This window comes from Heteronotia binoei, chromosome 3 (assembly GCF_032191835.1).
Source record: "Heteronotia binoei isolate CCM8104 ecotype False Entrance Well chromosome 3, APGP_CSIRO_Hbin_v1, whole genome shotgun sequence".
NCBI classification, from domain to species: Eukaryota; Metazoa; Chordata; class Lepidosauria; order Squamata; family Gekkonidae; genus Heteronotia; species Heteronotia binoei.
This window is the reverse complement of record NC_083225.1, coordinates 86,932,376-87,220,733: the sequence shown is the minus strand read 5'-3', so window position 1 is coordinate 87,220,733 and position 288,358 is coordinate 86,932,376. Positions and strand designations below refer to the sequence as shown.

The 288,358-nt window shown below is 46.6% G+C and overlaps 1 protein-coding gene and 1 pseudogene across 6 annotated transcripts; both read left to right on the top strand.

Moving 5' to 3' along the window:
• The first annotated feature begins 114,346 nt into the window (after positions 1–114,346).
• On the top strand, positions 114,347–263,255 carry BCOR (BCL6 corepressor). 6 transcript variants are annotated; one of them, XM_060234123.1, is made up of 15 exons: positions 114,347–114,585; positions 215,827–215,957; positions 218,579–218,657; positions 220,040–222,850; positions 223,480–223,533; positions 223,920–224,103; positions 238,795–239,067; positions 239,355–239,708; positions 242,436–242,764; positions 243,244–243,381; positions 251,394–251,560; positions 259,529–259,674; positions 261,130–261,207; positions 261,337–261,487; positions 262,077–263,255. In XM_060234123.1, exons 2-15 carry the CDS (start codon positions 215,872–215,874, stop codon positions 262,363–262,365), a joined length of 5,139 nt encoding a protein of 1,712 aa, XP_060090106.1. In that variant the 5' UTR covers positions 114,347–114,585; positions 215,827–215,871; the 3' UTR covers positions 262,366–263,255. The 6 variants fall into 6 exon arrangements, with proteins under 6 accessions (XP_060090106.1, XP_060090108.1, XP_060090105.1 ...); XM_060234125.1 differs by lacking the exon at positions 114,347–114,585 and adding an exon at positions 180,010–180,155 and having other exon boundaries at positions 239,457–239,708; XM_060234122.1 differs by lacking the exon at positions 114,347–114,585 and adding an exon at positions 180,010–180,155.
• Positions 263,256–273,588: 10,333 nt separating this feature from the next.
• LOC132569071 (uncharacterized protein K02A2.6-like) lies at positions 273,589–277,321 on the top strand (annotated as a pseudogene).
• The last annotated feature ends 11,037 nt before the right edge of the window (positions 277,322–288,358 follow it).

The window sequence follows — 288,358 nt, the reverse complement described above, 5'->3', positions numbered from 1 at the left end:
GGAGCAAATGCTCCACCAGGAGGGGGCAAACCCTGCAATACCCTACCTCAGCCCTAAAGTCTTCAAACTGCCGCACAGCCCATTCGTAAGACTTCCTGGTGCTGGGCGCAATGGCTAGACCTATCGCTCTGCAGGCCTTGGCTCTCCAATCAGCCATAGCTCCTGGGGCATTGGCACTGGCTCTCTGTCGGCATCTGGGGCCAGCTGACGAAACCTCTCCATCTGTTTATGAGATAAAGCGTCAGCCACCCCGTTACTCACCCCACGAACATGCTTGGCTAAAAACAAAATGTTAAGCCGCAAACAGAGCAGAGTGAAGGCCCTCACCAATTTCATAACCCGGCCAGATTTGGATGAAAGGGAATTAATGACGTGGACCACCGCCATATTATCACACCAAAAATGGACAGTGTGATTGGCCATATCCTTCCCCCACAGCCAAACTGCGACTAAAATAGGAAAGAACTTGAGAAACGTAAGATCCTGGTTCACACCAACCTTTACCCAGGAGTCAGGCCAACTATCCGTGCACCAATGTCCACGGAAATAGACTCCAAAACCCAAGGAACCAGCAGCATCAGACATGACCTGAAGCTCAGCTTCGAGCCTCATGTCATCCCTCCAAAAAGAGACTCCATTAAAGGACTCCAAAAATTCCTGCCAAACCCTCAAATCATCCCTCATGCTGCAGGTGACCCTAGTTCTATGCTGAGGCTAGTGTAACCCTGCCATAGCATCGCACAGCCTTCTAAGAAAAGCCCACCCAGGAGCAACATAAGAACATAAGAACATAAGAGAAGCCATGTTAGATCAGGCCAATGGCCCATCCAGTCCAACATTCTGTGTCACACAGCGGCCAAATATATATATATATATATATATACACACACATACACACTGTGGCTAATAGCCACTGATGGACCTCTGCTCCATATTTTTATCTAACCCCCTCTTGAAGGTGGCCATGCTTGTGGCCGCCACCACCTCCTGTGGCAGTGAATTCCACATGTTAATCACCCTTTGGGTGAAGAAGTACTTCCTTTTATCCGTTTTAACCTGCCTGCTCAGCAATTTCATCGAATGCCCACGAGTTCTCGTATTGTGAGAAAGGGAGAAAAGTACTTCTTTCTCTACTTTCTCCATCCCATGCATTATCTTGTAAACCTCTATCATGTCACCCCTCAGTCGACGTTTCTCCAAGCTAAAGAGCCCTAAGCGTTTCAACCTTTCTTCATAAGGAAGGTGTTCCAGCCCTTTAATCATTCTAGTTGCCCTTTTCTGAACTTTCTCCAATGCTATAATATCCTTTTTGAGGTGCGGCGACCAGAACTGCACACAGTACTCCAAATGAGACCGCACCATCGATTTATACAGGGGCATTATGATACTGGCTGATTTGTTTTCAATTCCCTTCCTAATTCCCAGCATGGCGTTGGCCTTTTTTATTGCAAACGCACACTGCCTTGACATTTTCAGTGAATTATCTACCACGACCCCAAGATCTCTCTCTTGGTCAGTCTCTGCCAGTTCACACACCATCAACTTGTATTTGTAGCTGGGATTCTTGGCCCCAATGTGCATTACTTTGCACTTGGCCACATTGAACCGCATCTGCCACGTTGACGCCCACTCACCCAGCCTCAACAGATCCCTTTGGAGTTCCTCACAATCCTCTCTGGTTCTCACCACCCTGAACAATTTAGTGTCATCCGCAAATTTGGCCACTTCACTGCTCACTCCCAACTCTAAATCATTTATGAACAAGTTAAAGAGCATGGGACCCAGTACCGAGCCCTGCGGCACCCCACTGCTTACCGTCCTCCACTGCGAAGACTGCCCATTTATACTCACTCTCTGCTTCCTATTACTCAGCCAGTTTTTGATCCACAAGAGGACCTGTCCTTTTACTCCATGACTCTCAAGCTTTCTAAGGAGCCTTTGATGAGGAACTTCATCAAAAGCTTTCTGGAAGTCAAGGTAAACAACATCTATCGGGTCTCCTTTGTCCACAAGTTTGTTTACCCCCTCAAAGAAATGTAACAGGTTAGTGAGGCAAGATCTTCCCTTACAGAACCCATGCTGAGTCTTCCTCAATAACCTGTGTTCATCAGTGTGCCTACTCATTCTGTCCTTGATAATGGTTTCTACCAACTTTCCCGGTATTGAAGTCAGACTGACTGGCCTGTAATTTCCTGGATCTCCTCTGGAACCCTTTTTAAAGATGGGGGTGACATTTGCTACCTTCCAGTCCTCAGGAACAGAGGCAGATTTCAATGAAAGATTACAGATTTTTGTTAGAAGATCCACAAGTTCAACTTTGAGTTCTTTCAGAACTCTCGGATGTATGCCATCCGGACCCGGTGACTTATTAGTTTTTAATTTGTCTATCAGTTGTAGGACCTCCTCTTTTGTCACCTCAATCTGACTCAGGTCTTTCAACACCCCTTCCAATATTAGTGGTTCTGGGGCGGGCAAACACTTCTCATCTTCCACGGTGAAGACGGAGGCAAAAAATGCATTCAGCTTCTCAGCCATTTCCCCATCCTCCTTCAGTAATCCTTTTACCCCATGGTCATCCAAGGGCCCCACTGCTTCCCTGGCTGGTTTCCTACTTCTAATATATTTGAAGAAATTTTTATTGTTGGTCTTTATGTTTTTTGCAATATGCTCCTCATAGTCCCTTTTTGCCTGCCTGATCACAGTCTTGCATTTGATTTGCCACTGCCTGTGTTCCCTTTTATTAATCTCACTTGGACTGGTTTTCCACCGCTTAAAGGAGTCCTTCTTACCTTTTACAGCTTCCATTACTTCCTTTTAAGAAGAAAGGTAGAAATCCTAGCCCTCAGCTCCAGTATTTTCTGAAGAGGCACCCTAGACAACTGCACAATAGTGTCAATCTCAATCCCCCAAAAGGTTGACCTCTGGGTCAGACCTTCAGTTTTCTCAGGCGCTAAAGAAACCCCAAGCTCCGCTGCCAGCTCAACAAAGCCAGACAGCAACTGCCCACAACGCCCAGTCCCCTCAGGACCCACAAAAAGGTAGTCATCCAAATAATGAACGACATCCTGCAAACCCACTTTCTCCCGCACAGCCCATTCCAAAAATGTGCTGAAACGCTCAAAAGCCGAACATCACAAAAAAGTAGTCATCCAAATAACGACACAAAAAGATAGTCATCCAAATAATGAACGACATCCTGCAAACCCACTTTCTCCCACACAGCCCATTCCAAAAATGTGCTGAAACGCTCGAAAGCCGAACATGACACAGAGCAGCCCATTGGCAATGCTCTATCCTTGTAAAATTGACCCTCAAAAGAAAACCCTAGAAGTTCAAAATCATCGGGATGGACAGGTAAAAGGCGAAACGCAGACTTAATGTTGCATTTTGCCAATTCTGCCCCCACCCCGCAACGTCTCACCACGGCAATAGCCTGGTCAAAGCTGGTGTACCTAACAGAGCATAAGTGCTCCGGGATCCCATCATTCACGGACTTCCCCTTAGGAAAAGACAAATGGTGAATCAAACGAAATTCACCAGGCGCCTTTTTAGGCACCACACCCAAAGGTGAGACTCTAAGAGTACTCACTGGAGGATGTGAAAAAGGACCCAGTATCCTTCCCTCAGCCAGTTCTTTTGCAATCTTGCCCCTAACAACCTGCTCCAAGCCCTGAACTGACTTAAGGTTTCCTGACATAAACGGAACTCGAGGAACGTGAAAAGGGATCCTAAACTCAACTTTAAAACCTTCTAACAAATACAAACTATCAACCCTTCGAGGGTACCTCGGCAGCCACTGCTCAAGAGGTCCCACCCTTACTGGGCTGGGCCCCTTTCTTAGCTGGAAAGGCACCTCTGCTCCCGCCAGGCTTCTTTGTATTTTTACATCCATGGGCTCTAGGGCAGTTGTCAAATGACTGGGAACCACCACACATGAGGCACTTGTGCTTGAACTGGCATGCCTTCCTATTACATACCCCAAGGGATCCAAATTCCCAGCAGAGCATGTGGGGTTGAACCACCTGCCCCGCTGCACCACGGGGAGAGCCTGATGAACCACCAGTGGATGTGGATGACCTACTCACCAAGTGACCACTATCAGAGCGATCACCCAGATTAGGCCTAGCCGGGGACATAACCTGCAGCCAAAGCTGTTGATGGATCCGATCCCACTGAAGGGACGGATACAAGGCAGCCGTCATCCTATATTCCTGGTCATATTGTAACCAGGCTGGTCCACTAAAGGCCGTATAGCCTTTATAAATTATGTCCAAATACTGGAACAGGGATGCTGCCCGCCACAGCTGCGCCCTCGCAATCACCCCGGCATAAATACAGAACCCAGGAAGCCAATTAGCCCAGGTCCTGTCCACCTTCCGTTTTTTCAATTTTTCCTTCTCTTTCTCATCCAACTCTTCCTTGTCTTTTTTCTCAACCTCCCGAAAGAGAAGAGAAAAAATATCTATGTACTCCCCTTTTAATATTTTTTCCCTAGTAGCAGAAAGCAAGTGATCCCCCAGTGGCAAGACAACCTCCCCAAATGGCAAAGCAGCAAAAGGCACCATCCCATATGATGAGAGTGCCCCCATAAAGGAACCAGCCATGCCAGGATGCCCTGTGTCATGCCTGCCCCTGACCCGGCGCCTGCTAGCTCAGAGCAGGCGCCTTTAACAGCCCTGGACGTAAGTCCCGAAGAAGCAAGCCGGCAGCAGGAGCCACCTGGAACTGATCAGGCCACGCCGGGCCCCAGCTCATCCCCTCGTGAATCTCCACCACCTGTGAGCCGGCTCCGTGAAAGGAGACGGCAGGAGATTAGAAACAGAAGGAGTGAAGCACGCATGCGAGGGAGGAGAGATCTAAGCCCGGAATACTAATGAGTTAACAAGCCAGCACAGTATATCTGGAATCCTGGCCCTTTGGCAAACTGTGCTGGCAACGAACGATCCTACGGGGACGTGACCACGCTCTGCACCCTCTTGCCTACTGAGAGAACCCGTGTACTCCTGACCCGGCTTGAACCTTGGACTTGGAACTGAACTCTGACTTTGCTCTGTGGACTGGCTTAGGTACTTTGACTGTATTCGGCTTTGCTTTCTCTGGCTTCTGACCCCCTGCATTCCTGTGACGACGCGCTCTGTTTCATCCCTCGGCCGGACTGATTTATGGTGTTGACTAATTGGACTGTTTAGATAACGCTTGTGCTGCTCCTCGAAAAAACCCCAGCCGGCTGCAAGCATTCTGGCCGACTGCCAGGACGACAACAGCCGGCAGTCTCTACCTAAGGCCCGAGTTGTGACACCCTGCGCCCAGGTACACACTAGGAATGCCTTGCCCACATGGCCAAGCCCAATTCTGAAATGCGCCCAATGCAGAGGAGGCAGGCGCCCCCGCGCTTGACATGGAAGCGCCCTGCCCAGCCGCCGAAGCAGGCCCCCATGCTCCCCATGGCCAAACCTGCCCAGGCCCCGCCTGTAAATTATCACCCGACCTACCTCCGAATCCAGCAGGAACCAATGGCAAACCAACCCCCGATGCTCCAGCTGCCATCAAACCCACCTCCGGACCGCAAAGGCCAGCATCCCTGCCAGGCACGACTCCATCAGACCTGCCCTCAAGAATAGACAGCCTGGTGAGAATACTTGCCTGCTTACCCTTCTTAGATTGCCTCACACCATCCTCCCCACCTGGAGAAAGGATGCCTGCTGCCTGTTCCAATGCTCTCAATCTACAAGCAATATTGGAATCAACCACCATATCACCCTCCTCATCAGAAGAGAATAACGATGGCGGTGGCCTTTTTGCAGGAGCCTTGAGCGCCTTAGATGCTGGCTTTTTTTCTTTGGGCTTGCCCGACCCTTTTCCACCAGCCATCTAAATAGCAAGCACAAGACCACAAAATGGCCTCCTGCAGCTCCACTCTAAAATGGCTTCCCCCTGGAAGAAGAAAGGGAACTCAAAATGGCCACAAAAGCCTCTGCTGCACACCAATGTCTCCAGTAGGAGAAAAATGGGGGGAGGGGGAGGCTCTCCAAAATGGTCACCTGCCAACCTCAAGGGCAATAATAAAAAAACCAGGTTGCCCCACAGGCCCACACCCTCAAAAATTAAAAGAGGAAAGACCAACCCCTGGGCTCTGCAACCCCTGCCCCAGCAGACCCCAAACCCTAGGCAGACTCAGCCAACAAGAAGGACAACGCCACGTCCTCCACCACCTCCGATGCTGCCGCCAGCCCGCAGCACTGCAGCCGACACTCCAGCTGATGCTGACGCACCAGCCAACGCTTCACCCGCCGCTGCCCAGTTGACTGCCCCAACAAACCCCGACGTCCAACCAAAAACAAAAGAAAAGCCTCAGCCTCAGCCGATCGTCTGCCAAGACGAAGGAGCTGACGAGGAGTGCAGATCTGACTGTTAGACTGTTAGATCCCGCCTTTTTCTTTGCACGCCGAAACGGGCGCCCCCTGACTCTTCCCATCCAGGGAAGCAAACTCTGCTCATGCAGCCTAGCAGCTACGCTGCAGTCTGCAAGCATAAGATTTGTCAGTCAGAACCTGCCAAGGGATTTAGGAGGAAGTTGTTTTGCTGACATATACCTCCTCATTCCTAGCAGATCGGGAAAGGTACCACTTTGGATGGCTGGAAATGAAAACCGTGATTCTCAGTCACCCACCCACCAGTTTGGTTCCCAGTTCATCCACAAATTGTGATTATCACAGTCAGATGTTCAAAAATTGTTCTTTGGAATTCAGTTAGCATATGTTCAGCTGTGCCCAAAAGCAAACCCTGCATGCATGTTAGCCTACTGCTTTCCCACAGCCTTCTTCATCTGCCACTGCCTCTCTATCTCATTTTGCTGTATGCCATATTTTTGCAGTCCATGATGGAACACATGTTTTTAAATTTCACTCCCCCCCCTTCCAAGAAGGAAGCCAGCATGCATGACCCTGGGGGGATTCTGCCTACTTTTACTGCATGGGTGCAAAACCTAATATAAGCTTCAGTACACAAGTTACAGATGCTGTTTATTTGCCAAGATATGACCTGCTTATGACCCTGTAGGGCTGGGGTGTTGAACTTATTTGTTATGAGGGCAGGATCTGACATAAATGAGACCTTGAGGGGACGAGCCATGTTGGGTCGGGCCATGTGTGTACCTATTAAAGATTAAGTAGCAGAGAGATAAATTTTATAAAGAACACAAACACAAATATATTTTTTTAAAAACTTAAAACATGCTTAAAACATTAGCACTCATTTGTATAACACTTTTTTTGTATTTCTCCCATAGGATCCAGGGAACTGGACAAAGGAAGCTCTGGCTCTTTGCTTCCTTCCCCGAAGGGACTGGGGGGGAAGACCCTCAGCCAATGGAGAAAATAGAGGTTTTGCTCTGTAGCTCCTGAGCAATTGAGCAAGCCTTGGAAAGCAAGCTGTTATGCAGAAGGTAGTAAGAGAGAGAGGGAGAAGGAAGCAGATGACAGCCAGTTGCACTGGGGCCTGATAGATGTTTGACACTTCTGCGTATAGGGTTATGAAGCAGCTTACACCCAGAAAGCCAGAAGAAATAGCTACTAGATACAAACCACACATGGTGGGGCAAGGATCTGGGACAGCTGGCTTCAAATTCTGCCTTCTGCCCCTTTGTCTTTTAAGATTTTGCAACACCAGCCTGATGCTTTGGTGACCTGGAAAGCTTGCAAAATGTTTTGTGCCAATTTGATGGGTCCTAATATGAGGTATTACATGAATTTGGTTCTTGTTTTTCCAGTTTCCACCCTGACTTGAAGCTTGCCTTGGGCCAGTTCTCTCAGCATGAATTACATCACAGTTTATTGACTTATAAGAGATGGAGCAATTGTAGTCTGGGAGGCAATCCATCAGCAATTAGGAGATAGTTGTAATGTAAGGTTGCAGTATATTCAGATTAGAAACCACATTTTAAACAAGCAAATATTTGAGGGCGTCTTCACACCACTCAACAACTTTAAGAAATTATTGATTTGATCCAATTCAAAAGGCGTGTTGGCTAAAATGGATAGGCTTCTAATTAATTTAGCACCCTTTGATCCAGACAATAGGATTAGATGGCAATTAGATTTAGCTGCTGAAGTGTCAAACAGTTCTTGGATTGTTCCATAAAGACATATTAAAAACATCAGTCAATGTTGGGAATCTGGAAAATAGTTTTAAATGCATTTAGAGGCAATATTATACACCAGATTAAGAACATAAGAACATAAGAGAAGCCATGTTGGGTCAGGCCAGGGCTTTTTTTGAGCAGGTTAGTGAGACAAGATCTTCCCTTACAGAACTCATTCTGAGTCTTCCTCAATAGCTTTTGTTCATGAATGTGTCTACTAATTCTCTATTTAATAATGGTTTCCACCAACTTTCCCAGTATTGATGTCAGACTGACTGGCCTGTAATTTCCCATATCTCCTCTAGAACCCTTTTTAAAGATGGGGGTGACATTAGCTTCCTTCCAGTCCTCAGAAATGTAGACAGATTTTAATGAAATATTACATATTTTTGTCAGGAGATTCACAAGTTCACCTTTGAGTTCTGAAAGAACTCTTGGATATATGCCATCCAGACCTGGTGATTTATCAGTTCTTAAATTGTCTATCAGTTGTAGGACCTCCTCTCTTGTCACCTCAATCTGAGTCAGATCTTTCAACACACCTCCTGAGAACAGCAGTTCTGGAGTGAGCAGGCACTTCTCATCTTCCACAGTGAAGACAGAGGCAAAACATGCATTCAGCTTCTCAGCCATTTCTCTATTGTCCTTTAGTAATCCTTTTACCCCTTGGTCATCCAAGGGCCCCATTGCTTCCTTGGTTGGCAGGCCCATAGGTACGGTGGGGCCTGAGGGAGCCAGGCCACTCCATTCAACTCCCCCATCAACTGCTTGGCCCCTCCATTGGAGGGCCTCTAATCTGCCTTTTGCACATGACCACTCACCACCACTTTGAACAACTAGCAGCATTGCTACTGTAGCATTGCTGCCAGTCTCCTCTCTGCCATATCACTCAAAATGAGCAGAAGCTGCTGCTACCACTTCTCCAATTGAGCAGCACTTTCTTCCTGTGTTAGAGCAGCAAAGAAAATGGAAGTGGGCCTCACCGGAATTGTGAAACAGCCTAATCACGCACTTCCCCCCACCCCCAATAGTGGCCCACATGATCCTGGCCGTCCTCAAACATGGGGGTCCTCCAGCAGACATGGGGGTCCACTGTAGCTTCTCCCTAGTCCCCACCCCCGCAGGCACCTATGGTTAGCCTCCTTGTGCCCCCCATGGTAAGCTATCACAGGCAGCCACCGTTTGAGGAGGAAGGTAGCAAAGCTGTTCTTGGAGGAATATAAGCAGAGGCTGTCTATTCTTGGTCCAATGTATTGTTCTTTGGTTGAAGGCACTCTAATCATTTGTGGAGATTGCGTATGGTGAAGAAGTTTTGGAAAGAACTAGCAGAATTATTAGCAACATTCTAGACTGTCAGATTTTATTAAACCAGTGTAGCTTTTTTGTTGGTCCAAATGGATAGGAAAATGGAGCATAAGAATGGGACCTCATTAAGGAAATTATTTATTGCAGCCAAACTGTTAAAAGCTAAATTGTGGTTGCACAGAGGTCCCTTTGGTAGATTTTGGCTGAGGAAATATTGGCATTTTATGCTTGTGGGGGGAAATCACAACATATACACATTTAAGGAACAAAAAGAAGTTCATGCTCATTGTATTTATCAAAGTTGGTTCAGTCACCTCATTGAATGTTATGGACTCTTTTGTACTAATATTATTTCATAGAACATTATCTGTTTTCATGAATTGGATTAATAATTGTCTTTGCTTATGTTTTCTTCTACTTAAATAAAATATTTTTTCCAGAAATGAAAACAGAATTGTTGTGAGGATCAAAATGGAGGAACCAGACACATTGCTGTGAGCTCCTTGGAGGAAGGAAGGAGCAAGAATATACTAGATAAATGGGCTAGAACATGTTCATAAAGAAGGAGGTTAGCAGAAAATGTAGGGCTTTGCAAAGAACTTCCAAAGCACTGTTTTCTTGTTTAAATATGGCGAAGCCCTGGATGGGAAGAATAGGATTCATTAATTTGCTTACCAATATTAAGTGGATAAAATTTCTAATAATGGAATTGTGATGGAAGAATATCTACATTTAGATAACTGTACCCACTTTGGGTAGTTTAACCCTCACTCTACAAACTGTCCATTTTCTATACCTTTTGATACTATTGATTATTGCTCTATTGTTGATTATTGCTTTATTGTTGAGAATTTTACTACTGGAATTTTATTAATCATTCTAATTGTTTTAAACTTGTATTATTTATTGCTTTTATTTTGTTGTTAGCTACCTCAAGCAAGATTTCTTGGACAGATAGTATAGCAACAGTCTACATAAATAAGTAAATCTGAGTCAGCCATTTTCTCTCAACCAATGTGTCATAGGCTAAAAAAAATGAAGGAGGGGAGAACAATATATGTCACATTGTGATTCTCAGAGGAAGGATGGAATAAAAGTTTAAATAAAAAATAGATATGATCCCACCTATTAACATATTGGAAAAAATAGTGTCACTGCTCTTACCATTTGTTTCTGTGAATGAAACATGTCCTTATCTTCCTATTTTATATTTATTGTAGGATTCTTCAACAGAGACTGTCAAAAGTCCCCAACCCAGCAAAGGCTAATATTCTATAGTGGGTTCTCCACATTGAGGAGTCTCAGGATCAGTGATAACAAGCTCTTTAATAGGAGTAGCATAGTATAAGGCTACATTACGAGGCTGGGTTCTGGGGCCACAGGGCCAACTTAGATACATCTCTGGATTCCCGCGCAAGCACGTAATTGGGTCATTCAAACCTGTGAGGGCTTGTGATTGGTCCAGGGCTGGAGAGATTTGGATCCTACAGCCCATTGTTCTCACGTCCCCAAGCTCAGTTCGTATGACTCCAATGAGCCAGGCAGGAACACCCAAAGTCTTCCCTTGAATCCACATACATAACAGCTAAGGACTTCTGGATAGAAGGGTGGCAGCACAACAAAATTATAAAACTCTAGGGTGAGGCTGCCCTCACACTAGTGTGTTGGGCTACCACTAGCCCTTTTCAACTGACAAGTCTCCCAGCCTTTCAGGAAAATTAACATGAAAGTCAACCTTGTAGGGTGGGACTGCAGAACCAGTTTCCCAAACACAAGACAATTACCTGGTAGGTGATCACTGGGTCAAAACCCTATTCTGTCACTGGATTTTAAATTTGTACCATTTTACAACAACAACAACAACAACAACAACAAAATTTTATTGAATCCAGCGAAGACAGAGGTCCTTTGCGTGGATCGCGGCGCTCTAGGAGGGGAAATAGCTCTCCCAACCTTCGACGGCGCGCTATTGAAACCCGCGCGCCAGGTAAAGAGTTTGGGCATTTTACTGGAGCCTTCATTGTCAATGGAGGCCCAGATAGCAGCCACTGCCAAGTCAGCATTCTTCCATCTGAAGCGGGCAAGGCAGCTGGCCCCCTTCCTGGAGCGTCGCGACCTCGCAACAGTGATCCATGCAACGGTCACCTCAAGACTGGACTACTGTAATGCCCTCTACTTGGGGCTACCTCTGTGCCGGACTCGGAAGCTGCAGCTGGTGCAGAACGCGTCGGCCAGGCTATTATTGGGGCTCTCAAAATGGGAGCACATACGGCCGGGACTGCGCGAACTGCACTGGCTGCCAATTACCTACCGAGTCCAGTACAAAGTGTTGGTTATTACCTTTAAAGCCCTATATGGCCGAGGACCAGCCTACCTAAGGGACCGTCTCTCCCCATATGAACCCCAGAGGGCACTGAGGTCGATGGGCAAAAATAAATTGACTATCCCTGGGCCGAGAGAGGTCAAACTTCAAAACATCAGAACTCGGGCCTTCTCAGCCGCGGCTCCTGTACTGTGGAATCAGCTTCCGGAGGAAGTGCGGGCCCTGCGGAACCTTGACCAGTTCCGCGGGGCCTGCAAGACCGCTCTTTTTAGACAAGCCTATGCTGATATCTGCTGAGTTGCTAAGAATAAGGAGCCGCCATCTACTATACGACTATGGAACCATCTAAACTGGCAGAACCAGCGCCAAACAAGTTCATTGCTGCCAGATTTATTCTATGTAATGAATCATGTATTTTAATTATTTTAACTTAATTAACTGGTTTTTATGTTTAATTTCTTTAATTGTTAAATTTTAAAGTTTTATCTTTGTTAAATATGTGAAATGTTGTTAGCCGCCCTGAGCCGCCTAGGCGGGGAGGGCGGGATATAAATGTAAATATAAATAAATAAATAAATAAATATTTATATCCCGCCCTCCCCGCCGGGGCAGGCTCAGGGCGGCTAACAACACAATTCAAGTTTAGCTATACAGATAGATAAAATTACAGTTAAACAACATGAACATTTAATTAAAAATCTGCTTAAGTTTTAAAATTAAATTAAATTAAATTAAATTAATAAAAGTGCTAATGCTATGTTTACTTTATGTTTGCTTTTATGATGGCGGTTTCCTTAGCAATTTCCATTTTCATCAGCGAAAGCCAGTCGGAAGAGGAAGGTCTTGCAGGCCCTGCGGAACTGTTCAAGGTCCCGCAGGGCCCGCATTTCCTCTGGAAGTTGGTTCCATAGGCTCGGAGCTATAGAGGAGAAGGCCCGATTGCAGGTACATTGCAACTTCACCTCTCTCGGTCCGGGAATAGTCAACAGGTTTTTCCCGGCTGACCTCAGTGCTCTCTGGGGTTCATATGGAGAGAGACGGTCCCTAAGAAAGACAGGTTCTCAACCATATAGGACTTTAAAGGTAATGACCAGCACTTTGTAACGGACCCGGTATATAACTGGCAGCCAGTGCAGTTCACGCAGCCCAGGCTGTATGTGTTCCCATTTAGGAAACCCTAACAACAGTCTGGCCGCTGCATTCTGCACCAGCTGCAGCTTCCGGGTTCGGTACAGAGGCAGCCCCATGTAGAGGGCATTACAGTAATCCAGTCTCGAGGTGACCGTTGCATGAAGCACCATTGCCAGATCTTGGCGCTCTAGGAAGGGAGCCAACTGCTTTTCCTGCCTTAGATGGAAAAAGGCTGACTTGGCAGTGGCTGCAATCTGGGCCTCCATTGATAGTGCAGGCTCCAGTAAAACTCCCAGGCTCCTAACCCGGTGCGCCGCTTTTAGCGGCGCCCCGTCGAAGACAGGGAGAGGTATTTCCCCTCCCTGAGCGCCCCGACCTAGACAGAGGACTTCTGTCTTCGCTGGATTCAATTTCAGCCCACTCCTCCTCAACCAAGTTGCCAAATCCTGCAGGACCCGGTCTAAATTCTCTGGGACGCAGTCAGGCCGGCCGTCCATTAGCAGATAGAGTTGGGTGTCATCTGCATATTGATGGCACCCAAGTCCATGTCTCCTGGCGATCTGGGCAAGGGGGCGCATATAGATATTAAATAACATTGGTGAGAGAACTGCCCCCTGAGGCACTCCACAGTTCAGTGTGCGCCTCTGGGACCGCTCGCCCCCAATTGCCACCCTTTGTCCCCGATCCTCGAGGAAGGAGGAGAGCCATTGTAAGGCAGACCCCCTCACCCCTACGTCGGTGAGGCGGCGGGTCAGTAGCCGATGGTCGACCGTGTCGAACGCAGCCGACAGGTCCAACAACATCAGCACCGCCACACCGCCCCGATCCAGATGCCGTTGAAGATCATCTACCAGGGCGACCAGTACTGTCTCCGTCCCATAACCTGGGCGAAAGCCGGATTGGCAACGGTCTAGGTTTACATTCTAAACCACTGCCTACCAGCTATATGTAGCTCTGCTCACTGTACCTGATTCCTTGTCTGAAGAAGTGTGCATGCACACACGAAAGTTTACATTCTGAATAAAACTTTGTTGGTCTTAAAGGTACAACTTGACTCCTACCAGGTTTTCAGTTCATTGGTGTTGCTTGTGTGACTGTGTGCTACACACCATAAAGTTGCTATTATGCTCCTGGCAGCCATCTTGATTGCTTGCTTGGCAGGGCCAACAAGCTGTTTGGCCCTGGCTAACTCTGGAGTGAGAGCCACTTGATGCAGAGAACTTTCAGCCTGATATGGAATAACATCTGGTAACTTGGAATCATTGGATCACTTTGTTAGCTAGTATTTTAATTCATAGATTTCTTGTTTTCCCTCACAGTTTTGTTTTTGTTTTGTTTTTAAAAAAACATTATTTGCACCTTAATAAAATAATTACATTTTACTTGTGTTTTTTGCCTCCAACTGGCATCAGATCTAATGCTAGGGAGTCAGTTTGGATTGACTGGCTCAGACCCTAAATCATCCTAGGAGAGCCTTGAGAGGCACAAATGTGCTTTTTTTCGGTCATGTGTGAAAACAGTCTATATACTTTGTATATTTTTTCCTTAAGATTCATTCAAATTGCTTTGTGGTGGTTTGCTTTGCATATTACGGAGAGAGATCACTCTGCAAGAAATCACCATTTCATTAAGAAAATACACCTTGGGCTGATAATCCATTCTCAGAAGCTGGACAATCGTTTGGTCTCATTAGACCCTGTATAAACTGAAGCCGTTAGCAATGTATTTCTAGATTACAGTGTTGTAGGCAAGAAAAATTGCACTGGATATCATTTAACACCCCTGGGGAGATGACAGGAAGGAATTAATCTTCCAGTGCTAATTCGGCCAATGCTGCTGGATCAAAAATTGCCATCCATGGGGGGTTCTTCTATGGCTGAGCCTTCAGTGGTATTCATGATGCACACTTTCCCTTTCATCCTCTTTTGGAAAATGAGGGGGAGAGATTAAAGAAAGAAAAGAGTCTATGTTTTTAGGTGTGCCACTGTATTCATATATATTCTACGATTCTATTGCTTTACACTGTTGTTTAAGCAGTGACAGTCTGCTGTCCAGTGCAAGAATTCTCATAAGGAGCTTCTTTATGTTAAGGCGGGGGGGAGGGAATCTACATGGGATAATGTGGAACTGGAACAGCCAACTTTCTAAGTGTGATGGGGATATCCACTTCTGGCTGCTTGAGGCTTAGATTATCCCTGACCTTTACCTTATTTTTCCTGACTTTACTTCTGTCATAGTAAAGAGGGTTTCATGGTGCATATAAAAATAGGCTTGAAGGACCAGGAAATGTTCCTTGCATGAACGATAACTGAGGCTCAGAGCAAAGAAAAGCTTGATTCCAGGGGTGACATTTAAATTATTTCAGTCAAACTAAGTAAAGAACATGATTACTGCTGATTCAGAATCTGCAGCCTGGAAGATCATGTGAGGAATTCCACAAGGATCAGTGTTATTGCTGTGCTGAGAATATCTATAACTTTGGGACTGGCTGCCATTGATCTGCTAATGACAAAGCTAAACATCACTTCAAATAAGCCTCCAGAAGCAGCTGTCTCTGCATCTAGAAATTGTGGTCAAAAAGTTGAGGGAGAACATGCTAAAGCTTAATCTTGGCAAGACAGAGATGGTGCTATTGAGAACCCTGTGGTCCTTTAAGAGCTGTGGTGTTTCTTTATAATGAACAGACTGAGGTAACAAGGTAGAAGAATTGCTAGATCTGGCCCTTCTGCTGGAATAACCAGTGAATCCAGTGACAAAAGTTTCTTTTTTTTTTCATTTGCATTGACATAGAACATCCCTTTTTCTAGGTTCTGCCAACCTGTCCAGGCTAACCCATGCTACAGTAGCCTTCACACTGCACTGTTCTAATATGGTCTATGACTGTGGAAGTTTGCAGCGGCTCATAAAGCAGCCCAGGAGTATGAACTGGGATTAAGTGTAAGCCAAAATGCCCTCAAAAGAGGTTAGGGAATTGACAGGTGGGCACCTTTGGCTTAAAAAGGATCTAGAATCTATGTATACAGGATTCCACTTCCAGAAATTATTGCTAAATTTACCAAGGACACTAATTAAGTAAAACAATTATGATTTCATTACAGAAAAATATAGAGCGCACACATACAAGATAATAGACTCATATAACATACATACAGACCTAATAAAAATTGAGAGAAATGCTTAGAGGTAACATAAGGATGGACAAACAGGCTGATAATTACCAATTATTAATAATTACTGATAATTATTACTGATAATTATTCAAGGAAGGCTCCAATGGTGACAAACGAGGACGATGGAGAAGGGGGCCCTCAACTGGCCAAGAATTGGGGATGTATCTAAACAGCAGGAATAGGGTACTGCTAGATGCACACCTGTGGGGAGCTGGGTCACAAGTTATAAGGACTACCTTGAGCCCTTAGGGGATGGGAGGTACAGGGGCGGATGAGAGGTGGTCAGCTGGTACATGACCTCAGAAAAAGGGGAGGCTCCGCAATGACCATAAGGGCTGGCCTTATGCGGTAGCCAATAGCCAGTTTATTGGGGGCACCTGATTGGATGCCCATACCTGGACATTGAGCAGACTTGGCCCTGGTTACCTGATTGGACTTCCAGGTAACAATGGGCCAAAGGGGGAGGCTCCAGGATGACCACTAAGGGAAAGAATGGGAGAAATTATTGGGGTGGAGGTGATTAAAAGGCTATCAAAGCTTATCTAAAAGGTGACAATAGATGGCCAAATTGCTACCTAAGGTAACACCTGATCTATACAAAGAAACTTGGCTCTGGGTGAAGATGTTCTTCCTCTTCTTCATTCCTCTACTGGCACCATCCTTTGTCTTGGGTTCCATTAGACAAAGGCTTAGGCAGTCTGACAGGATCCACACCTAAGATAAGCTTGATTGCCTTATGCATAGGTGACATCTGTTGAGTACGTGAGCCTCCCGCTTCGCTGTAATGGAGTCTGGCACTGCAGGAAGATAGCTGCTGGTGATGTTAGCCTTCCCATATGGATTCTATGGTCAAGGCTGGAAACTGCTTGCCTGGACAGTTCCTGGCAGAGCAACTTCTTCCGCTGCAACGGTCGAGATGGTGATCACACGGAGCGACTGGAAACCCATCTGTTCTCTTGGTTAGCATTCTTCCAGAGACACGGAGTGCTGCTGCAACGTTGTGGCTGTTAGTACTCACATAACTCCCTTACAGTCTGGTAGACAAAACCCACGTTTTCCTGGCAGATGTGTGTGTGAGTTGAGTCTCCAGGCACCCTGACAACCAAACGGGTGACTACAATGTTCTGAAATTAGGGGTCTTTTTCTCACATAAGCACTTTATACACATTTCTCCAAATGTTATATTTTTGTATTAACTGTTGATCTGCTTCTGCATTCAGTTCAAGATGCCAACATTAAACTTTGAAGTCTTTTATGACTTGACCCCTGCCATGAGTCTAGACTATACTTCCTATAATCATCGCAGGTTTTGTTGGTTTATTTATTTGTTGGATTTTTAAACCGCCCTCTCCCTCATTGCAGTTTTGTTGGTTGTTCCATCACTTAGCCAGGGGCTTTTTTGAGCAGGAATGCACAAGAATGCAGTTCTGGCTGGTTTGGTGTCGGGGGTGTTGCCTAATATGCAAATGAGTTCCTGTCGGGCCTTTTCTACAAAAAAAAGTCCTGTGTGGAACATTGGTGGCATCAGAGGGTGTGGCCTAATATGCAAATGAGTTCCTCCTGGGCATTTTCTACAAAAAAGTCCTGACTTGGACCACTGAGAACAACTTCTAGTTTGGCATTTTTGGTGTCTGGTTGTGTTTTATGAAACAGCTTCTCTTATAGCGTGAGAGAATTATGTAAAGCTGAGTTAAGTATGCTTTTAATGGTGTACAATTAAAGGGCAGTTATATAGATTGTTTTCTCTATATTTAATTTATTTTGTTGTGTAAAATATTTTTGTTGTGTTATTTTGTTGTGTAAAAATATTTTTAAACAAATAAGTCTAACAGTTCTCTGGCAATTTAGAGTACCCAGATGGAAAGAGATTTTGTTGTGTGTGCCTGCCTGTGTGCTGATTCAATGTGCCTGACACCTATAAACGATCAGGATGTGCCAGTCTGGTCTGGGTCACTGTTAGCTCTGAATCATTCCAGGTTCTAGCGACATGAGCACGCATGCCACAGTCCAAAAGAGCAATTGTGCTGCAGACTAGTAAAATTAGGCTACAAGCGTAGGGAAGCTGTTGTAGGGTTGCCAAGTCCAACTGGAGAAAAATCTGGGGACTTTGGGGGCGGAGCCAGGAGACTTTGGGGGTGGAGCCAGGAGACATTGGGGGTGGAGCCAACAACAAGGATGTGACAAGCATAACTGAATTCCAAGGGAGTTCTGGCCATCACATTTAAAGGGACAGCACACCTTTTAAAATGCCTTTCTTCCATAGGAAATAATGAAGGATAGGGGCACCATCTTTTGGGGCTCATAGAATTGGACCCTCTGGTCCAATTGTTTTGAAACTTGGGGGGTATTTTGGGGAGAGGCACTAGATGCTATACTAAAAATTTGGTGCCTCTACCTCAAAAAATAGACCCCCCCAGAGCCCCCAATACCCACGGATGAATTCCCTATTATTCCCTATGGGAATCGTTCTCCATAGGGAATAATAGAGTGCCCAGTAGACATTTCCCTCCCCCCCACGCTTTATAAAGGGGGGGAGGGCCTCCAAACCAGGGAATCCCCCGCCCCCTCCCTCTCTCTCACACACAAATACTTACCAGATCTTCTTCCAGAGAACTCTTGCTGTGAAAACAAAAGCAAAAGAAAGGGAGGGGCCATTCTCCCAAGCCCTTCCTGCTTCCTGCCCAGCCTTAAAGGGGCATACATTTTACAAATGGCTCAGGAGCTCTATAATAACATGAAGCCTACAGGTATGTTCTCCCCCCCTCCACCCCCCGCTTCCCAATTTTTGAAGAGCGGGAGATGAGGCTGCAAACCCAGGGGTCTCCCGCCAGAGCGGGAGGTTTGGGAAGCCTAAGCTGTTGTCAGAAATGGGTTTGTAGGCTGACCTCAGTCCTTCAGTCACAAATGTGAAAGGAGATCTCATGGCCCAAACTTGATTCCGCATTACATCTCAAGTTCTTGAATGCAACATGTTAATAAAACTTCCCACAGCAGAACAAGAGTTTCTCTGTCCCCTAGAAAACAATGGATTTGAACTAAGGAACATCAATTAGGGTGGGGTGAGGGACTGAAGTTTCCCTACCTCTGATAGACTTCTCCTGCTTTGAATTCTGATGAAATTTGCCTGGAAGGAGAGACTTTCCCCCCTGGTTTATAACAGGTGTACGTGCTGTCTTTACAATATACCTTACTGGGTCAAAAAGGAATGGCTTCTTTTTTCTACTTCACAGGTGTAAATAACCCCATAACCTACAGAGTCTTTACACTTCATGACCCCCTCTCTTTTCAAATCATTCTGTTTGATCGCTTTTCTGAAGAATAGCATGTAGTTGCCAAACACTGGGGATCGTATGTAAGCAATATTTTATCTTTAAAAGGGAAAAAACGAGAAAGGAAACAAAAACTGCAACACTGAAACTAGTATGTAAAGTTCTGCATTTAGGTAGGAAAAATCCAATGCATGGTTATAGGATGGAGGAGACTTGTCTTAGCAGTAGTATGTGCAAAAAGGATCTAGGGGTCTTAGTGGATCATACGCTGAACATGAGTCAACAGTGTGATGCGGTGGCTAAAAAGGCAAATGCAATTTTGGGCTGTATCAACAGAAGTATAGTATCCAGATCACGTGATGTGATGGTATCGCTTTACTCTGCTCTGGTAAGACCTCGCCTGGAGTATTGTGTTCAGTTTTGGGCACCACATTTTAAGAAGAATATAGACAAGCTGGAACAGGTCCAGAGGAGGGCGACAAAAATGGTGAGGGGTCTGAAGACCAAGTCCTATGAGGACAGGTTGAAGGAGCTGGGGATGTTTAGCCTAGAGAAGCGGCGGCTGAGAGGTGATATGATCACCATCTTCAAGTACTTGAAGGGCTGTCATATAGAGGATGATGTGGAATTGTTTTCTGTTGCCCCGGAAGGTAGGACCAGAACCAATAGGTTGAAATTAAATCAAAAAAGTTTCCAGCTCAACATTAGGGAGAACTTCCTGACCGTTAGAGCGATTTCTCAGTGGAACAGGCTTCCTTGGGAGGTGGTGGGTTCTCCTTCCTTGGAGGTTTTTAAACAGAGGCTAGATGGCCATCTGACAGCAATGAAGATCCTGTGAATTTAGGGGGAAGTATTTGTGAGTTTCCTGCATTGTGCAGGGGGTTGGACTAGATGACCCTAGAGGTCCCTTCCAACTCTATGATTCTATGATTTCATCTTCCATTCATTGTCAGGTGGCTATTAATGGGAATTCAAGGGACCCCCTTCCTATATGTTTGATGGCTGCCCCAATTCCATCCTGGCTAAACTCAAACCTTGGCAGTCATATGAGGAGCTAGCAATGCCTTGCTCTGGAGAAGCCAATGACATGGCTGTTCTTAGTCAGGCTTTGCTAATGAGTGGCCAAGACTGATTCACTGAAGGCACATCTGCATGCCTGTCCATCACTATAGGGGCTTGCAAGACCAGGCACTCATCTCAGTCTGTCAAAGTAATTTCATCAGCAAATACAAGTCTTCTTGAGTGCAAATTCTAATTACAATTAGGCCACCAGATGCTTACTTGATTCTTTTTACTGACCATGCCTGAATGCCTCTTGTGAACCTGCCAGGCATGGGTGAAACCTCCTTTTGTTGCCCTTCTGGGAAAACTCCCCCTGCAACTCAGAGCCAGGAAATCCAGAAAGGTTCATCCTGCACTCACCCCGAATTCTTTTATTTGACTGTCATTTCTTTGATATTTCTTTGTGTTGGCTCCTACAACTATTGTTGCTCTACCAGCCATAGTGGGGTAGTAGTCTTTTCTCTCTGCTTGGTGAGAGGCATCAAATGTGCTTTTATTTCTCTGAGACTCTGGAATGCTTAATCACCTCACAGTAGCATCCCTTTGTTGCTTTACTCTCATGATTTCCTTGGGACCTTATGTGTGCTCTGCCTGTCTCCCCTGTGTTCAGTCTCTGAATCACTGAAATAGACAGCATATTCACCTTGGCAGGTAAACTCTTTCTCTTCCACTGGACTTAGACCATTCATTCCTTTTATCTTATAAATTCTTTCCCCTTCTTTAACCACCCTGGAACAGAATTTGTACTGAGTCAGCAGCCTGGCTCTCTTTCATTTTCTCTTTCTCATGCAACTCTTCATATTGTTTGTAAACCTTATTTGTAAAAATACTTTGTTCTTCTATGCAAGTTTAATTGCTGATGTTTTGGTCCTTTGTTTCACTGTGAAGAAGCAGCAATAAGAACCTCCATTGCAGATACAGTTATGTAACAGCTAGGATGTAGTTTAGCAAGGTAGAATGCATATTTTTGTTTTTCTTTCATCCCAAGTACCCTTCCCTAATGTTTTTCAGTAAACTATTTCCTTTATAAATATAACCAGGTGCCTTGCCTCCTTTTGTCTATGAGCATCACCTTTGAATTTTAAATGAATATCCCAACCAGGACTTTTTTTTGTAGAAAAAGCCCAGCAGGAACTTATTTGCATATTAGACCACACCGTCTGATGCCAAGCCAGTTGGAACTGTGTTCCTGTGCATTCCTGCTCAAAAAAAGCCCTGATCCCAACACATATGTATATTCTTCTGAACACCATTTCAGTATTCTTATGCTTAAGTACCTTTCAATTATTCTACCCCTGTATTAAATAAATTTTAAACCTTGTTTTGGAATAGATCTGGTTGTTTCATGGTTACTGGTTGCCTAATATAGGCACTTAGACTTTGCTTGCTCACCATTCAGGTAAAGATTACTAAACCACATGTTCTGTGCCCCTTAATTGGGAAGGGGTGTGTGTCAGTTTTCTGAGCTAGGCATAAGCAGGAAAAGTTTTTTCCTTGACATTGAGTTTATATTCCCTCAAATTGGTTGTGGTTCTGGATGAGTGTCCTGAATCCAAATGACTAAGGATACCCATAAACAGGAGCACATGTGGGAATAAGGGTTGCATTTGTCTGAGAGTGTACAGAAATACATTACAAAGTTAGGTGCTCTCTTTTAAAAAATATGTTACTCAAATAACTGAGAAAATCCCTTGTTTTTTAAAATGTTTACTACGTAGGTATATTAGCATATTTCTATCAAATCAGCAAATAGTAGTATTCAGGTCAAGCATTGTAGTTCGGGAACTTCTGAATCCTGCTTCTGAAATTATTCTGGTGGCCATCATTTGCAATGGTTTGGGGTTTTTTTTGGTGAATCTGCTACACTCTGGACCACTTTATTATTTTTTCATGCTTGCAATCAACTTGCATGAAGCTGTCATGATAGTTGAGTTCTCACAATATTTTGACTAGGGCTGCATGTTTAATCAGCTAAATTTGTGGGAACCCAGTTTAATGGGAGATGGCAGCTTTTAATCAGTGGGACTGAGAATTAAGGACACACTTTTAAAAAAAGATTATTGTTAAAATGTGTTGAAATGGGGATTGGAAAATGAAAATATTACTGTTCCTTCTAACAATGAACGTTAGCTTTCATTTTTCAAATTATAAGTTATTTCATACTTCCTTAGCATCTCAAAATAGATGTTGAAGTTTTCTTGAAATGCAAATTTAGTTAAATTCAGTTCATTGTTAGGTTCCAAGGCTAATGATTTATAAGCAAATATCTGACTAGTAAACAGCCCCTGATCTAAACATTTCATGATGCACATCTGCATTGTTGCACTATTTAACTCTTTTAACCCTTGCATCATGTGATCCAACTTTATAAGCTATAACTTCAGGTGAAACATGCATGAACAAAGATTTTAGCACTACAGTATTCCTGATTTAGTTTACGTGTGTGTGTGTGTTGCGGTGACTGTGAGTAAAAATGAATATATAAAACTGGGCTGGTCAATGGTTCTTCCATAGAAACTTGCTACTTCAGGCCAGGAAAATGTAACAAAGAAAAATTCTTCCTGTGAGTTTTGCAGAATGGCCTTCGCCCCAGATGGTTGGCTTGAGACATAAACCACCAAATTAATGGAGACATAGACTCTTTTGGGGTGTCCACAACCACACAAAACTACCTTCAGTATTTCCTCTGGACTTTTGAAAGCTTTTGTAGCCTCTCAGTTGATCCTCCAGCTTTCTGAAGCTAGTCTCCCCTTGTCTCTCTGAAGAGGCCACTGACTGTCTCATTGAAGCTGGTTCTGAGGATTCTAGTTTTTTCTCTGAACATTCTAGACTTTGATGTTGGATGAAACCATGAATAAACTTCTTTGTCTTCTGTGTTCCAACCACAGGAAGTTACAGTTAGAAGTCATTATATCCAGAAATGCTCTTTTATATCGATACTTAAGCTTTGATACTCTTTATTTTTGGCCTGTAGTCTGGGGTATTGAATTTATTAAGTCAAAAATTGATTATACTTCTGTAGTGTATGTCAGAATAATCCTCTCTTAATCAGACCAGTATGTTACTTTGGTATTTCAGCTTTCTGCAACCTTTCTGATCCCTTTCTCCAATACCATGCCAGGGCACTTGCTCCTCTCAGTACTAATGTAGATATCGCTTTGTTTTATATCTCTCTTTTCCTTTAGTCATGAGGGGTTCAGGGTTGCCTTTGCAAAATAGATGTTTTGAGGGAAAGCATTGGGCATGAATGCTATCTACATAAAATAACATATGTAGAAAGAAGAAATTAGAAGGCCATAACTACCAGCACAGATAGCCACAGCCCCCAGCTCTTTACATTTCCAACCAGTTTGGAATACACAAGGCCAAACTGGTCATTTAGCAATTGATAAAGCAAAGTAAGCTCTTTTCTTTAGCAGATTTCTTTTCCAGCCCTGATTTCTTCTTAAGAAAACCATGCTTTTCTTCGGTGGACAAGTTGCATGTAAGACCTCTATCTTTAAACTGAAGACCACTTTAGAAACTTCAGTTGTCCCTGGGATGGTCCTACCTATAGGATAGCCTGGGCAATTGCTCAAGCCCCACATTTGGGGAGATGATAGCCAGTAAGAGTGTTACACAATATGAATTACTGAAAAATAATCAGTGACATCACCTGTGTATGGAAAGAAAAATCTGATAGTGTTTTAATCTATTCCAGTTTTTATTATAGTAAAGCATCCCAGCAACTAATTCTAGATGTCAACCTTCCTTTCACAAATGGGCAATTCCACTCATCCTCTTTTTTAAAAAAAGACACCCACATGCAATTAACCTGCTTAGTGCAACTTGTTAGTTGTAATTGTTTGTTCAAAAATATATGCACACATCCCTGACCTGGATAGCCCAGGCAAGCCCAACCTAGTCAGATCTCAGAAGCTAAGCAGGGTTGACACTGGTAGGTATTTGGAAAGAAGACCTCCAGAGAATACTCCAGAGCTGGGAGGCAGAAGCAGGCTATCGAGCCACTTCTCTGAATGTCCTCCATAACCCAATAGAGGTCACCATGACTTCCAGGCATGGGCACACACACACGCACACACAAATACAAAAACAGAACAAAAACCAGTGCACACAAATCACCATTTAGTTAATGTTATGCTATAATCTATTTAGGAAAAGTTAGCCAGAGGCAACTAAAGAATTAAATGAAATTATCCAGATGGGGCAGAAAAATAAAAATAATAATAAGCAGAGATTAAAAGGAATGTTGGGGGGAGGACATCTTTGACTTTTGCCCAGAGCCTCAGAATCACTGAAATGACTTCTGATTGTCCCACTCTGAATAGCCAGAGATCCACAGAACAAGTTCCCAAACTATTTACCTGGGTATTACATGTTGTTGTTCAGTCGCACAGTCGAGTCCGATTCTTTGCAACCCCATGGACAAAGTCACGTCAGGCCCTCCTGTCTTCTACCATCCTCTGAAGTCTGCTCAAATTCATGTTAGTTACATCAGTAACGCTATCCAGCCATCTCATCTTTTGCCGTCCTCTTCTTATTTTGCCTTCTGTCTTTCCCAGCATCTATAAAAATAATTTTAAAATTGTTTTGCGGTGAGAATCCAGAGGTAAGTTTACTGTAAGGATCAGTATGCTAATTAGGTAGCCTGGGATAAAGAACATTGTTTATGTGGTTATTTGAAATTCTTCTACAGCAGCTTTGGTATGGCTAAAAACACGAGAGACACAACAAGGCTACTGTAAGACAGTGAGAAAACTATGGCATTCAGCTCTGAAAGTCATGACGACGATGAGATGCCTCATTTGTGCAACAGCCAGTCTTATTACTGTATATTCACTATACATAGTCTTTCCTCATGTAATGCAATTTTGCAAAAGGTGTTCTCAGCTTCAGCTGTAGTAAGGAAATAAATGGCACAAGCATTAAAATTGTAATTCACATGCACCAAGTTATGATTAAAATTAAACCCACAACTTCTTCAACAGGAAGTACCTTTGATGGAGAGAGTGGGATAGAAATTCTTAAAATAAATTTAAAAATAAAATAAAAATAACTTATAATTATGTTGCAATATTATATTTATAATATGCTTTCCCTGGCAAACTATACAAGATGTTTATTTTAATGCAGAAGGATTACAAGTTGGGAATTATGAAAAGGATACAACACAATAGTATCCTGATGGATTATGTTTTACCTAGTAGTGACTGTACCTGTATACATTTTCATTGTGTTTGGCACTTCAGCTTTGTCATTTTCTCAGTATGTACAAAATGGTTTATTTAGCTGCACATTTGTGCTGACGATTATCTTTGTCAGTGATTGAGCATAAATGAGATCTGGTCTTCCATTACTTATTCTTCTTAATTGTGTCTTAGGGGGTTCTTTCAAAAGCTGGCTCCTGTTTAGGAGAAAATACCTGCATAAGGGATTCCCTTCCCTCCTCATGTCAAAACCCATTTCCCACAACATCTCATGCTTAGGTAGTAATTCCAGGGATCTCAGTATGCTTCAGATATAACTGCCAATACCGCTCAATGCTATATAACTTAACCATTATGAAGATAAGCCTAGTCAGTTCAGAGAAAAACAAATTTAAGGTCAAAAACTCTAGCTAAGGCAACTTGCAAATGTTATTTTCTTTGCAGTTATATTAATTTTTAATTACCCCCCCCCCCCCTTTTCTTCTTTCTTCATCTCTGATGTGGATGGAATCTGAGTTTCAGAATTTACATCCCCAAATAATTATCAGGAAAGGCTGCTGATGTGCTAGCAATTTTTCTGTGGTTGGTGTGCATGTCATCCCCTAACATAGAATTATCCTACAATATGTTTACTTAAACATATTTTATAGTTTGGAAGTGCACAGGCTAAAAACAAACACTCTCCACTCTTTTATATAACTTTTTAGAATATGTTGTGGTTAGTTACAATTAATATAAGACTTGGATGTTACATCCCTCCCCCATTTTTATGATCTAGTTCAGGGGTGGCCAACGGTAGTTCTCCAGATGTTTTTTGCCTACAAATCCCATCAGCCCCAGCCATTGGCCATGCTGGCTGGGGCTGATGGGAGTTGCAGGCAAAAGGCATCTGGAGAGCTACCGTTGGCCACCCCTGATCTAGTTGTATATTTGCAGAAATCTGTGAATCAAGTCTACCTCATTCCCCCCCCTCTGCCAGGTATTTAGGCTGCCCATTAATCCTGAGCACCACTTGTGTGAAGGAAATTCCTGAGGTGATAAGCACAATTTCAAGTAGTGCATGTTACATAATACATCCAAGTGCATAAATGCCTCACATTAACTATTCTGTGCTGCCTGCGGTTACTAAGTAAATTTCCACATATATTGCTGTATCACAATACTGGAAGTATGGAAATAAAGTCTCGGGAAAAAATGCCACTTGGCATATTTCTTCCCTGTGTACTGCATGCCTGGATGGACTTGAGAGGATCAGATGTGCTCAAGGAATAAATCAGAACTCTTTTTCACAAAGGTCTTTAGATATGACCTCAGATAGTTGTCACCTGTTTATTTTAGAACATAAATTCAATACAATAAAATGACTACATATTTTTCAAGACATGCCAAAGTACAGAATGTACAGCTGCATGTCTGTTCAGGAATATAGACTGAGTATGATGATAGGTATAACTATATTGTAATCTCCTCAGGGCAGGGATTTTTTTTTGCTTTTGTAACTTTGTAAAAATTCTAGGCTTATTGATAATACTATATAAATTATCAACACAATACACAGTAATAAGAATAAAATGGTAATTCTTGCATACTGGGCTGAGTATTAGAAAACTTTTTGTAAGTGTGTGGTAGTACTAATACTATAAATATTCCCTCCACTGTGACTGAATCTTAGGCTGCAGTCCCAAGCCTGCTTAACTAGAAGTGTCATTTAGGCCTTATATTTTTCTTCCACCTTTCCTTCAGACTACATATATATGAAATCTTCATCCATTTTAGTTTAACAATAATCTTGAAAAGGAGGTGAAGCTGTAAAATCAAAAGGAGAGAAGGAAGGTAATTCAGAGATTAACTCCACTCAGGGCTTTTTTTTGTAGAAAAAGCCTAGCAGGTACTCATTTATATATTAGGCCACACACCCCAACATCACCATTGTTTAGCACAGTGGTTTTTGTTAGAAAAATCCCAGCAGGAACTCATTTGCATATTAGGCATATTAGTTCCACAGCTGGAACTGTGTTCCTGTGAATTCCTGCTCAAAAAAAGCTGTGACTCCACTATTTTGAAGGCAGAGTTCAGCTCTGTTCACCTCCTTGTACTGGCTTGGATGCTCTGCCTGCAGTCACTGCACAGTTCCTCTTTTCAGCCAGCTCAAAGGAGGTTGATTTGTCTCAAAGATGGAAACTCTGGGTACCCCACAAGTTGTGCTTGGAATGGACACAACATGTTTGGACCCCACCCCCGCCCAAAGAGTGAGGGCATCCTACTTTCAACACAAGGAAAAATCCCTGTGTGGGGGCAGCCGCTGACTTGTCCAAGCACTTTACCACATCAGCTCTTGGTGAAAGGGAATGTGAGTGAACAATCCAGCTAGTCAAACATGGAGCACAATCTACAGTCTTCCAAGTGATTAACTCTCCCATTGATTTAATGGAACCTGGAAGTGCTTTACTTTGGCAGGATTATATTTGGTGTCTGTTAATAAAGCTTATTTTGCTTCCCTTCAGTCTATTAGAATAAATATGAAGAAAATTCCTCATCAAACCCCCTCCCCCTTTAAAAGGGCTTTGGGGAAAATATGAAAAAGTAATAGAAAAACCCTTCTGATACCACTAGTTGATTTTACTTTGTTCCAAATACTTGCTTCAGCCAGAGGTTTTTTCCTCTCTGCAACTCAACCTTATGAAATCATCATATGGTATTTATGCCATCACACTGTTGCCTTGGAAATGCATGTGATTTGATATGCAGCATTTTGCCACTGAAGGATTGAATGAGTGGAGCAGATGGCTGAGCAGAGAGAGTGAAACCACTGTTTAATAAACAGAGATCATTTATACATAGCCAAAGTGGCAAAAGAAATGCTCTTAAAGCTCTACAATCTTGCCAGTGCAGATCTCCCTCTGAAGCTGGGCATGGTCAGGGATGGAATACTCCTATGGCAAGTGAAATACTAGATGGTAGTTGCAGGGGCGTAGCTAGGGCTTTGGGGGCCCGGGGCCCAAGATTTATGTGGGCCCCCCTATGTGTGTGCACGCCGCCAGAAACAGGATATGATGTCACTTCCAGTGATGTCACTTCCTCAAGATGGCCACCACTTGCCAGGGAGCCCTGCTGGAAACAGGAAGTGATGTAACTTCCCCAAAATGGCCACCATTTTGGGGGGGGACAGGAAGTGGTGTCACTTTGGGGGCGGCACCCCCCCCAAGATGGCACTGCTGGTGCGATCTAGGTCATGTAATTGATAACCTGGCTGGGGCTGATGGGAGTGGTAGGCAAAAAATCTGGAGAGCTGCCGTGGGCCACCCCTGCAATTAGATCCCTGTGTGTGTCTTTTGGGTTGCCACGTGGAGGTGCAGTGAAGCCCCCTTGGCGACGGGGCTGCTGCGGGGGTCCTGCCCCACGGCCGCCTCAGGTCTCGGGGACGCGTGTGTGGGGCACGGCCACCCCCGCCCCGGCTCCTGCTCTATGACCTCGGCGGCCGGCAGCAGCACAGGCCCCTTGCGCGCCGCGTGGAGCGCAGCAGCGTGCTCCCCGGGCTGCCTCGCCGGAGGCAAGGACCAGCTCGCCCTAGCAACTGGCGGCGCCTCCTTGTGGCGCGCAGGGCAGGGAGGCCCTTGGGCTCGCAGGCGGGCGGAGAGAGCCCCCCTGTTGGAGCGGCACAGCATGGCTCCGGCAGCCACCTGCCTTGGCCCCGGCTGCCTCCGGCGCTAGGCAGCGGCGGCGCCCAGCTCCTCTCCTTGCCTATGATCGCCAGCATGAACGTGGCGCTTCAGGATCTCGGTAGCAACATGAGTGGCGGCGGCGGGGACGCCAGGCAGCTGGCTTCTGAGGGGCCCCTTGGCATTGCCAAGGGGCCCCCCAGACCCCCCAGACCTGGGGCGACCCGCCCCCCCTCCCTACACCACTGTATATCTTAAAGGTGCCACTGAACTCAAACTTTGTTCTGCTGCTTCAGACCAATATGGCTACTCCACCTGAATCTAGGGTCTTTAAAATATATGAATCCAGAGGGTCATTTCTACAAATGCCACTATGGGATATCAAGGTTTTTATAAAACACAGAACAATGTCACAGGCTGCATATGCACATTATTACACTACAGCATTTGTCTCCAACTGGATTTTCTTGCACTGACAACCAATGTTCCCTCTAAGCTGCAGAGTCTTGTGAGCAAAAATTCTACTTTGTGAGCTACTGGCATACAAATTGTGAGCTACTGCATAAATTAGTGTGCTCTGGGGTCATCCTTCCTGAGCTAAGACAAAAATTTGTGAGCTGGAGGCTAAAAGTCTGTGAGCTAGCTCAGCTTAGAGGGAACACTGCTGACAACAGAACCAACAGGCAAATGACTGCTACAGTGCAATGATACTGCACTACCTATCAGTATGTAGATTAAGCAACGGTTACATCCCAAAATCTATGTGATTCCTCAATGCCATTTTTTAAAAAACTGCCAACAGGAGAAACAGGATCAGGGGAAATCATATAAACACATTAATTTTGGTCCGGTTAAATCATGACTCAAATTCCACTCCTCCCCCTCCCCCAATGCCGTTTCACTGGCAAAATCGATTTCAAAGGGGCCATTTCGGCGAGGCTATTCTTGAATATACTCATAATGGAATTGCAAAACAATGTGCGCTGCCAGGTACTTCATTTAGTAGTACCTGATGCCCTCAGTCTTTTGAACTATAAACATATGTCACCACTCAAGTCGCGACACAGGCCCTTTAAAAAAAATTGAAAAAAAGCTCCGTACAAAGGCCCGCTTTAGCAGGTTGCAACAATAGTACGTAGAAGCGAGAAGTTGGCCAGAAAATGTAGGTATCCCTAAGCGACAACAACATACAGATATGAGGGGAGGAGACGCCCACCCTCGAAGATGTGCTCCCTTGAAGAAAAGGGGCGAAAGGGAAATATCCTTTTCCACCCCGGCTTCACGGTGGCTTCAGAGCCCAGGGGGTAAGGGTTCCCGACGGGTCAGCAAGCCGGGCAGCCTCTCGGCCGCAAGAAGCTGTGATTCAGCTGCAGCGTTTCTAACGAAGGGAGGGGAAGAAGGCGCCCGGGGGCGAGCACTTATACCTGAGGCGCCGTTGCTTCCCGGCGGGGATGTTTTGGGTGGCCGAAGCGGCTCCTGATGGCGCAGGAAGCTTTGCCTGAGGAGCTGATCCGGGCCGCCGAAGCTCCCGACGCCTATGCCCAAGCCGGCCCCGCTCTCGGGAGCCAGCGGGCTGCTGCCTCTACCTCGGCCTCGACCCGCGCCAGGAGTCCAGTCAAAGCCGTTGTCGGACATGTCGGCCTCCTCAGTCCTTCCCGGCGGCGGGGACGCCAGGCAGCCGGCTTCTGAGGGGCCCCTTGGCATTGCCAAGGGGCCCCCCAGACCTGGGGCGCCCCTCCCCCCCCCGCCCCCCTCCCTACGCCACTGGGTAGCTGCAAAATGTAGAAGTATGGATTTCTCAAAGGAAAGCCTGTATTTTTCTGTCATCTAAGGTGAATTACAGGGAGTCCTTATAAGCGCCTATACCTTAAGATGCAAAATGCCAGTATGATTTTGACAAAGTCATACATGTCCATCTTTCACCAAAGGGTGATTAACACATGGAATTCACTGCCACAGGAGGTGGTGGTGGCTACAAGCATAGACAGCTTCAAGAGGGGATTGGATAAGCATATGGAGCAGAGGTCTATCAGTGGCTATTAGCCACAACGTATTGTTGGAATGCTCTGCCTGGAGCAGTGATGCTCTGTATTCTTGGTGCTTGGGGGGGCACAGTGGGAGGGCTTCTAATGTCCAAGGTCAACGAGTGGGAGTAGGACAAGTAAGCAGCCACTTTGGGCACCACTTGGCCTAGGGTCATCATGAGGTGCCCCCTCTCCCTGTTCTTGCTGCCATCCACCTTCCTGTGCCTGCTGCTGTCCGCCTCCCCATGCCCGCTGCTGTCCGCCTCCCCATGCCCGCTGCTGTCCACCTCCCTGCGCCTGCTGCTGTCTGCCTCCCATGCCCGCTGCTATCCACCTCCCTGCGCCTGCTGCTGTCTGCCTCCCCATGCCCGCTGCTGTCCACCTCCCTGCGCCTGCTGCTGTCTGCCTCCCCATGCCCGCTGCTGTCCACCTCCCTGCGCCTGCTGCTGTCTGCCTCCCAATACCTCCTGCCTTCTGCCTTCCCACTCCCACTGCCTTTCATCTCCCTGCGCCTGCTGCCATTGCAAGGTGGGGGGGGGCATGGCAGTGAGTGTGCTCAGAGCTGGCTCTGAGTGCGCCTGCTGCCCTTCAGACTCTGCCAAGGCTTCCCAAGGCTCGAGAGGCCTCTGCAAAGTGCGGGGGGGGGCATGCAGCGAGCGTGCTCAGAGCCAACTCTGAGCGTGTCTGCTGCCTTCCAGACTCTGCCGAGGTTCGGGAGGCCTTGGCAAAGTCCGGGGTGTGTGGCAGTGACATCATTATGACATCATTGGAGTGTGCGGGGAAATATCAATTGGGGCTGAGGGTCAGAGTTTGGCCTAGAGGCACAGGCACCCCTAGCACCAGACCTCCTAGTGTCCTTGCCCCACTGGGGGACCTCCTGATGGCACTTTGTTATTTTGGCCACTGTGTGACACAAAGTGTTGGACTAGATGGACCATTGGCCTCATCCAACATGGCTTATGTTCTTATGTTCTTTGCTGTCCCAACATGAACCACCTGCAAAACAACCCCCCTCCCAAACAGATTAAAAATATATATAAAGGGGTAAATTATGAAAAACCCCTCTCAGAACAGAATCATATGAGGATATATTAGGAATATTGGGGGAACTAGACAGGTTTCAGACTCTTGGCTTATTATTTCCATACTTTTTATTTTCATATCTTTGGAAGGAGAGACATAGGGTGCAATCACATGAGAGATTTGGCCCGACCTAACCATACCTCCCATGCAGGTTTAATGTGCTCAATCACACGATTGCATCTGCCTCCCAAATCCCGCCCATACCTACCTCTCCTCAGGATGGACTGGGACCAGATTAAATAGCTACCAGGAACTTCCAGGTAGCAAACCTCTAAACCATGCGTAGGGCTCATTTCCTGGCTGTCTGAATGGCTGGGCACCTGCTGCACCACCCCACACCAGCCTGGCATGCGCATGAGCAGTCTGAAGACTCCTCTTGCATGCATGTGGCCAATGCCTCTCCTGGCAGCAGGGTGGGAACTGTGTGAATGCCAGGGTATGGATAAAAGAGAACCGGCTTTTTTAGAGCCGGGATAATGCTGCGCCTAATCTCCAGTGTGGTTGCACCCATAGTCTGTCTCTTTGAGCCAGCCTGTAGCCTGCAGGATTGGGTTAAAACAGCAATACAGGAAGTGAAATATTCTTTCAGTTCATTACCCAGTGATGAGTGTAGGGTTGCCAAGTCCAATCCCAGAAATATCTGGGGACTTTGGGGGTGGAGCCAGGAGACTTTGGGGGTGGAGCCAGGAGACACTGGGGTGGAGCTAGGGGGAGGGGGGAAATGGCGCCGGGGAGCGTGGCAAGCCGCCCCGTCTCGGAGCAGGCGACGCCGCTGCGCAGCTGCCGCCTCTTCTCCGCTCGCCGTGGCTGCTCCTCCGAGATGGGCTCAGGCTGAGCCCATCTTGGAGGAGCAGCTGCGGGGGGGCGGCAGCGGTGCGGTGGCCTCGCCCGCTCCGCCTCTGGGGTGGAATCGGAGGGAGGTGGAGGCGGGCCGGGGGCGTGGCGAGCCGCGAGTCCGGGTCCTAGAAGGGCCCGGATTTGTGGCTCGCCATGCTCCTGGCCTGCCTCCGCCCTTCCCTTCTCTGGTTTTGCCTGTGCTGCTGCCACCTCTTGGCTACTCCTCCGAGATGGGCTCAGCCTGGGCCCATCTCGGAGGAGCAGCTGCGGTGGGCGGGGGCGGCGCAGCGGCCTTGCCCGCTCCGGGATGGGGTGGCTCGCCATGCTCCCCAGCGCCATTTCCCCCCTCCCCCCGCTTCCATTTTTTTGGGGAGCGGGGGAAGAGGGTGGAAATCCTGGGGTCCCCCGCCAGGGCGGGAGGGTTGGGAAGCCTAGATGAGTGTTACACATTGCACTGATACTATGTGAGTAAGATTGAGGTGTGTACTTGGACTGGTGTAGGACATAAGAGTCCTGCTGGATAAGACCAGTGGTGCATTTAGTCCATAGGTAAGGCCAAGATATATTGTATTGTAACTCTCTCTACGTGGGGCTGCCCTTGACTCTGCTCTGGAAACTCCAGCGAGTGCAGAACTCAGCAGCCCGGTTATTAGCATTAAGGCCTATACGGGTGCAAATGCAACTGGTGCTGCACGAACTGCATTGATTCCCCATCGAATACCGGATCAGTTTCAAGGTGCTGGTCCTTACCTTTAAGGCCCTATACGGCCTGGGGCCTGCATATCTTCGGGACCATCTCTCCCCATATGAGCCGCCCTGGACTTTGAGATCATCTACACAACATCTTCTTGTTATCCCTGGTCCTAAGGATGCTCAGTTGGCCTCAACGAGGGCCTTTTCAATCCGGGCCCCTTCCTGGTGGAATGAGCTCCCATTCGAGATCTGAGCCCTGTGGGACTTACCTATGTTTCACAGGGCGTGTAAGACGGAGCTCTTCCGCCAGACTTTTAATCTTCCAGGCATCCTCTGAAAACTTCCCCCAGCACTTTACTATCCATGTGCTTGAGTTGGGTCAAGGGTCTGAGTTACAACCTTAAATAGTGTCAATGACCTGAAGCTGTGCTATGTGGTGTTAACTAGGCGAAGTCGTACCAACTGCTGAACTATGGCCTTTGGCTGGACTATTGTTGGAGTTATGACTCTTTATTTTATGTATTATGTTTATGAGATATTTTAAATGTGTTATGTTTAATTGGATATGTTTTATTTATTGTTATTGCAATGTTTTAATGTTGTAAGCTGCCCTGAACCCGCCTTAATAGCAAATTAAATTAATTTAAAGATATAGACAACTACTGGTTGCTGTATCCTTGCTTGAAAAGGCCTCTTTGCATAAGAACAGGGCCAGAGAAAGATTGGTAGAAATCAAGAAGGTAATAGTTTAGGGGGTGGGGGGGTTGCCTTTACGTTCAATCAATGTTGAACTGAATGAGAGTTTTAAAATAGAAAATACCATCTGCTGCCATCATAACTATGTTTGTATAAGGAAATAGTTTTATCCACTTCAGTTAAGTTGTCACATTCACAAAAATCTTTTCCAGAATGGTTTCTTTTATGTGAGTTCAGTTTCAGTGGGCCTTTATTGAGGCTTTATAATCGTGATTCCCAATAAGAATGATGTTGTGGTTGAAGGTCTGTTAACCATGCCTTGGAGTGGTTCCATGACACTGCTAGGATTCTCTTAATCATGCAGTGGAAGGTCTGCCCTTTGGTAAAAGACAGAGCAGGAAGTTGTCACATGGGAAGTTCTTTTAACAGGCTGGGCATTTGGGTGTACAGTTAATTATTTGTCCAGTATTACTGTTGTGTGCCTAGAATTCTGTAAGTTAGGAAAGGGGAAAAATAATTCATCCTGTTGCCTACAGGCAAGGCAAAACACAGTGATAGAAGAAGAACTAGCAAAGTAAAGGGAAGGGATCAGGCAAGAGGACTGTCACCTTTTCCATTCTTTCCACTCGCACTGCCCTGAATTTATTTATTTCATCTCAAGCCTCATCACTTTAATTGCTGCTCAGAGAGAATCTGCATCCTTTGTCATCTTACCTCTGTCCCACAATGCACTGTACACTCATAACAACATGGAGGGTGGTTCTGACATTCTGGACCAGCCTGAGGGAGGAACATCCAGTGCAACTTGGACATCTTCATTTTATTTGATTCTTGTTGGTAGTTTCATATATACTGCGGGCTTTTTGTTTGTTTTTTTAAAGCAGGAATGCTGTTCTGGCTGGCTTGGGGTATGGCCTAATATGCAAATGAGTTCCTGTTGGGCTTTTTCTACAAAAAAAGCCCTGCATATACTTATGTGAGTTTTATATTACATCTAATAATTCACGGTTCATGGATTCCCTAAATTTAGTATTTTATGTAGCTCTTTCTATCTACCTTCCCATTCATGCTTTTCCTTCTGTTAATTTTGTATGCTCAATAAAGATTAAAATTTATTGCCTCCCTGTCTGCCATTCCAAGTACTGACATAAGATCCTCTGGTGAACAGAGTTTATATGTGTACTCTGATCATTTCTGGTAATAGTGGTAAGATAACAAACCATTGTTACATCTCCACCAGCATTTCATCTGCACAAAGTTGTCCTGTACAACTTTTCCAAATGGTGGACAGTTCTCCAGTGACACCTCTGTATAACTTGGAAGTTCTCTGTATCTTATTTGCAATGCATTCTACAGATAAAATTGAATTGTTTCAATGCATTCTGACTTGAATGCCACTATTTCTGCAGGATAATCCCATAATATTAGAGCTCACTTTAACTGAGGTTGTTTGGATGTTTTTCAAGTATTGTAGGTTGTTGAGGCAGTTGACAAATGGCTTGGAAAGGTTTTACTTACCATCTCAATGCTCAATCCTTATATATTCTAGTTGAGATTGGAGATAATTCAGGCACCTAAAAAAGATGGCATCATCATGGCTGTCTTGAAGGAGATGAATAGGAAGTTCCCCTTGAAGCTGTGCCTAGACCCAAATAATGTTCACAAAAATCCATGTTTACAAATACCACCTCCTTGAGCATAGTACTTGAACAAACACTCAGAAGTTATTGAATGAGATATCTTATTGATCTACTTTAATTGAACTATTTAAAATCTAAAATAGTTGTTGCTTTAGTTGTTGCCCTGATGGAAGATCTTTTTTCCAGATGGATCCAAGGAGGACATGATGCTATTGATTATTCCAGCCAGCTAAGAACAAGGGCAAGAGCCAGGCAGTGGTGAGGAGGGGCATGGTCAGAAGGCAAGGCAAAGCCCAGACTAGGGGAAGGCCAGGAGAGAGAGAGGCAGCCAGGAGAAGGAATGAGGCAGAGAGACAGGCTGGGAATGTTTTCCCTTTCCTTTTACAGCCTCCCAGGTGGAGCAGGTGGAAGGGGATTGGATACAGGCCAGGTGAGGGTGGGGGCAGGGAGTCTCTTAAAAAAACACTCAGCCAGGGAAGAAGGGAACTCCTAGAAGGAAGGAGAGAGCAGATCAGAGTGAGCCAATCCAGGGAAGGAAGAGGACCAGGGTGCTAGAACCCCTCTTCTTCCCAATACTGAGATCAGAATGAGGGCCTTCTACTGATTTCCCTTTTGTCTGGGGTAACTACAAGGGATAGAGAGCCTGCTTGAGGACAGGGGAGTTTCACAGATAGAATCAACCATGGTGTTGTGTATGTGGACTCAAGTGAGGACTGAATAGGGTGTTCCTGCCTGACTCGTTGGAACCATAAGAACAGAACTTGGGGACTAAAAAGCAATGGGCAGCAGGATCCAATCCCTGCTGCCCTACACCAATCATGGGCCCCTTGCTGGTTTGAATGGTCCAATAATGTGCTTGCGTGAGAACCCTGAGTTGTATATAGTTGGCCCCATTTAGGAGTCTTGGAGTGCAGCCTACCTAGTGCTGTACCTAATAATGCTGATGTTCACTACCTCCTTGCGTCTTCAATGCATCAAGCCCACTATATTATACATAGTATCCTTCCAGACTATCTGGCTGAGATGGAATATGGAAGCCTCATGCTCTGGTGATTTTATTTTCTTTGTATTACCAGAACCAGATAGTGATGCTTGAGGATTATTACTCAGTTCTTTGGCACTTGTGCTATGGGTTTCCACAGAATTCCATCTTGTCCCCTATCTGGTTGCTTATATTCAGGCACAGTTCAATTTATAGCAAAGAAGAGGAGGAAAAAGAAGAGGAGAAGATTGGATTTATATCCCACTCTTCACTACCCAAAGGAGTCTCAGAGTTGTTTCCAATCTCCTTCCCCTTCCCACAACAGACATCTGAGCCTTTTTATGAAAATCTGATTCTGTCCTTCAGTTCCTTCCTAAGTTTAGAAATTGGGAATATAGCAGGTTCTTCTTCAGCAGGTTCAAATTATCCCCAAGAAGTTATCCCCAAGGGTGGAAATTATCCCCAAGGAGGAGTTGACAAGAGTTGGCTTTCTATATACATCCATCTGTATTACAGTGCCCTCTTTTCTAACCACAACATCCAAAAAGTTAAGGCTGGATTTGTCAAATCTCATTTCAGATTTGATAGTCTAATGTACAGTATTAATGTAGTGGCCAAATTGACCTAGTAATTCTTCAGATCCTATCCAGATAACAAATACATAATCTCTCAGAGGAGTGGGCGGCATATAAATCTAAAGTAAAGTAAATAAATAAATTTGTTATAAGGGCCAGATCTGACATAAATGAGACCTTGTTGGGTCAGGCCATGTGTGTCCTAAAATGTAATGCAGAGATATAAACTTTATAAAGGACACAGAGAAGCACAAAATGTAATGCAGAGATATAAACTTTATAAAGGTAGCAGAGATATAAACGTTATAAAGGATACAGAGAAGCACAATTAAAGATTTTTTTTAAAAAAACTTAAAACATGCTTAAAACATTAGCACTCATTGGTCTTTCTTTGTACCTCTCCTGTGTGACCCAGAGAACCGGGTAAAGGAAGCTCTGGCTCTTTCCTAGGGGACCAGGAGGTGGAGGAGCCTCAGCCAATAGAAAGAAAAGAGGCTTGGCTCTGTAGCTCTGCTGTGTGATAGAGTAAGCCTGGCAAAGCAAGCTATCCTTCCCCCTCCTCCCCAAGGAAGGAGCCTCAGCCAATGGAGAAAATAGAGGCTTTGCTCTGTAGCTCTGCTGTGTGATAGTGTCATGCCTGCACCAGACCCAGCCCTTGCTAACCCAGAGCAGGAGCCACCTGAAACTGATCAGGCCACACCAGGCCCTAGCTCATCCCCTCCTGAAACTGATCAGGCCACACCGGGCCCTAGTGCATCACCTCCTGAATCCCCGCCACCTGTGAGCCGGCTCCGTGAAAGGAGACGGCAGGAGTTCAAAGACAGACGGAAAGAAGCACGCATGCGTGGGAGGAGAGATCTAAGCCCGGAGTACTAACGAGTTAACAAGCCAGCACAGTATATCTGTAGTCCTGGCCTTAGGGCAAACTGTGCTGGCAACGAACGATCCTCCTCGGACGTGACCACGCCCTGCACCCTCTTGCCTGCTGAGAGAACCCGTTTGCTCCTGACCCGGCTTGAATCTTGGACTTGGAACTGGACTCTGCTTTTGCTCTGTGGACTGGCTTAGGTACTTTGAATATATTCGGCTTGCTTCCTCTGGCTTTTGACCCACTGCATTCCTGTGACGACGCGCCCTGCTTCTCCCTTCGGCTGGACTGATTTATGGTAGGGACTAATTAGGACTGCTAGATAACGCTTGTGCTGCTCCTTGAAAGCACCATAGCCGGCTGCCAGCGTCCTGGCCGATTGCCAGGGCAACAGCAGCCGCCCGTCTCTACCTGAAGGTCCGGGTCATGACAGCTTGCCAGCACCCATATAACTCGCCCGGCTCCCCCATGACTGAACAAGCGGCAGGAGGCGTGGACCCCCTGTCGGGGCTCCTCGACCAAGTGCAACAGCTGACGCAGGCTGTAATTACACTCCAGCAACAGACTGCTTCCAATGCTACGGCCCTGGCTGCTGCAGCCGCGCCTCGCTCCCGCTGCCCGGTGAGTGTTCCTGACAAGTTTGAAGGAAGCCTGGAAGAATTCCCTGCCTTCCTCGCCCAATGTGAACTGTACATGGAGATAAGGCAGAGCGACTTCCCTACAGACAAGACCAAAGTCTGTTTTGTTTTGAGCCTGCTTAAAGGGCAAGCGGCCAAATGGGCCACTCCCCTACTGCTGGAATCTTCGCCGCTGCTAGCAGATTACCCCCGTTTCAAGGCACATTTCATGGCTGCCTATGCCAACCCCGTGCGAGCTGAGACGGCCAACCACAAGATACAGACTTTGCAACAAGGCCAAAACTCTGTCTCCCACTACACCACTGAATTCCAGTTGTTGGCTCAAGACCTGGCCTGGAATGAAACTGCCCTGGTGGACCAGTATACGGAGGGACTCTCTGATGCCATCCTGGATGAACTGGCCCGCAGCGACCGACCAGCCGTCCTACAAGACCTGATCCGGTTGTGCATGCGCATTGATGGGCGGCTACAGAGCCGCCGCCAGAAGCAGAAAGGAGGCAACGCCCCAGCGAGGGTCCCCACAGCTGCTCCACCGCCAGGTTCCCTGGCTCTTCCCCCAGCTGCGGAACCCATGCAGCTGGGCGTCGCCCGCCCTCGCCTGACTCCCGAGGAGAAGACCCGTCGGCGCACCCACAACCTGTGCCTGTATTGTGGCGGAGCTGGACATTTTGCAAGTACCTGTCCAGCCAAATCGCAGCGCCCCGCAAGCTCCGCTGCCCCGGTAAAAGGCCAGCCCCAGGTCTAGTTGGAGCTCCTGACCTGGGGCATTTCTTGAGGGCCTCCAGCTCCGTCGATCCCCCACCTACCCCGTTCCTGGTCCCGATTCGTCTGCAGCTCCCTGACGGCCGGTGGATCTTTGTACATGCCATGTTGGACTCAGGGGCCGCCTGCTGCTACATGGACCACCTCTTCGCCAAGGAACATGGCATCCCCATCCGGGAAAAGAAGACCCCTACCCTGGTCGAGGTCGTGGACGGTCGTCTGCTGCGCTCTGGACCCGTCCGCCACGAGACTCAACCACTCGTCCTATGGGTCCAGCAACACCAAGGGGAACAAACCTTTGACCTTTTCCGCATGCCACGTTTCCCCGTCATCCTAGGCCTGTCCTGGCTCCAGGCCCACAATCCTCACGTGGACTGGGTGCAACGAGAACTGCAATTTCCCGGTGCCCCTGCGTCGTGCTCCACGCTACAACCGGACCCGGCTCCGGTGCCTCCTGATGCTCGACCCAGCTCTTCGCTCCCCACCAGCCTCCTGGGGGCCGCCACCACACTACCAGCTCCCTACCAGGAGTTTGCAGACGTCTTCGACGAAAAGGAAGCAGACCAGCTTCCCCCACATCGGCCCTATGATTGCGCCATTGACCTAATGCCCGGCGCCCCGCTACCAGCAGGCCGCCTCTACCCCATGGCGGACCCGGAGTTGGCTGCCCTACGGCAGTATTTGGAGAAGAACTTGGCCCGAGGGTTCATTCGCCCCTCCACCTCGCCCTTGTCCTCGCCCGTCCTGTTCGTAAAGAAGAAAACCGGGGACTTGAGGCTCTGCAATGATTACCGGGCACTCAACAAAATTACCATCCGGAACCGTTACCTGCTTCCACTGATTCCGGAGCTCCTTGACCGCGTGAAAGGGGCCACCATCTACACCAAGCTCGACCTTCGAGGGGCCTACAACTTGGTTCGCATCAAAGCCGGAGACGAGTGGAAGACCGCTTTTGGTACCAGGTATGGCCAGTACGAACACCTGGTCATGCCATTTGGACTCACCAATGCCCCCGCCGTGTTCCAACGGTTCATGAACGACGTGTTCCGTGACCTGCTGGACCGGTTCCTGATTATTTATCTGGATGACATTTTGGTCTACTCCACCTCTGAGCAGGAGCACGTCCAACACGTCCGACAGGTGCTACAGCGGCTCAGAGATCACCGCCTGTACGCAAAACTAGAGAAATGCGCCTTCCACCTCCCGTCGGTCGAGTTCTTGGGGCACATCATCTCCCCCCAAGGAACTCAGATGGATCCAAAGAAGGTTGACGCCATCCTCCAGTGGCAGGCCCCTCACAATCGGAAGGACGTCCAGCGCCTCCTGGGCTTCGCCAATTACTACCGGCAGTTCATCGCTGGCTACGCCAATCTAACCAAGCCCTTGACTCGGCTCCCCCGCCCCAAGGAACCCTTCCAATGGACCCCGGAAGCTGACCAGGCTTTTCACGACCTCAAGCGCAGCTTCTCCTCCAGTCCCCTCTTGCAATACCCTGATCCCTGCTTGCCTTTCATGGTGGAAGCAGACGCCTCCAACGTGGCCATCGGAGCCGTGCTCTCCCAGCGGGACGACCCCAGTCAGCCCTGGCAGCCCTGCGCTTACTACTCCCGGCAGCTCTCCGCCGCCGAACGCAACTACACCATATGGGAGAGGGAACTCTTGGCCATCAAAGTGGCTTTCGAGGTGTGGCGGCACCACCTTGAAGGAGCAAGACACCCGGTCCAAGTATTCACGGACCACCGGAACTTGGAACACTTGCAGACCACCCGCCGGCTGAACCAGCGACAGATCCGGTGGTCCCTGTTCTTTTCACGTTTCAACTTCACCATCTCCTACATCCCGCACACCCAAAACCAGAAAGCCGACGCTCTGTCCCGCCGGCCAGACTATGACACCCCTGGTGCTTCCGAAGCCCCCAAGGCTAGCATCCTGCCACCCACGGTCTTTGCCGCCGCCCTGACTGCACCCGCCTTGGTGGCAGAAATACAGGCCAGTCAGGCCACCGACCCCTGGGCCCAGAAGCACCTGCAAGACCCTCAGCAAGACCCTGCCGGGGAACTGACCACCCGGGATGGGCTGCTCTACCATCGGGAGCAGTTGTACGTCCCTCCAGGACCTCTCCAATCCCGCATCCTCCGCCTCACCCACGATGCACCCCCGGCCGGCCACTTCGGGCAACACAAAACCACCCATCTGCTGACCCGAGACTTTTGGTGGCCTCGCGTCCGAGCGGACGTTAGTCGGTACGTGGCTTCATGTGAGATCTGCCGCCGTGCTAAAAACGTACCCGCCAAGCCCTCCGGTCACCTGCAGCCACTTCCTACTCCCGCCGGTCCCTGGGACGTGGTGTCCATAGACTTCATTGTCGACCTACCTCGATCCCAGGGCCACACCTGCATTTTCGTTGTGGTGGACCTGTTCACCAAGATGGCCCATTTTGTCCCCTGCGCCAAAGTGCCGTCGGGGCCGGAAACCGCCCAGCTCTACCTGAACCACGTCTTCCGCCTGCACGGGTTACCCAAGCAGATTGTCTCGGATCGGGGCCCGCAATTCACCTCCCGCTTTTGGCAGGCTTTCCAGCAAGGCTTGGGGACGGAGCTTCACTTGTCGTCCGCCTACCATCCCCAGACCGACGGCCAGACGGAGCGCACCAACGCTACCCTGGAGCAGTACTTGCGCTGCTATACCAGTTACCAACAAGATAACTGGGCCTCCCTGCTACCCCTGGCCGAGTTCGCGTACAACAATGCGGTCCACAGCTCCACGCAGACCACACCGTTTGCGGCCAACTACGGACTGCACCCCCGGTTCTTCCCTCCGCTCGGCCCGTCCGCCGATGTTCCCGCAGCGGACAACCGGATCGAGGAACTCCACGCGCTCCATGACCTCCTGCGCGCCCAGCTCCAGCGCGCCAAAGATGCCTATAAACTGGCCACAGATCGGCATCGCCAGGAGGGAGCCCCCCTCAAGGTCGGGGATTCCGTCTGGCTCTCTACCCGGTATCTCCGGACCCCTGGCCGGTCCTCCAAGTTAACCGCTCGCTTCGTCGGCCCATTCCCCATCGAGGCGCAAATCAACCCGGTGGCGTTCCGCCTGCACCTTCCCGCCCACCTCCGGATCCACCCGGTTTTCCATCGCTCCCTCCTCCAACCCGCAGCTGCACCGGACCCGAACAGGGACGTCCCACCACCACCTCCACCACCAGTTTTAGTGGATGATGATGAGGAGTACGAGGTCCATCAGATCCTGGACTCCCGGCTGCACCGAGGTCAGTTCCAGTACCTAGTGGACTGGGAGGGCTATCCCCCCGAAGATCGTTCCTGGGAACCAGCTACCCACCTGCACGCCCCTGACCTGCTCCAGCAATTCCATGCGGCCTACCCGGATAAGCCAGGCGGCTTGGATGAGGGGGGGCCTGAGGGGGGGGATAGTGTCATGCCTGCACCAGACCCAGCCCTTGCTAACCCAGAGCAGGAGCCACCTGAAACTGATCAGGCCACACCAGGCCCTAGCTCATCCCCTCCTGAAACTGATCAGGCCACACCGGGCCCTAGTGCATCACCTCCTGAATCCCCGCCACCTGTGAGCCGGCTCCGTGAAAGGAGACGGCAGGAGTTCAAAGACAGACGGAAAGAAGCACGCATGCGTGGGAGGAGAGATCTAAGCCCGGAGTACTAACGAGTTAACAAGCCAGCACAGTATATCTGTAGTCCTGGCCTTAGGGCAAACTGTGCTGGCAACGAACGATCCTCCTCGGACGTGACCACGCCCTGCACCCTCTTGCCTGCTGAGAGAACCCGTTTGCTCCTGACCCGGCTTGAATCTTGGACTTGGAACTGGACTCTGCTTTTGCTCTGTGGACTGGCTTAGGTACTTTGAATATATTCGGCTTGCTTCCTCTGGCTTTTGACCCACTGCATTCCTGTGATGACGCGCCCTGCTTCTCCCTTCGGCTGGACTGATTTATGGTAGGGACTAATTAGGACTGCTAGATAACGCTTGTGCTGCTCCTTGAAAGCACCGTAGCCGGCTGCCAGCGTCCTGGCCGATTGCCAGGGCAACAGCAGCCACCCGTCTCTACCTGAAGGTCCGGGTCGTGACAGATAGAGCAAGCCTGGCAAAGCAAGCTGTGATGCAGAAGGAAGCAAGAGAGAGTGAGAAGGAAGCAGATAACAGCCAGTTGCTTGGCAGATTGATAGCAGCACTCTGGGGGCCTGATTTGATCCCTGGGCTGCATGTTTGACACCCCTGATCTAGATATCTTTTGTATAAAGCAATATAGTTCTTATAGTTCTGAAAAATAAAGTCAATCTCTAATTTATCCATAAATAAGTTGGCCAGATCAGGAACAAACCTGCAACCCATAGCACTGCTGAAGACTTGCTAAAACAGGGTGTTATGGAATTGGAAGAAATTCTTTTTAAAACATAATTTTGCAATCTGCCACGGAAATTATGTGAGTGGATTTAAATTTTCTCTCTTATTCAGCATCTCATGTAGTAGAATCATAGAATCACAGAGTTGGAAGGGGCCATACAGGCCATCTAGTCCTAGCCCCTGCTCAATGTAGTGTTTGTCCAGCTGCTGCTTAAAGACTGCCTGTGTGGGGAAGCTCACCACCTCTCTAGGTAGCTGATTCCACTATTCAACAACTCTTACTGTTAAAAAGATTTTCCTAATATCCAGTGGTACCTTCTCACCCGTTAGATCCGTTATTGCAAGTACTCTCCTCTGGTGCAAACAGGAACAGATCCTTGCCCCCCTCTGACAACCCTTTAATCATGCCCCTCCCCTCAACCTCCTCTTCTCCAGATTGAACATTCCCAAGTCCCTCAGCCTTTCTTCCTAGGGCTTGGTCTCCCCACCCCTGATCATCCTCATTGCTCTCCTCTACACTCGCTCCATTCTGTCCACATCCTTTTTGAAGTACTTCATGGGCCTTGTCTTATGGAATGTTAGTATACAATGAAAATAAATTCATAGGCACAAACAGCATCTCACTGAGTAACTGCACATTCCTGATATGATTAAAAAGTCCATTGTGTCCCACAAATGGAATCCAATGGTAGGAATCAAAGGTTTTAGTAAAAGGTCCAAATACAAGGCCAAGGGTTCCAAAACAGATCCACACCCTGAAATTATAGGTCTTCCTGGGACAGGGAGAATACCTTTATGCATCTTGTGTAATGGATAAAACTGTGGAACTCTCTGTTCTGTTTGCAGGAAGACATCATGTGTAATGTAATTTTCTAGCAGTCTTTCCTGTAACAGTTCAGCTATTTGTTCCTTAATCATTTCAGTTGGATTTTCAGGGCTCTTAGCATAATGTGTTTCATTGTTAAATTGCCTGTGTGCCCCTTTGATATATTGGTCTCTACCCCAAACAACGACAGCACCTCCCTTATCTGCTGGTTTAAAAATAACAGCAGTATGCTGACTGACCTGTTTATTTCTCTCCAAATTACTTAAATTGTGCCAAATTGGTATCTCAACCTGTTCAAGTCAATTTAATTCATCCAGGACCAACTCTTGAAACACCAGGACTCTAGAGTTATTAGTAGGGGGAGGTTTAAATGTGGACTTTGCCTTTAGTGTGGTATGGTCAGCTGTTATATTCAAAGTTTCATTAACACCCTTAAAGTAGTCTCCTAATAATACCTTTCTAAACAAGTGTTGGAATTCAGTCATTAAGTGCAAGGAATTGAAGAATGTTGTTGGACCTTCTGGATGTAGTCTGACTTATCCATGATGACAACAGCTTCACCTTTGTCTTCCTCTTTAATTATAACATCTAGATTGCTCCTGAGACTGTCTATGGCCTTCATTTCAGCATGGTTGAAATACTGTTGTACACAATGGTGTCTGTTAATTTCATCTGTCCTGGCAACCCAGGACACCTCATTGTCTCGGGCACAGGAACTATCACTATGGGAGTATCTGTAAACAAGGACTCTATTCTAAGAAACTATGCTATCAACACTCCTAGTAACATATGTTATACCACAGATTTTCCGAGGAAAAAACTGTCTTTGAACAGCCTTCCAGAGAATATTTTAGCCACTATGGATGTGGAATCTTGGTATACCAACATAAAGACAGATGACAAGCCATAAGGAACATGATTTCTGACAACACCACAGCTGGCTTTGCCATCAAACTCTGCTGTTTTGTTCTCACCCAGAACCAGTTCAAAGCTGGCGACAACTTATTCCTTCAGATCGATGGTGCAGGCTTAGGCACCTGCATGGTCCCACCATGCTAACATCTTCATGGCTGACTTGGAGCAATGCTTTCTAAATTCCTACATGCTCACACCTCTCTTATACCTGCGATAAATTGATGACATTTTTATTGTATAGACAAATTCCACCAGGCATTTAATGACTATCACTCCACCATCAACCTGACAATGAACCAATCTATGCAAGAAATACATTTTCTGAACACTACTGCATAAGGATGTGATGGATGCATAGACACCATCTTGTACTGGAAACCTACTGACAGACAAACATATCAATGCGCCTCCAGCTACCATCCTAAACATACCAAACAATCCATTGTATACATCCATGCTCTATGCTATAGTCGTATCTGTTCCAATCCTACAGATGGAGATTCTTATCTGAGGGATCCACAGCAAACCATTTTGGAACTAAAATATCCACCTGGCAGTCAAGAAACAGATTAACAAAACCAGAATGGTATCCAGAGAAAACCTGCTGCAAGACAGGCCCCAAAGAGACAATAACAGAGCACCACTAGTGGTCACATAACAGCTCTGAACTCAAAACAGTTCAATGCATCAGCAATGACTTATAACCTCTACTGGATAATGACAGTGCTCTTTCACAAGTTCTTGGGGGGGGGACCTTTTCTTGGCCACAGACAGCCCCCCAATCTCAAACAACTGCTCACCCACAATAATGCAGCATCTAATGTGAACATGGACACTGGTACCAGAGCTTGCAATAAACCCAGATGCCAATATTGCTGCCACGTCATACACCCAGACAACACTGGACCTAACAACATCAACTACACTATTCTCAGATTCATTCACTCGCTCATCTTCTGCTATTCACAGATCTTACCAATGGCCTTCATCATAAGAACATAAGAGAAGCCATGTTGGATCCATATTTTTATCTAACCCCCTCTTGAAGCTGGCTATGCTTGTAGCCGTCACCACCTCCTGTGGCAGTGAATTCCACATGTTAATCACCCTTTGGGTGAAGAAGTATCTGCTTTTATCCATTCTAACCCAACTGCTCAGCAATTTCATTGAATGCCTACGAGTTCTTGTATTGTGAGAAAGGGAGAAAAGTACTTCTTTCTCTACCTTCTCCATTCCATGCATAATCTTGTAAACCTCTATCATGTCACCCCACAGTCGACGTTTCTCCAAGCTAAAGAGCCCCAAGCGTTTTAACCTTTCTTCATAGGGAAAGTGTTCCAAATCTTTAATCATTCTAGTTGCCCTTTTCTGCACTTTTTCCAATGCTATAATATTCTTTTTGAGGTGCAGTGACCAGAATTGCACACAGTATTCCAAATGAGACCGCACCATCTATTTATATAGGCGCATTATAATACTGGCTGATTTGTTTTCAATTCCCTTCCTAATAATTCCCAGCATGGCGTTGGCCTTTTTTATTGCAATCGTACACTGTCTTGACATTGTCAGTGAGTTATCTACCACGACCCCAAGATCTCGCTCTTGGTCAGTCTCTGCCAGTTCACACCCCATCAACTTGTATTTGCAGCTGGGTTTCTTGGCCCCAATGTGCATTACTTTGCACTTGGCCACATTGAACCTCATCTGCCACTTTGAAGCCCACTCACCCAGCCTCAACAGATCCCTTTGGAGTTCCTCACAATCCTCTCTGGTTCTTACCACCCTGAACAATTTTGTGTCATCCGCAAACTTGGCCACTTCACTGCTTACTCTCAACTCCAAATCATTTATGAACAAGTTAAAGAGCATGGGACCCAGTACTGAGCCCTGTGGCACTCCACTGCTTACCGTCCTCCACTGCGAAGACTGCCCATTTATACTCACTCTCTGCTTCCTATTAATTAGACAGTTTTTGATCCACAAGAGGACCTGTCCTTTTACTCCATGACTCTCGAGCTTTCTAAGGAGCCTTTGATGAGGAACTTTATCAAAAGCTTTCTGGAAGTCAAGGTAAACAATATCTATCGGGTCTCCTTTGTCCACATATTTGTTCACCCCCTCAACGAAATGTAACAGGTTAGTGAGGCAAGATCTTCCCTTACAGAACCCATGCTGAGTCTTCCTCAATAACTCATGTTCATCAATGTGCCTACTCATTCTGTCCTTGATAATGGTTTCTACCAACTTTCCCGGTATTGAAGTCAGACTGACTGGCCTGTAGTTACCTGGATTTCCTCTGGAACCCTTTTTAAAGATGGGGGTGACATTTGCTACCTTCCAGTCCTCAGGAACGGAGTCAGATTACAATGAAAGATTACATATTTCTGTCAGAAGATCCACAAGTTCAACTTTGAGTTCTTTCAGAACTCTTGGATGTATGCCATCTGGACCTGGTGACTTATTAGTTTTTAATTCATCCATCAGTTGTAAAATCTCCTCTCTTGTCACCTCAATCTGGCTCAGGTCTTTCAGCACCCCTTCCAATAGAAGTGGTTCTGGAGCAGGCAAACACTTCTCATCTTCCACAGTGAAGACAGAGGCAAAAAATTCATTTAGCTTCTCAGCCATTTCCCTATCATCCTTCAGTAATCCTTTGACCCCTTGGTCATCCAAGTGCCCCACTGCCAGCCTGGCTGGTTTCCTGCTTCTAATATATTTGAAGAAATTTTTATTGTTGGTCTTTAAGTTTTTTGCAATATGCCTTTTTGCCTGCCTGATCACAGTCTTACATTTGATTTGCCATTGCCTGTGTTCCCTTTTATTAATTTCACTTGGACTAGCTTTCCACTGCTTAAAGAAGTCCTTCTTACCTTTTACAGCTTCCATTACTTTGTTTGTTAACCATGCAGGCCTTCTCTTATACCTGTTTGTACCTTTCCTAACTTGTGATATATATTTTATCTGTGCTTCTAGGATTGTAGTTTTAAATAGCCTCCAAGCTTCCCCAAGGGTTTTGACTGTATTTACCTTTCCTTTCAGTTTCCTCTTCACATGCCTCCGCATCTCAGCGAATTTACCCTTTTTAAAGTTAAACGTGGTTGTGCTGGTCTTTTGGGGCAACTCCCTATTTATACAAATAGTGAAATCAATAACGTTATGGTCACTGCTCCCAAGCGGTGCGATCACTTTTACATCTCTCACCAGGTCTTGGGCATTACTTAGGACCAAATCCAGGATTGCCCCACCCCTGGTAGGTTCTTTGACCATCTGCTCCATAGCACAGTCATTGAGAGCATCTAGAAACTCAGTCTCTTTCTCTCGACCAGAACACATATTGACCCAATCAATCTGCGGGTAGTTAAAATCACTTATGATGACAGTTTTTTTCATCTAGCCACCATCTTTAAGCCTTCCATCATATTATAGTCGTCCTCTGTCTTTTGATTTGATGGGCGATAACAAACTCCCATAATTAAATTGCCTTTTGGGCCCTCTATTTCAACCCAAAGCATTTCTAAAAGGAAATCTAATTCTCTGACCTCAGTCTTACTGGACCGTATGCCCTCTCTGACATACACCCCACCTCCAACCCTTCCCTCCCTATCCTTCCATTATAACTTATATCCAGGAATCACCGTGTCCCACTGATTCCCCTCATTCCACCAAGTTTCTGAAATTCCCACAATGTCTGTTTTCTCCCAACACTAAACATTCAGTCTCAGCTATATTTACTGCCCAGTTACTTGTGCAATTTGATTCTAATTGGCCCTTCCTGGCAACATCCTCCTCAGCTGTTACCTATATGTAATGGTTGATGACTTCTGTTTCAATGTTTCTGAAGAAATGTACATGCACATGAAAGCTTATACCCAGAATTAGACTTTGTTGGTCTTAAAGGTGCCACTGGACTCAGACCTTGTTTTGCTGTTTCAGACCAACACAGCTACCCACCTGAATTTTGCTCAACAATGAAACTTTTGAGATTGGTAAATAGTTACTGAAGTCTCTTGAATCCGAAGTAGGCTGTGATGACCACATCCTTTCTCAAGGAGGATCAACAGCCATATGACCTGCAAAATGAAATCTTTCTCATAGGTCCTCCTGTTCTTTCCTCACTTTCAGAGGCTAGATGGCCAGTGTGGTCTAGTGGATAGAGTCTCTTACTAGGATCTGGGAGATCCAGTTCTGAACCCTCACTTTGCCATGGAAGCTGGCTGGGGGACCTTGGGGCAGTCACATGCTTTCAGCCTAACTTACTTTGCAGGATTTTTGTGAGGATAAAACAGAGCAGCAAAGAATAATGAAAACTGCTTGCGTCCCCAATGGAGAGAATGACTTTGATTGTGGTGGCCCACCTCTGAAATTTTCTCTCTGTATCTATTTGTCTGGTACTAAAGTTTATTTTGAGTTTTAGATGCCTGGTGAAGACATTTTTTTTCATGTGGTTGGCAATGTCTAGCTCCGAGTTCCTTGCCCAAGTTATGGGCTGCTGTCCTCCACCTCCACTTTTTATTCTGCAACTGCTGACTGCAATATTATATTGCTCTTTCTAACCCCAGCCCCCTTATGTGTGTTAATAATGTGGTTGTTGATCTTACGCTGTGGCTTTTCACTGTAACTTGTGCTGGACCCCGCGCCCCCCCCCCTGATATAATATTGTTACTTTTTATTATTTATCAGTTTTTGTTTTAACTGTGGTAGAGTACCTTGTGCCCCCACCTTTTCTTCTTCTTCCAGGCATAGAAATGTCTTAAATAAATGAATGAATGCTGGCGCCACCAATCTTAATCACATTAAGGATGATTCAGACAAAATCCAAGCACCTTTAAATCCCATCGATTTCAGCGGCAGAGACAAGCCCTTCCTTAACTTCCTTTGAAACAAGTGCTTATCTTTGGCTGGGCCGCCCGTGCCTAAAGGTGTTTAGCTATAATGGTAAGAAAATAGGTTTACACGGCGGGGAGGGGGGTGGTCACCCAAAGGCATGAGTTTCTGCACAGTCTGCCTTTCCGCCAGGCTGGCTGATGGTGGTGGTGGGATACTAAACCAGCGGCGGAGAATCTGTGGGGGAAAGCTCGCGGGAGGCCCGCCACTTCCTCTCTCAGGGCCGGCTATGCACTCTTGCCCGCCCTCACGCGGAGCAGCCCGGAAGGAGGAGCAGCGGCAAAGCCCCGCCGCTTCTCGACTTCTGCCATTCGGGGTCCAGCCTGCCCGCTCGTTGTCTGCGGCCACAGGGGCAACCTGGACCGGACCCACGGACGAGGGGAAATGACCCTGCCAGCCATGGCCGCGGTCGCGATGGAAAAGGAAGGAAGGAAGAAAAGAGAGAGAGAGAGAAACTTCAGGCTGAGCCGGGTCCTTCCTCCGGCAGGCAGGCAGGCAGCCTGGCTGAATGGAGCCCGCCTTCCTTCTGATCCCTCCTGGGCGTCTGCCTGCCTGGGCGAGCGGGGCTGGCGGGGCCAGCAGAGCGAGGCAGCTGCTCTCAGCTTGGAGCTCCGGCGCGGGAGGGTCATGTGCTGAGCAGAACGGAGCGGCGCTTCTTGGCCCGCGGACAGGACTAGGCAGCGGGAGCTGAGCCGGGCGGCCCCTCGCCTGACGGAGGCGCTGGCGGGCAGCTGAGGCGCTTCAGCAAGCCTGAAGCCAAGACGGCGATCTCCGGCCAGGCCCTCCGCCCGGAGGCATGCTTTTAGACAGATGGCATTAGACGTCCCCAGGAGCAACGACGTTTAGTTCCGGAGAGGTAGTCCGGAACAACCGAATAAGCACCAAGTTTTGGCATCACGGTGAAATGTGCTTTGTTAAAGTGTGTATGCATGTGTGTGGCCGGCCCCGCTCGCCTGTCTTAAGGTTAAGAACATAAGAAGGATCAGACCAATGGTCCATCTAGTCCAGCATCTTGTCTCCCAGATTTCTCTAGATGGCCAACAGCATAGAGGCTGAGGCCTTCCCCGATGGTGCCTTCTGGCTCAGGGATTCTGAGACTTGGTGCCTCTGAATGTGGACGTTCCCCTCAGTCACCATGGCTAATAGCCACTGGTAGACATCCCCCTTTATCCCTTTTTAAAGCTGTTTATTCCTGTGGCAGTGAATCCCACAGTTTAATCACTCTTTGGGTAAAGCACACTGGACTGAGGCTTTCATTGGGCTCTTCACTACAACCCCAAGATCTTTTCCCCTCCCATTTTCAGCAAATTCAGACCCCATTAGCCTATACTTGAAACCAGGGATTTATTTATTTTTTTACACTGCTGGAGTACATATTAACTATTCCAGAACAGTTACCATACTTTCTGCCTTTCGACTCATCATCGCTGCAGCCGCTTCACTCGGGAGGCGTAGAGAGAAAGGGGAGGGGGAGAGAACTGCCCTTTATTGCCCCTGAAGGACGACCCGGCGTGTTAATGCAGGGTGGTTAATGTGTGCAGTTAAAGGGGAAATAATCGATGCACTCTTGCTTGCCAGGCCTGGCGATGTCATAATAATTTCAGGGAGTTTGCTCTGCGGCAGCAAACATCACCCGTGTTCTAGAATGGAAAACTGAAACCTCTTTTCTCGGATCCCTTTCTTCAGTTGCCCCTGCAATCGCAGCACCTCAAACCAAAGCTTATGTGAGGATTCTTCGTTCACCGAATTCGTAACTCTTGTCTGGAACGTTTCTACCACACAAAAGAAAATGCCCGAAGGCTTCTCTACATTTTGCTCCTTCACATTTTTCCGGGGAAGAGGACAGGTATGAGATCTCGGGAAGTACCTCGTGTTGAATTGTATGAAGTACCTTTCCATCCCTCTGCTTAGAATTCAGGCCGATCTAAAGGCTGGGACCGGATTATCTTCAGCCTTTCCAGTACTAACTTCCGCCAACCACGAATTCAGCTCTCATATTGATTTACTCTTGAAACAGATGGTACCTGGCAGGATGCGGGCTTCTCTGTACTAAAGTGCTTTTAGTCGCTGCCCGCCATTAATTCAGCACCCAGATCCCCACAGACGCATTAACCAGGATCTAGACTTGCGCATGTTGCCAAAGAATTTGGATTTCTAGATGTTATGAACTGAGAACAAAGCAGGTACAGCGTTCCTTTCCCCTCAACCCTTTCACCACAACGATGCATCTGAAATCATGTGTTTAAAGGGCTTTTCAGGTCAGAGAGTTTGCCGACGAGGCACCTCTTGTTTTAGAAGCGAAGCACTGCGTGGAAGCGTCCTAGTCAACCAGTGTATTTCCACATGGTTAGGCTTAATCCGAGACACGACTCAGCCCGGAAACCTGTTTTCAATGAAGATCTGAAGGAACAACATGCACGCGCAAGAATGCCTTTCCCCTGGCATAACCATAAACAGCTCCCAAACATCTGCCATCCGGGGGGGGGGGGGGGGAGGACAAACAGATTTGAGCAGGAGCACCTTTTTAAAAGTACATATTAAGTGATGCCAGGAAATTAACCCGTGCCGGAGTGCAATGTTGCAGGTTAGTCCTAAACAACGCGGCACGTCAGCGCAGATGAAAGCAGACCGTTCGCCTTTGCGAGGGCTTTGCCGGCGTTTGCCGTCTCGGGCAGAATGAGGGAGCCAGGCCAAAGCGGCCGAGCCCTGAATGTGGGTCGGGGGTGGGGGCTGTGGATGAGGCCAGGCGGGCGGAAAGGCGTGAGCGGGGCCGCGCTCCATTCACTTGCCAAGGACGGAGGGGCCGGGCCTGCGCGACAGCTGCCCAGCGGCGGTAGGGATTATCTGGCTGCGCTCACGGCCCCCTTGGCGCGGCAGGCAAGAGGCCAGCCAAGGGGGCTCGGCTCGGCAATGTCAGCCGCGGCCACCGGAGGGCGGCAGAGGCAGCTAAAGCGCTTGCTGGGCCAGCCGCGGCTGTGGCGGAGCACAAAGGGGCTCGCCTCGGCTCCTGACCCGGAGGACCGCGGGACAGGAGGGGGCCTCTCTTCGCCGCCGCTCGGTAAAGGCCCAGCGCCACCGCCCCCTCTTCCTCCTCGGCACACACCCGCCCCCGCTAGCCAGGCCTCCGGAGGGGAACGCGGGGCGCCGCCCTCTGGCCCGAGGCCGCCGGCCGGCACAGGCAACTCGGGCACGTTCGCCTTAGCAGCCGCCGGCGGGAGGCAAGAAGGGAGGGCTGGCAGAGGCTGGGCTTCCCGCCCCGGCTCCTGGCTCTCCTGTGGGCCGCCGGCTGCAAGCCACGAAGCGGCGGGCGGGACAGGGGGAGAAGACGTCATTTGCGGCTGCAGCGCCGCCTGTGGGCCAGGGAAGCCCAGTGACACCCCCTCTCCTCTCCCCGGCCGGGCTGCGGGCTCCACTGGCCTAAAGGTCCCGGCTGCAGGCCGAGTGGGCCGTGCGGGTCGTTCCTGACGAGGAGCAGAGGCCCCGCATGGCAGGAAGACCCCCACCCCCACCCCCACCACCGCGCCCGGAACGAGCTGCGGAGCCGAAAGGCTCCTTCTGCACTTCCTCGCAGCGACACCCACGGCGCGAAACAAAGGCCTGCCAAAGCGGGGCGCTTGAGCTTGAGGAGCAGGCCTGAAAGAAAGAGAGGTCTCCCCACCCCCGAGGTCAGACGCCCAGCCCAGAGGCCTGGCCCTTCCCGCCAGAGCTTCTGCCGGGGGTTGCCTTCTCCAACCGGCGCCCTCCTTGGATCCTTCCCCTTGTTGGAAATGGAAACTCCTCTCGGTTAGCCTTCAACCCCCCTCCCCCCCCCAAAAAAAAATCTGGCAAAAGTCGCCGCTAGTTCCCCCCTCCCTCCGCTGAATGACTGGCCCTGGAAGCGCTCGGCCCCCCTGCCTGCCGCTGTTAGAGAGAGAGGCTTGAAGAGCAGGCCAGGCGCGCCGCGGAGCCGCCCTTTCCTCCCGAGGCCGCGGGGGAAAGGAACCGCAAGGCTGGCCGCGGCCACGAGGCCTCCGGGGAAGGCCGAGCGCTCGCTGCTGGGGGCGCCCGCCCTAGAAGGCTGCCCGGGTCCTCGGAGGGAGTGGAGCGGGCTTGTGTTTCCAGCGGGCAGGAGGTTGTAGAATAGATCGATCCAGTTGAGCAGCCGGCTTGGTCTGAAGTTGCAGAACAACGTTTGAGTCCAGGGGCATCTTTTAAGACCAACACCGCTTGATTCGAGCGTGGGCGTGCAGCCACACTTCCTCAGCTCCGTCATCGACACTGGGCGGGGGTGTTTTGACAGTGGATCGCCTTTAAGCTGACACATTAAGCCAGCAAGGAATGGGGCAGAGTAGTTCTGAGAATTCCCTCAGACTTTTTTCTATCATTAATCGCAGGCTTCTGTTTGGTTTTCCTTTGTAAGGAGGAAAAAGTTTAAAAATAGAACCTACCCGCTTTTCTTACCCCATTTAGATTTGTGAAACTGATAGGTCAAATGGCTTTGACAATGGTGATTCTTCCCCCCACCCCTTAAAAAAAAAAAAGTCCAGCGCTCTTGGGGCTCATTTTTAAATTAATTTGCAAAAGTGTGAACGTGGAGGGCCCGGTAGTCTTTGCAGACAAACATCCGCGGGAAGGGGACGGCCTCCGACGGGGGTGGGGGTGGGGAGTCTTCCAGGAAGCAGCACCTAAGCAGGTCCAGGCGCCGGGCCAGGTCCCGGGACCCTCTTTCTCTCTCCTGCGGCAATGGACCTCTCTTGCTCATCTCACTCTGGCCTTCCGGGCTGTTCCCAGAGCTTGGCCAGCTTCTTCCGTCCCGGTTTCCCGTGTGCTCCTGCTGTCCTGGGGCTCAAGAGTCTCTGAAGGAGGACTTAGAATCGAGGCCCCGGGCTGGAAACGTCAATGAGGTTTTTGCCACTAAACGACAGAGAGCAGGGATTTCCCGGCACGAAGTCGAAAAGCGTCAGGCAATGGAGGGGTGGGGGTGGGGGTGGGGGAACCGATGTTGAAGGAAAACATTCAAGGGGGAAAACAAATGTTCGATGTGACTAGAAAGAATGGGTATGCATTGGGCCTCAGTTTAAATCCTTCACTTCTCTTGGGAGAGAGGCCCACCTCTGCAAACCAGTGACTTTAGAGCACTTACGTTACCTGCTTGCGATTTACAAGGACAAAATAGTTAAATCGTGGAATATGGTTCCTCCCCCAGGCAGCATGGAATAATAGGCATCTGCAGGAAATAAAGGTAATAAGTATTAATACCAGTAATAAATATCATTTCCCAATCCTATGTGTCTTATTTAGTTTTCCTGTACCATTTCTAATCTTGAGGATGTTCATCTGAGTGCATTTTGATTATCCAAAGTTTTCAGACCGGCTCTTTTCCTCATATGCTCTTTTGGGTTAAAGGAAACAATGCAAGTGCACGCAAATACTCTCCGTGCTTGGTTTCTCTCCCCTCTTCCGCCCCCGCCCCTTTAAAATCAAGAAACTTCCGTGCGTCTTCAGTTTTCTAATGTAAGGGAATGCGAGACTAAGGGGGGCATCCCGATTATATATGCCCTGCCAGGTTCAAACAAGGCGTTGGGGTTGAGCAGGAGCTGAGCAAGTAAGAAGTTTTGGCTTGCAGCTTGTTTAAGGCCTCAGCAAAACTTAACGTGGCGTTGTTAAAGGCCTTAAAGGGCACGGCTCTCAACCCCTCCCCCCCTGCCCCTCCATTATAGCAGCCGAACTCCAGCGGAACTCCCCTCCCCCATGGTAGCTAGCCTGCAGCTGCAGCACCCTCTTTCCTGGACACAAGACCCCGTGGCCTTGGCTGGTGGGAGTCAGAGTCGGTACACTTGCTGGCTACCGGCAGAACTGAGAGGTGGGAGGGACGCATCACCCCACCACACTCGTTAGCTTGAACCCTGCCTGCATTTGCTCCCTACTGCATCTCTTGTGCTGCCAGTCTTCCGGTCTTTACTTCCAAGGCAGCAGGTGGTTTCTCGTGTGGGTGTAGTGCCGGGGCTGGGGGAGATCGGAGAGTTGAGGCCTTCTCTCGTCCGGGTGGATCGGCGGGCGCTCTTGAGCCGCCGCTCTTCCGAGCTGGGAAAGGAGAGCCACGAAGGCCGAAGGAGGAACACAAGGGAGAAGACAGTCCCAGCAGCAGTGACGCTCCGTCTGACGAAGACCTCAGTAGAGCTGGAAGGCTTTCATGTATTGACACGTCAGCTCCGGCAGAGTTCGCTCGACCGGTTCTTACGGCCTGCGAAACCGAGCAGCTGCTGGGTGGCTCCCAAGCGGCCGCATCCGGCCGGGGACCGGGCTCCGAGATCTGCCCCATCAGTAACGCGAGGCTAACAATGAGAGCGCCGCGTGGAGACAGCCAGGCCCTTTCCGGGGGGGAGGGAGCAAACACCGTCGTCGCGTAGCATTGCCAGCGCTGGCCTTGCCTGTCTTTTCATCGCTGCTGTTCACGTCAACGCGGTGCGTGAATCAAGGTGCTGAAAAGAAACGAAGCGTTTGCCATGGGAAGGGGGGAGGGGCTCGCTCTCTCCTCCTGGCTCCAGCAGGCGAGTCGGAAAGCAACATCTGCTGTACATTGCATAACGATCTCCCGGCTTGTCGTTTCAATGCGACCTTAATTTGCATTAAGGAAGAAAGGAGGCTGTTTTTTGGCGCTCGTCGCCAGCCCTCCGCCACCCTGCCTCCGGGCCCTGATTTGCAGCCTCCTCCGGCGGGAAAGCTCTCCCTAATTACAAGATCTTTTCCAACAGGGGGCGTGTAAACCCAGCAGCAGTTTGACTTCAATTCTGCCTTGGCGACATTTAATAGATTCTGGCAGCGTTTTCACTTACAGTCCTTCGTTAGGAGGGGGAATCGGGAATAATTACCCGGCAATAAAATATCTCTCTAGCACAAAACCTCACGGCGCGAGGTCTTCGCCAGGAGGCTATTACTCTTGTCAATATTTTTTACAGAAATGCATTTGTATGTGATTTCCCTCTTCCTTCGTCTCTCCCGCAAACCCAATAATTACAAGATCGGCATCCCCCCCTCCTTATATTCTAAACACGTTTACTTGGAACTAAGTCGCATTGGTTTCTGAGGAATGTGCTTCCAAGTACATATATTTAGGAACAGATGACAAAGTCACGTTCTGGTTTTAAAATATTTTTTTGTTTAAGGAGAATTCTCAGAAATGGTCCTGGAGAGTTCATTGCCTCGGAGACCATTTAAATCTTTAAACATTTAAACCTTTCAAATGAATGCAACCGAAAAGCAAGAGCATCAAGGGCGGCCTGCTTCTTTTGAGGGGTTGGGAATGGATGGGGCTGCTGCGGCTGCTCATGCCCCTGGCGCACCAAAGCACACGTGTGACTGAGCAGGCAAGCAATCCTGTATACATTATTTGGGGAAGACTTTAAAAAACGTCCCTGAAGCCTGGATTGAGACCTCACCGAAATCTCCAGGAAGTCCTTGTTCTTAGGCTGGGGATGAAGAGACAAGACAGGAGGAGGCCGGTAAAATCATCTATAGTTGCAGGAGAGCGTCAGCTACGACCAATGGGCAAGTGGAGGAGGGAGGGAGAGCCATGTGATGAAGCTCGGGAGACTAAGCCACTAGATCCTAAGCCCCAGACGTAAGTCTCAAAGGGGGTTGCTCCAAGGTGGGTATTATGGGACTCCAGGTTTAAGAATATAAGAACATAAGAAGAACCTATCAGAGCCACCAGCATTATATTTCGGGAAGAGAACCAGATGCCGCCACGAGACTTGGCAGTACTGGGTTTTAACCAGATGTAGTGTTCCAGACTTCTTGAGCATGCTTTTAAAATAAGATTATTTAAAACAGGTTACAGTTTAATCCCAAACAATTCAAAATAAACACTTTTAACATTCAAGGAAAGGTATATAGGAGGACGGTGTCAGCTACTGTGGTGTAGCGGTCAACCTGTCAGACTAGGACTTAAGAAGCTCTACTCTTGCTGGACAGTCTGGACCAATCACACGGTCTCAGCAGAGGTCCATAAGTGGCTACTAGCTACAGGGTATTGATGGAACTCTCTATCTGGGGCAGTGATGTTCTGTATTCTTCGTGGTTGAGGTGGGGGGGGGGACAATGGGAGGGCTTCTAGAGTCAGTTTGGTGTAGTGGTTAAGTGCATGGATTCTTATCTGGAAGAACCGGGTTTGATTCCCCAATCCTCCACTTGCAGCTGCTGTAATGGCCTTGAGTCAGGACTAAATTCTGGTAGGAATTGTCCTTGAAAGGGCCGCTTCTGTGAGAGCTCTTTCAGCTCCACCTACCTCACAGGGTGTCTGATGTGGGGGGGGGGGAGGTAAAGGAGATTGTGACCATTCTGAGATTCAGAGTATAGGGCGGGATATAAATCCAGTATCTTCTTCTTCTAGTGTCCTGGCCCCACTGACGGACCTCCTGACGGCGCCTGGGTTTTCTGGCCACTGTGTGACACAGAGTGTTGGACTGGATGGGCCATTGGCTTGATCCAACATGGCTTCGCTTATTTTCAGCCTAACCGACCTCATGGGATTGCTCTGAGAGCAAAACGGAAAAGAGGACGACTATCTAAGCTGCTTTGGGTCCCCATTGGAGGAAAGACAGGGTATAAAGGAAGCAAGTAGATATATTGAACTTCAGTGGTGCTGCCACCCGCCCCCAGCCTCTGGCCAAGGCCTAGTGTCCCACTGCATACTAGTAGGAGAGCATTAGAAGCCCATTGATTTCTATGGGACTGGCTTCCTAACTAAAACTGAGGTTAGGAAGAGCTCAGATGCAAGGAGAACAACTTCTGCCCCTGGTTCCAAATGCCAATAAATCCCCCGCGGTGGATATTTGCCTCTGACACTGCGAAAGACCCCCTCTCCCATTTTCTACTAAAGCAACAGAATGAAATTATTTCCTACTCGGGGAGGGGGCGAGAAAAGCAGGAAGGAGGCAGAGAGTGCCAGACCTCAGCCTTAGAGCCCACCTTTAGCGCCGCAGCCTACTGAAATGTCTGAAGTAACCACCAATAAGAGTGTTTTCTGAGCTCCTACAAGAAACCTCCCGTGTTCAGCACTGAAGTCGGGAGTCGACCTTGCCACTTCCCGGTCGCCTTGAGCCTGAGGACCTCTTTTTAGGAACGAGGGCGCGGGATATTCATGCAAGGCCCCCAAGAGCGAGCGGCGGCGGCCGGATCGTTGTGTGCGATCGGTTTTAAGATACTCCTTCAAATGCGTTCCTGGGATCATTAGCTGCTGTCTGTTCCTTGCCTGAGGCGATGTTGGCCTCTCTATCGGTTGCGGAATGCAAAGCCAAGTAGGGGCTGTGCCAAGATTTTAAAAGGACTGAATGCGCCCGAGCTAGCAGCCAGCGAATACTGGGAGCAAAAGAGATGCCACCCGACCCCTCCGGGTTTTTTTTTGGGGGGGGGGAGGGTGGCGCGCGTGTGTGTGGAGGGGGGAAATGACTGAATCATTCACAAGAGGAACAAAGAGGCCGCTGCCGACTCCAGGGTAGTTAACTAGCTCCGGGGCTGGCTAAATCCCCCTTCCCTTCGGCCGCCCCCCCCCAACCGCGACTGGGAGTCTGATTACCTCACCACCATTGCATTGACATGCGGGGAGCGGCTCCTCGCCACTGGCAGACCTTGTTCTGTCAGCAGCGGGATCTCGAAGGGCGATATGCAGATTCTGAAGCCCGACACTTTCCTCTCCCCACCCGCGCCCGCAAGTCGATCGATCAAACAAATGATATTCAATGAGAGCTGGCAGCAGGCAGGGAGCTGAGCTGAGCTTGGCAGAGCAGCCGCAGAGGAGCTGGGCATGTTTCGGAGAGCTTGCCAGTCAGGCTAGTCAGCGAGCAAGGGGGGGTGGGGTGGCTGCTAGGCACCGACACCACCCGATGGGCTCCGGAGGAGAGCTGATGTCCTGGGCACTTGCCTAACCGGTCTACAACTAGAAGCCCAGACTTCCAGGCCGGAGGAGGTGGCTTCGAGCTAGGCCGGTGAGCAGCGGCACCATTTCTTTATCTTTTTTTTGCTGCGGGGTGGGGAGGGGACGACTATCCGGCATTTGTCCTCAGAAGCTTTTCTATAATTCAGCTGAGACGAAGAGTCACCTCACACGTTGGACTAAAGGTGCTTTACACAGGCACGTGCATCACTTATCATTTGATGGCTGCCAACTTCGTGGACTGCGCTAAGAAACGTGGCATTCGAGGCGATACTAAAGTGTCTCCGGTGTTACATCGGCCATGCTTTATCAGGATGTGTCCTCCAGGCGCTGTAGTCACATCCACGTGTAAGCACAATGGAAGTGCTTGGGTTTTCATTGATATAGCCTGCGACCCTAAGCACGTTTGTTTGGAACATGTGCTATAGGTGGAGGGAAACTCATAATAGTTGCCGTCAAGTAAAGTTTATAGGATTGTGGGCCCAATCCTAGTCTTTATTCCTACAGACAATCTTAAATCCCAGTGCTCACTCGCTCATTCATTCATTCATTCATTCATTCATTCATTCATTCATTCATTCACACCTGGTTTTATCATAACTGGGAACCCGAAGTGGCTTACATCAGTCTCCTCTTATCTTATCTTCACAACAACTCTGTGAGGTAGGTCAGGCGGAGAGTGTGTGACTGGCCCAAAGTCGCCAGGCCAGTTTCCAGGGCAGAGGGGGGATTCCAGCCTGGGTTCCCCAAAATGGTTCTCCACGACTGCACCATCCTGACAAGTGGAAGGCCTATGGGAGGGTGAGGGGAGACTTGTGATGATAACAGACCTTCTGATATGTTCCTGAATCACGGTGCTCTGTGGGGAGCGATGGCAAATACTGCTGTGGTTCTGTCAGTGGAATTTTGCAAATCAGGTTTGGAACCTTTAAGAGAGAAACATAAAGCGGCCACAGCAGATCTCTTACTGTATCTGTCCAAGGAATGGGAGCCGTTCTGTTCGTGATCTTTTCCCCAGAAAGGCAATTACAGAGGCAGACAACCGTAACTGCCTTACATTACACCAAACCGCCTGGCTTTGCTGGTCGCTGCAGAAACCAGCTGCAGCGATCGCGCCAGTCTCTTCCCCCTTCTGGAACGATGCTTGGCTTAGCTTCTCCCAAGGGGGCAGCTACAGGTCTGGACCTGTGAAGGACTAAACGGCAGGCCCATAGCTACAGGGGGACCCGGGGGGGGCAAGCCACTCCATCCAACCCTCCCCTTCCATTTATATGGCTCCTCCTTTGGAGGGCCTTCAATCTGCCCCCTTTGCTCACTGCCACTTGCCGCCGCTCTGAACCACAGTTAGTGTGAGCTAGCTCACAGTTTTTTAGCCTCCAGCTCACAGATTTTTGTCTTAGCTCAGGAAAAATGGCCCCAGAGCACAATAATTTATGCAGGAGCTCACAACCTTAATTCCAGTAGCTCACAAAGTGGAATTTTTGCTCACAAGACTCTGCAGCTTAGAGGGAACATTGCTCTGAACAAGAGCACAGTTGGTTCCGTAGGGGCTTCAAATTGACTGGAGGGGGAGAAGCCTAGTAGGCAGCTGGAAGGTTTAATGGGTCAGACGTCTTGGGGGGGGGTAGCTTTACTTGAGAAGCAGAGAAAATATTTAGGGCCAAACTGGGTGGCCCCCCGGCCCCCCCCCCAAGCAAAAAATACTGCTGAGGGCCCCACCAAACATGAAATCCTGGCTAAGGCCCTGCTAACCTGACTTTTCTGCCCCCCATCCTGGTCTTCAATGTGCAGCTGCAGAGTCAGGCAATGACAGGCTTAGGGTCATAGGGCTATTCTGCACGTATTTTATGGAGGTTTTACTGTGTCCTGCCTTTCCCCGGTATTCTCTTCAACTAGTAGACGAGTCATATGCCTACTCATTTCCTTTTTTAGCGACTGCAAATGCACTGGGGCTCCGTTATAAGAATCGGCAATTGTCAACAGTTAAAACTTTCCTTCTGTAAAACGTTGCTGAGACAACGCTTCTCTCCTCTATTGAAAGGTGACGCTGTTTACCCTGTCCGAAGGATTAAATACAAGCTTTAAACCAGTTACTAAAGCAACCCTGGAACACAGTCCAATGCAGTCTATGGAAGAAAGGAGTTTTAAAAACTGACACCTAAGCGCTTATGAGTTCTCCCTGGACTTTAATTCCTCTTACCTAGGTCTGCAAGTTTGTTGGAATACAAGCTATGTACATTCCAGCCATTATAGAGTTAATGTTTGTTTACCTGATAGAGGAAGTGATGTATTGTGACCTAAACCCAACTGTGGGCTGGGTCCTGATGTCTTCTAGTAAACTTTATTTCTTTTGATAAGCTTAAGCCTTGACTCCAATTATTGCCATTCCAAGCCTTTGAATTTAACATGTATTTCCCAACAAAGGTTCTATGGATTTAATTTATTTTAATGAATGATTGCATTTATAGCTTATCTTTCTCCCCAACAGGGACCCATACCAGCTCACATTGTCCTCCTCCCTTTTTATCCTCATGATAACTCTGAAAGGTAGGTTAGGTTGGGCCAGTGTGTGAGTGGCCCAAGGTCACCCAGCAAGTTTCCATGGCAGAGAGGGGATTGGCAGCAGGGCCTCCCAGATGCTAGTCCGATGCTCTGATCACTACACAGCATTGGCTCTGTGGTGCTTGCATCTTGCCCAGCAGGTACAGATGTTATGAATGGGAGTCATTCTCAACATAAAGTGACAAAAATGCAAAGGCCTCCAAATTAGATCCCCCCTCCTTTTGCATGGTCATGTATGAAGATCCCAATAACCATGTTTCCAGCATATACATACTGGACATGATACTGGAACTTAATTCTAGTAATGGAATCTGCATTTCAATCCCAAAAGGGAGAGAAGGGGAAAAACAGTTTATTGAAGCCTGAGGTTAATGTACAACTGTTCAGGAAATAGTTAAATATTAACATTGTTTTACTGAGTTGGACTGTGCTTAACATCTTGCTTGCAGATTTAGAAAGCGTAAGGAGCATATATAAAAGTACATATATACCTAAGAAGAGTTGGGGCCATACTCAACACCTTCTAAACATGTATCACTGTTACTATACATTATCACTTCTGTAGATCTATTCTGCCCAGATCTTCTTCATAAAGGATTAATAAAACGCTACTTTCAAAACAGAGCACGCTTCCCAAAAGCTTTTTGGGCATATGCTAAAGATCCCATTCCTTAAGCAGCTGGAGATGGTAGCTGGCCACACTGGTCAACAAAAAAACTCACAATCAAGAGCCCTGCTATGCTATCAGGACTAAGCACAATAAACTGAAACAGTGTGCAAGTTTCCCAATTCTCCAAAACTCCTCATAGTTCTGGATTTTTTTTTAAAAAGGGATGTGTGTGTCTGTGTGTTTCAGGCAGTGATTTTTTTTGTGATCTTAAGGTTAAGTAGCTGTACTCTGTATTTCAGTTCATGCTAATGGAATATTTGTGAATTTTCTGCAGGGGGTTGGACTAGATGACCCTGGAGATCCCTTCCAACTCTATAATTCTATGATTCTAGTGTGACTTGGCGATTCCCACATACATTAGTGATAGGGAGCAGTACTCCCTCTAAGCTGTGGAATCTTGTGAGCAAAAATTCTACTTTGTGAGCTACTGGCATTAAAGTTGTGAGCTGCCTACTGTGTAAATTAGTTTGCTCTGGGACAACAAAGATGGTGAGGGGTCTGGAGACCAAGCCCTATGAAGAAAGGTTGAAAGAGCTGGGGATGTTTAACCTGGAGAGGAGGCGGCTGAGAGTTGATATGATCATCATCTTCAAGTACTTGAAGGGCTGTCACCTAGAGAATGGTGTGGAATTGTTTTCTGTGGCCCCAGAAGGTAGGACCAGAACCAATGGGTTGAAATAAAATCAAAAGAGTTTCCGGCTCAACATTAGGAAGAACATCCTGACAGTTAGAGTGGTTACTCAGTGGAACAGGTTTCCTCAGGAGGTGGTGAGCTCTCCGTCATTGGAGGTTTTTAAACAGAGGCTAGATGCCATCTGACAGCAATGAAGATCCTGTGAATTTAGGGAGAGGTATTTGTGACTTTCCTGCATTGTGCAGGGGGTTGGACTAGATGACCCTGGAGATCCCTTCCAGCTCTATGATTCTATGATTCCTAAGCTGAGACAAAAATGTATGAGCTGGAGGCTAAAAAAACTGAGCTAACTCACTGCTAACTCAATTTAGAGGAAACACTGATAGAGGGTAGGAAATCTGTGGTTGTATACCCCGGGACTGAAAGTATCCTGAATAAAATGATGTAATCTAGGGGGAGTGCAGAGTTGTCCTTACTTGAACCAGGAATTCCATCCATGCCAATGATCGCAAATATGGGGCTTTTTATTCTTCCCAAACTGGGACTTCACATCACGAGAAAAGATATTGCCAACGCATTTCCATCCAACCTAGTACACAACAAATGCATTGCAAATCAACATGCAAAGCATAGAAATATGTATAGAAAGATCCATATATGCGACAGGCTACATCCGAAATGTTCCTGTTTCTCTGGTGAGAAGGAATATGGAAGCTGATCAATATGCTGCGGTTGAGTGTTTAGCATCGATGCCAGCCTCTGAAAGTCTAATTAATAGGAGAGCTCAGAGCGGGCACTAGTAGCATCATAATGCATTGCCTTGGGGGGCCAACAGAAAGGGGGATTGAAAGGAGGTGGGGAGAAATTGGTCTGCTCTTTCTGGAGAGGACGGGAGTGCCTGCTCTTCTCCTTTTTTCCGGTTACCAGCAAACAGAGGGAGTGGGAAAGACGGAGCAAGCGATTGCGGAGAAACGTGCTGGGAAAAACCTCGTGACATGTTCCTCCGAAAGATTCCGATAATGCACCAACGTCGTGAGGAGGCGATCTCCCGGGTAGCTCCTAGGATGCGTGGCGTTGTTGTTAACACATGTTTCAATTTGGGCTGGAGACTGTCAATTACCTGCTGAGCTGCGAGTCAGCCCTTAGGCGGACGGGAAAGAGGACTGTGTACTTATTAACCTCCAGAGCCTGGCAGGGCCTCCCTCACGCCCCTCCTTTCTTTGCACACACCTTCCCCCGCAGCCTTCTTCAAACCGCGCCGGCTTTGCCTCTCCCCCACCCAGATGGCTGTACTTTGCCTGCTCCAGCCGCACGTTGCCGCAAGGCTGTCCACGGCCGACCACAGCAAGCGAGCGTTCGTCCGTCATGTCACAGGACCTTGATTCATTTAACAGCTGGAAGAAAAAAAGCCGTTTACCCTTTCGCAACCAGGCTTTACTGTGTTGGCAAGACGACTCCACTTCAAAGCCACTTTGCTCCGATAAGCAACAAGAGCAGGATAGGCACAGCTTGTTGTTGTTCATTAAAAACCACAAGCAGTTTCACGAAAACACATTCCTCGTCAGATTCAGACCACATCGACTTGTCTTGTTTGGAAGTAAGCCCGCTGATACCAATGTGACCATTTTCTGATTTTGTAGCAAGAACTGCGTATTAGGCCACACACACCTGATGTAGCCAATCCTCTTGGAGCTTACACTAGGTCCTGTAAACTCTTGAAGGATTGGCTACATCAGGGATGTGTGGCCTAATATGCAAATGAGTTCCTGCTACCAAAAAAGCCTATATTCAGGGAACCTGATGACTTTGAGATACCTAAGAATAGTACTGTGAGCGCTATTAAAGCGGGTCTAAACGTTGGAATAGAGCTTCTTCGGTCATGTTTCCTTTAGTCCCTGTTCCCCAAACAGATTAGTTAATCTCTTAGAGAGCCAGTTTGCTGCAGTGGTTAAGTGCGGGGACTCTTGTCTGGGAGAACCGTGATTGATTCCCCACTCCTCCACTTGCACCTGATGGAATGGCTCTGGGTCAGCCATAGTTATCTCAGAGTTGTCTTTGAAAGGGCAGCTTTTGTGAGAGCCCTCTCAGCCCCACCCATCTCACAGGGTGTCTGTAGCGGGGAGGTAAAGGAGATTGTGACCGCTCTGAGACTCTGAGATTCAGAGTATAGGGCGGGATATAAATCTAATATCATCTTCTTCTTAGTTGATCTTCGAACGTCACTGCCTTTAAGGAAGAAAAACGAATCTCTTAGCCAGTCTTCCGATCCCTGCAACAATGAGTAAGGACTAAGAGAGAAGAAACCCTTAAAAAAATAGGGGGAAACGTGATACTAAACCAATTCCTGGAGATTTCTGAATGGAACCTACTCCCAAATCACGCTGTTAAGTCCAAATAAATACAGTTCGCATTGTCGACAAGAGGTTCAAAGAGATGGCACTTGGTATCAAGAGGGTTGAACTGGCTTCGCAAAAGTGATGGATTCTGCATATCAAGGGCTGGTGCGTTTTGGGTGTACATTCTGAAGTTTCGTGTTTCATTTGATTCATTGATCTGATTCTTCCTTTTTTTCTGCTGTGAAAAATGCAGTTGTCTCATCTGGTTGTTTTTTGCTTGACCATTGGCGAGTGCAGTCTTCCAGTGTTTATGGCCCACCTGCCCGGTTTAGAGTCTGCACTACTAGACCCATTGATGGTTTCAGCCTTTTTCTCTCTCTCTCAAAGGCTGGTCTCTCCTCCCGAGACACGCTGCTACTTTATTCTCCCATTCATTGGACTATGCTCTTCAGATCTAGCCTGGATCTCCCTCCGCGACTCCCCTCTGTGCCTCCCTCTCTACACCCGTTCGCATCGCCCTCCTCCCGACCGACCACCCCGAGCCTCTCTGACGATAAACGCGACGTAGGCGGCGGCCTATAAATAATTTCCATTATGTTCAGCTGACAGCGTGAGGCGATTAATTTTAATAGCTGTATATTTGCCTGGTTCTCCTAATGCCCTGTAATGAGATGAGAAGCCACCCAGCCCCAGATGGCTCCTTCCAGAGAAAGAAAGAAAGAAAGAAAGAAAGAAAGAAAGAAAGAAAGAAAGAAAGAAAGAAAGAAAGAAAGAAAGAAAGAAAGAAAGAAAGAAAGAAAGAAAGAAAGAAAGAAAGAAAGAAAGAAAGAAAGAAAGAAAGGGGTCACATTCCGTCTCCCATCGAGAGGCCTCTCTCTTTCTTGCCGGCTTCTCCTGTTGAACTGGTCGGGATTGGAGGGTCTGGATAGTCCCGTAGGCTTCAGAAGAACCAACTCCTCCGACCCCCTGCTCTCCCTCCTTCCCCTCTGGGCGTCTTTTCCTCCCCGTGTGTCCGCCCAGCTCAATAGGCAATGAATGGGAGAGCCGGAGCCATTATGGCGGGGCACATTTCCTGCTTGCTGTCTGTAGGCCTCAGGGAGCCTCGGCTCATCCTTCCCCCTTGACAACGGGGCTGCCGGGTGGGATGGCCTGTGGGCGGCGGGAGGTATTATTGTGTGCGTGCTGCTTTCTTCGCGGTGGCTGGTCGGCTGTGAGGCGACCGAGGCACACCGATCGCTGTCGCTAGGGGCGGGAAGGGATCACGGATCAAATCCCGTCCTATTAACCTAAATACCCTCCTCCGCTCTTGGGTCTGGCGAGCAGCTTCGCCTCTGCCCCCCCTCCGCCCCGCTTCCCTCTTCAAAGGGGCGCCTCGGGAGGAGCCGGCAGCGGCGGGTGACACGCAGAGAGTGTTTCGGTGCGGGAGCTGGGAGTAAACACGCCGCGGCGTCTCCTTCGGCCGCAGCAGCGAGAGAGCGACGCAGCTCCCTCCCTCCCTCCCTCTCGATTGACAAAAGCCGAGCGGGAGAGGGACGATCGCTTCCCTCCTCAGGCCGACGCAGCGGGAAGGAGAGCGGTTGGGGAGCGGAGGGGAGGGGAGCCGAGGCCGCGCGGAAGAGCCCGCCAGAGCGCCCCTCCCCCTCTCTCGGGGCGACTTCCAGCTTCTGGGAGGGGGAAATCATGGCGTTCAAGGCCCAAGCCAGGCTGCGGCCCCTTTTGCCTCAGCCAGGTGAGCCGAGGAGCCAGCACCTGTGTGTCTTTCTCTCGCGCGCACTTTATCCTTTTTTGTGTTTAGTTTTTAATTGAAGGAACTACGCACTGCTAATTACCTCAGGTAATTGCGTTCTTCGGGTTTTTTTTGAAGGTCATTTGAAGTCACAGACTGCTTTTTTAAAAAGAAGAAAAACCACCCTCCCTTTTTATCTTAACAAGAGGACGTGTGTGCTCTCGGTCTTCCTCCCCTCCCCCTCCCCCCCAACGCCTCGCTATGTTTTAAATGTAAATAGGAGGCCGTGGGGGAAGGGGATCTCCGTCTAAGCCTATTATCGACGCAGAAGGGCTACAGTCTCTCTCCCCCTCCCCCCTCCCTGTGAGGCGGAGAAGCAGCGCCGCGAGCGAGAGGAGCGCGTCGTGTGTGTGTGGGGGGGGGAGAGACACCCCCTTCCCCGCGTCTTCCTTCTCGGAAGCGAAGCTGCTTTACGGAACACCAGGAGGAGATCGGAACCGCGAAGCGAAAGGGGGAGGAGGGGAGGGGAAGGGCGGGAGAAAAGACCGAGGAGACCAGAGGGGAAAACGCAGCTCCCAGGGGGGCTTCCTTCCTGCAGGGCTAACAGAGCCTGCGGTTTCGTTCAGGCCGACCGCCCTGAATCGCCTTGAAGCCTTAGCGTAGTATGGAGCGGACTTTAAAAGCACACAACACCGTCTGGGTCAGAATTCAAAAGTGCAGTATTTGTCCTATCCAAACCCACCGTACTGAGACAAATGTACACAACAAAGGGGCTTGTGGCACCTTAACGACTCCCTCGTATTGTGACATAGGCGCTGGTGTGCTAGAGGCTGCTTCCTCTGAGGCATAAAGCCTCCGCTCAGTGAGCAAAAGTACACACAGGCACACACATTCAGGGATTCAAACAAGAAGAACAAAATTGTGACCAGATTACAAAGGCAGGCCAGATAGCTCAGCAATCCAGGATGTAAGTTTGCAGAAGAGATGAAAACAGGATCCTCTCAAAAGAGTAAACCTTCTAATTAGAAAAAGAGCTAGAAAGGACCACTCCCAAAGTCACTAACAAAGCTACCCTTCTAACAGCAGCTTGACATTTTGCCATGAAATAAGAAAGGAGAGAAGAAACAATAATACTTTCCCCCTTCCCCTGTACTTTCAAGATAGACAAGGAGAATGTGCAGATATCTCTCCCACACACACACTAATGTGTGAATGGTTTTGAAAACTGTGTGAGTAGTTTTGAAATTATATATCCTTTTGGAAGGAGAGTCATACATTTTAAAAATAAAATAGATTTTCATGGGGAAATGCAAGACTTTGAGCATAACACCAAAAGCGTATCAAGAGAGAGCATGACTCATCTGCTTTTCCTTTCCACCCTGCTTTGCAAGGCCATTCTAAAAAGCCTCAGCCAGTCTCCTCAATCCAGAACATAGAAACTCTGTATACACATGCCTATAGCAACCTACATGCTAGTTTCATATTTTTCCTACCCTAATGTAGTTTCTGTGTAACATCTCTGCCAAATAACATCCATGCCCAGCGGGACATCTTACAGTCCGCAGGGTCTGTAAGGCAGAGATGTCCCACCAGGTGTTTGGTTGAGGACAGCAATGGTTCCACTTCGGCATTCCCATTTTCTCACCCCACCAGTCCCCCATGAAATCATAGTGCTGTTAGGATTTTAGCATTATGTGAAGTTAACCAGGACAAGTAGTGAATCAGATTGTGTTGTTTTTATTGTCTTATTTAAAATTTATTTTTTATTGATGTTTTATATGACTGTGTTGCACACCATCCTGAGCCTGGTTCCAACAGGGAGGGTGGTTAATAATTTAATAGATAGATAGATAGATAGATAGATAGATAGATAGATAGATAGATAGATAGATAGATAGATGATAGATAGATAGAGTATAATGCATGAAACATTCCATAGAATGAAGTAAAGAGAAGAAGAGAATGACTCCAACGGTTGTTTATTAGAATAAAATCTATACACAGAACCATGGAAATAGAAACATGTGTGGGTACTTGCTCTTCAGCCTACTCTGGCTATGCCTTTTAGCACATTATTTTAATATGTCCAGAGGTGGAAGCTATACTGAATAAGATCAACCCAGGGACAGGGCAGACAATAGAATCAAACTTCCAGTTGTCCTTCAGCATCTGTTTTCTTCTGCCACACAAGCCTTTATGAATTAATTTGTCCCTCTGTCATAGTAACATAGTATCCTATTAAAGGGGAAGTGGAAAGTAGGACACAGGCCTTTGAAGTCTCTCATGCAATAACATTTGAAACATCACTGCTTCTCCTTGGGCAAGTTTGGACAAGGCTGATCTAGACACCTGCCCACAACTAGTCAGGAAAAAGAGAGGAAGAACCAAAACTATATTTAGCTAGCAAAAGCTATCACAACCCCTCCCCCCCCCCCCCCCCACAAATAACAGAAGTACTTGTGCCAGCAGACTCCTTCCAAGCTAAAGGGCTTTTCTTATACTTGTTTAAAATAATAGGCCACAGTAAGTGCTGAGAACCACCTCTTTCACAAAACACCATGCCTTTGGGTCAGAACCATATCAGCATGACATGTCATTGATGAATGTTAGAGTAAATAGAGTACAGTTATGAAAAACAGTAATGTGCTGTATGTTGGGGGAAAAACACATGTTTTACCAAAGATACTTGAGCAGTCACTGTGGGAAGCCAGGAACAGACTTCATAGCCAGTGCTATTAGCTGGGCATACTACTAGAGAACCACACTGCCTGTGTTCTGGGGGGGGGGGGGGGGAATCTATCAGAACTCATACATGAGAGATGTTTGGAGGATATTCCTTTAACTTTTTCAGGATATTCTGATAATAGAAGATAGTATTTATTTTAGCATAAATTACTATTTTCTGTCCAATATGTCTATGTTGTATTTTGCTTGCAGCAATCTTTACTTTGCCTTCAAAGACTGACTGTTGTAACATGGTAAAGATTTAAAGCTAAAAGCTCATTGGAAATTAGAAGTAGACTTTAAGAAAAGCAATTTTTTTAAACAAAATTAATTTTAGCATTTGGGAAACAATGAACAGCATGTGTACAAAGTAGCCAAAATGATGCGATTGTAAAGTCTTAAGGAAAGAGCTAAGCATGTAAATTGTCAAGAATGTACAAGGTGTCATACAGGCCATCTAGTCCAACCCCCTGCTCACTGCAGAATCAGCACAGGGGCAAGCATCTCTATGTTTGTCCAGCCACTGCTTAAAGACTGCCCGTGAGGGGGACCTCATCACTTCTCTCAGCAGCCAATTCCATTGGTAAACTACTCTTACAACTATCCAGCTCGTACCTTTTGCCAGTAATTTAAACCCATTATTGTGAGTCATATCCTTTGCTGCCAACAAGAACAGCTCCCTGACCTCCTGTATGTGATAGTCTTTCAAATACTTAAAGAAAGCCATCATGCCCCACTCAACCGCCTCTTCTCCAGACTGAGCATTCTCACCCTCAGCCTTTCCTCCTAGGGCTTGGTCTCCAGGCCCCTGATCATCTTAGTCACTCTCTTCTGCACCCACTCCTTTCTGTCCATGTCTTTTTTGAAGTTAGGCTTCCAGAATTCCACATAGTAATCCAGGTGCAGTGTATAGCAGGACTATGACATCTTGTGACTTGGATGTTATGTCCCTGTCGATATACCCCAAGACCACATTAGCCTTTTTTGCAACTGCATTACACTGACTGCTCACAGTTAGCTTACAGAACACCCATACACCAAGATCTTTTTCACACACACCGCTACCCAGAAGTGTATTCTCCATTCAGTATGCATGCTTCTCATTTTTGTTACCCAGATGTAGAACTCTGTGCTTATCCTTGTTGAATTGCATCTTGTTCATATCCACCCACTTTCCCAGGTCTTGTTCAGGTCTTGTTGAATTCTATATCTTCCAGTATGTTTGCTATTCCTCCCAATGTATATGCTTAATTCATGGGATATTAAAATATTTGGCTCCTTGTCTTAGTGCACTAACAATGACTAAAATTCATCTTTATTTCAGCAGACCTGTGCTTGATTCAAACATGATAGGAATAAGGTCTACATACAGAGTCTGGTTAATCCGATCAATGTGATTGTTATGCACCCCATTGGTGGTTAGTTGCTTCAGACCTGCAAGCTTCTACCTGCCCTCTCCTGGTCCTCAGCATTTAACACTCTGATAAAGGTGCTCCAGAGTTGCCTACCAGCTTCTACCAGCATGATTCTGTTCTACAGGGGTCTGCAACAGTACTTGTTCTCTAATCTAGACTCCTTCAAAGTATATAAATACAATTAGAAAAAAGGCCTCATAGATAAAGTTGCCCAAGGCTGACCATGTCTATAAGATGGCAACTGCTTACATTTCAGAGTAATGGAGACAATTAGAAATAAAAGCAGTACAGTTGCAAAGAAATTGAAATATGACAGATCACATTTAACATACTAAAAAAAGGTAAAGGTAGTCCCTTGCGCAAGCACCCGTCGTTTCCAACTCTGGGGTGACATCGCATCACAACGTTTTCATGGCAGACTTTTTACAGGGTGGTTTGCCATTGCCTTTCCCAGCTGGGTACTCATTTTATCAACCTTGGAAGGATGGAAGGCTGAGTCAATCTTGAACCTGAACCTGTACCTGAACTTAGCTTCCGCCGGAATTGAATTCAGGTTGTGAGCAGAGCTTGGACTGCAGTACTGCAGCTTACCACTCTGTGCCATGGGGCATACTAAAATAGCATTTATTTTAATCACTTTGTGTGCTTTATATTTTAAATAAATAAATAACATTATAGTCTACAAGCCATATGGAGGCTACACCAGAGAGCCATGGGCTGCTTCAAATCATATTTTGCTCCAACATGCCTTGCAAACAAGACTCCCCCCCCCCGCCCCCGAACATCCATACAATACTGTTGACAACATCCACCATCTGGGTTTCCTCAGTTTCCCCCAGCTTCAATTAGATCTTTCTCACTTGGGCATGACCTTCCCAGAAAGTTTATAGTCAACACAGATTTGCCCATGGTGTGGGTGGGATTTTCAAACTTCACATCCACATCAGCTTCATTTCCCCTCAATATCCCTTTGCACCCACCATTTTCACTGGCACCACTGGTGAGCTTTTGGGAGGCTTTTAAAATATCAGGAGTTGCTATATAACTATAGCATAATAAAATTGTCAAGCTCTGGCTATTATTGATATTTTAAAAATCCAGCCAAAAGTACCTCTGGGATACTGAAGAAAACATCTAGAAAATCTCCATGTGGACACTCCATTGTCACTGAGAATGCCCCTGCATTCACAACAGCAACACAAGGGGAATTGTCACTCTTTGGATGCAGACCTGTTTTTTTCATAGAAATGGCCAACACCAATCTTGGAACAAAAAATGTCAGAAGAGCTGGGCTGGATCAGACCAGTGGTCCATCTAGTTCAGCATCCTGTCTTACACAGTGGCCAAGCAGTTCTTCTGAAGGTCAAACAATGGAGCATAGAGGGCAAAGCATTCCCCTTACATTGCCACCTGGCACTGGGATTCAGAAGTTTGTTGCCTCTGAATGTGGAGGTTCCGTTTAGTCTTCATGGCTAGTCTGATCCCCTTTTAAAGCGGTCTGTGCCTGTAGTCATCAATACATCTGGCAGCAAATTTCACATTTTAATTGCTCACTCTGTAAAGAAGAATTTCCTTTCATTAATCCCAAATCTATTGCCCATCAACTTCATTGGATGCCCTTAAATTCTAGTATTTTGGGAGAGGGAGAAAAAATTCTTGATGTCAGCTCTCCCCCGTCCCCCATGCATAATTTTATAAACCTCTATCATGTCCCACCTTAGTTGTCTCTTTTCTAAACTGAAAAGTCCCAGACTCTTCAGCCTTTCTTCCTAGGGAAGGGGATCCAGCCCTCTTGGTTGGACCACCATTTTGGTTGTCCTCGTCTGTACTTTGTTCAGCTCTGCCATGTCCTTTTTGAGATATGATTAACAGAAATGCACACAGTATTCCAGATGAGGCTGCATCATGGATCTATTAACGGGCATTACAATACTGTCTGCTTTATTCTCAATCCCTTTCCTTATAATCCCTATAACAGAGTTTGCCTTTTTCACCAACTGAGAACACTGGGTTGACACTTTCATTGAGCTATCCACTAGGACCCCAAGATCTTTTCCCCTCTTAGTCCCAGCAAATTCAGACTTTATTAGCCTATACTTGAAGTTGAGGTTTTTTTGTTCCAGTGTACATCACCTTATACTTACCAACATAACCTTCATCTGCCACACTATTGTCCACTCACCCAGTTTGTGAAGATCCTCCTGAAACACTTCACTTGGTTTTCTACCATTCTAAATAATTTTGTGTCATCTCCAAACATGGCCACATAATTACTTACCCCTAATTCAATATCATTCACAAACAAATTAAACAGTACTGGCTGAATATCAATCCTTGTGGGACCCCACTGCTTACTTCCCTCTTTTGTAAGAATTGTCCATTTATTCCTACTCTTTGTTTCCTGTCATTTAACCAATTTTTAATCCATAAGAACACCTGTCCTCTTATCCCATGACTCCTGAACTTACTCAGGAGTCTTTGGAGAAGTACCCTGTCAAAAACCTTTTGAAAATTCATGTATGTAATGTTTACCAAGTCACTGTTGTCTACGTGCTTGTTCATACCCTTTTAAAAATTGGTGTAATATTTACTACTCTTCAGTCTTTTGGTACAATGGCAAACCCAGGGTTCTGTAAAATATCTGCTCTTATCTCTAGTCTTCACACACCCTCTGCACTGAAATTGACAAGCGTTTTTCCTTTGCAAATGTTGAACCAGAACTGCCTTCATTAGACTATTTTCCATACATATTAGTCTTGAAGGTCTTTGGATTTTTAAGCTGCTTTATAGTACAATTCTTAGAACATTTTCCTGGGAGTAAATCCATTATATAGATCTTAATAGGTTTTGAGTAGTTCTACTTTAGATTGTTCTGGTAGGCAAGAGCTATCACAATCCCAGCCCACGGGCCACATCTGGCCCATCCAGGGCTTCTATCAGGCCTGCAGCAATTTTCTACCCCCTCTTACTCTCATGTCCTTACTGTCGTCCCCAACAGTTCAATGATCAATGACAGTCCATTGCAAGAATAGCTGTTTATTGATACACAACAGGTCAGAGCAAGACAATTCTTGCGAAAGCTGGCTATGACGGGCAAATGCCCTCCACTTATAGTTCAGGATTAAACTGTTACACATTCAAATCTAAGCTGCGAAGCGAACAATCCCTCCCCAATAGTTCTTTTCCAGGCCCCTTGCAGCTGCAAACATAATCAGGCAGAGATGACCTTGGCTATCCCCGAGGCTAGGCAGAAGGAATGCTTCATTCGTTATGCAGATAGGAGTCATGCAAAGCAGAGAGAGTGGAAAGTGAAAGTATTCCCCAACTAATGGCAAGAGCCTCTCTTGACATACTGCCCCCCCATAGCCCCTCACCTCCCTGGTTTGTCCAGGAAGTGGTGATGAAACACTTTAATGAGTCTTTGGGCTCACATGTCAACAGCCTTCACCCATTTGGCCTCGCTGATTGCAAAGTGAATCCATTTGATAAGATAGTAGAGTTCGTCCCGCTTCTACTTGGAGTCCAAATTGTCTTGGACTTCATGAAGAATCTGTCCCCAAACTAAGATGGGCAATGGAGGTGAGGTTGGGGGTGTCACTGTGAGGGTCAAGGGTCGCACTTTAACAGGCTGGAATGAAAACAAGGATGTACATGTTTTAAAGCCTTGGATAAATCCAGCTCAACAGTCATGTTATTAATAATCCATTTTATTGGGAAAGGACTCAAGTACTTCAGACCCAGTTTTTAGGAAGGCTGTGAATTCAGGAGGTGTTTAGTGGAAATGTATACTGAGTCCCCCATTTTCAGGTCCAAAAGCTTAGAGTGGTTTTTGTCATACTGTCGTTTATATGTCTCCCTGGCTTTCTCCAGTTGGGTTTGGATGATTTTCCATCCATGGGCAATGGCACCCCACCAGTTAGAAAATTCAGGGGACCTGCTTGACAAGAGGGCACCTTGCAACTCGGGAAACTGTTTTCCTTCATAGCAGTTAGCAATCAGAAAGGGAATGGCATTGGTGGAACCAGGACCAGATCTACATGTTTTTTGAGGTGGGGCAAAATTAAAAAATGATGCCCCCTTATGGGCCATTCTATCTTATGGTCCCATGGAATGCAATGGACTCCATACCCAATTTGGCGCCCCCACTCCATTGGCGGGGCCAGCACCCCCCTCTGCCTCCCCTAGATCCGGCCCTGGGTGGAACTGTGTATACTGTTGTTATAAGCAAAGGGGAGGAGAGACACCCAATTGTCCTGTTGGTATGACACATAACAGCATAGGAATTGCTCTAACATCCTATTGGTGCATTCCATTTGACTGTCTGTTTGTGGCTGATAGGCAGAGCTGAGCCGCTGTTCAATTCCTTTCAATGAGCAGAGTTGCTTCCAGAATTTGGCAATGAACTGAGCCCCCCTATTGGAAATTACTTTGACTGAGAATGAATGAAGCCTGACCACATGTTGTAGGAATAGTTTGACCAGCTTTTTTGCGGTCGGCAATTGCTTGCAAGGAACAAAGTGGACTTGCTTAGAAAATGTATCCACCATGACCCAAATTACTGACTTCCCTTGAGAGGGGGGAAGATCTGTGATAAAGTCCATGGAGATGCATTCCCATAGCCCCGCAGCTGTTTGGAGGGGCTGTAACTTGCCTGGGGGTTCCTCCCTTCTTTTTAGCCGTTAGGCAGACCGGACACCCTATTGTATATTGGGACATATCCTTAGCAGTCCCAGCCACCAGAATTGCCTTTGAATGATAGTGGAGGGTTTTTACGAATCCAAAATGTCCCCACAGCTTGACATCATGCAATCGCTTCATCACCGTCTGGCGGAGCAATTCAGGTATGTAAAGCCTAGTCCTTATACCACAACCCATTGTGTCCCTGCTTCATAACCCCCCCCCCCAATCCTTAGCTTGGGGGGTTGCGGGTGAGTTCTTCTCTCAGGGCAGAATGGAAAGAGTCAGCTGGGGTGGGGACCCTCACTGCTTCTTGCGTTTGTTGGTGTGTAGTGATCATTGCCCCCAACTGAGCTGCCGTGAATAGAGAATCCACCATGACTTCTCTTTTACTGTCGTGCTGGGGGAGGCGGGATAATGCATCCGCTAAGAAGTTTTGTTTGCCAGTAATATGTCCCAGGGTGAAGCGGAACTTGGAGAAGAACCCTGCCCACCTGATTTGTTTGGTGCTCATCTTTCTGGTGGCACCTTGGCCCCCTCTAGGAAGTAGCGCCAGGTTTCTAGGGCCAATTTGATGGCAGAAGCCTCCTTATCCCATACTGACCAGTCACATGCAGTGGAGAACTTTTTTGACAGGTATGTACACGGGTGCAACTGCCCATCCTTCCCCTCCTGTAATAACACTCCAGCTTGAATGACATCTCTTGTGTCACATTAGACCACATAAGAACATAAGAGAAGCCATGCTGGATCAGGCCAATGGCCCATCCAGTCCAACACTCTATATCACACAGAGGCATACACACACACACACACACACACTCTGTGGCTATAGCCGCTGATGAACCTCTGCTCCATATTTTTGTCCAATCCCCTCTTGAAGCTGGCTATGCTTGTAGCCGCCGCCACCTCCTGTGGCAGTGAATTCCACATGTTAATCACCCTTTGGGTGAAGAAGTACTTCCTTTTATCCGTTTTAACTTGACTGCTCAGCAATTTCATTGAATGCCCATGTGTTCTTGTATTCTGAGAAAGGGACCACAAACTTTTTGTTTTCATCAGGGTGGATAAGGATGGGCTCTGAAGTAAATAAGCAATTTTAGTTCTTCGAATGCACTCTGGTATTCTAGTGACCAGTCTAAGAGTGCTCTGGGTTTTTTTTGCTTCCGCCCTCTTCCCCTTCGTTTTCAACAAGTCAGTGAGGGAAAGGGCAACTGCAAATGACTGCAAAGTTGCTGATGAAATTTCTGTAGAAATTTGTGAAACTGAGAAAACTTTGTAGTTGCTTCTGATTTTTTGGGGGGCCCAATCACTACCACCTGTATTTTGGCTGGGTCCATCCCCAACCCCGTTGTGAGACTCGGTAGCCCAGGAAGTCTAATCCAGTTCGGTGGAATTTGCATTTAGAGAGATTAGCAAACAGTTTGTTGTCATAGAGGGTCTGTAACACTTCCCTCACCAATGCCACATGGGAGGGGTGGTCCTAGGAAAAATCAAAACATCCAAATAACAAACCATGCCCTTGAATAAGTGCTTTTTAGAACATTGTTGATAAGATTCATGAACACCTCCCAGGCACCCCTCAACCTAAATGGCATGACCAGATACTCAATCTGCTTGAGGTGGGTGTGGAAGGCAGTTTCCCACTCATCCCCAACTTTTATGCGCAATCTAAAATAAGCATCCTGCAGGTCCAATTTAATGAAGATTTTCCACTGAGACACTTCACTGAGGAGGCCCTTTATCAGTGGGAGGGGGGTAAGCATTATTCATTGAGATAGCATTGATCCTCCTGTAATCTGTGCACAGTCTGAGGCTTCCATCTTTTTTCTTGCGGAATAGTACGGGGGTGGCATGTGACAACTGGGCTGGCCTTATGAAACCACTTCAAAGGTTGGTTTCAACAACACCAGCAACAAAAGCCTTCATTGCCATATATCAGATTATAAATAGATAAACAGATAAAGAAATAGCAAAAACAATCATATGCAGCTATACACTGGACAATCGATCCTTAATTACCAAACTCAAGAATAAAGCAACCTTTTCAGTTGTTTCAGATGACAAACCTTTAAGGTTGGTTTCAATAAACTTTTTAAGCTCCTCTCATTCCTGGCAGCTCATGGAGTATAGTTTTGCTTTGGTCAGGGGCTCCACCTCAATCAGCTCAATTGTGCAGTCAGTGGAGCGGTTTGTGGGGGAGTTCATCAGCCTCTGTGGCCTCAAAGACCCTTTTTAGGTCCAGATATTCTGCCAGGATGGTGGCTACATCCTCTCTAGTTAAGCACAGTCTTTCACATGTGGTTGTTGCATTTCTCATCTTTGAAGTAGATGGTATGGCCACTCCATCTAACTATGGGGTCATGGTCTGCCAACCATTGGATTCCTATTCCTGCTTGGAAGCAGGCAAAAGGGGTAATAAGGAATGGCCTCTCTTCCCAATGTGCTCCCACCCCACTGCATAAAGAGCGGTCTCCTGGATACATGGTTCCCCTTTCATGGGTTCCCTGTCTATTTGCTCGAACAACAAGGGGCTGGGCAATTGATTTAGGGTTAATCCTAAAGCATCGGCTAATCCCGGGGAGAGTAAGTATTGGGAGCAGCCAGAGTCTAGTAGGGCCCTTACATTTATTAATCTCTTAGCTACCGGATTAATGAGGATGACTGGGATGAAATACAAGGTTCTGGAAACTCTCACCTATAGAAGGAGAAGAAGATATTGGATTTATATCCCGCCCTCCTCTCCGAAGAGTCTCAGAGCAGCTCACAATCTCCTTTACCTTCCTCCCCCACAACAGACACCCTGTGAGGTGGGTGGGGCTGGAGAGGGCTCTCACAGCAGCTGCCCTTTCAAGGACAACCTCTGCCAGAGCTATGGCTGACCCAAGGCCATTCCAGCAGGTGCAAGTGGAGGAGTGGGAAATCAAACCCGGTTCTCCTAGATAAGAGTCGGCACACTTAACCACTACACCAAACTGGCTCTCAAGTGGTGTGGCGACGGTGGCAACCTGCTGGTGTGTGCCCTTCACATCAGCTGCTCCTTGGTGCTTTCTTCTCCTGAGGTGTTTGCATGCTAACCCAGGAAGTGCAGCAGGGCAGTGTTCCCCTTCTCCAACTTTTGCAGGGTTTTTTTTCTTCTTGGCATCCCCCTTCTTGGTGAGACTTGGACATTCACTTGCTACATGGTTCCCCCCCACACACACTTGAAGCAAAGGTGATTTTTAATCCGTTGTTTCTTCTTTCCCGGGGAAATCGTCTGCTTCTGGGGCCCCCCCTTCCCTTTTGGTGCCTTTGGGGGTCCCCTGCCATGCTGTCTTTGGTGTGGGGTCACCAGTTGCTGTTGGTTTTCCATCTCACATGCTAGTTGGATCCACTCCACCAGGGTCAGGGGGTTGTCAGTTGCTACTGCCTGAATGAGGAGGGAAGAATTGAGTCCCCTCTTATACTACTTGATCCTCATCCACTCATCCCAGTCATGCAGCTTGCTAACTTGCATGTGGAACGCCACAGTATATTCTCAAATGGACCTCGACTCCTGCTTAAGTTCTTGGAGTGCCTTGATTGCCTCAGTCTCCTGGAGGGGGTCCTCAAACTGCATGACGAGGGCCTGCAGGAGGTCCCTGGCTGTTCTGAGTTCAGGAGCTCATGCTTCATACAGTGTTACATACCAATCGGCCACAGCTCTGTCCAGGCATGAACTGATGTAAATCACTTTTGCTTCATCCGATGGGAAGTTATCAGCCCAAACCCTGAGGTGGCCCCGCATCTGCACCAAAAAGTAGCCAAACTTGGTGGGGTCACAGTTGAACTGGGCCTCTCGTACCTTGGGCCTTCCTAGGGTGCTTCAAGGTTCCTGTGAAAGTACTGGTCCTGCTGGTGGGGCTGGCATGCTGCCTGCTCCACCATCTCCACCTGCATCCCCTGCTCCTCCATCCACTGGAGATATGGGGAGTGCTGGAGGCATGGGAGGTGCCTCAGCAACCTGAGCAGTTACATCCTGTAGCTGACGGGCAAGAGTTCTCACTTCCCCTATGAAAAAGTCACTCAAGTTCAGCATCTTGTCATGGAGCTGTTAGCTGTGTGTCCGCAGCTCCTCTCGCATCAGGCAGTTGCATCGGTTTCTGCCTGATTTACCATGGCCCCCATGGCCCTTTCTTTTTCCTCATCTGAGCCCCAGATATGTCCCATGGGGCCACGATGAGTGGGAGCAGCAGACGGTGGAAGTGGCACCCCACTCTTCCCACTCAACGAACCCTCTCGAGCCCCGGTCGTCCCTTCAGGTAGTGACAAAGTGGAGTATCAACTGAGGACTCAAGAGTGGGGATCCTTCAGGCTCGACTGGGTTGGTTTGTGCATCCTTGCTTTTGGTCTTCTCATCCGACATGGTTATAGGTGGTGAGAGCCATCAATAGACTGAGGCAGTTTTCGCAATATGTCAAGTCCCCAACTGTTCAATGATCAACGACAGTTCATTGCAAGAATAGCTGTTTATTGGTACATGACAGGTCAGAGCAAGATGGTTCTTGCAAAAATTGGCTATGACGGGCAAATGCCCTCTACTTATAGTTCAGGATTAAACCATTACACATTCAAATCTAAGGTGCGAGGTGAACAATCCCTCCCCAATAGTTCCTTTCCAGGCCCCTTGCAGGTGCAAACATAGTCAGGCAGAGATTACCTTGACCATCCCTGAGACTAGGCAGAAGAAACGCTTAATTCATTACACAAAGATAGGAGCGACGCAAAGCAGAGACAGTGGAAAGTGAAAATACTCCCTGACTAATGCCAAGAGTCTCTCTTGACACTCACCCATTGAAACTTGGAGGCTGCCTGATGGTCCCAGCTCCTTCTGCCTTTTCTTTGCTGGCTTCTGGGCTTGCAAAACTGCAAGGAAAACATGGATTGGATTTTCTATTAAGGTCTCTGGGTGAACAGAAAATCCATTCCCTGTTTTCCTTGCAACTTTGTACTGCAATGCATTTCAATTGAGTGAAACTAAGGCAGTGTTTTGCAGTTTCTTGCAGCCTTTATGGCCAGTTGAAGCTCCTTGTAAATAAAAGATTGATGCTTTGAGCCATCATGTCTCTGCTGAATGAACTGGTGCCTAGTGAGTACTCTAATCTGGGAACCACAGCCAAAGGAAGATGTTACACCGGAGAGCCATTACCAATCTGAGTAGATGGGGGTGGGGGTGGGAGAAGCTTGCAATGCCCAGCCATTTCATGTTTTCCTACTAGGTTTGGAGCATTTTATATTTTTAGTTTATATTTTTAGTTCCTGCTGTGATCCTTGTGCTGTTTCTTCATGTATTATTTTAAAAACTGCACTGCCACATCCCACTATTCCCCCACCTTTCCATTTTAAATAAATATCACAAGAATTTTAAGCATGTTTGTATTTTAAGTTTAAAAACAATATCTTTAATTTTGTTTGTCTGTATCTTTATAAAGTTTATATCTCCACTACCTGGCATTAAATTTTATGATGCATGGCTCAGCCCCACAAAGCCCATGTGTGTCAGATCTGGCTTGATTAACCAATGAGTTTGATACTCCTGTTCTAAACTAACGCAGTTTACACCTATGGAATTTCTCCCAGATTAGTTCATTCCAGCTCATTTTCTTCCAAGGCCAGCCAGCCATCTGGGCCCTTTCAGGGTGTGGGTTTAAAAATGGCTTTTCATATTCAGCCTATCTTGCTTAGCTAAAGATATCGTAAGGATAAGATCAGGCATTATTCAAACTCCGGTAGACCTGGACATAACTAATGGATAATTAGTGACTGAGTCAATGTTAAGCATATTTAAAATGGGAGACGGTTATGAACATTCTTCTACTGAACCAGTAACTTAACTTTGGCAGGACTGTGCCTAATTTCTTTTATAAAAACCTAGGGAAGAATAGTGATTGCAGAGTTCATTCACAGGTGACATTGGTAGTAGAAAAGAGCAAGTGTCCACTAGCAGCTTAAATACTAACAAAATTCGTGGCTATGACTCACAAAAGCTCATAACCTGCCACAAATGTTGTTAGTCTTGAAGGTGGTACTAGATGCTTGATCTTTTCTTATGCTACAGACAGACTAGCAGGATTACCCATCTTGATCTTTCTCATATTGGTAGTGTTCATTGATAATTTGTGCTGTTGAGTCTTTTGCATCAGAAGCTTTAATCATATCATGATGTAATACACCTTAAGGGCCAACATTGCACAGCTTCCATATCAATATGCGTGTGCCTGTGCCTGTGGGGGTAGATTCTCCACCAATAGCACAGTCTGTCAAAAGGGTCTACATAGAACCAATATTCCAGGATACATTTTTCAGCCCAGTAACTCAAAACACATCTAAGATAATTTTTGTGCGTTGTTAAATAATTTCTTGGTCTCAAACTGTCTTACAACTACAAAATCTTTTTTAATTTATAAGTGCATATGTGAATGTGTGTGTGTACCTGGAAGTCATGGCAACCTCTGATGACTGACCCCTGCTTGGGGCATGGAGGATAAAGCCTGCCTCCCAACTCCTGGTATTCCAAGGAGGTTTTCCATCCAAGTACTTGCCAGAGTCGACCGTGCTTAGCTTCCAAGATCTGACAAGATTGGGCTTGCTTGCACTATCCAGGTCAGGGCTACTACAAAATGTTTTTTGAGATGCTATTGGGAAAGAAATTTTGAAAATAGTAGACTCAGACTTTGCAAATAATATATGGAAGACATGTGAACCACACCTCAAATGTATACAGTTCTTTTCTGCATCAATTGATATGGATGGCCGTTCTTAACTATGTAAATATCCAAAAACAAAATGAGTAGTGAAATACTTTCCAACAGATTCATTCCTTTGTAGAGCAGGCTCAATTTACTCTTTGCTAGTTGAGAACTAAACTAAAACATGGACATGACATGAAAGAGCTAAGTGAAAAAGAAATGATATTGAGAGCACAATAGCCAACTACATTCATAAGAAGAATGTGAAAAATCACAGTAAATTGATGAGCACAAGAACTTATAATGATTCTGAGAAAACTGTATAGGGAACTAAAGAAAAGGCAGGTCTGAATGATGTAAGTAAAAGGACATTGGTTTAGCAATGATTGTTGGATTAAAATCAGAAAAAAAGAAGGCACAAAGTGAGCTACTGGGAACAACAAGATGTTTTATATGTACAGCAGCAGTTTAAAAAACACAAAAGGGATACTTTGGGGGTATTGCTGAATGCAGTGGAAGACAGCAATGCTGATTTAGTCCAAGCCTCCAGAGTTTGTGGTAAATTCAGGCAAGCACTTTGCCAAGGCTTCTCAGCGTGTCATCTCCCATGCTCTAAAGAAATGTTTATCACCAGCAGTGTGACACTCTACATAATTTGGAGTGAACATGTGTACAATACAAGTACAAATTATTCCCCCCTATATGGACTTTGTAGGATGTAACAATCAATGTGTGCATATCTGAACATGGAATTTCAACTCCACATTTATCCAAGTGATGGTCCTGGCTAAGACTAAGACTGGTTCAAAAGATACGCAGCTTCCCTGGTTTCAACCAGATGATCCCCACCTGTTCTACTAAAAGACTGACAAGATAAAATGCCTTTCTGGAGCAGGGGCTGTTTTCCAAACTTGTGGGAATGAGGCTGCCATTTGTTGGATTACTCAATGTCTTGAAATACTCTTGATGTGGGAATATCAAGAGTAAAAGGAACATTAACTGTTTAAAGCCAAGAGTAAAAGGAACATTAACTGTTTAAAGCCATCATTTTCAGCACATCTGCTTTAAGAGAGACCTATTGCAACTAGCAGGAGCACACAGTTTAGGGATGTCAGATCCTCTGAGGTTCCTCAGATTTTTCAGTCTTCAGCCCACTGCCAGTCAGCTGGCCAGGGGGAAAGCCCTGCTCCCAACATAGTGCAGCAACATTCCCAATGTGATGATGCCATGCAGAAGTGATGTCATCATGTCAAGACATCATGCATAGTTTATGCAATATAAACAATTCAGAAGGTAACGATTCTCTGATGTACAAGTGGCTTCCATTTCTTAAATTTTCTTTTGGTCCTGTAGATCAAATGCGTACATGTATACCTGGTAGATATTATGACATTATCAATTTGATGTAATTAATATATGGACAGAGTACTTATTTTTTAATTCAGCTTCCAATTATGTGTGTGTGTGTGTGTATGTATGTTGTGTGTGTGTGTGCGTGTGTATGTATGTATGTGTGTGTATATATATATATATATATATATATATATATATATATATATATATATATATATATATATATATAGTGTTTTGTTGTTTTGTTTGTATTTTGTGTGTGTGTGTGTGTATTTTTTTGGGGAAAAAAAAGACATCATGCAGTGATGCTTTGCTTTTTGGGCAAAACTCTATGTAGACCAAAAAAAACCATAGAATTTTTCCCAAAATGCAGAGTGTCACCCCTAAATGCCCCCCCCCCAAATCCCCAGAGCCAGCAAGCTGAGGGGACCTGGCAAGCCTAGTTTATAGTTTGCTGCCTCAAAATATCCTTGACTGAGACTGTATATGGCAGAGATCTAAAGATATGCTGTTCTTCTGATTTCTCAGTTCTGTGGGCTTCAAATCCCAGAGCACTTCCTTCCTCATGTGATTCAATTTCTACACTTTGGGGGTGGGGGTGGAGAGATACAGAATTGGGCTTGGTTACACAATGCAGTAATAGGACAATCAAGTCCCGTGCATATGACAATATAGATAATAAGATCACAGTGAAATCAAGAGGCAACGTTTGCCAGATACTATGTCTTTGGTCAATTATAAACAGGAAGTGTGGCTTCCTGTTTCTAAATAACCTATTCAGACATCTGAAAATAGTAGGTACAATCGTAAAGTCCATGTGATTTTGGCTGCATTTATTTCTATACCACAGAGTATGTGCTTCAAGGTGGCTATTTTCTGTAGGGGACATGATCTGATTTCACCTTTCCACCCCCCCCCCTTCCTGCAGCCTATACCTAGAAAAAGGACAGTCTGTCTCCACAGTGGAGACCTCAGCAGGGTATAATGACACAGAATCCACCATTTTCTCCAGGGGAAGTGATCTCTGCCATCTGGAGAGCAGTTATAATTCTGTGTGATCTACAGTCCTCACCTGGAGATTAGCAACAATGGTTCCCCAGGAGGAAATGGCTGGTTTGGAGGGTGGAGTCTATGGCATTCTACCTGTCTGAAGTCTCACCCTTCCTCAAACCCCACCCCAGTGCCGGACTTATGTATAGGCTAAGTAGGCTGAAGCCTAGGGCCTCTAAATCTAAGGGGTCTCCACAGCCCTGCCCTTCCCAGTGGGCAGTCTCCCCTCACCCAAAATCGCAAACCCAAGACTTCATGTGAGGGCAGGGCAACTCGGGCCCAGCAACTATGAGACTCAGGGCCAGCCAGTGGGGCCCAATTTGAAACTCTGGGGCCCAACTGGAAAAATGTTTGTGGGGCTCCAGTTTACACCCAAGGTCTGCAGAATCTTAGAGATATAAATAAAATCCATCTAGATTGCCCTGGTGCAGGGGCCTCCTTAGGAGCAGCCTGCAGGGCCCAATTTGGCCAAATTGCTCCAATTGCCTTAAGGCCAGCCCTGATGAGACTGTGCAGGCATTGGACTAACAAGCCCTGCCCCTTCTAGGTCCCTGGTGCCACTATTCAGAGTACAGGCTCCAGGACTCCAGACCCAGCAGCCCAGAGTCAACAACAACCAGCTGCACAGCCTTCCCCAGTTCAAGGGTCAGGTCAGTAGCGGTACATGCTGCACTTTAATCAGTGGGAGAGTGCAAGTGGGGGGACAGCTGGGGCAGATAGACCAGGCAAGCAAGCTCTCCCAAGTCGCTTCCATTCCTTCCCTCCTCTTTGGATTGAACAGAAAAAATTATTTTGACTCCTTTTGGCAATTCTGAGAGTTTATAAACTTTTGAAAATTTTTAGATTGGAAACTGATGTTGTGCTATAGGGTTGGCTTGTTGGATGTGACAGAATAGATTCCATCTTGTGTTTGCTTTAGTTTAGGTTGTTTAGTTTAGTTAAAATGGCCACCCACCCTGGGAAGTAGGGCAAAACTCCAGGGTAGGCCTACAAATCCCAGATGCCTTTATGGCCAAAAAGTGCGGGAAAGCCAGGGGGCAGAGTCAGAAGATATAAATGCTGCAGCCAGCCTGGGAGGAGGAAGTCATCCCACAACCCTCAGAGAGGCCAGGAGGCTCTTGCTGCGGATTGCCCACAGGCAGAGAGATCAGGGAAGGCAGCAGTGGGAAGGCATTCTTGGAAGGATCCAGAACTACCTGTGGAAGACAGGAGGCCAGGCTGCAGGTTGGTAACTGAACCTCATCCCGAAGGAAAATAAGTATAGGGATCAGTTCAGGGACAGAGGAACTGCATTTTGTCTTATTTTATTTGTGCCCGGTTGTTTTCCTTTCTGTGTTTGATTTAAAATGCCTTTGTGTGTTAAAAATCCTGTTTCTTGTAAAAAGTCAATAAAATCGTTGTTTTCTGTTTAAAACCCCAGTATGGTGCTCTGACCACAGTCTCCCTCGCTTTGCCCACTACCAGTGCCTTAAGAAGGGTTCTGGGGGAGAAGGAGCCCAAAAATGTACAGTTACCAACCCTCCAGGAGAAACCCAAAGTTAGGGGTTTTCATCTCCAAACCCCAGGAGTCAGCCAGAAGGATCTCACTACCCCTCAAGATATGCATAGGGAAGTCAGTGAGAGGTGGCAGCTACTGAAGAGTGACAGAAGCCCACCAAGGAGGTGGGAAGGTGAAGCGGGGCTCACAAGCCACAAACAGGCTACTCAGTCCTCCAGGACTTCATTTTCCTAAAAATTAATGCTTATTCCACAAAAGGTTTACAAAGTTCGTTATTGCAAAGGTTTTTCAGTGTTAATTTTAACATTTATGCATTTTTCCCCAATCACTACGGTATTTAACAATAACATCTTATGTCCTTTAGAGGAGAAATTGTGAATTGCAGAATTTTAAATACCCATCATCTTCCTTGGCTTCACTCAATTTTGTTTATAACACTCTTCCATTTTCTTCTAGTTCTGATTGGGAGGGGCCTCACAAGCGGAGTAGCCTAGGGCCTCTCTTCATCTAAATCCAGCCCTGCCCCACCCTCTCCAGGTTCCATCCTTCAAATCTTCAGGAATTCCCAAACCAGGGGTTGGCAATCCTATCTCCTTCCCAGCCAACCATTAACCTCTCTATCTGCTCCTCTGATTCAGCTGTCCATCTCCTTTCCCCCTCTCTGCAGCCACTACCTAGGAAGAGGAAGTCTTTCTCAACAGTGGAGGGAAGCAGAGTCACTTACATCATTCTCCTCTCTCCTATTTTGTTCTCTACAATAATGCTGTGAGGTAAGTTAGGCTGAAAGTCTGTGACCGGTCTGAAATAACCCAGTCAGCTTGCACAGCAAGAACCTGGATCTGGCAGACCCTGCTCTGAAGTTCTGTTACACCACACTGGTTGTCATAGTGGTCCTGTAGCCAGAGAATTTTGAGGGGAGGGGCCCAGGAGCTATAAAAATTGGTGGGAGGCAGTGTGGGGCTTGGTTCTCTCTCACTTTCACTGTCACATGCTCTCACTCCTCCTTGTTGCCCCGTCTCCCTGCTGCTCTCCCTGCCGCTCTTTCACTGTCCCCCCCCCTCTCACTGCCAGTCTCTCACTGTCCCCTTCTTTTTCTTGCTGCCATTCTCTCTTTCTCTCACTGCCCTTCTCTCTCACACTGTCCCCCATCTCTCCCACTGCCACTTTCCCCCTCACTGTCACTCTCTTGCCTTGCACACTCTCTCTCGCTGTCATGAGCTCCCTCTCCCTCTTGCTGCCCACCTCTCTCTGCCACTCTCTCTCTGCTGCTCTCTCATTGTACTCCCTCTCTCTCTCACTGTCACTCTCCCCCTCACTGTCGCTCTCATCTTGCACTCTCTCTCACTTTCACACTCTCTCTCTCTCCCCACTATCCCACTCTCTCTGCCGCTCTCTCTCTCGCTGCCACTCTCTTGCTCTCTTCTCTGTCAAGCCCAACTGTTTTGATATAAGATGGGTGAACAAATGTCAAACCAAAGCTCTGGCCCTTCTCCATTATTTACAGTTTGTCCACCATGTCTGCCTTGCCATCTGGCCAAGAATGTTTATGTTACTGGGAAAGGTATGCTATATCTGAAGAGTGCACTCCCTAACTTTTACAGGCTTCCTTTCTCAGTTCGAGATGCAGTGTTAGAATGCTTTTGTAGTGTAGAAGAAAGTTATTGCTGTACCCTTTGAACTTTAGGTTTGAATGAAGCGCTTTTTTGTAACTGTTTATGATACCCTATATAGCACCATTTAACCTCTGGTATCTCAGTATTTCCAAGGACCATGTTCCTTGGGCACCTTTGAATTCCTAAATAAACCAGTCTGTTTGAAACAAAACAAAGGACTTCATTATTGGGAATATCGGAGTTTGACAGCCGCTCTCTCATCTTGCACTCTCGCTACTCTCTCTCTCTTCCTTTTCTGTGGGTCCTGAAGGCCCTCCAACAGAGGGGCCCTACATAGGAAAGGGCAATTTTAATAGAGTGGCCTGCCCCCTGACCCCCTGTAGCTATGGGCCTGTGTTATAGTGGGGGCTACTGCTGAACAGAAGCAAGCGTAGCCAGGCCTAGTTAAGTAATTCCGGTAAGGTGGCATCAAATCACCCAAAGGGTGCTGCCCAGCCTAGGACAGCTAACCTTCAGGTGGAGCTTGAAGATCTCCTGGTATTACAACTGAGCTTCAGACAACAGATCTCTCTCCCTCTGAAGAAAATATGTGCTTTGGAGAGTGGACCCTATGGCAGTATATTCAACTGAGTTTTCTCCCCTCCCCAAACTCTGGCATGCATAGACTCCATCACAAAATCTCCAGGAATTTCCCACCAACCTGGAACTGGCAACTCTAGTCAGGACTGACCCCAATTAGTTCTCCTTCAAAGGCCAAAATAAGCCTTGAAAGGGCCTCCCCCCCTCACCTTGTACGGACAGAACCAAGCTTGGAATATTATGGTAGCAACAGCCACTGAGGGAAAGTGGAGAACCCAGTGGGACAGGCCAATAAGATGCAAAGGCAGCTTCCCCAGTAGTTCAGTCCTCATCTGTCCTAGGGCAGGAGGGATTCAGTAACATGTGGCTCAGCCAAAGGGAGGGTAGGTGAGTCATCATCAGTATGGTTCAGCTTTTATTTCTTATAGGATAGATTTGCATCCATTGTTTGATGGTCCTATCCAAAATGTCTTTCAGCCTCATCCATTACTAAAATAAGACAATGAGCTTGGAACAATTGCCTATTCCTATGAGCAATACTGCAGTTGTCAACTAGGAAAGTTTTAAAATTAGTAAACTGTCCTCAGTCCAGCTGAATGTAAGGATGTCACAAGTCTCAGAGCATGAACATTAGTTCCTTGAAGATATGCACAGATTTCCTTTCTCTGATTAGCTGAATACCAAGAATAATACTTACATTAAACCTCTGGGTCTATTCTTGAGACACAATTACTGCTGCAACAGGCTAGCAAGTCTTCACTTCTGGAATGTGTCCAAGGACAAAGCTTTTCAGCTCTTTAGGAAACATCTTCAACAAGTTTTCTAATACAGCTTCCCTCTTCATTACATTCATGAATATCATCAAGAGCAAGAGTTACTCCTACACTTAGGTGCTGATGTCTGCTTCCACTCAAAGCATAATTTTAAAATAGAGGTTAAAGGTCAGAAATGCTTGACAGTGGCATTCTATTTGCCTCTGAGCATATGCAGAATGTATTTAGGAAGTACTTCTGGGACAAAATTAGAGGAAATTAGCATACTAAAAATGTATCATTCCCTAGTTAAGTCTAATCTCAAAATTAAGCCCTAGTTTTTGAACAGTACTGCTTACTTTAACCAGTTTGCTATAAAGACACTTCATGAATTAAGAGCACTGCTTATGTGACTAATCATAATTATGAAACTGTTCACACATATAGGTTCATCAGTGGGGTAACTGGAATATTTAGGTGATGTGAGTAATCAAGCCTTCTGGTGCAGACACTAGGTTCCTCTCACATCGTTTCAAGGGATACATTCAGGTTGTGATAGTTCACAGCCATGTACCGGGAGTCAGTCCTAAGAAAACTTTGGGATTGATCCCTATGCCTCACAGATATGTCAGGATGCTGGAATGGGTGTCCTTGACCCTCTTCCTTCCAAGGGACTTTCTTTAGTCCTGATTGAGTACAAAATTTTGATACTGACCTGAAGGCACTTAGAATTAGCAACACAACTGTTCTGAAAAGCAGGGATTTTAAAGGCGCCTAGATCTCATTTAGCTGGGTTATGTGACTCATGGTGTGAAGAGCAGTGTGAAAAGTGTGCTTCCAAGGAGAGGGACTGTGTGAATTATGCTCTGATTATGCATTTTGTTCCCTCCACCTCTCCCCTCCGCCCCAATCGGGTTGAAATATAACAGGTTACCCAAGAGGCATGTTGGAACCTCACGTTGTTTGCTACAATTGTAAGAAGTATTATACCTGTCTAGGTCCCTTTTATCTCGAATCATAAAATATGTACAGCGATTACTCTAGACATGCGCTTCCAAATGGCTCTGAAGTGGGGTTATCTTGGGTTGGATAGCTTTAGTAGGTAACAACAGGATCCGAAGGCAATTTGGCACTTCCTGGGGACATGAAGAAGGGGTGGTAGTGGTTCGTTCTCCATTTACACCCCTCCCCCAGTAAATAAATTGCTGCAGGAAGAGGGCTCTGGAGAAAAGAGAGAAGACAGGCTATTGTCTGGAGCGGAGCCAGTAGCCGGATTTTTTCAGCAAATAAATGAATGAATAAATAAAAGGAGCTGTTTACCATGCTCCGGTCTGGAACAGTTTCTAATCAAGACAATCACAATATTGAAGGGGGAAATGTGCTGAATAAATAGGCAGCCTGAAGTGTCAATTAGTGAAGTCCAGGAGCAAAGCTAGGGTGCTGTTCAATAGGAAGGGCACCTGGGGGTCACAGTCGGATTGCAGCTCCCTGCGCGGGATTTAAAAGTGGACAAAGACTCCCCAGGCTTCCTCCCCACATCGGAGCGGGTCAGGGAGGAGAAACGGGTCTGTGAGAAATATTGCGAACAACAGAGGCAATAATCACAATCATCAACATCATAGTGCCTCTGGGGATGCCTAGAGTTCCTTTCCTCTCCACTAAATAATCCAGAGAACGAAACAGAAAAAGGAGGCCGGCCCGTTGCAGTCCTTGAGACGGATCTCTGGAGCCTCCGCCTGCTCTCTCGGTTCAGCTCCATTCACACCACCCTGGGGAAGCCCTGACCCGACGCCCTGGTTTTGCCACCTCGCCTGCTTGGGGAGCCCAGCAGCGAGGGAGGCCCTTGCCTGGGGAGGCAGTCGCCGCGGGAGACAGCCAGCAGCAGAGCTGAGGGAGCGAAGCTGCGTTTGCTCGGCCCTGGGAGGAAGGAAGCCGGCGAAGATCGCTTTGGAGGTGGGCGGCTGGCTGCCGCGGGTAGCAGAGAAGAAAGAAGGAAGGAAGGGGGGGGAGGGCGGGGGGAAAACGGTAGAGCCGGAGCCAGAGAACCGCTCGCCTCGCTCTTATCTGGGTCAAGAGGGTTGCAGTGCCAAGGAGCTCCCGATCGGAAGCGAGAGGAGCTCTCTCTGCGCTGCTGCTTCTGAGCCCGGGAGGAGGGGGAGGCGGCGGCGGCGGCGGCTTTGCGATCTGGCTGCCGCCTCCTTCCCTCCCCTCCCCTCCCCTCCCTCCTCTCCCTTCCCCCGCGAGAGAGCTGAGCCAAGCCCAGGTGCGCTGTGGCTTCGCTCCCGCTCCCGCTCCCGCAGCCTGCCTCGTCCCACCCCCGGCACAGCAGCGGCGGCGCGCCGAGCCGGAGCTGGAGGAGGCTGAGCAGAGCCTCCAGGCCCCGGGGCCAACCCTGATCGCGCCCAGGGAGGGAGAGCCGGCCCTTTCGAGGCAGCCCCAGCCCAGGCAAACTCAGCGCTTGGCCGCCTTCCGAGCGCTGCTGCAGCTGCCCGGGCGAAGCAGAGCAGACAACAGCTCCGCTCCGGAGAAGCTGGCAGGAGGCAGGCTCGATCTAGCCTTCGCCGGAGGACCAGCTCCCTCTCGCCTGGCGCTCCGGGCAGAAGCGGCAACCCTGGCTCTGCGGACTGAGGGGCTGAGTCGAGAATCCTCGGAAGGACGCCTCTAACACTAGGGCCAGAAATCTTGAGCTCGTTTCCCTGAGAGTCAGTGGGTCAGGCAGACTCCGAGTACCTGTGCGCTTTTGTGCTTGACACACCGGGGCCTTCTGCACTCTCGGACGCCCCGCCCGAGAGGCCCGCCGGATTCCGGCTCCTTAGTCCGTTTCCTCCTAACTAGGGGTGGTGGGCGCGGGGCTCCCCCCTCCCGAGAGGCAGGCAGCAGGGACGACTGCGGGAGGCTTGGCTCGCTCTCCCCGAGCAGCCCAGCCTTGGCTGTGACCCAGGATCGCTTCGCAAGCCGCCAGCTCGGGATCTCAGCCAAGGGAAGCCAGCCGACAAGGGAGCCGCTGCAACCGCCCTACCGGTGCGCGCTGCTGCTGCTGCAGTCTCCCGCTCCTCCCCCCTCTCCCCTCCCCCCCTCGGTGCAGACTCCTCCGCTTCGAGCCCCCCTCGCATTGCAGGGGATGATGGATCGTGCCTGGCGGGGGTGATTTGGTGTTGATCGCACATTATCACTGGCAGGTTGCACTGGTTGCTGATGGACGGCTTTTACCAGCGGCTCCTGCCCGAGCACACCCGGGGAGGGAGGAAGGGGGGGGAGGGAAAGAGCCCTTCCCTTCAGCTCCTTCCTTCCTTCCCTTCCGCCAGCCAGCACGGCAAGCATCTGTCAGAACATCTCGACGGGTGACACTTGCCTTCCGCCCACCGCCGCCACCAGCCCTGTGTTTCCGCCCTTGGCAGCTCGTGAGAAGGCGACTGGAGAGGTTTTGCTCTCGATCAGCGCCACAGAAGAGGCGGCGGCGGCGGCGGCGGGGGGGGGGGGCAGATTTCAGCCTTTTCCTCCCTCATCTCCACAAAGGGAGCGTGCTTAACGTTGACTCAGCTAAACTCCCGGTTCTTCCGGGAAGGAAGCGTTTGACATACGTAACAACGTGACATTCGGCTCTTGGCCCTGGCACGAAGCTGGCTGACTGGCTGGCTCACCCGCCCGCCTGCCTCCCGCGGCGCTGGGTTTCGTAACGAGGGGGCAGGAAAACCTTGCCTAACCTTGGCTGTCCCGCGCCCAAGGCCAGGAAACTGGCGGTTCTACTGGCCTAAGAGGCACCGCCGAGCCCTTGCTCTTGCTCCCCGCCCCCCCCCGCCCCTGCTCTTGCGGCCATTCACAAAGCCGCTTCTCTGGATTCCTTCTGCGGAAGCCGCACTAATGAGGGGCCCCACAATTCAGGACTTCGAAGTCGCCACGTTGATTTCATCGGGAGTGAAATAGAAGGAAGGCCTGAGCATATTTACTGGACAGTGGCCACCAACCAAAAGCACACTCTTGATTTGGTAGGGAATCCTGAACTTTGTAGGGCACACGAGACGTCTATGCTTCTCCCCCAGGACATAAAGCTCTTGGAAAAGCTTCAAAAAGCTCAGCAAATATAGGCACCGGTTTTTGCTGGCTTCGAGGTAAGCATACCGTTCCTTGGCTGCTTTCCTCGGGCCTAGAACTCACACCCACCAATTCCCACAGTCACAACAACTTGCGCCTAAGAAGGCCAGGCAGGAATCAGGAAGTCCCCGATTCCTGTCTGGCTCTGCGGAGAGCTGGCCCCGTTGGGGCTTTACGCAAGCCAGTCTTAGGAACCCCGCGTACCCCAAAGGCCCGTCATATTCCAGGGCTGTTTTTAAGGGTCTGCAGCAAGCCAGTTGCTTTACGCATTTTGAAAAGCCCAAGCTGCTAAATATTATTCTTTCAACACTCTTCGTGGGCGTCTCCAGTGCAATGTGGTTAGCCTGGGATGTTACTCAGATCAAGGTTGCTGGAGATCAGGCTTGACAGGAATTCACAACCCCGCAGTAATTCCAATGGGTGCGCAGCGGCTAGCTTTGTGGTTACCCTGAGGCGCTCTGCACGTGTCCAGGGGCTCTCTGGATCTAGGTCAGGCCTCACGAGGTTGGGAAGCTCATTACACTGAAATCCGGGACTGACTTGCAAGCCGAAGCCTTGGAAGAAAGCTAAGTCCCACGAACCGCAAGGGAGGGCAGTCTATTACTAGTCCTTGGTGTGCGACCTCGATTCATTTCCCTCGGAGCTGGCGTACAAAACCTTTCGAAATGAATGGAGGTGACAGGAGCCCGGCTGGGAGGATTAGGCCCAGAGCAAGCGAGGCGCTGCTGGGGGAGGTGGGGGAGGGGAAGGCAGGGTGTGAATCTGCCCAAAGCGGCCGGAAGCCGAAGGGGAAGGGAGAGTTAACCCGTGGGTAGCTGGGCATTTCAGTCGCTGCTTCCTAAGCATAAATATGATATGTCGCTGCTCCATTTCTCAGGCTGCCGGGGTAAGGCCAGGCTAGGCTAGGCCGGCGTCTTGGGCTGCCAGCTGATGCGAAAGAAAGGCCCTGCGGTTCCTCGACCAGCCGCGATCTCTCCTGGCCCCAGAAAGGGGCGATTGGGCAGGCAAGCGGCCACCCCAGCTTTCCGGGGTTAACTCCTCCCGCAAGTTCAGTTCGCTGAGGATTGTTTTCTGTTTGGAAATCGGAGAAGCGGGGAGGCTATTGACAGGGAAGCCAGCGCTCGCTTTCCCTCTGGAGAGCTCAACAGCTGCTCTCGGGCGGGCAGCGCCTTGAAATCTATTTAAAGAGAGGGAAAGGGGAGGAGAACAAAGAGAGGATGGAAAGAGGGAGGGAGGGAGGGAGCCAGCGAGCGAGCGAGGGAAGGGAAAGAGGACAAGCCGGAGCCTCGGAGGGAGGGGAAGAGAGAGAAGAGGGAAGGAAGGACGGGGCAGCAGCAGCCTTGTAGAGCGCATCGAGCTCTCGCATCTGTATACGCTCCGATCGATCCGAGCGATAATATTTGTCAGCGGCAGACCTCCTCCTCCTTTCTCCCACCTTCTCACTCCGAGCAACGGAGGGGGAGAGAGAAGGCTGCAGGCCAAGAGGCATTTCCTGCCGATGCAATAAAAACGCTGCCTGGGGAAAAAGAGAGATCCGATCCAAAGCAGCCCCCCTCCACAATCCGTTTAAAGACGAACATTTCACCTTCCTCCTGATCCACCATTTAATGCATCGCTTGACTCTCCAGCCCATCAGCAGGAAAGGCCATTTCCATTTGGGGATTCCTAAAATCTTAGTGCGAGTTGGGTTTACGCTGGCCTTCATATTAAACTGCCTGACCGTGATCTGAGTGGAACTTTGGTCTCCCTGAGGGTGTTTAGGATAGCACCCTGACCTCACAACTTCACAAATCTGAGGGATCTGTCCGAGAAAGACATCTAGATGTGGAGTTCAAATCAGAATAAATCTGGTATTTCGGAACCAAATAGTTTGTGGATCACTATGAACGGTATTCGAAATCTGATCAGTCTAACGGGCAAGAAAACAAGAAGGCCGGGGCGGGAAGGGGCTGGGAGAGGCGAACAAGAGACGCAGCTGCAGCCCGGGTCTCTGCAGGGTCACACACAGCCTTGCTCTTGAAGCCCAACGCTTCTCATTTACACTCTTCCAGGAGGGCAGCAGCGATGACGACCATCTCCTCTACAGAACAGCCCTCGTTTGAGATCATTTCCGATATTTCTCTAAAAGGACTGGAGTCGCCGTGAATAAAACAGCTTCGGTGACCGATTCCCGAGACGTGAGTGTGCCGCTCCTTGCCTGAGGACGGAGGCGTGCCCACTCGGCCCCTGCAGACGTCCTTGGCCCTCCTCCAGAGGGGTCTGACACCCGCGCCCTGCAGACAGGCGTGGAAGGGAATATTTCTGACCTCGCTGGCAATAGGGAGGCTTCCCTCTCTATAGACGGCGGGTGGGGGGGGGCCTTTAGTTCCCATTGTGCTTCCAGGCAACGACCGTCCCTTTCGGGGAGGTGTGGATGGATCTGGTCTACGTTCCCGCCCCTCAGCCCTTGGCCTCCCAGCCAGTAGTTCCCACACACCGCCCGCATTTTGTGTCGAGGTAGGTAGGCAGCGTCGAGACCGGCAGAAGGGGGAGAGGAAAGGAGGCGGCTGCGGAACCCTGGATTTCCAGCCAAGGCCGAAGCCCTTCAAGAGCTGCCTCCGGGCCCTGCCTCCCTCCCCGGTCGTCTCTGGTGGCGCAGCGGGCGGACGCCTCGGCGTGTTCCAAGGGCCCTGATGCGGCTGAGAGCTCAGCTGAGCTGGCTTCTTCTTTCAAGCGGCCCTTTGTGCGTCGGCCCCTCTGGCGGGAAAGGATGGGTGGGGAGGAGGAAGCGAGAGGCTCTGTGCCTCCCTCTCCGCCGGCGGCTCTTGGAGAGGGGAAAGCCTGCTCCGGGAACACAATAGCAGGAGAGCCTACGTTTGTTTGCCAAAATGTAGATTTCACTGGTGTATGTATATGTGTGTGTGAGAGAGAGAGAGCGAGAGAGAGGAAAAGCCTGCACGCCTGTAAATCAGCACAGGGGTAAAAAGGTCCCCGAGAACCCGCAAGGAATGTTTACAGAGGACCCGTCTCCGGCAAACTTATTACCCTGAGCTTTGCTTTCACACAAGGGCTTGGGATCCCCGTTATACCTCCGCCAAAATAATACAGAGAGACAATCCTCAAGTTGAAAACTGTAGATTCAGGATAGAAAAGGCCGTCGATTTAAATGCTACAAAACAAAGTGGCGCTGCTACAGGCCCCAAACATTCATTTCAATGGAATGGCTCATTGTACATGGTTTGAAAACAGATAAAAAGGAAGGAGCTGTCTCGCTTTGCGTATAAGTAGGAAGAACCATGGAGATGAGAAGGAGACGTTTGTGGCTAGGTTAGCCAGGCAGCACAGGAGATTCTGAAAGTGTCCCTAGAGCAGATAGGGTCTGTCTAAACGTTCTTGCGCTTCGTGCATGGTGTTGGGCAAGCCTACAGTGTTAATATTCCTTATGAAGTAAGTTAGATTGAGGGAGAAAGGCCTACCACTGAGCTAAGCAAAACTGGAATTTTCCTCCAGTCCTTAGGCTGGATGCATCACAGTGCCTGGCTCAAGTGCCAACTTCATGGCTGACTGGAGAATGAAACAGAGGTGGGTCTTCCCAAACTTATTCTATCCACTGCTCCACACTGCTTTTCGTTGGGGTAGCCCACTGAATACATATAGAAAACTCATGGGGCACGAAAAACTAGGTGTCGCAAAGAAAAAAGCGCTCGGTTCTCTGCTATACCAGTTAGTTGCCCATACTGACTACTTTGTATTGTAGGCAACTGGGTTTCTTTTTCCTCTGGGTGAGTATTCAGCCAGGAGGTTTCTCCCCCGAAGTCTGAAGTGATACAAGCCAGGAAGACTTTTACCGCCTCATGAGCTTCCTGTGTGAACTTGACCTTAGTGCCAAGTACAAAGCATCTGCCTTGCTCCATCCCAGCTCAGTGATGCCAAAGCATTATAAGCCGGTCTGCCCAGATCCTTGTCAAAGAGCTGCACCAAACACGCAGTGTACCCCCACCACCGCACGCAATCTTAGCGCTGGCTTCCGCATGACTAGGCTGAAGCACCCAGTGGGCGGACTTCACTGGTGTCAGGATTTTGACACAGAAGTACATTCCATAGAAATGAACCGGACTTAGCCTGTGGGAGAATGTGCGCATCTAGGTGTTCTGCCTCTTGGGGAGCTTGCCAAGCAAACCTGTCAAGTAGGTGGATTATGAATAGTTTTATCACCTGCAAGAATTCAAGAGAAGCTCTCCGGCCTTGCTGTCCAGATTCTGTAAGTGCAGGTGCCGAAGCCTGCTCTGGGGACCAGATAGAGAAGAAAAGCAAGCAAACAAGCGAGCAGGAAGCGGTTATGATGAAAGGCATTCATGGAGCACATTCCAAGCGCTCCAAGTCTGGAGCTTTCTGCACGCTCTCTTCCCGGGGGGTTCTGCAAGGCAGCGGGACAGTGTAGGCTTCCAGATGGCCTAGGGAGGCCGCGAGAAAGACCCTGCGCCGCCTGCGGACTCCTCAACTTCAGGTTGGGAACGTATTTGCTGCCAGAGCCAGCGCCGCGGGCTGACTAGACTGGCTGCGGTACTGCCAGCGTTTCTCTCCAAGGAAACCTTTCAGGGTCTCTCTGTGCCGCGCTCCTCCGGCTTGCTCTCGCCTTCGCGACTGCCCTTTTGCTGCGGGCAGGAAGCCTATTATTGTCTAACCGCTGATTAGGAAGGGAGTCGCTCCCCCACCCCCCGCCACCCCCCGATGGAGCCTTGCGCTCTGGCTGCGGTGAAACCCCTTTGCAGCAGCCGTTTTCCCCTCGACGCTGTCTAAAAGAGAAGGGCTGTGTTGTGTTCTCCTCGACAGAGGCGCGAGGTTTCTGGGCGCGAACAATGCTCACATTCAGACCAGGGACCGTACAGCTCCCTTCTACGGGACTCTGGCAAGAGAAGCGCCATTCTTTATAGTGCCAGAGGAGGAAAGAGCAACCGAACGGGGTTAAGGTTTACAGAACCGCAGAATCTTCAAGCCATTGCCCACAGGCTGGGCTAGAAATGTCTTGAAATCGCTGAAACCTCTGGCTGAAATGTGCCAGTAAACTCTGGGATGGTAATTTGAGTGTGAGTCGCTCCAGTCTGTAGGCTGTGTTCTCAAGTAAAGGGTCGTGTGTAAAGGGGAGGGGGTACCTGTTTTTAAGGCTGCTTATCGCCTGCAGCTGTGCTGTCAATACAAGACTAGCTAGAAGTGGCCTCAAGCAGCTTGTAAATCCTAACACCCGTGGGTTGAAACACTTAGGAGGCTGACTGATATTTTCAGTCGCCTCTCCTGGGGTTTACAATGGAAGTACCAGGAGGGAAGAAGGGAGGAACCATACGATATGGAGACAAGATACTTTTTCTTCAGAAACTGGTCAGATCCAGCCCAGTTCAGATGGAGCACTTGGACTTTTCCCGTTCAGTCAGGTGGAGGAACTGAGTCAAGAGTTTCCAGCAGGCCTGTAGCTATTGGGGGCCCTGTGGGGATCCTGCCCCCTGACTTCCTGGGGAGGGCCCCATGACTCATGGCCCCTGGCCTCAGGGGACCCAAAAAACTAGGTGTCACAAGGAAGGTGCCTTCCCTTTCTGCTGCCTGGGAGGTGGGTGAGCAGATTATGAGAGGTCAGTCCTCCCTCTTCAGAGACCTGAGGTAGGGGGAGATGGGCCTTTGGAAAGTGAGGAAGCCCTGCCTTTGTCCTGCTGCCACTAAGGACAGCCAGGCAAAGGTCAGACAGACAGAGCATCAGTGCACAGCTCCCCAGCAACAACTAAATCAATTAGAGTGCCCCTTGAGAAATTTAAATGCCCCCCAACATTTGAAATCCTGGCTACCGGCCTGGTGTCTAGTTAACTGGGCCTGGATCTGGACCCTGACAAAGGGCAGTTGTCCTGGCACCCTACTGTAAATGCCAGTTTGGTGTGGTGGTTAAGTGTGCAGACTCTTATCTGGGAGAATCTGGTTTGATTCCCCACTCCTCCACTTGCACCTGCTGGAATGGCCTTGGGTCTGCCATAGCTCTCGTAGGAGTTGTCCTTGAAAGGGCAGCTGCTGTGAGAGCCCTCTCAGCCCCACCCACCTCACAGGGTGTCTGTTGTGGGGGAAGAAGATATAGGAGATTGTAAGCTGCTCTGAGTCTCTGATTCAGAGAGAAGGGTGGGTTATAAATCTGCAGTCTTCTTTTGCAGACTCAACGTGGAACAACCTCATTTGAAGAGACTTCCTTCCTTGTTGTTGAATTTGAGCAACAAAATCACAGTTTCAGGCTGGGATAAACACCAAGAGGAATAACTGTTCATCAGAAGAAAGACCTCTATGGCAGTGGAACCTCACATGCCTGAAAGGTACTTCAGAAACTAGGAAAGTTTCCGTAGCCATCTGAATGTCTCATTGGGGCAGTGTTTTCAAAACTTTTCAAGAAGTCTTTTTGGAGAACCAGCTCTGGAGCTGCCCAGCAGGCCTGGGTCTTGTGTTTCCTGTGGCAGCAGGCCTGGAACTTTAGTTCTGTTCTTTAAATATGAGGAGATCAGAGAAATCTCCGCATATATGAAGAGCACTGTGACTCAGGGCAGCTCAGGAAGTAAAAGCTGTTAATCTTTAAGGTGCTACTGAACCTTTGTTTTATTTTGCTACAGCAGACTAATTACCCCTTTGCAAGCACCCTTGTTTAGGCCTCTCTGCCGATGAAGCAAGGCATCAGCCACCTTTTGGGGGGGGGTCACTTGAAGGCACCTTCTGAGGCAGGGGCCTGGGAGTGCCCTCTGTTAGGCCAATAGCTCAGGCAAGGGACCTGCCAGGCCTGTGGGTCAAAGGTCCTGGCCTTGGGTTCACTCTATTGAGGCAAACGTCTGAGGACTTAATGTTGTGTGGCTGGGTTTCAACAGGACAAATGACCCCAGTGCTCGGTAAGAAAACCATCCAAAATTTCTCCAACTTGGCACAGAAGGCAATTCCTCCCTTCTTCCATGCTAAGAAGAAGACGACTAATCAGGGCTTGATTTTGTGTTACTGGCAATTCTGACACAAGTGCTTAGTTCAGAGTAAATATGTTTAGGTTTTCAACCTAAGGACGCACACTGAAGGCCATATCTTTGCACCTTTGAATAACACACCCAGAAATACTAATCCTATTTACGACCAGTGTTCCTTTTAAGCTGAGTTAGTGCGAGCTAGCTCACAGTTGTTTAGCCTCCAGCTCACACATTTTTAAGCTCAGGAACGACAGCCAGAGAGCAAAATGATTTCTGCAGAAACTCACAACTTTAATGCCATTTGCTCACAAAGCAGAATTTTTGCTCCCAAGACTCCACAGCTTAGTGTGAGTATTGCTTACGACTACCAAAGAGGCACAGTGAAGTAGTTGAAAACTGACTGGTTATCCCTTTAACCACTCACTGGGATAAAGAAGGGTTCAGGTGGATAGTTGTGCTGGTCTGAAACAACAAGATGATATTTGAGACCAGTGGCACCTTTAAGACCTACAATGTTTTATTCTGGGTATAAGCTTTCCTATGCATGTATGATCTGATAAAGTGTGCATGCACACCAAGGCTCATACCCAGAGACTTTGCTGGTCTTCAAGGTTCAAACTTTGGGTCCCACTTGCATGCCTATGAGCAGAGATTTTTATGTTCCTTCAGCTACTAGCACTGTGGAACTTTTGTGTCTGCTAATTATTCGCTAAGGAAGATCACAAAGGTCTTATTCGGAGAGTTGGCTTAATAGAAGGTTTTATTAGCAGGATGAAAGGAAGAGAGGGTGACAAGTCTAGCGACTCTTTGAGCACCCAACGTCGATAAAACAGGGTGCTTATGGGGTAGCTAGTCGGCATGAAGTAGCTTTGCGTTATGCCCAAAAGCCTTGCCCGATTGGAGGGTTTAAACTTTAGACCTTTAGCCACTAAAGGTTCCCCGCCAAACAACAGCAGATGGAATCGTTCGGAGGAAAGCCTTGCTTTGTTTTGCACCGACACTGAATCACGCTCGACTGCAGAAGCGATGCGTGTAGCCAGAATCACCCCTAGCTCCGCATTCCTCCTCCTCCTTGCCCGGCTGGATTTGACCTTGGCGCCCTTGGCTGGGGCTGTTCTGCTGAAGCTGCTGCTCAGCGAGTCTTCCACAGGGAGGGTGATACTCCGCCCCTCGTCTTCTTTGTGGCTTGTTCCGGCAGCGGCTCTGTTCGTTTGGCACTAGCCTGACTTTACAAGGAAGGAGGCAAAGGGCCCCTTCCCCCGATGCCTTCCGAGCCTTTCCCCTTCCTGCCTGAAGCTCCAGAGATAGCAGCAACCTCCAGCTGCTTTCGCGGAAGGACGCCTTTCGGTGCTGTTGATTTTCAGTCGTCTTCCGAACTCCGGTTATGGTGAGGCAACTTACTTCCTTGTAAGTACGGTAAGGATCGCGGCCTAAGCAGGTTTTAAATGCAAGAAGTTGCGCAGAGCTGGGCCGTCGATCGGGTTGGAAGAAGGAAAGCAGCTGCGCGATCTGTGGCAGGAAATCATTTGATAGGCCAGGGCTGGGAGAGACAACAATAGCTACAAGCTGGAGGAAGGAAGGGGGGGACCCACGTTATAAATCCAGATGCATCTGTAAGAGAGACCTTTATGAAACAATAGATGAAGGGGGAAAGGTTTATGTCCATGACGTTAGCCTTCTCTGCAATAACAACAGATCGATTCCTGCTTTTTCACAAATGCACCCACGGACAGCATGTTCGATGGTTTTTATATACACAGGCATACGTGAAACCGGGAATGTAAATAGATGCCTACACTTTGAAATGTTAATGTAAAAGCAGAGCGCCGGGTGTTTGGCAGCCTTCGGCAACGCAGCCAAGAAAACAAAACGCAATCCTCGAGCAGCGAGCTGTTTTGGAATAAAATTTGATTCTCTCCAACCCGCCCCCCCCCCCCCCGCACTCTTCCCAATGCCGACTCTAGGCTCCAAACGTACGGAGGTGGGGAAGTGTGAAAGCCCCGAAATGCTGCTGTGGCAAGAAGAAGCGATTATACTGAAAGGATCACGATAAATGGATGCATTTACTGCAGCTCACTGATCTAAGGAAAATGACTGTGCAGGAAGGGAAGCAAAATCCCAAGGCTTTCGTCCAACCCACGCGGGTGGGAGATACGGAGCTGCCGAAGAATTCCCCTCTTGCTTCTGCCTGCCTGCCTGGGACAAATCGCGCCTGCGCACTGCGGCTCTCAAGGAAGGCCTGCTCGAGAAGCGTGCCCGAAGCTTTCCCCGCCGCCCGAGCAGTCTGTCTCTCCGGCATCTCGCTCCAGCAAGGCAGAATGCCACATTAATGTGAAACGGCTTGCTACACAAAAAGGCGACGCTAATTAGGAAATTGATGGGGGTGGAGGTGGGGAACCAGGGCCATGACCTTTGTGTTAACTGCGTGTCGGGAAAGTGGAACCGAGGAGCCCCTTCTTCCGATATTCCATCCTAACACTACAAACTTTTCTGGTCTTTTGTTAGATTAGCAAGTCGTGGGCATGCAGAAGTGAGACTGTCATAGCACTGCTAAGATACACGGTCTAGAGGAGCCTTGGAGTCCTCTCCCCAATTCAAATACGTTGAAGTAGAATCATAGAGTTGGAATGGACCTCCAGGATCATCTAGTCCAACCCCCTGCACAATGCGGGAACTTCACAAATATCTCCCCCTAAGTTCCGAGGATCAGCATTGCTGTCAGATAGTCATCTAGACTCTGTTTAAAAGCCTCCAAGGAAGGAGATTCCCTCCCCCCCCCCCCCCAGCCTGTTCCCCTGAGGTTCTTCCTAATGTTGAGATGGAAACTCTTCTGATTTAATCTCAACCCATTGATTCTGGTCCTGCCTTCTGGGGCAACAGAAAACAATTCTGCACCATCCTCTATACCACAGCCCTTCAAGTACTTGAAGATGGTGATCATATCACCTCTCAGCGCCTCTTCTCCAGGCTAAACATGCCCAGCTCCTTCAATCTTTCTTCATAGGACTTGGTCTCCAGACCCCTCACCATCTTCGTCGCCCTCCTCTGGACCCATTCCAGTTTGTTTATATCCTTTTAAAAATGTGGTGCCCAAAACTGAACGCAATACTCCAGGTGAAGTCTTACCAGAGCAGATTAAAGGGATGCCATCACTTCATGTGATCTGGACACTATACTTCTGTTAATACAGCCCAAAATTGCATTTGCCATTTTGGCCACCACGTCACACTGTTGGCTCATGTTCAATGTATAGTCAACTAAGATCTCTAGATCCTTTTTGCATATACCACTGCCAGGACAAGTCTCCCCCGTACTATAATTATGCAGTGGGTTTTCCTACCTAAATGCAGAACTTTACATTTATCCCTGTCGAAATTCATTTTATCGGTTTTAGCTCAGTTTTCCAGCCTGTCAAGATGATCCTGTATCCTGTTTCTGTCTTCTACTATATTTGCAACCCCTCCCAATTTATTATCATCTGCAAATTTAATAAGCATTCCCTCTATTCCTTTATCCAGGGCTTTTTTTTTAGCAGGAACACACAGGAATGCGGTTCCAGCTGGCTTGGCACCATGGGGTGTGACCTAATATGCAAATGAGTCCTTGCTAGGCTTTTTCTACAAAAAAGCCCTGTGTGAAACAATGGTGATGCCAGGGGGTGTGGCCTAATATGAAAATGAGTTCCTGCTGGGCTTTCTTTACAAAAAAAGCCCTGCCTTCATCCAACTCATGTATAAAGATGTTTAACAAAACAGGCCCCAGGACAGATCCTTGAGATACTCCACTTGTCACTCCACTCGAAGAGGATGAGGAACCATTCACAGTACTATTTGGGCGTGATCTGTCAGCCAGTTACAGATCCATCTAACAGTAACTGGATCCCAACCACATTTTACCAACTTGTCAATAAGGATAGTATGCAAAACCTTATCAAAAGCCTTACTGAGATCAAGATAAATGATTCCCCTGATACACCAAGGTAGTAACTTTCTAAAAAAAGAGATAAAGTTAGTCTGACATGAGTTGTTCTTGAGAAACCCATGCTGGCTCTTAGTAATCACACTCATCCTTTCTAAATGCTCATGGACTGTCTGTTTTGATTTGTTGTAAAACGTTTCCAGGTAAAGATGTCAAGCTGATGGGTCAGTAGTTCCCCGGATTCTCCTTTCCCCCCTTCTTGAAGATGTGGACAACATTTGCCCACCTCCAATCTTCCAGCACCTTACCTGTTCTCCAAGAATTCTCAAAACAATGGCCAGAGGCTTGGAAATTACATCTGCAAGTTCTTTTAGTACCCTTGGATGCAATTCATCTGGCCCTGGGGACTTAATTTCGTTTAAAGAAACTAGGTACTACCCCAATGCTGATCCTAGGTTGCAACCCCTTCCCTGCTTTGGTTTAAGCATATTACACAGGATTTAACTTCTAGAGGACCCAATCTACCTAAGACATAGTTCTCACTAAAACTGCCAGAACGACACTGGGAAACTCCTGGACATTTGAGGATGGAGTCTGGAGACCTGGGATAAAATGCCATAAAGTCCAACCTTTAAAGACTCCATTTTATCTAACGGAAATTATTCTGTAGTCTGGTGATGAGCTGTACTGCTGGAAGATCCCCAGGTCCAATTTGGAAGTTGGCATCCCTAGCACTGAAGTGGTGAATTTGTGTTTGGATTCTACGAGGTCATATTGCAGGTGGGTCTTATATGGTAAATATTAAAAAATCAGTATGTTAGAAAAAAGGCTAGATTATGATCCGTTTTCCTGATGTTTTCTGTGCGCAGGGATCAGGGGTGGATCCAGTAAGGCCTTTGGCCTTTCTTCCTGTGAGCTTGTAGACACAGGGGTTACTAGAGGTTGATTGTTATTCTGTGGTAGACCATATCAGATCTGCACAGTCTTCCATGTGGGCCCTGTAGCTGACCTTCTCCATCAGCCTCTGGATGAAAGGCAGAAAGCCTTTCTCTCCACTTTTGTGAGGTTCAAGACCACTGAACAGAATGCTCGAGTTATAGGTGGCTTACTATCATTGAGCTGTGTAAGAACAAAATGGTCCGAGTGAAAATACATTATATAGACAAGCTTGGAAGGAATAACCACATTATTGATATGATTTGGATGAACAAGCAAAACCTCCAATCAAGGGAGAATATGAGTCCCAAAAGTAAGGATGATACCTTGAGGGGGAAGGGATAGCCTGCTTGAAACATATCTATATATCTCAGGCAGGGACAGGGCCCTTCATGGATGCTTCCTTTGCCATCCAAACAAAGTGACAATACTTCCACAAATCAGCAGGCAGGAAGCACTGTTGTATATATTGGCAGCTGCCACCTTGATTTTGGCTGAAACTGGAAAAGGATGAAGGAATCAGAAAAAAGCAACTGGTTTTTTAAAAGTTCACACTTTGAGTCAGTTGTAAAGAATCTTCAGTACCATATCAGTATATATCAGATGTTTGTTTGTCAGTGATTCACTGTGTAAAACATAGTCATCTTAAATTCACGATGAGAAATCACCTTGTTTCTTGTGTGCAAAAAGTGATGTTTTTATTCGTGTCCACAAAATCAATTAAAAATGTTGAAAAGGAATATGATCTTGCATGCATAGCTTGAGAAATGCTTTCTACAGCTTGCTATTTATCTTCATAAGCAATTGTTCTTAACAACAACCACCGTACAAGAGTAATACTTTGTATCTTGTACACTGACCCTGAATCTAGGAAGGAAGATATACAGGTAGCCAAAGAGAATGCATGTGATATCTGGTTATGCTGATCTCTGGCCCCACTGAACTTGGTAATTGCTCTCTGTTGACGGAGATAGGAATTTGCATTTGCATGTGTAGAGGCTAGTCACATTCAATATCCATTAAAAAGTTTGGTCTTGTTATAATCCTCAAAACACTGCTATGGAAACCAACAAAAGACTAAAAATAGGGCTCAGGGCAGCTTACATCATAAACAAGTACAATAAATAATAAGAAAACAACATTAAAATATTAAACATCAACAGCAAATCAGTATAAAGTCCAGACGGTGGGAAAATTTGTAATACCCACCAAGTCCCGGGTAACGGGGATGTGAAAGAATAAGGGGGGAGGTGGTGGTGGGGGGGTATGAGCGTACCATACGGTTGCTGTCCTCAACCAAAAGGGTTACTCCCACACACTTTCAATGAGCTTTAAATAAGCTGAACTTTCTAGGACAGAAAGAATGGGATATCATACTGGCAACAAACCACTTACTCATAGATTATAGCTAATCTCTGATGATAGTCACTGTCCTGCCCCTCCCTGTTTCCTTATCTTAGTTGCATTTATTTTGTGGTACAATTTTCTGCCAATGTTCAATATAGAATACAAATGCCTATGAATAGCACAAAGACAGGGATGAAGACAAGCTTTGAATAAATGGTTAGCAAGAGATTGCAGCTTCTATAACAGGAGGTAGCATAGGAAATGGGAGTCTACAGAAAACTGGGAAATGCTGTGTGGAAATAAGCACTGAGGAGAACCATAAAGAAGGAATGTTGACAGGACACTAATTTTTACCTGTCAGCACATAGCCCTCTTCCACTATAAGGTATATCCTTTAACGGAGAAGGTCCTTAATCATGATTTAACTATTCAAGTTAGCATGTTAGTTTCAGTTCCTGAGATGCCCAGTAACTGAGGTACTTTTGTCAGTCAGCAGTATTCATTAGGGCCTTTCCTGAAACCTTAAGCAGTTGCCAGTATTTAACTCATGCTTCCAGAAATAGTCAAACCCTCTCATGGCCAAAGCTGCTTCCCTGAAAATCTCATCCCATTTTACTACTTTCCATCTTACCATCTCCCTTTCTCCTACTCATGGATTAATTTGAGTGAGGTTCAATTTCAGAAGCCATTTTCAGCACTGAGCTCAATTCAGAATCAGCCATGAGACAGCAACCCAAAGGGAGCAGTCTCAGCGTCCATTTCCTTAACTGCTAACATCAGGTTCACACATCTGGCTTCTGGGCCAGAGGGTGCAGCTTCCAAGCAAGGTTGAAAACTGATGCCTTGATTTCAGGGGTAGACTGGCCATTTAACTTACAGGCAAATTTCCTAATAGGCCACTGCCCTGGGGGGCCACTAGGAGCCAGGACTAAGCAGAGTCAAGCTGCAATATCTCGCCAGCATTTCAAGGACCACTTGGCCGAGACTCTTCAGTAATAATGTCAACAGTTGTCAGCCTGGTAATTGCCTCCTCTGCATCACTGCTAGTTTGCAAGAGGAAGCAATGGGTGAGCATATGCCCACTGCTGGTACTCCTTAGCTGACTAGGCATGTGACATTAGCTTGTTGTGCTGAAGGGGCCACTCATCTTGGTTTGTTCCAAATCCATTTTATTTATTTTTATTCAATAATTCATGTGTATCCCACCTTTCTCCCCTGTGGGGACCCAAAGTGAATTACACCATTCCACTCTCCTCCATTTTATCCTCACAACAACCCTCTGAGATAGGTTAGGCTAAGTATGTGCAGTTGGCCCAGGATGACCCAGTGAGTTTTCATGGCATGAGCATGGATTCATAACTGGATCTTCCAGATACTAATCTGACACTTTTAACTACGACACTTCCTAATATGCTCCTATTGGTCTTGTAGAAGTTTCCCAGTGATCCAAGACCCCAGGCCTCTGGCTATCTAGCCCCACTTTCAGTGTTCCACATCCAATATGTTGCATGTCCATTTCCCTTCATTTCTCACTACCTACCCTCTGCATTTTCCATCTGCCCATCATTTCAGTGCCCTTCCATGTGCTTTTCTGTCTGCCAATAAATCTTTTAGTAGTTTTTCCTCCTCATACGGACTGATTATTCCTGCCATCGAAGTCACCTTCTCGGATGTCTTGATGTGGGCTTCACAGCTATCTGTTTGCTGTAAATGCTGGCAAAGTGCACAGTCCACAAAGCCACTTTGCTCTTCCATTGTCTTTACAGTCCTTGACAATAGAGTATACAGAGGGACTTCGGGAAGAGTAGGGATAAGCTGAGGCTGGGAGATGCAGCAACAACCAATGGTAATCTTTAGCCAACCGTTGTTTTCCCAGGTCTGAAGATGGTTTGGCAACGTGCAAGAAAGGTAGTAACAATGCTGCAGTCCACACTGAGATCCACTCTGATGGTACTACGGGCCTAATGTTTAAGGATGCTGTACCTGGCAATCCTTGAGCTGCATGCCCACATACACAATCCTTTTTTATTGCCCAAAATGAACTTAACATTAATTATGTTTTGAAGAATTTTCACAGGAGCGATAGATCTGTGTGCAATATCGCTCCCCCTCCCGTACTCCAGTTTAGATAGGACAGTGCTTAGAAAAGAGAAGTAGTAACCAGTCTGGTACAGATGAGATATTGTCCGATGGTTCTGGATCCCGTCCTGCATTCCAGCGCTGGAAAAGTTGCTTGGAAGAAAAAGACTCTCTTAAATCAGTGAGACTAGGGGTGCGTTCACACAACGCTAAATAATGCATTTTGCAACTGGGTTTTTACTGTGGAAAAATAGCAAAAACTCAGTTGCAAAACTCATTTTTGGTGGTGTGAACCCACGCTAGCTGTGTCTTCGGACCTTAACAATCAGATGAGGGAAGAATCAAGGACACTAAAGGTCTCAGACACAAGAACAGTTTAATTAAATTTGTCAGATTCCAGCTTCATTCAAGTTACTTAGTTTTGCAGGTACAGTGCTAGGATTTGGAAAATGCAGCTCCATTCTATGCCTGTCTACTGAGATGCAAGGCCCACCTAAACAAAGTTTGCTCCCAGACAAGTATGTGTAAGACAATACCTCTGTTTTTCTCTTGAAACAAGAATTCACACCAGAACCCTTGCAAACCTACAGGAGTGTGTGCCCAACCCTATCTAAGAAGCTATAAACATTTTACTTTGTTTGTGTTTCACTAGAGCCTACTTCCTCCCCCCGCAAAGGAAAATATCCAAGATATTTCATCTGTAAGTTAACATCATACTGATTTCTATGCTCAGTCCCATTTCAGTGACTGTGCTACTTCGCTTATGAGAACCACCAGCAACACGCGCCTGTTCAGGCCCTACCGCCCCTTGGTATCTCCCCTAAGACTTCTTTTTGATGAGGAAAAGACCTCCCCTCTACCGAGTCCGCAGCCCTTGGGATAAAATGGGAGCGGGACTAAGCATTAGTTAGGAGAATCCTTGCCCTGTTCTGTGCAAGGCAAGCCCAGTTCCGGGGATTGCGTTCTCAGCCCTCCATGTTGGCGGTCCGCCTCGCTCCCTGCTCTTCCTTTGCGGTTTTTCATCGCTGCCTCCTTCGGTGACTCCGACTTCCCTGTCTGTGCCTCTTGTGACGCTCGAGTTGCCCTCTCTGCTCCGACCCATCCTTCTCCCAGAGTGAAAATGACTCGAGGAGGGGGAGGGGGCGCCAGCTCTAGCGAGCGAGCGAGAGAGAGAGAGAGCGCGCTAGCGAGAGCGCTGCCAGGCTTTGCATGTTAGTCAGTTTCACTAGGCGGCCACCAGTACAGGCTGTGCGGCAGAGAAACACAAAGCCGGGAAGGGAGGGGAGGGGAGGAGAGGAGAAAGAGACGAGGCAGGCAGGCAGGGAGGGAGAGGGCGGCGGGGAGGGATGAAACAACAGCCGGAGGGGGGAGGAAGGGGGGAATCTGGCAGCGCAGAGCGAAGGGGAAGGGCTGGCTGCGAGCCTGGAGGTTTATCACCTCGCCCTTGGCTGCGCTGCAGCCGAGACTGAGAAAAGTTGAGCCTTCCTTATGCGCCGCCACCCCCCACCCCCCGTCCCCCGTCCCCGTCAGCCTGAAGACACAGCGAAAGCAACATCCTTCAGCTGTATGTCGGCAACTCTCAGGCACGGAACGACTGGCTGATCCCCCTCTGCTGAGAATAGCGTTTAGCCGTTCATGCATCATGTGTGTCAAATAAATGCCTGATTGAGGCCCTCAGCGGAGGAATTAGCCTGCCTTGCGCGGCGAATGCACGAGAGGCAGGAAAGTGCTGAGACATTCTTGTTTCGCCGTTTTGCCACATTCACGCCAGGCAGGGGCTTTGTTGTTGTTGCTGTTGTTTTTTGAAAAATTGCTCTCATGCTGTTGTCGATTTCTTTCTGTGGTTCCCACAGACGAACTCCTCCCCCCACGCCGCCCCCCAAATGAGGTGGGGGAGGGGAGGGGAGGGGAGGGGACAGACAGCTGGGTCACAGGAGCAGCAAACCAGGCTGAAAGACAAGCTCCGACGGAGCGCTCCGTTTAATTAAACCAAGCGGCGTTCCCGAGTGAGGCTTTCGGAATCGGAACCTTCCGCTCGCCCCCCTCCCTCCCTCCCTCCCACCCCCATCCTAACCATCGGTGGGTGGATAGAAGCCTTCGGTGAAGTGAACGAGCCTTCCTTCCTTCCGGCTATTCCAGCGACGTGTTGGCGAGGCCTCTGGAGCCTACTATTTAGATCCTGCAAGGCAGGCAAGCCATTGCGTTTGTTCATCGGACCTAGGTGCCACCAAAGTTAAAAGGATCCGAAGGAGCTGTAACCCTGGATCGGTTTTGGATCTGGCGCCAGACACCGAAGCAGAAAGAGATGGAGGCTAATGGGACGCTTCCCAAAGGGTCAGATCAGGCGTCTCTATAAAAGCTGGAGACACTCTTCGCCGAGAAATCGAGAATGTCTAGGACCCCTCTCCTCCCCCTTTGCCAGGCATATGCTCTTCGCCATAACAGGCCTTTAGCCCCATCTCTGATGCAACAATAAAGGTCAAACAGAATAGAACTACTGGGTTGAATAGGCGCCTGAATGTGGGCCTTCCTTCCAAAATGCCTCCCCTCTTTTTCCATAAATGAATCGCCAATTCACAGAGTATTGAGATCCATAGCTTAGATTTTAATGGATCCGGATGGCGCCCAGAGCAAGTCATCCAGCTGTGACAATTAAGCGAGAAGCCTACAAGCGATGACTGAGTTTTTTCTTCTTTCATCTCTTACCGGGTCTTACCTACGTTGCGGAGAATTTAATTTAAAAGGGGCTTACTTCCAAAGGGCGCATTTAGAACAGATCTTTTTCTTAAGGAGGGGAGGCGCAATAAGAGTAATGCATATTAATTAGATCTTTTATTTACTCCTATCCTACTCATGAGTGGTAAAAACGGTGGATATATGCCAATGCTTGTAAGGAACCAGGAGGTGGCAAATTTCTGGATTAATTAGCAAGAATGTTTTCCTGCGCCTGACGTGTTAAAATCGCATCTTTTAAAATCATTAGCTTTTCCTAAGCTCTTTTCTGTGGATACTTTCACCAAAACCGAAGGGTACTGAAAAACATTTCCTTGTCGTCTGTGGTTGACCCACAAGGTTGACATGGAGCCCGGGTTTATTAGACTATAGTGCGGCAGCCTCTTTTCAGTCCTATAATCTGGTTCCGGAATGTGAGAAGGATGTCTCAGAGCATGTGCAGAATGCCTTCCGGTCTGCACTGTGTAACCATGACATCCCGTTTCAGATGGGGGTGGGGGTGGGCTTTTCACTTCTCTGACTCGGAAGCCAGTTTTCCTCAGCTTCCCAGCTGCGCCTCTCTAATAGGTGAGAACCATTCCCGACTGCCGAGGATGTGAGAAGCATTCTCTGGTGTGAGCACCGCGCCAGAAGGGTTGGGAAGCCCGCCACCACCCCCTCCTTGTCGGCATTTCAAACGACAAAACACACCTTTCCGATGACCTGCGGGTTTTAAAAAATTCCACAGACCCATACAATAAAAACATGCCAACTGTTCCGAAGTGTACTTAGAAGATAGAACGGAGGGGGGATGGGCTGAGGGAGATACAAAAAGGAGAGAGTAACGGGAGAAAGTGGAGGCAGGAAATTGCTTTGGACTGCTATCAGTGTGTCAAGTTTCAGCCCTCGCTGACATTTCTGGCTCAGCGCCGCAGTCCTGCAAATGGAAAATCAGGTGGTGCGGGGGGGGGTGTCATCGGCAAATGGGCCAGATCGCCCCCCCCCCCTGCCGCCCGTGCGTCCCTTGGGCAGAGCGGCCGTGGCGAGCGTCACTGTGCAACAGAGGGGATGAATCAGGCAGGCATCTGAGCGGAGCTCGGGCACCTTCCGCAATCCATTCAGGCACTGAAGCGCGTGAAAGGCTGCTGATCGCTGCCATTGTTACACGCGGCGGATGTGGGAACCGGAGCCGAGGCTCTGGCAAGAGATAAATAGCCTCTGACAGCGCCTCCTCGCCAGGGGATCGCCTCCAATTGCACGCGGCGGACGCTCCCAGGTCGGTGTTGCTCTCTTTCCTGCAATCAGTAGTCGCTCGTTCTCTTGGCCCTGTCCTCCCCCCCTCCCCTCCCCTCCCCCTCCCGGTGCTTGGAGTCCGAATCGCCCTGCTGCATTCACTTAACTATGGCAAGGGTTCTGGAGCTACGATTGATCTTGGCCACCTCTGTGTTCAAAGCTTAACTCGGCGCGAAGCCCCAGAGAAGCCAAACAACTCAAACCTCCAAACCTATAAGCCGAAACCTGGTCGAAAGCCAGAAGTAAGAGTCCCTGAGGGTGTCCGCAAATGAGTTAAGCGAGTCCTTTTTAGAAGTCCTTCGAGCGAAAGCGCCTGGATTTGCTAACAGCCTTGAGGCAACCCTCCCTCCCCACGCAAATGATTGAAATGTCCCTTCTTGTTTCTCCTTAAGGATGTTGTGGATCGGAGGTATTAATTTCCCTCCTCGAAGTGGGTTGCCTATCGTCTCTAGCCCTCGGGCTCTGCCAGGAGTCCTGGGGGCTACCTGAGTCGCGCCCTTTACAAAGGACCCGGCAGCCGAGGTCGTAATGCTTAGGGATGGCCGCAACCCTTGGCTGGCTCATGGCTGGAAATACGGCTGTCTGGGATTGCAGGTCTTTATGGTTTACAAGCCGAAAGTGCGGGATGGGAGGAGGGGCAAAGAGAGAGAGGCTCCCCAACTCCTTGCTTAGATGATGCTGGGATGCTCCCCCCCGGTCGCAGCATAGGACGCCGAATTTAAGCCAAACAAACCCTTCACCAAAGGAGACCCACACAGAGAACGGTCAGACGCTCTTACTTTGAAGCCAGCTCTTCTGGGACAACGGTGACTAGTTTGCCCAGGGAACCAGAATATAGAGTAATACCCTTCCAGAGACAGGAGGATTCCTTTATCAAAACGTTTTCTCTGGTCTCGTATGAAGCCAGCAGTTTGAAAGGAAGCAGGCAAGACTCCATGGCCACGCATGCGGCTCTGGCCAGGTGCCCTGGAGCTTCTCTTTCTAAAAAGATCATCAGGTTGGTAGGAAAAAGGAACCCTCTGGAGAGCTGCCCTTTGGCAAGTGGTTGGCCTACAGGAAGTGGCACCTTCGCCTGCACGCGGCAGCCTTTGGGCCTAGAGGGGCAGATAACAACTCTCTGAATGCTGGGAAGCCTAGCGATTTATTTGGACGCTCCGCTGGAAGTGACTTCCAAGAAAAGGTGCTTTATTTACCTCCTTGAGTCGGAGCAGGCGTCAATCCTACGCAGACTTTCTTTGGAGTAAGCCCCACTGAATACATTAGGGCTTCCTCCTGAGTAAACATATATAGGGTCATGTCTTTGGAAGGAGGCTCAGTGGGGCCGTACTTCAAATAAAAGTTCCAACGCCATTCAAGTTTAGGAGAGGCACACGTTTCAACAGCAAGCTCTCCAGTGGAACCGGTTTGGGGATCGCAATAGGGTGCCTGCTTGGTTTCGCTCTCTTCCTGGCTTCAGCGCGGTCTCTGGCAGCTCTTTGAGTCTGGCCGCAGACCAGCCGAGCGGGAGGCTCCCAGAGAAAATCCTTGCCTCAGGCTTTTCCTGTGGAGGGAACTTGCAGGAGCGCAGCACAGGCAAGTTTTCCAGCAGACCTGAAAAAGAGCGGCGGCGGAGCCTCAGGAAGCTTTCTCAGCGCATGGCTCACTGTGCTCTCTCTGGGCGAGGGGGAAGGGCGGCCGGGCGGCCTCTCCTTTGCCGGTGAACGCTGCTGCTCGGCTTCTACCGCCTGAAGCGAGTGCTTGGACTCAAAAGCCCTCCCAAGCATCGTCGCAAAGAGTACTGGGCTTTTACTCCCAAGTAAATAGAAAGCCCCGTCGCTGCATGGTTGCAAGGCCTATTGGAAACTGCTGCACGTGTGTGCAACATGGTTCCGGGCCGTGGCGCCTGGTGTCGTCTGTTCCCACCAAAAGCAGGAGCTCGGAATTCCAAAGTGGAGTCCCAGGCCGGCGCTGAGAGAAAAGGCTCAGAGGCCCTCTGTTAGTTCACATCTGGGAGGGTAAAGCCCTGTTTCGGCAGACAGCGAGGAGTGGTCTGACGTTGCGAAAAGCTGGCGGTTCTCAGGGCTGAGAGCAGGGGCGGCTTCTCAACAAGGCCTTTTCCCTTGCCTGCAGCCTGGCCGCCGCCCAGTCGTCTCAACCCTCTTTCCGTTGGGGTCCCTTGATTTGTTTTAATGGCATTCGCGTAAGGAATGAACTGCTGGACGTTATTCTAAAGCAGACTGGTAAAAACGTTTGTCTTGTTTGCGCTGTAACCAAAAGCCGCCTCGTGGTCTCCTATACGACTGTTTTCCGCGTAGAGTTTCAGTCTCCTATGGGCACTGTGGAATTGCAGCCGTGTGCACGCAGTGTGTCTTCTTGGGGGGTGCGGTTCGACCGGAGAAGGGCCCAGACGCTCCGGGCAGAGAGAAAGAGCCACTCATTGGGAGGGAGGGGAGGGGAGAATACCCTCTTCTCGCTCCTTCCTCGTGAGTCATCTTTCGCAGCTAGCGGAGCGGCGCTTGCAGGTGCAGCCAAGCTGGGCATTGCTACTCAGAGGAAGCGGGAGGCTGGGGCGAGGAGGAGGCAGCCGGCTGCGGAACAAGGGAACAGTCTCCCCACGACCCCCGGCTTTCTTCTGCGGGCAGCTGAGTGATTAGCCCCAGTCCCCCCCCCCCCTCGCCCTCCCCGGAGGTGAGAAAGCTGTTCTTGGCACCGGCTCAAGCCGGGCCCCGCGTGCTCCTGGCGGTCTGCGCCCGAGGGAATGCAGGCCAAGGTTTGCCAAAGGCTGTTTTCCAGGCGCGTTCACTGCGCTTTTAGGGGGATTGTTTCCCCACCCCCAGCCTTCCTTCTCTGGTGTGTCTCAGGCTAGTCTCGTAAACTGCTAATGATTTATTACCTAGGCTAAGTGCTTAATTTGTGAATATGAAACAGATTAAAAGGAGATCGGCATATTTTAGCAGGCAGACCACGGCAAGGCCAGCAGCTGTTTCGAATTTGGAGGTATTTCTATCCTGGAGGACGCCAGCCAAGCCCGTTCGTGCGCGTGCGTGGGGGGAGGGAAAGGGAATATCCTTCCTGGCATATGAAATACCACAACTGGCTTTCCCTACTTCACCTTGATTGGCTGAAAGGCGACTTTAGACGTGTTTACTTGGAAGTAAATCCCATTGGATTAAATGAGATTTACTCCCCAAAAAGGTGCATCGGACGACTGCCTTACATGGACATTAGTTGTACAGATAACCAACTCGTCATGGGATTTTCTTCTGAGTGTGCAGTACAATCCTAACCAGGTTTATGTCGAAGTAAGTGTTACAAAGATTACAATGAGACAGATAGCCTAAAGGCCACATTTCAAGATAACACTGAAATCCAAATCTCTTAAGACTTCCAGGCAATGTTTTTTTCCTACTATAAAGAGTTTTTTTTAAAAAAAGACAACAGAAAAGCAAATATTTATCGTGATATAATTATAAATGATACTCTGTTCTCAGGTAGCAATGGGTATGGAAGTAGTTAATCCAAATTAAACAGCATCTAGTACAAGAATATGATGTGTATGTGGCTTTAAATCCCAATATTTTGACTTGTGGGGGGTGGCTCCCGATGGACACGAGGAATGACTGAAGGCCAATGGGCTTTCATGTTACTTGTTCCATAGTAGTTCCAAGGAGGGAATAAAACAAAGGAAAGTTAGTAAGCAGGGAACAATGACTATTATGGCTGATTTTGGTCATCGAGTCAATGAATTTGAAGTGATCAGCTAAGAAGAGGTAGAGCTTTTAAGAACATAAGAGAAGCCATGTTGGATCAGGGCAATGGCCCACCCCGTCCAACACTCTGTGTCACTCAGTGGCCAAAAAACAACAATTCAGGTGCCATCAGGTCTACCAGTGGGGCCAGGACATTAGAAGCCCCTCTCCCCCCCCCCCAAGAATACAGAGGATGACTTGCCCCAGACAGAGTTCCATCTATAATTTGTGGCTAATATGGAACTCTGTCACATATTAGCCAGTCTCTTCTTGTAGCTGTCTATGCTTGTAGCTGCCACCACCTGTGGCAGTGAATTCCATGTGTTAATCACTCTTTGAGTGAAGAAGTACTTCCTTTTATCCGTTCTAACCCGACTGTTCAGCAATTTCATTGAGTGCCCACGAGTTCTTGTATTGTGAGAAAGGGAGAAAAGTACTTCTTTCTCTGCATTCTCTATCCCATAGGGCTTTTTTTTTGCAACAGGAACTCCTTTGCATATTAGGCCACACACCCCTGATGTAGCCAATCCTCCAAGAGTTTACGGGGCTTTTAGTACAGGGCCTACTGTAAGCTGCAGAAGGATTGGCTAATCAGAGGTGTGTGGCCTAATATGCAAAGGAGTTCCTGCTACAAAAAAGCCCTGAATTATCTTGTAAACCTCTATCATGTCATGTGTCACCCCTAAGTCGTCTTTTCTCCAAGCTAAAGAGCCCCAAGCGCTTTAACCTTTCTTCATAGGCAAAGTGTTCCAACCCTTTAATCATTCTAGTTGCCTTTTTCTGCACTTATCCCAATGCTATAGTATCTTTTTTTTTTTTTTTAGTGACCGGAATTGTACACAGTATTCCAAATGAGGTCGCAGCACCGATTTATGCAGGGGCATTATGATACTATACTATATGGCACAATGAATCGAGTTGGTACCTAAAGAGTTAAGGAAATAAATGCGACTCCCTCCACCCCCTTCTAGGATTAACTCCAAACCAAGACAGTGTAACTGCGGACTGGGGGTCCCAGCAAAAGGCACGTGATGCCAAGAGCAACGTAAACATCCAGTAGAGAACAAAGACAAATCATTACAGTCAATTCTGCAGGCAAAACTTAAGCAGCGAGGAACGGGAGGAAGTTCTTGCCAAAAATAGCCAGGAGATAATCAAAATAAATACCTTTGATGTAGCTGTGGTCGGCTCGCCGCCACTTTGTGTGGAGTTCCCTACTGCTCCCTCCCCAAACAAGGAACCCGCACAATTAAGCACCTTCCTTTGAAAGGAGGCCAGGCAACTAGGAGAGCCGGGCTTTTGTCGCTTCTCGGCGGCGTCACACATCAAAGTGGTGCGGCCTGGTGCTTTAAGGTTCCTCTCGCCGGCCAGTCTAGTGAAGCAGAGCCAGCGTGCGAACGGCTCTCCTTTCCCGCTTGGATACTTTTGTTAAGCAACAAGCCAGACCGCATGGAAGTCCCTGGAGGTTTGGGAGGGTTTCTGCGGAAGGCAAGGCAAGTTAAATTTCGTGATGGAAACCGTTTAGATAAGCCATGTTCTTCAGTAACGGACTCCATGCTATGCATACGTCTCCCCGAGTTCAGTTCTTAGCGTCTCCCATTATTCTTTTGCATATTTATTTGTTATTAAATCCCATTACATTCAGTAGGGGTTAATTTCTGAGCAAACCTTTCATAGGCTGAAGTTGTAAAACGTCTTGGGACCTAAAAGAGGATTAGTCAGATCCATGGAGGTTAGGTGTATCAACCATGGAGGTTAGAACCATGGGGACTCAAGGACACTTCCGCATTCAGAGGCAGTCAGCTTCTGAAAACCAGCGCAAGGAGGCAACGCTAGGGAAAGGTCTCAGAGGCCAAATCCCGGGAGAGGGGTGGCGGTTATGCCCTGTCTGCTGGCTCTCTGCAGCTGCTTGGTCTGATCCAGCAGGACTATTCTTATGCTCCGAGTAACAGGGCCAGCGAAGAACCGCGGTTCAAAGACCTGCTTCTAGTATCTGTAGCAAGTGTAGGTCCAATATCATAAATCTGGCTTTGTGTCAGACATCCTTTTCGCAGGAGGCCTTGAGCAGACCCATTGATGGGCACGCAAGCCCCTTACCTGGAGCAAGCCCAATAAAACAATGTGGACATTACTTCAGAACATAGATTTAAGTGGGTGGCGGTGTTGGTCTGAAGCAGCAGAACAAAGTTTGAGTTCAGTGGCGCCTTTAAGGCCAACAAATGTTTTAGTTAAATTATAAGCTTTCGTGTAAGAGCCCCATGGCACAGAGTGTTAAAACTGCAGTACTGCTGTCCTAAACTCTGCTCACGACCTGAGTTCGATTCCCGGCGGAAGCTGGGTTTTCAGGTAGCCGGCTCGAGCCTTCCATCCTTCCGAGGTCGGTAAAATGAGTACCCAGCTTGCTGGGTGAAAAGTGTAGATGACTGGAGAAGGCAATGGCAAACCACCCCGTAAAAAGTCTGCCGTGAAAACGTTGTTAAAGCAACGTCACCCCGGAGTCGGAAACGACTGGTGCATGCACAGGGGACCTTTCCTTTCCAAGCTTTCGTATGCATGCGCACTTCTTCAGATACAGTCTGTGAGTAGAAGTCTCACTCGTGGTCAGTATGCTTCATGTCCTGCAAATATGTTCAGGATTCTAGCATTTATTTAAATTCCCTCCCCCTCTTAGGGACTCCAAGCAATTTGCAGTATCGTTCTCCTCTCCTCCGTTCTATGTTCAGTCACAACGATAATGAGATCGTTTAGGCTGACCGAGTGACTAGTGCCAGTTTCCATGCCGAAGTGGAGATTCGAACTAGGTTCTTCCAGAGAAGCTCGTCTGGCACATCTGACTGCTATACAGCTCTAAACCACTCACTGGCTTGAAAGACAGCGATGTTCAGAGAAGGGTTTGCCAACTGATTGTAGGCTGGAAAACAGTGCCAGCCTAAGGACACTTTCCTGGGAGTCAGCAAGTCCTACTGGGTAAAGCAGAGCGGGACCGGGAGCGGAACTGTAGAGGACTGCACTGGGAGGCCACCGCTCTAAGCAGGCTTCTCCACATGAAACCAGGGGCAGGCTGGGAGACTCTGCTGCTCCTACCCACAGGAGTAGCAAAGCAAGAGTGGCTGGACGTGAAGAACCTCCCAGTTGTTTACTTCTGAGTAGAGCAACGGAAGTTAATATAGAGTAAAGGATTAGAAGATTACAGGCCTTAAATCCGCAGCTACTCGAGTCCAATTAAAGGAAACTTGGGGAGGGGAAATCTGTCGGCAATCAATAAAGCCGGGGTTATTTATTTATTTAGTCTGCCTCTTTGCCACCATGGGTAAAGGAAGGAGGATTCCGTTTTAATATCCTTTTGGAATTCCTCTGGCCTGTTTCCAAGTGGCACATCCAGCTCACTAGGCCGCCTCCCTCCCCAATCTGGTCCTTGCTGATAACAGCCTTTATCGTCCAGCCCTCTCGGCCTTCAGAAGCGGCGCCTGGAAAGAGAAGAAGGCGTCTCTCGTGCGAGTGGGTCCCTTCCCGCAGAAGGGGCTGCTCTGCTCTGCCCCCGCCCCCACCCCCGCTTGTAGAGCGCCTTGCGTCCTCTCGGCCACATGGCCAGCAATTTAGGCGGAAAGAAAAACCCGGGTGGGTGCGGCTTCGATTGTTTCGACCAAGTGTGGGGCCAGTGGGGACTTGCTTGCAAATTAACGTGGCCAGACCGAGGCTGCATTTTCTAGGCTGCAGTGTGAGGCACTCCCGAGGCCTTCCTTCCGAGTAAGCGGGCGGCCAGCAGCGCCCAAGCAGGCCTCGGATTGGCTCTGGTGCAGCGAAGACATGAGACGCCAGTTTCCAGGCAAGTGAGTAGAAGCCCCGCTCGCTGGTCAGGGCGCTTCATCTCTCCTTACCAGTCGCCGGCAGGCTGCGGCTAAGAGAGGTCGTAGAGCCCCACTGCATTCTTACCCTCCCCATTAGAACAGCACGCCTTTCACCGCTTTATAAGCCTGTTTAGGGGATCGCAGCATGACCAGCCGTCCCTGTGCAAGTTTGTTCTGAGTTCCTTCCTATTGGGTACAACTGGACTCTCTTGCTACGAACTGGCGGGGGGGGGGGCAGCCTCAGCCAAATGTCGGTTAGGAGGGCGGCGAATGGTTTTCTTTCGGACGTGAACCAGGTTGTACCCTTGAAGCCAGGCGATCCCTTGGAAACACGGGCTGTGCAGCTCTGCTCGGCAGCCTTGACGAATTTCCCAGCCCAAGTGCCGGAGGCTATCATTAGCGGTGAATGGACAACGCGCTCTCTACCTGCTGGCGCCCCATCAGTCAGGCGGCCTGCTGCGAGCGAAAGGAGGATTCTTGCCAGCTTGCGAGACCTTGGGGGAAAGGAGGAGAGAGCTCTTCTCGTTTCCCACAAGGCTAGCCGGGAGGCGAGAGCGAGAGAGAAAGCGCGAGCAAAGAAAGAAAACCATCCGTTGGAGAGAGCGAGGAGCGGGGATTTATGGAGATGGCGGCGGCGGCTGCTGCAAAGGAGAAAAGAGGAAGGGGGAGGGAAGAGGCCGGCTCCCTCCGCCGCCCGGGCTCTTTGGGCATTGCTTATGAACCAGAGTCCTGTGTCATCCTCAGCCGAGCAGAACAGACAGTGCTCGCTAAGAGAAAAATGACTCGCGGTGCCCTTGTTGCGCCCAAAGTTATTGCTCTTGTGAGCCGCGGACGCGTCTGGTGCCGGAGCCGTATAAATAGTTGGAGTGGGAGAGGGAGAGGATGCGAAGACCAGGTGTGCAATGTCAGTGAACAGATTGCAAGCAACGGTTGATCCCTTGTCAGATGTTGCTGCCAATTACCAAGAGAGAGATGACAAAGAGCCAAGCAGCTTTTGGGAAAGGGAGCCAAAGGGGGGGGGGGGATAGGCACGGGGCGGGGTGGCGCAAAAGGCGAATGCTGGCCTAATCGCGCTTGAGGAGGAATTTATGAACAAAGATGCAAGACAGAAAGGATAGCAACATACCACCCAGGAGCCAGTTAAGCCGTGGGTTTAAAGGTAGCCTAAGAACATTTCATTGGAAATGTTCACAAATCAATGGCACTTATCTCCATATAAGCAGCTTATTGCTGAGTGCAAGAAAGACAAACAAAATAAGAGTGAGGTTGGCCCAAGCGCTGAGGCTCATTGATGCGAGTGCTAGGGATGGCCGTGGGAAGCCCAGTTCACTGAGGTAGGAAAGGCTTTGAGAGATTGTTTGCGACCTCTTATCCGCTCATCCTAAATTTCCTCACAGAGCTGTGGTCCCTGTGTGGTCAGGAGAGAGTGAATGCTGGAGGAAGAGTTAGATAGAACAGTAACAATAGGAGCAAGTTATGTGTGCTTACTTGGAAGCCACTTTAGTTGTACTGAATCTACTTCTGAGTAAAGATGCAAGGCTAACATTCAGTGGTTAAGTACTAGAAAGTAAATCCCATAGAATGCAGTGACCTTGGTGTTTTGTTTTTAAACACTAACTTAACCAAGTAGTCAAGACAGTATTTTAAAGCTGCAGAATAGTGAAGGCGGAAAAAAATCTTAAGAATAAAGCAATGCAAAATTATTGCATTGAGACCTGAAGTGAGGAAATTTTCAGAAGAATGCCTGGGGGAAATTGGTGGGGTGTGATGTCACAATATTAAATATTAAAAATAAAAATACAATAACGAAAGACTCACTCATTCACCCAGCTGCTTTGAACTGATACTTCTTTGGTGCTAGATCCACAGGCAGCACCACTTTATCCATGTCAATGCCTCCCCCCATTCTCCAGTCTTGCCTGGTCAGTGTCTCTTCAAGCAGCTGTGTGGGGTGGGGGAAGGACTCAGCCTGACAATGGGTTGGGGCAGCTGAGCTGGAACAAGTTCCTGGTGTGCTGGCAGTGGCAGCAGCTATGCCAGGAGGACGCTCCAGGCTAAACTGCTCCTGGCTTGGCTACAGTGCCTGCAGCAGCACCACCACCACCAGCCGCTCCCTTGTTTGCTCAGTGGGACTCGCTTGGTACGACTGGCCATGGTGCTGTGCGATTTAAATGGGGAAAATTGCAAATAATTATTGAATGAAAACTTGTGGGGCATGGATGGAAAGTCAGGGGCATGGCCATAATATGTCCCACCGTGGCTACGGGCTAGGCTGCATCAGAAAGTGATTGGGATCTCATTCCTTGGAATGGTTCAAAGAGTGCAAAGGCATCTTAAACAGATTATTAGACAGTACCCTTACTTTCTATCCTTCCCCCTCTTATGCCAGGAGATGAATGGGGAACTACATACACATAGGCTGAAATTGTAGGAGTGTACCTTTCCATACCAGAGTCCGGTTTCTTGTATCAGTGGTATTTATACAAATCAGGAACATACTGTCAGCCATTTCTGACAACATGCTGAAGCTTTACACAACAAGGCCTGAGATCACAGATTCTAATATGACAAGCAGGAGACTCACCAGGGGGGCATCTCATTTCTCCCTGCAACCCATCTCCCCACTATTTTCTTGTCGCCTTCCCTGGCAGGCCCCATAGCCTCTCTCCTTTTCTCACTTTCCTCTCTTTCTCCCACACATCAACCAACCTACTTTTATCTGTGCCTTGTTTTCAGCTTTCCCACCTTTCTTCCCCTGGCAACCTCTACCCTGGAAAAGTCTGGCTAAGTTGTGCAGTGGCTGGACCAGGCCCAGTTGCAGGCCAGGCCAAGTGGTGTGAGTCATTATTGGTCACTGTTGGCCCTGTCCCCAGCAAGCCCTACTCAATCAGAAACATGGTAAGGGAGGGGAAGGAATGCTTTCAAGGCTACCCCTACTCCCGCAGCTTTGCTTTACAGAAACCAAGGCTTCTAAACCTGGATAGCCCAGGTTAACCCAGTCACATCTGATAAGCACCTCTAATAACCTTGAAACCCTATGGGGTTGCCATACTTCAGCTGCAACTTCATGGCACAACACAAAAAGTAAGTCAAATAACATCACATTTTCATTTAAAAGAATGTAATGAGTGATAGAAAACTCCTGCTTTATGCTATTTGAATGGTACTAGCTGTTTCACAGATGCATATTACTGCTTGATAATACAACTAAGTGATGAATGTGAGAACCAAACATTATAAAGCACACCCTGATTTTCAAGTCAAAACCTCTCCATGTACTGACAGAACCTGAGAATTGTTGTCATATTGTTTAATTCCAATTCTGAAGTTTTCCACTCTTCAGAATGTGTTTGGGTAAAAATGAGATAATTTCAGATTTATTTCCAGTGTCCATTGCAGGACCTGGACTTTTTAACTGAGATAAGAGAAGGATTAATAAAGTGTTTGTCTGAAAAGAAGCAAGCAAGTTTATGTCACACGTCCTATGCATAATGTGCTTATCATCCAGGTATGGATCACAAAGCCTTGATTGATCTGGCTAAAAGTGAAAGCAGTCTTCCTTATGCTTTGCTATCTCCTATATCAACATTAAGACTGCACAATAAATATTATAGGGAAAGTAACATTTTCATAACATGCCACACTATAAAGTTGCTTATCAACTGTAGTATAACTGATGTAAGGTTTTCAGCTCTGCAGAGATCTTTGTTGGGTTGAATTTGAAACAATACCAAGTTCTAAGATGTACATAAAGCAAGGATATTACTAATAAAATGTTTAGGGCAGGATCCTAACTGAGATACCAATTGGAAATAGCATCCTTTGAAACAGATGCACCTTTCTTTCAAACAAACCTATTTAAGATTCATGTTTTGCACAGCTTAGCAGCAGTTTATAGGCCATTATAATGATTTATCTATTTATTATTTTCTGTTTTTAGCCTGCCCTCCCCACAAGTGGAATTCAAAAAGCCAAACCTTTACTCCAGAGCTCATTCAGTCTTCCACAATAGTCTGATAAATTATTACTTTACCTGACTTACACTTCCTATTCTAAACAACAGCATTTATATAAGAACACATGAAAATTATAACCATCTGTACTACTTTAGAGCTCATAATGCAAAAAAGTTAACAAGTTACACAAGTTTGATCACATGTCCTTTGTCACAGGCACAAGCAAAATTTAACCCTCATGTTTTCTAACCCATGCATATGTATATTTGATGATTATATTAAGCCCTCTTATAATGAATGGAATGGGTAACTACGCACAGGTGATGCTCAAACACAACTAGAACACAACTAAAAATCATCATTCTGTCCAGTGCATATTTATCCTGCTTTGCCCTTTCTCCAAGGAGATCAGGGCAGCATACTTGGTATGCTCATCCTATTTTATCTTTACAACAACTCTGTGATTTACGTTAGGCTGTGCATGTGATTGATCCGAAGTCACAGATCAAATCTTATGACAGGAGAATTTGAATTTAGGACTTCAGATCCTAATCTGACACTCTAATCACCACACCATTCTGACTTTGTACACATAATAATGACTCTGAACACTAGGTTCACATGACACATAGCAAGCATCTTTTGAAATTGGATGATGCAATAAAGATGATTAAGAGGTTGGAGCACCTTTCCAAAAGGAAAAGGTTGAGTGTGTGGCTCGCAGGTGGGGAGGAGGGAGGAAGGAAGGCTGGAAGTCAACTCCCTTTGCTCCTGCCTAGCCCCACATCCTTTGCTCCTTCCTTCCTTCTGGATCATTGTGCTTCCAAGAGCACCAGCAGGACCTTTCTGCTTCTCCAGCAGGGCTGGTGAAACTGGGGAGTCGGAGGGTACAGGTCCCTCTGCCAACTGGAATGATCTATGAGAGACCAACCCTGTTCAAGAGGAGGAGCCATCTCCCACAAGTCAGGACTGCTCCACTCCTAGGAACACAAGAGAATGGATAGAGACCATTTTCTTCCTCTCTCATAATATTAGAACTCAAGGGCACCCTATAAAGTTGATGTGTGTAGATTCAGGACAGACAAAAGGATATACTTTTTTTGCTCTATGAGTAATTAACTGCTAGTGAATATAGTTATGGCCTTGAGCACAGATGGCTTTAAAAGGAGTTAGATTCATGGAGGAGAGGTTCATCAGTGTCTATTAGCCATGCTGACTAAAGGGAACTTCCTTACACACATGCATCAAACCTCTGAATACCAGTGCTGGGAGCCAGCATCAGGAGAAGGCCTTGGCTTCTATGCCCTGTTTGTTGGCCCTCCATGGCAGCTGGTTGACCACTGTGTGAAGCCATATGTTGGACTGGCCAGACCACTGGTCTGATCCACCAAGGCTCTTCATATGTTCTTATATATGGTTAAGAAGTCTTTTGCTTAAAGGACTGGCCTACAATACATTGCACTGTGACAGCTGAAAGCATGATTCTGCTATTATAAAGAATAAATATACAATAATATTATCACTCTGCCTATTAGGTGTCATTGACAAGTTTCAGTGTATGGGTCTATAAGAAACAATGGCTTATTGGCATGCAGTCAAACTTGGGCTGCAGATTTCTTCCATTCCAGTTGTTTTTTCACCAGAGGAGTCATAGGACACATGCCAGTGTGCAATCTATTGCCAGTCTTTTCTCTGGCATTTGCCACTGTAATCACCAGCAACTTTGTTTTCACTTCTGGCTGACTCTTTTGCCACTCTTTTTATATTGGGAGAGAAGAAGCCAAATGTAGATCCTAAACAATACAATGTGCTTTCTCCCTACATCTCATTGGCTTTTTCAAGACTAACAAATGTCTAGCTGAAGGGTAAATGAAATGGTAGTTATGTTGCCAAAGACCGGGATGGAGGAGATTAAAATAAGGTATACATAAGGGTGGGGTCCTACCATGCAATAACAGAAGGCAAGTTTTATTTAACACAGTTCCATTTGTTCAAGTCACTGAGTAAGAGCTATTGTAAGATCAAGTGCTAATTTTTCATTTCCAATCAGTGTTGCTGTATACAAAAATCAAAGTGCTGTTTGATGCAGTCATTACCATCCAATTGGGACATGCAATATCGTTTGATCAAATAAGGTCATTATTGAGGAGGGAGTTGAAATATGCCTTAAGCTATGTCTAAAGCAAGGCAAAAGATAGGATATGGTCAAGCTGACAGTGCAAAGGCCATGCTGATCATTTTCTTGTGTGTCCACATGCAAAACTGGAAGTGTTCCATGAACTGGGATACCTATATGGAACATTAGAGAAAAGGAGATAAGAGGCATATATTAAGATAATTAGGGCCCCCAATGAGTAGTTCTTTTACCTCTTTAACTGGCCAAACAAATTATCTCTTTACTTAAATCACCAGTAATGGAATTCTTGTGAAGATACTCTTTCAGAAGCTGCATGTGTGAATACGTATGAAACAGCTATTTACTATATGTAAAAAGGAAAAGGTAGTCCCCTGTGCAAGTACCAGTTGTTTCCAACTCTGGGGTGACATCACATCATGACATTTTCATGGCAGACTTTTTATGGGGTGGTTTGCCATTGTCTTCCCTGTTCATCTACATTTTCCCCCCAGCAAGCTGGGTACTCATTTTACCGATCTCGGAAGGATGGAAGACTGGGTCAATCTTGAGCTGGCTACCTGAACCCAGCTTCTGCCAGGATCAAACTCGGGTTGTGAGCAGAGCTTGTACTGCAGTACTGCAGCTTACCACTCTGTGCCATGGGGCTCCTTTTGTTATATGAACCAGCAACAAAATAAGACCAGTTGTAAGAAATAGTGCAGCCAATAATAAAGTCTGTACTTTAGAATGGGACACTAGTATTTTGTCCAGAATGAAAAAGCGGTATTTGTTTATAATTCTCTATAATGTAATTGGTTTTGGTCAGCCTCCAGCTGCAATTGATGATCTTCTGTTTCTTTTACACCTCTTTCATTCCATTTATATGCAATTTATATACATCTGATATTGGAACAATACATACTTTATGGGGAAAATTAGCCACTATGAAGGAAACTGTATGAACATACTCATGGATTTGTTTCTTGCAAAGGTGAGGCAAATCTTAAATGAGCCCACAAGTTGGTGAAATATGGTCATGTCTTTATCTGGAACTAATGTCCAAATTACTCAAACTGCCTATCATGGCTCAGGCTTTTGCAAAAGCTCTCTTCCAATTCTGCTTTTTCTTCCTGTGCTCATATATAGGTATTTCGTCAACAAAACTGCACTGTTCACTGGACAGTGTACTAAAAAGAAATGTTTAGCAGTTTCCAAAACAAAAGGTTCTCAAAATGAAACTGTGAAATAGTTTAGAGGGTGACCATGGCTCAGAATGTTGTTCAGGTTTGCTGCTTCAACATGAGTAAATTTTAAGTGAATTATTTGTTTTTTCTCCACTGAAAAATCGCCAGTCTTTCATGCTGCAGGATTGCATTGCTACTAGCACCAGTCTTCTTCCTTTAAATACCATAGCTTTTGGGGAAATGCTGTGTTTGGCTTTTGTGGGTAGTGAATTGTTTTTAAAATAAGTCTGAATGGTTTTGGTACATATTAAATGGCAAATGCTTTGGCTTCAGAAGTTGACTTTTACCCTTTATATTAGTTATTTTATTATCTTTATTATATACTAATGTAGTATATAATAATATATTCCTAAAAATGACTGGTTTTTGTTATCCTAAGAACTTAAAAACAGCCCTTCAGGATCAGACCAGTAGCCCATCTACCTCAAGTTCTAGTATTTTGGGACAGAGAGAAAAAGTTCTCTCAGTCCACTCTCTCTACCTTGTGCATAATTGTATGAACCTCTATCGTGTCTCCACTGGGTCATCTCTTTTCTAAACTGAAAAGTCCTGAACTCAAGGGAATTAAATAATTGAATGCTTTCTTTCCTTCCCTGTTAGAAAACCAAATGCCCTTCTTCCATGGAGAAAAGGAAAATGCAAAATGAATTCTTCACTACTGCAAGGTCTATTACACATTATAGCAAACCTGCCAGGCTAGATAAACCTGCTTAGCTGCAACTAGTGATAGGAGCTGCAATCCCATCAAACCAGACAATCCAGGCTAAGTGTTGGGTTTGTTATATGATATATGAAGAAGAAGAATTGCAGATTTATTCCCTGCCCTTCTCTCTGAATCAGAAACTCAGAGCGGCTTACAATCTCCCATATCTTCTTCCCCCACAACAGACACCCTGTGAGGTGGGTGGGGCTGAGAGGGCTCTCACAGCAGCTGCCCTTTCAAGGACAACCTCTGTCAGAGCTATGGCTAACCCAAGGCCATTCCAGCAGGTGCAAGTGGAGGAGTGGGGAATCAAATCCGGTTCTCCCAGATAAGAGTCCACACACTTAACCGCTACACCAAACTGGACACATTTACAATGAATCAGTTTTGAACATAGACTCATATGGGTAGCCATGTTGGTCTGAAGTGCCAGAGCAATGCTTGAACCCAGTTTAAGACCAACACAGTTTTATTCTGGGTATAAGCTTTCGTATGCATGCATGTTTTGATACATATTTTGAACATGTATCTTACATTGTGATCCTAAGCAGAGTTCCAATCTTCTAAGTTCATAGACTGACAGAAGAATGTAATGTTGCTTAGAATAGCACTGTTAGAAGCATATAATACTACATGGCCCAAAGAAAAGAGGTACTGTATTGCTAATACCTCTGTATTTCTGGAATGATTTTTAAAACTATCAAAATGGTCAAAATTTGAAACATAGGTTTCCAAGGCTCCTTGTAGGCAGAGGTGCAAGCTGAAGGGTGAGAGTCAAAGAGCTCTTAGCCTGGGGATCTGGCCTGAGGGCACTACATCTCTCTGGATACCTTTAAACCACTATCCAGTTATGAAGGTAGAAAGCCAGCAGGAGTATCCAGTGTTTTGCAGAGAGTGCTGAGCGTATGATCCTCTACTTACTGGGAAGAAGAAGAAGACCGTAGATTTGTACCCTGCCCTTTGCTCTGAATCAGTCTCAGAGTGGCTTACAATCTCCTTTATCTTCTTCCCCCACAACAGACACCCTGTGAGAAGTGTTCCCTCTAAGTTGAGTTAGCGTGAGCTAGCTCACAGATTTTTAATCTCCAGCTCACACATTTTTGTCTTAGCTCAGGAAAAATGGCCCCAGAGCACAATAATTTATGCAGTAGCTCACAACTTTAATGCCAGCAGCTCACAACTTTAATACCAGTAGCTCACAAAGTAGAATTTTTGCTCACAAGACTCTGAAACATTGCCTGCTCTCTCAGCCACCTGAGAGGGGCTGAGAGAGCTCTTACAGCAGCTGCCCTTTCAAGGATAACTCCTACGAGAGCTATGGCTGACCCAAGGCCATTGCAGCAGGGTGGAAATCATGGGTGTGTACTCTCTGCATGGAGCTTGTGGCTCTCAGGGAGCAGGTTCATTTCCTTGAGGCTAGGGTTGCCAACCTGGAGAAGCTAAGACAGAGAGCTCTGGGGGAGAGACCCTTAGGGACTTGCCAGAACAGTTCCACTCCTGTGCTGACAGATTTTCTGCTGTTGTGGAGAGACTTGAAGTCAGAGAGTGTCAGTCTGAGGATGAGGGATGTGATCCCTTAGAAGGAACCCCTTCCTTAGGCAACAGACCAATACACTTTTGTATTGAGGATATCCCGGGGGAGGGGCTGGGGGGGAGATGGGCTTCTGGTAGTGGGTGATTTCATCATTAGGAATAGAGAAAGTGGGGACCATAACAGGAGTTTTGACTGCATAGTGACTTGGCAAGCTAATGTGAAGGTTGCATACATGATACACTGTCTAGATAGGGGAAGAGAGAAGTCATGGTGTGTGTTGGCACCAGTGATATTGGGAAAAGTACTTTTGTGGTTCTGGAGGAAAAAGTTAGGTTACTAGGCAGAAAGTTAAAGGCCAGGACCTCAAAGGCAGCGTAATCAGAAGTACTTCCAGTTCCATGTGCAGGGCCAGCGAGACAGACACAGATCAGGGGGTCTCAATATACAGATGAGAAAGTAGTGCCAGGAGGAAGGGTTTGTATTTGTTAGGCACTGGGGAACTTTCTGGGACAAGCCAAACCTGTACAAAAGAGATGGGTTTCACTTGTACCCAAAGGGATCCAGGCTGCTGGCAATTATTATAAAAAAAGATATCAGAGCAGCTTTTAAACTAATCCCATGGGGAAAACCAATAAGAGCTAGGGAGCCTCTGGTTTGGGACAAGTCAGTTCAAAGAGATGATTGTGTAAACAGGGTGATATTGATAGGTGTGTAACAGAACATGGGAGTGAGGGCACAATGGCAACTGAAGGCCATGTGTGGTGGTGATTAAGGGGCCAAGGGAGGTGAGGGTTACTGCAGAGGGAAACACATTATAGGTGTCTATATGCTAATGCTAGAAGTCTGTGAGCCAAGGTGGGGAGCTGGAGGGCTTGGTGTTCTCAGAAACATGGTGGAATGGGAAAATCTATAGGCGGACAGGGCTGAATGAGTTGTTGTTGATATTGCATTGTACATCCAAGAGGGCATAGAATCAAATAAGTTAGAAAACATCAGGGTCTCTCCAATAAAACCTTCCAGGTTAGATTATTGTAACTCGTTTTTCACAGGATTACCTTTATACCTGACCCAGAAGCTGCAGCTAGTGCAAAATGCGGCAGTACGCTTGCTGACTGTGATGTCACAGTGCGCTTGCTGACTGTGATTGCACAGGTTACCAATAGAATTCTGGATCCAGTTCAAAGCGTTGGTGTTAACTTTGAAGGCCCCATGCAGCCAGGAACCAACATACATACCTATGGGACTGCCTCTCCCTGTATGTGCTCTGAAGAGCCTTGTGCTCAGTATATCAACACCTACTGGTAATCCCTGGCCCAAAAGATATCCATCTTAACCAGGACCAGGGCATTTTTGACCTTGGCCCCAACTTGATGGAACAAGGTCCCAATAAAGATCAGAGTTCTATAGGATCTATTACAGTCCTGTAGGGCTATTCTGCCAGTCATTTGATTGACCCCCCCCCATGGTTTGAGCCATGATTAGAGCTGTTGCTGGTTGTAAAAAATACTGAGACTTGGTGCCTGTTAATAAAATGCTGTACATAAGGAAATTTTGTAATATTGAAGGAAGAAGAGTGTGAAGTGCCTTCCAACTGAAGTGTTATAAATCTTGTAGGAGTTGTCTCCATTGAGAAATAAAAGAACGTAGAGTGCACCTTTGCTGGAAGAAAACTTCAAAGCAGGATATTTAGTTGGCCTCCTGTACATTGGAACTCTACTTATTTTGTAAAATTGGAACTCTTACTTGTACATTGGAACTCTTACTTTATTTGTAAAATTGTTAAATATTGAGAATATATCCTATATGAAATGCATTCAACATGTAATGTGTGAGTAATGTGAACTATACTTTCACCATAAAAGATTGGATTTTGTAACAAAGTTTAGTAATTTTGTCACTATAACCTAGGCAGGTTATTTTTGATATAGTCCTTTGGTTGAGACAGTGGGAGTTCAATCAGTTTGGCCCCTCCTGCTCAAGCTGCCCATGATCTTGATGGCAGCAAATTTACCATTCTGAATTTATCATATCAGTTAGGTTCCATATTCACTCTGATGGAAACAGGCCCAGGATACCACAAGTTTTTGGAATGCCATCTTTATTATTAAGAAATGGTTGTTTTTAGAGTTTTTAAAGCTGATTGATCTTTGTTAGTATTTGTATGCTGTGACCCACCCCAAGCCAGCTTGCAGGGAAGGCGGTATAGAAATAAAAGTAAATAAGTAAATATGAGTGGAAATACTGAGCCCTACCAGTTACTTTAAATTGGGGGTGTTCTATCTCCTACCTGATCAAACCCTTGAGGCTGATCTTGAGATAGAGGAGGTAATAAAAACAGAATTGAGATAAGGGAGGTGACTAAAGCAGATAATGTTATTATACCTAGAAGCTTCAACTATCCTCATATTCACTGGGTGAGCATGTGCTCAAGCCATGTGGGAGAAATGAGATTCCTAGACATCATAAATGACTGTTCACTATTAAGTTCAGCATTCAGGTCAATGGAAAGTAACTTCAAGTATAGGCTAATAGGGTCTGAATTTGCTGCAGGCCCATAGCTACGGAGGAGGGCAGGGGAAGGCCCCACAAATCTTCCCCCGTATTACCTTTCTGGACCTTTCTCCTGCTGCCTTCCCTGCTCTCCTGCCCTGGCACTGCCTTCCTCGCTCTCCTGCTGCTTTCTCACTCTCGTGCCACCTTCCCCACTGTGCTGCCACCTTCCCCGCTGTGCTGACGCCTTCTCTGCTCTTGTGCAGTTTTCTCACTCTCGTGCTGCTTTCTCACTCTAGTGCCGGTTTCTCCACTCTCCTTCCAGCTTTCTCACTCTCGTGCTGCCTTCCCTCCTCATCTGCCGCTTACTTGCTCTTGTGCCGCCTTCCCTGCTCTCCAACTGCATTCCCCACTCTCCTGCCAGCTTTCTTGTTCTCGTGCCACCTTCCCTGTACTGGTGTAAACTTGGAGTATCACCATGATGGCTCAACAGGGGAGCAGGCTCAGTCTGCCCAGGTTTTTTTAAAGTTTGTGATATCATTTTGTGCCCAGTGACCCCCCCCCCACCTAAAATTTTATCTGCTGGGCTCCCCTGTCTAAAATTTTTTGGCTATGGGCCTGATTTGCTGAGACCTGATAGGAAAAAAGATCTTGGGGTTGTTAGTGGATAGCTCAATGTAAGTGTCAGCCCAATGTGCTGCAGTGGTAAAAGAGCTCTATGTTAGGGATAATTAGGAAAGGGACATTATAATATTGCCCATTTTATTCTCAATCTCTTTCCTTTTTGAAATATGGTAAACAGAATTGTAAAAGTATTCCAAATGAGGCTGCACCATAGAAGCATTTTACCATATCTCAAAAAGGACATTGCAGAGCTGGAAAAAGTACAAAGGAGGGGAAACTAAGATGATGAGGGGGTTGGAGCAACTCAGGCATAGCCATGGAGGGGCTGGGGGGGGGGCCTGGTCACTCCACCCAACCTCCCCTTCCATCTGTATGGCCCCTCCTAGAGGCCCAGCTCTCCCTGCAGCTGTTGCGGCCCCCACTTTCTCCATGGCCGCTGCCAGTTTGGTGTAGTGGTTAAGTGTGCGGACTCTTATCTGGGAGAACCGGGTTTGATTCCCCACTCCTCCACTTGCACCTGCTGGCATGGCCTTGGGTCAGCCATAGCTCTGGCAGAGGTTGTCCTTGAAAGGGCAGTTGATGTGAGAGCCCTCTCCAGCCCCACCCACCTCACAGGGTGTCTGTTGTGGGGGAGGAAGGTAAAGGAGATTGTGAGCCGCTCCGAGACTCTTCGGAGTGGAGGGCGGGATATAAATCCAATATCTTCTTCTTCTTCTTTGGCAGCCCCTGATCTCCCTGCTGTTCTGTTGGCCCCCTCCCTCTGCGGCCCCTCCTCCTCCCTCCCTCTCACCCACCCACCGAAGCACTGGCTCCCTTGACTCTATCAAGGCCGCAGTGATCCAGAAAAGCGGCAATCTGGGGAGGAAGTTGGGAGGAGGCAGGAGCATAGGAGCAGCTGGCCTCAGCACAGCTTTTTCTGCTTTTCCCACCCATCAGTTAATCGGTGGGGGGAGATGGCCTTGAAAGAGTCCTGGGAGCCGGTGCATGGGTGGGAGGGTGGGGGAGGTGCCATGGAGGGGGCGGGGGCTGCCAGAGCAGTGGGGAGATCAGGGGCCACCAGAGCAGCAGGCCCCTCCACCTGAAATTTAATTCCGTGGTTCCCCCCACCTAAAATTTTCTGACTACAAGTCTAGAGCAACTTTCTTATAGGGAGAGGCTCAAGAATCTGGGACTTTTCAGTTTAGAAAAGAGAACCAAGGGGGAACATGATAGAGGTTTATAAAAGTATGCATGGGGTGGAGAGAGTTGACAAAGCAAAATTTTTCTCTCTCTTCCAAAACACTAGAACTTGACGCTATCCACTGAAGCTGTTGGGCAATAGGTTCAGGATGGACAAAAGGAAATATTAGTTTACAGGGACTTTTTGTAGAAAAAGCTCAGCATGGACTCATTTGCATATTAGGCCACACCCCCTGGTGGCAGCACTGTTTCCCACAGGATTTTTTTGTAGAAAAAGCTCATCAGGAAATAATTTGCATATTAGGCCACACCCCTTGATGCCAAGCCAGCCGGAACTGCATTCCTGTGTGTTCATGCTTAAGAAAAAAAAAAGCCCTGATCCTTTACGCAGAGAATGATGTGAAATTTGCCACCAGAGGATGTAGTGATGGCCACAGAAATAAAAAGGTATAAGAGGGGATTAGATCAATTAATTTAGCCATGGTGACTGAGGGGAACTGTCACATCAAGTTGCATTAATCCGCTGAGCCAGACAGTGTCAGCAGGGGAAAGTCTCGTCCTCTATGCCCTATTGTTGGCTGTCCAGTGGAATAGTTTGACCATTGTGTGAGACAGGATGCTGGAATAGATGGACTATTGGTATGATCCAGCAGGGCTTTTCTTATGTTCTGATGATAAAATATGATCAGAGAATTTTGAGAATATAAATGCTGAAAATGAGTTTTCTATTGCTTAAGTAAACTGAAGAATGTTCTGGATAAAATGTTTTTATAATATGCCTGAACCCATAGTATATCTGGTGTTGTTTACAACTATCTTGATTTCAGTAAGGCTTTTGATAAGGTTCCACATACTATCCTTGTTGACAAGTTGGTAAAATGTGGTTTGGATTCTGTTACCATTAGGTGGATCTTTAACTGGTTGACAGATCGCACTCAAAGAGTGCTTGTGAATGGTTCCTCATCCTCTTGGAGAGAGGTAACAAGTGATGTGCCTCAAGGATCTGTCCTGGGACCTGTTTTGTTCAACATCTTAATAAATGATTTGGATGAAGGAATAGAGGGAATGCTTATTAAATTTGCCGATGATACTAAATTGGGAGGGGTTGCAAATACAGTAGATGACAGAAGCAGAATACAGGATGACCTTGACATGCTGGAAAACTGGGCTAAAGCCAATAAAATGAATTTTAGCAGGGATAAATGTAAAATTCTGTATTTAGGTAGGAAAAAATCCAATGCATGGTTATAGGATGGGGGAGACTTGTGTTAGCAGTAGTGTGTGCAATAAGAATCTAGGGGTCTTAGTGGATCATACGCTGAACATGAGTCAACAGTGTGATGCAGTGACTTAAAAGGCAAATGCAATTTTGGGCTGTATCAACAGAAGTATAGTGTCCAGATCATGTGATGTGGTGGTATTGCTTTACTCTGCTCTGGTAAGACCTCATCTGGAGTATTTAGTTTTGGGCACCACATTTTAAGAAGGATATAGACAAGCTGGAATGGATCCAGAGAAGGGCGACAAAGATGGTGATGGGTCTGGAGACCAAGTCCTATGAAGAAAGGCTGAAGGAGCTGGGGATGTTTAGCCTGGAGAGGAGACAGCTGAGAGGTGATATGATCACCATCTTCAAGTAGTTGAAGGGCTGTCATATAGAGGATGGTGTGGAATTGTTTTCTGTGGCCCCAGAAGGTAGGACCAGAAACAATGGGTTGAAATTAAATCAAAAGAGTTTCCGGCTTAACAGCAATTCCTCAGTGGAACAGTCTTCCTCAGGAGGTGGTGGGCTCTCCTTCCTTGGAGGTTTTTAAACAGAGGTTAGATGGCTATCTGACAGCAATGAAGATCCTGTGAATTTAGTGGGAGCTATTTGTGAGTTTCCTGCATTGTGCAGGGGGTTGATGACTCTGGAGGTCCATTCTAGCTCTATGATTCTATGTTCAAAATGCACTGGTTCAGCTCACGTCCTGTTTATCAGCTGCAAGCAGGGAATCAGTTTTTCATCGATCAATTTGGCTGTTTCTGAACAGTTAGAGCATGTTGGTTGGTTTACTTTTCACATATTCAAACATGTGTTTCATGTGTGCACATTCTAATAGGTTTAGGTTTATTGGATTTATGTCCACCCTCCCCACCAAAGCAGGCTCAGGGCGGTTCACAATTCATAATAAAACAACAATTTAAAACATTAATTTAAAACATTAAATTAAAAGGAAGAAGGGGTTTCAGAAGGGGTGGGAGTTTCTTAAAAGTGAAATACTGAAAGCGCAATCACAAACGATTCCTATGAGAAGAAAAAATGGAAAAAGCCTAAAGAAGTCAAAGTGGCTCCATAAACAGCTCTCTAAAGACTTGAGAAATAAAAAAGACTCCTTTAGGAATTGGATGGAGGATGTTATAACCAAGGATGAATATAAACAAATCACCAGTGCTTGTAGAGAAAAAGCTCAATATGAGCTTAGGCTCGCCAAAGAGGCTAAAAACAACAACAAAGGGTTCTTTTCTTATGTTCAGAGTAAGAAAAAGAGCAAAGACATGGTAAGCCCATTGCGAAGGCAGGAAAGCGAAATTGTAATGGGTAATGAAGAGAGGGCAGAACTGCTCAATTCCCACTTTTCCTCAGTCTTCTCTTCTGAGGGAAACGGTGCTCAGCATGGCGAAAACAGAACATATAAGGAGGGCATGAAGTTCCAACCTAGGATCAGCATAGGAGTAGTACATAAATATCTAGTTTCTTTAAATGAAACTAAGTCCTCAGGGTCAGATGAACTGCATCCAAGGGTTCAAAAAGAGCTTGCAGATGTAATTTCTGAGACTCTGGCTATTATTTTTGAGAATTCTTGGAGAACAGGAGAGGTGCTGGAAGATTGGAGGCAGACGAATGTTGTCCCTATCTTCAAAAAGGGGAAAAAAGAGGATCTGGGTAACTACCGACCCGTCAGCTTGATGTCTATACCTGGAAAAGTTTTAGAACAAATCATCAAGCAGTTGGTCCTGGAACATTTAGAAAGAATGGATGTGATTACTAAGAGCCAGCATGGTTTTCTCAAGAACAAGTCATGTCAGACTAACCTGATCTCTTTTTTTGAGAAAGTGACTACCTTGCTGGATCAGGGGAATGCTGTAGAGGTCGTTTATCTTGATTTCAGTAAGGCTTTTGATAAGGTTCCACATACTATCCTTGTTGACAAGTTGGTAAAATGTAGTTTGGATCCTGTTACCATTAGGTGGTTGACAGATCGTACCCAAAGAGTGCTTGTGAATGGTTCGTCATCCTCTTGAAGAGGAGTGACAAGTGGAGTGCCTCAAGGATCTGTCCTGGGACCTGTTTTGTTCAACATCTTTACAAACGATTTGGATGAAGAAATAGAGGGAATGCTTATTAAATTTGCCAATGATACTAAATTGGGAGGGGTTGCAAATACAGTAGAAAAAAGAAACAGGGTACAGGATGACCTTGACACGCTGGAAAACTGGGCTAAAGCCAATAAAATGAATTTTAACAGGGATAAATGTAAAGTTCTGCATTTAGGTAGGAAAAATCCCATGCATAGTTATAGGATGGGAGAGACTTGTCTTAGCAGTAGTATGTGCAAAAAGGATCTAGGGGCCTAAGTGGATCATACGCTGAACATGAGTCAACAGTGTGATGTGGTGGCTAAAAAAGGCAAATGCAATTTTAGGCTGTATCAACAGAAGTATAGTGTCCAGATCACGTGATGTGGTGGTATCACTTTACTCTGCTCTGGTAAGACCTCACCTGGAGTATTCTGTTCAGTTTTGGGCACCACATTTTAAGAAGGATATAGACAAGCTGGAATGGGTCCAGAGAAGGGTGACAAAGATGGTAAGGGGTCTGGAGGCCAAGTCCTATGAAGAAAGGTCGAAGGAGCTGGGGGTGTTTAGCCTGGAGAGGAGGCAGCTGAGAGGTGATATGATCACCATCTTCAAGTAGTTGAAGGGCTGTCATATAGAGGATGGTGTGGAAATGTTTTCTGTGGCCCCAGAAGATAGGACAAGAACCAATGGGTGGAAATTAAATCAAAAGAGTTTCCGGCTCAACATTAGGAAGAACTCCTTGAAGGTTAGAGCAGTTCCTCAGTGGAACAGGCTTCTTTGGGAGGTGGTGGGCTCTCCTTCCTTGGAGGTTTTTAAACAGAGGATAGATGACCATCTGACAGCGATGAGGGTCCTGTGAATTTGGGGTAGGTATTTGTGGGTTTCCTGAATTGTGCAGGGGGTTGGACTAGATGACCCTGGAGGTCCCTTCCAACTCTATGATTCTACGTTTCCAAAAGTTTGGTGCTAATTTTAATACAATTTATAGATGGCATTCAGTGGTCTTAAAACATGCATTTAGATCTAATACCTCAGCAGATCTAATACACCGTCCAGTGAGAGTTGTAGTTTTCAGCTGAACATGCTTAGGTTATGAGTGATCATAGCTCTCAAACATTATATGTTCACCTCTCAAACATGTTGAAACTATGCTGAGAGTGAAATCTAAAAAACCCTCAAAAAAGCACAATACATTTAATTAAGAGGAGCCAAAACAACACAATGAACTTGCAAGTTCTCAACTTCTATGCTTCTATGTCAGGCTAGAAATAGAATAGATATAATAAAATAATATAATAAAATAAAAGGGGGGAGGGGAGAGAATGATTTCTCTGCCTTCTGTCAGCATCCTATGAGGAATGTTTCATTGATTTCATTGGGCACAATGTGACTAGTATTAGGTTGAACCTTTGACATATTGGGAATAAAAAGCAAAAATTAGATGTCATAGCTTTCTGACACTAACAGTACAAAATTAAAAACAATTTCCTGGGCATAACTTCCACTGAATAGACCCCAGTAGGATTCTAGGTAGACTTGCTTAAGATTGCTCTATAAAGGGGAACAGGTCCCTTAAGAGGATAATATAGGTCTCCCGCACTTTTAAAAAATATCCAGCCTGATGAAGAGTTCTAGAGAACTCAGAAGCTTGCACACTGCATTATGAGAATTCCAAAGGGATAAACTTCTGTTGCATGAGTAGCATGGCCTATCAATGTGTGTTTATATTTACTCAGTCCTTTATTTACTCATTCAGCCTTCTTCCATCACAGGGAGCCTCCCTCCAATTTAAAAGGTTCTTCCTCCAGCAGAAGGAGGAAAGGGTGGAGGAAGGCTCCAAACTTTGTTGAGCAGTGTGATAGGATACAGAGCACGCAATTATGTTTAGTTGACCTTTGTAAAAGGTAGTAGCCCTAATAGGCTAGTTAAGCCAGAATCTGTTGGAGGTGGGAGCTTGGGAGCTAAAAATGATTGGCAATAGTCAGTACTTGGATAGGAGATCATCAAGGAAAACTGGAGCTGCTATGCAGAGGAATGCAGCCACCTCGGCTTGTCCCTTTCTTGGAACATCCCATTGATGGACTCTGCATTGGTTGGCTATGACTTAATGGAATCTCCTCTTCCTCCTTGGTATTGTCTAGCTTTTGGTTTGGAATTTGATAGGAAGCAATGTGTACCTACTTCTTTGGTATATAACCATTTTACTTTAGTTCCTCAGCAAGTGAATTGTTACTATTTGTCTGTGTCTTACTACTACTACTGCAGAAGTTTCATACTGCTCATGAAACTCCATAATCTTTCATTTTAAAAAACCACAGAATTTATTCTTTGACACCTACTGAAATTACGAGATGTAGAAGGAGGCTTCTGCATGCATAGCCAATAAAGATATATATGTGGATGTGCATTTGCATGTGTAGGCAAAGATCTACATGCTGATATGCTACAGAACAAAGGGGGTGGGGCAGAAACAAACTAGCAGATGGAGGTGTTTGCATAGATGTATGAATTTTACAGTTACTGTTCTTTGTTGTTAGTTTCTGTCTCTGCACTGATAAAAGAAAACTCTGTTTAGGCTCTGAAGAAATGATGAGGTGTGTTACAGATAGCTCATCTGGGCCTCATTAAAGTGCCTGGAACTTGTTTCTTTCTTTTTTGTTGTTGATGAGGTGTAAACTTCCCCATCTGAGGCTTCTAGTTATCTCTTGTGACTAGCTGTGCATGACTAGAGCTGGATCAGGGCCAGGGTAATCACAGTTCCACGGAAGGAGATCAGAGAAGGCACTACTCAAAGCTATTTTACCATTTGTGGTAATTATAGATAGAATTCTTGAGAAGGGGAAGGAATGGTGCATGGGTGTATGGAGTGGGGTTTCTGGTTCTCAAATAGTGCCCTATAGAAATACAAGCCAACAAGAAAAATGGTTGCAGACTTGCACCTTACATCCTGAACTAGAGAAAGTGTCCAGAGTGGAGACATATGATGCTGCTGAAACACAGGAAAGAGGACTAGGAATATTGGCTTTCCAGAGACCCAGCATTTCTCTCAGGGGGCCTGGGCTAGAGACTCCTGCAGACCAAAGGAATGCCCCTAGCTTTTTAGATTGTAGCCACTGTCCACACATTTTAAAGCGTGCATAGACAGTCAAGCAACAGAAATGGAGACTCCTTTTCAAACTTTACACAGCTACTAGATTTGGTAAGAAATCCCACATTTATTGTGTATAAATTAATTCACAGAAAATATTATGAGCTCACAGATAACAGAAGAAGCAACAGGAGTTGGGAATGAATACCCTGTGCTCTAAGAAACTAAGCCTTAGGTGTGATTTAAGGACCTTTGGTAGTTTCCAGTGGTGGCCAATCAATCAAAGCAGAAATATTGATTAGTTCAATAAATAATCACACTTGAGCATGATCAGTAGATACAGTATCATGCATGTGAGAAGTAACTGGCCATAATATTTTGACATTTCTGACATTCATAACTTTCACAATAGGCTTAATAGCATCCTTATTAATGTGAACATATTTCGAGGGGGAATCTGCAGCAGATTTCAAATAAGTGGATTTATGTTCTTATTTGCTTTTTCATTATGTTCAAAGAAAACCTAAACATTATTTTCCCGTCAAAACAAAGTAGTATTTTCTTCTTTACATTTCTTTTTAATAATAAGGCTCTCAACTCTCATCACTCTGGGTTTTGCCACCTTTCTCACCAAATGTGAATAAAGCAGGGAAAAGAATAACTCTCTCAACCAAGGATCCCATTAGGCATGGAAGTTCAACAGCTTACAAGAGCACAAGACTAAGGCCACCCCCCACCAGCATAGTTCTTTATTAAGCAGAAAAAATATATTGTGGGATAACCCAGTGGTAATACCATCCAAAGAGTATGCAGGCTGCAGCCAAGCAATGTTACCAGTGATTACTTTGGTCTGCCATTTGGATTCTGCAAGTTGTTTTACATCAAGAGGCAGCCAATAGGCAACCTTGGGGATTCATGCTGGTGCAGATATTCCCCCCCAAAGTACTTTCCCTGTTTTAGAGAACTGGCACCAAATCAACCCAATACAGAGTTTTCCCAAAGCCAATTCTGGATTGTGTAAATTCAGAAGACAAGGTGCCAGATGGCAATTGACTGGTGGCTAATAGCTTGATTCACCAAGGAGTGAGTATTTGGATGCAGGCCATTTTAATCTTCCATCTTAAGTGGTCTGTGAATCCTATACCCAATTCACCTCAGATTTTTAAGAGGTAATTTAGTTGCCCATCGAGCATTTGATCGCCACTGAATTCACAGATCATGAAACAGGTCTCTGCAACCACACTGTTGGGACATTCTGTAGCCAGTTTCAAGAAACGGTTCTTATTTCAACAGCTGTGTGCTGAATTTTGAGACAACAAGAACACATCAGTTCTCTAGATATGCAGTTATCTTTCAGGAGTAATAAATATTAACTTTTAAAGTGAAAAAAACCAAAATGATATATTTTCTTTGCTCTCCAGATTTTTTCATTCCAAAATGATAACATGCCTTGTAAGGGAAATGCATCTTCAAGCTGCAGCAACCCCACAAAGTTCCACCTCATGGGGTTTTCAAGGCAGGAGATGAACAGAGGTAGTTTGCCATTGCTTTCCTTTGCATGGTGGCCCCTGTCTTCCTACTTAACGTTTGAGTTTGGGCTAATAGGACTGCTATACATACATCATAGAAAAAAATATGCAAGCCAGGTCATAAGGTGTGAACTGTGAAATTCTATGCAGGACGGGTAATCTAAATGCATCTTACAAGAATTCAATAAATCTGTATACCTGGGGAGCGAACAAAGGTTAAAATATTTTGACAGGAATTCATAATATTGCTTAATCTGTTTACCAGACATCTTCAGTAACACTGTTATAGGCCCTTGACCTGGATAACTCAGGCACGTCTGACCTCATCAGATCTCAGAAGCTAAGCAGGGCCAACCCTGGCAGGTACTTGGATGGGGGACCTCCAAGGAATACCAGAGTCAGGATGCACAGACAGGCAAGCAAGCCACCTCTCTCAAATGTTCAAGCCCCACTAGAGGTTGCCAGAAGTCAGTCATGACTTGCAGGTACATGCTCATGCACACACATATGCACACAACCACTAACCCCATCCAATAACATTGCTGCAGGGAATACACTCTGTTTTTCTTCTGACTAAGGGAGAAGACCATGGTTTCAAGGCACTGAGGCCATTTCTAGTTACTTGTATAGAAAAAAGAACCTGTTAGGACTGAATTTGATAAGTAATTCTTATTGTCTCTAAGTAATCTCTCTTGAGACCCAAGGAGACAGGCTGGCTATAAATAATATAAATAAATATTGCTAGCTATTTCTATATACCTCTTACTGTCATTTGAAACATAGGCAAGTAGGAGATATGCAATAAACTGGGGGGGGGGGGGGGATGCATTGTCCTTGGCTGCCACAGGGCATAAGGACATTTTTCTCATACAAGTCTTACATAAACTTTGCTTGAAATCAGTTCTTAATGTGAATGTAAAATCCTGCATTTTCCTTTACCCTTTCTCCATTAATTAATAGCATTCATACATGGAATACACATCACCAAATGGGCACATTTTAGTGTCACATATAAATAAATCAAGAGGGGAGGCAGGTTGGAGTATTTAAAAAAAAAAACCCAACAAAATTTTGTACGTGTTACATGCCATCAAGTTGTTTCTGGTTTATGGCAATCCTATGAATTAATGTCCTTCAGAACTATCATTAACAGCCTTGTTCAGTTCTTGCAAACTGAGGCCCATGGTATCCTTGACTGAGTCAGTCCATCTTCATGTTGGGTGTTCCTCTTTTCCTGCTGCCTTCAGCTTTTCCTAGCATCATTGTCTATTCCTGTGACTCTTGTCTTCCCATAATGTGACCAAAGTATGATAGCCTCAGTTTGATCATTTTAGTTTCCAGGGAGAGTTCAGGCTTGATTTGATCTATAACCCTGCACTTTAAAGATTAATAGATTATCAGTTTAGTCCTAAACAGAGTGACACCCATCTAAGGTAGAAGTCAATGGACTTGGAAGGGTGTAATTCTGTTTCGGATTGTTCCCCATCCCTTCTTTCCAGAAATGGAGTCTTCAGAGAAAGGGATTAAATAAAGCTAAATTGTCCTCTCCCCCCCCCCCCCTTCGCAACAGTAGTATCCAGCTTCCAGAGCACTCTCTCAACTAAATATTTCCTTGTGGAAAAATGTGTATCCTACAAAACTCAATCAGGAAACAACTTGTGTAAATTAACTACAATAATAATGTAATAAATGAAAAAAACCTGGCATGCAAATGTAAAGGGAATAGAAGAATACAAAGTGTATCATGGAGCCTCAAACACAAACATTTATTGTAGAGTAAACCTTTGTGATCCAGAGCCCATTTTGTTGTATGCCTCTGCAGGACTTTTTTTTTTTTAGAAAAAGCCCAGCATGAACTCATTTGCATATTAGGCCACACCCCTGGCTCCAAGCCAACTGGAAATGTGTTCCTGTGCATTCCTGCTTTAAAAAAAAAAAAGCCCTGTGCCTATGTAACCAGGTATCAAGACTAAATGGGTTCATCAAAGCTTATGCCACAATAAGCATGTTTGTCTTTAAGGTGCCACAGTGTTACTTTTGCTACAGCAGACTGACATAGCCACACCACCACCAAGACAGCCCTAAAATTTTAAGTCAGAAAGAACCACAGAGCTGCACGAGGAAGCTTAGAACTTTAAAACATTTTTACAAGGAAATTATTAAATATTTTTTTAATTGATTCACATTCTTAAGCAAAAGAATTCTTAAGCAAAAAAGTAGCTATGTCACACCACTGCAATAAAACAAATTGACTGTAGATGCTTAAAAAACAAACAAATGCATTCATGGAATAAGCTTTCATGCACATATATTTCATCAGACTATTCCCCTGGTCCATATTTCTTCTTTTCCTCCACCCTGAAGACCTTTATCCTCTGTCTCTTTTCCCTTCCTCTTCTCCCTTTCCTGGCTCAGCTGCTTCCATTTGTGCCATTGCCTGCAACAGTTACAGTTTCATCCTGCCTACTTTACTGGATACAGAGCAACAGCAATAAGCACACTATGAATACCAGTCAACTTCTGGATATTCTCCACAGCCATTTCTAGCTTGGCTTGTGGGGGCATTTGGCAGTGTGCCTTCTGGTTGTCTACCAACTGCAACACTACTTTCCTGGACCTAGTAAAATGATCCCAGCAGGCCTGAGACTGGCTGCAGGAAGCAGTACAACAACTAGCAGTAGCTGCTGCGGGAGCATTGAATAGCTGACTGAGCACCCCTTGGCAATCTAGCGGCTGAACAAATGATAGGCCAATGGGCTGTCTATCTGCATTGGAATGGCACAAGATTCCTGTTTCCTTTATTTAACAGTGAAAAGGAGTGTCTTAAGTACAAACTTTAATAGGAGCAATCACAACAATATGCATATTCCTCAAACAGCATGTCCATGACTTAAAGCCCATCTAGAATTTCAGTTCCCCTTCCTGCAGATGTTGTCCCTGAAGCTATAATTTGGAGTCTACCCCCTCCCCCAGGAACATCACTAGGGGGGCATTTTTTTACTGCCACAGGAGAGGAAAGGAGAAAGCAAAAATCTGCCCCCATGGCAAAAATTCTCAGCAGATTCCAAGTCTATGTCTTTCAAGGGCTGTAACCATGGGTGGGGGTCTTCCTCAGAGGACTGTTGTCCTTTTGCCTTCTCTAAATTGTCACTTGCTACTTGAAAACAAATTCTAGTAATCTTGCTTGCAGGAAGTAAAAAATAGTGTAGTCAGTATTCTGCCCAAGTACTCAGAATTAGACTTGCTGCCAGTGTTCGGATCAATATGTGCAATGGCACCAAGGTGATTTGCAAATGCCCAGCTGTTTGTGCTGAAGTTTCTTTAAAAAGCCCATCTCTGCTTAGGCTGTTTAATTTGACTTACAATGGCAGTTTTTGGGAAAGCACCCCTCTCCAGTGCAATATATATGGATATGGAGCTGTTTTGGGGGGAGTTTTTCAGACATCCATGATTACTGTTTCAGCCAGTCACAATAACCCTACCCAGATTTCTTCCTCTGGCTTTCTCCTTCCCCTTTTCTCCATTCCATGGACCATTCTCTCTTCTGCTCTTCCTTCCCAATCTCCTCTTATTATTTAATCAACACCTTCACTATATCATTGGTGCCTTCTTTTCTTGGTGTCTCTATTTCTTTCCCTCTCCCCACCCCAGCTCATCTGTTCCCAATCTTCATTTTCTTACTTTCTTCAAACCCATCCCTTCCCATTTCCCTCCTCATGCCTGTAGAATCTTGCATGCTATGTCATCAGAATAGCTCACCTAATGACACCAAAAGGCCAAAAAGGCTCTGGTTCTCCACCTCCATGTAATATTGGAGCAGACCAACAAAACAGTGCCAGAAATTGTACCACTTTATATTTAAAGTTCCAATTCGTGGTCAGTTATATACAGGGTACTTTTCCCTGGAACTTCTTTTAGCAGATAAGGTGGCCCCAATTATCCTTTGTAAAGCAAGCTAAGCATTATGATGGAAAAGACCAAGCACATGTGCATGAGCATACACACACAGCCTTTCTTGTTCAATATGTTAAATAAACATGATTCATGAATCAGGATTTCAGTTAATTAGTAATTGATTTTAAGGGATATATCAGCAACACAAAGTGGTAGAAAACAGAATGCAGTTTTAGAGATTATCTGAGTTTGAGGTAAAAGGTGGCTAACTCATTGCCCTACAACATCTTCCTAATTGTGAAGTTGATGCTGCACTTCTGGCATATTTGCAGAGCAATCTTGAGCAGAGTTTAACCCTTCGAAACCTATGGGTTCTGTTTAGGATTAGGCTGTTAGTAGCAGAGTAGATTGGGCCTGATAAAGTAGAGGAAGGGGACATAATTTATGAAAGTCCTTCCTGCCTTTTCAGCTTCAGAAGAATGCATGACTTGAGAAAAATGAGTTATGCTGGTTTACATCAGAGAAGTAAAGTGGTGCTGTACCTCACTGTATATGTCTAAAAGACCTTTTTATGCTCTGTAATGAGAAAAAATGATTTTGAGAAACTTCACATCAAAAGGGGACAGCATAACCAATATCTGCATAGATTTGTTAGATTTCAGAACTTAATATGTCAAGCCTGCTTCTTCAGAAACTGGGCATAACATTAGGCTTTCTGCCTACCTTAACATGTGGAGTAAAGGTGCATATTTACAGACTTGCTCCCAGACTGCCTTGGAGGCCAGAGAAGGGGATTTGGAGATGCAGTAACTACAAAAATAACCCAGGCCTCCTGTGACAAAAAGAATTAAAAATAGACTTGCTTAGTTAGCTGTTTCCAACTCTAGAGCAGTCAGGGTCTGATAGTAAGAACTCCAGTCATAACACAGGGAATGGCCTTGCCTGTAAGTCCAGAAACTGTGGAAAGGGTACGTCTAGGGCTATTGTCTTTCTTGAAAAAGAAAGCCCATTTGTTGTTAATGAACTGCAGGAATAAACTATAAAGGGGGCTTTTAATGTAGTAAAGGGAAAAGCTCCAGGTAATACACACATTTTTCTGATACCAAAAGATGCAAGATGGGAAAACTTGCAAGCAGCTGACTGGGGGTGGGTTGTTTTTCCTTTTCAGTACAAATATTCCAAACTGGTAAGGCTTGAGGATCAAGGCAGTAATCAATACTGTCTGATTGAAGGTCAATAAATAAAAAAGTCAAGTTATAATCCCCAGTAATTACTGATCTGGATGGCCCAGACTAGCCTCATTTTGTCAGATCTCAGAAGCTACGCACAGTCAGCCCTGGTTAGTATTTGGATGGGAGACCACCATGAAAGTCCAAGGTTGCCATGCAGAGGTAGGCATTGGCAAAGTACCTCTGAACATCTGTTGCCTTGAAAACCCAATGGAGTTGCTGCCATAAATTGGTTGCAACTTGACAGCAGGGTCCACCACCAACAGCTGATGATACCAAGCAAATTACAATGGGCAATTACGGTAAATCTCTGCAGATTTTGCTATCAGTTGAAGTCACAAAAAAATAATTAACAGTAGAGAAATAATCTTTATCATACCCAGTGCTACATTTTCTGGCATCTTGAATTAAAAAATTACTTTTCTTTGGGAAAGTCCATTGTGTGTGTATTAAGTGTCATCAAGTTTTATCTGACTTATGGTGACCCTATGAATTAACCTCCAAAATGTCCTATCGTTAACAGCCTTGCTCAGATCTTGCAAACTGAGGACCATAGCATTCTTGACTGCATCAATTTATCTCATGTTGGGTTTCCCTTTTTTCCTGCTGCTTTCTACTTATCACAGAATTATGGTCTTTTCTATTGAGCCTTGTATTCTCATAATGTGACCAAAATACAATTCTCTCAGTTTAGTCATTTTAGCTTCTAGGGAGAGTTCAGGCTTGATTTGATCCAGAACCAGGCCCGTAGCTATGGGGGGGACCTGGGGGGCATGGCCCCTCCATTAAACCCCCCCTTCCCCCTGTAGGGCCTCTCCATCCAGTGCCTCCACCACCACCCTGCCGCCATCCACCCCTTCCCATTGCAACCCTCCCCACACATATCGCGTTGCCTGCCGCGGCCTGTGCCTTCTCCGCTGGCCCGCCACTGCCCACCCCTTTCCTTTGCACACTCCCCCAGCTCGCCAGCCGCTCGCCCGCCACGGCAGCCTGTGCCTCCTCACCGCAGCCACTACTGCTGCCCCTCCTTCTCCATCCCTTCCTGTCGCCTCTCCCCTGCACCTCCCTGCCATGCCTCCTCCTCACTCCGTTCCCCACCCCATGTGGATTTCCAAGCCAGAACTGGCTGTAGCGCCGCATTCCGGCTATCTAAAGCACCCCTCCTCCCGCAGATGGCTGGAGCAGTGGGTAAACCACGCTGCGGGGCTGCTCTCACAGTCTGTCAGGACCGGAGTCCTGACAGCGCAGCCTTGCTGTTGCTGACTCCTCCGCTCCCCACTTCCTGGATGGGAGAGGAGTCAGCGATAGCGAGACTGCGCTTTCAGGACTCCGGTCCTGACAGACTGTGAGAGCAGCCCTTCAGCATGGTTTTACCCACCGATCCAACCATCCTTGGGTAGGGGGCGGTGCTTTAGATAGTCGGAACATGGTGCTAGAGCCAGTTTCGACTTGGAAATCCACACAGGGTGGGGAAGAGAGGGAGGAGTAGGCACAGGGGGCAAACTGGTGGAGTTTGCACAAAGGGCTCCTCAAGAGAAGCCCTTTGTGCAAATGGGGCCATTTGGCCCTGTGGCCCCACACTGGAATTCCTACCTCGGGGGCCCCTCCACCCAAAATTTTCTGACTACGGGCCTGTAGCAGAACCCACAAGTTTGTCTTTTAGTATCTGTAAAACTATTCCATGGTATATTTCAGGGGTGGCCAACGGTAGCTCTCCAGATGTTTTTTGCCTACTACACCCATCAGCCCCAGCCATTGGCCATGCTGGCTGTGGCTGATGGGAGTTGTAGGTAAAAACATCTGGAGAGCTACCGTTAGCCACCCCTGGTATATTTATTTACTTTATTCTCTAACACTACAATTCAGATGAATCAATTTCCTTCCTTTCAGTTTCTTCATTATCCAGCTTCCACACCCATACATAGCAATGGGAAATGCTATCATAATTACCTTGATCTTGGTCACCAGAGATACATCCTTGCATTTAAGGATCTTTTCTGGCTGTTTCATGACTGCCTTTCCCAGTCTCAGTCTCCTGATTTCTTGGTTGCAATCTCCCTTTTGATTGCTTGCAGAGCCAAGGAAGAGAGAATACTGAACAATTTCAATTTATTCATCATCAACCTTAAAGTTGTGTAATTCCTCAGTAGTCATTACTTCTGTCTTTTTGATGTTTGGCTGTAATCCTGCTTTGAGACTCTGCTTTAACCTTCATTGGAAGTAATGTCAAGTCTTCAGTTTTTTGCCAGTAATGTGGTGTCATCTTCATATTTCAAATTGTTAATGTTCATTTCACAAATTTCCACTCCACCATATAAATCTAAATTAGCTGGGTGACCTTGGGCCAGTCACACATTCTCAATCTAACCTACCTCACAGGGTTGTTGTGAGGATAAAATGAAGGATAGAAGAATGGTATAAACTGCTTTGGGTCCCCATTAAAGACAGGATATACAGTAAATAAATAAATTATGTTCTGCATACAGATTGAATACATCCTGTCCAGCGCCTTTGCCAACTAAAAATCATTCTATTTCTTCATATTCTGTCCTAACAGTACCCTCTTGTCCCAAGTACAGGTTGAACACTGAAAAAATCAGATGTTGTGGCACACCCATTTCTTTGAAAACCAACCATAGCTTTTCATGATCTACAAAGGAAGAAGGAGAGAGAGAGAGAGAGAAAGAAAAGTGACTTTTATTTGGGAAAGCCCATTGGTCTAATATTATGTGTGAAAACTGTTATGATAGTTTCAGAAACCCATTTTTTCCTCCTCCTACAGAAATATTTATCAACCAGATATTGCAAATACCAGAACAAATGGATTTGCTGGGAGGAGACAATTTAACTAAGCTGGACTATGATAGAAAGTGCCATCAAGTCACAGCAGACAGCCAATTTATGGTAACTCTTAGGAATGCAGTGCTTGTGGCACCACAGCACCCACTGACACCTTTTCTGACCAGGTAGTGCCAGGGCCAGCCCTAGACTGTCTGGCACCCTAGGCAAGGCTAACTTCTGCCCCCCCTGCACTGATAATGTCACTGAGTCACATGGTGGGCACCAGGGGTGGAATTCTAGCAGGAACTCCTTTGCATATTAAGCCAAACACCCCTGATGTAGTCAATCCTCCAAGAGCTTACAGGGGTCTTTTTTGTAAGCTCTTGGAGGACTGGCTACATCAAGGTTGTGTGGCCTAATATGCAAAGGAACTCCTGCTAGAATTCCACCTCTGGTGGGCACCCAATTCAGTGATCCCAGAAGGTCAGCGCCCTAGGCAATTGCCTAGTTTGCCTAGTGGCAGAGCTGGCCCTGGGTAGGGCTTTTGCTCAGCAAGGCTCCTGGTGGACTACTGGAGATTTGGTTTCCTGTGCAATTTTTTTTTTTTAAATGTTGCTTTGGCAGCAGCTGCCACCACAACACAAGGATCTATGCTTGTTGGGATTAGCAAATCTGCAACACTTCAGTAATTATAGAGTAAACCCTGTTGTTATTGCTAGTCAACAGGAAGTCACATGTGTTTACTGTAACCTATCTGTTAGCTAGAGAGAAAGCCCGCAAAAGTCTGTAGGAAGTCTTAGTTAAATGACCAGTAATTAAGTGTTGTGATTGGAAATCAATGTATTGCCTATTTTGCATTTTATGGCATCTCCTCCTCCCTTTGTCTAAGTTTGGAGAAGAGAGGCCATTTCTAGCTTTGTTCTCAAGCTGTAAAGATGTAGGAAGTTAGTGTCTGTTATTATATTCCCAGCTAACCCTTCCCTGTAGTTTTAAGTAAAGCAATCATATTCTTTTAAACACACACATGATCTCTCTGTGTATTCTCTGCTGTGCTACTCATTTCTAATTCTGCTATAAAGAATATTTTTCTCTAAGAATATCAACAGGTTATGGGCCCAGTTTTATGGGCAGCCAGAAGCAGAGAGTTTAACAATACCTATGTGTGTGTGATTGCTTAAGTCCAGGCAATTTTTTAAAAGCTGTTTTTGCAAGAGTCTCAGTTTTTTTATATATCCAAAGAACACCTTCTCAGTCCCCAGAGTTTGCCTTGCTGTATGGAGACAAAATGAGGGAAGTGCGGTGCATTCTTTTGGCTTTTGTTTTTGCGGAGAAGAAAGCAAAGGTGTTTTGCTCCAACCCAATACCCTGCTGAGATGAACAAAGGAACACTTCTAATCCTGTGTGTGAGCCTGCAACCGCTTGCTGACCAGTGGAACAATATCGAGGAACAGAATGGCAGATACATCTCCACCTAGATGCCCTGATCCAGCAAGATCCATGCACCAGGCCATTGGTAACATGCATTTAAATCTCCCATTTCTCTCAAATGCAAATTTTGTTTGGTGGGATGAGCACATCCAGGCAATGCTTAATTTCAAGGTGCCTCAGATGTGCTTACAAAGGATCCCCCTACAGATCAAGCAGAAAGGGAAAAGTTTGATCAAATGGATGGTTTGGGAATCTCTTTGATATTGGAAAGCATTAACAAAGAGGAGAGCAGAGTAATTCTGGAACATACTACGACTAGATCTATGTATAATTACATTAGTCAGAAATACCAGTCAAAATCAGAGACCAATAGCCTCTTTCTCCTTCAAAGATTGTTAAACATGACAATGAAAGAAGGAGAGAAACTGAATAACTTTTTAAGCAAAGTAATGAGCACAGTTTCTGAACTGAAAACTATAGGAGATCCAGTTTCAGATAAAACTGTTATTGCTTTGATCCTCAATTCACTTCCAAGCTTCTATGCTAATGAAGTTGCTGTGTTAAAGGTACAGAAAGAGCTTACCTTAGAATATGCAATCTCTTTTTTGAAGCAAGAAGGGAACAGATGGGAAATGTGCCAAACCCCTCATAAACAGAAAGCACAATTTGTGCTTAAAGTTAATGCTGGATTTCAAAAGGGAACAGCAAAGAAAGATATTAAATGTTTTATATGTTCACGGTATGGACATTATGCAAGAACATGTACATCTAAATGTGTAGAGCATGAAGGAGATCATGCTTCACGTGCTCCCACTGAAAGAACCCCCTCTAGTGGGCGTGGAAGAGGGAATGCTAAACCCAATGCTAACAAGAAAAACCTTGCAAGCTGTGTTTCAAGACCAGCAGCCTAGCAGAGCATTTGCTTTTACTGTTACTGAAGGGAAATCTGATACTCATGCATTTGCTGTGAATGTTGGCAACTCTAATGAGGATGGCCTGTGGCTTTTAGACTCGGACAGTTTCTCCCATTTAGCAAATTCCCAGGACTATTTTGTTGATTTGAACAGACAGAACAGACCTAAGCTGCACCAAATAAATGGTCAACTTCTGAAAGTTGAAGGATGTGGGACTGCTGTGTTGAAAGTTTTGACTGTGAACAATGAGACTGAGGAACTTACTTTGAATAACTGTGTGTTTTGCCCTGAAGCCTCACATTGCCTTTATCCATGAGACACATAATCAAAAGGGTTTTGAAATCAGTCTTAAAGAGAAAGGTGGCAAAATTGTGTTTGATGAGGAAACTGAATTAATACTTGAAGAAATTGATGGTTATCATTACCTAAGAAATGTTGGAGATGCTGATGGGGCAGTATGTCATACAGGGACACACACATGTGATCACAAGAACTGTCTTTATGCTTGGCATGTCAAACTAGGTCATAGACATGTGCAGAGTGTGCAGAAGCTACTGAAAGACAGTGATATCAATGCTGTTGATTATGGTGTTATGAAAAATGGTTGTGAGATATGTCTGAAAGTAAAGGGAACAGCTCCCAGCTATAAAAGTCAGTCTGCTGAACAAAATGTAAAATTTCTGGAGATAGTGCATTCCAACCTTGTGGGGCCAATAACAGATTCCGCTGGAGGGTCCAAGTATTTTGCAACATTTATGGAAGCAAAAAGCAGATATGTCTATGTATATCTACTCAAAAGCAAAGATCAAGTCTTTGACAAGTTTAAATGTTATGTTGCTGCTGTGAAAAACAAATCTGATAAAGCTCCTGAAGTGCTATTCATGGACAATGGTACTGAATATAGCAGCAGGGAGTTTCAAAGATTTTTGGAACAAGAGGGAATTGAATATAAGACTACAATTCCTTATTCACCCCAACAGAATGGGAATGCTAAACATTTAAACAGAACCATTCAAGGAATGGCACGTTCTATGCTGATGCAGTCTGGACTTTCAGAAATTTTCTGGGCTGATGCGGTCAACACCATGTATATCTCCATAACAGAATCCCATCTGAAGTGACAGGAAAATGCCCTTTCCAAATATGGTTCAATAAAATGCCTGGACTAAAGCACATAAAGGCCTTCGGGTCTAAAGCCTTTGCATATGTACCAAAGGAAAGAAGAAGCAAATTTGACCCAAGGACAGAACTTGGTATCCTCGTGGGATATGCTCTTGGTGGCAAAGAGTACAGAATCCTGAACCCTGAAACTTATGAAATGAAAGAAACCAACGTGGTACATGTTGATGAAAGCAGCATGTTGCGAACTTCTGAACAAGCTGAGTCCACAGTGACAGCTAATCAGGAAATTACTGCAATCTTTTTCTTCAATTTGGGCACTTGGAACACTGTAGGGACTACCTGTGACCAGGCAGGTCCATCTCCAAAAGAGAGTTCTCGCTCAGAAGGGGAACCAGGAGAGCCTACACCAAGTGAGCCAGAATCTACCACTGTGAGACAATCAGCAAGAAGCAACAAAGGAGTACCACCACCTACACTTGGAATTTGTGCAAGTGTACAACCTGTGAAGGAAATGCCAAAGGAACTTGTTATCAAATATACCACTCTCAGAACTCTACTAAGTATAGCAGCATCAAAGGAGATGCACGTTCAGCACCTTGATATTGGGTCAACAGATCTCAATGAGGAACAAGTGAAAGCATTGAATGAAAAGTTAACTGCATTACTGCAAAAGCAAGGGTTCCAACCAGGCAAAATAGAACCCAACCTGTTCAAGAAACTGAAAGATGAACAGTACCAGTATGTACTGACATCAATGGATGGACTGTTGTTGTGTTGCCAAAGTGAAACTGATGCACAAGAAATTGTTGATGAACTTAACAAAGAAGTGGATGTGAAACAATTGGGACCTATAAAGTACTACCTTGGAATACAAATTGAAAGAACGGAAGATGGAAGTTTTCTTCTAAGTCAGAAACAAAAGATCATGGACTTTATTGAATCTGTGCGAATGAAAGATTCAAAACCAGTTACTAGTATTCCTCTTGAACCAGCGTACCTAAAGAGAACAGAAGGAGAACTACTTCCAAATAATCATGACTACAAATCAGCTATTGGAAAGCTGTTATATTTGAGCAAGATTTGCAGACCTGATATAACTTCAGCAGTTGGACTCTTATGCAGAAAGACCAACTCACCAGTGTTTATGATTGGAGAGCTATAAAGAGACTGGCTAGATATATGAAAGGAACTTTGGATTACAAACTTGTGATCTCCGCCTGTCATGAACCAAGACTGATTGGATTCATGGATGCCAACTTGGATGGAAATGGACCTGATGGCAAATCTACAGGTGGATACTTGCTCTTCTATGGAAACAGTTTAATTTAATGGACTAGTCAGAAACAGTCTGTCGTAGCTCTTTCTACAGCAGAGGCAGAATGTATATCTGCAACAAGTGCATCTCAGGAACTAGAATGGATCATTCATCTACTGAAGGACTATGGGATAGATGAGCCTAAACCCATAGTACTGTATGAGGACAACCAAGCTTGTATCACTATCTGTAAAGGTGAGAGCACCAAGAATAGAACAAAGACCATCAGACTCAAATGTCATTATTTGATACTACTGATAGAAGGACTGGTTGAAATGGAATTCTGTCCTACAGAGAAGATGATCACAGACATACTGACAAATCCACTCACCAAGGAGAAGTCTGAAACTCTTTGTGAAAGACTGAATTTACGTGCCTTCAGTGTTTTAACTTGAGAAGGGGTGTTGGGATTAGCAAGTCTGCAACACTTCAGTAATTATAGCGTTAACCCTGTTGTTAGACAACAGGAAGTCACATGTGTTTACTGTAACCTATCTGTTAGCTAGAGAGAAAGCCCGCAAAAGTCTGTAGGAGGTCTTAGTTAAATGACCAGTAATTGTTGTGACTGGAAATCAATGTATTGCCTATTCTGCATTTTATAGCATCTCTTCCTCCCTTTGTCTAAGTTTGGAGAAGAGAGGCCATTCCTAGCTTTGTTCTCAAGCTGTAAAGATGTAGGAAGTCAGTGTCTGTTATTTTAACCCTTCCCTGTAGTTTTAAGTAAAGCAATCATATTCTTTTAAACACACACAAGATCTCTCTGTGTATTCTCTGCTGTGCTACTCATTTCTAACTCTGCTATAAATAATATTTTTCTCTAAGAATACCAACAACACTGAGTTAATGAAATTAAGTTGTGACAATAATTTTGTGGTTGGCTACTCCTCCTGCAGCAGCCATTTTGTTGCTGCACCCACCATGCTGTATCAGAATTCCAGATGTGCCCACAGGCTCAAAGAGCTTGGGGACAGCCCTGACCTGGTTAGCCCAGGCAAGCCCAGTCTCTTCAGATCTTGAAAGCTAAGCAGGGTTGACTTGGCAGGTACTTGGATGGGAGGCCTCCTTGGAATACTAGAGCCAGGAGGCAAGGGCAGGCATTATTTAGCCACTTCTCTGAATATCCTCCAAGCCCCCAGTAGGGGTCATTCACAGAGGTCACCATGACTTCCAGGTGCGGGCACACACGCACACACATGAACATTTTTTAAAAGACAAAAAAAAAAAGGCTGGAGACCTCTGCTGTAGAGTTTTCAAGGAAAGAGACTAACAGAGGTGGTTTGCCATTGCCTGCATCTGCACAGCAATGAGATGAGGCTAGCCTGGACTACTCAGGGCAGAACAAGCTGGATTCTGGCAGAGCACAGTTCTATGCCCTAAATTGTGCAAATCAATCAATTTATGCAACAATTACACATGCTTCAGGAACAGGAAATGCAGTCAGGCTGACCTTTCTGTTTTTATACCATCTTGACAGCATGGTAGCTCAGGGTGATAAGAGAAATGACCCAGAATAGCAGTGTGCCATTCCAGTAATCAAGACATGGCTGCAATTACCTCCTAGCATGCATTCCATGAGGACTAGAAACTTGCATTAAAAATAATAAAATCAGAGGTTCTCAGAACTTGAGATATCTAATTATACTAATTCCAAGATGAAAAGCAATTAAAAGCTCAGGGACAAGAGAAACTGCACTGTCTACTTCGTCTCTGACTGAGATTTAGGGGTTGCTAGTGGTATTTCATTGTTTTTGTTTTTTAAAGGTTTCCAAGCTGATGCAATTAGGCCCTGCAGCTTTGCAGCACTAAAGCTTCAGTTTTACATAAGGTGGGCCAAACTGTGGCTTGGGAGCTACCTGTGGCTCTTTCATACATATTGTGTAGCTCTGGAAGTCCCCACTGCCCCATAGGCTGGATTGGAGAAGGCACATCTCTTTAAATCACATCTCCGAGCCAAGCCAGCTGGTGTCTTGGACATTGCATTTAAAGTTAAAGTTGCTTTCTTTCCACCTCTCCTTCCTTCCCCCAATCTATTTTCATTCCTTCCTTCCTTCTCCGGCTCTCAAACATCTGATGTTTATTCTATGTGGCTCTTACATTAGGCAAGTTTGGTCACCCTTGGTCTCACATTTATTTCAGTCTGACTTTGCAAGTCCTGTCGGTATCAGGGCCCTAACCTTCGTTTATTTCAAATGAAGGGCATAGAAAGGAGCCAGTTGAACCTACCCTTAGAAAGTATGTAACCCATTAGAAGAAGAATTCTGTTTCCTCTTCCAAAAGAATCTGCTAGACAGATCGGAGATCCCGGAAAGCGTTTGTTTAACGCGCAGGCCCGCACAAGGCAGCAGCCACCCTGGCCCCCAGCCTTGTGTTTTAAACAACAACAGCAGCAGCAACGCCCGTTCGCTTCCTCAGCCCCCGCCTCGCCCTAATCCCATGAAGGCTTCGGTCCTCCCTCGGCTCCCTTCTCCGGCTTGTAGGGCCGCCGGATCACGTGGCTCGCCTGTGTTTGTCTGGCCTTGGAGCCTTTCGGCTGCTCTTGGAGCCGGCGCTGCCTTGCCTATTTCCCTTCGGCCTGCCCTGCTGGGCCTACCTAAGCAAGAGGCCAAGGCGAGCATTTGCTCTGCTGCAGCTCCCTCCCCTCCCCTCCCCCACCCAAGCCTTGCGAGACGTGGGAAGAAGAAGAACATAAAAGGGAGCTGCGTGCGGAACAAATGTGCTCGAGGGCGGCTTTCGGTGGCGGAGCAGAACCTTGTAAATGAGAGATTTCCGTTCACAAAACTCCGCTTGCGCGGTTCCTGTCGTGCCCTTGAACTGCCGGGCGAAATCTCTGCTTCACAACCAGAAAGTAAATCAAGGCGAGCCCGCCTGTGTGCCTGACTCGGGGAAAGCGCGGGCGGGCGGGTGAGCGAGCGAGCGAGCGAGCAGCAACGCTTGGCTTGGTTGCTAAGTGCCCAGAAGTGGAAGGTTTCTGCTTTCAGCCTTAGCCAAGCCGGTGGTCTGTTTGCCAGGCACTGTTTACCCGGCGCGCCTGCACAAATGCGCTCCCTGTTGACTAGGCAGAGCCGACCCGGAGGAGGCTTTCGTTTTCGCCAGGCCAGCCAGAAGAAATGGCGGCGGCTGGAGAGGGGGGTGAGTCAGTGGACCCATAGGAGGACAGCCTTCCCGACCACTTAGGAAAGCACACCTCTCCCACCCCTCGCGGCCGCCGGCCCAGATGAATGAATTCGGGATCTTTCCTGTCCCCCAGTTTCTGGCCTCCAATCGAATCACTCCCTCTTCATAAACACGTACTGGACGACAAAAGCTACCCATTTAGGAATTTCTTTACAGTCCTGCTAGTGACTGCGGAAAGGTGGTGACAGGAAGGATTTTTTTTGGGGGGGGGAGGGGGATGGGAACTGCCTGAACTCCTGATTCGTGCAGTGAAAGCTCAGGTGCCTCAGTTATCTGGCAGGCTCCAGCCCTTGGGATGGGGGTGGGGAGGACTGGCAATTCCTGCGACCGAAAGTAAGGCGGCTGGGAGGCAGTTGCTGAAGAAGAAAGTTTCGTTGGCAGGTGTGGCGTCCTCGTCTGTGACAACCACATTCGTTTGCTTCCTCCAGCTGTAGTCGCCGATCCAATAGGCCCTGCTGGTTTGTTTTTGTTTTTTAAGAACTACAAATACTTGCAAACCAGTTTGATCGTATATAGTTCTGGGACACGGAGGAAAAGTGTAGACGCTACAAAGAAAGATAACGTTACTGTGACTGAGGGGAAACCCCCCACCTCCACTGTAGTCTGTCTGTCTCCCACTCATAAGCCGCCAGTTCTGAGCCCAGACACTGAAAAACACATTTCGGTGTCTTCAAGTAGGGCCTCCATTTCAGCGCGCCAAGTACCGCCTCCTCCCAGCGCCGCTATCAATTGACCTCGGAAAAACAGGCTTCCCAACATCTATTGTACAGCGCCGAGCATACTTGACAATACCTCAAGCTGATATTGCCTTGACACAATGCGATCCATAACCCACTTAAAATGACTTGGTAGGCCCTGGCTGGTGTACTCGCTGATTGTAAATACCTTTATTTAGAGATCAATTGTATCAGACAGTTGCAATAAAAGGTGCTTATCCCTCTGACGTATACGGAAATTAGTCCAACCTCAGGTAGCATTCGGGTTTTCTTCCACCGAGCCTAGTGACAGATAGGGCTAGTCTGTGCCTTCACAGGCTGGGAATTTCACAACGCCAGCCACACCGCACCTTTAAGCCTGTCCCATCCGACTTCAACAGAACCGGGAACACGCGGGTCTAGGCATGTTCACTGCGTTCAATGGGATTTACTTCCTCATAAATGCGTAGGATTTTAGCCTTGATTTCCAAATGATCATGGTTCGGAAATGTGTTTTGTTTACAAGGTGCCAGAAAGTATAATTAGTTTATGGTGGCAGCCCTTTTAACCCTGCGGGTTAGGAAGTCAGAGCAAACACAACCGAAGAAAGGAAGAGCCTCTGACAAACTAAACTTCTCTTACTGGGTCGTTTAGGTGCGGTGGCCCCGGGGAACCCGCCTGCACCTTTTCGAATAGTCCAAATATGCTCTGGCACAACTCCTCCATCAAGCCCACTGTAATCCGATTAACCTCCACCGCATTTAAAGAGGAAAATTCCCGGTGCTTGCTTGCCTTTAGAAATGCAGACAAAGGTCTAAAAGGCAAGGCCTCGAGGCCGACCCCAGGAGGCTGATGTATGTTAATATTCAATCCGGAGCTAGATAAATTGATAACAACTGCAAAGGAGACGCTTCCCGGTATTTCCGCGATCAAAACGACCAGTTCACACCCCACACCCGTGACCATTGGGGGTGGGGTGGGGAATCTGTAGGTCAGAAGCAGGCCTCTCTCGAAGGCAAGACACAACTCCTCCTCCATTCCAGAGTTAACGCACCGCAGCAGCGTTGGACGACTTCCAACAATGTCAAACCTGTGATTTCACGGGCTCTGCCTTTTTCCTTATAAAACAACATGTCTGAGGACTGCGGCGTACGGAGCTTTCTAAGATAATTTCTCTGCAGAAATCAGGCTGAAAGTGCGTTTGCACTCTTGAACACACTGATTTATTTGACTAACACGGCTCCCATTATGTGTTTCTAGAGGTTAAAGAGCACTGCCTTTACTACCAAGGGTGACTTGGCAGCAGAAATCAATGGCACTGCATAGGAGCCCCGAGGAGAGCTTCGGAAAGCCCCTCCCCCAGTCATCTCGTAGGCACAAATGGAAGACATTCACATGTTAACGTTTAGCGATGGTGCATGAACGACGTCACTCGGGCACCCCTCCGAGAGCACCAGGTCAGAATCTTCCTGATCGGATCCGTCACGAACAACCAGACGGGATCTTCACTTTGCTAATAAGCATCATGATCAGGACAGAGGCAATCAGGCGCAGCGGCAGCAAGGAAATCTCTTGCTTCTAAGAGGTGGTGTGTGCCACTTTAGGCATAAAAATCTTATCGCGGCCTTACCCGACTCCAATCCAAAAGAGGTTACTTGGAAGTAAATTAATTGTAAACGCCCAGCCCACCCGGGATAGAATAGCGTTTCTTGGATTTAATCCTATGTATCACTTTTTGATTAATTCGGATGTGAATCTGGGTGAAAAAGTCTCTGCCTAAGAACACGACACTAACTTTGCATTTTCCATTCCCACAGGGAAATATCCGCTGCTCTTTAAAGTAGATTGCTACAAAGCCTGGCAGGAAAGGCAAAGCAAAGCTCTGGCAACGCTGTATTTTTAACACACACCCGCCACACTCTAGCAGATTTACAACTTCATGTTTACTTCTTTTGCGGGGGGAGAGGGGGTGCGGACCTGACTGGGGGGCTTCTCTGGTTCTTTTTCTGAGGGTAAAGAGAGCCTGCCCTGCCCTGGGTAACCCAAACTCTCCTCAGATCTAGGAAGCCAAGCAAGATCAGCTGGTCTTGCTGAGAGCATTTGGATGCGAGACCACCAAGGAATATCAGGGCCTGGACGCAGAGGCAGGCTAAACCACCTCTGAACCGCTCTTGCCTTGAAATCCCACCGGGGTCGCCATAAATCAGCCGTGACTTGACTGCAGCAACAGCAAACGCAAACAAGAAAGAGTCCACAAGGCCCGACTTCTCTGCCCGGGCAACCTTACGAAGCTCAATTAGCAGTCACTAAAATGGGCGAGCGCCGCGCGGAAGATAATTTGCAGGCTTAACAACAACAACAGCAACTCTGGGGGCAAACGGAGCGGGTGATTTCTGTCGGCCCCGGCGGGGAAAGGTCATTTGGAACCGGTTCAAAGGGCTTCCGGTTCTCCTTTCTGTGACCAAATTTCCAGGCCGTTCACCTTCTCCTGCGGTTGTGCCACTGGCTCACACCTCTGGATTTGAAAACGCTTTTCCCAGCACTCGTCAACCGATCTCCTTTCCTTGCAGCCTTCCTCCCCCTGTCTCTCAGCAAGGTGCTGCTGGGGGAGGAGGAGGGGGAGGACGTGGAAAACAACATCAAACAACCCGAAAGCAAGGGGGGGCGAGTGGGGAGAGATCAGTAAAAGCCGTCGGCCGGTGGACACGCAGAAGTCCAGCTTCGCTGCTCTGCTGAGCCGGGCTGGGGAGACTGGAGGCGGCACCTGAAGCGAGGCATAAAAAGGGCCTCGATCCCAGCCCCGGAGAGTTGGGCCGAAATTTTCTGCTGCGAGGAAAAGGAGTCTTGGCTGCAGGGAGCAGGCCTCCACCGGACGCCTCGAGGCCGGATCTCTTGCTTGGGGCTCCGCCAAGCCCTCTGGCCCACGCTCTTCCTTCCTTCCCTCCCTCCCTCCCTCCCGGGAGGCGCGCGCCACCCCCCACCCCACCCGCAGCTGCTGGGCTCCGGAGGCGGAGGAAGGGAACTCAACGGCTGGGGGAGGGGGGGCGTCAGGGAACTTTCGCTGGGTCGCCCTTCAAGCTCCTCCGCGGCTTCACTCGGCAAAGAGAAGGGGGTGGCGGGGAAGGGGGCAGAGACCCACCGGGCTAAGGAGGGCGTCCTGCTGCACCCGGCGAGCCTTGAGCCGGCCGAGCGGAGCTGCTGCTGGAGAGGAAGGGGAAGCCGGGAGGGGGAGGGGAGGGCAGGCAGCGCCATCTTTCCAAGTCCCAGGGCCAGCCGGCGGGCCTGGCTGCCTGGTTCGTGACCGGGGGCAGGGCAGGAGCCCAAGCCACCGCCTATTGGCCGGGCAGGCCGGGAGGGAGAGCCGGCGTTGCTTGCTGCTTCCTCCCGCTGGCCTATGGCTGGCTGCAGGGAGGAAGGGGAGGGGGAGGATGAGCTCGCAGCCTGACCCGGACCGGAGGTGGAGGCGGTGGGGCCAGGCCTGAGCTGAGGAGGCGCCCAAGCTTCCCGAGGGACGCTTCGCTGCTCGGGGTGCCCTCTGCGGAGGCTCTCCTCGGGGAGCCCCATTCCCGGCCTCCTGGGCATTGTGTCTCCCCCTCCCTCCCACCGAGTCTGGGAGCCCACGGGCGGCTGCCGTGCGGTCTGGCTTTGTTTCCCGGCCAGAAGGGCCCCGCAGTGCCGCTCCCCCCAGAGTCGTGGGGGGGGGGGGTGGCGTGGCTCGGAGAGGGGCGTCAGCGCTGGGGCCCCTTTCCCTCCCTCCTGCTTGGCTTCGCAGAGCGCCCGGGGCTTCCCGCCCTGCTTTGGCAGAGGCACTGGAGCGCGGGAGAGCCAGGCTCCGAGCCCGCTGGCAGCCGCTGCGCTGGCTCTCCCGGCGGCGCCCGCGGGGAACCCTAGCCCATCTTGCGCTCGCTGGCTTCATCGGGCCGCTATGGCTCACCCCGGCCAGCCAGCCAACGCGCGGCCGCCTCTCCCACCGGCTGCCTTGCGCTGGGCTGGGCTGGGCCGGGCAGGAGAGCGAGGGAGGGAAGGAAGGAGCGGGAGCTGCGCCTGGCGAGGGGGGATTTGCCGGGTGGTTGGCTGCGCTTCGGCAGGGGTGGGGGGAGGGAGGCTGGCTGCGCCTGGTAATGAGGGAGAGGGGAGGGGAGGGCCGTCTGCCATTAGGGATGGAAAAGCTGAGGCGGTGGTGGGGGGGCCGGAGGATTTTTCCCTCCCAAACCAGGGGGATGGGAGGACTCTTCATCCCGGCGAGGCAGGAGGCGTGCCTTCTGTTTCTAATAAAGGAAGCGACTTGTCTTGAAGGAAGAAGGAAGGTGCTGCGTCTGTGTGTGTGTGTTGGGCGGGGGGGGGTGTATGTAAAACGACGGAGGTGTTGAATGCCTTGCGAGGGAGCGGCGAGTGTGTGTGTGTGAGAGTGTGAAGGGTCTTAGAAATGAAAAGGTTGGCTACACCTATGGAGCGAGCTGGGAGGAGGGGAACAGGATTTGAATGCGGTTTTAAAGGGGAGGTTTAAAGCGGTTGCCCCAGGGAAGGAGGGATTTGCTGCTGATTGTTGGCTGCCCCTGGTGGGAAAGGGATTAATAGTTTGCAGATTCGCGTTGGCTGCTCTCGGAAGAGGGGATTTCAAGGAAGATCTTGGCTGCCCCCGCAATAATGCCTGCGCGATGTATTTGAACTACCTGCCCGCTCCAGGGAAGGAAGATTGGCTCGGACTCGGTGGGGGTGGGAAGCGTTGCTGGTCCCCCCCGGTGGCATAAAGGCAGCCACCGACTAAAAGAAGGTTTGGCACGGGCTTGCCAGAGGGGATTGGAAGCGCCTGATGCGGGGGGAGGTGTCGGGCTGCGCCTCGCCAGTTGGGATTTGCGAGGGGCGGTAGGAGATGATGCGTCTCCTGTTTCTAATAAAGGAACCGGCTTTTATTGAAGGATAAACGCAGGCAACCAAAGTCGTGTGGGCTGCAGCCGCCCAAGTTCGTTCGCTGTTGAGCTGGCTTCCGAGACTAAAACGCTTCGCGATCGTTTAGAATCAGGCAGGAGCCCGAGAGCCGTGGCGTCCGCACCCCCTCCCCTTACAGACAAGCCAGACACCCAGCCTTGTCCTTCACGACATCCCAGGGGGCGACTGGAAAGCTGGAGGGGCAGCCCCCCGTTCCGGCTTTGGGGGATTGCCAAATTCTCTTTGACTGAAGGGGAACTCGGGGGATGACTAATCGCGCGACAAGCTGGGGTTTACGAGGACTTTCTTTTCTTGTCACTAGCAGTTGCTGGCCCCGCTTGCTCTAAGAAAGGAGCTGCCAAAGGCGGAAAAGGATCTCGGGTGTCGGTCACGGGAAATTCCCCCGTAATCACTCAAGAACACAGGCCAGGACCAAGGCGCGGGGGAGGGGAGGGAGCTCTAAAGACTAGGGCAGTAATCCTAGGCATACTGAAGCAGGAGGAAGCCTCCTCGACGTCCTTGGAGCTGCCTTCCGAGTCAACCGTACAGGATGTTCCCTTAGAGTCGCTTGCTATATGCTGTACATTCTGAAGTAAGCCCCCAAGTCTTCTTAAACCGTTTAGACCGAAGATATGGAATTGTCGTTCCCTGCGAACAACCTCATTGGAGCAGGGCTTACTTCCAAAGTAAGCATGTTTACTATCAGAATAACACCTCATGGATCCAGGCTTCAGTATGTAGTCCCATTGGGACTTATAGCCAAGTAACATTTTTTTTTTAGGGCCAGCGTGACAATGCCCATGACATATCTTAGCCTTCAGCGCTGGCAGTCTGTGCGGCCCGCGGAGTAGCACTTGGCCAAACAGCCTCGGGTATGAACTTGTCAGGCTGTTCTTCAGCGTTAAAGACTGGCCACAGATACCTGGTAGTTTCTATGGATTTCAGAAAAGCTGTAGCATTGTTATATAAGAGGTTCTAAAACTTTTATGTCTATAATACACTTTACTGCTTGGGGAGTTATACAGTTCTTTACATCGTTATAAAGACCGGACAGCAAAGTTAGCTGAGGTTGTGTAATTCTCCTTGAGTCTGGGAGAGGAAGGCGGGCTATAAATGAATAATTAAGAGAGGCTCTGAGTTTCTCAAGGCCACCAAGCAATGTCTATGAGAACTCTGGCGCCTGAGCCACACAAGCCGCCTGGCCCTTAGAGGAGTGCCGAAAGGAACTGCTTCCATCGGATGAGGTCAGGTCAGTTGAGAGCAAAGCTCAGGGCGCCGTGTTTCATCTACCATGGGTTTTCCGCACAGGCAAGTCATCTCTGGAGGTTGCTGTCACTCAGGCCCAACTTCCCTGCGTGTGCTCAGCTAGCAGCACTTCTTCTCCAACCCTCCAGAAGCCTTAAAAGCCAACTGCCTGTTTTGCAAAGAAAGGAGAACCCTCGGAAAGGCCTGCCCTTTTAAATTAGTGACTTGGGTTGGGAGTAACATCTGTTTAGGTCAACTGTGTCAGTGAGCTGAAAGGCAATCTTTATGTTTGGTTGTTATTGCTCTACAACACTTTGTCCTGCCTCAGCTATCTATCCTTCTGTGAACGTTAATGGCAGTAGCGGTGTGGTGTTCTGATCTTTAACAGTGCAGGCCACAAGCAGCGATGTTTGGGAAGAAAGCAATCCCTGCCTTGTCTCAGACGAGGAGACCAGCGGAAGTTCCCAAGAGCTATGAGGGGGTGTTTCCTTTCAAAAAACGGCAGAGGCCTTATTGGAGACTTGCTTTAAAAGTGCCTGTGCACCTTGACACCCCTGTGTGACCCTGAGGAAATTACCGGCCTAGTTTCCACAAAGTGACCAATCCACCGCCCCCATTTTTTCGCAGCAGCTCTAGAAACTTGGATAGATGTCTTTGTGTTTCCGGGATCAGGAGCTTGGATTAACAAATTCTTGTTCTTTAATTACTTGCTTGGGCAATTAGGGCTTGCAATAGGCCGGCCAAAAAAGGAAATTGGTACAGTTTGGTTTGGATAGGATAAATAAAGGCGAAAGAAATTTTAAGGATGACTTTCTAATTCCACAAAATGGGCGGATTTGTTAGTAGACCTAACCCACTGCTTGGTTTACAATCCGTTTCTCCTCACGTGCGCAGGTCGAATTTAAATGAATTTCCCCTTGATTTATTTCTGTATAGCGCTCCTTGTTTGAGGACTGAGAGGGTGCAAGCCCAGTCTTTTAGATCTAGCCCGCTTTGGCTGTAGTTCCAAATCAAAACACAGTTTTGCCACTGCAAATCTGATTTCCTTTGCTAGCTACAGAGAGCTATGAGGCCGCCTCCTTCGTGTTTCATTTCCCTTGCTTTGTTAAGGAGAACGTACACTGCCCTTAAACATATTTCTCCGTCCCTTCTGCTTGCACCCCTCAGCAATGCTGTTCACAAGTGATGCGTTCTAGGCTTTTCCAAAGGTGCTGACGGCTTTTGTGAATTGCAGTGATGTAACTGAAAAAGCAGAGAGGCGGAGAGTGCATTTGCATCGTGCTTCACGAGAGTGCACGAAAACTGATCTTCAGAGGTTTTTTAAAATTCTTCATTAACACAAACATATACACACGCAAGAAGGTTTTTAAAGTATGTGATTATTTTTCTAAAACAGTGTTTCCCATTTGCAGGGTCGCGACCCAGTACCAGGCCACGGAAGCCTCACTACTGGGTCACAAGAAAGGCCAAAGTTAGCCCCACCCCGAGCAAAGCATGACCTCTGCTCTGCTTCCTTCCTTCTCCATCTCTCTGCCATGCAGAGAAAAGCTAGCCTTGAAGACTGACACAGGCTGCAAAGTCTGAGCTCTGTTTGGCTTCCTTCCTTCCCCCGTCCCTGTGTTGTGCAAAGAGGAGCTGGGCTGCCTCTCCTTCCTTCTCCCCTCCTCCCAGTGTTTGAAGAAGAAGACAACATTGGATTTATATTCTGCCCTCCACTCAAGAGTCTCAGAGTGGCTCACAATCTCCTTTATCTCCCTCCCCCACAACAGACACCCTGTGCGGTGGATGGGGCTGAGAGGACTCTCACAGCAGCTGCCCTTTCAAGGACAACCTCTGCCAGAGCTATGGCTGACCCAAGGCCATTCCAGCAGGTACAAGTGGAGGAATGGGGAATCAAACCTGGTTCTCCCAGATAAGAGTCTGCACACATAACTACTACACCAAACTGGCTCTCCTTGCAGTACAATTGAAAGAAAAGCTGGCGTCCACTGGCATTTAGACCCATTAAGTGTTCTTCAAGGTATGAAGTTTTGTATGTTCTTTTGGGGAGATTTCCCTGGAAGGCCTGGGTGGCAAAGAAGGGGTGTGTGACTTTTTCAGCCAGGAGGGGTGGGGAGTGGGCATGTTTTTTTTTTTTTTAACCAAACGACCCCTGGGCAGAATTGTTGTGGCTGGGGTAATCTGATGGTGAGTAAGGCTTTTTTTTCTTTGTCCCTCTCCTTCCTTCCTTCCTTCCTTCCTTCCTTCCTTCCTTCCTTCCTTCCTTCCTTCCTTCCTTCCTTCCTTCCTTCCTTCCTTCCTTCCTTTCTTTCTTTCTTTCTTTCTTTCTTTCTTTCTTTCTTCCCTCCCTCCCTCCCTCCCTCCCTGCAAGTGGTGCTGTGTCTGTTTTCTTGGTGCTGGGGGGGGAGCAACAGTGGGAGGGCTTCTAGTGCCCTGGCCCCACTGGTGAACATTCTGGTGCTTTTTGGGGCATTGTATGAGAGAATTTTGGACTGGATGGTCCACTGGCCTGATCCAACATGACTTCTCTTATGTTCTTTCTTTCCATGTCTTTCTTTTCCTTTCCTTCTTTCCTTCCATTTTTACTGGATGAAACTTTTCTGTTTTTCATACTGTTGTTGCAGACATAGGAGCGCTGCCAGTGAAAAATTGGCACCCCCAGTTGTAGCCAGCTGGCCTTTCTATGAGATTTCTGTGTGAGTGAATGAGAGTGAGAGGTGTGGGGCAGAAAGAGATTATTGGAGATTACTGCTGTATATCTCAACAGCACTGGAAGTGATGGTACTATGAACTTGGCACCATTTTACTGGTCCTGCTTTTAACAGCTGTCTGACACCAAAATTAAACTCCTCCTGTAGATATTAAAAAGGAAGAAAGAAGTTCACTGACTAAATATCTGCACAACAGGTTGCTTTTAAAGGCATGGGAAACACAGCCAGTAAAAAGCTGCAAGCCCCTCATAAATATCCTTTTTGGGATAACTGTAGAAAAGCTTGTATGAACTTCATATAACTTGAAATTAATTCATTAATTGCAGTACAATTCTCTGCTACCTTTTGCAACAATTTCCCAGTGTTTCAGCCAAGGAAAAGTATGAAAAATAGCTGTCAAAAGATTTCCTTGAAACCAAGCAAGCTTGGCTGTAGCTTGTGCTGGCATTCCTGACAGCAATGGCAACAGCACTCCCAACTGCATATACTGGCCAGTGCTGTTAAGGAAGGGGTGTGTAGGTGGTGCAGGCAATTGAACGGGGGCTTTAGGAGTGCTTGCAAGCTGGAGAAGAACACACAAATAGATAGGTGCATGCAGGTGTGGGGGTGGAAAGAGAGAATCCTGGGAATGTATGAAAAAGTTGCAGACTGCCCACTTTCCACCTCCATTTTGGCTCAGCATGAGTTTCAGAGAGATTTTTCTGAAAATGAAGTTACTTAAGAAGAGGCAAGTTTGGGGGAGTGCCCTGGAAGTGACATCACAGGAAAAGGTGGAGTTTTGGTTCAGTGTGCCCCATCACTTGGCCCTTGACCTGAAAGTGACACTACAGGGAATGACATAATTCCTGTCTCCCAGCTCTACCCCCAAAGTCTCCTGGCTCCACCCCGGAATATTAGTGGGCCACAAAGGAGAAGTGTAAAAATAACCGGGCCATGGGAAATAAAAGTTTGGAAAACCCTGTTCTAAAGGAAAAAGGGAAGGACTCCCCCTACGCCCCCTTGGGCCCAGCCTCTCCCTCTCCAGCCTTGTTCTAACAGCCCGCGTTGTCATTTCCTTCGTGCTGGGGCAGGCCAGAAAACTTGCAGTTGCCGCCTGAGCTCTGCAGCCTGAACGGGAAATCCAGTTGTTAATACAGGCTGGCCACAAGCTCTCTGGAGCTGTCTTTTCACCCCGATCGTTTCTGCTGCCTTTATTGTTCAAAGGGCAGCCCGTGGTGGTCTCAAAACAGCCACCGCGCTTCCTCCAAAGAACTAACTGCAGATTGGGGCAGGCCAAGGAAAAGTTTTCCTCTCTCCCCTTCAAAGCAGAAAGAAGGTGGCAGAGAATGATTCATCGCCTGCAACCAGTAATTAAAACAAAAGCCGGGGCGGCGGAAAGAAACCCTTTGGAACCAAACGGCGCTCATCCTTATCTGTTGTTCGAGCTGGGAAGCCTCTGGGGGGACTCTGGCTGGCTGAGTGTGAGGCCTAATTCCCACTGAGATCGTGAATACCGGCCTGCGACGCATCACTTCAAAATTCTGGTAAGTACTCACACCACTTTATGTTCTTCCATACTGAAACAAAACCAAACCCTGAACCCAAACAACTGGTCGTTAGCGCCTAGAGTTTACTCCACGACATACTAATTTGCTAGTTGCAGGGTCTGTTTGAGAAGTGACATTCAACCAGGTGGAACCGTAAGCCTTGTGGAGGGTGTCCTCCATACCTGCAGCGGGCTTGCCTATTGCAGTGGTTCCCAGATTAACCTCCGTTCTGTTTCTAAGGGGATTTGTAACGGTGCTGTCCTCCTGCGTGCTTGAAGGTAGCATCCGCGGACTGGGAAACCTTGTCCCTAATTCCAGGGAACAGAACGGCAAGGACTGGTTGTGGTTAGTCATCCACGATGAAGAAAAGAGGCTCTGCAAGAGTTCGGTGGCAGAGGCCGTTACTTGCATGTTGCTTATAACGCTGACTGCACAAAAGAGTGTGGAGCAACAAGCATCTGAAAAAAGGCACAAAGATCAATGTTTACAAAGCGGTTGTGATGACAACCCTCATCTATGGCTCCGAATCGTGGGTTTTATACCGTCATCACCTGCGACTCCTTGAGCGCTTTCATCAGCGCTGCCTTCGCACCATCCTCAACTTGCACTGGAGTGACTTTGTGACCAACACTGAAGTCCTCAAGCAGGCAGAGGTTACCAGCATCGAGGCACTGCTGTTGAAGACGCAGCTGCGCTGGGCAGGGCATATTTCTAGGATGGAAAACCACCGCCTTCCCAAGATTGCCCTGTATGGCGAACTCTCCACCGGCCATCGAAATAGAGGGGCACCAAAGAAGAGGTACAAGGACTCCTTGAAGAAATCCCTTAGCACCTGTCACATCAACCATCACCAGTGGTCTGACCTAGCCTCAGATCGCAAAGCATGGAGGCACACCATCCACCAGGCTGTCTCTTCCTTTGAGAACACACACATAGCTGGTCTTGAGGACAAAAGGAGATTGAGGAAGAATCGCACTGCTACAGGACCAACCCTAAATCAGACTTTTCCCTGCAGCCGCTGTGGCCGGACCTGCCTGTCCCACATTGGTCTTGTCAGCCACCAGCGAGCCTGCAGCAAACGTGGACTATTGCACCCTTCTTAAATCTTCGTTCGCGAAGCCAAGCCGAGAGATAACGCTGAGAACAGATCATACATACTCTGTTGGACTCTGGTGCAAGCCAGATCCTGTTTACTACTACACAAAGAAACGCTCCTTGGAATCAATGGCTTGAGAGACCCCTGACCTTTAGGAGGAAGATTGGAGTAGAGTTTGATTCCTGAATTTGCTTTCCTCCAAATGTAATGTATTAACTGGTACCACAAGAGTCGCCATTTGAAACTAGCAAAGAACCTACAGCGAGAAAAAAAGGATGATGAATCATGGGCTGGTTTGTTCATCCGGAAGGCAAATCCCGGGTGCAATGCAAGAAAATCTTGGTAGGAAGCAAGTTTCATTGGGCTTGGTGCGATTTACTTTACAGTTAAATATCGTAAGGATCGCTCTGATTCCAATGGTACCCTTATAAAACTGAGATAACTGCGCGATTTCAATTAGATTGCCTGAGTCAGCGATATAGAAGTTTAATAGCTCTGCTTCTAAGAGGCCCAATGTTCGGTTTGGGGTGGGTGGATGTGTTTTTAGTAGGTATTGGATTTTGTTGGTGCTGTTGCAGTCATAGAGTCTTGAACAGTGGGGGCGGGGGGGAAAGAAGCAAGGCCAACGTGTGAGAATGTGACATGGCAGAGATCCCCTCTTTATCCTCCCTAAACCAGCTCTTCCCTGCCCCCACCCCCCCAGCTCTTCTCGCCTGCAGGGCCCTGCTTCGCAGCTGCATCTTCAAGCGAGCAGAAGTGGACAGACTTTCAGAGCTTGTCACCAGCGACTGGTCATTAGTTGTCAGAGTAGCACCATACTAATGTGTCCCCCCATCATGTCACTGGCTTCCCTTCTCCTGCTACACCCCAGAAATGGCAGGCAGCAGTAGGAGTTGTCTGCTCTTCTGAAAAGTGTGACTCTAAGCGAGTACCCTTAATACAATCCTCAGATTTCTAAGTCCTGTTTACAAAAAATCAACATGGCGGAGTTGTAAACAGGCACTATGAGTGGCAGTTGATTCAGCAATCAACTTATTATTTCCCATAGAGTTGGATAAAACTTTGTTCCTCGAGGAACATTAAACGTGTTACTTGACTGAATCTGAAGAAGAGAAATATTAACGGGCACAGTTTTAGGACTAATTGGTTTAACAGAGGAGTTTCCCCAATGCAAATAACTCTTCTTCAGGCAGATTTACCAAGAAAGAGGGCCCATTCTTCAAATAAGATGCATCCCGCTGGACACATCATAATCTAGTTTTGCATGCAGTTCTGTATGTCATAAGCAAAGGTGTGAATGCCATAGTATGAGCATTAGATTACTTCTGGAGAGCCCAAAGTCAAGTTGTCCTTGGCTGGAGAGACAATCTCGTGGAATTAAATAGAACTTTCCCCCTGCAAGATATAGTTTTTTTGGGGGGGGGGCATTTTTGTTAATGTTGTTAACACTGTAGAGCATAATGCTATACCACCAGTGTTCATGGGACTGATATTTCAGTCTTGGTTCAGGTAGCCGGCTCCAGGTTGACTCAGCCTTCCATCCTTCCGAGGTCGGTCAAATGAGTACCCAGCTTGCTGGGGGGAAAGTGTAGATGACTGGGGAAGGCAATGGCAAACCACTCCGTAAAAAGTCTGCCGTGAAAACTTTGTGAAAGCAGCGTCACCCCAGAGTCGAAAATGACTGGTGCTTGTACAGGGGACTACCTTTACCTTTACTAAAATGTAGCACCCTGATGTTTCAACACAAGTTTATGATGATGTCCACCAGAACAACCCTTAGTTGTTAATACATTTTAAATCTCACAAAGGGCAGGAAGTGATGAAATCTGTATCTGGACTGGAGGGCTTCAAATCCCAATGGGGAACCTCTGAATGCTCCTCTCACAAAAAAATTCCCCTCCACCCAGAACCACCAGAAGAGATTTAGCCCACCCTGTTCTGATATAATGTTTCTCTATGCTGATAATCTTTCATCAGGCAATGATGGGGCAGTTGAGAACTTCACATCACGTGAGTCTTCTTTTGCTTTCAGAAGCAGCGTAGTTGGGACAGATTTGCCATCTTGGCCTAGGATATATGGGAAGCAAGTCTGCTTCATATCTGTGTGTTCATTGGCACCATCTCCACTCTTTGTGAGACTGGGTCTGTCTTCCAAACAGAAAACAACTACTTCCTCTCTAGGAAGCAGCTGAAGAGAACTCTGGAATATCGTCACATTACTTAATTGAACAGGGCCCAGAAGAAAGCAGGAAATATGTTGATGAATCAGTACATGCCGACAGCTCCTTAGCATCCTCTAGCCCACAGAATAACAAGGCTCTTTGCTTTCCTTGCTAAAACATAACCTGCCTCTGAGGCAGGGATTCCAATCCCAGTGATTGGCAGTACAAAGCTAGGGAGCGGTGGTTAATACAAATGAATCCAAATCTTGTTTGGGCCCATCATGGAGAATAGTAAATTCTACAAATTATATGCTTGTGTGTCACAGGGATAATTAACTGTATATCTTATAAAAAGCAAACACCAGGGCAGAAATGGGACAAATTAGATTTTTTTTCTTTGACCCTCTAAAAGCAGCAAGTGAGGCTTTCTTTCAGTTATCGCCAGGCCAAATGTCACACGCCTGACAAAATCTGGAACACGTTCTGTCCTGTCTAGTAACTGCACCACAGCGTTTGTGCCAGAGTAGAAAACCAACGTCTGCAACTAGTAATAGTTTAAAGAGTTCCACGCAATCCTAACCTGTTTGCTCAGAACTAAGTCCCCTTGGTCTCAGTTGGACCTACTTCCATGTAAATTTGTTTAGGCTTTCAGCCCAAGTGTGGCTTTCTAAAATGGAACGTGATTCTTGCTAAAACTTGGCAAGTCCAGCTGGGTGAACTGTTCTCAGATGCCGGTGCTGCAGCGCCATAAAGGAGGTTTCTGTAAGCCATAAAGGAGGTTTTTGATCACACTGTAGCAAAGGCCAGGCGTTATTCCACCAACCAAAAGCAAGTCCTAGACTCTGGTCTAGAAAAAAAGGTATTGAATTCTAACAGCAATTTTCCACGCATCTCTCGGCAAGGTGTATTAAAACAACTCCTTCATTTTGCTGTCTTTTGTTTTCCCCATTGTGAAATCAGGCGTGCAAGAGTAGTCAGGCCTTCAGTATAAGGCCAAGCCAAGGTGGCCTTGTTTTGTTATTCAGATTTCTACACTCCCCATTAAACCAGGCTCCCTGGAAGCAGCGGCAACGGCTTGATTTAAGGCACACTCAAGCCATTCAGAGCTCAGGATAGCGTTGGGTTATTTATAGGCTTTCTCCTCACTGCTGTGCGCCATCGTATCCGAGCAGAGCGCTAATGAATTTAATCCTGGCGACACCCTTAGGAAGGAGAAAAGGACTGAGTCACGGATGGAGGTTGATCAGGCCCAGGGCCTCCATTGCGTCGAGGCTTTCTTGATTGATTACGTGCCTTGCTGCGCGCCCAGCCTGCTGCTCAGCCAGGCAGGAGGCATCGCCGCCTGGAAAAGGGGCCAGCGGGTAACCACGTGGAGTTCAAAAATTAAGGGCCGCTGCCGTGTGAATCCCTCGTCTTGCCAGCCAGGAGAAGGAACGAGGCAAAAGGCAGGCGGCGGAGGCTTACCCATCCCCCCTCCCCGGGCCTTCCGGCCAGTTGTTAAGAGCTGCTGTGTCTTCAGGAGGTTGTTAAACGCTCAGCGTCTCCGCAGCAGTTGCTGGCGTGAATCTCCCCCTTCGTAGCTTTTGATAAACACCCTCCGAAGCGCCGATCTATGGCTCGCTGCCTCCGCTCGCTCTCAGATCCTCTCCTTCCCGAGTGCAGCGCACAAGGGCCTGACCTCTGGGTCAGCTCCCCGAGGAGACAGGGGCGGGGGGCGGAGAGAAGAAGGCCTGGTGATTGCGACTGGATCCTTTGGCGGAGCCTCCCTCAGTGATTCTGTTTAGCAAAACACAGCTAGAGGGTCGGAGAGCTATGGGAGGCCGCAGTTGTGCGTTCGCTGGGAATCCTGGTGCGGAGGGGAAAAAAATAAAGTAAAAGCCAAGCCAAAAATCTGGGTTTCCAATACCAGTGTCTCCGCTAAGAACTTGCAGTTTTCCGATGAAGTACTTGGGAGCCCTGAATTTTAAAGCATGCCAGTCATACACACGCAGCTCGATTAATAAACAAGTTGGGCAATGACTTCTATGAAACCAAAGACCCTTGTATCTGAGTTCTGTGACCCAATGTGACCCGCTATCAGGCTCAAGATCTTAACTGAGCTTTGGCTTTCTCACAGGAATGCTTAGAATGGGGTTTCTATAAGCACTATTAAACGGTTCTTCAGGGAGCTCTGCAAAGATAAATTCAGAACTTTTACACGCAGAATTAATCTGTTCTACTAGCACACAATTGACTTTTCTCACTCTGCAAAGGAAGCCAAAGTAAAACCAGGAAGTTTCAACGAGAGACGCCCCCCCCCTTTTTTTTGGGTGGTGGAGATGGGGGCTATGGGGTGAAGGAAATATCTACCAGGGGCCTTCCCCCCCCCCCCAAGCCGCGCGTCTATACCTCACGTGTGCTCTAATAACTTTTAATGTCTTGCTCTAAAATGTCTTTATAAAAAATAGCTTTACAACGTAATAGGCCAGGTGTCCTTGTGCTCGTTACCGGAGATTGAAAAAACATGTGTGATAGTTTTCAGATGCATACCTCATAAACTAGGAACAATATACGGCGGCCACACCCCAATATCGGATTTTAAACTCCTCTTGCAGTCACAGCTCTGAGGAAAACCTTTCCAAAGAATTTCTAACGCACACATCTTGTCTGAAACGCCACCCCCACCCCTCCCCGCACACACACTATTTACTGCTTGGGAAATAGATGGTTTTTTGTCACTGCTGTCAGCTATTTTTAAAAAGCTGAAAAGCTTGTGTACCCAGAGTTTCGGGTTACAAATGGCAGATATCTTTCACTTCTGCTTTGAAAGAGAAGAGTATTTCTTCTCCCATCCCCATCCTCCAGTAGGTATAGAAGAAAAGTAATGTTCAACAGCGTATTCTGTCTGTGGTCAGAAATGTTTCAATACAATCTGTGAGTTAATTCATTTATAATAACTCGAATTTGCATTTGGAGAGAAAATCTTACTAGGGAGTTTTTACTTTCCAGCTTAAAATGCATTTGGAGAGAAAATCTTACTAGGGAGTTTTTACTTTCCAGCTTAAAATGCAAGGCATTCAAATACGTAAAGGAAACTGAGGAGTTGTTCTCATGTGTTTTTTTAAAATCATTTTTAATTGCATTTTTAAAGCATTTTTTTAAATCAAGAAAAATATTGCTAAGTGTTTAAATATTTTCCCTTGTCTCCCACAGATTCCTGGACTTTGCTCACAATAGGTTTGCTTTGTTGAAGTTCTACTGCTTTGAAATAGCTGGTCACATGGTATCTCCATATTTTAGGATTCTTGCCTAGGTGTAAACAGCGTGCAAACACACAGGAATGGTTTAAGGACTGGAGCAAGTATCAGAAGCAGAGCGAATCCTGCTGAGGTCGGTGACAATAAAAGTCTATTAATATCCACCGGGCTGGCTTACGTTCCCCTCCCCCACTCTTTTCTTGAAGCCTGAAATCAGAAGCCTTTCAGTGGGTCGCAGTGGCCTGAGCGGGTCTTCTTGGGAAGCATCTTTAGGACTCATGGTCCTATCAGATAAGCTGAGGTAGTTACTTGCTAGAGTAAGGAGTAGGAATCAGAGAGCTAGCCAGAGATCATTGGCGGATTCTTATGTGTAGAACGGCGGTAGGGACATGCAGCTCTCATGAGAAGTGGCCCCTGACGGAGCGCGCAAACACACCCTTCATCAAGTAGTAGCGGGTTAGCCTTGGATCCTGCCTGTGCGGCCAACTCCAGCGCTTGACGAAGAAGCCCTAAGCATCAGGCTCTGCGAAAGGAAGAGCTGGATTTTCAGTCAAGATGGGAGCTGTGAACGCGCCATTTACCAGCTGTCTTGCCGGGTCAAAAGTAGCGCCACCAAAGTAAGTAGAGGCGCCGAGATCAAGACAATCCTGGCGCTGGCGCGGTTCAGAGAGGTGGCCAGAAAGTGCCGAGAGCTCGTAGTGCCGAGGGCTGGCTGAGCGCAGCACGCCTCCCGCCCCCCTCCCCGCCCAAGCCGCACAAAATCAACAAAAACCAACCACCCGTGTGCAGTGAGCTCTGGCTTGAAGAATCAAGTGCAGGGAAATTCTTGCCACTCCGGAAAGTCTCTGTGGGGAAAAGAATGTTTCCACAACAGACTGGGGGGGGGGGGGGAGGAGGGGAAAGAAAAAACTCTCCCGGCGATATGGAAGGGGGGGGGAGGGGAGAAGCAAGGACGCGCAAAACCAAGGATATGAATGGAGAGCTGTGGGTGTTGAGGAGAAGGGGGGGGGGGGGAGAAAGACCCGGTATGAGGAAAAGGACGGGCTGAACGTTTCTGGCAAGGACCGATCAAGGCAAACAGCTGACTTGGAAGGAGACAACGTGCAGGTCGAGACATCCCGCAGTTGCGTGCGAAAAGGGCGGGGGCCTGGGAGGCCTTTCCCCCGGGAGAAGGCGGGAGAGTACCGAGGCCGGCTGAGGCACCTCTACTGGGCAATCAGTGCTTGACAATGGAACGCGTTGGGGGGGGGCGGGGGAGGGGAACAAAGAAACAAACGCGGGTGGGTTTCAGGGAGAGTCGACTAGAGGGAGACGACGATAGGGGGGGAGGGGGTGAACAGTTGTGAATTCCCTCACCTCAAGTGCGGGGAGGGGAGTACAATGGGCACGGCGTTAGTTCTCCAGCACCATCAGAGAACAGGATGGCGTTCACGGTGGGGAGACGGGACTCCCCCCCCCGGAAGGAACGCTCCCCTTGAGGCCTGAGGAGGTGAAGGGGGTTGCGAGTGAGAAGGAAGGTGCTCCTGCGAGAGGCGTGGGGGGGCGCGAGGGCGGGAGGCAGGAAAACCAATCTGGAGGTGACGAAGAGCCGGCGCTTTGCTGGGGGGGGGGGGAGCACGAGCCAGGAGGCTGTGGGCAAGGGGGGGGGGGGGGAGGCGAGCGGGCGACCGAGGCGGTCTCGCGCCGCCAGTGTCTGACTGCGCCTGCTGCCCGGGCTTTGACAGCTTGGCGAAGCGAAGGGAGAGGAGCTTTATGGTAATTGCGGTTCTCCACTGGCCTTCTGGGTAGGAGCGAGCAGGGAGTCTGGCGGCGGAGGGGGGGAGGGCGGCTTTCCTTCCCCACCTCGCCTGCTCAAAGGGAGAGCGGCGTCTACCCAGGACGCCCTCGGGCAGGGCAGGGCAGGGCAGGGCAGGGCGAGGCTGGGAGAGTGGGAAGGGGGGGGGGGTTGCTTGGACGAGCTCAGTCCGCCTGAGAGCAGGCGAACATTGGACTGGGGGAAGAGAATCAATTAAGGAGAGTCGGCGTCCGGAAGGGGAAAAAAAAGAAACCAAAGCAACCCCCCGGACGAGGCAGCCAGCCAGCCAGCGAGCGAGGGAAGCGCACGGCAGGGCAGCCTGGCTCGGAGGGCGCTCGCAGCGGAGTGGCCGCAGCTTCCCCGCCGCCTGCCCGCTTGTGCCGGCGGAGGAGGAGGAGGCGGCTCCCGGAGTGGCGAGCCCGCCGGGAGGGCGGGGGGAGTGAAGAGGGCGGGGCGGAGGAGGAGGAGGCGGGGGGGGGAGCAAGCGGCGTGAGGCAGACGGAGCTCGGGCTCCCAGCGGCAAGGTGAGGAAGAGCGGCTTTCCCGGCGGATTAAATCCCCAGTGCCAGCCCCGCCACACACACAAGCGCGGAGCCGCCGCCAGGGCACAGGACTCTCGGAGGAAAGGAGCATGGAGGCGCTGCCGCCAGGAGCCCCAAGCAGCCTCGGCGGCAACATGGCGCTGCCAAAGGCGAGCCGGCGGGCAACCGGAGGGAGCGTGGCGGGGCGCTGAGTGCCCCGGAGGCTGAGCGCGGCGCTGCTGGGGCGGCCGGTGGGTCTGTCTGCGCCGGGGCGGCCGCCGCCCTCGGGCTCCCAGATCGGCAAACTTTTCTCCCCCGCCGCCACTGGCCTGAAAAGGGACTTTCGACAGCAGCGCCGGGCGGGGTATCTGCGGCGGCTTCGCTGGAGCGGAAAGTCAGGTCAGTCCTCTTCCCTCCAACTTCTCTCTCTGCACGGAAAGGCAGCGCTGGGCGAAGAGCAAAAAGTGCGCGGGGAGGGCGTGTGTGGGGCGAAGGGGGGGTACCCTGAAGGGCCGTAGACGACTTCCCCCCCTTTTTGGCGGGGACAGGATATTCTCTATCCCCCCCCCCGCACCGGGCTTCCTGGGCGGGGGGAGTAGCGGGGGCGGCAGGGATTTAGATTCAGCTTTGCCAACTGTATCGCCTTGTCCCAGCCGGCGGCCTCTCCTCGCTTGGGATCCTTGCCAGAATGTCTCTCAACCTGAAACGATCGGGGTAGAATGGAGGCAAGGGAGAGGTTAGCAAGCGCCGCGGTCACCGCCCGGGGGAGGGGGGGCGCCTCAGGGGCGGGGGTGCTGCTGGGGCAGGCTGGAAGTTTGGAGGCTCTTGGGTCGTGAAACTGGATGGCGGGGCGGAACGGAGGGGTCGGGAGACGACGACGGGGAGAGGAAACCAGGAGAAGGTGCCGGTTGCGCTCTGTCTGCTCGGGCAGGAAGGGAGGGGGGAGCGTTCCGGGCGTCTCTCTCGCTCTCTCTTTTATCTTTCCGATTTGGAAAGGGCTATAAAAGCCCCACCTCTGGCAGCCGCCACTTCACGGCTCCCAAGGGGAAAGGGGAGAGTGGGTGGAGGGGAAAAGCACACGGCTGGTAGAGGCCAGAGGGAGTGTTTCTGGAGAGCTTTTGGCTCGCCCCTTTGGCCCACCGGGCAGTGGGGCTGCGATGCAAACCGCGGAGAGACAGACAACGTGATCGAGGTAAAAGGCTTTGGTGTGTGTGTCTCGGTTTTTAGAGTCGTTCTTTTGAAAGGGACTGCGGAGGCGGTGGGAGGTTTTCTCCCCGGTTGTTTGGAGGCAGCTGCTAGAGGACTCGAGGGGGGGGGGGAAGGGAGGAAATGGGTTGGGGGAAGGAGAGACAATGTTCTGGGGCCGGTGGTTCCAGTTCAAAGACTTTAATGTGGGGTCCAGCGTGGCAGCCAAGAATTTCACGCGTCCTTTGCACCTTCCTTTTGGTCCTGTGGAGGTCGGGAACTTACCTCCCAAGACCGGATAGCGGAGGGGCCCGCGAGCAGGCTAACCGCGAAAGCTCTAGCCAACTCCGGGGTTGTTGGAGCGCGGCATCTGGGGCATGTAGCTTGTTTGCTCCTCGGGAAGCTGAGTCCGGGGTGAGCTTTCCTTGGCCAGGCTTCGGCTTTCATGGCCGCTGGTGGCCTCCCGGGTTCGCAAAAGCTTGTGTGTGTGGAAGGGGGAGTGGGGAGAAGAGCCGGACCCCCCCCACCACCGTAGTAAAACTGTGACAAAATGCGCGCTTGTGTTTTAATGGCAATCGCCTCGGAGCTTGTTTCCGCATTAATTTCCCCTAAGGATTCCCTCCTCGGCTTTCCATCTGTTTCGACGTAGCCCGCAGCTTCGCGTTTGTTTCATATTCAAAGGAGACCCGACAAAAGGGCGGTCTGCGCTCGGCAGGGGCCCACAGCCTGGCTCTGTCAAGCTCCCTGTGGAGCAGGCCCCGGCCAAAGGGCGCCCCAGCCCCGCCCCGCCAAGACTATCTGCCCACAAAGATAAGAAGCCCCACTTCTCCCCTCCCCCATTAGGTGGGGGGAAGCGTAGCGTTCTTGCCGGAGCCCTGCTGGAGTTTCGCAGGCCGGGCTGACTGCCCAGGCCAGTAGTCTTCGGGCGTTTAAGTCCAACTATGTCAAACGGATCGCCTTTTCCTCCCGCGCCAGGCCTTTGCGTCCTGCTAATGGTGGAGCCCCGCGCCAGGCTGTAGCGTCGACTTGGCGGTCCCTCTTCCTCACCTAGCTCAGGCTCCGAAACGTGGGCTTCCTACGCAACAGAGTGCCTCCACCACAGGACCCAGGGGTTACTCAGTCGTTTACACTATAGTCACTCCAATGAAGCTAGTCGGACTGTTCTCCTGTAAAGTAGGCCAGCAGGACTGTACTCAACCAGGGCTTCCTTCCCCCTCCCCTCTGCTCCTACCACCCCACCCCACCCTTGTGGTATATGCCTGAGTTTAAATGGGAAGATTTTGCCTCCTTGTGACATGGCGACCTCAAATGGCTTTAGGGTGAGTGAGATAGCAGAACAAATACCTAAGCAAAGCCCAAACCTGGGCTTTCAGTTTAGTCACAGTAACGCTCTTTGAATTGCTGTGGCAAATAGGTGACTGGGAGTTAATTAGAAAGTATCCTCTGGATCAATGAGTCGCACAACCCCATTAGCTCTTCTCCGGCCTTCTGCGGAACTGGTCCTCCAGCTCGCGTACCGGGAAGGACTTTGCGGACAGGCAGGGTCAGTTGGAATCAGAGTTTAGTAGGAGGCAGAACGAATCTATGGGTCGACCCCCCCTCCTTCCTTAGGCTGTGATTAAGTTTTCCAGCCTTTGAGGAGCTTCGTGTCTGGTTTCCCCTATCCTTGCAGTCCGGGCCTTCTCCCAGTGCAGCTGTGGAACATGGGACGTGTTGTGCGTCTCCGGCGTGCTCCAAAGGAGAACAGATACGATCCCATTTGTCAGGCATGAAGGTGGGCTGTTTCGGGGGGCTCCGCATACCCGGTGGCTGCCGGTGTCCGGGACTGTCTTTCCTTTATCCTCTTGGTGATTTCGAAGGTGAGGTGCCGCAGTAAAGGGAAAAGGGAAGGGGCTCCCCCCCCCCTTATTGTTTGCCGACCTATGATAGATCGGTCTAGACAGCCGTTCAGGCTCCCTCTGAGCGAGAGAACCGGAGCCTGAAAAGCAGAGTGGGGGAGACGCAGAGGAAAAGGTCACCGCAAGATTCGGTGCATGTGAATGTGTGTTGTTAACCCTTCATGGGACAGAAACCTAAATGCTGCATAAGGGAGGGAATCAATCGACCACCAGCCAGCACATCGGAAGGCTTTGAGGTGCGCGATCAGTCGGGCTCGGCACTCCAGAGATCTATGAGCGCCGTGGAGGGCAGTTTCCCACAATCAGGAACCTCCTTTCCGAGGCGAGTGCCAGATTCTTCCGTTCCCAGAACTTTCCTCTTCTTTGGGAACTCCTCTGAGCGCGCTTAACCCGGTGTCCTGTTGGTGCAGAGCCAGTCAAGCATAGCGAAGCACAAGGCCAGCCAGCCAGGCGTGTGTGTGTGTGTGTGTGTGTGCGCGGGGTGCGTCCTAGCTGGAGAACCACAGAGCGCTCTCCTCCCCAGACGGGGGAAGGGAAGGAGGGAGGGGGAGGGACGGCGCACAAGGACAAAGCCAGAGTAGAGAATTCGGAGCCACTCTGGCCAAAACCGCCCCCAGAGCGGAATCAAACATTCGCTTTCTTAAGCGAGGCGGGAGGGGGTACCTAACCGTGTGGAGGGAAGAATGAAGCTGACTTTGTTTCATACCGCGGGGCTGGGGCGAGCCTCGCCTAGATTTGTTTCATACACTCTAGGAAAGACAGGCAAACTTACCTACGGGTGCCTTGAGGCACATTAGACTTGACAGAAGCCTCGGAGGGCAAACAGTGGTTCTTGCTTTGCGATTGCGCGGGTGTTTAGGGTTTCCTTTCTTTACAAAGGGATTGGGGGGGAGGGTAAAGCAGAGCGGTTCTCGGTAGAAAAGACGTCTCCGCTGGCCCAGCCCGGAGGCTCCTGATCCCTCCTCCCCCCACCCCGGAAAGCCGATTTGCGTCAGATTTGCCCGCAGCGCACCTCAACTCTTCCCTCTTTGTCTGGAGCTTCGGCTCAGGGCACTCAAACCCTCGCTGGAAAGGTTCCCGATGAGGCGTCCACGCAGCGCTAGGCAGGCAGCTCGGCAGTTCTTTGCACGTCACATCTAAATACATCGGTAATTAGATGGAAGCACCGCCGGAAATGATAGATTGGCTGCATAGCTAATAGGGACGAGGACAAATAAAGCCTCCGGCGTCTCCTCTCCTCCCTCCCTCCCTCGGATAAGTGGGCCCCTGGAAATCAAGCCCAAGATGTGGAGCGAGAACTGAAATTACATGTCGTCCGTTTTAGGGCTGTAATCAACCACGCAGATGAGAGTCTTGGTTGCTCCCCTGCTGCAAGCAGTTCTTGAACGTGTTTGGTGCATGATTGTGGGAGGAGGGAACTCGGAGTCTTTTGAAAACCCTCTGGGTATCTCCTGGCTAAATATATACACCTAAAAGAAAGAGAGAGGGAAGGAAAGGTTGGGGGGGGGGGGAGCCGATCATCTAATCAAGCCTTAGTACCTGCGGTTGCATTTTGCATACTTGTACTTAAACCGGTTAAGCGCCCTCGCCGATTTTAAATGACTTCCCCTCAGGAATGCAATTTAAGTGGTTCGTGGATCGCAGGCCTTTAAGGTTATAAACGGTAGTGCAGATCTCCGGGGGGGGAGCTAGCCCATGGGCGCGATAAACGGATGGCTTAAATCCTTTGAGTTCAGTAGTTGAAGTTTTGTGGAAGTTTTCTGCTAAAAGAACCGAGGAACTAGGCCCATTAAGCTGTTGCAAGTGACCCGGTGCCGTGTTAGTTAGAACTAAGTAATGCCAGGCGTCTGTCTTCCTTCGTTTCACCTTTTGCCATGCTAGTTGGATGGATTGGTTTCTGTGCTCTGCACAGTGTCTGGCTTACTCTTGTCTATACCAGTGCCATGGTGGTTAGCTGATCGGACCCATTGGTTTAATTGTAGGAGTTATGGGGCAGGGACCGCGGCTGGGATTCCTTCGAGATCTTTCTTTGCTTCCGATAAATAACCCTTGTTGCGGTTGTTCCATGCTTTCTCCCTCTGTTCATAAGCTGGAAGTTGGAGGTGATGAAAGGCTTCCCAGAGGTATTTTAGCCAGATGTTTATCTTGCAAAAGCCCACTTCTAAGGCCAAGGAACCCCCCTTTCTGCTAAGTGACTCAAATAACTCCAGCTGCAAATACAGGGAAAGAGGAAAAAAGACTGGGCTCATTCAGGCCTGTGACCAGTAGCTAAATTCTTGAGAGAGGACTTAGTAAGTTTAAGTTCAATTCTCACTGAAGTCATGATTTTTCCAAGTTGTCCAAGGCACTGCACTCGGCAGCCTCACAGAGTTATTACCGGGATGAAATGAGGCAATGTTCAGCCCTGACCTTGTGGGAAGAAGGATGAGATGGAAAGTCAAAAAATAAATGATTTGGCAATGTAAACTCTTTCACAGTGAAAGATGATGCTATATCTGGGTGGCTGGGAGTATGAGGAACTGGTGATGTCATATCTGCCAAGAACATGTTAGGTGGTCTCAAGGAAGCCATTATCTCTGGGTCTTGCAGTATGGGGATCATGGGGATCATAATAACTCTCTACCTTGCAGTTGTGGTAAGAAATGATAACAAAGGGAAGTATGAGAAGTTTTAAGCCTTGGAAAGCACTACAACCACGCTCATGATTTTAATGCTTCAGGTACATATTGTTCAGTCCTAAATACGCAAACAAAAGGATAGGTCCCACCTGGTTCAGAGGGCATCGGGTTGCAGCTTTAATTGAGAGCTAGCATTCATATAAAACGGTGAAGTGTCCAAAGAGCTCCCCCAATATTCCCCTCCCCCCCAATATTCTCAGCCCTTGAAGGTCTTTTATCAGTGTCATTGTCCTGATATTGTAGATGGTGTCTGGATAGAAAGAGTGGCTTGTTTGTTCAAGGCCACTTCAGAAGTTCCTGGATGAACTGAGAGGTCAAAAGGGAAGCTTTCCATGTCTAGCTATACCTTGCCAGTCAGAGGTTTCCCTTGGAAGTTTTCTTACACAAAGGGTTTTTAATAGTTGGGGTTCCAAATCAGCTTCTATGTTAAATACTTCCCCTCAGCTGAAGCTTCGAATGTGCTGAAGAGGACATCTTTTACAGAATTCATACTATCTTTGGAAACCGAGGCCTGGCTTGGCTTCGCAGTAGAGGGCGTTGACTGTCAGGGAAAATAGGTTTAGACCTGGAGGTCCGGTAGGATCGGGCCCTTGGTGTGCTGTTCCTGCTCTGTAGTAACCGGTGGCTTCCTTTGTACAGGGGATCACTCACCAGGTCACATGTTTAGCCTTCCATTTCCAAGCAGGTCTCACAAACAGCCAGGCACAAGATAGTCAGCAGAGCCTGTGGCGCTTTCGCACGCTGGGCTCGATTGTTAAAAATAAGCGCTGGTGGAAGAAGGCAAGGAGGAGTGGGGCTCTTCTCTCCCTCTCCCCCAGCAATCTAGCCACTTAAATAGATCAAGCAGATTCTTTCCAGAGAGCCAGACTAACCTCGTTTTGCTACATCGGCGCGGGGTGGGGGCAGGGAGGCGGATGAGCGAGAGAGCCCTGGCGCTAAGAGAGGAGCGGAGGCCTAGTTTGCAGACAGGGGGAGTTCCCACATCCGTGAGCGGCGCTGGCTGCGTTTAATCCTTGTGTCCTTTCCCCGAGCAAGGCTGATAAGCGAGAATTACGTTGGATCGACCTCTCTATTCCTCAGCTCTGTTCAGCTGTCGAGCCCTGAACCTTTAGCAAGCTGCTGGGGCGATCTTTCCAGGCTGAAGTTAATGAATGTTTCACACGGGTTCCTCTGGCATGTGCGGTGCCTCTCTTAATGGATGCAGCTGACTTACGAGCAGAAAGCAAGGAGGCCACCAACTGGCAGGAGCCCCCCCTCCTCCCGGTAGAAAATTACCTTCTTCTGTGGGGGAAGGTCTTCATTTTTCTTATTTGCTGGATAACTAAACTGTTCTCAGCTTGGGCTTCCTTTCTTCTTTTTAATTCTAGTAATAAAACTGTTAATCACAGAAAAAGTTATGCATCCGATTCTGGCCTTAATGTATTGGTAAACCAGGCTAAAATTGTGATAGAGGTCATAATTTATTTATTTTTTTGCTCTTCTGACTACAAGTTAAATACCCTCACCTTGTCCTTTGTATCTGATTCGATGCTGTGTGCGGAGAATATAAGGAAGCCCGCTTAGAAGACGATTCTTTGACAGCATGAAATATAATTTCGTGATTCGCAAGACAGTTTCCAGTATAATCTCATTATACACCACAGGCTCCCGGTGTTATTTTGTAGGAGGCGGACAATGATCAATTTACATTGACCTGGGGCTGGGCGAGCTTTTAGATGGTAATTGCCATATTGATTTGCATGCAAAAAAAGGAGACCTCCTAAAATTAAACACCGGAAGCTAAATTAAACTAAATTTAATGTCTTGAGTGAAGATGGGAAAGACCTGCTAAACTCTCAGCTTGTTAGACGCTTATTTTTAGAACTGTGAAACTTGGGGGCGAAGGCAGATAGCTTTTGTCGCTTTGAGCACCGGCCTACAAACGCCAAAATGTGGGGCTCAAAATATTCAAGGATTCCATCGTGGACATACAGTCCTCTAAAGATTTGCTGTTCTGTGAGAGAACTGCAGTCCTATTTTCTCCCTTTTTAATGGTCTGATAGAGTATTGAACTGAAAACTTTCTCTTTTCTTGGAGATAAGAACAAGGTTTTAATTTGATATGGCAATTAAAGAAGAAAACACAGACCCCTACAGTAACAGCCGCTTCCCTGGAAACTGGCTGAACCCAGAGCTGCGTGTAGTCAGCGGACCGTTAGGAAAGGGGGTGGGTGGCTGTTCCGCTCTGTGGCACATCTTAGAGGAACGCGTTTCGTGCACTTTGTATTGCCTTAATTTAGTAGCAGCTGGAGAGTTGGGAAAAGAGAAACCCACTTCCTGGTTCTTAGTAAATCTCTAGAACTCTTCTGTAAAATGAGCCCCCGTGACAGACTTTCTCTGGAATCATTCCCCCACCCCAACGCTTTCTTTGCAGTGCATTCCAATCCAATTCAGTGGGGTTTCCTTCAAAATGAATGTGGATACACACTGAGGGTGGCTTCAGAAGGAACATTGGAGTCAATGCATTTTCCTGGTTGCAAAGGCTGCCCATCCCATCATAAGGACACACTATGAAAGCAGTGTGGAAGTATTTTAATATCAGAAAGGGTGGGTTTTTCTTTGAAGTATCTATCCAGGATCACAACACTAATGTTCAGAAAGGAAACTCTGTTTCCCAGTCCAGATATAATTGCCCTCCCAATCAGCAGCAGACACTGAAGACTGGCTGCTTTTAGGACTGAAAACCTCTTGAAAGTTATGGAAAGTGGATTGGTAGCCTTCAGTCTATCTTTACTTTGTGCCTGTTTTGGTAGGGGGTTGGAAATAAGCAGATCTTTATTTTTGTACTGCAAGGCAGTGCTTTTTCATCAGGGAGTGAATTGCAGTCTAAGATGGATAGTCTTTCTTAGGCTTTGGAGAAGACAACAGTGGTTAAATAAGATAGGGAAGAAGTGAATATTCAAGCCTTTTTTGTGTGCAGATGTGATCATATCCACAACCCTAAGAGCACTTCCATAAAATTTAAAATCCCAGGAGCTTTTAAAATTAAAATCCCTTGTTTTCAAAGAAATGTATTTGAAATAGAGTTGGATGGTTCCTGAGATCCAGGGGTTTTGGTAGCGTAGCTCATCATACCCTGAATAGGTGTCACCAGAGATCTTTAATGAGTAACAGGATGATGAAGAGATTGGATTTCTATCCTGCCTTTCACTTGAAGTCTCAGAGCAGCTTGCAATCTCCTTTCCCTTCCCCTCCCCACAAGAGACAACCTGTGAGGTAGGTGGAGCTGAAAGACCTCTCTCAGAACTGCTCTTAAGAAGAACAGCTCTGAGAGATTTATGACTGACTCAAGGTCACACCAGCAGCTGCATGTGAAGGAGTGGGGAGTCAAACCTGGTTTCCCCAGATTAGTCTGCATGCTTAACCACTACACCAAACTGGCACAGTGCAATTCTCACACCTAGAAACAGCCACACTATTTTAACAGTGTCATCGCAGGATAGATAGAAAAGTCCTAGAGTCTTGCAGTGGGCATGTTTGCTGTGACATTATAATTTGGGTTACGCAACACAGTCTGTACAATCTCTAACAATTCAATTTAAAAGACTTACTGGATCATACTAAGCATGCATTGAAACCAATATCATCAGCAGAAGCCTTCATGCAGTATACAATTTCAGGTCCCCACTATCTGTTTTCCAGAAGTAAATTTCCTCTAAAAACAAAGTTTCTATTGAACTATCATGACTGACAACTGTTTGCTGAACTATTGATGCTGATTGCCAATAGATGCAGAACTTCCCCACAAATTCACCTCCACAGAAAAGCCTAGACAACCATTAAAAAATAAAAAAGGGTTAATGTAGGATACATTCATTTGTTTAAGTTACCCTACATACCTAATTGAAGCCTTTTAAAAAGGCATCTAAGCTTTTCAATGGTAGTGAAAGTTGTGAAATAGTGAGAGTTGTGTTTTAACGTGAAAGAAAGCAAGAAAAAGGATATCATAGGAACGCAAGAGAAACTTCTGTAAGGAAAGGTTTAATGTCTAGTAGAATTATTATTATCCATTTCCTACTAAATTCAAGACTGACACTGTCATTTTACTACTTCAACATGGAGTGAATGCTTCCAGTAAACTGCCTCCCCACAACCATAGATTTCCTTTTGTAGATAATCTAGGTAGTTCAGATTCCCATCTACTTCATCTTCTTTGGATTTCATATAAAGGTCAAACATGGCCACCTTGTTGTTAACTTCTGGTTCCTGAGCATTTATTTAAAAGGTTAACTACAGTTGGGTCCCAGTGCAGTTCTTTGGGGGTTCCACACTGTAGATGAAGGAAGAATGTCTCTGTTTTTAATATCTGCTTCCTGCTTTTCTCCAACCACTTTCTTATCCATAAAATAATCCATCCTCTTACCTCTTGCTAAGTGTTCTTAGGAGGCTTTGGTGAGAGGAAAACCTTTTGGAAGTCCAAATATAACATCCACAAGGCCACTCCTGTCAATTTTTTTTTGTTGCAGAGTAACAGTGCAATAATGGGCAGAGCTACGTTTTAGAATTGTACTGTTGATTTTCAAATGTTGTTGAGGCCATTAAAAGAAGCCATACTAATTTGTTCTCTGCAAAGCTTGTTCTTCTGTTTGCTTTCTACCAGTTAATGGAAACTAAAGCTAGATTAACAAATCTAGAATGTCCTAGATCATTCCTTTATTCCTTTTCAAAAAAATGGCAACCCCTCCTCACAAATCTTTTAGAAAACAGGCTAATTCTTATGATAAATTGCATTTTTAAAAAACTCCAGCATGAACACTAGTGTAGTTATTAGCATATTGGAATTAGGAGACATGGGTTCAAATCTCTGCTCGGTTATGAATCTTACCGGGTGATTTTGAGCCATTCACACTGTGTCAGCCTAACCTACCCTGCAGGGTTGTGGTGAAGAGAAAATGGAGGAGGGGAGCCTTGAACTCCCAGGATAAAAATAAGCACAACATACAGTATTTCCACATTTGAATTCCTTAATAGGTCTTGGAAGAATGCTTGTAGTGGACTGATACTGTTACTTCTATCTAACATAGTTCCACAAAAATAATGGTTCATATTTGGGTGTATCTCCAACATCTTCCATAGTGAAGATCAGTGCAGTGAAGATCCATTTAGGAATCATCTCTAGAGCCAGTTACTTTGAAGAAGAATCCATTGAATTCAGCAAATATTTTGAGCACAAAAGCATAGCATTAGTCTGTTGGTCTCTGTGTAATTTCCCTGTCCTCCTTTAACATCTTTGCAATCTAGAGCTGTAATGGTGTGTATGCTTACCTGGGACAAAGTCCCTTTGACCTTGGTCAAATTTACTTCTGAGCTTTTTTAAAAAAAGGTCTATTGCAGGGAGGCCCAAACTTGCTTAACGTAAGAGCCACATAGAATAAATGTCAGATGTTTGAGAGCTGCAAGACATTAACAAATATTACATGCACATCTTTATTGAAATTCTTAATATTTTCTCTGTACAGAAAGATAAAATACATACATATGCACGTTACAACATGACCATGCTAGAAGGAGACTTTTTAAAAAAGAAGCTGGGAATAACAGTCCCCATAAAACCAGCATAGGGAAGAGTGAGGGAATTATTTTTTGGCTCCAGTAGGAGAAGGAAACACATATCCTTTAGTCATAAAAATGAAGCATCCTGATTTGTTGCAGTCACTGGGACTGTACTGCATCAACTATTGGCTGACACTCTGTCACCACTTCCTGCTACCATCGGGTAGCCTCTCGGTCACTCACCCATTGCAGCCTTCCCAACATTCTTGCAGGATTGGCTCGCAATCTACCTCTGCCTTGCCATTGGCTGATTCTACTCTCCCTTGTCCACCGCTGACCCTGTTAGGCAAGAACTCCACCAGATGGTCACTGACCTCTGAAGGAGACAGTTCTCTGCTGAAAGGTTCTCCTGGGGGCTTACTGATCACTTCTTCCTCTTCTCAGGGTCCTGTCTATCTTCCTTATTCTCATTTTTCTTTCTCTTACTCCTTTCTCCCCCTCTTTTTTTCAACCTCCCCCTTCTAGTCTTTATCTCATTCTTTCTCTGTATCTCTGTCTTTCACTGTTTTTATTTCATTCTGTATGTCTGCCTTCCTACCTTCCTACAACTTTTCAACTGACAAAAAGGAAATGTTCATTCACAGCAGGGAGGGGCCACTTCAACACCAGCAGATAAACAGAGAGAGCAAAAGGGAGGCTTGCAATGGCTTCCTGCCTCTTACAGCCACCAGCAGAACAGGTCTGCCTGCTTGATGCTACCAGCCATTTCCTCCCAGGGAACCATTGTTGCCAATCTCCAGGTGCTTGGTACCCCCCACCCAGTGAAGAAAAAACTGTCCTTTTCCTGTGTAGAGGCTGCAGGGTTGCCAACTCCAGGTTTGGAAATTCCAGATGGCAGAGATCACCTCCCCTTGAGATGTGTGTGTGGGAGAATTAATGCCTTCACTTGTGTTGGTGGGAAGAGAGCAAGGTTGGGGGGGGCACTCACCCAGAGGCTTTTGGTGGTACCTTTCCAGGTTGGTGGGAAATTCCTAAGGTGTCACTACAGGCCTCTGAGGGAGAGACCTTTCCTCCTGGGAACCACTTTTGCCAATCTCCAGGTGAAAGATGGAGATCACTCAAAATTACAATTGCTATCCAGATGGCAGAGATCAGCTCCCTTTGAGGTGTGTGTGTGTGTGGGGGGGAGTGAATGCCATCACTTGGGTGGGTGGGAAGACAGCAAGGCTGGGGGGGCACTCACCCAGAGGCCCTTAGTGGTACCTTTCTAGTGTGGTGGGAAATTCCTGAAGATTCTGTGGTGGAGTTTGAGGAGGGCATATGAGTTAGGGCTTCAGAGTGAGGTCTGCCAGACCAGGTTCTTGCTGTGGAAGCTGATTGGGTGATTTTAGACCAGTCACAGACTTGCAGCCTAACCTGTCTCACAAGGTTGTTGTTCGGATCACAAGGGGGGGAGAGGAGAATGATGTAAACTGTTTTGGTCCTTCCCCGCATTGTGAAGAAAGGCTGCAGGGAGGGGGAAGGTGATAGAAACCTGAAGTCAGAGTGGAAGATAAAGGGAAGTAGATAGGATTGCCAACTCCAGGTTAGGAAATCCCTGGTGATTTAAGGGGTGAGGCCTGGAGAGGGTGGGGTTTGAAGAGGGTTAGGACCTCAGACAGGTACAATGCCATTTCCTCCTGGGGAACCACTGGAGATCACTCAGATTTACAATTGTTCTCTAGATGGCAGAGATCAGCTCCCCTTGAGGGGTGTGTGGGGAGAGTCAATGCCTTCACTTGGGTGAGTGGGAAGACAGCAAGTGTGGCAGGCATTCTCCCAGAGCCTCCTTCTAGAGCCCACTGTATTTTTCTTCACAATGGGCCTTACTCCTAGTGTTTCATATAAATCACTGACCACTGTTTGCAACATTATGCATTTCTCTCTGCCTTGACACCAAGGTTAGTAAATGCAGCTATGGAACTATGGGGGAACCTTGTGCTGCCCTCTAATTCCATCTCTCCTTCCATTGGCTGCTACAGCTCTTGCATTCTCTTACCAGTGTCTCCCTTAGCTCTTGCACTCTCTTTCCCCACTCTAGGTCTCCAGGTGACCTTTGTAGTAGAGGGGAAGAGCTTGCAAGCCTGCCTATTTCCCTTTCCTTCCCCACTTCACACATGGTGGAAATAGTTGCTGACTAGAGACTGACTGAGGTCCCAATGCTAGGCATGGTTGCTTGAGAGAGTAAGCCTGCATTAAGTTTCTCCTCAACCTCTGGGAGCCACACAATATGTGGGAAAGAGCTGCATGTGGCTCCCAAGCCACAGTTTGGCCACTCCTGGTACATTGCCTGTCTTTACTGACAATGCCCTAGATGCATTAAATTAATGTGTTAATTATTTTATGCCTTCAGTCATTTGCCCCTCAAATCTCTTCCTTAATACACTCATGTATAGATTTATTTTGACAGATCTTGTTTTTGTTTTCTGCACTTTGGTAACACCCCTCCTAGTCATTTCAAGTGAAGCCCCCTTTGCTTTATGACATCATAGTTTAACCATGCTGGCATTTACTTGAACTTGTTTGTCCTCTTTTTTATCTGCTGTGAGCGCAACATGAGGAGGTTTGGTCTGTAGATCGTAGTTGAATTATCAGTGCGTGTACTGGACTAACAGCGCTTACCATGCCCATGTGTGCATATACCATATAAAAAGGTAAAGGTGGCCCAGGTCTGCAGCTACAGTGGGGCCCAGGCCACTCCATTCAAATCCCCTTCCATCTATATGGCCCCTCCATTGGAGAGCCTCCAATCTGCTGAGGGAGGAAGCCTTCCTTGGAACAGAAACAAGCCCCTGCTAGTTGAATCCTTGGCTGACCAGAGACCCTCCATTGGAGAGCCTAGGAATGTGAGGGGAGCAGTTCCTTCCAGGAGGGCGGGAAGGAGGCTTGGCTTTTGCCTGGCCAGAGAGACCAGCAGGGAGGGGCTTCAGATTGGCACCGGGGTGGGGGAGAAGTCTACTTGCAGCCAAATTCCCCCTAGAAGGTTTACTGAATTAGACAAATTGGAGGGGAGGGGAGCTGTCGCATTACTTGAGAAGCAGGGAAAGTGTTTAGGGCCAAACTGGGTTGCCTCCTGCCCCCCCATACAAAAAATGTTGCTGTGCCCCCCCAACATGAAATGGCCCTGAGGTAGCCCCCTGTGGAAGCACGGAGTTGTTACCGACCCATGGGGTGACGTCACATCATGATGTTTTCTTGGTAGACCTTTTACAGGGTTGTTTGCCATTGCCTTCCCCAGTCATCTGCACTTTACCCCCAGCAAGCTGGGTACTCATTTTACCAACCTCAGAAGGATGGAAGGCTGAGTCAACCTTGAGCTGGCTACCTGAACCTGGCATCCGCTAGGATTGGACTCAGGTTATAAGCAGAACTTGGACTGCGGTACTACAGCTTACCACTCTGCACCACAGGGATCGGTGCATATACCATATAGGGTTAACTAAATTCAATTCTGGACTTTCCTCCCATAGGGAGAGCTGTGCCCTGTGCATATTTACTTCTGAGTACATATGCATAGGATCTGGGGTCTACTTTCCTGAGGTTACTCAGTTCCTGGTTAAATATGCACATGATTGGCTGCCAACTTGCAGTTGTACTTTGTTTAGGTAATCTTTTGTCATGTCTGTGTGGCCACTAACTTTGACCCTATAAGGCAAACCTGGGATGAGCTGCAGTGGTTGCCCTAAGCGACTTTTTGCTGGAGAAATCCCATAGTCCACTGGGGAATGTGTTCTATAGCAGGGTACTTGACCCTTTTAGCATTACCAAAAGGAAAGAAATCAGAGAGTAATAGAAGCTAAGGGAAAACAAATGAATCCTGGGCTTGCTAAACAGAAACAACATTGAACAGGGAAAGAGGGAAGGGTGCTGTTTCCATAAAAGGCCTAAAACTGAGTACCACCTTTAAAACTTATCACTTTAGCAGCAATAGTTATGTGAAGGGAGGCAAGAAGAGTATTAGCATACTACAGTAGACAGTTCTCTGTCAACCTTATGACAGGAAGTCACATGTCCTTAGGCCAGGATCCTGGGCACACTTACCTGGGATTTGGCTCAGTTGAACTCTGCTGCAATATAAAGGGAGGAAAAAGGAAAATGTGTGATACTTTAGATTTTTAGTGTGGTTTGGGTTTTGATAGTTTCACGCAACCCAGTGCAGGGAAATCAATGGCACTTTCCAGGAAATGGTGCTCAGGCCCGAGAGATATGAGTTGCACTGTTGCAGCAAACAAGTTTTTGTTATTGTTTTGCCCCTCCCCCAAAAAAACCCTGGGAGACTGGTTGAAACAACCCTTCCAATTAAGTGACCTCCAAGGCAGGAAGTGACTGGTTCTCCGTTTAGTCTTGGTTCCTTTCACTTCGGATTCCTCCGGCTGCTTGTGGTCCGCGGGTTGTGTAAGCTGCATTTGTGTCGGTCTTACACAAGAACCTGTAGTTCCCGGTAGCTCCTTCTTGTTTTCCTATAGAAGACTAGGAGGGGGCGCTTAAAGGAGGGCTGAGGTTCGTTCGGCGGGTTGTGGGGGTTTGTGGAAACAAAACAAAGGCAGCCTGGAAGCAGTTCTGGGGACATTGTGTTTGTATGGCGCTGCTTCCGACTTGGGAGGAAACGGAAGGTAACACAGCGCAGACCTCGAACCAGCTTGGAGTGTTCGCTGGGCTTTGCACTGATCGAGTCACAGTGTTTTCCGCAGGACTAAACTGGATGGAAACCACAAGTAGCTTCGGCTAATCCATTGAGGTCAAAATGAAACTCACTGTAAATGTATTTTTCATGGGTTCAGGAACCCCAGTCTATGGAGGCGCCTAGGGCTGCCGCAGCTGTATGCACACATCGTACGCATCGCCTGAACCCAGCGGAACTGACTTCCGAATAAGCAAGTAAAGGATCGAGCTGTGCAGCTATTGACGGGTCCTGCAATGCTAAGCATAACTACGAGGAATATTAGTCCCATTGATTTTACTCTAAGGGACGTAACACCTCTTCTATTTAGGATGAGTCTCTGGCCAGATCCTATGCCGTTTGGTCGGAGTTAAGTTCCACTGTGTCCAGTGGGACTTGTTTTCGATAGAATGAAAAAGGCAGAGGTGCGCCTGTGTGCTTAAATGGAACGGGGGTGCGGGGGAATGGAGAAATGCGAGCAGGCTTTGAACAACTGCTGCGCCCCTGCGAGTAAGATGTAGGCGTTTGGATGAAACCGGAGGCGAAAGAAGCAGCTTGTTTCAAAGTTGTTGCTGTTGTGTTAAACCTGACACGAAGGGAAAGGGTCCTTGACCTAATCCTGCTACATCACTTATTCCATCAGGTATACTGGATCTCACCCCTGTACAAATTGCTGCTATGAAAGAAAAGAAAACCCCAGCCCGTGTAGATGGAGGCAGGCATAAACTTGTGAGATCAGGTTTCCTGCTGAGCTCCCGAAGGAGAAGTCAGCATTTGATTGAAGCTACACTTGGTTCTTGGTTCCCAGGGGGACAGCAGCCCTGAAATACGAGAGCGCTCTCGCTCTTCCCCTCTCCCCCTCCCCCTCCCTCTCGTCTTCCTCTAAAAGCCTTTGTGCTGAAAGAGCCTCAGTAGGCACGAATCGCTGCTCTCTCGCAAGAATGTGTTGCAGCCTTTGCTGACATTATTTTGTTAGCAATCCGCTCCCTCCTACCTCCCCCCCCCTCCAAAGGCAGGAAAGCATATGGCCAGCTACGTAAAGGCAATGACTATAAGCAGCCACGGTAGGTTGCAAATGCACGAATGCTTGGAATCGCTTACCGCAGAATTTGGCTCGGAAGTTGGATGCAGACGCAGCATGTCAATCGGAGACACCGGAGCTGCGTGCTGAGAACCTTTTAACCTTTAGCAGGACGCGGAGCAGAGATCCTTGCTTCGGTTACTGCAGCTCCAAACGCACAAATACCACCCCTCCTCCTTGTCCACAAGCCGTAAATACGATACTATTCCTATGAGTTTACTCGGAAGTAAATTCCACTGAACTTGCCGGTTTGGGTGGAGGGAACCATTGCAAACGAGACAGTGCGTGAGTCGGCTGGCTTGACTGCCTTACTTCGAAACAAGCCCCGCTGATTTTTGTTGAGGAAGAGGGATACATTTCCCGCAGCAGTTCGAGATCCCAGGCATTTTTACTTGCAAGTCCAACCGAATTTACGGTATAAAACTGCATCGTAGAGCAGATTTCATGTACAGTTACAAGTGAGTAAACCCCACTGAAGGCAGTGAGACTTCCCAGTAAACGTGTAGGAAAGGATAAGCTTCTAAGGTGTTTTTTTGCTTCCCAAAAGATGTGTTTAGGGTCTTAGCTTCTTTCACATTATGTATTTAAAGACAGTAACATAAAATGAAAGAAGGAGTAAAAGACACTAAACTATTGAAGAACCGGAGGAGGGGGCGGTAGCCGATGGAGAAACACAGGATTCCCGGTTCTGCCTTATCACTGCATTTCTACGTTGAAGCGCCTCTTCCTGATTTCAATGGAGCTTGGTCCCATGTAAATGTGTTTAGGGTCAGGAGTTAATTTTCGCGGCTGTTGGGGCCTCCCAAAGCTACACTATTTGAGACCGCAGCTGAGGCTCCGGCTTCACGGTTCCAGCCACCTGGTCTCCCCTTAATCGAGATGAATTGCAGCAAACCTCAATGCAGTTACTCCAGAGCAAAACCGCTGGGCGAACTGCCGTTCTCTCCGTACGCTCAGTACGGGAGACCGTTTGTTTTCCAGAAACAGGGCCCTACACATCTCTATTCAGCTTTCGGTGTGTAGGCGGGAGATCTAAACCTCCACGCCCCCCAAAACAGAACACCTACCTCAGCTGAAACGCTTGGTAGATTAAAAACAAAAACAGGCCTCTTGAGGGTAGGCAAATAGGCCAGATCGTAAGTTTAAGGCTACTTAGACATAGTTATTAAGACTTCAGTACCGCATTCAAAACAGGAGGGGGATACATATAAGGAAGAATTGCCTTACATATTAAACAGTACCTTCCTGCCAGGGTTGCCAAACTTCAGGCGGGGCCTGGAAGTCTCCCAGAATTATAACTGATCTCCAGACTACGGAGGTTTTCTGTTGGCTGCTTTGGAGGGTGAGATCTATGCCATTATACCCTGCGGAGGACCCTCCCCGCCCCAAACCCTGCCCTTCTCAGGCTCCACCCCCAAACCTCCATTTCCCAGCATGGAGGTGGCAACCCTACTCCCGCCATTTGCTCGGGGCGTTGGGTCATACCCATGGTGGAGTAGCTGATTCTGGGCCTTGCTCCCTCCCTGTGTTCAGGGTCCGGAAGGGACCCCCTCTAATTTTAACGATTCCTGCCTCCTTACATACTTAATGGGAAGCATATGCCAGGTCTTGCAGTATGGACTGACTACCAGCGCTCAGTTCCTTTTCACACTCACTGCCCAGGCTAAAATTTAGCGGGTCTGCTTTAGTCATTAAAGAGCCTATTTTAAAAGCTGGCTCTCAACCACGTGCAGCTACTATGGTGGCTTTAAGTCCGGATGAGATCAGATGGAACACAGCTCCTGCCCGGATTTCGGGGTGTGGGAGTGGAGGAAAGAGGCTGCCCCCTCCTCGTCCCTTCGTGTCACTCAATGCAAAGGTGATGGGCCCATCGCAGCGACGGGCCTTTAGCGCTTCTAATAAGCTCCCCAGACGTTAAAGAAGTCGCGGTTTGGTTTAATTAACTCAAACTAGCGGGGTGCGTTTTGGGGACCAGTAAAAGCGACTACGGTGGAAAGAACTGCTAAAAGCCGTACATGAAAGTCATCTCCCCGCCTCCTGGCAAAGGCAGCCAGCTGAGGAATTTTCCCTGCGGAACGAGAAGCATTAAAGCGCCACAATGAGCGAGACCCAGGCTATGGCACGGGCAGGGGGCTCTGTCGGGAGAGGCTTCTAAGCTACTGCAGCTGGACTGCAGGGCCGTGGAACAGAACTCTGGGTCTGACCTGGTTTTTCAGAGGGGCGACTTGGGGGAGGGAAAATCGACTCGTGTCAGAACTCGGGGGCGGAAGAGCATTACTTTTAAAAAACGATCTTTCATCGCAAAGGAGAGTTCGCGAGAGTGAAGGATCGGCTGATACCAATAGTTCCTTGGCCCTGGGGGGAGGCGGGGAGAGGAGGTTCCTTGTTTCGAGTAAACCAGCTGCGGGAGTGATGCTAAGGCAATGGAGGCAGACACAATGCTGCTGTTGTTGGTTTGATCTCTAACTGTGGATTGTTAGTCTGGATTTAACTATGTGGCGTGGGGAGGAGGGAGAAAAGGGGGGGGCTGAAGGCTGTTTACAGCTAGTGCAAATAATGTGACAGCTGTTGGAGCGCGAGCAGCCAGCGCCTCTTCGGCTTTTACACAAAGCTCTCACTATGGCTAGAGGGAGGGAGAGGCGGCAGAACGAAAGGGGGGGGGAGTGGGGGGGCAGCGGCTACGCTTGGGGCCTCGGCAAAGAAAACTGCACGCACACCCGGAGGAAGACAGCATCCTCCTCCTCCGTCAGGGCAACCTCGATACCTTTTCAAAGGCTTCCTGGAGGACTTCCTCGGTTGAGTTTAGAGGCCCACTTATCTTTCCCCACTCCATAACTATCAGCAGTGCAACTCTGGTCAGAATTGTATCCTTCTAGTTCGAAAAGGCCTAGATCTCTATTTAGGGCTGCTCTGTTGAATTAGTGTTGGGAAAATTCCTTCTTGCATCAGTATACAGAACTGAGCTGATCAACACATTTTAGAGGGGTACTGGTTGGTTTGATACAGGAGTTTGCCAGGGCTAGTCGGAGGAAAAGTTCATTTGCAGAGACTTTTTAGACTCTGGATGTTGACCTGACCTGGCCTTTCTTGACAGATCTTGGAAGCTAAGCAGGGGGTCAACCCTGATTAGTATTTGTCTGGGAGACCACTAAGGAATACCAAGGTTGAGGTGGCAGGCGATGGCAAAACACCTCTGAATGTCTCTTGCCTTTAAAATCTTACCTGGTCACCATGTCAACTGCAAAGACAGCCAGTTTGGTGTAGTGGTTACATGTGCGGGAGAACTGGGTTTGATTCCCCACTCTTCCACTTGCAACTGCTGGAATGGCCTTGGGTTAGCCATAGCTCTTGCAAGAGTTGTCCTTGACAGAGCAGCTTCTGTGAGAGCTCTCTCAGTCCCACCCATCTCACAGCGTGTCTGTTGTGGGGGAAGAAGATAAAGGAGATTGTAAATCGCTCTGAGACTGATTCAGAGAGAAGGGCGAGGTATAATAATCCTGAAGTGAGAAATATTATGTCCATTAAAGGCTGGCTTTTGAGAACTGGGGACATTACACATCTGTTCTAACCAGGTTAACACAGATTCACACTTGTATGTAAATCCCTGCATGTCTCATCACTAGATGACACTCACCTGAACTGTGTGAATTGGCTCATTGAAAAAGTATTGTGAGGGGTGTGAAAACTCTGACTGTTCTCTTCAGCTTTGATGTCTGTTTCCCACATGCAAGCCATTGCTTGGTGCTGCAGTCCTGAACATCCATGTGTCAATTCATTCTTTCCAGTGCCCCAAAAGATGTTGCACCACCAGCCTCCTGCCAAAGGACAGTGCACTAGGAAGATTTCACTGAAGTGAGACTGCGAAGGGGCTTTTTAGGAAGCTGGTGGTGAGCTGCAGCCAGTCCTTCACAAACAGGATTAAGACTGAGGATCTAAATTTATGCAGGTGTTTGCAGGACTGTAGTTTTGGTGAAATCTGTGCAGTGTAATTAAAATCTACAAATTGCTTGCTCCGGAGTGGTCTTATGGAAGCCTGTCAATCTATTCCCAACTAATTTAGGAATAAGTGGATTTGAGGATTGTGGCCTGCATTGTGTCACCTCTTCCATTTTTTTGCTTGGTCATCTTGTCTCAACAAGTTTAAAATTGACAGGAAGTCATTCTTAATACAGTATACAATTTAATTTTCATACCAGTTCTACAAAGTAGTTTGTTATGGCTAAGGCTTTTTTTTTTAAGGTGGCTAAAACAATTTGCATTCTGTAATACTGTTACATATCCATCTACATTAAATGCTGGTGTGCTTTATAGAAAACACAAAAGTGTGGGGGAGAGAGAGTGGCCTGGTGATTAGAGTGTCAGACTATGATCCAGGATATGCAGGTTCAAACACCTGCTCTGCCCTGGAAGCTTGCAGGGTGACCTTGGGCCAGTCATGCACCCTCTGCCTAGCATACCTCACAGGGTTGTTCTGAGGACAGAATGTACCAGAGAATGATGCAAACCATTTTGGGTTCCTATTGGGGAAGAAGGCAGCATATAAATGAAGAGATAAAATAAAAAATTCTCAAACAGACTTAAAAAGAAAAATGAAAAGCAGGAGGAGGTAACAGAAAGGACAAACTTTCATATGCCCCCAGTGAATAATTTGTAAATCAAGCACTGCCAGTATTTCTTGTCTGAAAGATAATCTTTACCTGAAGCATTTACCTGAAAACCCTGATGTCTTAATAGTCTGCACATTTTCTCTAGTCAATCAGTAAATGCCAGGTGGGGGAGGGGGCAAAGTTCCATCTAGATGTTGGTGCAAATGGTTTTTGAAGTTAATCTTGAGAACCCTTTTTGCAGTTAAGTATGGAATCTGCTGATTCTCCTGTGATCAACAAATTCCAAGATATCCCTCTGGAATAAGGGTTGACAGGAGGGGGGGCATCCTCTTCCTTTAGCAGGGGATAACAGGGTACAATTGTCTATATTAGTGCAGGGCTGAGCCCTGGTTTCAGCAGCAAGTTTCTAGCTCAAGCTGAGCCTTGCTCATTGCACACAAGAGAAACCAGTATAAACGGCACCATTTTAGGCAAACAATGGTTTCACATTTGACCCTACTAAATGGGTTTATTAAGGGGAGAGTTAAATTGTGGGAGGCGAGGGGGGTAAACGTTCACATTCTTTCAGGATTTAAGAGAGCTTCACCCTAGCACAAGAGCCTTTTGTAGACAAGCGCCAATATGCAATCACACCCCTAGTTAAATGGCAATGGCTTTGCTGGAAACCAAAAAATAAAAGAGAACCCTCCACAAAGCAAAGCTCAGCAGAGCTGCTTGGGGGTCTAGGGCAGTATTCCTAAACACACTTCCTTGGAAGTAAGTTTAACTGAAATAATCTGAACTGCAATCAGTCTGAAATAATCAGACTGGAGAGTGAAAGTTATTTTGGACTGCAAGGAAAGCATGCCTTTTGCACACATTTTGGTATAATCAGCTTCCTACTTAAACAATTAGGTTTTAAATTGGTGAGCTTTCATGGGAAGACTACTGGGTTGTTGTGTATGTGAGTAAAACAGAAATGAAGAACACTCTCAGAAAAGGAGCTATTCATAGTATGCTTGTATGTTCTGATGCATGTGAATACATTTAGCCTGCAAAGCAAGTAGGCTGGCTTCCCACCACAGTGAACAGGCATAGGATGTTGCTTTGTAGGGTCTAGAAAGTCCACATTAAAGCATAGAATTTCAGACTGATTGCAGTTCAGATTATTTCAGTTAAACTTACTTCCAAGGAAGCATACCTAGGAATACTGCCCTAAAATTACAGAGTTGGAAGGGGCCATACAGGCCATCTAGTCCAACCCCCTGCTCGATGCAGTTTTGGCCCTTTCACCAGGAGGAATTGGAGAGCTATTGCTGTCAGAGCAAAGATGACATAGCAAATGGGAAAAGATTCATCCCCATCCTAGTTATTTCTGCTTGCATTCTGAACTGGTTCCAGTTTTGAAACACACTCCTAGCACAAATGCAAACCTATCACACTATCTCCCCACCTCCTTCAGCGTGCTATGCCTCTTCTACTTCTCTGTTCATCCTCAGTGAATGGTATCTCTTAAATAAACCCCTAGTTTGAGAAATATTGGCTTAAAAACAAAAACAAACAATAACTAGAACCAGCGCTATGTAATAGGCAGTGGGAATGAGAATAAGTCTAGGAAAATAAGTAGAATAAGTCAAGGAGCGATGATTGGTACCATCAGAACCTGCCACGGAAATTTGCCCCTTATACTGTGATTTTCAACTGCAGGCCTTCATGCATAACTGATCTGTTTCAATGCACCCACTTAGACTCTTTGCTCTGCCACTGCTTCAATAGCAGCTGAGCAGGGAGGAACTTTTGTTCTTTCTGGTGAGCACTGCAGTCTGGTAATCTAGTCTCCAAGTCCCCAGATGTATGGGGTCGGAAAAACCTTTGCTATGCAAATCTATATTTAATTTTTCATTCTAATATTTGATTCTTGGACATTTAACAGCTATTTATAGCCTGTTTGAAGCTCATGCAAATTTTCTGCCATGAAATGAAGTTCAGGGTACCACTTCTGTGGTGCATTCACAGTACACCAAATAATGCATTTTGCATCTGGAATTTTACTGTGTAAGAATAGCAAAAATCTGGATGTAATATGAATTATTTAGTGTAGTGTGAATGCACCACTAATGACCCAGAATTCATACTTCTGGTGTAATGTTTGAAGAGGAAATCACACGCCTATCTCTGCATTCAGATACATGAAATGTCCCCACATCTGGTGCCACTGAATCTCACCATGTGCAACTTCCTGCTTCAGATGTTCCTCCGGAAATACAAAAAGTGAGACTCCTGCATCTACTTTCCTTGTTCCTCCATAAGGTCTGAAGCACTTCTTAAACTGCCTTTTATTCTAACTTACCCTAGTTGTGTGTATATGGCAATAATTTGTAAAGAAACAGATAACCTGACACTAAAAGTACCTTCTCAAGCCTCTGGCACTATTTGACATACAGGTATAAATGTTTTTGATAGAAAGCAGGAGGAGTGGTGCTTAAATTGAATGTACATTCTAGCTATTTTTGATTTACATTTGGACTACAGAGAAAAAAGTACTTTTCATTTCATGAGAGAAAATGACCGATGAAATTCTGAATGCACACAAAGCCAAGTTTTCAAACTAGTTAAGATCTCTGCAAGAAAGTGGATTTACCTTTGCAACCTGTCTGTTCTTTAAGTCACCTGTGACAAGACTACTTGCATGGATCCACTTAGTGAAGAGGCTTAGGGTTGAGATGATTGTCTTGCTAATGTGAGAAGAGACCAGGCTGTCTTGACTGGGGTCTAAATGGGAGCTTTATTCCTCCCCCCAACACATCTACACCTACAGGCCTTTGGAACTATGTCTCTTTGATTTCAATTGTTGAAAGCACTTCAAAACCGACACATCTTGAGAGTCATACTGAACTATGGCAGCTGTAACAGTATGTTTAGGCTTGTGGAGGCGGTTGTCTAAATTCACCAACATTTAAACTGGCTTGCGGATAGAATCTCTTTTTGGGGCAGTGCTGATTTGTTTTACAGCTACTGGCACATGTATACCGAATTTTATTTCTCCTCACTCTCATGCGGCATATCTGTCATTTTCCAGTTTTCATGCACAATGTGCTCTTGGTGGAAGATACCCCCAGCAGTCATTCATTAAGCGCCAACACTATAAATCGGGCTTTAACGTGACGCCTGCCATTTTCTGTAGGAATGTTGCTTGCGAAACTACTTTTGCCTTGGAGCAAAGGCGGAAAGATAAACACGACTGCCTCGCCAAAACACTGGCAAATCTTTTCCTGCTTCCACAAATCTCTTAAAGTCACCCGGCATTATTTATTTTCCCGGGATTAGGCTGTTGCCTCTGAGGAGGGACTGTCGTTGGCTTTTTATTTTGGTCTTAAGGGGGAAAAGAGCTAATGCAAATTAGAGGAAAATAATTTTCTTTCAGCGATATGCAATGTATTAGTCACTTGTTATCGTGCTTCGAGGCAGACCTCATTTGCGCGTCTGCCAACTCGCTCACATCTGCTCAGAGCTGTTCCGGGCATTTTAACCTTGGCGGTGTCGTGTCGTAGTCCCACGGATCAAGAGCCAGTAATTAAGGCTCTAAGCAGCAGAAAAAATTCATAGCCGCCCATCTGCAGCGCAGTTGCTTCCGAGCTCCCCCCCCCCGCCGTCTCCCCCCCCCCTCCCGGTTTCGGGGCCGCCTTCAAGATGGCAAAGCAAGCTCCGCAGTTCTCCTTAGGTCTGCCGCCGGAGGAGAATGCTGCGCGCAGCTTTCTCCCGCGAAGGAAGACTCGCCTCGCCGTAAAACTTTGTACAAGAGGCCAGCACTGTGCTCTTGGGCAGGTCTTGCCCTGTGCAGTGGAGCATTAAAGTCAAAGAACTCGTCTGGATCCCGAAATACTTCTTTCAACAGAGGAGGCGAAAGTAGTTGCCAAGAGGCCCCCAGCAGACTGGAGGGAGGACTCCCCAAACAAGCTGTGATAGGCGCTGCTCAGTACAAAGAAGTGAGCGGAGTTGCTAGCCGAGTGACCTACATCCTTGTCGGTTGGAACCTGCCTTTGGGTTTAGGAATCCCTTGCTCAGCCATGAAGCTCAGTGGGTGGTGCTCCGGCTGCTGTTTATGCCGAAACTGTCTCATAAGGTCAATGTGAAGGTAAAGGAGGTAAGGAGTGGAAAGCACTTAATGGACAACAGGCAGGGTTCAGGCAGATTTAGGATGCGACGGTAAGATTATGCTGCCTATGCAACTCTCCCGGAGCAAGGCTGTAGTCCTTATTTGGAAGTCCCACGGAACTCTTTGTAATGGCAATAGGATTGTGCTCTACGTGGCTTGCGGATGGTTGTCGCAGAAAGCGAGTTGCTCATGCCCCCCTCCCTCCCTCCCGCCCACACCCTAGGAATTAAGTATGTCCTGCGATTTATTTATTTCTGCCTTTCTTTAAACGTGCAGTTTATGTTCCCCACATTCCTGAAAACATTGATATTGGGATCACCGGAGTCAAGAGTTTTATAGCCGGTCAGTGATTATGGGAGAAATTTCCCCCTTTATGTTTCGCGGGCTGTTGGCCTACAACGCAGTGGCTTGCATGTGAGCGCAATCCAGTTGGAAGAACTCCTGCTCAACATCCACCGAGATGAGTTGGAGAGGATTGCTGCTTTTTTGTGCAGCTCCCATTCATTCCAGTGGGACTTGTTCATGAGCCCTTCCCACTGGATCAAGCTTCAGACCGCTCGCTGTGGCGTGGCCTGATTTCATAGAAACCGGTCTAACTGCTCCGGAGTAACTTGTTTCCGAGCACATCTGGGGTTTTAACTTCTCCGGCGCTCTCGAAGAAGCGGCGATAGCGCTCTTTGCCTCCCCCCCTCCTCCAGTTCTGCTCCTCTCGTCCCTCTTCGAGAGCGCTTATCTCCCGCGCCAATCTGGTGGCGGACAGGCGAGCGGGAGGGAAGGCGAGGGGAGGGGGCCGACGACGCAGGCAAAAGCAGGCAGACGGTCCTGCGGCAGGGGGAGGATTTAAGGCTAGTTAAGCTCGGCAGAGCGTTCGACAGCGAAGCAACCCAGCTGAATTTCTCGCCGGCGCGCCGGCCATTTGCTGAATAATGAGAAGCTGCTTCTTCCCTCTCCCGAGGGACTGGCTTTCACACAGGCTCCGGTTGGAGGCGGCGGCGGCTGTGCCTGTGTGTCTCTCTGCCGGGGAAAAGGGAGTAGGAGGCGCTGCGCTCCCAATCAATCAGACCCTCGGTGCTGTTGCGCCGTAAATGAGGAAACCACAGGCACTGTCAGCCACAATTAAGCAAAATCAACTCGCCCGTGATCAATATCTATTCGTTTCCCCGGCGAATCCGGGCTGCCCTCTGGACTTGCCCAAGGGCTGCAGTGCTGAGTGCGCAGGGAAGAGCACCTTCGGCGAACTGGGGCAGGCTAGGCAGGGAGCAAGAAGGGGCGTGGGGCTCATTCCGCATGAGGGGTCTGCGTGTGTTTGTGTGCGCGCGCAGAGAATCGGAAAGCGCGGCGAGTGTGTGTGTTAGACGTTGGTGCTTACAGAGCAGAAGGTGCAAGCCGTTTTGTTCGGCTTGCCTACCACAGGTCACTGGTCTACAGTGTACACCGAACTCTGCCATAAAGGGGGCGATCTTCCCTCTGCCGCTTCGTGTGTCCTGAAAAGCTGTTGAAAGCATGATCCACAATCATTTGCAATGAACAGTCTTCCAGCATCATTAAGAGATCGAAACAAGCTTCAAGAACCTGGCTGCTATGGGTATGCACGCAACTTTAAAAACGGAAGGCAGACAGAAATGTTGACATTTGAAAAAAAGGAAAGGCTAGTGAATGGACCCGTGGTCTAGAGAGGAAGGCTCCGCTTCCCGAGCTCCGGAGGCTGCAAGGGGTTAATGAGCGGCTGGCCGCGGGCGTCGGTGGAGGCCGGCGTGGCCTCGCCTGCGTTTTCCCCAAGCTGTCGCTTGGCTGGCACAGACAGGGAAGACGTTTCTTTAATTACCTGAAAGGCACATTTGTGCCAAGCAGGCTGGCTCGTCGGACGCACTTCCCTCTCTGGCGCGCGCTCTCTGCTCCTCTGCCGCCATTCGGCTCTCCCCCTGCCTGCCTGCCTGCCTCCCTCACTGTTGTCTCCGAAAGCGGAGGCGGCGGCGGCAGCAGCGTTGCTGGCGGAAACCTCGCTGCCGAGCCTGCTGCTCGGAATGCCTAAAATGGCGCGGCCAGTCCGGGAGCTCCGAGTTGACAAGAGAGCCGCTGCGGGGGGCTCAGTGCGGGAAGGACCTTTGCAGTGTAGCTGGGCAAGGAGCCCTGTGCTGCAGCTAGAGGAAGGGAGCCGGGAGGGGACCTTGTATTTTTAGCCTCGCGACAGCTGTACCTCGTGGGGGCTGAGAGGCCTTCGGGAGTCCTTGGGGGGCGGGGGGAAAGAGAAGACCGTGAAAGAGACGAGAGCGTTTCCGCACTCTGTGCCAAAGTCTCCCAACGTACCACGGAATAAGTGAGCGAAACGTAGACTATGGGCATTCCCCCCCCTCCTTCCCGTGCCCAGCGGATGAAATCTGCTTCGAAGGGCTATAGAACAGCCCCGCCTACGTGGGTCCATTAGCACAGTTCTCCCTCGGGTCTGTGGCCTGGACCACGCGGACGCTCCGTTTCCACGGGCCTCCCTCTGGCAGCCGCTCAAGGTCTGTCTCCGCCCCCGCCCCCCGCCTGGTTTCGCCTTCGGGCTGCGATGGAAGGTATGGGTATGTTGGGAAGGTGGGGGATGGCGCTATCTCCCCCCCTCGAATAAGGCACTGGTTGAGGGGGTGGGGGAGGGCAGCTAGGCTCGCCAGCCATTTGACCTTTTCTTTATTGATGGCCTCCCGTCATCCCCCCCTCCCCCCACAAGTTATTGGCAAGTTTTGCGTGCAAATGGCGGTCGCCAGTCCAACCGACACCAAGGTCTTGTAGTTGAAGGGCTCGGAGACGAGGGGGCACAGGGTAGCGGCGGCGGAGCGGCTTCCAAGTTGCTTCCCCTCAGCCCTACCTGGCGGAGAGACGAAAGGAAGAAGCGGCTTGTGGGGCGGAGAACGCCTTGAAGCGCCGCCGCTGGCCTCTCCTCCCCCTGCAGCCACCCGGCTTGCCTTTTCTTCCGGCCGCTTTATGTACATTCTTTCTCCGCAGCAGGCGGCGGGGACTCCCCCCTGGTGCAGGGAGGGGCCTTTCCCATTCCTGTGGCTGTACGCAAGTTGGCTGAGGCGGCGGATCCTTTCCGTCTTTGCCTCTCTGCCGCCCGCCCGCGCAGCCTTATTGTAACACTTCCCTGCTATTGCTCAGGGATGAGCCTCCTCCCAGCGGCGGCGTTGCCAGGGAAAGAGCTGGAGACAGGCAGCGATCTCCGCAGCCCGCCCCCTTCTTCTCCCACGCCAAAGCGCCGCGTCTTATCTGCGTCTATCTCGGGCCAGGCAGCTCTCGCTTGATAACAGCCACTGCCCGAGGCAGCGGCTCTGGCCCCGCCGAAATGCCTGCCCTGCCTCTTGTTTACTGGCGGAAAGTCCGGCTTGTGGCACGTGACCGTGAGGGAGACTTGAGGGAGAGAAGTTATACGCAAGCAGGAAAGAGGAAGTTTTTTTTTTTTTTAAACACACCTTAAAATAGATTCCCAACTGGAACCTTTTTTGCATGTGCATCGCTTGCCTAACTTCAGCAGCGTTCGGCATACCTCCAATATGTGTGTAAATCGGTTTTTAGACCCTGGCAGACACGTCGTACCCACTTCGGTGGTTAAATGAAATGTCACACGTCTCGGCTAAAGGTCAACACCCCCACCTCTCCCCAAACGGCGCAGCCGATAGCGTGCAGTTTCTTCCTTCGCCTGGCTGACATGCTATGAAGATACCGGTGCTTTGTAGCACCCCTGTCAGCCCCACCCTAGAGTGTTAAAATGCATCTGGCCACATGTATGATTAACGATTTGGTCACTGCCAGCAAAAAGGTAGCGCAAACTGTGGAATGTCATCACTCCGACACTGCAGCACTATTCGTAATTCATAAATAAAAGGGTCGCTACTTAAACTAGCTTAGTTATCCTCCAGAAGTTTACCGGTGGCCACTGGCTGCCCTGAAGTATAGACTGTGTGTAAAAGGGACTACTCGTGAGTAGGTGGCTTTAGCTAAGGCCTGGTTTAACCGTGGCGCCGGGCGCCGGCTAGGCGAAAACACTCGCCTGTGGCAGCTTTTTGTACTCGCAGCGTCTGGCGTCATCTGCGCTGCTACTCGTGTCACGTAGGCGCTTTGCACCGCTAACAGCGCAGTTTACACAAGACGCCCTGTGCGCGCCAAATTCCGGTTTCAGTTCGCAGCGCTCAAACGGATTGGCTCGGTTCTAGAGGGACCCTTCGGTCGGCTTAAAGAGCTCACATTGGGGAGAAGGGAGGGGAGGTGGGCAACTTGCGTCTTTGTTTCTATTTCCGGGGGCCCTCTTACGCTCAACGAACTCTTGCTCGGTCAGCCCCACTTGTTCTGCTCCAAGTATTACCCGCCGACATTAACCATATATGCTCGCTAAAGCGAGCCGCCTGCAGTTCAGCTGACGACGGGTCTGTGGTTTATGCAGTGGAAACTGGCAGGCTGCCAAAATGAGCTGGAGGTGGAAAGAGCAAAGGCGCCAAAAGGGAACTTGTGCACTCGCCGCCTTCTCTCTCCTTCCTGGCTCGTTGAAGCTGCTTGAGCCCGGCTGGGGCTTCCTCTCCTGTTATTTTACTTTCACCGTTGTAGTTATACGGGTTAGCAATAAAGAGCTCCTCACCACTGTGACTCGAGGGAAAGCGGGTGGGGAGCGCAACCGAGAGCCTAAAACGCTGACTGGCTTCCCGTGACCCCTCTCTCCTCCTTCCCCACGAGGCAAAAGCAAAGCGCTGCTTCTTCCCCTGGCCGCGGGCATCAGGTTTTTCTAGTTTGCAAAGGCAAGAGCGTGCTAGCAAAACTTTGCTTCTGAGCTCGCCGCCGCTGGCGTCAGTGGCTGCCAAAAGTCTGTCGACGTTGCGAGGGAGATGCAAACGTTTTCCTATTCGAGAGAATCAAGAGAGCCGACGCGGGGGGGGGGGGGAGAGGGAGAAATCAGTCAGCTACGAAGGGTGCATATCTGCCGGAACTTCTGCTGCGAGCCCCGAGAGAACTGAGCGTCCGACTCCAGCCAGACACGCCGAGCGCCGGGACTGCTTTTTCAGTCGGCAGTGTAACGTGAGTGCGGCTGAGCGGTGGGGGAAGGGCAGACTCCACGAGCAGCTTATCGCTTGCGCTAGCTCGCCGACGCACACGTCGCTTCCCGCCCTCCCCCGCCGCACAGCAGCGAAACCCCGGCGTGCATCTCAACATCTCTAGAGCGCTTGACGGTTCTGTCAGCCAGACACCTCCGGGAAGGAAATTCCGTGGCCTATTTGGCACTCGGAGCCTGCCTTTTGCTGCCTTGGGTCACGCTCTAGCGCAGCAAGCCTGGCTCTTACAGAGGCGCTGCGTGATCCCCCCCTCCCCCGCGTGGGGCTTTCCAGCTCCATCTGGTACGAACGGAAGCTGCTGCAGTTCGCTCTGGTCTTAGCTTACGCACGCTGCTGGGAAACAGTGGAGGCCTCTCCGCGCGACCAGAGGCTTGGCGAGGGGGCGGGGGAGAAAGAAGAGAGGTTTGTTGCTGTTTTGCTTTAAGTCTTGGATGCCTGTGGGATGCTAGCAGGGCGCAGATGCAACGTTCTTCATTTTCTGTCGTCTCCTTGTCCGCTCCTCGTCCCGTTGCAAACTGCATATATAATACTCAGCTGGATAGCCAAGCAGAAGGAAAGCAAGAAAAGCGGGGGTGGAGAGAAGCATCGACCCCTCCCGGCATGCTTTCTGGTGGAAGGAGGTGGAAACGCCCTCCTCCTTAAAAAGGCTAAAGAAGTGACAGAAATGACTTAAATCCCGGGCCGAAGGTTGCGGTCCTTGATTTCCTAATTTAGGAACAGACATAAATAGACATTACTTCCAAGTCACTAAGTGTAGGGACAGGTGGATGTCATGAAAAACTGAGCAGCACTTTCAAAGCCAACCTGAGTAGCTGAGTGGGACTTGATGCCAAATATCCGTGTTTGAGAGGCTATGGGATTTTTTCCGTATACGTATCTCCGCCTGGAATCATTAGGTGCCAGTCCTAAAAAGTGTACTCGCCAAACAGTTAGGAGCGGACTACTGAGCAAAATCGGACAATACTGTATAGGATTGTGCGGGTCATTTACGTCATGGCACTTTTAAATCAACATGGTTAGGATCAGGTCATAGTGCAAGTGCTATTTCTTAACTGCAGCAGACCATTACTTACTGGGGTTGAAGAATTGCTTGTCCCTAATGTTGCAGACAGTTTACCACAGAGCAAGAATGCGTGACAATAACGTGTATTTCCACTGTTTTAGAAACCTCTTTCCTCCGTCTTAACGAAGAAATGCTGAGCTTATGGAGTCTGAAGAGTTAAAGTCTGTTGCTTGTTGCAATGAAATTATGGCTGGCAGTGGCGCCGCTGTTTGTTCAACAGACCTCCACTTTTAAACAGTTCACAAAAAGTTCATCAGGGCGGCGGCGATTATAAATAACGTATGTATGCATCCCACTGTTAAGCAGGACCCTGAAAATGAGCAGAAACTAGCAAACACGCCGCTCCACCCACCTTTCCGAAAAGCTCTTGGTGATCGGACTTCTCTTGCTGTAGTGTGCAAGCATTTTTTGCACAGTCATTGAGCTCTAGCTCGGTCACTGCACACGCTTAGCTGCTCTTGTCTTGGAGTCTCCCCAAAAGTCTCTTGCTTCCAGCCCTCCTTGTCCCCTTTCCTCTTTCGCCTTGTGCCACCGGAGTGCAGCCGAGGTTCTCAAAAGAGTATTTTGCAACCTCAACAACAGATCCGGCTTTCCATGCCTCCAGCAGGGCCCCTCTGTGCAAACACCTTTGCCTGAGGCAAATTTCGCGGTGCTGAATAGCACAGAGAGTTGCTCGCCTTGCAATAGACGGCAATATAGTTTCCTCCCCCCCCCTCCCCCGTTTTTCTTTCGAGAGAGCAGAGGGGTATTGGAACACTGGGTTCAGACTATCATATCTATAACAACTGTTGTGCAATCTGCCTTTGACCTTCCACAGTCTCATTCCAACTTGCAAATCTTTAAATTCAAAGTGTAGGTTCACTTGCATCTCAGTCTCAGAAGTGAGTCCCTTCAGTCGAACCAGCAAGCACCATTTAGACTTTTTCGCTCTTAAGCATTTCTTTCTCTCTTTTTTTTGCAAAGACACACCAGCTGATGCCAATGATACACTTCCCGCGAGGGAACAACAGGAATTGTCACGTTCCTCTAAACAAGATCCCGAAGGTGTTTTCCACTTTAAAAGGGGGAGGGGAGAAGAAGGAGCGATACCCCCGCCCTTCGAACAGCCCTATCTATTTGGACTTTGTGTCCACTTCATTCCTTACAGATGAGGCAGCGTATTGGGCGGCTACTAACTGTATGTAAAACTCTAAATCACTCCAGGCTGAGGCTGCTCCATTTGAAAACATTACGAGCCGTGCATCTGGAAAACAGTAAATCTGTTCAAGCAAAACTCGTCTTTTCAGTAGAATAACTCCTTCTGAATGATAGTGCAATATTTTCTCCCAGTCTCTGAAGATATTGGGGTGGTGGGAGATACGAAGGTAGGGAAGAGGGTGCAGTTTTGTTTCCTTACAGCAATTTGGGCAGACTCCATGATTACTAAACGTCAGTTTCTGTGGAAGGAGGTTTGGGGAATATGCCATTGCATTAATATACTTTTGTTCCAAGCGTGGGGTTGTACACAAAAGGCTTCTTTTAAGAATCTGGGAGGAGGGGGGGGGGGGACTGTGTGCGAATACACTGAGATGCTTGAGAGAACACAGGACTTCCTTCACGTTTATTTCTGAAGACTCTGTGATCATGTGTGAAGCATTGTTTAAAACAATCTGGAATTTCCTTCTTCCCATTAATACATTAAAAAGGTTACCGGTAATTATTTGCATATTTTGAAGCCTGAAACCAGGCAAGTTAGGAGGCTTTTATTAAAAAGTCATGTATAATATACTCTCTGGTCTTCCTTGAATAGCAAAGCCAACCAGGCAAAAATTGCCCTTTGCCTACCATTTACTCTGGTAATCTCACAAAAGATAAGCGAATTAAACGACTGGAGGATTGGTATCCAGTGGTTTGGAATTTGAAAGCCTGGATTTTAAGTATGGCTGCTATTCTCGTGATTATTAGGGAACAAGTCTCATTGAATTCTTCAGTAAACTTGTTTAGTAAACTTACTTCGATTCCTAAAAAACATTTTTCTTACAAGCAAGCACAGTTTGTGTAATGTGATTTACTCAGTCTGTTCAGGATTAGAGCCCGAATGTGTCTAGTAATACACGCTCTGCCATTAGGGAGGGTTTTTGTGAGTGTGTATGAGCGTCCGCGAGTGGTAGGGGGGTGGTAAGAGGAAGAGCTGAAGGAGTATCCTGTGCATTAAAGGCTCCCCCTACTTATTAACCCAGCATTTAACAGCGGGATGCAGGCTGAAGCTCAGTCAAAAGAAACGACTGAACCTCCAAAGAGCAATTAAAATCCGGCACTGGAATAAATCATGCGCCGCGATAATCGTGTTAATAAAACGCAGCTTGTCCTGACACTTCACTCATGCAGCAAACTAGAATTTAATGCGGGTGGAGATGGCGCGTTCGGGAGGGAATAAAGGCAAGCGAGGCATTCCCCCCTTCTGTTGCTGGACCCGAAAATCCGGTTGCCTTTCACCTGCCTTCCCCGCTGCACACAGCGCCGATCCTTTCGGACTGCTAATGCTTCTCCAGTGAGCCCGCTAATGATTTCTTTCCCTGGAGTGAGCAGGCGTCATTGAATTACTCAAAGCACTCAAAGCAGCAGCACAGCAACAACAGCGCCAATGGTAAAAGCCACTGGGGTTTGGTTACTTAATCAAATAAAGGGGTGGGGAGCTCACCAACCTCCTTTCTATATTTAACCCTTCTATGTGCGCGGATGCCAACTTTGGATGAAATATTTTTTCTAAAAATATTATCTTTTGTTTATAAGTTAGTTCCCCCCACTTTTTTAGGGAGAAGGTTAGAAACTTTCTTTTAAACGATGTAGCATTGTGTTTTTTTAAATGTCTCTTAGAAGTTGTAATCATACATCATATTTTAAGTCTTCAAAGAAACTCCTGTGGCACTGTCTGTTGTGTTTTGGATTTATCTCCAGTAGGTTATCTTTTGTAATTCTGCACACATCCAGTCTGTGCTAAGCAGTTTTAAGGCCCGCTGGTATCCGCGTGAAAGCTAACTATGTGCTTAACTCTTCTATTGATAACAGTGGGACTCACAAATCCTTAACATTTTCTGTGGTTTTCAAGTTTCCTGAAACTTATTTGTGCGATCCAGCAAGGTTTAGTCTTATTCATTTTGTTGGGTCAGAAATACCTTTTCTTTTCTTGGATTACATCCAGTGTATTCAGGATGGTGAGTTATGCTGTTTGGCAGGGAAAGAAAGCCCACTAATGACAGAAAAGGGTAAAAATGATTTCCTTATGTTTACCAAGGCATGCCACCCCCCCCCCCCCATCAGCATTATCCAGCTGAAGTTGAGCACTTTTACATCACACTGATTTCGAAGGTGTGTTATGTCATGTTTCTAGGTTTGTAACAAGGCCTCTGAAATCAAAGACATGGAGAAAATTTTCACTTAGGCTGAATTTGGGCTGTTTCTGTTTTCTTAATGTTTTTTATTCTTTCATCTTATATGGTTTTATTGTGTTGATTTTAAGCATGATTTGTTGTATGCCATCTTGAACAACTGGACAGATAGGTCCATTATTATTGGTTGGAATTCCTTCCATTTGTGTATTTGAGTTCTAAAGTCCTAGTATTACTGAGTCCTAGTACAAAAGTATTGATGGCATTGATCATTGGTGACATTATTCATCAATCTTATAACAGTGGGAAAAAGTACTTATTTGCAGAGTAAGGCACTGAATGAATTTCTGTGGTGTCCTATGATGACAGCATCTTTCACTTGAGTAAATCAGGTAAATTTTGTTAGATGTAGAATCATTTCTATTTCTAATGAAATCGTGAAAAATCTAAACACAAGATTTGTCAATAGTATGGAATAAGCCTGAAATTTTCAAGAGTATGGAATTTTCAAGATGGTTTTCAGTAGGAAAAAGATCGTTCTTGATTGACCCATAAATGCATTCAGTTTGCTTCTTTTATTACATGGTCCCTCATTTACTGTTTTAACTAGGCTGTACTCACTCTATACCAGTCCTGCATTCAGTATTAATTATACCACAGGAGGATGGCCACCTAATTGTCATTTTTGTGCTTCTTCCTAGGCTGGCTTTGAAACTCATTCTTTCTTTCTTCTTTTTTTTTCAGTAGGTTAAACATACATGTGAAGAAGGGTCTCCATTCTAAGGTGACGTCATGCTTTCTGCAACTCCCCTGTATGGTAACGTTCATAGCTGGATGAGCAATGAAAGGGTCCGCATGTGTGGGATTAATGAAGACAGGTAAATAGTTACTCTTCTCGGGGAGTTAAGATCTGTTGTGTTTCTGTTGTATGGGTTTTTAAAAGTTTACTATCTTTCCTATTTTCCTACCTTCTGGCAAATAAATTTTTTTTAAAAGTGAGAAACTGTGATATAGGGGGAGGAAGGACTGAAATGTGATGGCTGTAGACCACTTCCTGGTTTAATGTTTTGATGAGTAGTGATGATGACCAGAAAAGCAGAATGGATCTTTAAAAAATAAATAGCCCCCAAAGTTGCCACCCTCTCACAAACATACATATTACAGAAACTAGGTTCCTTATTTGGAGAAATTTTAGTTTTAAAAAAGAACATGGCTATAGGTTATTATTTGTGGTGCGGCAAATCGCAGGTTTTCCCCGTGCAAAATGGCAGTGTGGAGCAACTGCGAAATTGCTAGCTTGCTCCAGAGAGAAACGGAAGCCTGCCATGGAGCAAGGTTAGTGCAGAATCAGCCTTTCTTTGGATCTGGGCCTTCGATAAGTAGACATATCAGTGCATACATAGTTGTGCATTTGTTCATGCTCTGGGTTTTTCCAACCTGCTTTGGTATAGACTTTATAAGATGTTTTTACCTAAGGTGGGCTTCGGAAAAGTGTGGCTAGAAATGCATAGATCTCCAAACCCCCACCATGCACTGCCATTTTTCCTTAGGCATATCACCCCCACACCTAATTGCTGGTGAGCTTTTTGCTGTTTTTGTAAAAAAAAAGTCTGTCAGTTTTCAGTAGACTTGTTTACTTAAAACATTTTATGCAAACTTTTCATTCAATCAGGATTTCAAAGGCAGCATACATAACAATATTAAAATATTTTAACAATAAAATAGCATTTAAAATAATAAAATAATTCAATGAAAGCACATAATATCAGAACCAGGGAGGAGGGACAATAACTATTGTTGGGGGTATACTAAACAAAACAAAAATGTTTTCACTTGTTGGTGGAAGACACCAATAGAGGGAACTTCCTGGGGAGGAAATTCCGAAGTTTTGATGCTACAACTGAGTGAGCTCTTTCTTGGGTCACAGATGCCTAGCCTCAGATGGCTAGGGCAACTAAAGGAGAGCCTTTGAAGATAATCAGTGTGAATGGGTAGGTTCATATGGGAGGAGGTAGTCCTTAAGGCATGTTGGGCCATACAAGATTTTAAAGGTCAATATCAGCAGCATGAATTGATCTTGGAAGCAAATTGGAAGCCAGTGTAAATGGAACAAGACCTGGATTACTATAGGCCCTATGACCCACTCCAGTCAACACTCTGGCTGCAACATAGCCTTCAAGGGCAGTCCCATGTGGAGCACATTGCAGTAATCTAACCTAGATTTACCAAACCATATGGCACAGTGGCAAGATCTTTTTTGTCCAGGAAGGACTGAAGCTGGGTTACCAGCCAAAGCTGCTGAAAGCCCCCCACTGGCCATTGCTGCCCTCCAACAGGAGGCCTGGGTTCAGCAGCACTCCCATCTGTGAACCTACTCCTTTTTGGGGGAGTGCAACCCCATCCAGAACAGGGAATAGTCCATTTCCCATGCCAGACCTTCCATTTTGTCACAGTAAGTTTCAGCTCGTTAGCCCTCTTACTACTGATAACCTTCCCCACAAGAAAAGTCCTTGATGTAAAAAGGGGGAAATGGTCGACAGAAGCTAAAATAGTACTTGATGTGGCCTTGAAGGGGCAAAAGGTGAATAACTGAACAATTGATACTCCTTTGCATTCACAGTGGCATTCACAGGTGCCCATATTCTGCCTGTGAGAGAAAAATGGAGAATTTCCCTCTGTGTGGAAGCAACCTGTGAGAAAATGGGGTCAGGAATGTAGGCCTTCCCTAGCCTCTTCCATAGTTGCTCAGTTGGGTTATTTGAAAACAGCACCCAGAAAGGGGTATGTGTTGATATGCCTTCTGGAGGGACAGTGTTATCGAAGGCAAAAGACAAAAAATACACACAAGCCATTTGCTGTCTCTGTCTTTTTTTTTTTTTAAACCAATTGCATCCTACTGCTTTGCCCATTGCTTTTACCTAAAAAAAAAAAAAGAGAGAGTTCCACTTTTTAAGTACACTAGAGTAGAACTGGCCCTTCTGGGTAATGATGAAACTTTCCTTCTGCTGCATAGCAGCGATTATGTCCCTGGGATTTGAAAGTTGGCACTAAGGTGCATTCTTTATTGGTGTTTTCTGTGATAACAATCCCTGAGCTGCAGCACTGCTAACACAGATGTGTGATTCCCTCTTCAGCACCAAACAGCTGATATTTATATAATATTAGAAATGTGTGTTAATTTTTACCTCCCTGCATTTTTATATAACAGGTGAACTAATGGGCATGAGTGTTCCTAACAGTCAAGAGTTCTTCAGTAGTAGATCATCTTGCTTTAGGACAAAGTTTTGGAATGTAACTAATGAGTGATAACATTAAAATTTCTTTACATCAGATCTGCTGTCCAGTAATGTTTGCTGTTTAAAGGTTATCATTTCTTATGTAGGAGTGCACCAATGAAAACAATGTAACCGTTATTTTTCTAGGCAAATCAAACTGTACAATCCCTAATAACAATATTTGTTAGATTTTTAAAGAAATGTTAAATATCTCTTAAACATAGGAAAATCCCAGTTAATGATGGAGATGCCTCGAAAAGCAGACTAGAATTAAGGGAAGAAAATCACCTGAACCACAGTGTGGTAAGAAACTGATAGTTCAGTTTGTCAATAACATGCTTTCATTAAGTTTAAGTATTATGTCTTCAGTTTCATATAATACTTCAAGAACCTTTGAGTACAATTGAGGATAATAAAAGCTTTAGTTGTTGATGCCTTCAGGTAGTAGAGTCACATGCATTCTCTCATAGCATGGTTAAACTCTTCCTATTTGTTTTCATTTGTAGTATGTCTTTGAACTACTCGTACTTTGTTATATATACATTACCAGCAATCTTTGTTATAAATAATGTTTTATGGCATATTTCAGTTATGTCCCCCAACCTAATGAATTCTGAAGGTCCCAGGAGTGCCTTGACAGCCTATAGCCTTGGACTGGTACAGCAGTCTGAAAGCCCTGCTGTAGTTCTAGTTCCTGCATGAGAGGCTGTCCAGGAACATCAATGTATTCCACACTGAGCTTACTGGAAGAAGGGTGGGATGCAAATGTGACAACACAGGGATGCAATTTCTAAGCCTGATTCCTATGAAAGGATTGCAAATGGGGGTGGGGGGAGAATAAGAATCTCCAGGATTATTATGCTTGGTGCCAGAAATTGGTTTTGCCTTCTCTTTCTCACTGCACTGGTCTATAATGGTGGTGATGATCCTGTGCTGACCATAATCTGAACCCTTAGGTGGAAAAACTGTGGGCTTCACCTCTTTTGCCAAGTTATAAGCCAGGGAGAGGGGAGGGATGGTAATCTGGCAGGCATCTGCACTGGAAGAATAGAGTACTTCTAGGCAGGGCTTTTTTTCTGGGGGAATGTGGCAGAACAGAGTTCTGGAACCTCTTTATGGAAACAAAGTTCTCAGGAAGGACACCCATGTGTTTCTCCTTCATTTCCCTCTTGAGAGTTCCAGCACCTCTTTTTCCAGAAAAAAAAGCCCTGCTTTGGAGCTTGTTGAGCAGAGCAGGAGTTCCTCAAAGATTGTTGTATTCCTAGTGCCTGAAAAGGGTGCTTGGCCCTTGCTTGTTGGTGCAATGGTATGGCTTGCTTGTCCCCAGAGTTGGGGTGCCTGTATTCTGCCTGTTTTCCTTTGGCTTGCTAAGTTTAAAAGGATCTATGCTTATCTAGATGGTACTGAATTTTACTTTTTATCTTATCTTTAATTTTTTAAAAACTGAGCTTGACAGATGATAGACAGGTTCCTTAGACCTAAGTGTGACACAGCCTGTAATTTTTACATGTTTGATTTACTTTATTCCTCTGCATTTTCCAGTTTAATCAGCCCACATTTGTTTTTAACAATGCTTCCAGTTATTTGCTTCCAGTTGTTTCCAATCAGTTTAGAAAATGTTATTTATAAGCTTGAACAGCATTTTGATGAAATGCCAAAGTAACAATCTTTCTTATTTTACAAAGGTGGATGCTACAGCAGTGCATCGTATTGACAGCCTTGCAGCTCTGAGCATGGACCGGACTGGAATTATGCGAGAAGGGCTTAGAGTCCCCAGCAGTATTGTCTATTCTAGTTTGTGTGGACTTGGCTCAGACAAGCCCCGGGATGCTACAAGTGCTATTGCCAGTCTTGGATTTGCTCCTGAGAGAAATCCAGAGATACAGTTCAAGTCTAATCCCACAGAGGCAATAGAAAATGCAGCTGGGAAGCCCCCAAACGGCTTCACCACTATATACAAAACACCACCTGGAATACAAAAGAGTTCTGTTGCAGCTGGGGAGTCCCTAGGCTTGGACAGAAGCTCAAGTGACAAACAAAGTCCTCTCAATGTCAATGGTGCTAGTTACTTAAGGCTACCCTGGGTAAATCCTTACATGGAGGGTGCTATTTATCCTTTTCTTGAATCACCAAATAAGTATCCATTGAACATGTATAAAGCCTTGCTACCTCAGCCATCCAGTTATAGCTTGCCACAGCATCTGGCTTACTCACCTGTATGTACCAATGGTGAACGTTTTTTATACTTGCCACCTCATTATGCTGCTCCCCACATTCCATCAACATTAGCTTCACCAATGAGGATCTCAGCTGCATCCGCATCTCAAGCAATTCCCCCTTTAGGGCACTGTTCAGAAAAAAGTTTGTCTTGGAAGATTGGAGTCAGCCCTGGGAATCCTGTTGACTCTCATGCCTATCCACATATCCAGAACAGCAAACAATCCAGAGTCCCATCTACTAAGCCAGCTTCGAGTAATATACCAACAGACCCTGCTGTCCTGCTGCCTCATTCTCCAAGATTGTCACCTAGAGTCCACCTCCCAACACAGGTTGGTGATGCCTACTCAGATTTCCACAAACACTTTTCCAGAATTTCAACATCTCCTTCTTCAGTGACTCTCCCAAAGCCATACATGAATGTAAGCAATGAATTTCCTCCTTCAAGAGTCTCCAATGGAAAAGCTCCCAAAACTCAAGATACAAGTGAAATTTCTCAACAATCTACCATGCATGCAAGGAAAACAAGTCATGACAGAAAAGATAGCAGATCCCCTCCAGTATTAGAAAAACAGCAAACTGTTACCAAAGATATTATAGACAAACCACTGGATTTGTCATCTAAAGTTGTTGATGCTGAGACAACCAAATCTGATCATGTTAAGAAAATGGCACCAACTGTGTTAGTTCACAGCAGAGCTGGTAGTGGGTTGGTTTTACCTGGAGGTGATCTTCCGAAAGAAACAATTTCTCCTGGGAATGGTTGTCCTTTATATAGACCTGAAATAATCAGTACTGCATCTTCCTCCTGGGTTGTTCCTGGTCCAGGCCCCAATGAAGATAACACTGGGAAAAACATACAGTTGAAAAACAAGGCATTAGACTGGGTGACGCCGCAACAGCGAAGTTCTTCTTGCCCTAGAATGGGAGGTACAGAAGCTGTCATTAATACTGTTTCAGGATCTGTGTCAAGTGGAGGTCGGCCAGCATCTGCTTCTCCAGCTCCAAATGCTAATGTAGAGTGCCCCAAAACTAATAGTTCTGTAGAAACCACTGCATCTGTTATACAGCATGTAGGACAACATGTAGCATCATCATCATCATCAAAGCATGGTAATAAGACAGTTAAATACAACAATCAAGAACCCATATTTAAAGCAAATGAGAGCACCCTTGCACCAGGTTCCATATTTTTCCCTCCAAATGATGCATTCCGATCTCCACCGCTACCCTATCCAAGAAGCTATCTCCCATACCCAGTTCCAGAAGGCTTAGCTATAGGCCCTTTGTCTCTGCATGGAAAAGGACCTGTGTATCCTCATCCAGTTTTGTTACCCAGTAGCAGCCTTTTCCCTGGGCACCTGGCTCCCAAACCTACAATTCCATATAGCTTGCCAACAAGCAGAGGTGAGTTTATGACATATCAGGATGCACTAGGTATGGGAATGGTACCTCCAGTGTTGTTGCCACATGCAACGTTGGAGCTGAAGGATGAAAAATCAGAGCGGAGATCTAGATCGCATGAACGGCTTCGTTATGAAGATCCTGCTCTGAGGAACCGAGTGCCAGAGATCCTGGAAACCAGCTCAAAGCTTCATTTTGAAGTACCTACAGACAGAAGTGTGAATAAATCCCACCAGAGTTTAAGTCATAGTAAAAATACTGCCAAAAATGACAAGCACATGTTTCCTGAACTCAGAGATGAGCAAGATACAAAAAATGAAACAAATTTAACAAAGCCCAGTTTTCCTGCTGAAAGCAGTAATCAGGCTAATGACCCTGCAAAGCACAAGGTGGACCCAGCTTTTCAGCACAGAGATTTTATTGTAACTCGAGAAGAATGTGGAAGAAATAATTTCCATGAAGAGTACAACTTTAAACATACCCAGAGCTCACTCCCATCGCTGTTCACATTGAGAAAGGAGGACCTTTCAGTGAGCCAAAACAGAGAGAGGTTAACGGTTCCTCCGTCCTCTTTGTATTTGGAGACTGCTCATGAGAATGATGGCTTGGCTATGCCTTTTTGCAAGATGCCAGATGATGCTAAGCAGCTGTGTATGGAAAATGCTCAGTCAAATCTTGAAGTAAATCAGACATATGCCAAAGAGGGAACTGAGAGCACAGAATCTAATGATGGCAAACTTCTGAAACCTAAGCCATCTAAACTGGCAAAGAGAATTGCAAACTCTGCTGGTTATGTAGGTGATCGATTCAAGTGTGTTACAACTGAACTGTATGCAGACTCTAGTCAACTCAGCCGAGAACAGCGGGCTCTGCAGGTGAGTCTGAGATTTAACTATAAAAAGGGTTTTTTTTCATTATAAGGTTACAGTTGAGAATGAAATTTGATATTATTACACAGGCTGGGGAATAATATATGAATGTACTACAATTTTAAGAGTGTCTTGACACAAGTAGCAAAAATAAATGTGCATATATTTGGGTTCAGTTATAATACCAGGGGTATTTGAACAGTAATTATATGTACTAGTCAGTATTCTCAATTATTTAATCTCGTGAGCATAGTGTACATCGTAGTAATGAAGGGGAACTGAAGGATGCATGATATAGTTTAAATAGTGGTGTTTAGATCTGGCCTGCATTTGGCTGGCACCAGTAACTTATAGTAATGGCACAGGTTCTGATTAACATGCCAGAGATGACATTTTATAAAGAGGAGTAGCAGTCATATATATATTAGTGGGTTAAATGCAACTTCTTTACCAAGCAGAAATGTAACATGAAGGAGTAGAAGTTGTAGTGAATTCTAGAATGATGGCAAGTATTGTAGAATACTTTTGAGTTAAGCCAAATTGTTTTGCGTTGTTAAGAAAAGAATTAGTTGATGCTTATAAAAATGGATGAAATTATCTAAATGATCCATTGAGTGCCCATTTTAATTACATAGATGGAAGGATTACAAGAGGACAGTATTTTATGTCTACCTGCTGCTTACTGTGAGGTCAGTTCTTCAAATTTTTATTACTAGAATCTTGCATAAACCTTTGAGTTAAAATTTCATTTCCAAGTACACAAAGGGAAGTTGTGGGCCATGGTCGTCTTTTATTCATTGTGCAGTCTTTGTTTTTGTTTGTTATATCTCCCAAAAGACAATGCTTTTATTTTTTTAAAAAACTATATGCAATATTCATTTATATAACAAAGAACTGTATATTTGTGTATAGAAAAAATATACCTTGAATATTGAACATGTCTGTTTTTTAAAACTTTTAATATAATTGTATGCATATCAAATCTTGATTTTGAGAAGATCTTTACTTTGGAAAAGGTAAGGTAAATGAAGTCGCTCTTATTGTGAGATTTTTTTCATATCAATTCTCTTTCTAGCGTGCAATGATGCGCTTCTCAGAGTTGGAGATGAAAGAAAGAGAAGGCCACATAGCAACCAAAGACCCAGAGGTCTGCAGATTCAACCAAGCAGACTGGGAAAACTTGAAAGGAAATAATGAAAAGAAGCCCAAGTCTGTCACTTTGGAAGATGCCATTCCTGGGCAAAATGACAGTGATAGATGTAAGCAAATTTTTAGATGCTTTTATGAAGTGTCTGAGTGCCTTCTATAGGTGTTTGGAGCAAAACATGGCAGTGCCACAACACATAATTTAAAGCAATTAAATCTACAAAAGTGAATAGCAATAAATTATTACTTTTGTACAGCAGTAAGCAAAAACATTTCTTTTTTTGCATAACGTCTTTTTATGGGATAAGAATGGAGGGACTGCATGCTGCCTGTTTTGTATACATTTTTATTCCAAATACACACATATATGAGAGAGAATGAATACATCATATAAACCTTTTTTGTGAGTTAAAAAATTTACCTGCCCTTGGTGTAGGTCCTCTGAGAAAACTTTGGGCTAATGTCACAAGCTGGCAAAAAGGAAAACGAGTGATGGAAAGTTCAACTACTAATCATAAGTGTTCCTAAAAATTACTTATTTATTTCATTTGTACCCTAGTGCAGTGGGGGTGTAAAGTGGTCTACATAATTCTCCTCCATTTTCTCCTCACAACAACCCTGTGAGGTAGGATTAGGCTGAGAGTTTGTCACCCAGAAAGCCTCCTTGGTGAGGGTGAGCTTGACAGCAGCTGCCACAGGGCTTCCGGCCACAGCATGCACACTTGGAAGCACAAACACAAGGGTGTGGAGCAATGGCGAGTGAGTGGTGTGCATCTGCACTGAGACCGGAAGCCCCATGGCGGCCACTGCTGAGCTCACTATTTCTCTGGTGGTGAGGGAGGGCAGGAGGGCCAAAACTGGTGCCCTCCCCCCAGGGTTGTGTTCCAGGCAGCTGCCTCAGGCTGCCTAATGGATGTTCCAACCCCATCCGTTCCTAAGCTCGTGGCCTTCTGTAGCACCAAAAGGGAACACATTACACTATAATGCATAACGTTTACAAAGATTCATAGCTAGAGCTGATGAACATATGAAGCTGCCTTATACTCAGTACCGGCCCAACGCCCCATGGTGCCCTAGGCAGACTTGCTGCCTAGCACACCCCTCACAATGCCCCCCCGTGGCTCTGTGCCCCCCCTTGACTCCCCCCTCCCAGTCGCGCCTCCTCCTCCTCCCCCCTCCCTTCCCCACCCCACGTTGATTTCAATGCTGGGCTCTAGTGCCACATTCCTGGCTATCCAAAGGCACCCCCCCCCCCAAATCAGGTGATCTGATTGGCGGGTAAAACCATGCTGCGCTGCCATGCTCCGTGTCTGTCAGCACCAGCATCCTGAAAGGGTGGCTCCGCTGCCGCTGACTCCTGTCCCATCCAGGAAGTGGGGAGGGGAGGAGTCAGTGCCAATGGGGCCGCCCTTTCAGGACACTGATCCTGACAGACACGGAGCACAGCGGTGCAATTTTACCTGCCGATCGGATCACCTGATCAGTGGGGGGGCCTTTGGATAGCCGGGAACACTGTGCTAGAGCCCATTCTGTCATTGAAATTAACGTGGGGTGGGGAAGGGAGGGGGAGAGGATGCTGGGAAGCGGGCAAACTAAGCGTTTGCCTAGGGAGAGGGAGGAGAAGTCTGAATTTGCCGCTCCCGCCCTGCTGGCACCCTAGGCAGCCACCTAGTTTGCCTAGCGCTGGAGCCAGCCCTGCTTATACTGAATCAGACCCTCAGTCCATCGAAGTCAGTATTGTCTACTCAGTCTGGCAGTGGCTCTCCAGGGTCTCAAGCTAAGGTTTGTCACGCCTATTTGCCTGAACCCATTTTTAGTGGAGATGCCAGGGATTGAACCTGGGACCTTTTGCTTTCCAGCAGATGCTGTACCACTGAGCCACCGTCCCTCCCCATTAACTAAAGCAAACAAAAATTTGTCATGACATTTAAATATCTGTGATTACCTTTTCCCCATCACTTTTTGATGTGTTGATGATCACAAATGTCTACTAGCTTTTACTACCAAATTAAAGTTTTGATAGTGCTGTTAATGTAATAGATTTGGGCACAGAACAAGGTGTAGGTGTTCTTTCTAAGCCACGGACATCAGTTTTCACTTGCAATAGCAGCTTTGTGTTTTCACAGGTATAGAGTGGAGTTCAGGCAGTAGAGGAGCAGATCCTGAGATTCCCCCGTCTTCAACCTAGAGACTGGTTGCTCTTTCTCCAGTTTGCTGATGATGATTTTGCAGTTTCCTTCAGTTTCAGTTACTGCCTGTGCTTTAGAGTGTGCCACATGCTCCCCATGATCCCTGAAAACTCAAAAGTGCTGTTGAGTTAAAAGGAAAACAGTTACTGTGTCTATTTCCCTAGCCAATGCAGCTGTTGGAGGGCAGGTCACACAATTCCTTCGAGTGCTGCAGGGTAGAGGGAAGACCTGGCTTTTGTCAAGGGGAGTTGGAGCCAAAGTATTTAAATAGGGAGGGGGGAGGAGTGAATACCTAGCCACTGTTTGAGTTAAAGGAGATGGAGGCAAAGATGGTTTTTTTAATGATGAAAAGTCTGTTTCCTAGGATGACTATCTTAACTGGGTTTTCTACTTGTGTTTGCTAGCCTTCCACCTCCCTTAGCAACAGAACATTTAGTACTACTCGCTGCATGAATCAGGACCATCAATTAATGGATTTTCTCTACTCCCTCTCCATGTAATTGGTTGCTTCTAGTAGGGGCACAAAAATTCCCTTCGTAACACATGATTCATTCATGTGGTTTGTATTATGAAACTTATGGCTGCAGGGTGGCAAAATTTAGCAGATGTAACATATCCTACCTCTTTATGATTTAGGAACAAGTGTCAAGTTACCTCGAAGTTGCCATGTGGAAGTTGCCCCCTGTGCATTGACTGCCTGCATCCTGTTTGCAGGAGCCTACTGGAAAGTTAAAATGGCTCTGGAATAATCCAAGCTGAGCAGCCCCTGTGGTGGTAGAAACCAGTACAGCAGGGGTCACTTGACTTAGACCTGGCCAAGAATGGGCATTGGCTCAACCCATTGCCCCCTCTTGCAAACTGACACAATATGAAAGAAAACAGTTGGTGAATGGGTGCCGGTCATTACTCTGCTTGCCCCTGGTAGTCCACCAGGAAACTTGCCAAGAAGTTAATTGGCCATTTGCCCCTATTGGTTTATAATGTACTGGATTTGTGCAAGTCACAGGGCTTACCTTAATGAGAAAGTGAAAACATAGAGGAGGTTGGGCTAGAGCAGGGTGGCCAAAGTGTGGCTTGGGAGCCACATGTGGCTCTTCCACATGTATTGTGTGGCTCTCAAAGCCCTTACCATCCCATTAGCCAGTTTGGAGATGGCATTTCTCTCTTTAAATCACTTCTTCAGGCCAAGCTAAACTTGTGCCCTGGAGAATGCATTTAAAGTTGCTTTCTTTCCACCTCTTTTTTCCTCCTCCCTCTCCCATCTATTTTCCTTCCTTCTTTCCTTCCTTCCTTCCTGGTGCTGTAAATATGGCAATGAACATATATTTCCCAGCTCCCAGTGATCGCTCCAGTAACGCTCTTCAAACATCTGGCATTTATTCTGTGTGGCTCTTATGTTAAGAAAGTTTGGCTACCCCTAGACTAGAGTTCCCTTCCAACTCTATGATTCTAGATGAAATTATCAGTAATTTTCCAGTCAAGAAGCAATTACACTGACTTCAGTAGCAATGTAATAGGACTACTTTGGACTAATCTTTGAAAAGAAAGGTGTGGTGCAAACAACTTTCTGGCTAATAAATGTTTTAAGGCAGCTCTGATAACAGTGATCTTTGAAAGGATAGTTTTCTTTCATATGCACGTTTCTGTCTGTATCTGGAAGGATTTGAAACTGAGCAGAAAGACCATAGCTTTTTTGGGGTCCTTTGGGCCCCTGATACAGAGTGTGCTTATTAGCATAAATGTTTGGTGTGAATAAAGAAACAATTTTTTTTCAGATTCTGCTTTTGCCCCTGAAGTCCCCCCCCCTCTTTGCTCTTCATTGTCTTACAGTTAATCTTTCTTCTTATAGGCCTTATAACTGGCAAAGTGGTGATAATTCAGTTATTTGTGATTTTTGTTTTGAGGCTGGATTTGTACATGGTGCAGAATGAAGTGATATAAATGGACTATTTATTATTTGATTTATATCTTGCCCTCTGAGCAAGTGGGCTCAGCGCGAGTTACAGCAATTGAACTATGTAACTCTGTGGCAGATGCGGCAATATTAATTTTCAGAGTACCGCTAAACTTTTTGCCCTGCAAGTAGAATAGTATTAACCAAACAGATTGAGAATTAACTAGGAGATATTTTCTCTGCTTGCTAGTTTTAATTCTGGCAGGAAATTTTTTAGATGATGAAAGAAGGTTTAGAAGCTATACCTTGGGTTGCTATCTGAAGTGGTACAGTCCACATTACATGTATTCTGCTGCATGTATAGACTAGGCTTGAATTACTTATTTGATTTCCGAACTAATGGATTTTCTGCTAACGTGCAGTTAGATAAAACAAGTGAGGGACTTGCTAGGGCTCACAAGGTAGGGGAAATGCCACAGCCTATTTTCTCCCCTCCTATTCTGTCACACAAGCTGCCCCTTCTCCAACCCTCTGACAGCCCTAAGCCACCCCCACAAAGACCCCACTGGCCAGATGATTGAGAATGGTTTGGGGCTGCATCTTCTTCTGCTGTTGTTCCCATGCTTTCTTACATTCCTCACTCCTGACTCTCTTGACTCTTGGTGCATAACATCAACCATAGCAAATGAAAATGCCATCTGAGCATATATTGTTTTCCCTCTCTCACTACCTCTGTGTGTTGGCAGGCATTGCTTTTTAAAAAACTTTTGGAGGGTTTTAAGACCCTCAGAAATTTCACCCCAGTCCTGCAGGTCTGTAGAATCATCGTTCTCATCCCTAGGTACAGGCCCAGCCTAGAATGGCAGAGGGGCAGGATGCAGTATGGTCAGCAAGTTGTCAATCCTGAGCAGTGCCTGTGACCCTGATGCTACCTGCTGGGTTTATGCAAGCCTGTGGCCAAGTAAGCTGGCTTGCTTTCTCCACCCCTAGCCCCATGAGGGGAGGAGGAGGAGCAGGAGGTCCCTAGCTCTCCCACCACAAGACTTCCCACCCACTTGGACTGCAGGGAAGCAGTCAGCTATGACTCCTCCTACTCACCTGTGTTCTTGCATGGCAGCTCTGGGCACTCCTGGATCCATATGTGTCCTGGCTATGGTGGTTTGAGGCTTGGCAGCCTCATGCTTGCTCAACCTTCAGTGGTGCATGTGTGTACATCTGGCCCTTGGGCCAATCCTGCCTATGTAACCCATGTTAATGGGGATATTCTGATCTGTATGGTGACCAAACTATCTGTTATATGATGATTAATTCCTGTTGGAAACTTTTACTGCCTCATGCTGAAGTTGTTATACTGTTATGGTAAATCAAGTTAAAAACTATTGATAGCAATCATTAGCTTTTCTCCAGCCCTCCTTCCTCCAATGTCAACAAGACAAATCAAGGACAGTGGGTTGCTACTGTTCATCCTTGTTCCAGAACTAGGGACAAACAGTTCCAGCAGGCGTTAATTTTAGGGTAGGGCATAATTTGCCTTATGTTCCCCAAGGAAGGGTACCCGTAGAAGTACAAAGCCTATGAAAAAACAAGCAGTGTCATTAATTCTCAAGTATTGCTGAGAAAATGGATGGGTACACAAGTGCCCTTTTTGTACTGTGCAAAACCACTTAATACATGCAGCCACTTGGTTGACCACATGAGCATTACATGCAAGAAACTATCTACAATGGTTCAGGTGGCTTTTAACACCAACACCTTGGTATACAGTTTCACTGGCATAGTTAAGACCCACTTGAATCTCTTGGTGTGGCATTTACACAAGCACCCATACAGTTGCATTAAAGGCAACTCATATGATCCACTGCACATGTGAAAGAAGCCTAAGAGGGTAGATCACATGTCTGTAGCTGTCTGCACTTCTTTCCTTATTCTAACATGCAGGGTTACTGTGAATTTTTAGGAGTGGAAAAACTTTGGTTTTGATGCTATGGTATGCTGATGGGATTGTTGCTCTTTGGCAGAATTTCATTCAAGCAAGCAAAATGCTGTGCAGAGAACAGCAGTCTGTGCTGAAGTGCTGTCCAGTACATGGCTAATAATATTGAAAGGGAGGCTATGATGCCCACTGGCAGTTCAGCCACATTTTTCTAGCTCTTTTTCTTGTATTTGCATACTGAATTTGGACAATAAATGTTCTAGATGTAGCCAAAGGAATGATAATGTTTTCCACTTTAAATTGGTTTCATTCTTAACAATAGCTAATTATTGTGTCAGCAAATAAGTGCTTTGGATGGGATATTTTAACTGTTGTTCCAGTGCAGCAGCTCAAAACATATTACAGCAATGTTTAGTGTTAATGCAATCCTAAGCAGAGTTATATCCTCCTAAAACAACTGAAGCTAATAGGCTTAAGAATGGTGTGACTTTGCTTAGGATTACTTTGCAGATACATCAGTGCAAATGTCCAGGGGGCTCTGGGGCAAAAAAACAACTTTCCTAAAGTAGTCAGTGAGGTTTCTTTTTCTTTATAAACAAACAAACTTCCAGACATTCCTACTGCACTTGAAAATGCAGATCATTGCTAGGGAAATCACTTTGAGGAACAGCAGCAACCTTTTACCTCCTTTTAATAGTAGGAAAAAATGTTGTATCTTCACTGAAAATATGAAATCAAGAATAGCAATCAAGTGTCTTTAGTCTTTTCCCAGGGAGTTTGAAAATCAGCAGAAACTCTGTGAGCCATTGTAAAGTTGCTTTGTTGTCAAGGTGACTTATCAACAATATTATAGAGAACTTCTGGGCCACAAACATGATAAAATTGTGGTATATATTTGTAAGGCTATTCAATCGTGAGATGATTTAAACAGCAGGCCTGCAGGTCTATTTAAATGGGTTTGGTGTTTAAGAATGGTAAAAGGAATATTGGTGAGTTCTTAGAAAAATCTGAAATGTATTTTGAGAGTGTAATTTAGGAAAGATCAGAAAGTGTAAATATACTTTTGAAAATGCCACAACAGGATGGTCTTGTTTGGCTATCATTAGGAATCCCACCCCTTTTGAAAGATGTTAACTTTTGTGGTATTCATGCTAACATAGCTAAGAAGGCCTTTACTGCTAGTGAAAACTAGTATAATGTTGCATTTGTGTCCAAATTAGAAGTGATTATTAAACGCATGTTTCCACAGGCCTGGAATTACCACTGTTAAACTTCTGTGTCTGTGATTGTCACTCTTGTGACCTTCTTGTGAGGAAGAATTGAGTGAATAATTCCCTTAGGTGTAGTTGATTATTCAATTAATCCTCATGCAAAGGTGCTGCAGAATTGCAACTTCTGAGGTAGTTCCCATCGGGCAGACTGAGAGGAAAAAATGGTACCTAAGAAAGTATCCTGCCCCTCATCCTCCTGGTGCCTTGCTAGGGTTTCTGCCTGACTCAGAAACCCACCCATGTGTGGGGAGAGGGAAGCTGGCTCACAGTTGCATTGGCTCCTGGGGTGGATAGCTTGTGTACATCCATCTTGTGTGGGGTGGGGGTTGTCAGCTCACAGCAGCTGCGATTCCCACCCACTTAGCTTGGGGTATATCATCCCATCAGGATTTTCCCTTGCAGACTTAATGACTCTGGTTCCCATTGTATCTTGGCTTGAGTTCCTTCTCTATATTTGCCTCACCATTAGTGGTCATGAAGAAGCAAAGGGTGGCATCCTGTGAGGGCAGTAATTTTTGTCTAAATCCTTGAATTTTAATTCTGGTGGGAAAAAGTGTTCATCAGCAACAGGAGTTAGGGGAACATGAGACTGTTGAAAATATAAGCTATCCTATTTGTTGGATGCATGAGAGCTGAGATGATGTAGTACCCCAGAAGAGAAATCATTTTAATAATTTGCAAGGTTATGAATTATATTGTGAATGAATCTGCAGCATCTCTTCAAACCTTTTTCTCTCCTCTTGTCTCTCTAATAGGTACTTTTGTTTCCTTCATTTTGTGACCTTGCTGCTCAGCTATATTGTTCACATTGAGCAGCATAAACACAAAATTAGTCCCCCCCCTTAAAAAAATAGTTTGCCAGTGATGCAAAGACCCTTATGATTTTCTCTGTAGGCTGGGGTAAGGAAGCATGAGTGTGTGAGATGGGATAGCTGGACCTGTCCTTCCCTTTATATGAAGCTTAGATGATACATTTATTGAACACAATCCAACAATGGTTAAGTTTTTACTTAGTCCCAGTTATTTTAATAGATGCAAAGTAAATAGTTACATGAGATTGTGCCGTATAGCCTTTATTTTTACTCAGATGTAAGTCTCACTAAGAAATATGTTAATATATTTATAGGATTGCAGACTAACAGTGTAATCCGGAGTGGAACTGCAACCTTCTAAGTCTGCTGAAGTCAGTAGTACAGTAAGCTAAGCTACTAAATGCAGTTGGAACTAGTTGCGATTAACCTAGTCTAGTTGATGTTACTGGAATATGAGTCTTAGGTAGTTTTAGAATTCAGATAGCTAGCTAGCATGTCTTTAAAAAGGTCTCAGAATAAGAATAAAAATGTATTAGGTGAAGATGCAGAATGCGTCTTCTGTTGTCACGTCTGCAGAAGATAAACAGCTTAAAAATAAATAAGAGTTTCCTGCTGACATATAATTAAGCAGAGTTAATACTTTGTGTTTCAAAATATGATCTGTGCAATATGGGCATGTCTTCACAAGGCAACAAAATACTTGAAGGAGACTCTGTTTTCATTCTTCCTATGGAATGCAAGGTCGTGTTTAATATCTGTGTTACCATGGTTGGACTGAAGCTAGAAGAAGCATACAAGAATTTGTGGCATTAGACTTGCAAGTGCTAATACAATAAAGGGCAGAAATTTCCTTCTTGAGAGAGGCTTTAATTAAATGAAAAGTGTACACATGTCGCAAATGCAGCAGGCTGCTTGTTGCGTGATTTTTATGATACTTTGCGAAGACTACTTGATTTCTAGGCAGGGGAAAGTACAGGGAATCTCCAAACTGGGCAAGAAGTGGAAATGTTTTTGTTTTATGCTATGTGCTTTTTGCCAATGCCTGGAATGTTTGTCTTGATCAAAACTTGTTTTTCAATTAGACTCTCAACAAGCAACAGAATTGTGGTAAAATATAAAAAAAAACAGTTTTCATCAGTTTTCTGATGGGAAAAGAAAACCCTTTTTCTTTATTCAATGCAATAAGCTGTTGGAATTATGAATTTATGTTAAATATATGTCTATTGTTTATGTGACTATTAGATATGGCACTGTATGTGTGTATATTATATGTTTCTCCTGGATATTTGCCAGGTTCTTGTCCTGATTAAAATCCAGTTGAAGTGTTTGTCAATCTGTACACCTGTGTCCTCTGCACCCTCCCACTACTTCCTGCCTCTTCCCCCCCCCCCTTGCTATTTTTGAAATGCCAGTATTGTAAAAAGTATTGCACATGGATGAATAGTGTGTGCTAAAGAGTCACTGTATTAAAAACAACTGTGACAGAATTGGAATTAGTAGCTGGGAACAATGGTCCATCTTTTGAAACTGTTCTGAAGATTCAAACATCTTTTGAAGACTTGGATCAGAATGGACCTATTTGAGTCATAATGCATGCATGCTGAAGAGGAAAGAGGAGGCAGCAGATACTTACTCAGCAGATTTGTTAAGGTTGGGGTCATAAATAGGTTAACAACTTAGAATTTAATCCACCTGAAGTCCACTTGAACTCTTGTTCAAGGCCCACTGAAACAATTGAAGGCTATATGGGAGTTGTGCTCAGTGAATTGTGTGCTTTGTGTTTTATTTAAATGCTTGATCTATTGGTGTGAGTCCTGCAGGTCAAAACTTCTCATAGAACCATGGATTAAAAACTCCTTTACTACAAATTTACTGATTATTATCACTAGAACATAAACTTTTTTGTAGGTCTGTATCACCCACTTCTTTAAATATTTGCCAAAAGGTTATTTTTTTGTTAACGAATCAAGAACCCAGAGCGAAACATTTAATAAGTGAAGGATATATGTAATTGCTTACTTTTCATACTTGATTACTTCTTTGTTTTATTTATTTTACAAAATTAATCCCTTGCCTTCTGCCCTCATAAAGGCCAAGGTGACTTTTAAAAAAATACATAGTAAAATCACATCTTAAAAGCTATTCAAACCAACAAAGAATACATCATTAAAACAATTTAACCAGATCAAAATTCATACACAAACTGTTTAGGGTTGCCAATCCCCAGTTTAGGGGGAAAGAATCCCCCGGTTTGGCGACCCGGCCACCACTTCAGGATCATCAGAAAGTGTGTGTATGTGGGGCGGAATGTCTGCTGGGCACTCCATTATACCCTTTGGAGACTGATCCCCATAGGGTATAATGGAGAATTGACCCATGGGTATCTGGGCCTCTGGAGGGGCTGTTTTTTGAGATAGAGGCAACACATTTTTATCATAGCATCTGGTGCCTCTCCTCAAATCACCTCCCAAGTTTCAAAACAATTGGACTAGGGGGTCAAATTCTATGAGCCCTAAAAGAAGGTGCCCCATCCATTATTTCCAAATGGAGGGAAGGCGTTTAAAAGGCATGTGGTCCTTTTTAATGTGATTGTCAGAACTCTTTTGGGAGTTCAGTCATGCTTGTCACACCCTTGCACTTGGCTCCACCCCCAAAGTCCCCAGCTATTTCTTCAGTCAGACCTGGCAACCTTACAAAAACATAAAAAACAATCTTTAAACATTGGGCAGGAAGGAGGGATCATTCAGGGAGTGCCAGACAAAACAAAAGTTTTCACCTGCTGGCCCCATCACCCACTCCAGTCAACATCCTGAAAGCAGCATTCTGTACCCATTGGAGTTTCTGAACACGTCTAAAGGGCAAACCCACACAGGGAACATTGTAGTAATCTAATCTAGATGTAACCAGGGCATGCACCACAGTGGCCAGGTCTTTTCTGTCCTGGAAAGGCTGCAACTGGCTAACCAGTCAAAGCTGGTAACAGGAACAAGTACTCCTGGTCACAGACACCACCTGTATATCCAGCAGTAGTCTAGACCCAAGGGCACTTCCAGACTATGGAGTTTTTTAAGGGGAACACAACCCCATCTAGACCTTGTACTACCTTAATTCTGGGTCAGATTTTCTGCTCACTAGTAGTTTATATTTTGTCAGGATTAAACTTCAGTTTATTAGCTTGCAACCCCTTCAAAACTGCCTCCAAGCCACCAGTTCAGGGTTTCTACAGTCTCTCCTGGATTAGTAAGAAGTATGAGATAGATCCAAGCATTATTTCATAGTGTTTACAACCCACCCCAGTCTCCAGATCACCTTAACCAGAAGTTTCATGTAGATGTTAAAGAGCATAGTGGATAAGATGGAACTTTGTGAAGTCCACTATCCTTCAGGTAGGACTAGAACCACCACAAAATGGTGCCTTCCAATTCCATGCTGGCAAGGTGGCCCAGAATACCATGACTGTTTGTACTGGAAGCATCTGAGAGGTTCAGGAGAATCAGCAGAGTTGCAGTTTGTCTGTCCATCTCCCTGTGCAGGTCATCATGGCCATCAAGACTATTTCAGGCCTAAAACCAAGCCCATAGCCAGGATTTCAAAGGCTGGGGGGCATAAATATTAGTCAGGGGGCACTTAGCGGTCCCCTTCCCTGGCAGGATGCAAAACTCAGGGCACCTGTTCCTCCCTTCCTTCCCTTCCCACTCCTTCAAATCATGCAGGAAGCTGATGGCTGCTCCTGCCACACCTCCTGTGCTCCTCCTGTGCTCTCCTCTGCTGCCACCTCCTGAGGGGCCATGGGGGTGAAAGCTGAGAGGGTGGGGTCACCCCAATGGGAAGTCAGGGGCAGGGCCTCCACAGACCTCCCTGTGGCTATGGGTCTGCCTATAACCAGGTATAAAACCAGACCGAAGAGTATTGAAACAAGTCACCTCATTCAAGAAAGCTTGAAGTTGTCCAGCTACCACCTATTCAAAAACCTTATTCAAGAATGGAACATATGTGATTGGTTGGTAGTTATTGAGGTCTCCTGGATTCAGAGCAGGCTTCTATGGAAGTGGATGCACAATAGTCAGTTTTAAGGCTGCGGTGTGAACACCCTTTCTCTCAACTGCCTTTCAGAACCAGCCAGCCTTTCACACCTTGAAGATTTAAGTAGCCAAGAAGGGAAAGGGCCGTACAGACAGATGGTAGGCTGAAAACCTCCATGGATCCTGTCTACATCCTCAAACTGAATAAACTGAAATGTATCCCAAACAAGTAGCAAATTGGCACCCTGGCCCCATGTGATTCTGTCATTGCTAATGTAGAGTCAAAGTCAGAATGGATGTGAGAGATTTTATTTGTAAAGTGCTGAGCTTTATTTGTAAAGCTTTATTGTACACTTTATTTGTAAAGTGTAAAATAGTTACAGCGGGCCACCGAGCAATTCACCTTTTTCTGCAGGCGAGATCCCAACAGGCTTCTGATGTATTTTAGAGGAAAATACAACATAATATTTTTTCCAGATTGGGGACATCAGAAAGGTAGATATTTTTAAACCCTGTGTGTTTTGTTCATTACTTATATATAAAATGTTCCTCCCTTCTTTAATTCATAGTTTTTATTAAGCATAAGCGGTAATGGCTTGTATCCAGCACAATCTGCTATTGCATTTTCCACTTAGCCCCCTGGATGTTTAGTCCCAGGGGATCAGTGAACCCTCTTGAACAGAAGAGAGGCAAAGTAGGGGTCTACAGTGGGAAGGTGGGTGGGTAGTAGTAGAAATCACCTCATTTTCTGATGTTGAAAATGTTCATCTGTCATTGGAAACAGATGACATGATACAAGCTAGTATGGTTTCAACTGAGTGGCTCATGACAAAAACATGGTTGATATTGTATGTAGTCTCTGGTACATGTACCATCCTTATTTTTCCATATGCTCTCTAGTAATCTGGACAGGGAGAAGCTTTACTACCTGCTTGGATTGCAGTCTCATAAATCCAGAAACGGTGATTCTTGAGATTTAGTGTATTTCTGCCAGCCCCTAGCCAAAATATATATCGACTCCATTCTATGATACAGTTATGTGTGGATCATTTCAATATAATGTAAGATGTTATGAAAAAAACACCTTAAGTTAAAGGGAAAAAGTGATGTGAATCTGCTGTTAGGTGACTGTTACATATAAATCTAATAAAAATATTAAAACATGTAGACAATGATATTTCACTTTTAAGCAAGCAGTAAATTGGGTTGGTTTAATAGCTTGCCTTGCTAATGTACTTTGTTTCAATGCTCCTTGAAGCCTCCTTTTCTAGCTAGCAAGTTTTAGGCAAACATTTAGGAGGGGGATTGCTGAAGGAAAAGATAAGGCATGTGACAAAATGGAAGAGGAGGAGGTTAAGCGGGAGATAAGATTGATGGGATAAATTAGAGAAAGAATGTGTGGGGGAGAATGGAACAAAGGAAAGAAGACAAGAGGCAGATAAAGAACAGCTGCATTCTAAAAACAATATGGGAAAAGAGAACATAGGAATCTTAACAAGATCACAGAGAATTTCTTTTGTAAAGAGGTGTATGAAATAGCAAACCTAAGGTGAGGTCTGCTGTTAAAGCATTGTGTGGCACCCTTATGTCAGCCCATTTCAGAAATGTATGTCTGTTGAAGGTCACAGAGTGCTAACGTGTTTTCTTAATTCAAAGATCTGATTAAACTGTATATTTTCTTGGCTTAGGGTAAGCATAGCCTTGAGAATGCAAAATGTCAGGCAGTTTTTTTCAAGGCCAGTCTGTGGGTACTTAAAATCAGAAAGTTGTAGAATTTGAAGGAAGAGCAGAAACTCAGTATGGTCACTGTGATCATAGTCTATATCACTTCATCCACTTGTTTTTCTTATGTAATGAATACATACTTATTGGCATTTTGCCATAGGTGTTTATGGTTGGCGTTTAGTGGCACAGCAAGGGTTAGGTTCTGTTGTTTAGAATAGCTAGGTTTGCATTTGTATTATGAGCAGCCAGAATAAAATCAATAGATTTAAAATGTGTGGCAGTGTGGGAGATACTGCTTTGAATCTCTGCTCTGCAACAGAAGCTTGCTGGGTGACCTTGGGCCAGTCATATGCTCTCAGTCTCACTTACCTCACAAGACTGCTACAAGGATAAAATGGAGGAAAAAATAATGTTGTAAGCTGTTTTGTGTCCCTACTTGGGGGGGGGGGGAAGGTGGGATATAAATGAAGTCAATCATTTAAAAAATACAGGAAAAACTATTTGGAGCATATTTATACCTGCTGTTTTGGGGAGCAGTGCTACTAAACAAACTGGATTTTCTGTATTCAGTCATCACAATAAACCACTGTTAACAATCCAGGTAGAAACTGGTTTGAAATCATGATATTGCACCCTGCAGCAGCAAACCAGATTGCTGGCTGACCAGGATTCAGAAAGCACTATAAACCCTCAATCAAATAGAAGATTATTATGACACCTGAATACATTTTAGTTAAATACTAGTAAGAGTAAAATATTGGCATCTTTGTTTTTCTCATTCGGTTCATGGTAAACCTGTTTAGTATTTATCCAGTAAATATTTTATTTTAGGCTTAACTTTGCATATGTCTCAAACATATCAGTTGCTTTTGTACGTGAACATTAAATGGGCTCTGAAGTGATTTATCTTTGTACAAATGGTTCCTTGGTTTAATGACACAGTGCCTTTTTTTAAAAGGTAATTTTCACAATGCAGAGAGCACCCAAAATCACACTTTTGAAACTCCTGAAGAAAAAGGTCCTTCAGCGAACATATGTTTGGAGAGACTTTCTGTATATGAAAAAACTCCTGATCAATCAACAGAAGAGGTTAACCAGTGTCCACATCTGGACAGAAAACGTAAATATTCTGGTGAGAAAATGCAGAATGATGGAAGCCTTAAAGAAAACTTTATAGAGGAACTGGAGGATGAATTTGCATCAAAAGCAAAAAAGAGGAAGAACTCCAAAGGTAACCAGGTCTTGCTTTGGTATCTCTTCAGCATGTTTTGTGAAATGAGCACTCTTTGAATTAACATGTCCATTTTATGACTGTGATTGTTACCTGAAGGCTAAAAGATCAGTCATTGGACAATGTAGTCATTGGACAATGCAAATGGCTGTAGTGCATGCAAACCCCTTCCTTTTGAAAATGCATAGTGTGGTGGTAAAGCTGAAATGATCTGCCCCACAAGTGAACTATAGCTTTTGTTTCAAGTTGAGGGCCTTTTGATTAATTTTTAGTTATTTTTCCATTAGATGACTGGCCTGAGAGGGAAATGACAAACAATTCCTCTAACCACTTAGAAGAGCCCAATTGTAATGAGGTGACCAACCTGAAGGTGTGCATTGAATTAACAGGGCTCCATCCCAAAAAGCAGCGTCACCTGCAGCATCTTAGGGAACTATGGGAGCAGCAGGTGTCACCAGAGAGATCCCCACCCGGCAAGTTGGGCCGGCAAAGCAGGAAAGATTTAGCTGAGGCTGTTCAGCCAGAGGCCACTGCAAAGGTCAAAGACTGCACAGAAGAAAGGCACACCAAGAAAAGGTCAGAGGTCAAAAGCAATAGAAGTTGGTCTGAAGAGTCCCTCAAAACAAGTGACAATGAACAAGGTACGCAGAGATTACTAGGGAAATTTAGCATTACTTAGTGACGCATGCTGCCACCAGTGCTAAGAAGTGTCAGTAGTTTTTTGTAGAAGTTTTATATTATATTATATTATATATATAATATAAAATTTTTATTATGTATAAAGGACTTAAGCACCACTATGAAAACTTCACTCATGCTTGTTTTGCCAAATCTGTTGCGTGTATGTGTTTTGTGGTGTGTTAATTTAAGACCCCATCCTAGATGAGGTCTTTTTTTTTTTGCCAAGTGAAAACATTTTGTACATAGATGTATTTTAGCATTCTTATAAATGAAGAATGGTGTTGGCTTCATAACAATTTCTAGTACATGTGTATGTAAAATGAATTAGTCAACTGTGGTGTAGTTTTTCTTATAAAAGTCTGAAGAATTCTGATTGCTCATGGGAATAGGCTGCTTTATTAGGTTTTGAACTTCTGAGCTATTTTTTTCCATTTGAAGGAGCTGGTAATGTGCACACAGGTAAAGTGCACCCATGTCTTTTTTCATTCTGCCTCTGTGCAAGGTTATTCTCCTCAGCCTGTGCAGTGGTGGTGTTGAAGTGGAGTTGAGATTAGGCCAGCATGGTTCTCCATTTGTATGTTAATCCCACTCCCAGCCAGCTGTCAAGACATATCAACCTTTTCTGATTTTTCTTATGTACCAGGAGCACCTCCCCCAAAAAGTGCTTTAATGAAAGTCAGCTACATATAGCTATGTCTATTGCATCCATAAATGTTTGTCATCTGTCACGCTAGAGAGCTTGGATAGGAAATCTCTCTAGTTTTGAATGAGTAGCTTCTGCTGGACACTTGTGTAATTTCTTTGCTACTGTTTAATATCTGCAACAGGAGAAAAGAAGAACGTAAACCTGTTCACCATCTGCCTAGCTAAGAAATAACTACATTACACTTCTGTGAATATGGGCAAACTGTGTTCTTTGTCTTTTTGAATGAAAGGAGATATTGGCATTGTCTTCCTTTAAGTTAATCCAGGCTTTTGCCTCCCAGGACACTTACACATCTCTTGATAATATTGATGACGTCCTGGGGCCTGATGTGCTTTGCTTCCAGTCCAGTGTGCTTTACTAATATGCTGTAGTCAGAGAAACAGAGCTGGATCTTAGACCTAGTTCTGGCTAAATCAGTAAACATGTTTCCGGGCTGAACTACTTCAAATGGTCATTGAGGGCTCAAGTCAGAAAATATGAGCCCCAGAATATCAGAGCAAAGAAGTCAAATATATAAACAGCTTGAATTCAGGGAGAAGGATTTGAGCCTAAATATTCTCCCTGTAGAGGACAAGTTTTACTTTATGTCAGAACATTTATGATATAAGCTCCCTCCTAAGTAATTTTAGTCATACAACCTATACACAGGAGTACTAGGCCTTAGGCCGTATCAAAAAGGTTCACCGATTTTCAGGAGTATAGCTTGGCCGTAATGCACTATTAATTCAGCTGTCATGTACACAAAGAAGAGGAGGTCCTCCTTAGAAAGATTGTGCCTTAGGTGCCATCAGTCCAGTACCTGCCCATTCTTGGTTTTCATTCCATTAATCTATCCTGTGATTTGTAGAAGCAGAACTTCAGAAACCTTTTCTTTCATATGTACATTCAAGTACTACAAGCTCTTCTAATATTATAATTTCTTTAGTAATTGCTTTAGTTTAGTGGATCATTGGTTCATTGGGCCCCTTTAACTTCTTCTGAATCTGAGTTTTTAATTCCTCTTCAGTTGCATGAATAGCAACATTGGCATCCTTGCTTTCTTCTTGTCACATCTTCATGTTAAGTAACTATGTTCTATCTTCAGGTATAGCCAGGACTATACAATGCTGCAGATGTGAAATGAACCTAGAAATTATGTGAAAGTATTTTTGTGCTTGGGGAATTTTAAAAGTCAAACAGGCCAAATATATTCCTGTTGGTTGTGCATCTGGAATTTTTGCAGGACAGCTAAACTTTTCTTGAAAGTAGGGTGCTATCTACTCATTTTACTGGATTTATAGTTACTTGTTGATAGGGGTTATTATGCAACTTCTACATAAGAAATTGCTTCTGGATCCATGAAACCATTTTCAGAATGCCTGAAGAAATAGCCTAATGCATTCTTCATTTTTTGTGAACAAAGAGAGATTTTTCAAAGGCAGAAATGGGAATTGGATAGTTAAGTTCCATTTCAGCTTTTGGAAAAACTCCTTTGAGTTTTTCCCTTAATACTTCTTTACAAAAAAACAAGGCAACAACATTCTTCCCATGGTGGAAAGGTTCAGCAGTTTCATACCTGAAAGAGCAGTATATTCCCATTCTTGGTAACACAAAATTACAGGTAAGGAAGCTGCTTCTCTCATTTGCATCCATAAAAAGCAGTAAATTGAAAGGCTTATTCCTCTCTGTGTGTATTTGTATCCAGATAGTGCAGTTAGTGCTAATATTATGTAGCTTTGTACTGTCCTTAGACCTAGGTTTACCATGGGACTTCCTTTACAGGATTTATCAGCCCATTACAATTACTTTATATTTTGTGGGTTAGCATTTACAGTTCAAATGCATAATTGCTTAAAATATTAATGCGATGCAAATGCAAGAGTAGAGTGTTTTAAGCAACGGAAGAGCTTGTGTTAAGCATTAACTCTGTGAATGTGTGGATGTGTGCCCCTTGATCCTTTCAACACACCATGCAACATGCTATGCCTTTCCTCCCATGTAGGTATTCCTTTATTCCCAGGATCTCCACATATGAAGAGCCTTTCATCCTCTGGTATAAACGGCAAAAAGCAGAGCCAGCTAAACTGTATTCCAGCTTCAAGGTTGCCTGCCAAGCAGCAGAAAATTAAAGAAAACTGGAAGACAGATGTGTTGTGCACAGATGAAGAAGATGATTTCCAGGCTACATCCCTACTGCAGAAACACAGCGAGTGTGAAAAGCCACCAGGGAAACGCCAGTGTAAAACAAAACATTTGGCTCTGCAAGAGAGAAGGAGGAGGTCATCTCTCGCTGGGGACGACATTACAGATATTGAAAGCTCTGAGGAAAAGGTATCGTTACTTTAATGTTATTGCCCACTGATAGTACTAAGGTTTTAGTAAAATCAGCCAGCTTAAATCCTTATATGTATTGACTTATGCAGTGATAGTTTTACATTCCTCCCATTTACTTTTTTAAAGTGTTCTGTGGTGCCAGTCCGCAGACTCCAGGACAAAGTCCCTGGCTTCCTGGGGTTTACTGTAGACTATATTATTTGAGGATTTTGGCCTTAAATCTTTGGATGATATGAATCCAGAAGGTGACACTACTACACTTTTTTTTTAATGTGTGTGTGGGGGGAGAAGATCTTCATGAATGGGTAGGGTGTGGAATCCAGTAATTTTTTTTGACAGGTCATAGTTAATGAGGAGAATCTGGAAGCGACCAGCAGCTCCTTCAGACTGTGACTTTTCACCAGTCAAATCACATGAGCAAGCACTGTAGGATTGCCTGCAGCAGCAGACTCCCTCATTATTGCCTGTCTCTTCAGCCCTCACAGCTGCAGATTGCAAGCGCACCTCAGGAGACTACCCCAAGTCGTCCCATGCCGCCAGAAGCCCGAAGGCTTATTGTCAATAAGAATGCTGGAGAAACTCTTCTGCAAAGGGCAGCTCGACTGGGATATGAGGCAAGCATTATTTCTGAAGTACCCTGCTCTGAATTAGAATGTGGGAGAGGCTAGGTGTGGGTGAACAATTCTAAGTGTTGTTAGAGTCTCCCTTTGTGCTCCTTCTCAGTGTGCTGGAATATCTTGAGACTGTCCCTTCTGTTTCTTCATTCAAGCCCTCAATTAATGTATGTTGTGAGTGGAGTAAGAGGAGAGCCCTGTAAACTTCTGCAAATGAATAACCTTGAACCTGGATAGGTGCTTGTTATTGCCAGTTGGAATTCAGATCAGGATGTGCTGTGCAGAATTAGCATCCTGAATAAGAAGTGATGTAGGAGAGACAGGTACACAGATCTGGCCGAAATGAACATTAATGCTATGCTTCAGGAGGGCTGATAGCATGTATAGTTCTGATAGTGTAGGCTGTGTGCATTCTTAATGTTGTATTTTAAAGACATGTCTATGAGTCATTCTTATATATAGAAAAACAGTACAGAGCCAGTTTCAGAGGGTAGCTGCGCTGGTCTGCAGAAGAACAGCTAGATTGTGAGTGGGGATAAGAGCTCCCTCTGTCAGATACCAGTTCAGAGCCAGTAAATCTTGAGGAGCAACAGACTTCAATGGGTTCTGGATTGTACCTGCAAAGAGAATATGATTAAACAAACATCTAGTTCAGAGAGATGATGATGTGACCATGGAATTATAAAATGGAATTGGTGATGAGATTGCAATATATTTTATTTTTGTCTGTCTAAATTATCTGTGTTGCTCCTTTCTACCTGAAATAAAAATGAGGTCATATAAAGATTAATTAAAAACAAGATGACCAGAACTTTTAAAAAATTGCTCATTAGGTCTAAGATTTAAGATTCTTAAAAAAAAAAAGAAGAAGAAGCATCCCCCTTTCCCCTAAATCATAAAAGTCTGCATTAGGAAAGACAATTGGACTTAAAATAATTTAGAGAATTGAAGTCTGTAGAGAGGGGCTAGTTATCCTAGCAAACTGAAACCCCAGTGATAATGATTTGTGTCTTGCTTGTTGTGTAGTAGAGCAATGTCACACCTTTTAGGTGTAAAAGCCCAGTGATGAAAGTGCCTCAGGCTGTAGATTTAATTGGCTTTAGACAGAATCTTATTTCCTTTTCCTTACCTATATAATTGGATATTTTTGAAAATTTGCTACACAAGAAATATAGTATAAAAATTGAAGACTGAAAATTGAGAAAAACCTCTGTATTTGTTACATGGAAATACATGCTGGCTGCCTCAGAATGTACTAGTAGTTGGTTTAGCTATGATCCACAGAGGAGTCCAAATTGCAGAGTCACTAGGATACTGTCCGTCAAGAGTGGTGAATGGGAATGTCAAGCAAATCTTTACAGCGCAGTTTACCAGTGTTAGGAGACTCTTTGGCAAGCTCCCCAGCTCCACCCTTGCTGGGTTCTCAGGAGGCAGGAATGGTTCTTTTTTTTTTAGAGGAAATAGCAGGACTAGATGTCAAGAATGGTTATGAGGTGGGAAGGTGGCATAAGAGCTGTCGTTCACCTTATTGTTTGTCCCTGCCACCTGTGATGCTGGCCTGGTAGGCACAGGTCTGATGCCTCACCTAGCAGCAGCAGCAGCAGCAGCAATAATATCATGCTGCCAGGTGTGGGCATGCAGGATGTTTCTTCAGGGTGAAAAATGGGAGAGGAGAGCTTCCTTCTTTTCTTTGTATTTAGGTTGTTGTATAGTGAACTGATGGAATTCATGGGATGGATCTTTCCCCTCCTTCCCCTTTCACCTTGTAGCTTCCTACATCCCCCTGAAAAGTTGCTCCAGAGGGCCTGTGGATCTTTGGAAAGCAGGGAAAGGGGGCTGCAGCTTGATGGAAAATCAGCAAAAATCATCTGCCTTCTCTCTTGTTCAATAGCTCACATAACGGTGTCAGTGATTGCTTCTGGTAACAACTTTTTGCTACGCTCCCCTGTCCTTAAAGGACTTGATACATTTTTGGGGGATAGAAGTACTGGGTAAAAGAGCAAAAACCAGGTTTATGAATATTGTCTCTTTATGCAGAATCCAGCCCATTTCGTTCAGTAATATTTAAACTGTAGTCAATAAGACTTGAAATGAAAAAACAAAGAGAAAATGCTGAGGGCTCCTTCAGCAATATGCAACAAATTAAAATTCAACCTAGCACCTGTTCTAAACACACAAGGTAAAAATGAAAGGCATAGATGATGGTTTATTCATTAATTTGAAAACCTGCAAGCAATATATCACTATTCAAAGGAGTTTTTACAATTCATCAGATCCATAAAAACACAATAAAAACAAATCAGCAGGTAAGATAAGTTTTAGACAAGTAAAAGCATAACAATGATAAAACGGCCAACAAATCTCATTGTCAAATGTTGATAGAGATGTTTTGAAACCTCTAGAAAAAGATGTAGCTTTTCTTATAAGGGGAAAGTGACTACAAAGGACAAGAGCTGTTTCCCAAAAGTCCCTCATTCTCACAGTCATTGTTCTTAGGTATTTGGTTTGCACACCCTCTGTGGCTGACTTACAGATATCACTAATGTCAGAACCCTTATGTTCGACTTTCACCATGTGAACTTAGGGTGGTGCATGGTGTTTAAACTCAGAATTGCCCAATTGTGTGCAGAAAGGCAGGGATTACATTTTGACAGCCCAACAGGCATTTGGGAAATAGGTGGTGAACTTGCTGTGCAGTCATTGCTTCATTCCTCGCATCCCCTCTCTGTAATGTACAAAAGCAGCTGAGTTTTTATTCTAACACATTTCAGGTGACCTCTCACAAAGCAGCCATAGCTTAAGAAAATTTTAACAGTCCACTTTTAACAAATCAACCATATTTTTTAAAAGTGTAAGGTTTGCTGATTTCAGCTTTAACTTTCTTGATCTGCTGAGCAGAATTTGGAAAGGAATATTTCAATGTCTTTTGTGATTAAGTTTGCTTACAATTTATGCGTATATTTTAAAAATGGACTCTGTGTGTTTTTGACATTCCCCTCTGTACAATGTAAAAGAATGCTAGGAGAGGCAATATAATTGTGAGTGAGGTGGGTTGTGGATAGGGCTATAGACAGGAAATCTAAGGTTTCCTTCATGGTTTCCCTAGAGGAATAGGGTTTGCCTTGTAGAACACATTATTGGAGGCTGGGCCTGGCCTGTTCTATGGGCCCGCATGATACTTGAGCTGCAAGGGCTTTCTGTCCATAGGCTTTCCAAATGCCCTCCTTATCTTTCTGAAAGCTGCTTTTTAGAAGGACTCCTTCTGAAACATTAATCTCTCTCCCCACCTCCCATCCCCCAATTTTAAAGGGAAATACTTCCAGGATGAAGTATGCCCCTCCCTTCTGTTTTCTTTAAGTGACAGCCTCTGATGTTAAAGGCGTCTCCATAGCAACAAACTGTTTCTTCTCCCCACCCTTCCCCTCTTTCTTCAGGAAGTGGTTCTGTATTGTTTGGAAAACAAGGTCTGTGATGTAAATCACTGTGACAGGGCTGGCTGTTGCATTGTAAAGAGACTTTAGGCACTGTGTTCTTTCAGTGATTTTCTTCATTGGCTTGGATAGAGGATGATGCACAGAATGCTCTGTAGCGCATTCATAGAATAAGAATTTATGGAATAAACGCATGGCATACGAGTTTATAGAGGGATATGCACTTTCCATATATATTCAACTGCAAATGAGACTTCCTGCCCCAAACAAATTTAATTGTATTATTGAGCCTATTAGAGAAGAGTACATTTCTTTCTGTTTCCTATTGAAGATGAGGTATAAAGTCGTTTTTTAAAAAAACCGGACCTTTACAAGCACTGAATATAATTTTTGTTGACAGAAATTCAAATGTATGACATGAGTGTATGGCAATGGTATAAGCTAAGTAGCCATGTCAAAATGGCAATGGTATAAGCTAAGTAGCCGTGTCAAAATGGGAAATGGTCTGGATTTTGCCAGCAAGTTTCATAGAGAGCATGATTTTGCTCTGTAGGTTAACTAGAGAAAAACAGTGTTATTTTTTTTATGGCAGAATGAATGTAGCCTAGACTGAAAGCGTTCTACGCTAGTTTTGCAATGTTTTATTCCTGGATCCCCATTCTCAGGTCCAAATTGCTCATGTGCTGTCAGCCACATGTTTTGGAATTCAACAGAGAGGGCTGAAATTTCTGTGAATTGAATAAATCATGTTTAAAGAGTTAATGAGGCATTTAATTAATCAACCATAAAACCTTACATTGTTACATTTCATGGTTAATGACATTGGATAAAATCCACTGGGAACATCTCCAGTTCTGTGGCAAGAAGCTGTATGCAGAATGGGTGCAGTCCATCAGGGGTGTCAAACATACGGAATGGGTGCATATTAAATCAGGGGTGTCAAACATACAGTTCGGGGGCCAAATCAGGCCCCCAAGCAACTGGCTGTCATTTGCTTCCTTTCCCTCTCTCTTGCTTCCTTCTGCATAATAGCTTGCTTTGCCAGGCTTGCTCAATTGCACAGGAGCTACAGAGCAAAACCTCTATTTTCTCCATTGACTGAGGCTCCTCCCTTGGGGAGAAGGGGGGGAGGGGGAGCTTGCTTTGCCAGGCTCTCTCAACCGCACAGCAGAGCTACTGAACCAAACCTCTCTTCCTTCTATTGACTGAGGCTCCCCCCCCCCCCCAGTCCCTGGGGAAGGAAGGAAATAACCAGAGCTTCCTTTGCCCAGTTCCCTGAATTCCATGGGAGAAAAACAAGGAAAGCACCTTTAAGACCAATGATTGCTAACGTGCTAAGCATGTTTTAAGTTTTTAAAAATATATATATTTGTGTTTGTCGTCTTTATAAAATATATAATTCTGCTACCTAATCTTAAATAGGTACACACATGGCCCGGTCCAACATGGCTTGGCCCAACCTGACATGGCACGGCCCCTCAAGGTCCCATTTATATCAGATCCAGCCCTCATAACAAATGAGTTTGACACCCCTATATTAAATGAATGGGAACTGAGCAACAGCATGTGCCAGAGAAAGGGAATACCTGGTAATTTCCCATTTACATACACTCTAACATCACTTATAAGTTATAAGTAAGCAAATGTTTCCCATTGATTGGTATCGGGAGACTACAGTTTTACTTTTTAAAGAAGTCTAAACTGCAAACACTAGGAAGCCCCATAACTTAGTGGCAGAACTCAGGCTTTATGTGTGCAAGACCCAAGGTTCAGTTCCTGACATTGGTAGTTAAAGGGGCTTGGAAAGAACCATGGTTACCAGTTAGAGATTATTGCTTCAGTAGAACAGTTGTCCATTTCAGTGCAAAGCAACTCCATGTGCATAAAATCCTTTAACAGGTCAGTTCACAGTTAGCAAAGTGGCAACTCTGACTGCTGTTATAAATGTCTTCCACAGCTTCTTTAGTACTATAGCTTTAAACTAAAGTTAGTAGAAGAGATACACAGGGGTTCTTTCTGCAACAGTTGCTCTTTTGAGGTCTTTGTCACTCACATTAACCCTCATGGTTGCCAATCTGCTGTTTAGATTAGTCTGGGTGTGAGGCACACTGATGCTTGAAATACCCCCCATGTGGAAGAGCCTTTAAGTCTTCCCTGTTTTAAAAAGATAGATCTTATTTATCATGTGATTGATGTACTTGATCCCAATGTCATGTGACAGGACTTCTTTACTTAGCTTGGACAGACAACTTATTAGTTTCCTGCTATCCACTTTAACCTGGATAAAGTTAAACCTGGATAAACTAGCCTGCTAAACAAACATGCTGGCTGATTACAGATTGGAACTTTGGGCCGACTCAGAGACGCCTCTGAAGTTGGCCCAAAAAATCCCTCCACATGCAAACATCTCCTGGGCATCCCCATCCCGCACTCACCCCGTCCTTCTGGCTGCTCCACCCGACTCAAAAAGCTACCACTGTGCAAGTGGTAGCAAATATTTGAGCCGGCCGTCAGTCGCTGGATTGCCATCTGGACGGGGAAAGGCGCACGCAAGGCAACTTGGCAGTCTGGAGCTGTCAAAGCGGCCCCAAGCTGTTCCTTTTTTTTTTTTTAGAGAAACCAATCGGAGTGCTAGTGTGCACCAGCACTTCCCCCCCCCCCAGGGAAAACAAAGGAATCCAGCTTTCATGTGATGACGCCCAGCCACCTCACAGACAGGATGCCGGCGGTATGCGGGTGAGCATGGGGAGGCTCCAGGATGGCTCTTTTTGGGCTGTCCTGATTCAGGATGCCTTCCTGCCACCCCAAAATGCCCGTCTGTTCTCAGCTGCTGTGTCTTAGCTACCAATGCTGAGGGTCAGACATAGAATGACTACAGATTATTGTGGGCTTGCCAAGAGATTTTGAACTTCAAGGATAAGGCTGCTGCACTGGAGAAATGTAGTTTGTGCATCTTACAAAGTGGACTCTATCTCACCAAAGCTTGTTCCATAATAATAGTCTTTAAGGCACAATAGTACTTGACTGTTATTCTTGTCCTCTTCCTCTTCCTTTTTAATTGAGAAAGGTAATGGCTATCATGCTGTGAAAGACCTCTGCTACTTAGAAATACAGCCTGGCCTTGCATTTTTTTTCAGTGTCTTGGTGCAAATTGAATAGGACATCTTAAGTTGTAGAATGACCCTCAACTGAAATTTCCAAAGCCTTCATCCATCTTCCAGTTAATTGACATTCATGAAAATGGCATATTTTCCAACAAGGTTAATTGTTCTGAATGTCCATATCGTTTCTTGCCATAGCTAAATCAGAAAAACTTTTGCATGAAAATTCCTGATCAAAATATATTTTGCCTCATAAGATATTTTTATGGCCTTTAAGACATCTTGTCAATGAGAGAAATTTGGAGAAAGGCCACGGTCCATAAGTATCTTATCTATGCTACTTCAGCTTGCTCAGAGTTCATGCCTACCCAACATCAATATTATGTAAAGTGCTTTTTCTTTGCCATTGAGGTGGAGTAGTGAGGATAAGAAAACTCCTGCCATGAGTATGGGTATACGTGTTAAAAGGTTGAAAACACACCTTCAGAAAGCTGTTCAGGCATAATTTGAAAGTTGGGAGTAACTTTGTTAGAATAAAGTTAAGACCAACAAAGTTTTACTCAAGGTATAAATTTTGTGTGCATGCACACTTCTTCAGATACATTAAAGTGGAACAAGTGTGCGTGCACATGAAAGCTTATATCTTGAATAAAACTTTGTCTTAAAAGTGCCGCTGGACTTGAACTATGTTCTGCTGCTGCAGACCAACATGGCTGCCCACCTGAATCTATCTTTTAAGTTTGTTAGTAGAAATCAAGATTTCAGTGTTTTTTTCATAGTTGGAATATATTTATACCCTCCTTTTAAAAATTATTCAAAGCTGCATTCATAGACAACAAAACTAGCAGCAGTTAACCCATTTTTCTGCAAAACATAAGACAGCCAAGACAAAGCAAAGAGTACCAGAGAAAGTCTTTGCCTTTTAATAGTCAACATGAAAGACATTAGCAAGCAGTTAAGTTAAATGGAAGAGGACATCAAAGTGTTTTCTTAATGTTTGGAAAGAAGAGGACTTATGATTATGCTTTTTGAGACTAATTACATTCTATTTTACTAGACACCAATATGACATACATAGAGCAAATCCAGAAAATTAGGGTCACAATGAAAACATTGAAATGTATGTGTTCAAAGTATTTCCTTCTGAGGATGAATGTGGACTTATTCCACCACAATCTAGGCATATTGATTTCTATGTAAGTTCTTCTAAATTCCAACAGACTTATTTGCAAGTAAATCTGGTGGGAGCTAGTGCTATGTGAATATTCAAACCTTCCTTCTAGGCTAATGATTGGCTTTGTTTTTCAAAGATTTGACTTCTTCAGCTGAGATGAGAACTATATTGCTTCTTCCCCCATTTCTTTTGTAAGTTGTTAATAGCCCAATCACAGGAGTATCCTCATCATGTTAAAATAAAGGTATGCATGTCTCCACAGCAACAAATTAACTTGGCCTGTTTTCTCCTGCTTCTCTTTTCCAGGAAGTGGTTCTATATTGTTTGGAAAACAAAGTCTGTGATGTAAATCATCGTGACAATGCTGGTTATTGTGCCTTGCATGAGGCCTGTGCCAGAGGCTGGCTGAGCATTGTGCGACATCTCCTAGAATATGGAGCCGATGTTAACTGCAGCGCTCAGGATGGAACTAGGTTAGCACCACTCTGATAGTAAGATTAAACAGCTTCTGTTTCTGCCCCACACTGATGCACAGCAGTGTTAATATTTACAGTGGGTTTATAATGGAATGCCTCAAAAGTTGAGGAATACTGCAATCCTGTCACACTTATTTGGGATTGAGTTCCAAAGTGACCCTGAGGTGTTTAAAAGAGAATATATATGTTATTCTAGCCTTGTTTATACATGCCATTTGCCTTTTGTTCTTTGAGAAGTGTGTGCAGAAGCCTCCACATAATTTAAGTTTGTGTAGCACAGTGCTTCCTTTTAGTTTGACTGCTTTGTGATGTAAAAACTTTGCTGGCTGATTGCAATTGCTATATGTGCTGACCTTCATTAACCAACTATATTTGCTTGCTTCCTTTCTCATTTATTTATTTATACATACCTTCTTTTATCCCCATTGTGGGAGGGTGTGATCTACATTATTGCTCTGCTCTGCTCCATTTTATCTTCACAACCACAACCTTATGAGGTAGGTTAGGCTGGCCACTGAACTCCCATAACAGAATTAGAATTTGAACCTAGGTCTCCACACTCTAGTCCAGTGATGGCTAACCTTTTCAGCTTGGTGTGTCGAAAATCGGGAAAAAGTGTAGTCTTCCTCGGGTTGCGTGTCACTTCACCGTGTCACTTCAACCACACTCACCAAATGAGGGGGCCGCAGGAGAACCAGGCACAAAGGATCCAGTGCGCGGTCTGTGGCCTAGGTCAGACTAGGGTTGCCAAGTCCAATTCAAGAAATATCTGGGGGCTTTGGGGCGGAGCCAGGAGACTTTGGGGGTGGAGACAGGATACATTGGGGTGGAGTCAGGAACAAGGGTGTGACAAGCATAATTGAACTCCAAGGGAGTTCTGGCCATCACATTTAAAGGGACAGCACACCTTTTAAAATGCCTTTCTTCCATAGGAAATAATGAAGGATAGGGGCACCATTTTTTGGGGCTCATAGAATTGGACCCCCTGGTCCAATCGTTTTGAAACTTGGGGGGGTATTTTGGGGAGAGGGGGATCCCCTGCCCCCACCTGGGGATTGGTAACCCTGCGGGAAAGGGTGTATCTTTTTTTCTTCCCGCCTTTTCTCCTCCAGCGCTTGCCAAGGGAAGCCAAGGGGGGCGACCCAATGCTCCCCTCCCCTTGCTCTTTTGCAACCCACACACAGCCCCCATCGCCCACCCCCTTCCTCCTCTTCCAAGCTGAAAAGGGCAGCTTGTCCTTTAAATCTGAAACCCCGCCTCCGGCAGGCGGCCATGAGAAAGAGCCAGAGAGCAAAGTGAGAAAGATCATGTTGGTTGCAAAAAAAAAAAAACAGGACCGGGTGGAGGAGGAGGAGGAGGAGGAGGAGGGGGGGCAGCCCCACAACAGGCCCAAGAGTGACGCCCCCTTGGGCATTGCACCCCACACACACTGCTGCAATGCCATCTCTGCCTCCCCCCCCAGCCGCTCCGTGCAAACAAACGGAAAAAAACACGCCTGCCTTGCTCCTGCATTTGCAAAGCCCCGGCATTGCAAAGGCACGACCCGCCGAGGAGGGCACTTCTTTCCCCCCCTGCCTCTTTTTTTGCAATGCTCTTTTTTTCTTTCTTGCTGTACCCACCTATTTCCTCAGGCCCCGGGGAGGGAGGGAAAAGGGGGTTGCAAAGCTCGGCCCTGTTGCGAGGAGGAGGAGGCGCATTTGGCTGCCTCTGCTTTGGGTGGGGGACGGGTTGCGCCAGGAGGCTGTCTCCTCCCACCCCCAGGTCAAGGCGAGGCGCTGGCAGCGTCGGCCAACCTTCCCTCCCACCCCCACCCCCGGCCTGGAGCCGGGGAAAGATGCGGAGGCCCGCTGCGCTGCTTCCGCCTCTTCTCGCCTTCACCTTAGCAGCTGCTGCTCCTCCGAGACGGGCTCAGCAGCCTCCGAAGGACTCGCGGCTCGCCACGCTCCTTGGTTTCCGGTGTGTCAGCCAAATTGCCTCGCGTGTCACCAGTGACACGCGTGTCATAGGTTCGCCATCATGGCTCTAGTCGCTGCACCACACTGGGTCTCTCTGCTAGCAATATATGTATTCTGCACTTGCATTACTAGTCTCTAACCTTTTCTCGTATGATTCGTATGAGACAAATTCTATTTTACTTGTTAGTTAGTTGCAGTCTGGTTTGTTGTTTTAAATTACTGTCCCAAGGTGGAGAATGTGCCTGGAGTTCTTGTTTGAAACTTAGCAGCTGGAGGACATAAAATCTGCATGACTATAAGACTATGACCTTCTAGTTATTGGTATTTGCTGTGGTCAAAAGAAGAAACAAAGTGCTTTTGTCCAAAATGGTTTGTTAGAAACTCTTGAGTTGCTTGTCATTATCACTTTATCAATTCTATGGAAGCATTTTAATCATTTGGTTCTTCCTATCCATTTAAAAAAAGAAAAAAGGAAGTAACAAATGTAGGATTTGTTTCAGCTAAACAGTTAGCCTACCCAAATACTTAATAAAATATGAAATGTTACTCAGATACTTGATATAATATGAAATCTTTGCAGCATGCAATGCTTACACTGATATGAGAATAGATGTATGCCCTCCCTTGAAAATGTATGGAAACTTAATGTGGAAATGCTGCAAACACTTTTTTTCTACAATATGTGAAGTTGCCCTAAAATAATTCCTTTTACTTCAGGCTGTTAACTGTCTTGAGACCAAGGATAGACTGTCCCAAGTCTGCATCTTCTCCTGATAATTGTAGTGAAGTGTGTAGCAGTATGCAAAACACTTGCTAGTGCTACTACTACTGGGGAAGCCATCTAAGCAAAGGTGGTCTTCCTTTAACTTTGTCTTATATGAACTGGGCTTAGCAAGGTGAGAGTGCTTCCCTTCATAGTCTTTGCTACAATTGCTATCTTTTAAAGAAGTAAGATTTGAGAAAGACTAGAGCAGGGTCTTTGTGGTTATGGACTTGACCCTAGGACATGGGTGGCCAAATTGTGGCTGAGGAGACATATGTGGCTCTTTCACATGTATTGTGTGGCTCTTGAAGCTCCCATAGCCCCACAGACCATATCTGTCTTTAAATCACTTCTCCAAGCCAAGCCAGCCAGCAGTTGGAGAATACAGTTGAAGTTAAAGCTGCTTTCTTTCCACCTCTTCTTTTCTTTCCTGCCTGCCTGCCTTGCAGTTCTCAAACATCTGATGTTCATGTCTTGCAGCTCTCAAACATCTGACATTTATTCTATGTGGCTCTTATGTTAAGCAAGCTTGGCCATGCTTGCCTTATGATATCTTGCCTGCATAAAGCCACTTGAATCCACTGCTGTAAGTTGTTAGAAAGGTTGTAAAGGGTATTTACATATTTACTGATATCTTTTTGGAATTAGAGATTATGTAATTCTTCCCCTTTTGGCTATGGTAGTCAGCTGTTAATTTTCTTGTTGGGGAAAAGGTACATATCACTGTAGCCATTGAAACTAGGTTCATTTCCACATGTGCTATTTGTCCTGGGTTCAGTGCTGTTGGAAAAGGTGGTTTCTTTTACCTGTTTCCCTGCAGCATTTTGGTGCATTTGTGCTCCCAGGGTTTTCTGACTGTTCTCCACCTTTCTAAGACTTGCTGTGAAGTTTTGGGCAAAACTCTGGTAAAACCTGGATGACTGCTCTATAGTTGAGAAAATTTGGATTTTTCTGCCCACATGATGTTTTCCTTCACTCCTATCCCCATGGTAGTCATTTTCCTCACCCTGCCACTGGGTGTATGTGTGTCTTTTTGCTATAGTGCATCAATATAATTTTAAAGAACAATAGGCAGATCAGGTTTTCTGTATTCGCAACTTTCACTTTTTAAAAAAGTCTCTAGTATCTTCCCTTGTAGAGACATGCTCTTTGGAAAGGCATATCTTTGCAATGAAATGTGGCTAGAGATTTTTTAAAAATGAAAACTGGGGATTTAGGGAATGTTGATATAGCAATATTTAATTGTCAGTTTTTTTAAAAAAAGAAAAAGTAGCTGAAAATGCCCTGGTGTCCTGTGTATGTGTGTGCGGCAGGATCTGCAGGGAAACCTGCCATGTGCAAGCCCTGCTGCCACTGCACAGTCACAGAAGCAATGGGTAAGCCACACAAGCCTTTTCATGCATGGAATCTACCTACAACTTAAAATGCAGAAAGAAATCTGTTAATCAAAGATGTACAACCAATAGGACAGTTTAGTTACATCAGCTATTATATTAGTCTTTATTCTTTTCTGAAGTATTAAAATTTATTTAGATTATATATACAAAACAAATTCAGATTCTATCTGGTGGGCTAGCTGCTGAATTTTAGAAAAGTAGAGTATGAATCTTAAATCTCAGAAACTATTTAACACTGCCCCAAGGATATGCCTAACCCAGCACCCATGTGCTTCTGGTTACGTGTTTATTGCCTGGGTAAACTACAGAGCGATCCTTCCTGTCTGGAATGATAGTCCTAAGGCTTCCATAGGACATAAAATAATAGTTTTCTTCAGTGCTAACTTCTCTGAAAAAGACAGGCATAGCCTGTGACAGCTTTTTTTCTTCACGCTATTTAAAAAGTCCCTGTAGAGATGCATTGTTTTGATAAAATTATCAGGTTACTATACAATAACAAATGTACATGCTGAAAAGGGCTATAATGTCACTCAAATCCATACTGATGTGGCTTCAGTCAGCATCTGTTTTGGATTTGAAGGATGGAAAGCCACTCCTTTGGCCCTTGATTCGTGCCACTTCCCTCTCCCATTTCCTTAATGAAAGGTCTTGTGACAAGGAGTACAGAGAACCTGATCATGATAGTGTGAGTGGCAACTGTGCATGTTAAAGTATGGGGGACATTAATATGACATGTCCTATAGATGTTTTTATTTTGGTGGGGGGTACATCTCATGATAGTGGTAGACACCATAAAACTCCTTGAGTGAAAAACCAACTCAAAGTAATTGGATTCATTTGTTGGAAAGTGCATAATTCTTCCTGCTCACTTCAGAGCAATTTTCCTGAGCAGAAAATACTCAGCTCTATTTCAGCTTGGTGTAGGGGGTGGCAAAGGCCACAGTAGAATTCTGGCTATTTTTCTGCCGCTTTCCACAATGCAAAGTCTGCCCCCCTCTCTCGCCCTCCCTCCCTCCTCCATTTCCTGTTGCATGTAACTAGGGATTTGCAAGTAACTTCTTTCTAGCATCATATATATAAGATCATTCCTTTATATTCTTAGTGTGCAGAAATTTAAAATGAATATACAGAACTATGTCCTCCACTGATCTGATCCAGTGTTAGTCAGAACATAACTTTTAAAAAACATAGTGTTTTCCTTCTCTGCTCCTATAGCCTGTTTCCTTGAGTTTGAACTTACTTTCCCTTATTTTTCATCATATCTTTTCTGTGCACTAGCTGTCTTGCTCCAGGATGGAGCCTGACTGTGGGATAAGGAAAGTCAGGCAACTTTTCTAGCCAATGCGGTGTGTATGTGTTTGTGTAAGTAAAAGATATTGGGTTATGTGGCTTGAAGAGCAGCTGCTTCCTGTTCTGGCTGCCTGCAACAGCTGAGAGAGGAAGCAGTTTTCTTACAAGTCTTGGGGCTGGTGGGAGGATGAATGAAGCTGCTGCCGGAGAGAGACAGCTGCTCTTGAGAGTGATGTGATCTCAGGCAGAGAGCTGAAGAGAAAGAGTAGCCACAGCCCTAATAATAACCCTGACCAAGCCCCCCCCCCCAAAAAAAAAAAAAAAAAAGGAATCAACATAGGCACAGCAGGTCTTTCACTGTCTCTCATCTGCTTAGCCAGAGCAGGTGTGCATGCCTTGTGGGTCTGGATATATGCAACTTCTGTACTGAAAACCCTGTTCTTTAAAACTTAGGAGAAAGTACATGTTAAGCTTGAGTTGTACAGGTTTGCTTGATATATCTTGCCCTTTCTAGAAATGGCATAAATTGGAAGTGCCAAAACTTAATTCTCCAATTAACTGTGAGTTTGTCTTTTGTTGTGCTAGTCATGATTCTAAATTGCATAATTTGCTGTTGCCGTTTGACCTATATGATGCCAGCATATACTTCTGAATGTCTTTGTAGAAACAAAAGCATTTCTTCATTGCACTAGGTTACTCAAGTTACACTTGTTGGCTTAACTCCCTTGTCCTGCTGTGTTTGTCTACAGTATAGTAAATCTGTAGATGATTCTGAAAGTACATTATACAGGTCTGCACAATTTGATGCTTCCCCCCAAGCCCCCTGCCTTCCAGTCCTGTACATCCTGTATAGTATCATACCAGGTTTTTGGCAATTCTATGCTTTTTGTCACCCTTGGCAAATGGTAAAAATAGGATGGTGAATGAGCATCAAGAACAGAAGTCTTCCTCTCTTTCCACTTTATGAGTCAGCCCAAATTATAGTTTAGAATAAGTGAATTGTCATTGTTGCAACTGCCATAAATCTATCTTGTAACTGGTATTCCTTGACTTGAATTGAGAAGCAAACTAGCATGTATCTTAAAAATAGGCAAGACGTTTCCCCTTCATCTATCCTCAATAGTAACTGGGCTGCTGCATTCTGAACCAGCTGCAGCTTCTGAGCTGTCTTCAAGGAGAGCCCCATGTGGAACATGTTACAGTAGCTTACAATAGCATGGATTAGTACAGTCATATTGGCAGAATCTAAGAAGGGGGAGAGGTAGTGAATTAAATACAGCTGACAGAAGGCATTCTTAGTCATTACACCAACCTGCTTTAAGGCTGTGGTCCCTGAGTGCTCCCAAACTCTTCACCTGCTCTGCAAATGAAATCCCATTTCAAAGAATTGGGCATAATCCCTCTAAAGCAGGGGTGGCTAACGGTAGCTCTCCAGATGTTTTTTGCCTACAACTCCCATCAGCCCCAGCCAGCATGGCCAATGACTGGATCTGATGGGAGTTGTAGGCAAAAAACATCTGGAGAACTACCATTGGCCACTCCTGCTCTAAAGCATTAGTCTTCCTAACCAGTATCACCTCCACCTGGTCCGGATTCAACTTGTTTTGTCTTAACCTTATAACGGCATGTCTGATATCTATGTACCTGCAGACGCATGCAGGATTGAAGATTCCTTTTCTAGAGTTGCATAATCGATTAGCATTTGGGGTAGCATTATTTATGATTACAGTTGTGAGAAAACATTTTTAATTTCAAGATTGATCTTTGCTAATAATTATGTACACTTGTGAGCTTCCCTTCCGCTTGAGTCACACTGCAGAGGCCTGTAATATTTTTTGCACATTCTTTAATGTTATTTTAGCAAAAGCTATAACTTTTTAGCAGATTATAAAATATTAAGACAGCATTTTGTTTTGCTTTTCTGATTAATAATTTTTTGCAAGTCAGATGTGTGTGTATGAATACTGTGATGTAAATACACAAACTATTGCTTAGACCCATTTTTAAAAGTGACTTTAGTGTTTCAAACATGGAACCACTTACAGAATTTGAGTTGGACAACCTCAGTCAGAGGACAGTGAAATTAGTGTGATTTCTCAGGCCTATTCAGTGATGTTAAAATGGCTCCAGTATGGAACATTATTATAGGTTGCTGGACACAATGTCTACAGCTGGATTAAACAAAAAGAACAAAATTTCTGCAAAGCAGCATCTAAAAGGTTCCGGCTTACTCTGAATCAGGATTGCCATTCAAAATAGTGTGTGCTTAAACAGATGGAAGGAAGGGAAGGGATTTGGCTAAAGTGATCACAGTGGTGATTAATGGTTAATTGCTCCCTGTCTTTAAGGGAGCATTCCTTTTTAATATTGTGTGTGCATATGAATCATAAAAACTAGTTCTAGTTTCTAAAGTTAACTTATTTTAAAATGTGGAGAAAATAATTTGTCCTCTGTAGTGATTTATGATAAAAATAATTTTAACATTGCCACTGTAAATAAATACAAAATACACCTCAGTACCTACAATGCATGAGTGTGAATGAAACTGTTCTTTTTCTAGGCCCATCCATGATGCTGTGGAAAATGATCACCTAGAAATTGTCCGATTGTTGCTTTCTTATGGCGCTGACCCTACACTTGCTACGTACTCAGGTAGAACAATTGTGAAAATGACACACAGTGAACTAATGGAAACCTTTCTAACAGGTGGGTGATTCTTTTGCTTTGTTTAAAGGTGCCAATGTTTACTCTCTTCAGACAACCATAGTCAAAATGTGCTTAATGCGGCTGCTAAGAAAATGAATAACAGAAATAAAGACTTTACTTCTCAGACTTCAAAGCACAGTTGTGAAAAATTAACCATTGCAGAGTAACCATCACTGAATATGGTGGAACTTATTTGCAAAGTAATAAGCTAGGGCATGTATAGTTTTGCTGTTAGATATAGCTTGGTGTCTCCATTAATCTTGCATAGTTGGTGAGAGGGAAGTTATAATGTGTCATCCAGATGTTTTCACCAAATTTGAAATGCAAGGGAATTGTGGCCAGAAGACAGACTTAATACGATGAATTTGGTTCTGTTATCCGATGCTCTTTCCCTTTAGCCTTTAGTGCTGGTTCCAATAGATCAGTTCTGGGCATTCTAATCCAGCACCAACTGAAACTAAGAGTAAATTGGAAGGAACCTAGGAAGTCTCCCTTCCAGACCCATTTAACTTCTGGAAGGCTGTGAGATGCTACACTAGCACAGTGAGTGGTGTGTACATGTGTGCACGCATGGGCACATGCAATAATCAAACATCTCTTTTAGTTTCAGCTGCCCATAATGAATCAGATACTTTCTATTGCCAACATCATTGCTTGAAAATTAAACATCTAAAAAGCTGTAGTTTAGTAAGAGATCAAGGTTATTATAAGAGCTGCAATCTTGAATTATTTTTAATGGTTCAGTGACCATGTTCTAAACAGGTTCCTCCCCAAGAGGCACAAGTCTTTCTGTCATTACCAAGGTTATCACAACCAATATTATGATAAGAGCTGCAATCTTGAATTATTTTTAATGGTATCAGTGACCATGTTCTAAACAGGTTGCTCCCCCACAGGCACAAGTCTTTCTTGAAGTTCTGGAGGTGTAGCATCACATCGTGCTTGTATTGGCACTAGGGACTAATGCACAAACATAGAGTCTAGTTAGAAATTCAGGATTAAGTCAGTGGGGCCTATTTGTAACAGTGGATGAATGGCAAATTTCTTTTCAGACACATACTTGCCCAGAAAAACAGGGAATACCTCTGAACTACTTTGTCTGTATAAAAGTTCACAAGCTATTTTCTTTAGTGCAACTTCTTTAAAGTAATCTGAGTTTTTTAAGCCTATGTTTTCACTGCCTGCTTTAGGCACGAGCAAAATGAAGATGCTAATGGTAAGAACGGGAGCCAACAGAAAAAGATGGAAATAGGGGAAGGAATTGAAGACTGAGTAGGATGAGGGATACTGTCATGATGGATCTGTAGGTGGTTGAAAAGTGATTACTAACATTGGTGCTACTTTAATGCAAAACCTCTGGCACTATGAATATTGTGGTTCTGTAGGGCAGACGTATATTTAAAACTTGTCAGCCTTTTATTTTGACTCTGAATTTAGGTTTATATTTTTTTCTAGAGTATTTAATTGACCTACAAGGTCGAGATGTCGATGAACCTGGCATGTACTGGGAGTTCTTTGGCAGTTCTGTGTGTGGTAAGGAGATGTTTCTTTTCTTGCTATTTGTTGGAGTTTCCAGTTTATAAGAGAAAGAGAGGAACAAACATGTTGCAAAGTTTGCCATGTATCTTTAACAGCATTCTTTATCTTTTATTGTTTAAATAGAGCCAAAAACTGAGTCAGGGTTTGACATCTTGTCTAATCCACCTGGCCCAAGTGATGAAGATGAAGATAGCTTTAGTGATGTCTTTGAATTTGAATTCTCAGACATGCCTCTCTTGCCGTGTTACAACATCCAAGTGTCTCTTTCTCAGGGGTAAGAACCATCACAATCTATATGGGGAGGTAATGGTTGCAAAATCTGTTTGAGCTGGCAGATTGACCAGGTTTTGATTTGTAATTAAGTATGCAAAACCTCTTGAATCTATACTAATTAAGTTTGATTGTTCTTTTACTTTTAACATTTCCAATAAAATTGTTTTACCAGGCTGTAGGTGTAATAAATACCTGGGCTAGTCATTAACTTTTGTGATTAGTCAACTAGTCAAAATTGACATATATGAAGATTAATCATTCTTGTCCCTGTGACTTTTTTGTGATTCTTTTGTCATTGGTTTTAGTAGCAATGGGCTTTCATTCCATAAAAGTTAACTTTTTTCTCCAGCTTCTTTAAAATGCAAAAACAAGCTGTGGGTACAAGCCACATTCTATTGGAATAAATTACAAGTGTAAAGATTTTTGCGTATATATGTATAAAAATGTTCCAATTTCAATTAGTGGGCTACTTAGTGGGTTACTTAGTATTAGACCACTTATGTAGAGTTGTTACTGACATAATTATGATGACTGAAACATTTGTGATGTTTGCTAGACATCTGAGCCTCTTTCTCTTTTTAAATTCATAGACCACGAAACTGGTTATTGCTCTCTGATGTAGCAAAGAAGCTGAAAATGTCACCTCGGATATTTCGCTGCACTTTCCCAAGCATGGAAGTTGTCAGCATCATGGAAGCAGAATTTGTCAAACAAGTATCTTTGAGTCAGCTGTTCTCTTGCGAAAAAGACTTAGAAGCTTTCAACCCAGAAGGCAAGGAGCTTTTGGACTTGGTTGAATTTACAAGTGAGCTACAGACTTTGCTTGGATCTTCACTTGAATGGTTGCATCCAGACGAGGACTCTGATATTAATTGGTGAACCACCGGGCCACTTAATGTACAGTTCTCTGTAATGTTATTCCTATGTGTATATGTGTTAATGCAGTTGTTTATGTAAAGAAAAACACTGTTAAATAAGATATCTTTCCTTTATATGCGTGTGTGTATGTGTATATATATATATACACACATATATATGTGTATGTGTGTGTGTATATATATATATATATATATATTCCAGATCGGTGGACTTTTGGAAGAATTTTTTTAGAGATTTCACTCAGTTTTTACAAATTGTTATATAAATGTTCCTTTAAATGCACACAAAGTTTGGTATAAATTTGTTTTTACTTGGAACTTTTTTTTGGAACAATGAAAATGGCTTTGCTTCATACAAAGCACTGATTATACAGGACATAACTGTTATAGGTGATGTGATCAAAGTCATGTGGTTGGCTTGGGAGATTGTATTTGGTAAGGCACTTCAAGATATTTTTGTTTTTTTGTTTACAAAATTGCCTGCTTTGGTCAGGTAAACACTATTGAATATAATTCAATAGCTTGTAATATAAATTAAAACCATATCCATGCGCATCGACTAATTGTGTGACCTTTTGTACCTTAATTTAAAAGATGTGAAATTTAGTTTTCACAAGGCAAACTGGATTGTTTATATATATATATATGTTTAAACAGTTGATGCTCTTTATTTAAAAGAAGACTTTGAACTATTTTTTCTGTACCCTGTAAAATATTGGAAAACTAACCTATGTTGAAGTTCCATAAAACTGTACAGAAGCTAAATTTTTCCGAATTGTGTGTTTATGTTTGAGATCTGTGTTTTAACTTTGTAAGTAAATTCTTCTGCCTTTGTATTTATATTTTACAAAAAAAAATTTCTTAAAGGCAATAAAACTGTTGAGAAAACAATATAGAAATAATTGGCTTTATTCATGATCCTTGAGTGTTTCTGGGAATCCAACTGTTTATATATGTGAGGAGTTCCTGTACTAGTGGCTTCCTCCTGCAACACCCCTCTCCCTGGATCATGCAAAGCTATACAAAGGTACAGAGATATGAGTGTGTACTGCATGCATGAATGGGATGACCTTAAGTCAATCTCAAGGTTAGAGACAGAGGCATTGATCAGAAATGCTGGCACATGTATGGATCACATCATGCAGTTGTTTTGATTTTTCTCGCATAGTCTGCCAGAGTCACATACTACTAATGTAGCAGGCATTTTTAGTCTTCTAATACTATGTTGTGCCACAGAAGCATTAAAAATGATGAAGTGCTGCCACAGAAGAGTTTTGTTTTAAACTAAATCCAGCACATTTAAATGGAGAGTACTGAATTAATTAAAAAAGACTGTTCCTTTATGAGACTAGCCTGTGAAAGCTCCCAAATTCCAAGTCACATTTCTGGAAAAGAAAAATCTTCTTTAGATGAGTTACCCTAAAAGCATTTTAGAAATATGTAGATATGCCAAGATCTTCTTCGTGGTCTCTGTGCAGTCCCACATATGGGTTATCCGCCAGGATCGGGCCCACCTCGGAGAATTCAAAGCAATCCTTAAGCGTTAATTTTGGCGCGCCTTTCCCCTCGTCCCGGGGAGGAGGCACCGTCTGCGCATGCCTAGATGAGGGGGAGGCGCCCAACCCACTCAGTTTCTTCTTTACCGCCGTCCGGAGAACACCTACCTCGCTGATCTCCCCATTTCATTGCAGTCCTTTGGATCTCTACCTTCTTCCGACTATCTTCGCATCCTTCGCTCCTCTTCATTCTCCATCTGGTATCGTTAAAAAAAAAATCTTTCTTTATCTTTCATTTTTCGTCCCCCTCTTCCCCCCCCTCTCTCCGGTCGGATGGAATGGAAGGAAAAAATAACTTTCAAAAGGTGCATTCGCTGTGCTGCGAAAATCCCGTCCACCGACGGACATTCTCTCTGCCTTTTTTGCCTGGGTGAGGCACACCAAACAGACTCCTGTGTGCACTGCAGCCAGTTCGGCAAACAAGCTAAGAAAAACCGCGCGGCGAGACTCAAAAGCCATTTGCTAGCGTCATCACTATGCCCAGTAATGCCGCATGCATTGGGTTCGCAGACCTCTCCGCCTTCCCTAACTCAAATGGGAATGGTTCAACCGGTTGCTTCCGTGGCTCAGGATCCCAGTAAGCATAAATCCGGCAAACACCTGAAGAAGTCTGTCAAATCTAAAAAACGGCACCGTGTCGAATTGACCTTGAGAGACCCCTCGGATCGGAAGTCTCCCAAGAAGCTGAGGACGCATAAGGCTCCTGACTTGGCCTCGACAACCAGACCTCCGACGCCTCACCCGACTACAACCATGACGACGTCGATTCAAAATACTCCGACTTCAAAGTCGACCTCGACCCCGGCCATTACACCACTGGAAATTGTCCGCATCAGCTCCAGATCACCGTCGGTGTACGAGTCGCTCCCTGATCAGATCCTAGATACCATGTCTCCGGTTTCTACTAAAAGCCAGTGCCTTAACATCTTAGACGCTCACTCCTTTCAGGAAGTCTCCAATCCTCAGCAGACAATTACGACTCCGTTACTGACCAGAACACCCTCGACTCCGAGAGAACACTCCCTGCACCTTCGAGAAAGAAGATCCAGGAGCCGTCGCAGAGACTGATACTATTATTACACTCCTTCGAGGTCGAGGTCACCATCTCCTCGTCGGTACCATAGATACCGTAGGTCGCCCTCTCCCGGCCTCTACAGACATCGCACCCGAGAACGCTCTCGGTCCCGTGAAGACTCTAGACTCCGAGAAGCGGCGTATTATCGAGATCGAACTCGTGAGGACATCCGCCTCCGCTATCCTGATGCCTCTCCGCGTCGTCAACACCCTTATCACGACCACCAACGGTACCGTGAATATGTCTCACTACCAAGACAACTTTCTCCAGCTGCTTCTACGGCTGTCGAACTTGACAAACAACGGACTTTACTCTCTGCACCGGAACAAGTCATCAAGACCGCAGAAGTCGCTACCCTTGACGATTCAGAAGCAGAGCAATCCATATCCTCTCATTCCTCAGCTTCTGACCTTCATTCTCCGGCATCAGATATAGCCAAGCCGGCTGACCTTTCTCCTTCTGAGGGACCTAAGTCCTATTTAGACTTGTTATCTAATATGGCTAACTCCCTCAACGTGAAGCTAACTACAGACGTGCCTAGGGTCTCAGACGTAGTCTACGACCTAGTACATGCAGACCTCCCGGTGGGATCATCATTTCCTATGCTTCCAGTACATCTGGAGACATTGAAAGAAGCCTGGGACAAACCTGCCTCTGTACCACCAACATCTAAGAGGGTCGAAGCACTGTATAAAGTACATGCTCCCGAATCTAAGTTTCTTTTCAATCATCCTGCCCCCAACTCTATGATTGTCCATTCGTCATCTAAATCCAAACAAACGAGACATCCTGTTCCTCCCGAAAGGGAGGGCAAGAAACTTGACACCATAGGGAGAAAAATATATTCCCTCACCACTGCCACTTCTAAAATCCATAACTATATGGCATATTTCTCCGCGTATGCATACAACCTCACGACTCAACTAAATTCTCTAGTTTCGGCACTCCCTGACGATGCACGGAAGCAAGCTACCCATGCTCTCCAGGAACTCTCCAGAGTTAGCAAGCAGCAGATAAACACCGCTCGTCACGCAGCTCAGTGCTCCTCTAGAACCCTAGCAACGGCAATCGCCCTACGTAGGCATGCTTGGCTCAGGTCTTCTTCTCTGCAACCGGACATCAAGTTCAAAATCGAGGATCTGCCATTTGACGGACAGGGCCTGTTCAATGCCACAACTGATGATATCCTCACTAGTGTAGATGACAGCAGGAAAAGGGCCAAGAGACTAGGAGTTACTCAGCCACAGTCATCTACCTTGAAGCAAAGAACTTGGAAACCTAACTACTATAAGAGCTCCAGATCTCCCCGTCAGAGTGAGCCTTGGACAAAACAGCCCTTCCAACACAGGGCACGCACCCAAACCACAAAGAAGACAATGCTGACCAACAAACAGTCTCTTTGACTCCCTTACTCCTCTCCAACAGCCCCAACATCGCACAGACATCAGACTGCAGCCGTTCTACCACAACTGGGAGTCTATAACTTCAGACTCTTGGGTACTTACAATCATTCAAAACGGATACACCATCGAGTTCAGTTCAACCCCAAGACACCACAGGTTCATAGTTACACCTCCGTCCCCCCCCCCTGCTCCTAGAAGTAGCAACCTTGCTGGACAAGGGAGCTATAGCGCCGGTTCCTCCTCAGTTTCACCACACAGGATTCTACTCCCGCTACTTCCTAGTGCCGAAGAGAGACGGTGGGCTGCGCCCTATACTAGATCTCAGGAAACTCAACCTCCATATCTGTTACAAAAAATTTCAGATGGTCACACTTCAATCCATCCTCCCTCTCATTCCAGAACAAGCCTGGATGGCATCGATAGATCTACAGGATGCCTACTTTCACCTCACTATCAACCATCACCACAGGAGGTTCCTCAGATTCGCCATAGGAAACCAGCACTTTCAATTTCGCGCTCTTCCCTTCGGGCTTTCAACAGCGCTGAGGGTATTCACAAAGTGCATGGCGGTGGTAGTAGCAATTCTGAGACAACAACAAATCTCAATTTTCCCGTACATAGACGACTGGCTGGTCGTTGCCCATTCCAAAGAACAGCTCCAGGCCGATGTCTCTGCTACCCTTTCCCTCTTAACCACCCTGGGTCTCCAAGTCAACACCGCAAAATCCAACTTGACCCCCACTCAATCCATACAGTTCATCGGGGCTCGTCTCTCTACTGTTACATGCAAAGCATATCTGCCAACAGAGTGCTACACATCAAATCCCTAGCCAAGGAGATAATTGCACATCGCTCTCAGACAGCCCTCACCTTTCAAAAGATGCTGGGACTGATGGCGGCCACTACTTCCGTCCTCCTATTTGCCAAGCTCCACATGCGTCCTCTCCAGCTGTGGTTTGTATGTACATTTCGCCCCCAACGTCAGCACCAGCTCACTGTACTAACCATGCCAGCTCACATCATTCCTTCTCTGACATGGTGGACAATCGACCATCACCTACTGAAGGGAATGTCCTTTTCTCAGACTCCCCCCTCTGTGATTGTCACCACTGATGCTTCCAAGTGGGGATGGGGAGCCCACTTAGGAGAACTCACTGTACAAGGCAAGTGGACAGATTACGAAAAATCTCTCCACATCAATTGTCTAGAGTTACTGGCAGTTCACAGGGCGCTGCGATCTTTCCTTCCGTCCCTTCAGAACAAACATATTCAGGTCACATCAGACAACATAGCGACTGTCTTCTACATAAACTGACAAGGAGGCACAGCCTCCACCAGATTGTGCAAACGGGCCTTGGCCCTTTGGCACTGGAGCATTGCCCATGGCATCTTCCTTTCTGCAGTGCATCTACCCGGAGTCCAGAACATACAGGCGGACACTCTGAGTCGACACTCTGTCAATGACCACGAGTGGACCATCAACAGTCGATACCTTCTTCCTCTGTTCCTGAAGTTCGATACACCGGAGATAGATGCATTTGCATCACCGGACAATGCACAATGTCCTCGCTTTTACATGCGAGGCCCTCCGTCCTCACTGTCGGCAGGGGATGCCTTTCTACAAACTCGGAACGGACCACTACACTACATGTTCCCGCCAATACCACTCATAACGAGAGTATTGCAGAAGATTATGGCAGACAACACCAACTGCATTCTAGTGACCCCATGGTGGCCCCGCCAACCATGGTTCACCACTCTCCTCCTTCTATCGAAAGGCGCATTTCACCGATTTCCTCAAACACAGGACCTACTCTCCCAGCAGGGCGGCAAAGTCCTACATCACAACCCTACTCTCCTCCGTCTTACGGCATGGAGAATCATTTCATAACCTTCTCACCGGAAGTCCGACATATTTTACTCAATTCTAGAAAACCTGCCACTAGGAAATCATACTCCTTCAAATGGAAGCGCTTTTCTGAATACGCAACTCAGCACAGATTCAAACCCGAATTAGCTAATATTAACCAAATTCTGACTTACACTCTGACTCTCTCCAACGCTGGACTCTCCTACTCTTCTCTTAAGGTCCATCTAGCGGCTATTTCTGCCTACCACCCGCACATCGAGGGCTCCACCGTATTTTCGCACTCGGCAACTAAGGCTTTCTTGAAGGGTATCCTTCACCTTCATCCTCCAATCCGTACAATTCAGCCTGCTTGGAGCCTATTGTTTGTCTTGAGTCAGTTAATGAAGGCGCCCTTTGAGCCCATGGCCTCCATTCCCTTACACCTTCTGAAGTGGAAAACTGCTAGTAGTAGTAGTCCTTACTACCGGTAGACGAGCCAGTGACATTTGTGCCTTCAGGGCCGATCCACCATACACGGTTTTCCACCACAACAAGGTAGTACTGCGTCCTGATCCCGCATTCCTGCCTAAGGTAGTATCACCCTTTCATCTGGGAAAGCCTTCCATCTTGCCGGTGTTCTTTCAGCATCCCACAGATGCGGGACAACGTACCCTGCATAACTTAGATGTACGCAGAGCCTTGGCCTTCTACATAGAAAGTACTAAACAATTCTGCAAGGACAATAGACTTTTCCTAACCTATGCAACCCATAATCAGGGTGCTAAGATCTCAACTCAGAGATTCTCGAAGTGGATTGTATCCACTATTGCACTATGCTATGAACTGGCAAAGCAGCCCATACCTGAGCACTTGCAAGCTCACTCCACCAGAGCCGTCGCAACCTCAACAGCCTTCTGCAAGGGCACCCCGATGGAGGACATCTGCGCTGCAGCGGTTTGGTCGTCCCCATCCACATTCGCCTCGCACTACGCTCTTGACGTCCGTGCCCGGCGTGATACCTCCTTTGGACAGGCTGTGCTGAGATCGATCTTCGATTGATGCCATCTATTGTGAGTACAAATTTATTCTCTTGAATAATTAACAATATCTACATTCACAGGTCCAGCACCCGCCTCCAGTCACCCATATGTGGGACTGCACAGAGACCACGAAGAAGATGGACAGGTTTCTTACCTGTAACTGATGATCTTCAAGTGGTCATCTGTGCAGTCACACATGCCCGCCCAGCCTACCCCGCTGCTGGATATCATATTAATGCACTTACCACACCTCTACGACGGCAGGAAGAAACTGAGTGGGTTGGGCACCTCCCCCTCGTCTAGGTATGCGCAGACGGTGCCTCCTCCCCGGGACGAGGGGAAAGGTGTGCCAAAATTAACGCTTAAGGATTGCTTTGAATTCTCCGAGGTGGGCCCGATCCTGGTGGATAACCCATATGTGTGACTGCACAGATGACCACTTGAAGATCATCAGTTACAGGTAAGAAACCTGTCCTTTCCTTTTAAGATTTACATGTTAAATAGAAATCCTGCATGTAAGGTAGGCTTTGTCCCTGAATTCAAGGCTCACCATTATCTATGGACCATAGATTTATGCAGTTTTTAGGAGAGCTTAAGAAAATGTACAATTTGAATTATAGACTGAGAAATGAAGCTGTCTCTCTAAATTCAATTAAAAGTATTGCTTATGACCTCTAAAGCCTAGGATTCACAGCTTAGAACCCACCTATCTAAAGGTTAATCTTTTCCATATGCAAATTGTGGTCTTCAGGCTCCCACCTGCTAACTTTCCTCCCCACTTGGCATGGCCTGCCTGGAAATTAGAACCAATACTTTTCCCATTGTAGGAACATACTCCATTGGTGGAGGAACACAGACAGATTTTTTAGGTGCTGAGAGGGTATTTTATTTGACAGGGCTGTCAGTGAGGTATAGGCTGCAGGAATATTGAGGGGGGCATTTGAAGGTTGTATTATATGCTTAAATTTGAGTTTGTAACAGGTAGTCAAAATAATAGATAATTTTCCAAGTAATTTTATAACCACCCTCAATCTGACAATTTATAGTGTACTCCTAAACAGAGTTACACCCTCCAAGATCTATAGAAGTCAATTCACCCTATAACTTTTTTTAGGATTGCCTTTAAGAGAGACATTCTTGTTTAAGTGTAAACCAGAAATTTGAAATGCAAAGGTAGCTAATGGAAGCATCAGACTTTCATTCTCAGATCCCTTGGTTTTCCAAAAGAGAATGGTAACAATTTGAGTTTCTCTGTGCTGTACCTTAACCTGAAAACCACCTTTTTGCCTTCACAGGGTTGAATCCAAATCCCAATTAAGTAAAGGATAAAATTCCCTCATGTTCTGTGCTGAAACTATAGGTTGCACTCTGTCACTACCTGGTTTTCACACCATAGGGTGTCATCAGGGATTCATTTGCATATTAGGCCACACCCCCTGACACAAAGCCAGCTGGAACTGTGTTCCTGTGCATTCCTGCTCAAAAAAAGCCCTGGTTGTCAAACCAATCCAGGCAGAAGTGAATCTTAGGCAGACATCTAGCGTCTATTCAGGCCCTGAAATGGTAGGAGACATTTGATGTATCCATGCCAATCTATTTTGTGGTGTACCCATTTAGGGTAAAGTGACCTGCAAAGTTTATGTGATTATACTGGCCAAGCCCAAGAATGTATGTAAATAAGAGGGTATTCTCATTTAAGTGTGCTTTAGGTAGCACCTGCAAAACCATGGATTAGTGTTTGTTATTGCAATGCATTTACTTCAGGCTTCCATTAATTGAGTTGCTGCAGTGTTATGGCCAGTATGCTGATCTGGCTTTCCCCACCCACAACTGTGTAAAAATTTAAGAGCTTTGAATGAGTTAGGCAGCATGAACTGTCAACCTGTTGTAATGAGATTTTTAAAAAATGTCCCACTATTTCTTATTGCTAGAACCACCTGCATTCCTGCACTTGGGCATGAACCACAGTTTTGCCACTGAATAGATTTTCTTTTCATTTGCAACTCATTAATTGTGACAGAATTGAGGTGCTGCACTGATGCAGACTTGCATATTCATGAGTAATGTATTAAACAAATAAGATCTCCCTAGCTTAAGTATCACCGAAAGTAATGCTGCACAGTACATTACTTCAACCTGGATGTTTTATTTATTATGGTAATAGATTCAGATGATTTGAAGAATTAAGTGAATAACCTGTGATTCAGCCGAATTCTGAATCATTTAAACAATAACCCAGTGGACATCATTAGCTGTGGCTTCCCCAAATATGTATACCTAGGGTTTGTTTAGGTTGCTTAGGTAAGGTATACATGGTAATTTTTTTTCCTCTTCAAGGATCAGTTTAGAACTACAGCAATTTCTTGGGTGTTCTCTTTCATAGATACTTCTACCTGACACGTGTGCCTACTTTGAGTTAAACCTCTGATGCCTTATTCTTTATTCCTATTACAGTGTTTGGGGATCACTTTGGTCTGAAAAAGGCAAGTGATCTTGACAACTCTTTGGCTGTACAACCCCCAAGAGAATGACCCGTAGATATCAGGAGTGATCAGTCATATATTGCATCTTCTTGTCATCTTGTGATGCTTGCCCAGTTTAGTGTGAAAACCTGTACGGATACCAGCATTTATTTATTTATTTATTTTGTAGTGTATCGGCAGCCATACGCGCCATGCGCAAAGGCGACTGGGCTGTCCCAGGCGCCTCCAGCGCGGGGCGCGAAAGCCCCCGCCAATCACCAGCTGTGGCGGGAAGTTTAACAGGTCGGGATTGGCCTGACCTGTCCAGTAGGCTGTACCGGGGATTGTACATAAGCAGGACCCGGCCCACGTGTTCGCTCTCTTGCAACGTGCTCCCAATAAAGAATGTTGCCCTACTCGCGTCTCCAGCTTGAGTACGTTACACTGGCGACGAGGATGGGATTCTAGCCTCACCGGCTACGTCGGAGACCAAGGGCACCACCAACCACGACCGCCGCCGCAGCCACCATGGCCAACCAGGGCGGAACCACCGGTCACGTTGAGCCGTTCGACCCAGCGAATCCAGAGGCCTGAGAGTCCTACTTGGAAAGGGTCGAATGCTACCTGAGGGCCAACAAGGTCACGGAGGACAGCATGAAGAGGGTCGTTCTCCTGAGCGTCTGCGGGGCGGCCACATTCGAGATTGCCAAGGGTCTCTCGGCCCCCGCCCGCCTCACGGAGAAGTCCTTCGCCGAGGTCAGCAGACTCCTCACCGGCCACTTCTTGCCTCAGCCTTCACGGGTGGCCCGCCGGTTCCTGTTCCACAGAAGGGACCAAGCTGCCGGGGAATCGGCCGCCGACTACTTGGCGGCCCTCCGCAGGATTGCCGGGAACTGCAACTTCCCCCAGCTGGAAGACACCCTGGCTGATCGCGTCACGTGGGGCCTCCGCGACGAGAGGCTCCAGCAGAAGCTCTTCGCCAAGGAAGAGCTCACCCTCCAGAGTGCTTTCAACGAAGCAGTGGCGTTCGAGAGGACCTCCAGGACCTTTCCCAAGGCCCGGACAGACGCCGTCCACCACGAGGAGCTGGACCATGACCGCCCGGAGGAGGGAGAAGCCTACCAGCTGCGTCGCCCCGCCGGGCCACCCAACAGAGCAGCCCAACGCCCCCGAGCGCCCGATCGACCTCCAGCGTCGGAGAGGGTTCCTGCCACCAAGTGCGCCAGCTGCGGCGACCCCCACGACCGGAGAGACTGCCAGTACCGGACCTGGGACTGCCGGAGCTGCGGGAAGACCGGCCACATTGCCAGGGCTTGCCGAGCCAAGCCCAACCGCCGGAGGCCGACCACGCATCACGAGTCGGCGGAGTTCCACTCCACAGACTCCACGTCCCTTCAGGTACTGAACTTGCCCCTCGCCACCCCCGACAAAATTAAAATGGCGGTCCTCATCGAAGGGAACCCCTGCCAAATGGAGGTGGACTCAGGTTCCTCCATTTCCATTATAGCAGAGGAGACCCTGAGGAAACTGTGCCCCCGCCAGCGGCTTCAACTAAGGCCGGCGGACTTCATACTCCGGGACTTCCAGAAGAACCCAGTGCAAATTGCGGGGTGGGCGCGGGTGCAAGTCGAGCGGGGGTCCTTCTACGGCCCGCTGGACATCCTGGTGGTAAAGCGCCAGCTTACCACCCTGCTAGGACTGGCGTGGTTCAAACCCTTGGGGATCCGCTTGGAGGGGGTGGGGCAAACCCTAACGCCCAGAGGGTTCGGAGAGATATGCCAAGAGTTCCCTGACGTATTCGATGGTTCCCTAGGGAGCTACAAAGGGCCGGCCATCTCCCTACCACTAGACCCCACGGTCAGGCCGATTCGGCTCAAGGCGAGGAGGGTCCCATTCGCCTTGAAGCCAAAAATAGAGGCCGAACTAGACCGCCTCACGGCCCAGGGAGTCCTGGAGCCAGTGGACTACGCCACCTGGGAGACCCCCATCGTAACCCCAATCAAGCCAAACGGGGAGGTGCGGATCTGTGCAGACTATAAATGCACGATAAACAAGGCACTGCAGGATAACCCCTACCCAGTGCCGGTGGTGAGCCACGTCTTGGCTGCCCTTGCGGGGTCTAAAATCTTTGGGAAGCTGGATCTGGCACAGGCCTACCAACAGCTCCCGGTAGACAATAAGATGGCCGAGGCCCAAACGATTGTGACACACAGGGGGGCCTTCCGGGTGAGGAGGCTACAGTTCGGGGTAAGCATCGCTCCGGGGATCTTCCAGAGTATAATGGACGCTCTCCTTAAAGGGATCGCCGGAGTCCAGCCGTTCTTCGATGACGTTTTAGTCGCCGCCCCGGACCCCGAAGAGTTCGGCAACCGCTTACGTGAGGTGCTCCGCCGGTTCCAGGCAGCGGGGCTCAAGGTCAAGAGGGAGAAATGCTTGCTGGGGGTCCCACGGGTGGAGTTCCTGGGGTTCACCGTAGATGCAGCAGGTATCCACCCAACGGAAGAAAAGACCCGAGCCATCGTGCAAGCCCCAGCCCCCACCTGCAAAGCGGAGCTACAAAGCTTCTTGGGGGTGCTTAACTTCTACCATTCATTCCTCCCCCACAAGGCAGCCCTTGCAGAGCCCCTTCACTGGCTGTTGGACAAAAAAGCCCCTTGGGTTTGGGGCAAACGACAAGCCGCCGCGTTTCAGGCGGTCAAGGACGTCCTGGTGTCCAATGCGGTGCTCCACCATTTTGATGAGGGCCTCCCCGTCATCCTGGCCTGTGATGCATCGCCTTATGGGGTGGGAGCAGTCCTGGGGCACCAACTCCCGGACGGGAGGGAGGTACCGGTAGCGTATTACTCCCGCACACTGACTCCGGCCGAGCGCAATTACGCGCAGATAGACAAGGAGGCTCTGGCAATCGTGGCGGGGGTCCGCAAGTTCCATGAATACCTGTACGGCCGGAGGTTCACTATTGCTACGGACCACAAGCCCCTCCTAGGTCTGTTGGCCCCAGACCGACAAACCCCCCAAATTCTGTCACAGCGAGTGTTGAGGTGGAACTAATTCCTCAACTCATACACTTACACACTGGTCCACCGAGCCGGCAAAGCTATGGGTCACGCGGACGCACTCAGCCGGCTGCCACTTCCTGAAGTAGGTCCAGACACTGCCCCCGCACACCAGGTAATGCTAGTGGAGAGCCTCCCGGAGCAGCCCCTCCATGCAGCGGAGGTCGCCAGGGCCACCCAGAAACACAAGACACTGGCATGGGTGCTCGACTGGGTGGTGAGGGGTTGGCCAGAAGGGAACATGGGGGAAGAATTCAAGCCGTATAAAACCAGGAGGGAGGAACTAGCAGCCCACAAAGGGTGCCTATTATGGGGAAGTAGGGTGGTGGTCCCCCCCCGCTACAAAAGCGTGTTCTGGAATCCCTACATGAGACCCACCCCGGCATAGTCCGCATGAAGGCCTTAGCCAGGAGCTACGTTTGGTGGCCGGGAATGGATGGGGAGATCGAGAGCTGGGTCTGGAGGTGCCAGATATGTCAGGAGTCACGGCCCGAACCTCCCAGTGCCCCCGCCACATGGTGGGAGTCAACCAGGAAGCCGTGGTCGAGACTCCACCTGGATTTCACGGGGCCATTCCAGGGGCAGATCTTCCTGATAATCGTGGACTCCTACACAAAATGGTTGGAGGTCATTCCCGTAGGGTCCACCTCATCCGCAGCCGCGATCAGAGCTCTGCGCAGGGTCTTATGCACACACGGTATCCCGGACACCATAGTCTCTGATAACGGGACCGCGTTCACTTTGGCCGACTTCCAGGCGTTCTTCCAGAGATATCTGATTAGGCACATAAGGTCTGCCCCCTTCCACCCGGCCACCAACGGCCAGGCAGAGCGGATGGTCCGCACAACTAAAGAAGCCCTGAGCCGAATCGTGCAGGGCGACTGGGACCACAGGTTGGCCGCGTTCCTTTTCGATAATAGGGTGACCCCCAACCCGGTCACTGGGGTTAGTCCGGCCGAGCTCCTCATGGGGCGGAAGCTCATAACCCGACTGGACAGACTACACCCCGACAGGGCTTCGGAGACCCGCGGAAGTCCCGAGGTCCGGGACGCGGCCAGGGGTTTCTTTGCGGGCGACCCAGTATACGCCCGGAACTATGCAAGGGGGCCTGAGTGGGTGGCAGGCCGAGTGCTACGAGTAACGGGGTCCCGCCACTACGATATATCAACCGAGGGGGGCCAGGTATTACGGCGGCACATAGACCAGCTACGCCGCCGCATGCTACCAGAGGAACCTGCGGACACAGTAGGGGCGAGATCCGGGGAAGAGCCAACCGAGGTCCGACCAGAGGACGCGGCGCCAACACCGGCTACACCGCCGCAGGAAGCGCCGGGACCAACAGAGCCCGAGAGACCGACGGAACCAGACCCGCCGCCTCCGGCCACACCATGGCCCACCGACGCACCAGCAGCGGTAGCCGCGCCGCCTCCACCGGACCTCCCCAGAAGGTCCACCAGGGAGCGCCGACCTCCCGCGTACCTTAAAGACTATGTTCATTAACTAGGGGGGGAGGGGTGTAGTGTATCGGCAGCCATACGCGCCATGCGCAAAGGCGACTGGGCTGTCCCAGGCGCCTCCAGCGCGGGGCGCGAAAGCCCCCGCCAATCACCAGCTGTGGCGGGAAGTTTAACAGGTCGGGATTGGCCTGACCTGTCCAGTAGGCTGTACCGGGGATTGTACATAAGCGGGACCCGGCCCGCGTGTTCGCTCTCTTGCAACGTGTTCCCAATAAAGAATGTTGCCCTACTCGCGTCTCCAGCTTGAGTACGTTACAATTTAGATTTATATCCCGCCCTCCCTGCCAAAGCAGGCTCAGTGCAGCTTACATATTCATGTATAGACATGAAACACAAAATACAATTAAGACATAAAAATATAAAAACATTCCAGGTGCTATTGATCTTTAGATGGTAATCTGTTTAATAAAATGGATGGCTATTTTGCTGTTCCACCTGGATGTTTTATATAAAAACAGGTTCATGCTAGAGGTGGTCCAGATGTTTCAGAAGTCTGTGCTCTAATTAAATAATGCCTGGTGGAAGAGCACCGTCTTGCAGGCCCTGTGGAACTGCGAGCTCTTGAACGGCCCTGACCTCAGGGAGCTTGTTCCACCAGTTTGGGGCTACAACAGAGAAGGCCATGGCTCTGGTCATCATGAGCCTGGCATCTTTGAGGCCAGGGATTGAGAACAGGTTTTGTGACCCTGACTGAAGTGTTCTCTTGGGAGCATGTGGGGAAAGGAGGTCCCTAAGGTTGTTAAGGAGGTATCCAGGAAAGCCCATAAGCTTTTAACCTTTGGCACCAACACAAGTGGTGCTCCATCAAAGGTCAGTAATGAGACCTCTGGTCCCGGACTGCCATGACTTAGATACAGGACCTCTGTCTTTGTCGGATTCGATTTCAGTCAACTCAGCCTGAGTCACCTTGCCACCGCTTGTAATGCCAAGGTCAGATCTTGTAATGCCATGGTCAAATCTTCCAGGGAGGAGTTGGACCGGCCACCCTTCAACAGATAGAGCTGGGTGTCATCTGCATACTGATGGATCCTAGCCCAAACCTCTGGCAAGGCGGTGGTCAGTAACTGATGATTGACCATGTCGAACACAGCCAACAGATCTAGAAGCATTAGTACCACTGAACCACCTCTGTCCAGGTCCCTCTGGAGGTCATCTGTGAGGGCAACCAGAACCGTCTCTGTCCTGTGTCTGATACAAAACCCAGATTGAAAAGGGTTAAGCACAGAAGCGTCATCCAGAAAGCTCTGTAGCTGCACTGCTTCCACCCTCTCAATAATCTTGTCCAAAAAAGGCAAGTTTGACAGCAGCTGATAGTTTGCTAGTACAGCCAGGTCCAGTGATGGTTTCTTTAACAGAGGGCAGACCACCGCCTCCTTAAGAGGTTGAGAGAAGGTCCCTTCAGATAGGGACCTGTTAACAATTTCCCTCAAGAGAACCCACACTTCTCCCCAGCCTGCTTTTATTAGCCAGGATGGACATAGGTCCAGACTACAATTGGTTGAGCATACACTGGAGAATGTTCTGTCAACTTCCTCCAGGCTGAGTGGAGTGAAATAATCCAAAATCTGACTAGAAGACGTGCACAGAGCCTCAAGTTCATTTACTGTTTCAACTGCGGCAGGGAGGTCACAGCGGAGCGACAAGACCTTATCTGCGAAAAAACTCACAAAAACCTCACAGCCTATATCCAATTTCCTAGCATTTGATTTACCCTGCAATAGGGTAGTTAAAGACCAAATTGTTCTAAACAATTGTGCTGGCCATGAGTTCACAGATATAATCGTGGCCGTAAGATAGACTTTCTTAGCAGCCTTGACTGCCATCTCATAGGGTCTCATAAACGACTTACAGAATGTTCTTGTCACTTCATCATGGGCATGCTGCCACTGCCTCTCTAGCCATCTGAGCCTCCATTTCATCAGCCATAGCTCTGGAGTATACCACGGCGCCAGCTTTGAATGGAGGCGGAGAGGGCACCTGGGAGCGATCTCGTTGATGGTTGTGGAGAGCCTGGTATGCCGGGTCTCCACTAGCTCATCTAGAGAGTCACCAGGGGGCCAAGGGTCTCAAAGAACCATCTGAAGCTGCATAGCGTTCATTTGGCTCTGCGGGCAAGCTAAAATGCGCTCACTGCCCAAACAAGGTCGAAGTGGAACATTCATGCGGGCCTTCAGGGCATAGTGGTCTGACCATGGCAGTGCATCAGCAGTAATACGATCCACTGTCACTCCTGCTGCAAAGATCAAATCCAGCATGTGTCCAGTCTGGTGAGTGAGAGTTGTTACACATTGAGAGAGTCCCAGTGCTGCCATGGATGACACCAGGTCCATCGCCTGTGTGGAGCTTGCGTCATCAGCATGGACATTGAAATCACCCAAGACCAGAAGCCTGAGGTGTTCCAGTGCCCAGCCTGCTATGATCTCCACAAGGGATGGTAAGGCACTGGCTGGTGCGTTGGTGGCCGGTACACCAGCCAGATAGCCAAACTCTTTCCAACATCACACACCATACTGACACATTCAATGCCAGTGATCTTTGGGGACAGAAGAGCCTGGAAGGAGTAAGCCTCCTGAATGAATACAGCCACCCCTCCCACCATCCGCTAATCTGTGATTGGTGAACGACCGAGAACCCAGGTGCAGCTAGCTGGGAGAGGGCAACCATCTCCCCATCTCGCACCCAAGTCTTGGTCACGCAGGCCAGGTCTACATTCTGCTCTAGCAGAAAGTACCGAAGGACTGAGGTCTTATTATTAATAGACCTGGCGTTGCACAACACCAATGTTGGAGGCAGGTAATTCAGCTTGGCCCCACTGTCTGCTACCATTGGGATGGGACACAGGCTGGAAGGAGGCCGAGCATTCTGGCATCTCAGTCTACTTCCCTTAGATAAACACCTGTTCCCACCACTGTACTTTCCCCTCCCCAGTAGCACCAGAATTCCCAGCCCATTCATCACCTCTTACTGATGGACTCTGCAATTGCCTCAGACCAATCAGGTGAAACAACTGAAGAATAATAAACTATACAATATCCCCCCACACTATACCCGGTGTACTTCTGATTTGGTGTTACCAGTAGCTCACTAACTTACTGAATTACTCATTAAGTCTAACAACCAAAAATATCTATACATTTAATTTCTACCTACTAAATTAATTTGAAAACCTTCAGTGTTGCCAATAAATCTAAAAATAACCAATTAGTACTATAGATAACCTCTAGTGAATTTATAAGAATGCCTTAATTAATCAGCATATTCTTCAGGATATAAGCATATACTAAAGGATACCAGTACCATAAAGGTTTTTCATTTTTTCAGAGTCTATTTTTAGTCTCTGTGACAAATGCCTACTCCCCCCATTCCAGTTTTGATTTTACATGGGCTTTGAAGTGGCTATGTGTGGATCAGCATTTATGGCAGCTGTATAAGGGCATCAGCTCAAGGAACTGGTGCTTGAAGGAAAGTAGCTGTAGGCACAGAGTGGAGAAAGCAGAGAGAAGGCGATGACAAGGAAGTGAATACTAACTGCAATCCTGCAGGGAAGAACTCAAGAAAGAGGAGATCTTCTTCGTGATCTCTGTGCTTCACACTCATGGGATGAAACACCAGCGCCGATCCCCGATTGGTAATACCAAAGTCTGGGATTTTTCGCAGCCTGACCACGGTGGGCATGCGCAAGAGCCCCAGTGTTCATGCTCACCCAGTGGGTGCGAACATCCTGCCAGTTCCTTCTTTACCGCCACGTCGGATAGACACGTTCCTGGTTGCTCTGGTCGGTAGTTTAATTACCTTTTCTTCTCCGGGTTTCTCCTCATTTTTCTTTGTTTTTGTTCTTAGTTTAAAAAAAAAAGACTGTTAGTTTATTTGTTGCTACCCTTCAGGGTCCCCCCCCCCAATTCCTTGTCTATGGAAAAGCGGGGTTTTTTCAAGTGGTGCCTTAAGTGCGGGAGCAAGATCCCTCCTTCCGACGAACATTCCTTCTGTTTGCTGTGTCTTGGGGAAGGTCACCTAGTGGAATCCTGCCATCATTGTTCGAAATTTTCTAAGCAGACCAGGAAAAACCGAGTGGCAAGGCTGTTAGCGGCACTGTTGAATTCGGCTCTCGCAACACAGATGTCGACATCGGCGTTGACCAGCACTTCAATGGCCACTTGGGCATTGACATCGGTTCAGGCCTCATTATCGAGCCAACCGACTCAACCACTCCAGGGAACCAACCGCCCCCACAAGCGCGCAGGCTCGGTATCCCAGTTCAAACTCGCGACTCTGCCCAAGAAGGCCAGAGGGGATCGGGACTCTTGCTCCACCGCTTCCAAGAAGCATAAGAAGGAGAAGAAGAGGTGCCAAGATTGGCAGACCCCTTCTCCACCACCGAAGGACTCGGCGATCGTTTCAAGAGAGCCTCCGGAAAAGATCCTTGCCTCCCCGATTCGACCGAAAAGCTCCTCGGGTCCAACGGATGTTCAGCACTTCTATTTCTGGCTCTGATCAGGAGATTGACCTTACACAGTAGTCAGCATCAGACCTAGAAGTTTCTCAGCCGAAGGACTGCTTGACGCCGAAACTGCCGCTGATACCTCAGGCTGATCGGTTTGGGGAGACTCCGGATCCCTTTCGGCAACCACATCCTTTGCCCAACTGGGACCCACGCCATTTGAGGGCCATCCCTATCATTCTCCATACCCTTGGTACCCTCCTCAGAACCCAGACTGGGACCAGCGTTCTGAAGTCTCGCACCACTCCAGAGTCTCAGTGCACTCTCCACCTGGTCGATGGGACTCATCGATGCCGACTTCGACTCCGAAGTTAGTCAGGAAGCAGGCACTTCCTAGCATCTCTGACCTCAAGCAGACTCCCTCTACTAGGATTATGATAGACACACCAGGCTTACCATCCATCGACCTTGGATGATGAGGTGGAGCACAACTCGGGTCAACAGCAGGAAGGGTCCTCACCAGAATCCAGGATAGCTGAGGATCTCCCAATCTCTCCATCTGAAGACTTAAAATCATATGGGGAGTTGATTAAAAGGATGGTGAGCTCTTTATCTCTGCCATTGGTCCAGCCTCAACCGGTCATCGATGATACAGTTTTTGATATTATGCAGAAGGATACATCAACAGCTGTAGCCCTACCTATCACAAAGGTGATCCTGCAAGCCATTAAAGTCCCTTGGTCCAAGTCTGCTTCAACCCCAATTTCTTCCAAATGTATGGACCACGTAGAGTCCAAGAACAGGGTGCAGAGTTTCTTTTCAACCATTCACGCCCTAACTCTGTGGTGGTGTCGTCCTCTTCCAAGGCTAAGAAAACCCACTCCTCACCTCCAGATAAGGAAGGGAATAAAAAAAGGAAAGCAAAATCAATAGTCAGGAAAGAGTCAAAAATAAGACATTTTCAGTGGAAGAAGCAGCTGTGGAGCTAGCCAAGTGATTCTTGATCTGAGAGGTTTTCCAAAGGAAGACCTTCTGCAAACAACCCATGATAATTGTATGAACATTAAGGCATACTATGCAGGAATGCTAAGCATTGTAATGGTTATTGTGACAATTATGATAACAAAGATGTGGCGGGGTACAAGATAACAGAAGCATCATTTACATGAGTGCATTTCAACTTGTTTGTCCTTTTGTAAGGAAAGCCCCCTACTTTTCATACATATGGACATCGTGATCACCAGTATGGTTTCCAGGGTGCCTGGAGGTTTGACTCTCACACATCTGCTCTAAGAAGTGGACTTTGCCCACAGTTTCTAAGGCTTATGTGGATACTATAAGCCTCAGCTTTGCAGCTGCATTCTACACCTCTGGATGGTGTTAGCCAGAATTACAGACGTGCTCCAGCTACTCCTTGTGTGCCCAGTCTTGGCCGCTGCAGTAAAGGAAGCCATGCCACCATGAACTGTACAAGCAAACAGTTTCCAGCCTGTTTCCATGAACCAAAGGCTAACACCACCAGAATCCATCTTGTTTTCCTGATTCCATCTCCAGCATCTGCTTCAGCTTTTGCATAAGGCAATCAAGCTTATCCAGGCATGGATCCTGCCACACCACTCAAGCCTTTGTCTAATGAAACCCAGAACAAAGACTGGTGCCAGGAAGAAGATAGAAAAAGAGGAAGACCATCTCCTGCCAGAGCCAAGTCTTTTGTCTAAACCGGGGGATACCTAGGTCAATATTTGATTCCCTATTATCACCTTCCCAGATAAGTCCATCTAATCTTAAGTATTTCCCCACCCAGTAGCCATTTCCATTCTTCTTCTCGACTGACACCTTGAAGCTTCCCCAGGCCCTGTTGCAATCTGGAAGTTCTTTCAGGTACACAGGACCTAGGCGAAGTTCATTGGTCAAGAGCAGGTACCCAATTAGGTACCACCAAGGAACTTTCTATTGGCTCTGCAATAGTCTAGCCTTCATGGTCACTGCAGAGCCTCCCCTTTCTCCTCCCTTCTACCTCCCAGCCCCTGAGGGTCTAAGGTAGCCTATTTAACCTCTGACCCAACTCCACTTAGGTGTGCATCTATCAGTATCCCACCTTCCGCTGCATAGATCCATCCCCGATCAGTTTCGGGTCCCTTACCCACTCCCTCGCTTGTCGCCCATTGGAGACTTCCTCGAAGACTACGATAGGTAATATTGCCCTGTGTGTCTACCCTTATATGTTCCCCTATCCATCTATCTATATTTCCTAGGATTGTATGTATGTGTGATTGTATATGTGTTTTTATCTTGTATGGAAGACTATATTTTTCTCAATAAATTATAAGTGATTTTACTAAATTAGAGTCCCGTTATTTAGGCATCACTCTCTGGTTGGTTAATCTTGTATACATAGGTGAAAAGATCCCTAGTGAGCCAGGTGCCCACCTAACTAATCCCCCAATCTCGTTGGGAGGGCATTTTGGCTAACACTTTGGTGACTTCTTCTTCAAGCCTGTATAAAGTATTGAGGTGGTTCCTCTTTTGGGACTATATGGAAAACACAGAACAGTTGCAGGGTGGAAGTTTGAAAACAGCAAGAAATTGTGCATGAGTAGCCAACAAAGCCCATGATGTTCAGAGAACTTAAAGTATTTGGCAGTATTTTTTTAAAAAGAGGGTGGCCTTGAAAGGGAGTTTCAATATTGTCCAGAGTTTGGATAAACATTTCCTGAAACCTTCTGGTTGCCTGAGAGGCATGCAAGAGTGGAACTGAGCAAAACAAATGTATAATATCATCCTTTCAGTTTATTTTGAAATTTATGTCAAGAGCTGTCCAAGGCAGTTTCTATGCCAGTTGCAGCCATATATGTGTTGTGATGGGTTTCTGTATGGGATTCAAAAGCCATAAAACAAATGACTTTGGGACAGAAAAAGGTCTTTGTTTCAGATGGTGTTCAGAGTTGTAGAAGAAGTCAAGCAGAACTTTGGTTTAATGCTGGACCGGGCTGCAGAACACCTTAAATGACAGTGTTTTAATACTTTGAAGTATATTTGCCATATTTGATAATGAGGCATAGAGAGATTAGATGAATGGTGCTTGAACTTTCCCTCTTTAGTTCTCTAATATTCACTAACCACAAAGTGTCAGAATTGCAAGAATAGAGTGTGCTTGAGGGCAATTCAGCCCAGCCCTCTGAAATCAGTACACCCCAATATTTCTCAGTTGTGAGCTTGCCTATTCCTTTACCTGCAGCTCAAGAAGCTATTACCTTGACTTGAAAGGAAAGAAATGTATAAATATTTGAATAAATAAATACTTGTCCTGTGAAACTGTTGCTGTCTATGGTCACTGTGGGAGATCCACACTTTGCCAGCATACAATGATGTCATTTATAGATGAATATTTGCAGGTGTGTAATGATGGGAATATGAAACAGAGCTGTATATTCAGACGTGAACCAATCAAATTTCAAACTGAAAACATTATAACTAACTTTTTAAAAAAAGGACAGCTGACAATATTTTGGATTCTTCACCCATTATTTTGGTACTGGGCTGTTTGGTTTAGAGTTCCTGGAGGTCATAGGGCAGGACAGCTAATGTAACTGCAGGGATGTTTTTCAGTCAGCAGAATTACATAGATCTTGTCACCAAAAAGGATTGCACTGATAAGTCTATCTTTCAAAAATATTTATATCATTCCTTCTGCTGGCTCATGGGTTTGATTCTATATGAGTGGTGGTTCCTGCCTGTTTGTCATTCTGTTCGGTGTTGCTCCCCTGCTAGTTACAGAGATCAACATTTTGCTTCCATTGTATGCTATTCAGACCTGGGTAGACTGAGGCAAATGTTTTGTTTGCAGCCCATTGCACCAAGACAGAGGTATGGACTAGGACAGGGAAATCGGTGGAAGCAAATACTATGCCAGGCAACACAGGCTATCATCCCGCAATAATGTGTACATTGCAGTCAATACCATGAGAGACAGACCAGATGACCTGCAGGAGATCTGTGATGTGAATCTAAGATCTCTCAACATTTTCAGTTTTCCTTAAAAGCAGTGGGGAGGGTGGATTTGGATTGGGGAATGGCAGTGGAATAAGAGGGTTAACCCTTATTGTAATGCCACTTCCCAAAGAGAAACCTTTCCCCTCTCTGTGCTCCTATCATGCAGGTGAGGAAAAAAGACTGGCAACCTTCAGGGTTCATCAAATGAAGGTCCAGGGCGTGCTCAATACAGACGAATCCTTGTATATCCTGTATATCAATACAGAAGAATCCTTATAACAATCCTTGCAGGGAGGGTGGGATCTAAAATAACAAACACACACACACACACACACACACACATATATATGTACACACACATACACGTATATATATATGAGACAGTGAAAAGCGCTCACAAAGAGCTCATATCAACTGTGGCATACATAGCCTATTTGGCACCCGTGGGGGGGGGGATAATTTTTAACACCCCCTCCTGTATTTTGGGTGACATTAGAGACATGCCAGTTCCACCTGATGTCAATATGATGGATACCACAGGAGTCAAGGGAGTCTCTATGGTACAGCGAGACTCCTGGCTATCTGAGGACTCTAGTCCATAGAAGAATAAAGAAATAATGTTTGGTTTTTTTGTTTTTTGTTTTTTAAAAACTGTGCTAGTTGTTTGGGTGTCACAAGCCTTCCATTGCAACCAGTGGAGCCTCTGATGGGGCTGTGATTCTGAAACATTCTCTGAAACAGACTTCTTTTCTCTAGGCAGAGTTGGCCTGAGAAGGTTCAAACAGAACTGGGGCTAGTCATTATTCTAAAAATAGTAGGGGCAGATGAGATGGTCACCAATCAAGGTATAATATTTATTTCTCTTTTTGCATATAATTATTTTGGGTTTATTTATTTATTTTTATTTTATTTATATTAAGATTTATACCCCGCCCTTCTCACCTAAGTGTCTCAGGGCGGCTTACAACATAATAATTAAAACAACTTCAGTTTAAAACATTTAAAAATACAATTAAACCATAAATTAGTAAAAAACAAGATAGAATAAAACCGGCGGCCTATAGATACATTTTGTTCCATCCAAGATGTTTTACATTGTCAGCTAATGTCATAGGCCTGCCGGAAGAGGACTGTCTTGCAGGCCCTGCGGAATTGCCCTAGATCCCGCAGGGCCCGCACCTCTTCCGGCAGCTGGTTCCACCAATAAGGTGCCGTTATTGAGTAGGCCCGATCCCTGGTGGATTTTAGACGGGCCTCCTTTGGCCCGGGGACTACCAACAGGTTTTGTGAACCTGAGCGTAGTACTCTCTGGGGAACGTGTGGGGAGAGACGGTCCCTAAGGTAGGCAGGTCCTAGGCCATATAGGGCTTTAAAGGTAATAACCAACACCTTGTACCAGACTCGGAATATTACTGGCAGCCAGTGCAGACCCTGGAGCCCCGGCCGAATGTGCTCCCATCTTGGGAGCCCTAATAACAGCCGGGCAGCAGCGTTCTGCACTAACTGCAGCTTCCGGGTCCGGCACAAGGGTAGCCCCATGTAGAGGGCATTACAGTAGTCCAGCCTCGAGGTGACCGTAGCATGAATCACTGTTGCCAGGTCGTCACGTTCCAGGAAGGGGGCCAACTGCCTCGCCCGCCTAAGATGAAAAAAAGCGGACTTGGCAGTGGCTGCTATCTGAGCCTCCATAGTCAATGAAGGCTCCAACAGCACCCCCAGGCTCTTAACCCTGCCCGACGCTGTTAATGGAGCGCCGTCAAAAACTGGCAGGGGGAGTTCCCTTCCCGGGCCGCAGCGACCCAAGCAAAGGACCTCTGTCTTCACCGGGTTCAGCTTCAGCCCACTCAGCCTAAGCCACCTAGCCACTGCCTGTAACGCCCGGTCCAGATTTTCTGGGGCGCAGGCGGGCCGGCCGTCCATAAGCAGATAGAGCTAGGTGTCATCAGCATATTGATGGCAACCCAGCCCATACCCTCGGGCCATCTGGGCAAGGGGGCGCATATAGATGTTAAATAACATCGGGGAAAGCACCGCCCCTTGAGGCACCCCACAATCAAGCGTGTGTCTCCGGGACAGTTCCTCCCCAATCGCCACCCTTTGTCCCCGACCGTCAAGGAAAGAGGAAAGCCATTGCAAGGCCAACCCCTGAATCCCTGTGGGGTTGTGTAAAACATGTTCGTTATGAGTTGTTACCATATTCTCTATCTCCATTTATGTTTGTAGATGATGTAACATGTCTAGGTATTTGTCTTTGTTTTTTGTAATGAATAAACAAAAGGTAAAGATTAGGGGAAAAAAAGGAGTAGAGAGGGCCTCATCCCAGCCTGGGAAGAGAAACGTCAGGCTGGATCAGGTGGCTTTGGGCTGTTTCGTGTGTGCACTATGTTGAGGGCTCAGCAGAATTGCTAACACACAGCCTTCTCTTAAAGTGTGCCCCAACCAGGCAGGAACCATTGGTAAACTCCTAGTCACAGGTTCCACCCCCAATATTTTTGCATTTTGCTTTTTTAGAGCTGCAGTGCATTTGGCCACGACCACCAAACCAAACTTCCCAGGGCCGGCACTAAGGGTTCTGCTCCTAAAGGCTGTGCCTCCCTGTGCTGTGCCCCCCACCCTCTCAGCTCCCTCATTTTTTAGTTTTTTTCATGTGCGCTATGCATGCGAGCAAATGCCCGACCCAGCTCTGTCTCCCCGCAGCACAGGGAGGCGAAAGGGCTGGATCTGGCCCCGTTTACATGCCGGGCTCCTTTGGGGAGCCTGGCATGCAAACGCCCCACTCCACCTCCCTGCGGCGTGGGAAGGTGAAGCAGGGCCAGGTCATTCTACCTCCCTGCGGTGTGAGGAAGCCGAGTGGCCTTCTGGCGTGTTGGGAGGGGCACCTAGAGGCACCCCGTAGGCCATACAGCACCCTAGGAAGCTGCCTACATGGCCTACTCCCACGTGCTGGCCCTGAAACCTCCCCTTGAATGCACATGCATGAGGGAAATGAAAGGTGCATGCCAGAGCCTAGAGCTGCACTGGTGCTCTGCATTTGTACATAGCCCCAAACCTTCCCATGTGGCAGGGAAAGGTGTGCATATGTGAGAGGGAAAGGTGCATGCCAATGCAGACTAAATCTGCCAAATGCAAAGCACTGAGCTGCAAGTCAAGGTTGGTTGCTGGGCTCTTTGGAGTCTAGAAGGATGAAGGAGTCCTCTCTCAGGGACGGAGATACCTGGGGTGGGTTGTCCCCCCCCTTCTTGGTATGGATGGTACTTGGGACAGGTCGTTCTTCCCACTGCCTTGGTACAGATGGTACTTTGGACGGATAATACCTGAGGTGGGTTGCCTTTTCGCACAGTCCTTGGTATACCACTGCATATCAAAAGCAGGTACTAGGAGTGTGGCAACTTTTAGTTGGGGGAGCAAAACTCTTCTCTTCTTGCTTGTGCTTGACTTAGCTGTGCTGCAGTGCTGTCACTATCATTCAGCATATTGTCTCCCAGCTAGGATTACATAGGGCACCAGAGCCAGGCTGGGTGAAAAATGCTGAAAGCACAGCTAAGGCAAGCACAGGTGAGGGGGGAAGATTTCACTCCTCTCTCTCAAGTGTTTTCCTACCTTCT

Excerpts from the sequence above, each read along its gene's own strand:
- BCOR (XM_060234123.1), top strand. The coding sequence starts at position 215,872 with ATGCTTTCTGCAACTCCCCTGTATGGTAACGTTCATAGCTGGATGAGC. Across the intron at positions 243,382-251,393 it reads CAGCTCGACTGGGATATGAG|GAAGTGGTTCTATATTGTTT; the intron begins GCAAGCATTATT and ends TCTCTTTTCCAG. Across the intron at positions 261,488-262,076 it reads CAAGTGTCTCTTTCTCAGGG|ACCACGAAACTGGTTATTGC; the intron begins GTAAGAACCATC and ends TTAAATTCATAG.